The 273,936-nt window shown below is 43.3% G+C and overlaps 9 protein-coding genes and 3 long non-coding RNA genes across 26 annotated transcripts; 7 read left to right on the top strand and 5 right to left on the bottom strand.

The window, feature by feature from the left end:
• Positions 1 to 140: 140 nt before the first annotated feature.
• ZC4H2 (zinc finger C4H2-type containing) lies at positions 141 to 23,306 on the bottom strand. Of its 8 annotated transcripts, none has more exons than XR_006170004.1 (7): positions 19,204 to 19,450; positions 14,333 to 14,504; positions 13,156 to 13,328; positions 12,437 to 12,599; positions 11,211 to 11,452; positions 904 to 1,188; positions 164 to 542 (listed from the first exon to the last, which is right to left on the bottom strand). XR_006170004.1 is itself a non-coding variant. In XM_042824926.1 (7 exons), exons 3-7 carry the CDS (start codon positions 19,254 to 19,256, stop codon positions 11,339 to 11,341), a joined length of 675 nt encoding a protein of 224 aa, XP_042680860.1. In that variant the 5' UTR covers positions 19,257 to 19,278; positions 19,927 to 19,986; positions 21,451 to 23,306; the 3' UTR covers positions 10,948 to 11,338. The 8 variants fall into 8 exon arrangements, 4 of the variants coding, with proteins under 4 accessions (XP_042680863.1, XP_042680860.1, XP_042680859.1 ...); XM_042824926.1 differs by lacking the exons at positions 164 to 542; positions 904 to 1,188 and adding exons at positions 19,927 to 19,986; positions 21,451 to 23,306 and having other exon boundaries at positions 10,948 to 11,452; positions 19,204 to 19,278; XR_006170006.1 differs by lacking the exon at positions 12,437 to 12,599 and adding an exon at positions 6,698 to 6,869 and having other exon boundaries at positions 156 to 1,188; positions 19,204 to 19,452.
• Positions 23,307 to 25,199: 1,893 nt separating this feature from the next.
• On the top strand, positions 25,200 to 45,232 carry ZC3H12B (zinc finger CCCH-type containing 12B). Its single transcript, XM_042825231.1, has 6 exons — positions 25,200 to 25,282; positions 32,006 to 32,780; positions 37,161 to 37,300; positions 38,361 to 38,595; positions 38,686 to 38,792; positions 39,268 to 45,232. Exons 2-6 carry the CDS (start codon positions 32,176 to 32,178, stop codon positions 40,686 to 40,688), a joined length of 2,508 nt encoding a protein of 835 aa, XP_042681165.1. The 5' UTR covers positions 25,200 to 25,282; positions 32,006 to 32,175; the 3' UTR covers positions 40,689 to 45,232.
• Positions 45,233 to 47,447: 2,215 nt separating this feature from the next.
• Positions 47,448 to 68,147, bottom strand: LAS1L (LAS1 like ribosome biogenesis factor). Its single transcript, XM_042825227.1, has 13 exons — positions 67,950 to 68,147; positions 67,213 to 67,338; positions 66,964 to 67,033; positions 65,232 to 65,313; positions 63,845 to 64,042; positions 62,775 to 62,821; positions 61,288 to 61,397; positions 58,743 to 58,828; positions 57,579 to 57,794; positions 56,419 to 56,554; positions 55,470 to 55,846; positions 54,777 to 54,918; positions 47,448 to 47,837 (listed from the first exon to the last, which is right to left on the bottom strand). Exons 1-13 carry the CDS (start codon positions 68,144 to 68,146, stop codon positions 47,747 to 47,749), a joined length of 1,878 nt encoding a protein of 625 aa, XP_042681161.1. The 5' UTR covers position 68,147; the 3' UTR covers positions 47,448 to 47,746.
• Positions 68,148 to 73,779: 5,632 nt separating this feature from the next.
• Positions 73,780 to 86,260, top strand: LOC122163776. The gene is made up of 3 exons (XR_006170034.1): positions 73,780 to 74,066; positions 76,419 to 76,694; positions 86,174 to 86,260. It is a non-coding gene; the product is annotated as an uncharacterized LOC122163776 (long non-coding RNA).
• Positions 86,261 to 87,337: 1,077 nt separating this feature from the next.
• MSN (moesin) lies at positions 87,338 to 123,784 on the top strand. 2 transcript variants are annotated; one of them, XM_042825298.1, is made up of 13 exons: positions 87,338 to 87,456; positions 106,578 to 106,661; positions 114,023 to 114,118; positions 116,055 to 116,329; positions 116,742 to 116,825; positions 117,183 to 117,329; positions 117,785 to 117,881; positions 119,237 to 119,400; positions 119,869 to 119,999; positions 120,670 to 120,830; positions 121,312 to 121,404; positions 121,843 to 122,076; positions 123,147 to 123,784. In XM_042825298.1, the coding sequence occupies exons 1-13, from the start codon at positions 87,445 to 87,447 to the stop codon at positions 123,309 to 123,311; spliced, it is 1,743 nt and encodes a 580-aa protein (XP_042681232.1). In that variant the 5' UTR covers positions 87,338 to 87,444; the 3' UTR covers positions 123,312 to 123,784. The 2 variants fall into 2 exon arrangements, with proteins under 2 accessions (XP_042681232.1, XP_042681231.1); XM_042825297.1 differs by lacking the exon at positions 87,338 to 87,456 and adding an exon at positions 98,769 to 98,897.
• Positions 123,785 to 131,345: 7,561 nt separating this feature from the next.
• On the top strand, positions 131,346 to 135,528 carry LOC122163706 (adrenodoxin-like protein 2, mitochondrial). The gene is made up of 4 exons (XM_042825142.1): positions 131,346 to 132,291; positions 133,816 to 133,940; positions 134,454 to 134,583; positions 134,829 to 135,528. Exons 1-4 carry the CDS (start codon positions 131,876 to 131,878, stop codon positions 134,947 to 134,949), a joined length of 792 nt encoding a protein of 263 aa, XP_042681076.1. The 5' UTR covers positions 131,346 to 131,875; the 3' UTR covers positions 134,950 to 135,528.
• Positions 135,529 to 139,223: 3,695 nt separating this feature from the next.
• LOC122163730 (rho GTPase-activating protein 20-like) lies at positions 139,224 to 169,872 on the bottom strand. 4 transcript variants are annotated; one of them, XM_042825190.1, is made up of 15 exons: positions 169,792 to 169,872; positions 155,870 to 155,952; positions 153,334 to 153,504; positions 152,533 to 152,682; positions 151,110 to 151,151; positions 150,364 to 150,448; positions 149,426 to 149,503; positions 148,364 to 148,430; positions 147,407 to 147,595; positions 146,793 to 146,968; positions 146,140 to 146,301; positions 144,744 to 144,853; positions 144,176 to 144,365; positions 143,433 to 143,547; positions 139,224 to 142,818 (listed from the first exon to the last, which is right to left on the bottom strand). In XM_042825190.1, the coding sequence occupies exons 2-15, from the start codon at positions 155,947 to 155,949 to the stop codon at positions 141,110 to 141,112; spliced, it is 3,324 nt and encodes a 1,107-aa protein (XP_042681124.1). In that variant the 5' UTR covers positions 155,950 to 155,952; positions 169,792 to 169,872; the 3' UTR covers positions 139,224 to 141,109. The 4 variants fall into 4 exon arrangements, with proteins under 4 accessions (XP_042681124.1, XP_042681122.1, XP_042681121.1 ...); XM_042825188.1 differs by lacking the exon at positions 169,792 to 169,872 and adding an exon at positions 167,203 to 167,303; XM_042825187.1 differs by lacking the exon at positions 169,792 to 169,872 and adding an exon at positions 161,646 to 161,672.
• Positions 169,873 to 200,148: 30,276 nt separating this feature from the next.
• Positions 200,149 to 202,462, top strand: LOC122163606. Its single transcript, XR_006170010.1, has 3 exons — positions 200,149 to 200,228; positions 200,791 to 200,869; positions 202,419 to 202,462. It is a non-coding gene; the product is annotated as an uncharacterized LOC122163606 (long non-coding RNA).
• Positions 202,463 to 205,178: 2,716 nt separating this feature from the next.
• On the top strand, positions 205,179 to 211,568 carry LOC122163605. 2 transcript variants are annotated; one of them, XR_006170009.1, is made up of 2 exons: positions 205,179 to 205,453; positions 207,129 to 211,568. It is a non-coding gene; the product is annotated as an uncharacterized LOC122163605 (long non-coding RNA). The 2 variants fall into 2 exon arrangements; XR_006170008.1 differs by having other exon boundaries at positions 210,420 to 211,568.
• On the bottom strand, positions 209,233 to 216,964 carry VSIG4 (V-set and immunoglobulin domain containing 4). Of its 2 annotated transcripts, XM_042824944.1 has the most exons (8): positions 216,748 to 216,964; positions 214,434 to 214,790; positions 213,611 to 213,892; positions 213,237 to 213,275; positions 212,500 to 212,568; positions 211,721 to 211,828; positions 211,150 to 211,171; positions 209,233 to 210,466 (listed from the first exon to the last, which is right to left on the bottom strand). In XM_042824944.1, the coding sequence occupies exons 1-8, from the start codon at positions 216,800 to 216,802 to the stop codon at positions 210,229 to 210,231; spliced, it is 1,170 nt and encodes a 389-aa protein (XP_042680878.1). In that variant the 5' UTR covers positions 216,803 to 216,964; the 3' UTR covers positions 209,233 to 210,228. The 2 variants fall into 2 exon arrangements, with proteins under 2 accessions (XP_042680878.1, XP_042680879.1); XM_042824945.1 differs by lacking the exon at positions 213,237 to 213,275.
• Positions 216,965 to 222,160: 5,196 nt separating this feature from the next.
• LOC122163753 (heat shock factor protein 3) lies at positions 222,161 to 237,118 on the bottom strand. Its single transcript, XM_042825222.1, has 13 exons — positions 236,978 to 237,118; positions 236,002 to 236,110; positions 234,751 to 234,878; positions 231,334 to 231,458; positions 230,415 to 230,490; positions 229,673 to 229,734; positions 229,115 to 229,196; positions 228,698 to 228,831; positions 227,085 to 227,330; positions 226,708 to 226,813; positions 226,251 to 226,316; positions 225,102 to 225,168; positions 222,161 to 224,524 (listed from the first exon to the last, which is right to left on the bottom strand). Exons 1-13 carry the CDS (start codon positions 237,095 to 237,097, stop codon positions 224,190 to 224,192), a joined length of 1,656 nt encoding a protein of 551 aa, XP_042681156.1. The 5' UTR covers positions 237,098 to 237,118; the 3' UTR covers positions 222,161 to 224,189.
• A 208-nt stretch (positions 237,119 to 237,326) lies between these two features.
• On the top strand, positions 237,327 to 258,693 carry HEPH (hephaestin). 2 transcript variants are annotated; one of them, XM_042824908.1, is made up of 21 exons: positions 237,327 to 237,427; positions 239,472 to 239,668; positions 241,758 to 242,002; positions 242,693 to 242,905; positions 243,448 to 243,627; positions 244,031 to 244,285; positions 244,863 to 245,031; positions 245,845 to 245,984; positions 247,100 to 247,231; positions 247,795 to 248,006; positions 249,079 to 249,229; positions 249,542 to 249,754; positions 250,506 to 250,716; positions 250,982 to 251,121; positions 251,951 to 252,082; positions 252,974 to 253,080; positions 253,784 to 254,009; positions 255,437 to 255,576; positions 255,912 to 256,074; positions 256,448 to 256,480; positions 258,032 to 258,693. In XM_042824908.1, exons 2-21 carry the CDS (start codon positions 239,508 to 239,510, stop codon positions 258,274 to 258,276), a joined length of 3,468 nt encoding a protein of 1,155 aa, XP_042680842.1. In that variant the 5' UTR covers positions 237,327 to 237,427; positions 239,472 to 239,507; the 3' UTR covers positions 258,277 to 258,693. The 2 variants fall into 2 exon arrangements, with proteins under 2 accessions (XP_042680842.1, XP_042680841.1); XM_042824907.1 differs by lacking the exon at positions 237,327 to 237,427 and adding an exon at positions 237,719 to 237,807.
• The last annotated feature ends 15,243 nt before the right edge of the window (positions 258,694 to 273,936 follow it).

Here is a 273,936-nt window from a genome sequence, read left to right on the forward strand (position 1 = left end):
CGCCGCAACGCGCATGCGCCCGCCTCCGCGCCGCAACGCGCATGCGCCCGCCTCCGCGCCGCAACGCGCATGCGCCCGCCTCCGCGCCGCAACGCGCATGCGCATTTTCGGTACACCCGTATGCATGCGGTGATCTCGACTCCTCATTACTCATGCACTTAACATAAAACTGCCCGTGAAAGAAAGTAAGGAGCGTCCAGGTTTGGAAGAGAGAGAAGTATCGCTGCGCCGGTCGTCCAAGAATTAACTGCTTACTCGCATCTCAGTGCTTCTTAGAAATCGATACTATTTGTAAACTTCCTGGCACATGCACACTATTGCCTGGAGGACTGAGCGTAACAAAACTTGGCACATCTGCTGCGCAGAGCGACGAGTAAGTACGTATACCACTTCCACGTCTTGCTGTCTGCGGCCCCAAAGATACACGGCCGCAATTCCACCGATTGGCCACACGGAGGCACCAGAGACCGCGGAAACAACTTCGCCGACCGGTTTGACGCGGAGCTGCGCCCCAGCCCTTGGCATTCCGTTCTCTTTCTCTTCTTCTCAGAAGAAAAACGCTAAGTTAGATAGGGAATGAGAGGGGTGAAAAAAACACCGTAAATTTAAAAAAGACAAGGGAAACCAGGCAAAACTTCTCCACACCCAGAAGAGCTGTGCTAAGTGCTCATGAATATCTGTAAATAAGTAAGTAATCATCAAATTGATGTTGTCATGCTAGGGGTTTTTTTGCTTTTTTATTCTTTTTTTTTTTTTTTTTTTTCCAACATCTGAGATGATGAAAAAGCTGGTATCAGTTGGACAGATGGGTGCAGTGAAGCCAAGGATGGTTTGAGACGATTAACAGAGCAATGTAAAACAGTCACGCAACTTTATGAAAAAAAGTAGTAACAGCTTCCATACCTGGCCACACCACTCTGAGATTCCATTTGTGTCACCCAAGGCTTGTAAATATCCACCAGAATGGTTTTGATATCAAGCAATTTGTTGTCAGTTCTTTCACTCACAATCACTGCACCCACTGCCACAGGGTGTTCTGACCACGGCCACCACAGCTGAACTGTTTTAATAACAGCAGGATTCCCAGGCATGGTTTTAAGGATTTGGTCTAGTTTTGACCCAAAGGAAGAATTAATATGAAATGTGAGGTATGCATAAGTCATCATGAGGCGTGTTTCTCAGCGTCACCTATGGGAAACAGAGAATGGATTTGTCATTAAAAAGTCTCAGAACAGCAGTAACATACAAAGCTACATAAGAATAATATGAGAACACTTCACAAGGAGGCGAAGAACTTTATGACCTCTGTCTGGGAAATCCAGCATGGTTTGCCTGCAGATACCTCTTTGGCAACTGTTCTAGATCCAGCTGTACATTCTGCTTGAGAACACAACTCAAAACTACAAAGAAGACAACAGGAGTTTTACATAGGCAGAAGAAAAAGAATGGTATGTCTCTTTCAGTACTGAAAATAAGCAAGTAAGCAATCAGCAACAGAAGCCATTCCTAAAATACTGCTATGGGAAACATACTGGCAGAAAGAAAATATCCACATATTACCCTGAATTCCTGCTGCAAGGAAAACAAAAAACAAAAAACAAACAAAAAAAAGATTTCTTTTAAACATTACCTGTTTGAAAGCATATAAAGCCCTCACGCTTTAAAAGCATTAAAAAAAAAAAAAAAAAAGCATAGAGTAATCTTCTCCAACAATGCGTCTATTTGGTCTAGGCAGCAAGAGGTGCAGCTCTGCATCACAAAGAATTGAAGTCATAAGCACCAAGCTCCTAAGTTCCAGCCAAACCAATCAAAAGTGCCTACGGACAGGCAGAATCCTTAAGTAGGACAGCTCTTCTACAATCATTCTCAGGATACATGCTATCTAAGTAGAACAGAGTATGAACCTACTGATAGGAAAACCTGTAAGAGAGCGCAGAATAAACTTCTCATACAGGAGTGACATGGACCCACAGCAGAGACTCTGGAGATCTGTTCTCTCTTTCTTTTCATGACGGTGGGGGGGGGTTGGAAGGGAGATCAAGGTTAACAGTCTCATTAGCTCAAGCTCCTCCTGAAAAACTTGGTCACTCTGACAGGGCAAGTAGACAAATTTCCAAACCACACCCATAGATGCATTTTCAGCATTAACTAAAAATAAGCGACAAAACATAAGATGACAGGAAGCATAAAGAAATACACACCTTACCAGTGGGTAGAAAGCATGTCAAGCAGCAGCCAGTCCCAGATAAAGATAACAGCTATGTTGGAACAGCTTCTGACAAAATCTGCAATTTCTTGTACAGAATAAATCATGACAGAAGCTGACACTGAAGAACGAACTAATTGTCAGCCTAGGGTAGTCCACATAACTGAATCTACCTCAGAATCTGTGGTTTTTATTTCTCAGCAGCAAAAGTGCTATCAGGAATCCAGTTTTCCTTCATTCTCAGCTACTATCTGCTCTGTGCACCCCTTTACCAGCATCGTCCCAACTGATCTTCGTATGTCTTGGCTGTCTTGACATTAAACTAGCAGTATAGTTTGCAAGAGATACAGCACTCATAGTATCTCTTGTAAACAGTGATTCAAGGCAAGTGGTAGCAGTAGTAGATTCAAAGCATTTGTTCAGCAGTAGTTACTGAGGATTTTGTAGTCTTCTGGTGCATTGCTTGACTGGATAAAAGCATGAATTTTTATAATGTCATTTATCTAAGATTGAAGAGCTTCAACATCATGAACAGCCATTTAAATTCATTTAGGAAGGAGTAAAAAGTCAGATGCTGAATCTGTTCAACAGCTGTGGGAATACCGGAAAGACTATCCAGAGCAGCAGCTGTGAAGCAAGATAAACAGCATGAGAAGCAAGGATACCTCTAGAAGAGAAGAAAAGGCAAAAGAAACGGCTGATGGCTCTGATTGGATAAGTGCACAGTTATGGAGGATTTGTGGAATACTCTGTTGACATGTAAAAGTGGATGGGAGAGCTGTAAGAGCAGATGGGAAAGCTACAAAAGGAAACTTAAGAATGTATGTAAGTGATGTGAAGACTTGTAATAACTTACTTGGATCACTCACATCTGAGTCTGTGTATCAGACACTGCAAACAGCCTTTTACATGGTCTCTGAAATACCACAGGCAGTCTCTGTAACCCCCTCTGACTTGATTCAGTCAATAACAAGGATGTACCAACAGGAAAGAATCCAAAAACAGGTCAGATAAAGGACTTTTTCAACAAATACTGCTACCCAAAATGTTTTTGTTTTTGTTTTTTAATCATTAGGGATTTAATGATTTGCTGCCTTCACTACTTGGTCCTTGTGTGCTCCTAATCCAAACAGATTTTATATGCCTTCCTCTGTTAATAGCAACACCACTGGGACTGAAAATAGAAAATGAGCATTTAATTTAGTTTTTTAAAGAGAAGTAATTAGAATTCTCAGGTTCTTTCTGCTGCTCAGCTTCCAACTTCCCTTCAGCTAAACAAAACGTAATGGAGACATGCTCACCTTACAAGCTGTATGCAGTAAAAGAGAAACAGTGAAACATTACCTATTTATTCCATTAGTTGTTATTGTGAAACACTTGAAACTATCCCCATGAAGATTGTGGGCCTTCAGAAACACAGCTAGAGAACAAATTAACTAAACAATCAAATACACAGCAACTCTTATACATGAAGGTTACATGGCAGATGCTGCTGCTGGAGAGAAGAGTGATGTAAAATTGTGATCCTTCAGAGTGGATTCTCTACTACTGCTTCACAGAACATAAATTAGCCAAGGAATCGGACTACATTTAATGGGAGAAAGTGCTATTTTCAGGAGTTGGAGGTTGTGATTGTGGCTTTTTTGTTTGTTTTATCTGCTATGGGCAGAGCACGTGCTCCTTAGACAGGAACAAGCAGGAGCCCACAGGCCAAGTAAAGCGGTTACAGTGCAAAGCGTATATTTCACTTGCAAACATTTCAGTTACAAGACTGGAGAAAGATTTTTTCCTTACTCTCCTGTAAACGTGCCCAGCCTTACGCTGAATAACCATACCATCCATTTAATGCTGTCAATTCTCCAAATCCCTGGACAAATGAGAAGAGAGACTTTTACCCAGGCATGATAAAAGCCATGTTGCCTCTCTTCAGTTCTTGAGGAATCACAGCAGTACCACCACATGATGATAAACTGCTAACATAAAGGACAATATGAAGTATGTCAAAAGTCTATCTCCAGAACACCTAATCAGATAATGAAACGATATGAGAAGATTTTTCAAACGTTTTTTCTCTCTGCAATTCTTCTTAAAGAGGGTTTATTGCTCATATAATGACAAAGAGAAGTAAATTATATACAGAGATCCTCTGGGAAAAAGAAATATCTTTCAATAATTTGCAAAATGAAGAGAACATATCTAATTGTGTGCCAACTCCTTGCGTTGAACAAAACTAGTCAGTAAGCACGCATATAGAGAGCAACTGACAAGTATGAGTTTCAAACAGAATTCAGGGATTTCAAACCTGGATGTGAGTGATTGCTGGCACTTGTTTCCTCAAAAAACTCATTCTGGAGTTGAATTCCTGACCATTCCCATTGCTCAGTCGGGAGCCCTGTAGGTCTGAGGAGATGAGAGCCGCAAGCATAGGGAAAACAGGGTGCTGAGACTCCCACTGCCAAATGTCTTCTCTGGCACAAAAGTACACAATTACTTTAATGTATCTATATACAAAATACTGGGGGGTGGGGGAGAGAAAACTTGTTGTATATAGATGTTCTTAGCATTACATGTCTATCTGTACATGGTATGGTGTCTCTCTCACACACATAGACACACTTTTTGTACTCTTGGTAATACTGTGTTGCTGATTTTTCAACAGCTTCTCCATACAGAACTTGATGTTTTTCAACCATCTCAGCTCTACCCTGTCAAAGAGTTTGTCCCATCATAGCCCACATCACAACTGACTGAATACAAAACTTTTCACCTACCCCCTGCCTTTTTCACCACCACCAGTCTGAGTGTAGCACAGCTCAGTGGCTTTTTTTGCTCAACCAGAGCATAGCACTACTTCCCACCCCTTTCCAATCCAGCCAATAAGAGCACAGCACTACATTCAGCCCATTTCAACTCAGCCAATCAGATCACAGTGCCACTCCCACCCCTTTCAGTTCAGCCACTCAGGATTGCAGATTCCACCCCTTCAGCCCAACCAATCATCATGCAGAACAGCCTTCTGCCCTTTTCGGCTTTACCAACCAGACAGCATTGCCATATCCCACCCAGCCCCCCCGTCCTTCAGCTCAGAGTACAGTGCTACATCCCACCTCTTTTCATCCCTGCTAATCAGAGAGCATTATCAGATCTCACCCCCTTTCAGCCCAACCAGAGGACAGCAAGACTTTTTTCCCCTTTCCAGCCCAGTCAATAAGAGAACACAGCATTTCATTCTGGCTTTTTTAGATCGACCAATCATAGCACTTTACCACATCCCACCATTTTCAGCCCACAATGCACAGCAAAATACTGCTGTTTTCCGACCAACCAACCAGAACACAGTACATCTTTCTGCGCATTTCAGCACAACAAATCAGAACACGACTCTAGTTCCCTCCCATTTTCAGCCCCACCAATCAGAGGGCAGAACAGCCCAACCAATACTAGTGCAGTACAGCTTTATGCTCTTTTCAGCTCAATCAAAGCACATTGCTACATCCTGCTGCTTTCAGCCCAAATAATCAGAGCATGACATTGCTTCTGGGCCTCGTCAGACCAACCCACCAGACAACAGCACAACCTTCCACCCACTACACCCCCAAAAAGAGCATTGCAGAACTTTCAACACTTTTCAGGCAAACCAATCAGAGAACAGAACAGCTTCCCATCCTTTTTTAGGTCAACCAATCAGAAATTGCTGCATCCTATCCTTTTCAGTTCAACCAATCAGAGCACAGCAAATCATGACACCCTTTTCAGCCCAGCCAGTCAGAGCCTGGCATAGCTTCCCAGCCTTTACCACCCAACCAATCAGATTGTGGCTCTGCTTCCAAGTCTTTTCAGCCCAACTAAACAGAGGGCACAGGTACTTCCCATCCTTGGAAGACAACCAATCAGAACATGATGCTACTTCCTCCTTTTCAGCTCGGAGTGTGGCTCTGCTTCCCATTCATTACTACCCATCCAGTGAGAGCACCCACTGCTTCCCAGGCAGAGGGAAACCAGGATGTCGGCACTCCTCTGTCCCATCGCCAAAGTCTCCTCTAGCATCCTGGGGGCAGACAGGGACCTGCAGGACAACCTCTGGAGCTTTGTGCGGGAGGGAAGGAAGCAAGGATTACAGCTACAGGCAGTGGGTTCTGGGCCAGAGCAGTGCAGCCAGGCACGGCTGCACAGCCTGCAATCTGGGCACACAGAGAAAGCTTATCCAGCTGAGGCCTAGGGGACTGTCCTTACCAAGCACTCTCTGATCCTAAAGGACTGCATGGACTGCACCAGTTCCTTGAGGTCTTTGCTCTGCAGCAGCTCAGAAATCCTTCTGCCCTCTGTTCCCCTGGCATTCCCCCTGCAATAGCCTGGTGTTCTGCTGCTACTGCCACCTGACAGTTATTAAAAAAAAAATACTTTCCAAACACAGACTGCATACTACCGTAGATTAGAAAAAAAAAAAAAAAAACTGAAGGAGGAATGTAGTATTATGTATTAAACTCCTACCTGCTTGAAAACCAATACCAGTTTCTCATCCTGAAGTAACTCCTGAATACCACCTGGACTTTCGTTCATGGATTCAGCATCAGAAATCGCTCCAGCACATTGGATCCGAGTCTTCAAATCCTACTTTGAGTTGTAGTGTAATTCAGAACACCAAAAAAACATGCGACTGTTCCTTCCAAAACAAAATATATTAAAAGAAAACGTACTCAGAAAACCAAAGACAGTAAACATCAAATGACTTTTCCATGTAAAAGGTGTGTTTTTGGGGTGCTTAGCATCTTTCTATTCACTATGCAAGTTTTATGAACTACAGCAGCTTACAAAATTAAATGTAATTTAATATTATGTTAGCCATCATAAATCATATCATGACAAATTAAGTCTGCGTAACAAAAGTAGTTGCAGGTGATCTGATTCAAACTTGCCTCTGGATCACAACACCATTTGTGATGGCAGGGCACTGCCACTCAGCTCGTTGGACTCAAAGGTAACTGTGGCATTTGCTGCTTTCAGAGAACGTTGCTATGAGGGCACCAATCTCAGAGCAGTTCCTGCAGCTACACTAGACTGCTCCAGAGCTCACCGGGCCACACAAGTGTATTCTAGGGCACACTGAAAACCTTTGAGTTTTCAGCGCTACCTCAATTTTTCCATGCATCAGTGCTTGGAGGCTTAAATACCATCAGAACCAGCAGACTGATGCCACACACTGGTTACTACAGAGATGCTTTTCTCTATTCCCATGGCTGCCACTTGGCTCAGTGCCACAGCAAGCAGGGTAGGGGGAAGTGGGGGGGGGGGGGCGGGGAGGGAAGGAGGGGGAGAAAGCATGACATGAAACAGAATTTTATTAAAAAGCATTGTACAGAGAAGTTAACAGGTCAATCCCGGTCAGAGGAATGAAATATATTAACACAGAAATATCAGAAACCATTGAAACTCTCCAGGTATTCTTAAAATGCCTAAAAGCTAAAATGAAAACCTACTTCAAGGGACATAGCAAACTGCAAAATAAGGGAAAGCACTTCATTTATTTAAACTGCTAGTACAGTCCTGACTTCTTAAATAGTCTGGTACTTAAAATAGCACACCAATGGCTATTCTTTCAAAAGTAGGTCATGTAACTTGAAGCCACATGCACTGTTTAGAAAGCCAAAGCTAAATCCATTCAGTGCAATTATTCAAAGTTGACTTAGATTTTCTTTACACATCATGGAGTACTCAGCAGTAAAGTTTCAGTAATTGACCAACCCCAGCTTTGTTATGTTTTGGGTTTGTTTTTTTTTTTTAAATAGTAAAGCCATTTTACACAGTAAAATGCTTTCATCCTTTTAGCATGAGCTTAAATTGGGTGACGGGAATAGGGAGATGCTTGTGAACTCCGTGCCATTTGGCTGCAGAAGAACAGGACTATACCATACAAGGCAGATGAAAAACTGAGGAAGGACTCCAGGAACCAATCACAGGAAATCCTGTGTACATATACAAGGAAAAGGGAACGACCAGGGTCAAACCATGCGTTAGAAATATAAAAGTCTTCTAAAGGATTCAAGGCTTAAACAGCCCCTCAGCATATGTACCAAGGGTTTCTTTGCAGCTATTAAGTTAATTTAACCTGAATGGGAATGAATCTAAGCGAAGTGAAAGAACTTCAGGTACAAATGAAGAGGCCATTTTTGCTTCAGAAAGCACAAATACCATAGTTCTGTAATAAAAACCATTCTTCAGATAGCTGCCTCCTCTGACAGATCAGGGAATCAGTTTTTCATAACCGTCTCAAAGTCTCTCAAGAAAGACTCCTGCGATGAAGGCTGTCACCAGAAGAGCTCTTCAGTTTTCCTTAATCAGAACTGCCTGTCAGATGACAGATCACTAGCTCCCTAAGAAAGATAACGCGTCTCTCCAACCCCCTGCCCCCAGGACCCTTTAATATATAACATGGATTTTTGTCTCATTGGAAGAGTTTGACTTTCTCAACAAAAACTCACTAGTCATACGACTGAACTTCAGGAAAGATGTGCAAACAGATTTGTAAACAGTAATGTGATTAATAGAAATACAGTATGTCATACACGTTTTTCTTTTTTAAAATAACAAAACCTTGTCAAACACAAGGGCACAAGAGACTAGTTTAAAACAAAAGCAATAATACTAAACTGTCATACAAAATTAGGAGATGGTGCATCCTTAAGCATGCTTCAGTCTAGAACTCTAGAGATCCCCAAGAAATAAAAAACTTGGCATAGCAACAGTGAAATAAGAACAGCTAGGACTAACCCCCATCTATTTCAGGACTGTAAATCTGTTCTAAAAGTCTACACTTCTATACACACATACACTACTTCACTGCAAGCCATTCACTCATTCTCCAATTAGTTCTTAAATTTAACAATATCTATCACAAAAAGTATGCTGTTTTAATGCATGCAGATTGAAGGAATCCATATGCTAGTCTTAAACCCTGGGTATATCTTCCTTTAAACTAAGCAGGAATTGCTCTGAGCAGGGTACACAGCATACAGTCTCTCTGGCATTTAAAACCAGAACACAATTTATGTTAGGAAATATGCATGAAGATAGAGAGTTGGGGCACTACTGCTGTGTGGTAAAGAAAACATGAGGTCATGCCATCCTCCTTTATCACTAACTCCCAGAGAACAACTCTGGGTAACAGAGGTTACAGAACTCATTCCTGACATCTTTTCAGTGGCATACAGTCCACATTCTGTCTGCCCTGCTTACAGATGTTTATTTGGTTATGAAACATTAAAATGTGAGAGAACTGACTGATCTTGGCATAACTTATAGGAGGTTATAGTATATAAGTTACAGTTCAGTAAAATATTTGTGTACTTCATGGTAGAGTTTGGAAATTAATGGCAATATATGAGACTTGGCCAGCAAAATCATTTTCTGTGAATTTATACAGTCCCCACCATATGGTACAGTTCTGACCATTGACTACAGGGCTTCACTGTTCTTCTTCAACAAGCAAATTTCCCAGTATCACCATACTAATATAGTAGTAGAAGAAAACTTGTGCTAAAAAAAAAAAAAAAAAAAAAAATCTCCTGAAGTTAGTGAAAATAATATACAGTACCAACGAACAACCATGTTGGTGACAAAACTAGAATTAGGAAGGTAAGACAGAAGTCCCAGCTCCATAGTTGGGTCATTGTCATGCTCCCAGTGGGAGAAACAGTTACTGGAGATGAAACAGATACAGGGAGGGGTCTGCAGGAACCTGCAGTCAGCATTCTTGTGGTACACATGCAGAGAAAGTAGAAAACACAGACTGAAATAAAACTAATTTCAAAATGGCTTATTGAAAGAGGTAACAATACAAAGTTTTGGTTAGGGAAAAAAAACCAAAAACAACAGTTCTGATGAACTGCATGATTTAAGTTGGCACTGCTCCTGGTACGCGTTATTGAACTTCCCTGTAATCCAGCCAAGGATATGCCTGACAAAGGAGATTTTTGCTGTAGAATCCAGAAACAAGAGCTGTGCAGAATGGCTACTGTTGCAGCCTGTGGACACATTGGATTTACCTCAGATCCTAGAAGGACCACTAGTGTATCCATTTCAGTCAGTTTTCTGACTGCTGAAGTAATACCACCTTATCCCGTGCAATGCTTTAACACCTTGTCATTTTCAGTAATTCATACACAGCCTATAACTGGATCCCTTTTCCAAACCTTAAGCCAAATTTGACTGAAAGTACTGTCAAACTCAGTAAATCGAAATTCACTTGTGTCCTTAATGCACTGATTTCTTGTATAAACATTTTTTCCCCTGAATTAAAGAAGGAAAAGGAAAAAAAACTTACAACATTTGATACCCGAGGCTATGCAATTTTACTAGCTTGGAAAACAATTTGTTCTTTAGTAAAAGAAACCAACCATTTTTTCTGCATTTCAAATGGTCTCCTGTTATCAGGAGAAAAATTAATAATCTTTTGGTGACATCTAATTTAAAAGTCAACTCTTTGAGTGGGTAGATAATAGCAGGACAAGGGGAAATGGTTTTAAGTTGATGGAGGGAAGATTTAGGTTGGATGTCAGGGGGAAGTTCTTTACTGTGAGGGTGGTGAGGTGCTGGAACAGCTGCCCAGAGAGGCTGTGGATGCCCCATCCCTGGAGGTGCTCAAGGCCAGGTTGGATGGGGCCCTGGGCAGCCTGGTCTGGTATTAAATGGGGAGGGTTGGTGGCCCTGCATGCAGCGGGGGGGGGGGGGCCCGCCCACATTAGAGCTTCATGATCCTTTAAGTGCCTTCCAATCCAAGCCATTCTATGACTATGAAAAACAGGACATGAACGTATCTGTAGTAATTGCATTTGGCCAACAATCATAGCCTGATGTCTAGGATATTCACATAAGAATTCTATATTGCTTAGGAATCCAAAAAATGGAATGATTGAAACATTAAACTGTAGCACCATTAATACTTATTTTCCTAAAACATCCTAAGGGCTAGAACAAAATCAAAACAGAACAGAAACATTGTGCTTACATTGCATTGATAGAAAACAATGAGTTGGTCGTACTTGAGTCTGTACTTCAGTAAAGTCTGGCCACATTTACAGTTCTACCGGCATGGTATTGGAAAAGGTCACACTTCGCTCAGCAGTTTTCTGCGTTTCATTCATCCTGTTTCCTTTTGGGCTTTTTGGGATTCCGAGATCGGCTTTTTGCCTTGCAGAGTGGACATATTGGTGCATTCCGATGAATTTGCTGGTGACAGGATAAACAGGCCTGAAATGCAACATTGCAGCCTTTTGTTACAAACATTTAGGGCGGCACTGATACATTAGTTACAGGGTATCATATTCTAAGATACAGTACATAATAACAAAGACTTCTTGCTTTCAAAGGCAAACCAATGCCAATTTTTATTTCCAGGTCTCTGAAAAACAAGGCCAACTGAAAAACAAGACCATGTTGTTTCACTCTGTTTCGCATTGAAGTGAAACTACATCTCAGCAAACATGTGGTTTAGGCCTTTTTGTTTTTGTTTGTTTGTTTTTATAATTTCAGCATGAAAATTATTTTTGTTTAAACTTTCCACATTTTAAAGATCTCTACATGAGTAACAGCTCACTGAGCCGCAAGTTACAGTGAAAACTGATTGCAGTTTCACAGAATTCAAGGCAGAGAGGGTGATTAGATAAATTCTACATATTTAACACAAGACACAGTACACTACTGTTCTGTTTCATACTAAGCCCTTTAACTTCCATTTGAATGAAGCATATTGCTCTCAGAAATTTTTTTGCTGACCTTACCCTAAACATGAAGTACATAACTATGAAATATACTTACCTCAGTTTAACCCCCTAGGCAGTGAACCTTTGGAACCTGAGTGGAATAGATACACCTATAGAATTACAATTTTTTTTTTTTTTTTTACTGACTACAGAAAGAGCTGAGCGTAACTGCTGATGGGATGGTAGTACACCTCTCTTAAGTGCTTACAGTTAGGCTGAATTAATCCACACATTAGTCTTGCACTGCTATGGAGAGTCTCAAGTCACAAATTAGTCAAATAAAGCAGAGCTTTGTCCTTAATCCTTGATGACTGGTGCAACTGGTTTAAGTTTACTGGGGTTGTTACTGATACGAACCCCTACAGAAAAGATCAGAACCAGGACACGTTTTTCCTTTTTGTAAATACTGATCAAGTTTATAAGCACTGTACATTCCAATGACACGAAAGAAAAAACAGCACAATTTCCTAACCTTCATTGGAGGTGGCTGTTGTCTAAACGTTGCTGTCTGTCTGGTATCTTGCTTCCTAGCCACTTGCAGCTGTTGGGCAGCTGCTGCAGCTGCAGCCAGAGACTCTGGGATGGGAGGCTCCTGTGGTTCTGTCTGCCATTCAGCTTTCTGCTTTTCAAAGTAGCTAGACCAATAAATAAATTAATAATTAAAAATAAGCACCTTCTGGACTACGCCATTATTTCATGGAATATTTTGTGTTAAAGTATAATGATTTATATCTCCACGTTATGTTCCTCCATTAGAGTCAAGTTGCCTATGTTTAGACACATTTACATCTGTAAATCTAACTGTTAGTATTTTCCTTTCTATTTGTACACATCAGAAGGAGTTCAGAAGAACAGCAATGACTTTCAGATTCTAATACATCTTGATCTATAACTGAATAGAAATCTAATAGGCTATAAAATATATAATATACATACTTAATCTTTAATAGTGTTACATTCCCTTATGAAAACCTATTTTTATATTTCATTCTGTTAAAGTTAATATTTTAATGCAATAGATTTATATATTCTTTGTAGTTTCAAGCTGCTTTCAATAGAAAACTGTATTTCTGAGAAAATCCAACGCCTCTTAACTCCTTTCTTCCGACTGTTAACAAAAATAAAACAGCAAAATAATCAGTAGCATCAAAAAATGGTGTAAAGCCAGACAGCTTTTACTTGGAGACTTACTCAAGGGACAGTTTCTCCTCTTCCTCACACAAGTCTGGCAGCCTCTGCAAGCCCAGTGTCATTCGCAGAGCATCTACATGCTCCTTTAGGGGTTTGTACTCCTCATGCAGGCGACGAGTAGATTCCAAGAGTTTATTGAGATCATTCTCAGACTGCTTGATAGTATTCTCCATCTGAAACAGAAGGATGAATATGGTTTTAAAAGGACTATTCTTTCAATAGCTCTCTGAGCAAAGGAACTGTATCAAAAAGAAAAGCTTTTCCTCACCAAAGTTAGAAGATATTGGAAACAACACAATAGTAAAGCAAAGAGTTTTGGTTAGAATTATCAAGCTAAGAAAAGGTTCCTGTTTCTCTTACTGCAGTAAATGGAAAAAGAGGTGGAAGAAGACTATGTTAGAGAAAAGAGAGAGAGAACGAAACTTACTGAGAAAAGGTGTACAATTGGGTAGAGGAACAGAAACTTCAAGTGGAAAATATCTGCAGTCTGTTCAACTAGAGCATAGCTTGTACTTGCTTGTAACGTGAAAATGCTTTATCTCTGGTGCAAAGCACAGATACCCTCCGACTAAAAATCACTGTACAGTCACGTCAGTGTCCTATCGTAATGAACTCTCCACTTAGTCCTTCTAATTGACTAATATTCCTTCTTTATAGGCTGTTTTTCTCTTATTTGTATTTCCTTCAGGCTTGTGTTTCTTACTGTACTGAGGTAATGTCTGGTGGTTCCACTCAAAGTGGAAGATCAGTTCTTTCTAACAGCTTCACAAATACCACACATTTTCCTGAAATACCTTTTCTTCCCAAACAAAAACAGTCAAAAACTCCAACTAACTGCCTCTAACTGCTAAATGAGAAAAGACTTAATCATTTTCTATGGGACTGCCAGAATGAAGTTACTATGACTACTGGTGAAATTCTACAATGGACTCAGTCATCTAGCCCCTTGATCCAAATGCTTTCCATGCTAACATCATAAAATAACTTGGCCAAAGCAGACGGGGGAAAAAAAGATTTCCTATATTAAATTTACTTCGTAGGATCCCAGAATGGTGTTGCATTGTGAAGTCCAAATAATTGAACCAGTAATCATACATGGACACGTGCAATTCTACAACTTGCGGCCTTATTCATATACAACTGTCATAGGCTTGTCTGCATCAGGACTGTTGCATACCACATTAATATCCGCGTGGATCAGACGCAGCTCCTCCACATGCGCCATCTTCTCTTGCAGCAGCAGGTCCATTTCTTGTTTGTATTCTTTCAGGTGCCTCTCCTCAGACTCCAGGGCTTCAAACTCTGCTTTTAGACGTGCCTTTATTTTTTCCATCTGCAAAGTCTTATTTCTGGATCCCAATAATAATTACAAATACAAAGGGACAACAGTAAGTAATTGCAAAATACTTTTGTGAGGCATCACATTGTAGGTGAAAAAAATGCATGAAGCAGGCATCAGTAACAGACATGAGTGAAAAATAAGACTTCTCTAGTACCTTTCACATATTTCTGTTTCTGCACACATCCTGCATTCCGGTTCTTTTTATTTTTATTTTTTGCCAATCTGTAATAAAAACATTTAGAAACCCGAAGCTAGAAATCAAAGGGTGTGAGTTTCAGGCATCAGACATTTTTAAGAAGCAGGTGAGCAGAGCAAACACCATGTTCTTGCTCTTGATCACATTTGTGACACGTTATTTTCTCTGTACCGGAAGTCAGAATGTGACACACCATAACCAATAAGCCAGCAACACTGAAGTGTTTATAAGAACAGCCCACATTGTCACTTTCCAAGCACATAATAAAGAGTTCCAGGATCCCTTGCTTCACCTTCTATGAAACAAACAAGAATACACAATTCCTTTTTAGTCATGTAACATCTACTACAACTATCTCCAGACTTGTTTTCAAGTTCATTACGCAGTAGGCTTCCTATAGACACAGTGTAAAAAAGGGCAGGGGAAAAGGGAGCTTGTGTTTGTACTTAAGTTTCCTCACCCTCATGCAAAGTGAAGCAAGTCTGATTCAATTTCAACATAAGCAGTAGGGCTGAGCAGAACGTACTCTGTAGATTACAGGAAGGTGACTATCAGATGAACAGTAAGATCTAAGAACATGAATTTCACACCAATCCTAGAAAAGGGTGCATGACTTCCTTTCCCACCCAGACTTTGAGAAGGCCTTGTTTCAAGAACAGCGTCTTTTCTCGCTCTTATTGCATCAAATTGCACAGTTAGAAGCATATTCTACTTATCTGCAGGGGCACACCAGAAGTACAAGTAGAAATCCTCCCTCTATTCTGTTTGCTTAATAGCAGGATGCCACCATTACACCAATGGCACAGTACCATCTCAGGTCTTTCTTGTTATCTTTGGCTTTAACAGAGTTCCTGCTTTCTCTAATTCCAACAAAATTTTAGAGCTAGCCTGAGGACTATTCTTTAAAGTACACAGTAGATGTCTAACTGATTCTATTCCTTGACCAGAGATCATCCTCAGTCACCCTCCTTCTTGGGGATGCTCACACTGTGACTGTGAATCCTCTCAGTCCCCTTGTTCCTGTTTTCCAAATTAGCCTCAATTAGTGCAACATATGCTTATGCCCCAAGTTTTTGTAACCCTTTTATTGACTGCCTGACACATCACTAGCAGAGGGAATTTGCACAACAGGGTTTCACCAATTGCTGAAGACCACGGCAGAAAGCTGACTCAGTCAGTCCCTAGGACAACCAACTGTGGCCACCTGTTCCAAGAACTACAGTTTCAATTGTTCCCTCTCTCACTTCAGGAGCTTACGAAGCTGCAATAGATAAAAATAGTATCATAAATAATTTTGCAATATTGGTGGGGTAGACAATTAGATCTTAGAGGTCTTTTCCAACCTTAGAAACTTGATTAGGAATCAAAAGTAAGGTGAAGGCGACATGTCACAAAGCTAGAGGAGGAGATTACCTAAATATGTAAAGTTTCTTAAAATATACACTGTATGACTTTAAAAAAAAGCCTCTGAACAAAAATGAATTACACTTACCCAATTTTTATAGATGAATAAATCAATTTTGAAATGGGATTTATGGACACAGATTTATTTGGCAAGTTTTTGTTGTTTTTTTTTTTTTCCCCCATTTGCTATACTAGCCATATAAATATTGGAGTTATATTAGCAAAAGAGATCATTGCTATCCCCCATTTTATACATGGAAATACCTCATGAAAAGTATAATCCAAACACGCTGGTTTTCATCAGACATCATTTATATAAAGCATTCACTTGGTAGTGGCATCTTTGATCAGTGAGACTAGGAGGATTTGTTCCAAGTTTCCACACAACGCATGTTTATGACACGCATTCACCTAACAGGAAATAGATGACCTTCCACACTTTTACTAGGCGCTGACAGCTATCCTCCGCAAAACTGCTACACTGAATGAGTTGCGGGGGATTATTTCAGTTCAAATGATTAGCTTTTGGTATAAGGAAAGAAAAAGCACACACAACTTTATAAAAAGCCCTTCATATTAACATCAGGTAACAGGCAATGATGCTCTGAAACAAAAACCAATATTGTGATTTCTATACTGCCTAATGAAATCGGCCCTCGTTCTTTACCCTTCTAAGTTCTTGGACTGCAATGATAACAGTAGTAACTAATTGTGTCCCAGTATAACATGAAGCAGTGAAGCTGGCATCTGCTGTGGATAAGTTCACACATACCCTCTGATCTTCTCCTGGTCAGAACACTGAGTTCCAGTATTTACACATTTGCTTAATTTTACAGCTACAATTAAGTTAATTTACATAATGCATATCAATAAGTATGTGCAGATATGTCTGGACTGGGGGCTTATACTTTACTGACAGCAGTAATTCCATACTAATTGTGTTTATTTGTACACATCTAGGAAAGCAGGTTTTCAGAATCAGATTCTAGAATCCCAAAAACCCACCTGACCTGCCTTTAATATATGACAGAGAGCACCAACAGAAATAAGCAATTTATTTTATTTCAATAGCAAGGGTTTTTTTTCCTCTGCCTGTAGAATACTACCCTGAATGCAAATTAATGCCTGCCAGATGTATCAAAAGTATATTTTCTTTGTAAGCATAAGAAAGTCTCATAGTTATTTTGAATGAAATTCTGCACAGAATGAAAGGATGTAGTTATCTATTTTAAATAGGTAGTTTTTTGGCCACATTTTGGGAAAGGAAATTCAAAATTGACATCAGTGCCTCAAGCAGGATTTTTGCTTGTTTTAATTTATGTTCAAGCAAATTTATTAATACATCATCACGTAGTAAAGCTATTTATTCACATTCAGCATCTTATACCATAAACTAATCTAAAAAATGTCTTAATTGCAGCGTTAACGTACTAAAATACATTATCAGAAAACAGAATGTGCCATGTAATTAGATACTTAAATTCAGTGTAATAATTGGACCTCAAACAGGTCATATCTACACCTACTTTTTAAAAGAGCATGCCTACTATCTAAGTAGAAAAGCACTATTCTTACTCTGCAAAGCATGTACTATCCCATCTTTTTCTACATGTAGTCTTGGAATGCTTGACATAGGAATATTTTTGCCTGATCTTTGTTCATCCTCATGGTATAGCATGAAAAAGGCACAGGCCCATATACTGTTGCCTTCTTCACCTTTTTACATGGGTAAAGAGTGCTTATTAAAGGTGCTAATACCAGGCAGAAAGACACCTCTGCAGCAACTTCTGTGCAGAGCCAGGCAGCGGCTCCTTTGTCCACTGCCTGTACTGCAAACATACCCATCGACAGCCTCTATTCAGCTGTCATGCCCCAAAACACTTACCATTTCAATGGTAATCCTTCAGCAGCTCACCCTTCAACTCTCAGCTTCATTTCAGATCATTGCCCACACTTCCTTTGTAAGATGTTTTGGCTTTGGATACATTAATTTCTGCTAAGTATTGACAGTTTAGGCCTTACCTGAATATCAGTGTCCTAAGTCCAAGAATGCCAATGTCATAAAGCTTAGAAAGCTTAAAAGCTTAGAAAAACATACCCCTGAACAAATGATGCCATGCATTGGTGTCTATGATCCCTTCCTCTTTCAATGCACCCTGTTAGATATGCTGTATGGAGAGCACTATATACAAATTCCTGTTGTATCACATTGCACAGAACAGCAGAGCAAGACAGCTGCTTGCCTTTGTGGCAGATCCTCCAGATGATGACAGAAATAACATAGTGCCGTTGTTTCCCTATCCATCACCACCACAACACTGTCACCCCAGCACACAGCCCTGATCCTCCCTTCAGAGTGCTACTCAGAAACAGCAGGCTTCTGCTATCTCTCCCTGCCGGTCTTAGGCACTGATTTCTCCACAGGCTCAGACGCTTCCCTTTTCCAGCAGACACATATACTCCACGCTCCCCGCAGGCCGCAATCCCGGAGCAGTTGAGGCTCCTCTTCCCTAGCAGCTGAGCAGCCCCACGACCACCCACGAGTTCCTGCCCAGCTGCACTCGGCCGTCCCAGTCCTGCTCAGACACCCGCTCCATGCCGTTCTTTGGGGCACACCCATCCTCAGCTTTCCGTGACAGCCCCTTCCTTTCCCAGCCTGTTAAGGCTCCTGCCGGCGGGGGGGGGAATAGTGCAACTGCGTGAGGCGTAATACTGAATTTACAACAGACAGATTTAGGGATGAGAAATTATAATCCAAAGAGTTTAAGAGAAAGCACCCACAACCGAACACCTCTCCCCCAGCTGCACGGGGCTGAATCTGCCTTCCCCACCCACATGCTTTTCCTTCTCGTTATGGTATTACTGAGCTAATGCTCTGGAAACCTATGATCGTTGCCGCCGTTTGTTGCACATTCCGCTGGCATTTCCCAGCTCCAGATATGCCTTTCCAACTAGAAAAAACGTATTTTTAGCTCTAATCGTAAAGCTTGGGATGGTTTTTCTTTCCCTCAGTAGCACAATAGATACTTTCAGATCGATGCAACTACTCTACTTTCCCGAGGAGAAAGCTGCTTCACGTAACTGATGCAGCACAAAGCAAACATACCTGATCTCCTTGATGCTCTCGAGTTTGCACATGATCTCTTGCTCATCTGCCATGCTTTTCACTCCCGATTTAAATCTACAGCGAAAAGTACAAAATGCCAGGGGGAAAAAGAAAGAAAACACATACAATAGATACAACGTAGTCACCCCCTCCTAGCATAAGGTCTCTGAGCCTGTGCGGTAGGCTCTAGCGGGATCTATGGGACTTAGAGTCCAGCTTCCTCAAACTGCCTAGGCAGACATGCGGCAGAAAGACTACAACACCCACAATGCAAAGCAGAGCTCCCCCCCCTTCTTCCTGCAAGTAGATTTTAAATCAGCTTGTCACACCTCATTTTGTCAGAGGTTGTTAGGAGTGCAAAGAGGGAACGAGGTGCCCTCCTGAAGTGTATGCAATATTTAGGATGTCATTAAAATCAGGGAATAAGCACTAAGGGATCATTTGATGCGATGGCGATTTTGAGGTTCTTTCTCCTCCCTCCCCCAACCAAAGCATGCTATAGCCATTATTACTACTGTGCTGTTTTCTCCCAGGTGTTCTGACTTAGGAGTGCATCTGGAGCTCAGTAGAGACATATCTTATTCTTTGGGATTTTCTTCTGTATTTCTGACACTATTGGTAGCATTTTTTGTTTTGAAAACAAAAACAGTACGTGAATGCCAGGTTGAGAAGACTGACCATTTGCCTGAGGACATTCTACCCATGCATATCAGAGCACTTTACCAGGCCTGCTGAATAGACTTCCAGCCATTCGTCACACAGGTAATTATCTTCCTTCAGTTTCTGTCGTGAACAAAACATGTTTATTTTTTTTGAAGACAACAGTTTTACATCTCAGCACTCTGAAAGACTTCTTCCTGAAGGATCCACAGAGTAAATTCCTGATTCTTCACCAGTATACCCAAGCAATTACCTAGCAGTTCCCCAGTTTTTATGGTCACGCTGGGTTGAAAAATCAATGCATTATAAGAAATGAAAGCTCAAGGCCAGACAGCAGGGAAACCAGATCATAAAGTCTTCAACTTAAGTATGTTTACATGCACAAGCATCAGTATCATAATCTAATGAATACAGTGTACCACTCATCAGTCAGTAGCATGAGGCCAATGAGCACAGGGCGATTAAGTGGGATGCGTTACCCAATTGTTATATACGGAAGGCAAGTAAAAATGGACATAACAGAGCAAAGCAGCAAGATTGGTAAGAGTTTTGGGGTACATGAAAGGCATCTGAATGTGACAGCATGGCCAAAGTAACATAGCACTTGGCTGATCTGTTTGAGTCAAGACTTGTTCTCACAGAACTAAACGTCTTGAGTCTGTTGCATACACGGTTGCAGACTAAAGGAAAACCGGTCCCCCTCACATGTGACTGTGCCTGGAATACTAGCAGACTAGAATGGGAGGTAATAAGCAGAGCATGAGCCACAGGAGGGTCACGCTCCGACTCCAGCTCTGAGCAACTCTGGATGGAATAGATGGAGCTCATAACAGCAAGAGTCATCCTCTCTGTAAAAGCTGTTAAAAAAAGTTTTCATAGCAAATAATCCACTAGTCAGATGAGAAAAGTCTACAAATCATTTAATAAGCCAAACAGAAAGGTTTGGACAGATTTCAGTCAAATTTCTGACTACACAGTGTTTCAGTAGGAAAGGACATCTGGACAGTAGAGGATTCTCCATATCATTCTTAACTATTCACATAATGTTGTCCACATTAACCCAGGTACTGCAGATCCCTGCTTTGAGGCAGGGGTTTTGCAATGAATAGCGGTGAGTTATGAGGCTTATAGCCTTCTATTACAACAACCTGCTTCTTGTCATCTTCTTCAGTGTCCTCTCAGACATTCCCTCCTGGGGACTGAGTGAGCTATTGTACATTAATATGAATTATGAATATTGTATATGAACATGAATTCAAATGTCCACAATAGGTTTTCATGCCAGAGAAAGCACTCAAAGGCCAGAAAATGAAAGAATGTGTCAGAGAGGAGGAAAAATCATCACCAAAAATTACTGAGAATGAGAAAGGGTGGGCAGCCAGAAAGTTTAGAGAAGGGATGAGGTGCTAGATTCATATGGCTGCCTGGAGGGCTGGAAAACAGACCTGAAAAAACACCTAATCTGGAATTTTTGTTTGTTTGGGGCTTCTGAGGAGTAACTCCCATTTATCTGTAAATATTTATACACCCATTCATTTAATTTGAAGAAACTGAGCTGTATTAACATTCAATTTCTTATGTACTTACCTCAAATGTTGTCAAGTACTTTGTCATGTACTGAGTGTAGTTGAGGAGTTATACAGTTTTCTCTTACACACTCAGCTGAGCTAAGATGAAAACTATGAAAGTATCACTTGTCTCCTTTGGAAATGACACACACAGTTCAAAACAAACACAAAGAACCTACTGAGAAACCAGGCACAAAAATTAAAGCATATGAGAAAACTGTAAAATATTCTGTGTAACAAAAGGGATTCAGGTTTGTAGAAGGGAAGGTGGCAGGTTGGCACTGTGTCCTTCATGAAAACTCTTAACACCTGTGTATGACATTAGAACCAGTACAATGCAGCTCCCTGCTTACTTTTTCCACTGAAAAAAAAATATATTTAGTCATCTTTAAGTGTTAGCATTTGTGCAAAACTACAAAACGTTAGCTTTAGAATAACAAAAGGAAGAAGCAATCATTAGAAGGATTCAAAATTAAGACAGACTATTTCATAACAACAGAGTAGATAGCCATTGCTTTCATCAGGCTTTAAATCAGTCTCCAGATAAACAGCAATCTTTAGGAGCATGCAATTAGCTTGAGCTCTGCATCCACATGAAACCAGGGCCTGCTGTGGTAACAAACACATCCTACTGTTCTCTCAGTTGTGAAATCATCACATCTGTCTTCCTGAGCCCTCTATCCTATGCTTCCTGTGAAGTACAGCGAATTTGCATATTCTTTCCACTCATACTGGTTCGGGAAGTGGGGCTTTTTTTCCCCCCTCTCCTCATCAATGAATAATATGGATATTTGTATGTGATTTCTACTGCTATTGCTATTCTATTACAGTCAAACTTATGAATACTTTTTCAGTGTAACTTTCAGCAAAGTGACAGAGAAGAAAGAGAGAAGCATGTACTTGCACCATTCCTATCAGTTGAGGTGAGCAGGTGTGGAAAAGCCTGGAGAGATTTACCAGTATTTTGGTGTTTGTACACTCTGAGATCTCTGGTGTTCCTAGAGATGAAAAATCACTTTCCACATTGCAAAGTAAAATCTGGATGTCATGAGGCATGTTGCTCTACGGGCAGAGCAGAGGGCCAAGGATTAGGACAAGCAGATTACTCTTTCAGCTCTGATGTCAGTACTCGCAGTTCAAGCGCATTCAAGCTGGTGGCATGCAGCATTTGTTTCATGGGCTGGGACAAGTGCCTTTACATGTGCATGTTCCACATTTCATTGTACATAAAAGATAGCTCTTTGTGTGCCCTGAAATCACAACACTGTTGTATCATGCCTATTCTGGCGCTCTACAAATTTAGGTATGGGGAAATAAATAACTGTTCTCTTTCAACATACAGTTATTATTGTGCGGTTTGTTTTTTTTTTTCTATCCCCAACAGAAACTGAAGGGCTTACACATACAACTGCTATTGAAAAATAAACCTTTTGATTTCCTGGTCCTGAACCTTACTCCCATTTGAGCTTTTAAAACCAGGCACTAGTAGACATACAATACAGACAAAAATCAGTACCACCATGCTATCGAGCACAAGCTTCAACTTCACTGCATTTAAAAAATTAAGTACTTCTTCAGTCTGCATACTGTTATCACTAGTGACAAGTAACACAGAACAGTTCCAAATTGCAAGAATGACTACTCCCCCCCACATTTAACACTAACACAATAGAAAGGGCAGCAGTAACAGCAAAGCAGCAAAATCCCACACTGCAGCAAGCAACAACTCGTGCAAATACAACAGCACAAAAATAAAGGAAAGAACTTGCCTTCAAAAGGCTTGTTACACAGGGACCTCCAGCAAAACACCCCCCCTGCCCCTGCCAACCCTTAAATGAGGGCTGGGGAGGGGTGGATCCTGGCTCCACCCTTTCCATCACCCAGATACATTGCATGCACCTGAGCTCCCCTAGTCTGGCCCTGCCTTCCCATCAGGTGCTCTATCACTGCTTCAGGCTGCAACTCAGCATTTCTGTCTACACCACTTTTGTAATCATCCTCACTACAGTAATTAACTCTATAACGCTGGGATGCAATGGTGACTTTTTTTTCCCCCAGTATGTTCTGGGTTTAACATGTTACTGCATATCTTTTTATTTATTCACTACTTTCTTTAAAAAATGCTATTACGTTCTGTGTTCTTTCCTCATTACAGAAAGCTTATACTCATCATCACATCTGCTGGACTTTTTCCACACATATAGAGGGAAAATATTATAAGTGAAATGTTGTTTTCAGGATGATTTGGTAAGCCAGAGGCAGTCACAAGCAACGCTGACAGGTGCAAATAGCATGCCAGCTCTGAGATCTTAAGATTATTTTATCAGCTCTGGAAGCATTGGTTATTTCTTTAGTTAATCCTTCAAAGTATGCTGTGAGAATATCCATCAATAGCCTAGATCTGGCAGTGGTGCCAGATCTAAGGCCCAAAGATGGGCCTCAATATATTTAAATTTCACAGAACCACAGAGTTGCAGGGATTGGAAGGGACCTCAAGAGATCATGGAGTCCAACCCCCTGCTAAAGCAGGTACTCTACAACACGTGGCACAAGTAGGCATCCAGCTGGGTCTTGAACAACTCCATTGAAGGAGACTCCACAACCTCCCTGGGCAATCTGTTCCAAACTCTGTCACCCCTCTCCTAAAGAAGTGCTTCCATGTGTTAGTACAGAACTTCCTGTGTTCAAGTTTTAGGCCATTAGTCCTTGTCCTATCGCTACACTCCATCAAGAAGAGACTGGCCTCATCCATTTGCCTCCAACCTCCCTTCAGGTATTTCTAAACATTTATCAGATCTCCCCTCTGTCTTCTTTTCCCCAGGCTGAACAGATCCAGTTCACTCAGCCCTTCCTCACAAGGGAGATGCTCCAGGCCCTTCACCATCTTTGTGGCCCTCTGCTGGACTTCTAGGAGATCCTTGTCTTTTTTCAACCAGGGAGCCCAGAACTGGACACAACAGTCTAAATGCAGCCTCACCACAGCAGAGTAGAGGGGGAGGATCACTTCCCTCGATCTGCTGGCCACGCTCTTAGTAATGCACCCCAGAATTCAGTCACGTCTTTTATTTCATCTTCCATCCCATTAATCTGCAAAACTGGGAAAACGTCTCTAGTACTGCACATCATCCTTCCCCCAACCACACTGATTTCAATAAAGGCACTAGGTAGCCTTTTTCCCATTCTTTTGTGTAACTCGAGCACATCAGCCACTCGAGGACTTATTTCCAAAGGACTCTTGAGTTGTAAGACGTTGGTTATGAGCAAAAGAATATCTCAATGGCGGACTTCCTTGCCGAAACGCGCCCGAGAAGCACCGCAGCACGCCTACTAGCGCCGCGCGTGACTACGGCCGCGCGCCCGCCGCTCGCCCCGCCGGTTGGGGCGGGATAGGCGCCCGCACTGCCCTTGCGCCGGGCAGGAGCGGAAGGCTGTGCGCGTTCCTGCTGGCGGGCGGCGCGTGCGCTGCCTCCGGGAGCGCGCGGGCGCCGCGAGGAGTCGGGCGTCTGCAGCAGCGGGGGCTGGGCGTGGTTGCTAAGCGACGGCGCCCGGGCAGCGGCGCTGGCCCGGCAGAGATGAGGCGGAGGCAACGGCCTCCGCGCTCCCGCCGGCGCTGAACCCTACTCCCGCACCTTCCCCCGTCTTTCTCCATCCCGTCCCGCCCGGGCTTTGCCGCCCCCTCCCTCCAACCCTCTTCCCTCTCCCCTCGCTCCAGTCTGTCCTTCCCCCTCCATGCGGCGGGAGCGGTCGGCGTGGGGCCCGTGCCGCGGCCGCGCCGAGCCCCGCCATCCCTCGCCTTTCCGCCGCCAGATTCAGCGAGGAGCCACGGGCGGCGTCTGCAGCGACAACAGCGGGTGAGGCCCCGGCTGAGGAAAGGGGTGGCGAGGGAAGCCGTGGGGCGGCCGGAGGAGCGGCGGCGCCCTGGCGGTGGCGGACGCCCTTTCCCGGCGCGGCACGGGGGCTCTGCGTGTCGCGAGAGGACGGCAGGGCGCCCCCTGCTGCCCGCCGGCGGTCTCCGGGCTGGGCCCTCGTTCGAGCCGCGGCCTTCCGCCGCTCGCACGCCCGGCCCGAGCAGGGTGAGCCGCTGACCCGGCGTGCGCCGCTGCGTTGTTGGCTGTGGGCGGCCGCTTGGCCTACTGCCGCCTCTTCCCGACGGCGCCGCCGATTCTGCGTGGTCCGAACAGCTCCGCGGGTGCTCTGCGAAGCAGACCGGCGCGGGGCCGTGTGGGGAGCTGATGTGGTTATCCCAGCGGGGGTTTGGATCCGGGGGTCTCTCGTCTAGGCCGTTTCTGCCACCGTTCGCCAGCCGGGTGCAGAATCGGGGAATTTGCCTGGTTTCATTTAATAAGGGCAAAGCAGGGATTGTGAAGGCTGCGGTAGCATGCTGTTTAAGGTGGTGTTGGGTCTCTGAACATATGAAGGGTAGCAAGAAATTTGTGTTAATAGAAGCATATGCTTAAATAAGGAAATTACTTTTGCAGAGGTTACCTGATGATCACTACTCACATCCTTCCGTTTTGCTTTATACTGTAAATGTGAATTAGAAACTGATCATTTACTACAGTATAGAGGATGTTTACAGTCGTATTTCTAATTCATTCATTTCAAAACGTTATTTTGCACAGCTCTTTTCTAATTATCACTTAAACCTTTGGAGACTGTATTTCACAAGACTCGTGTAATTCTTTCCCAAGTCGCTAAACAATAAAAAGGAATGCAAAAGCTATATTGTGTCTTCTTAAGTTGATCAGTGTAGATCTAAATTAATTGTTTGTTTAATACGTGCGTTATCTTTTTTGTTTTTTCAGTCTTCTAGTGTGTTTTAGTGATATGTACTGTCATGAATGGAAAGGAAGAATAGAAAGAAAACGAAAATTCTGCTTGTTCATGAATGTATATTCAGCATATTGGTAGTTCTGTGTGCCTGGGAATATGCAGCATTAGCATGCCAGATCCATCTGATTTCATATGCTTTGTGTGTTCACTAAAGTGGATGTCTGAAGTTGTTGCTTTTGTACAGGAAGTACCTTTAATTATAGAAATGCATCTTTTAATTGCCACATACTGTAAACGGCACTATGGTACGTAGAATTGAAAGGTAAATTTTACAAGTGTTCAAAACAATCTTTGAGTCTAGCTGGAAAACTACTTTAGTAGGGATGTGGAGGTAATTCTCGAACAGAACAATTGAACTGCTGTTGGAATGTGTTCTTTCTTTTTCCACTGTCATGTTTTCTGTATGTTCATCCTGTAACTGCTGATGTTTTCTGGACCTGTGTTGAGACAGTCTTCTATAATGGTGCTTACTGAGTTTTAATTGAAGCCCTCTGTAAAACTTCCTAAGTCAATTTCATTTTAAAAGCCTCTTTAAAATGTATTTTAAATTAAAAAAAAAAAAAAAAACTAACATCAACTGAAGTCACCAATGAAAAAGATCAGAAACAAAAGATGTAAAGAGGATGAATGGATACCAGGGACACTTTATGTGCAGATGAACTAGTAAGAGTCAAACCTTACTGTCAACTGCAGTGAATAACTTTTGGTTTTCTGTTCTTCAGTCTTTCAGAATGCCTTTTTCCAATGCAAATTATTCCACTGTAAACATCTATTACTTATGACTTTCCTAGCCAACTGAGCTGTCATTTTGTTAAACATTTATTGTTGTACTATAGATCTGTGAGTAGTAGGTCACAAAACAAATCGCTTCCATCACTTAAACTCTGTTACTGTTTACTTCAAGAGCAAAAGTACTGGAGCTCTTTGGAATAAGGAAGGCAGCAGGATGGAAGTCCAGTTATAGAAGCTAGGCTTGGAAAAGTGAAGAAAAATAATTTATAAACTCAGGAAAAGTTTCTGGGTGTTGCAAGATTATAAACTGGTTTAATATATTGATTCATCCATTCTCATATTATAAAAAAAATAGGCTGATACCTTGAACTCACAAACAACGCTGAGACTACTCACCACTTTTGATTATGAAAGCTGCTAGACATAAAGGACTTTGAAGAACCATATATGCATGACAGGACAAGAATGCATGTGTCTATATGTTGTATGTATGCTTTTTTTTTTTTTTTTTTTGTAATTTTAGTTGAAAATACTATTTTTCCAGGCGTTACAAATGAGAAGTATATTTGAATAATAATACTTCACACCTGCTACTGTGTTTTGTTTGTTTGTTTTTGATAACCTGTATATGATGTTATGATAATGCAGGAGATTCATCTGGAAATAAGAAAAAACACCCTTACAAATCTGGGATTTCTGACACCATGACACTTAGTATGGTTTGATATATTTCAGATTTAGGGAAGAAACGGAGAAGTGTGGAGCTAAGCAATAGATTTAGCTTTATTGTTCTGAGATGAGCAGTTGGTTCATGAGATTGGTCTTAACAAAAACTTCATTTACTATCAATCTCCACTCAAATACATATATTCTTTCTATATTTAAAGTCTTCAGCTAAGTGTATTTTTGTTTTAAGGGTAGCTGCTTGTAACATTATAATGTGATGGAAGGTACAGCAATAATAGTGGGCTGGCAAAGTCTTTCTTGGGCTGCAGCAAATGAGGACAAGCCCAAACGCAGCAGCTGTGAATGCAGAATTGAAGGGGAAAAAAACCTGCTTCCCTTTGGAAGGTATCAAATACACAGGGATCTCTGGAGAGAGTCCCTCAGCTCCACTGCCAACCCTTACATGAGGTCTGTGCAGGGGTGGATCCTGGCTCCATCCCTTCCATCACTCTGTACATTGCTTGCACCTAAGCTCCCCTGCGCTGGACCTGCCTTCCCACCAGCTGCTCCATGACTGAGCATCATGACTGAGCATTCCTGCTACACTACACCTGTATTTAACTTTCTTAAATGACTTAGTTTTGACTTTGTTTGCTGGCATATTAGGTTGAATCATCATGTCAAAAGAAAAACTAGTCTTTACATTGTTTGCTGTGTGACTCCTTTAGAATTTCATGAGGATATAGAGGTCAATGGCTTAATGTCCAGATAGAGATCAGTGATGAGTGGCATCCCTTAGGGGGTTATGCTGGGGCTGATACTCTTTTATGTCTTTATCAACGACATTGACAGTGGTATTGAGTTGCACACTCGAAGTTTCTGGATGACGCCATGCCTGATGTGTTGATGTGCCTGAGGGATGGGATGCTGTTCAGAGAGACCTAGACAGGCCGAGCAGTGAGCACAGGAGAATCTCATGAGGTTCAACAAAGCCAGGTACAAAGTCTTGCACCTTGGTCACGGCAACCCCCACTAACAGAACAAGCTGGGGGTCAAAAAAATTTAGCACAGCCTTGCAAAAAAGGACTTGGGGGTCGTGGTGGATGGTAAGCTGGACATGAATCAGCAATGTACCCTCACAGCCCAGAAAGCCAACCGTATCCTGAGCTGCATAAAAAGAGGTATGGTTGGCAGGTCAAGACAAATTATCTTGATCCTCTACTCTGCTCTGGTGAGGCTTCGCCTGGAGCACTGCATTCAGATGTGGAGTCCTCAGTACAGGAAAGACGCAGACATGGAGTGCTTAATAACAGGGTGAGAATATCAACCTTACGTAAAGTTTAAACTTGAATTATTTTTTTAGTAAGAGCATCCGTAAGAAATTTAATGTGTTTATTCCTTTAACAAGCCCACACAGCCAAGTCATATAAAAATCAATTTCTTAGAGTTTTTAACCATGAACCACATGAAACCCTAAACCTAATTCTCCCCTCCTCCCTCCTTTTTTAAGGTTCTTTGCGAAGTCTTTTCTAATGGATGCTTTGTCCTAGCCTATATTTAGGTCATCTGTCTTTTAAGAGTGAAATATATGCTATAGCATAGGGATTTACTATTTCATTTTTGAAAGCAAAAATTTATTTTTCTTGGAGATGAACACTGCCATCACCACAGCAATGAAAGAATCTGAGATCAAAGAATAACTTAGATTGGAATGGACTTCAGGAGGTCATCTAATCCAACGTGCTACTTAAAGCAGATGAATTAGTGACTTGACATTGTTTTTACAATGGCAACAGACCAGAAAACTTCCAGTTACAAGATGCCATTAAAGCCTTCTTACTTATTTCTGTAAAGATAATGCTTGATGGTAACTCAGTGGGATGACTTTTTCTGCTTCTAACTCTTTGTTTAGCAGCTTCTGAAGTGACTGGTAGTATATCTGAAAGCATAAGTCCTACATGCTGAGTTTATCCTCCCACTTGGTGGATAGTATAGCATGCACATAAGGGTGCAGTCAGTATATTGAGAACTTTAGAAACTGGATAACCTTTCAGATTTCTGAAAGATTGTTTTATTACTGGGTGAAATTTTTAGTTAAAGGACAACAACCACAGCATTAGAGGTGCCCTCCAGCTATACTGGATGCACCTTTCCCTTCCCCCTCAAGAAAGTCCAATAATTATTTGAAGATCCTGGATTTAGCAATGCCGCACAGCAGAGTAACCCCCTCAGTGCACTTTAACTGAGTATTTCTCCTATTGTTTTCTAGCTTGGCAGTAGCTCAGTAAGAGCCATTGTGGTTTCTTGGGAAGCTGGAAATAAGATTTTAAAAACGCTTTGTACAGTTAACAAACGTACAGTTAGAAGAGTGGTGTGGTTAGGATGGTATTTTGCAGGTTTATAGTTAGATAATTTTGGTGGAAAGAGACAATCAAAAAATAAATGAAATGCTCACCCGTGTCCTAGGCTGGAGTAGAAACTCCAAAGGAAGGAATCTCCAGAAAGAGATTCTTCCCTAATGGCAGTCAGCCCTTAAGTGGATCCAGGAGAGGTGCAGCCAGACTCCAACCCTTGCTGTCACACTGCTGAATTGCCTGCACCTGTGTTCCTGCAGCTGACTCAGCCCTTGCCTCAGGTGATCAGTCAGTGGTTCAGGCCATGACTCAACAGTTCCCATACACACTTGAATACAGCCTATTTGATAAAGCTCCATATGTAATCAGTCCAAATACTTAGTTGATTTTTTGAGAAAAACTTTGTCAACTTTTGATTCTTGCCTGTAGCCTGAAGTCATAGAAGAGACTTGAGAGGAAATGAGAAAGGCGCTTGAAAGAGATGCGAATTTATTACTTGTTATACTAAGTGATTACACAAGTGAGATGTGTGAGGGAGCCTATTAGGAAAGGATGTGTTTGGCCATCTTCATTCTGGTGCCAAAGTCGTGCCTATTTTGTGCCACAAAAATTCTCATAGCAGTCTTGCAAGAGAGCTTTTCATACATCCAGAGCTTACATCAATCACAGCATTCTTCAGAACACAAAGGTAACAAGCAAAAGTATATTTGAGAACTGGTGCCAGTACTGGGGCTTCTGTTGTGATTGCTGTTTAAATCCAAGATCGTGTTCCTCATACAGATGTAACTTTAAAACAATTGGTTCTCTTTGAGAATTAGATATGTTTGCCTTTTTATCTCTTTCACTCTCTTGTTTTTGTCTGGAACTTCATCTAAAGGAGGTGACTTTAACAAAAGCAAAATTTGTTAAAAAGAGAGAGTGGATTTGAAATAAATAGATTCATCATGACAATTACATTGTTTTTCATTATTCTCATTGAATGCTACGTTCGCAGTCTGCTGTTTTATAAAGAAAAGCAGGACTTGAAACTTTCTGAAAGTAGGCCGCTTGTTAATTACTTTCGTTAGCTTGTCAACTCTTCTGTCAAATAGTTGAACTCCTATTCTGCCTTAAATGCTGACTTACAAATTCCTTCTATCCTCCATATTTCTCAATGAATTTTATTTAGTTATCTATATTTATCTAAACATCCAAATTGACAGTTTTCTCTAAAACATGCACTGCTGTTGCTTTTAAAATCTGTTTTTCCAAGGCTCCATTATGTTAGTTCATCCTTTCATAGGTCACCTTGATGCTTACTTTGACAGACCTCTCAATAGGATTCCTTGAACACTTCTGATATAAGACAGAAACTGTGTGTATCCTGACTTTCTGACAAAATGCAGTAGAATCCATCCTTGATTTTAGAATTTTCAATGCAGTAGATATAGGAAATGAAAAGCACAAAATAATCATTGCATAGAACCCTTCTGCATGTTTGTATTGACTTTTTTTTTTTTTTGCATGCCTAGCTGCCAGTTTGCACTAAACTTAAGGAGGTGTCACTTATCAACTCTGGCAGTAAAACGTCTCTGAAACAGACTAAAATGGTTTGTATTAGAGTTTGTACATACAGGAACTCCACACCGTGTTGCTGAAGCAGACAGGCTGTTCATACTGTAGAAGGCTACGAAAAACAGCTTTCTAATGAAAGTTTTGGGTCACTTTTATTTCTTAAATCCCATCTAAAATATTAGTAAGATATTCAATTAATTACAGCTGCAAGTGTATAACATGGGAAGTAAATTTTTCATGTGTGGAGATATTGTGGAAGGGAAAAATAATTTAATTTGTGACTAAAGATTCAACAAAGTTACATGCTTTATCATTATCAATCTTAACATGGAAATTGAAATGACGAGAGAACTCTATTTACTTGTAAACAAAATTACTGTAGTCAAGTATTTTGCAGAATTTTACAAAACTTTTTTTTGTTTGTTTGCTTTAAAGGATCTTCATGTTGGTGTTGTTTATGCCAGAACATAACAAGCAAGGCAAATTTGCTCCAGTCTTGTGTCAACTTCGCGTAACTAGCAAACACAATGCAATTGAGTATGAAATTCAGGTGACTTTAGAAATGAAGAAAAAGTTCTGAGCTCTCTGACTGGAAGCTGAACGTGATGACGGCCTGGTCTATGGTAGGGAAACTGAAAATGGAGAAGAGGCACTCCAGAGAAGAGAGAAATGTGGAACAAGATGCTGGGGAATGCAGCGCTGAATCTGAGGAATGGACGAGCTCAGAAAGCGAACCTGAGCAACCGTACCTCCGAAGCAGCTGTAGCAATATTCCATGGAGAGAAAAAGAGGCTTCCACTAAACCACATCGGCCACTCTGTCGCTCCCCATGCTTGGATCGCCCAAGTTTTTCACAGAGCAGTATCACACAAGACTTGAAACTAGAGGAATGCAAAACAAATTTGGACAAGGAATACCAAACTAAAATGGATTTTGCTTTAAAGCTTGGGTATGCAGGAGATCAGATCCAGGCTGTACTGAATAAACTGGGAGCAGATGCGCTCATTAATGATGTTCTGGCAGAACTTGTGAGACTTGGTAACAAAAGTGAATCAGAGGGACAGAACAGCAGTACCACTAATACTCTGGTGCCGAGAGGTCCTTGCCCAAAGGAAATAGCAAGCCCTGAATTGTCACTTGAAGATGAAGTTGTGGATAACAGTGATAACTTGAGGCCAATTGTCATTGATGGAAGCAATGTGGCTATGAGGTGGGTCTCCCTCTTGCAACATATGAAAAGAAGAAAAATGACAAAAAGTATTGATGTGAAAAAATCTATATCGGTGCTGGGGAATTTAACTGTACTATGCTGTGTTTTGTTTTATTCAAGTCCTTAAGCAATACTGAAAAAATATTAATGTCCAGAGGCAATCGAACAGGGGAGTTAAAAATAGTTTAAAATGACATTAATATATGCTGATGGTATGCACTGGACTTGAGGAAAGTTGAACTACTGCTGATCAAGCCTATTCAGAAGTCAAAGCAATTTAGCAATGTCAGTACAGGGCTATGCATGAGCTTAGCCTGCCGACTCACACAGCTGTGGTACTTGTGAATTCAGATGCGCCTAAGCACAAGGCTACTTGAGTCTACACAACTCAAGCTGTGGTCAACATGGCTCTGTACTGGGTCTTATAAGGGGTGGAGTTAGTTTTCCCCACAGCAGCCCGTGCCATGTTGTGATTTGCACTTGTAACTAGAGCAGCATTGATATTACACCAGTGTTTTAACTGTTGCAGAGCAGTGCTGGCACAGCATCAAGGCCATCTCTCCAACCCCACCTCCCTTGGCCGGTAGTCGGAGGGTGGGCAAAAGGTGGGGAAGGGACATCACCGTTGCAGCTGACATAAATAGACCAAGCAGATATTCCAGACTATGACATCATGCTCAGCAATAAAAGCTCTGGGGAAGAAGGAGAAAGCCAACTGTATCCTGGGCTGCATAAAAAGCAGCATGTCCAGCAGGTCAAGGGAGGTGATTCTCCCTTGTGAAAGCCCACCTAGAGTACTGCATTCAGCTCTGAGTTCCCCAGCACAAGAAAGATGTGGACTTTAAAGTAGCTCTTTAGAGGAGGGCCACAAAGTGGCAGGCCTAGAACATCTAATGGTTTTATTTAAGGGTTAATGGTTTTATATTGAACTAGAGTAGATTCAGATTAGGCATTAAGAAATTCTGCACTGTGAGGTTGGTGAAAAACTGGCACAGGCTGCCCAGATGGCCCATTCCTGAAAGCATTCAATGTTGAATGGGCCTTTATGCAACCTGATATAATGAGAGACATCCCTGCTCATGGCAACACAGTTAGACTAGATGATCTATAAAGGTCCCTTCCAACATAGACCATTCTATGATTCTGATTCTCATTATGTACACATTTGTCTTCCCAAGCAACCACTATATGTATTTAGGTCCTGCTTCCCAATAAGTGGAAGAACATTGGATGCTGATGAGAAGCGTTTGCTTCTGTGCAGTCTTTGCTTTTAATTCATTGAACTCCTGTCTCAGACCCACTAGGATTTATTTTTTCCTCCACCTCATTTTCACCCACCTCTTACTAGGGTGAGTGGGAGAACAACTGCAGTACTTGTCTGCCTATTAGCATTAAGCTACACCACAAGCCAAAAAGATATTTTTGTAAAGCAACATCACCAATATTGATTTTACTTTTTTTTTTTTTTTTTTAAACTGTTTGTTATATTTTCAGTCTCTGTACTGCCTGAATAACTCCTGAGCACTGTGTGACAGCAGCTGGCAAAAATTGTATGCTCTTATTACTGCATACCTGTGAATACTCTGTTTATGAAATAAATTATGTATGCATTTGAAAATATAAAAAAATATTATATTCTGTGAAATCCAAAAAGGGTGCACAAAATCACTTTAGCTATGCTTTTGCATTAATAATTTAAGTTGCAAGGATTTGGAATATGCTGGTTTTCTGTAGGCCTTAGTTATACTTCTGGTATTAGATACCTGACTGGCTTCATCTGTTTCAGTGTTACTTTCTCCAGTGTTTCGAGCCCAAGTAAAACACGTATTCCACTGCACTCCAGTAATCTGTGATGTTTTTCTCCAATAAGTAAAATTTTGATTTATAATCCATAGAATAATACTAGAGACCTCTTCAGTAAGATGCTACTCTCTTAATAATGCAGCATTCTTGTATAGGCTGAGAATACCAGAAAAGTGAAAGAATAATAAAGCTTTTGCCTTCAAAAAAGCTGCATTGATCATGCAAATTGTAGCCTTTAAGGTAAAAAAAACGTAATTAATGGTGCTTATGTAAAAACACTTCCACTTTCAGTGTAGATTTTTTCTTGAACATTTTTGGGGGATGCTACACAGAACCAACAGCTTGTCTCTGGATGGTTATGACAGCTGGATACTGCTACAAACAAATGCCAGTTGCTTTAATCTGTGGGAGGCATTCCTAGCGTTTCGTGTAGCTACAAGAATCTCCTTAATTACACCAATTGCTTGGACTACTCCCACATGTTGGGGCATCTATAGGAAAGTTCTCTCCTGTATTTGTCACTGCTAGCTCATTCTCTCGGTTATTTCTGGTAAGAAGTGTCACGTGGCTTTCATAGCATTCTGGAACGCTCCCTAGGAGCCCTACTCAACCATTCTTTGAAAGCAAGGACACTGCTCCTCAATGCAGCATCACTGAGCTGATTGAATTAATGCCTTCTGTGGCAAATGGAATAATCTGAATAAATTAATATAGAAATCCCAGGGAGAATATTGAACTGGACAGCTCCAATGCTGTGTCATAGTTGGCGAAAAACTGCAGTTGTCTTGAGGAAGCAGACAGTTCTGAATGAAAACGCTTTGAGAAAAGCACATCAAAGAGCATAACATTGTCTTACCAGTCTGCTCTTTTCAGATGCAATTTTAAAGGTAGTTCACGTTGCTAACTAAAGTGTGACAAAGGGGGATTATTATTTTTTCTTCAGTAAGAGAGTCAACCTTACTTTTTTCCCCTAAGTATTTTTTCTTCCTCAATATCACCATATGGAAACAATACATGCACTCTTTTTCAGGGAAAGAAAGCGTTAGCTTGAATCTAAATATGAAATCATTCATAATGCAATCTATATGTCTTACATATGTAGAATAAATACTAAGAACATAATATTTACTGTATGTCCTCTCTACAGTTAACAAATGGACAGTTGAAAAAGTAGCACGGTTAGGAGAGCACTTTACCGGTGTTATAGTTAGAAAGATAACTGTGGTGGAAAAGAGACAATCAAAGAAGAAATGCTCACCCATATCCAAGGATCTAGGCTTGCCGTAGAAAGCTCCAAACAGGAGAGATCTCCAGAAAAAGATCCTTCCCCGGGGTCAGCCAGCCCTTAAGTGGGGTCCAGGAGAGGTGCAGCCAGGCTCCGCCCTTCCTGGTCACACCTGAATTGCCTGCACCTGTGCTCCCACAGCTGACTCAGCCCTTGCCTCAGGTGCCCAGTCAGTGGTTCAGGCTGTGGCTCAGCAGTTCCCAGTACAGTTCTCATATGTTATTCAGGCACTTCTTAACTGTTTTCTGAGAAGATTTACAATAAACTTGAAGAATTGTGTTTCATATTTAACAAATCAACCAGTAAGGTAGACTAAATAAGATTTATAATTGATTCTAATTAGTGTCTATCAAATATCTATTTTTTCTTTACAAAAACTTTTAATGCTATTTTATGAATGGAAATGGTGTTATACAGCTGCTTCAAACACTCAATTCTGTACAATTGTAAAGACTTAAGTATGTTGCATAAAAGAAGTTTTTGATTAGTTGGAGAAGGGAAGAAAGAGCTTGAAGAACTTTTACAGTAATTTCTCTCTAAAAGAAATAAAGTATTTTTTAATCTAGATGTTTTGAAAGCATATGTTCCTCATAACAGTCAGCTTCACTAGTTCATTTATTTTTATTATTGCTAACTTTTTTATAGCACTATTTTAGATGAGCTCAATTTTTTGAAGGTGAGTTTTTTCAATAGATCAGCTAATAAAATGAAAAAGTAGAAAAAAATTTTTGTAGCGTGATGGGAAGTGCAAGAATGACAGCAGAGCAGCAGAATTCCAGGCTACAGTAAGGGAGGATTCACTTAAACACAACAGCAGTTAGCGCAGGAACGAAGGGGGGAAGAGAGAAGGAGAGAAGGGGGAAAAAAAAAAAAAAAAAAAAAAAAAAAAAAAAAGGCTGCTTTCAGATATACCCCACCTCCACTGCCAGCTCTTAAATAAAGTCTGGAAGGGGTGAATCCTGGCCCCAGCCCTTCTGGTCACCCAGGTATGTTGCATACACCTGAGCTCCTCTGGGCTGACTCTTCCTTCCCACCAGGTGCTCCGTCACTGCATCAGGCCATTACTTAGCATTTCTACTGCACTTTTGCATTAGGGTTATTCTATAACTGTTTTGTATTTGTCTGGTCTCTACAAATTCTATTTCCCTTATTTACCTACATCATGACAGCTTTAAAAGGAAAAACAACAACAATAAAACCCAGAGCCAAAACTTTTATGTTTGCTGTTTCTGAGTCTTCTGGTGTTTTTTTTTTTGTTTTGTTTTGGTTTTGTTTTTTGTTTTTTTCTTCAGCCATGGAAATAAAGAAGGATTTTCCTGTCGAGGAATTCAACTAGCTGTTGATTGGTTTCTGGAAAAAGGACATAAAGATATCACCGTGTTTGTACCTGCATGGAGAAAAGAACAGTCTAGACCAGATGCGCCAATTACAGGTAATAGGTCAAGATTTTCTTTGACTTTTTGGTTCAAGTAAATAAGCGTGTTACATTAAGACAGAACTGTGTCATTTTTCTAATGAGAACTACATGCTAAGCTGTGGCCATAGCGTTGCTTGCACTCAACTGAGAACAAAACAACTTCACTGGTGAGGAGCAGTGAAGTATTTGCATCTGCAAAAAAAAAAAAATTCTTTTTTTGAAATATAACTGGATTATGTCAGCACTCTTAAGAGGAGATACAATTTTAGCAAATGTAGTTAAGCGGACAGAAAATAATTCTTAGTTCCTGGGCTAGTAGAAAATAAGTAGTATCTGGCCAGGGACTCTTTTGTTAGTGCTATCTTGAACACTGTAGAAGCAGAATATATTTTGACCCCATTTGTAGTACTTACGTTTTACTCCGAGCTAACAAGAAGGCAGTAATAACTGAGTTATCATAGAATGGTCTGGGTTGCAAAGGCCCACAGTGCTCATCAGTTCCAACCCCTGCTGTGTGCAGGTCGCCAACCAGCAACCCAGGCTGCCCAGAGCCACATCCAGCCTGGCCTTGAATGCTTGCAGGGCTGGAGCATCCACAGCCTCCTTGGGCAACCTGTTCCAGTGCCTCACCACCCTGTGTGAAAAACTTCCTCCTCATATCCAACCTAAACCTCTCCTGTCTCATTTTAGAACCCTTCCCCCTTGTCTTATCACTATCCACCTTCATAAACAGCTGTTCCCCCTCCTTTTTATATGCTCCCTTCAAGTATTGGAAGGCCACAATGAGATTTCGCAAGCTAAACAAGCTCAGTTCCTTTTCTAACTGTTCGTGAAAATGGATATTTACAGGGGAGTACAGTGGTTATGAAGCTTAAATACAGGATATTTACTTAGTGCTTTGAAAGATCAGAAATGTCATTCTCCTTCTAGGTTTTTGTTCGTTTTCTTAAATGAGGATTATATATGCACATAATAATAAAATTATTTCTCAGAAAAGAGGAAAAGTGTAATATTTCATGGGCTGTATTTCTTCACAAACGTTTAAAGAAGTTGCTTAAGTAAACTTATTTTACAGATCAAGAAATCTTACGGAAATTGGAGAAAGAAAAAATTCTTGTTTTCACCCCATCTCGAAGAGTTCAGGGGAGAAGAGTAGTTTGCTATGATGATCGATTCATAGTAAAGCTTGCTTTTGACTCAGATGGCATAATTGTATCAAATGACAACTATCGAGATCTTCAAAATGAAAAACCAGAATGGAAGAAGTTCATAGAGGAGCGTCTGTTAATGTATTCTTTTGTGAATGATAAGTATGTTTTTTCCTTCAAAAATTAAGAGAATTTGCCAATTCTGAACCCTCAGTAAAAGCTGAAATTCAAATTTCATTTCTTTCCCATTAGATTTATGCCTCCTGATGATCCTCTAGGACGCCATGGTCCAAGCCTTGAAAATTTCTTAAGGAAAAGGCCAGTTATTCCTGAACATAAAAAACAACCGTGTCCTTATGGTAAGTGCTTAAGCCATATAGATGTGCTCTGTTCAAAGGTAGGTGAAGCGAGCAATTAATTAACATTTTGGCATTACTAGCCATCCAAGCACCATATCCTTTTTTATATCCATCACGCACATATTAATAAAAATAATATAGCAAAAAATTAAGGCTATCACAGCTTTTTGCTATTTTTTTCTGGTTTGTATTCAATAAAAGAGATTTATAACTACACAAATTGTGTTAGGAATGTTTTATATAGCATTGAGTATGTTGTCAGTATTGAACTCATGAATGGTAGGAACAAAAGTGATGCAGTGATATACCTGGTTACAGGTAGTAGCAGTCTGTGAATGCCTGCACATGTAATTATTCTTAACAATGATAATACAGAAACATTACAATTAAGAAAAAGTGAAAGGTATGAAGAAAAAGGTAGCGGGCAGTAGTATCAATGTTTGATTTATTTAACTTGAAATCACTTTTCTTACAGGTAAAAAGTGCACCTATGGGCACAAATGTAAATATTACCACCCAGAACGGGCAAACCAGCCTCAAAGGTCAGTAGCGGATGAGCTTCGAATAAGTGCCAAATTATCTGCTGTGAAAACAATGAGTGAGGGAGCCTTGGCTAAGTGTGGCACAGGGCCCTCCAGCTCCAAAGGAGAGATCAGTTCTGAAGTGAAACGCATTGCCCCAAAGCGTCAGTCAGATCCAAGCATTAGATCAGTAGCTGTGGAGCCTGAGGAAAAGTTAACAGTAGCCCGGAAGTCCGAGGCCAACTCTGTCCCATCTCTGGTTTCTGCATTAAGTGTACCAACGCTCCCTCCACCAAAAAGCCATGCAGCTGGTGCATTAAATACTCGATCTGCAAGCAGTCCAGTGCCAGGTTCCTCACAGTTCACGCATCAGAAATCCTCACTGGAACACATGTCCAGTGTGCAATATCCTCCAATATTAGTCACCAATAGCCATGGCACCTCAGTTAGTTACACTGACCAGTATCCCAAATATGAATCGTTAGGGGACCATGGCTATTATTCCTTACTCAGTGATTTCTCCAACTTGAGCATAAGTAGTATGCATAACACAGATTATTACGGGGCTGATATGGACCAGGGGATGTATTCTAGAAACTCAAGCCCCTGTCCTGACAATTGCTTAAGCCATACAAGTAATGATTCTTATTCCTCTTACAATGACTTGTATCTGGGTGTAGCAGATGCCAGTCCAGAAGATAATGTGAAGATCCACAGACTGACATCGCAAAATCGTCTTCAGCCTTTTCCCCATGGTTACCATGAAGCCTTAAATAGAGTTCAGAGTTTTGGAACTGAAGAGCCTAAACAATCCCTTCGCAAACAGTCTGTTTCCCACTTAGGCCTGCATGCCCAGCATCCAGTTGTTGGAGCACGGTCCAGTTGTCCAGGAGAATACCCTGTGCCTCAAAATATTCATCCATCGGCTGCACAATCAAGCCGTGCCTTGGTCATGACAAGAATGGACAGTATTTCTGACTCACGGCTTTATGAAAGTAATCCTACAAGGCAGAGGAGACCACCTCTGTGTCGAGAGCAGCATGCTAGTTGGGATCCGTTACCGTGTGCAACAGACTCTTATACTTATCATTCATATCCATTGAGTAACAACCTCATGCAGCCATGTTATGAGCCTGTAATGGTAAGAAGCATGCCGGAGAAGATGGAGCAGCTGTGGAGGAATCCATGGATTGGGATATGTGGTGAGCCACGGGAGCCACATGTTATCCCAGAGCATCAGTATCAAACATACAAGAATCTCTGCAATATTTTCCCACCAAGCATTGTCCTTTCTGTGATGGAAAAGAATCCCCACATGACAGATGCACAACAGCTGGCAGCTATGATCGTTGCCAAATTAAGAACAGGGCGTTGAAATATTATAACCTCTTTTGTATAAATGAGACTATACAGCACATAGGAACTGGTAGAAAAATTATATAAAGAAGGAAGTAGGCAAATCTATTGTAAATATTTTCTAATAAGGTAGGATAAACTTCTGTACACAGTAGTTGTTGTATATGTATTGAGGCACTATTTAAGAGTTGACTGTATTGTAAATTTTAAGATTTTAAAAATAGAGATTTTTAATAGTATTTTACAGGAAGTGCATACCTTGCTGCATGGATAGTTCATGAAGAACTACAATGTCACATTCAGTGTCTCAAAGCTTTTAATACAAAATTATTATTAGCAGTTATATTGCATGTATTAACGTACACTTTCAATTTGATTATAAATACCTAATTGGCCTTTCAAAGCATGCTGTATACAATCCCAGATGACTTCTAGGGTTTCAGCTTTGCTATTTGACGCCTCCTATTGGTACCTCAAATATTGAAGAAAAATAACTTGACAAAAATTATTCAATTTGTAAGATGCTGAATCTCTTTCGGCTTTTGGATGTTAATATTGTTGGTATTTCTTAAATTTCAAAACTGTTCCCCATGAGTTTATTACTGTTACTCCAGTCTAACAGAAGCCAAATGCTTCATTAAATTAGGACCGAAACATTAAGGAATGTGAAGGCGTGATAAAACTAAACTATGTTTTAACTGTAGCTTCCCTCTTCAGAATTCAGAATCATCTGCTGCTCCAGATGATTAGAAAAGATGAAAGAAAATTGTCAGTTGTGTATGAATTGGATTACTCAGACTCCAATAGCAGGAACTGAAAGTTAATGCAGAAACTCATCTGTATCTACAGCCCTTCTGTGGGCAAGGATGGCATTTAACATGCAAAACGGCCATAGAAGATCAACCTGTGAAAGGAGTGGGAGTGGCTGTTCCTTGAAAAGAGATGCTACAGTTCAGGTTTGTGGCAAAGCTTGCTTGGTTTTGCTCTTCAGATCCACGCAGAGGTGTGCATTTGCCTCATGGCCGTTTCTAAAATTTCTGTTTAAACAAGTGAGAAGATTTTGTGTGGCATTGTTTGCTCAACTGGTATTTTGCTCAGGGTGGGAACCTTTGTAGCTAAATGTCTCCAAAAGAGGCGTTTCTTGTTTTTTAAGCTGCACTGACTGAACGCCCTTTTTTGACTCCATTGTATATTTCAACATTTTGAACCATTACTAACTCGATATGTCTCGAGCTAGAACTTAATGACTTCTACTGTAGTTTTTTTCATGAAAGCTGAGAAGGCCTAGTTAATGGCCTTTTGTTTCTTCATGAGAAGGTGTGACACTGCCTAAATGTTTCTTACTGTGAAACACACGGAATGCGAGGCTGCAGTCAGGGTTGTTTCTGGTGTTTTGATAACGGCTTGCATGCTGCTTTCTCACTCTCTGTTTGTCTAAGGAACAAAACATCATCATTTCCACATCTGCATTACTGTATAAATGATTGGTTTGATTCACAATATTGTTCAGGCTATTTATCATGGGCAAAACATATTCCTGCAGGTCAAAAGCAACAAAGAAAACCATTATAGGTGCAATGACAGTTAATGTACTGATAATAACCACATCGTTTCACACATGACAAATATTCTTCTGTTGGTACAAGGAACATATATAATGACCACATCATTACATATCTGAGTTAACTTGAAGGTGATTTGAGTTTACACTCAGTGTTTAAAAATAACTATGTTTTAACTAGTTGTCACAGTTATTGTCACTGTTAATAGTAAATCTCTGGATACCTACAGTAACTGGAGGAAACAGATTGAACTCTTGACCAGTATCCAAAAACATTTCTTACTAACCACCATTTTAGATTTTTAATTTGCAATTAATTCTTATTCTCTTCTCTTGCATGGTATTAAGCAGCTGAGAGCAATGCCTCAAATAACCAGAAATGACCTTTTGTTTGTTGATACAAATTGTATCTCTTTTTCTTGATTGTATAAAAACTGTTTAAAAAAAAAACAAAAAAACAAAAAACAAAAAAAAAAAAAAACAAACCAAAAAACCTAACAACCCATAAACCTCTAGATTAACTTCAGTATTACATGTTCACCACCATGTTTGTGACACCATGTGTCACACAGAAGTAGCCCATGAGTAATTATGATTTTCTGTTATTTAAAATGGGCACTTATAGTTTATAGATGAGCAAGACAGCTTCTCAGAACTGGTTTATTATGTGCACAGATACTGTGTGTACACCTCAAAGCATTACATGGTTATCTTTAGTCTATTAAGCAGATTCATCCTTGCACTAAACCTTATGTAAAAATGTTGCTGTTAACTCATCTGCATGTGTTTAAAATAGTAACAATATAATTACTATAGACCTTGCTTTATTCTAAACGCATTAATTTATAATTTACGTAGGCTTAAAATGAAGTTTATTTTGCACTCACATTTTCCATCTTGCATGGAATTAAATATTTGTATGTAAAAACACGTTTGTCCCCTTTTTCTCCCACTATAAAGGTAAGCTATCTTAAGAGGGCTTGGTGGGTGTTTTTGATATTTTAATGTGTAGAAGCCTGAGCAGAAGTTACTGTGTGAAGCTGTGCGTGATTTATGGACAGTCATTCTTGTAGGACTCGTCGACTTGTTTTCATGTTCACGATTTTTGTCTTACTGACAAGAAAAAGGAATTATTCCAAACAGAAAGGCTATGGTACTGCAAACACAGCATGCCATTTCTGTAAGGCACTCTGAAAGCTAATTGTCTTTTTATAAAAAGCTATTTGCATCCATCCTACGCAGTTACTGAATGGGCAGTGTAGCCTTGTGGAAATAATTTGCAAACGTTGTGCTTGTTTAGTCCACCTTAGAGGAAATGAAGCTTTTATTCGTGATGTAGTCTTTCCTAACTCACCAGTTAAGTGACAATTCCAATATCTGCATCTGTTCTCAGATATGTTTACAAGCCAATTCAAAACACTGACTTAATCTTCAGCGCAAAAGCTTAGATTTCTTCTTACATGGAAGAGTTGATCTTATTAACACATGATCATAACTGTCTATATTGTAAATATAAGACTCTGTATAAATGCTCTGAGAGCATGGTATTTAGATGTTTTTAAAACTGTAAGTAAGCAGTTCTAGAAACTATATTTTAATAAAATCCAAAAGATTCTAGCTGAGGAACTGCAGAAAGAAAAAAGGCGCTAAGATGAAATCTTGCAAGGAAACAGCATACAGCAGCAGAGCCAGTGCTTACTCTAGGCATTCTGAATAACTGATCTTTAGTCTTCAGCTGTATTACTTTCACATAATTTATCACTTAAGAGTGCATAATGTTAAATTCTTGATTCAAAACTCAAATGCTTTATTGGAAGTCAGCCTAATTTTGTGTGTTTTTGTAATAATTACATGTTAGTAATATATTAAGTTGTACATATAGAACATTTGACTACTGTTAGTCCTGTTGTTGTCTTATTGAGCTACAGTAGTGGGCTTTATCCGTTTGTAGAATTAAACGTTACTGTTTAATTGTTGTAAAATTTTATAAATCTCTTTGGGTTATTTTGGTTGACCCAAATATAATGTAAGTCTCAATGACAAAATGAGTGAAAAATGGATGTTAAGCCAATATGTGGTATTTAAAAAACACTGTAGTAAGTGTGCAAACGCTCTAGATGCTGCTGCATGGATATCATTCACTAGCATGAGTCTGTTTAGCTTTTTGTAAAAATCTTTTAAATTTAAACTCTTAAAAAAATATTAAGTGGGCATATGGTTGCTTAGGCCAAGCAGAAGAATCCTCATTAAATACAACAAAAAACAAAGTATCTATTTAGGAACAGATACTCTGAATTTTGGCATTTTGGAATTCTTACTGGTAAAGCCAGAACCTGCAAAGAATAAATGTGAGCTGATAAACCTGTTTAAAACTTGGTTGGTTAGTGGTGTGCATGCATACCTGTGACGTCCCCCAAGCTACTATCAGGAACATTCAAGGGAACACGTTTTGAGCGCAGTCATTCTAAAAATTCCATGCTAACAAGAAGGTATGAGCTTCATTTCTGTACCCATTTGCCCCACAGAAATACTGCTTTTTCTTGACTTGCCAAAAGTTAACGTGAAACATTGGTAGCACCAGACTCCTATTAGCCAGATCATGAGATCTGTCATTATTAGCGCTACAGTTCAGCATTCAGCATCAATGCAGCTTTTATGCACCCCCCCCATAGGAGGCTGTGTGACAGAGCCATAGGATTGCAGTGGTGTTCCTTGCAGTACTTAAACAGGAAAAAATACAGGTTTGCTGTTACTTCAATTACTCTCATGCCAGTGTTTGCTTAGCCTTTGAAGATCCATTATATAGTCTCTATGATTTTGGTCTTTGGTATTTTGAAGTTTGTAAACATACTAAAATTATTGAGAGGAATCCAAAACTAATACAGTCTATTACCTGTAGCCTCCCTGCTCTGTGTAGAAGGTTTGCACAGCTATTTAATACACATGAAATGTTATACTTTATATTTACCTATATAAAACCTGCTTATTTAATAAAACTGAGAGCCACTGGATAATTTGTTTCTAGCCTTTTTTTTTTTCCCCAGCCCTCTTAAGAGAGAGCCTCAGAAGAGCTTTTTGTCCCAAACAACTGTCACAACACATCCAGGTTATATCTCAACACTTCTTGTTGATTTACAGGAAGAATACCCAAATTGTGAAGTCATATAATGCTCAGCTTCTGTGTTTAAATCTGCATAGAAAAAGAATGAGAGTAAGGATGCTCCATTTTACTTGAAAAAAAGCAGAGGAGAAACTTCTTTGTGTTAATTAGGTCCCACTTCTCATCAATCTTTCTATTAAATCAATTTTCTTCATCTATTTCAACACCTCATCATTTCACTTTTCAGGGGAAGGATACAGCATCACAGTGATTTGATTCGAAATTACTTCAACTGTTTTGGGGAAACAAAACAGGGGAAGGAAAATGATATAAAAGGATCACCTTTATCTGTATCTCTATTTGCTCAAACTTCTACCACTACCATGTTTGCTTTCACAATAACCAGGAGGATCCAGGTACTTCGAAAGACAAAACTATTACAAAACATTAAAACACACATATTACGAAGTTTCTTCCACATCTCCCTTTATGGTTAGTCAGAACAGCCCTCACAGACACTTCTACTGAGAAGCATTAGATTCCACAGGATGCTCTTGCTGCTCCAGTTTTCTCCCCAGAACTGTAATCCTTTCTTAGCACAGGAGGTCCATTGGAGAGTGACTGCTCTTTTCATTCAGGAAGCAAAATATTTAAGACTTGAACAGGCAGGAATAAGTTACAGTAATGATTCCATTGTTGCATTATGTGAAAGTGATGGTCCCAAGGCCACAGCTTCCTCAGTGACTCTCATTTGCCTCATTTATCCTTGCAATCTTACGTAAAGCTCCAAAATAAAGACCTAGAGGGGACCTGATCCAGGTCTATCAGTATCTAAGGTGTGGGGGGCAGAATGGCGAGGCTGGACTCTTTTCAGTGGTGAGTGGAGACAGGACAAAGGGAAACGGCCGGAAACTGCAGCACAGGAAGTTCTGCACCAATGTGCGAAGGAACGGCTGTACAGTGAGGTGACGGAGCACTGGAACAGGCTGCCAGGGAGGGGGGGGAGTCTCCTGCTCTGCAGATGTTCAAGACCTGCCTGGATGCCGACCTGTGCAACCTGCTGTAGGAACTGCTTGGGCAGGGGGTTGGACTCCATGAGCTCTGCAGCTCCCTTCCAATCCCTACAATTCTGTGATTCTGTGAAAATTATTATTATTATTTTTAATCTCCAGTCCCTTCTAGAGCTTCACTTGGAGGTGGTATTGCAGACAGTAGAAACCTGTCTGGAAAGAAATTTACAGAGGGGAAAAGGCAGACTCAAGCAATTTAAAGCAAAGGAAAAAATTAAGCACTGAAGGAATACATCAACACGGCCCTTCTTTGTCCCCCCTCAGAACACACTTCTAGTAAGCAAACAGCATTCTGAAAAAGAAATTTTACTGAGCGCCTTTATCAAGGGAGGAGAAGTTGCATATAGCATTTGTTAGCATGCTTTCCTTTTTGAACTGTTGTTTGCATCTCTTTAAAAGTATAAATAGCACATATAATAACAGTGTTAGCACCTAATGAGAACGGTAACTATAAGGAATTAAAAAGATGCCACTGCACAATGCCGCACTGACATTTTCCTGTTATTGTTTAGTTTCTTAACTACTGCAAGTTATTAGACTGATTCAGACAAAAGCTCTGTCTTAAACCCCTGGAAGATACACTCCAACAAATTATTACAGAGAAATCTTGAAATAAGTGCTTCAACTCCTAATTTTTTTTTACAAGTAATTGTAGAAGCTGCTAAGCAACAAGAACATTTAATACAAGTTAACACAAAGAAAACTGAACTCAGGGAAAAAAAAGCTGCAAATGCTTGCTCTCATCAATTATCTAAAACAGCAACCAAGTCCATTTCCACATGCTAGCTTATCATGCTAGCTCTACAGCAAAGAGACTTTTCAACCTCAGCAAAGTCATGAATATAAATAACACCAGACAAAACTCACCTTCGTTTGAAATCATAGCTAGATGAAAATTATAGCATGACCTTATGCTGGCTAAATAATCCAAACTAACAAATGACAATACTGGTGTCACTGAAAGGGAAGGGCTCTCAGTATTATGACCAACAGGAACCAGCAGACCTCTTCCAGAATATCCAAAAGAAAAACAGAATCCATAAAGAATTTTGCCTTCAGTTAGTGATATTTATTAACCACCAAAAAAAATTAAACAAGGGGTTTCCAAAACATAATAACTGTATTTCACAAGCATCAGCTAGAGCTAAAAGTTCTTGACAGTGGTTAAGCAGACAATAGCTACAAGCAGAACAACATGCTTGCAAAACTGTGATTTTATATGGTAAAAAGTAATAAATCCTCATAGAAAAAAAAATCCTGGAGTGGCTACTTCCCTGCCACCATCACAAGTTCCTCTCTGTCACTTATCTTGTGCTGCATTGAAAGCTGCAGAGCAATTTTCTGTCTCAGAAAAGTTGAAGGCCACTTTTTATTTTATGGAAGTCATTCTGGGTCCATAATAATCCTCCTGTCACAGGAACATTCAATTCTGCAGAGCTGTGAGAAAAAAAGAAAACAAATAAGCAGTGAGCTCATATCAGCCAAGTAATTTTGATGCATGTTTAACTTACAAAAACGTAATTTTCCCTTTTTAGCTCTGAACATTTACCTACTGGAACATCTTAGTTTTTAAGCAGCTCATTCAGGAGAAGTCACAGTCTAAGGTAACACAGATACCAAAGCACAAACCAAAGGAAAGACCACCACTTGCTAACTAAAGTGAGGGAGCCATGATTCCAGAAACCACCACAAATCAATTTTCATCTGAACTGTCATTTGCTAGGTAGGAATATCAGCTAATCAGGAGAAAACATGCTAACACAGCAAGTAGGCAACATAAAAATAGCCTGTCATGAACTACCAATGTTATAATGCTCTTACGTTTCCTCACAGAAATTAGCCATTCCTGCAGCTTAATACAGAAGTCACAGAAACCAGAGCCTTCACAGAGCCTAAGGGAAGTTACAGTTTGGTATCACTCCCAGCATGCAAAGTCATTTCCAGTTTTAGAAAGTGGCTCATCCTTAAACAGGTGTGAAATCTCTTCCTTGCAGAAGTTACCAAATAGGACTGGTCTCACAGATGCCAATGACTCACTAACACCAGCACACCAAGGAACAATTATTTTTCCCACAGCATTCCCAGACAAGGCATTCTTAAACAAAATTCAAACAGCAGGTGAAGAACAAAGGTAAGCCATTCCCTACCCAAAGCTTTTCTACGCACAGCAATTTAAACCATGACTTTGTTGTTATATGGATCAGATAAGGGTTCATTTTATTATTTTTGTTTTACGAGAATGGAGAAAATGAAAGCTCAAATTTAACAATAATGTGTTTTTAAAGGATCTACTTCAAACCTGATATCTGACAAGGAAGAAGGAAAAAGGGAAAGTCTGCTCCTCCTCTCCATGCTTTTCATATATGCTCAAGGAGAGCTCATGCTGCCCCTGCCACAACCAATCATCCTCCAGGATAGGATTATATCCCCTTTCCACCCATCTTTACCCTCCAGCACATTCGACCCCTTTCATCCACCCGCTTACACATTTCATCTTTAGGACAAAAAAAAAAAAAAAAAAAAAATCCAGCCATTACCCATGAGCACTGAATGATTAATGCAATTTCTGAAACATCAGTAAAAACCTCTTGATTCAATCCCTGAAGCCACTGCATGTCACCAATTTCCACTCTCAGAAACAAAGTCATTTCTAACAGCCACTCTGTCCCTACCATTAAGTAGAACTGACACTGGGAGTAAAAGGGCACAAGAGCTTACCACAAAAAAAAAAAAAAAAAAAAATCCACATGAGAATGACAGCAGCTATTCAAAGCTTCAGAGGTTGCTGCAGTAACCAACCCTACAGTAACCCTAAGCACAAAATCTGAACACCAGAAAAACCATGAAAGAACAGTCTTTTGCATCCAGGAAAGAAGGACCTGCAAGTTTTTCTGAAGTATCAAAACATCACAGGAATTTGTGTCTCATGTTAAACCAAAAATCAAATCACAAAATTACATCACATTTCTGCAAACAAGACTGAGCTCTTGTTTGAGAGTTTTATAAAATAATTTGAAGCTATACAGTAAAAAAAACTCAACGCCTTTTCCAAATGATCAGTACTGGAATAACTGCAATACAGCAGAAGCTGCCGCTCAGAGATGCACAGACAGACAGTTTCTCCTTTGGGGTCAAAACACCTCCTGGACACCACTTGCTCAAATGAAACACTGCCAAGGGCCTTGTAAAAAAAAGCGAGCACAGCAACATCGTAGATGTCACACCCAGAAAGAATGACCTGATGTTGTCTGGCTGTTGGAAACTACCCAGCATTCAGCCTGCTAACGGAATAGTTTTTGTTCCCTTGTGACTCCTACTCCTCATTACTCTTGACTTCACCTATGTCATTCCTAGGACAGAGACTCGAGACAGACACCGATATCATCTCTGCCTCTAAAACGTACTGCATGAAAGGCACCAAGAACAAGCTTATCACAGCAGAGCAACTGCTTTTCAGGAATGACGAAACTAGGCTATTGCCAAAGAGGGTAACAAATTTATTTCTTGGGATTCAAGGGAGAAGTGCTTTTTCCATAATCAATGCTACCTTGTCTTCCAACCACTATTTTTTTTCTTTCCAAAGGATATATCTGCAAAGACAGATAATAGTGGAATACAGCATCAAAATTCATTGGGTTTGGCTGAACTGACATAGATTGAAAGTTATTTTGCTTTTTTTCAAGATTCAAGCTATTCTGTTTTGGAAACAGCAAGCTTGTCTTATTTCTGTAAAGCAGTCGACCTAGAAACTACCTAAGACTCTAGCTGGAGTGTTAGAAGTTAAGCATCCTTTAATAGCAGCACTGAATGCGTGAGGGATACTGTCCTCCTATCACACATACCTTGCACAAAAAGGTCTTCTCAGAGGTACATACATATTTCATCCAAAGACTCCTGAAACCTTATCTATTCAGATGCAAATCCTGGCAGAATCTCCCATATCTGCTCAGTACAAACACTCACCCTTCCATTATCTACACAAACTACACGGACACCTCGTATCAGTCTTTTGCAAGATCTGATGGCAAACCAGAAAAACTGCACAAGTCTACCAGAGGCCAAACTGCAACAAAGAACAAGCAAAGAGGAGCAGGGTAAGAACAAATCACAACATAGCTGACAACCTTGTGGAAAAAAAACTTTGTGGATGCTGAGGCTGTTTCTTTAATCTCAAGAAAGGCACATTTTCCTATTTCCTGAACCTCCAGAACAGCAGTAAAAACAGAAGTGAAATGCATGAAAAGGGCTTTTGAGTGTCTCTCAATATTGGGTTCATCTTTAAAAGGTAAGAGAGGTTGCCAGTGATGTAGGTTGATTTGTTTAGCAACAGGGATTAGTGCATTAGTTTAAGAACCAATATATTAGTTTAGCAAAAGAAATCCACAACTGACAGTTCTAAAACTTTCCATGTCAGTTTCAGTGGGTGAACAGTCTTGTTTTTCCTCAATAATTGAGGACATAATAGAATACTTTTGTATTTTGCCTCATGAGAAGTACCGGAATCACAATACTTTTATCTTTTGCCTCAAAACATGCAAGGCCAATTTCTTCCAGTTCCATAGACATTGTTTTTAAAAAGTGGTTCACTATGGCCTAATAAGCAATGGAAATCTTCCAAAGTGGGGAAAGAGGATGGAAGAGGGTTAAAGGTTTCAGTGATGAAGTGGATGGTGAAAAAAAGGGAAGAAGTAGGTGGGCACATGGCCACCCTAGACACCACTGAGCACCCAAAGGGACACTGGCACATCTACCAGCCCTTGAAAAAGAATGAAGATGTACACCAATGAATTGCATAGCTGTGCCTGAGCTGCTCAAACATAGAACCTGAACTCGGAGGGGGTGCACTTGCCTGTCAAGTTGCCCAGTAGGCATGGTGAGGAATAAAGGAACGCCGCTTTCTAACACCACATTGCAGTTCAGACAGTTTCTTCCCTGGATTTCTGATAACACCATCTGAAGTCTATTTTCACAGATTCATAGGAATTAAACAGTAAGAAGTACAAACCTCAAACAAGGGCAAGCAGAATTCAGCAGATGTTAAGTAACATAGGTGTTGCATTGGTTAAACACATCATAAGATTACTAAAATGCTCCATTCTCATCTGTGGACTTGGTGAGTTAGGACTGCAGAAAAAAAGCTGCGCTTCTGCTACATGATTTGTGCCTCTTTCAAACCCTTTTTTCAAATTTTCTAGGAAACTCCGAATGCACTTCATTACCTTGATTTGCTGCAAGTCTGTGGAGCCGAAGATATAGATGGCCCTGACTTTTAGAAAGTGCACATCCTATTGATGACTTTTGCCTCAATTGCAGGCATTTTTTCGCAGCACCTTACAGATAATTTCAAAGCACTAGATCTACACAGTTGCAGAGTCTGATCAGCCAACATCAGAGACAGAATGGTACTTTGACAGAGCATTTCTGCTTTTGATCCACTTGTCTGCTGTCAGGTACAGAAAAATCTCAGCCACAGGAGGGAAAGGAGAGCATGATAGTTGACAAATATGTGAACTCTCCCACTTACTGAAAATAGCGATCCCCACAACTTACATGCTTCCATGTTTGCTCTCCAAGTAGACAGAACTAAATGACTGAGGAAACAGCACAAAACCAGTAAGAAACAATGAAACATTGGCACTAAAAAGTTTTTTTCTTCCCTAATCCCATGCCCTTTGTGGTTAACTTGAATGTCCTCAAATATACTACTGATAAGTGGAACTAATAACATTCCAAAAGACAGTGTTAACTGTTCATACAGATGCCTCAAACTTTTTTGGACAAAAATAGTTAAATGCAGGGCCATCTCGGGTCATACGTTATTACTGAAACTGCATTGGCAGTTTATTCCTATTGTCACTTTCCACTGAGAAAGCAAGAAGAAAAGCAGGCACAGATCTTCTCATCGGATCACTGAGGTTGAAAGGAACCTCAAGACTTTCTAAAGGCAATCACTCTGGTTGGGTCATCAAGAACACGTTCCCTCAAGACAACATCCAAGTGGGTTCTGAATATCTCCAAAGATGGAGACCCCAGAAGTTATCTAGATAAATTTTTCCAGCATTAAATAGCCTTAAAATTCAGAATGACCCAGCTAAAACAATTTGCTGGCAACTAAACTAGCATGCACTTCTTCTTAAAGACAGGAAATGTCATCTTCATGCACTCTCTCCTCCTCTTAGAGAACTCTTTTTTATGATTCAAATTTGTTCCAGGCTTTTCAAAGCACTTAACCCTATTACTGTGCTGAGATTCAATTTCTAGGAAAAAAAAAAAACAAAAAAAACCAACAGTACTCTAAACCAGGTCATTGCATATTTCCAATGCCATTATATTTCTACTGTTTTTAAAGGAAATCTTTAAATGAACAAATTAAGGCTCTTCTTTCCTCCATTGGGGAGTTCTACTGTGAAGTTCTGTGAATAACTACCATTAATGATCTTCAGTGGTTTCCGCTGAGAGTCAGCTCATGCCTATGAGCAGCTTAAATCATGCTCAACACTGCAGCAAAGTACATTTATTCACACTGATTACTGTCAGCCAATTGTTTGGTCTTAAGGGAAGAAAAAAAAAAAAAAAAAAAAATCACATGCAGTAACATCTAAGACATTGCTTAGAACAGAACTTGCAAAATGCCCCTTCTTATATTTCAGCAATGAAGTTCTTTTCCTCTGTAGCCATTTCATCATCCATTTTGTCTCATATTTAAGTACAAAGAAACAGCATCTAGTGTGGGGAAGTCTCTGGACTCTCAGGACACACTGGAGACACAGCAGCACACCAATGTGGTTAAAAGCTGTTAGCCTGCTTTATTGTTAAGCACTACTCTATTTATACGCGTTAACAGAGCATTCTACAAAACACTCTTCAACCCTTCACGCAGGCACTTATCCAATAGCAGCCATCAGATGTTCTTTCTTCTTCTAAAGGTGTCCTTGGTTATCATGCTGCTTATCTTGCTCCACAGCTGCTGCTCTGAACAGTTTTTCTTGTATTCCCACAATCCAGTAATCTATGCATACGACTATTTTCAAGATAATATAAAAGGAGCCCACAGCAAGAAGAAATTGGTATGACTTCTATTACTTTAAGTGTCCAGGTTTACACCTTCACAGCATACTTTTGATTTGCTTGTCTTGCTGCTACCAGTAGAACTCTCAGATTAGCAAGACAATTATAAATTGCTTTATGTTTCTCTGCTGTAAGAATTAAAAAAAAAAAAAAGTTATGTTACATGGGCCAGGCAACACACTTTGTGCAAGTCTGCAATGCAGCAATTAGTAGAGGCTCATTCTGCTTCTGTAACAATCAAAGCACTGCACTGCAGCACAAATCAGCTCTTACGTCATTTCTTCTTGAAGTCTGCCACGTTCTGCATGTAGCTTTCCCTCTTCCTGCTTTACTTATTATGGAATGCATGGAGAACAGAATACCATACGTAAAAAAAAAAAATGACACCCTCACTTTTTATCGCAAGATGCTTAGTGCTGGCTCAGGCTTTTTTTTTTTTTTTTTTCCCCTAGAGCAAGGTTTATAAAACAGCTTGTGTAATCAGTTTCACCAGTGGCTAGTTCCATGGCAACATCAGCAAAAGCCTCTTAGCAAAGCATCACCATACTAATTGCACCCTCCTTAGCTGGACAGAAAGGGCTCATGTCCTCCAGGGCAATCTACTACTTTGCACTATAAAATAAAAAGGCATGATCTCCTAATCATGAAAATATAAACAAACTACACCAACCACTCTGTCACAAATTTTGTAATGTTACCAACCTGTTTCTCCATATATGCAGCAAATTATTAAGCAATGCCTATAAGACAAGGACTAAGAAACTGGAAAAAAAACCCCAAAAAACGATAGAACAGGACATGTACTTCCAACTATCCATTTGTAGATCCCAAAAGAAGTGTTTCAGCACATGTGAACAAAAATTTGCCTCTCCCATGAACAGAAGAGCTGTGTGCCTTAGAAGCTTTTCTGATCTGATTACTGGAAGAGTATTCTCCAAGCATCTCCAAGGTAAAGGCCAAGGTCAGGCTGAAATTCATATTTCACCTAAGCACAAGAACCTTTCAGAAATCATCAAAAGCTGACAGTCCTCCTTATAGCAACATTCTTTGCTCTTATGTATACATACCTACAGTAAGTAGACTACTAGGCCATTACATCAGCGCTACAAAGGTCCTTCCTTACACATTACTTGAAAGATGCACACAAGAGCAGTCAGTAGATACTAGAAATACTGGTGAGTATTTCTGTCAAACTACTACAGAAGTAACAGTCTGAAAACCAGTCCTGATTTTACACATGGTAGTAAAAGGCATAGATAAATACATTTCATAGTTAAGGGACAGAGTTCTGCCCACACCACTACTCACTTTGTAGTGGAAGACTTCCACTCATCTTTCGCTGGCTGATCAAGCAGAGACATCATGGAGTAATTATCCAACATGAGACCATCAGGGTCATCGGTCTGACCTGGGAGTTTCCCAAGAGGAAAGTCCTTCCACTGCACTTCATCTGAGTAAAGATACAGTACATAAAATAGAAGTCAAAGCTAATCAAAGACTTTAAAAAGCAAGACTCACTTCAAATCCAAAAATATTGCTTCATACAACTCAGCAAAAATGAATACTCTTAGGTACTAAAAAATAATAAAACTGAACTACAGTTCTAATTAGTTTCCTTTATAAGCTTATCTCTTTCAAAGAAAGTCACTGTAGCATATGACACAGTACGAACACATCTGGAGCCAGGTAATATCACACATTCTTTGCAGCACTTCTTATCCAAAGAACTGTGAGGCAACGTCCATCAAAAGAATCCTCAGACTATTCCAGAGCAAACCATACTATCTACCTCTCTCCTTTAAAGATACTTTTGTTTGAAACTGACATACTGATTTCCACATACCAACTTAGAAGCAGTAACAACGTGCCTTTGGAAAAAAAAAAAAAAAAACAGTAGTTTAAGAGCTTTTAGGGAGAGATGGTACTTGCACATAAAAGATAGACTGGATAAAGCAGTTACAAGGGATTTGGAATATTAAGTCTTATGAAATCACTTTTTACCTGCAACAATCTGCCAGGCAGACCCTTGCAGCTCTGCTTTTTTCTCAGCAATAGCCACCATGATATTAGAATGAGCAAGTCCTTCCAAACAATTTGTTTCAGGTATCTCTTCTTCCTCCTCCTCTACCTCCTCTACACCATCATTTCTCTCTTGTACATCATCTTGTTTCTCAATAGTCTGCCCTTCATTTTTGACCTGATTTTCTAGCCTAGCCCTCCACTGTAGGCTCTCTATAGTATAAACTGGCTGTTTGCTGCAGTCCGAAGAGAGGCCTGGAGTGGACAAAGGGCCACCTTCTTCCGTGTAAATGGATGTGAGATAGAGAAGATTCTTTCGTGAAGAACGTGGCAAACGAGGTCTCATGCTTGTGAGGATCCTAGAAAGGAAAGGAGCAATATAAAAGTCTCAAAATCAAAACAAGATTCCAGATAGAAGTCTACAAACAGAGCAGCCTTTTAAGTTTAAGTTTCCTCTAAGACAGCTCAATCTTATCTCCACTAAGAGGCAAATCTGATTACTCCTACAGAGCGGATGCTGGAATACACTCTCTGTGATTAAAATTAAGGACTTAGGATACCTTTAACTGAATTTTTGCTTTGCTGTTCTCACGTGAAAAAGCTGCCACACACTAAAACCCATACCATGCACATAAGCAATCACCTCTCTGCTGCTACCACTTTTCATCTAGCTATTTATCATCTTTCAAGGCAATTTTCACTTTCATTTTGAAGGCAAAATTCTTTTAACTTGTCCCCCATCTCTTTGTAGAATCTCCAGGGGAGATGAGCAGCAACAGGAGGGGTTTCACATACATCTGCCATGATTCTGCCAGATGCAAAGGAAGGGAAAGGAACACAGCCAAAACTCATCATAACACAGGAGATCTGTCCAAAGCTCTTACAAAGGACTGGTTGCTGTCCCTTTTCTAGATCACAGAATCAAACTTACAGCTGAAGGAGGTGTGGGGTTGCCCAGCAGGGAGCTTCCAAGCAGTTATCTGTCAGTCTCACCCACTGCAAAGGAACTTTTTGAAGGAACAATTCCTTCATGTGTGCTCGTTTGTTACAGCGACGTCTTTTCTTCCCTTCAAAGAGAAATACAACGCTGTCAAACTTCATAAAAACACACACATCATCCCTGTGGCTTTTTACTGGAGCTCTTATCCTCAAACAAGCTGGCATTCTAATTAAAGACCAAGACCAGATATGCTGACAAAGGATGTCAAGACCATTATAAGGGACTTGCCAATACACTAACAGCTAAATCAGCTTCACAATGTGGCAACAATGGAGGGGAAGAGTTGTTCTGCATATTCCATCCCACATAATCACAGAAACACTAAAGTTGGAAAAGACCTACAAGATCATCCAGTCCAACCATCCACCCATCACCAATAGTTCTCACTAAACCATGTCCCTCAACACAAAATCCAATCATTCCTTGAACACCTCCAGGGTTGGTGATTCCACCACCTCCCTGGGCAGCCTACTCCAGTGCCTGACCACTCTTTCAGATAAGCAGTATTTATTTCCTAACATCCAGCTTAAGTCTCCCCTGGCGCAGTTTGAAGCCATTCCCTCCGGTCCTATCACCAATTACACAAGAGAAGAAGCCAACCCCCAGCTCACTACAATCTCCCTTCAGGTAGTTACAGAGAACAATAAATCTCCTCTGAGCCTCCTCTTCTCCAGACTGAACAATCCCAGCTCCTTCAGCAGCTTCTCATAAGGCCTGCGCTCCAGACCCCGCACCAGCTTTGTTGCCCTATATCCCACACAGGCAAGCTACAGAGCTGTGTTAGTACAGTACTGCTATCTCTTACTGTGCAATGGACTGATCTTTCATAGCAGAGACTGGATTTTCACATCTTGAGGAAGCCACAGCTATATTGCAAGAAAAATAATAACTTCAAACTATTGCTAAACATGACAGAACTACGCTGCAAGTTAAAAAAAGTATAAGAAATGCAGTGATGACAGCGGTCAATATGAAAAGAGTAATAATTATGTTATTACACTTCCAGGCTAAAGGACTCATATCACTCTCTTTATTCCTACAACGGCACAGAAGAGCTGCCTACTTTGTTTTGAAATTCCAGACATACTCACCACTGTTAACTCTAGCAATGCTAGTCAGCATCTCAGAAATCCAGTTGATCAGGAATTGAGACTGGAGTTCTGAAGAGCCAGAACATTCCTTCAACTTCATGAACATTTTGTCTATTAGGGTCTGTGTAAAACTTCGGGAAAGGATGCTTGTCAGCAATGGCTGCCAGAAGCAGTAAAGTGTCTGAGGAATTTTGAACTGCCATACCTCTTTATTTGCTGCAATAATATGTGAAAAAAGAGAAGCCAAAAATCACTGTTTTGGTTTTTTTTTGTGAGCTGTTGGTGTGACTTTGTCTCAAAATAAAGTAGGTTACACTGATAATACTATTTTGTTTCTTTTTTTCTGGGATCATCATTGAATGCACAGCTATTATTTTCTTTCATTAGTAAATTAAGGTAAGTTAAGGTAAGCAAACCAACAACAAACAAGGATAGTCCAACAACAGCAAAAAATACCATGGTAAAGCACAGGAACATCTACTTCTGCTTTACTGATTTCTTGCCAGCTTAAGTCCATTTCACACAATGAAGAACTATTGTGTCTCAGAACAACTTGCTAAGGGAAAGCAGATAGAGAAAACCAACACAGAATCAAGGAACTCCTAGAAGTTCACTAGTGTAATATAGCCACAGAAGTTTGGGATCATTCTTGGGAAGTATTCTGGCTGGTGTCGAGGTATGTTTTCAGGAAGATAAACAATTGGTTAATTTTCATTGCTCCTTAATTCTTTTGCAGGAAACCCATGCAACTCCATCCAAGTGGACAGCAGCATGGAACTATGATGCACTTAATAAGCAAGACTCAAAAAAAACATACATATATATATATACATATATATATATATGTATCAGGTTCATAGCTTCAGTACAGAAAAGCAACTAGAGAGAGCTGATTAAATAAGTAACTATTTTGGATATGGGCAGAGAAGCAAGCAGCATTCAGTGCTGAAGAGTTGTGCTTCCATAACAAAGATTTATGTAAAAGAAATGGCTAGATACGTCCATAAAGGGGTCTATAGAAAAGCTCAAAGATGTTTAAGGTCACAGACAAAAAAATTATGCAGAGAATTACAGATCTCAATATAATGATGAAAAAGAACAGAACTGATTGTAATATTGGCTATGTGCTTTTTACACAAGTCACATGGTTCCCAAAACACTCACCTTCATACTTTATGTTTAACATCTTCAGACAATCTGTTGTTGGAATGAGAAAGCCATCACTGAGAAGAACTTCAGCCACTGTCTCCCTAGAACAATCACAAAGTCTAATTGATACCATTTAGTCCTTCACATATCAAAACACCACTTGCACCAGTTCTGTAACATCTTCATAAGCCAAGTATAACTGCGGTGAAGTAGCTTGTTTTAAAGCACTAAAACCTGCTGGTTTTGTGTTGGATATGTCTCAGTGAAACTTGGAAAGATGTCCTGGTTTCAGCTGGGATATTTTGGCTCCAGAGGAAAAACAATGTTGAAAACACACCAGTGTTTCTAATTACTGTTGAGCAGTGCTGTACAGAGCCAATGACATTTCAGTTACTCAGCTTCTTGTACTGTTGCACCTATGAGCAGAGCTGAAGAGGCACAAAATTTGGGAGGGTACAGAACCAGGACAGATGACCTAAAATGATCAAAGGGATACTCCATTCCATACCACAGCATGCAAATAAAACACTATACATACGAAAACGGGGGGAAGTTGGTCAAGCAGCCTGTGCTACTCGAGGACTAGCTGAACAACAGTTGGTGGGTGGTAAACGATTCCTTGTGCATCAATTATTTTTATACATATTTTACTATAACTACTATCCTTTTTCCCCCCTCTTTTTTACTATCTAGGTAAATAGTAAATAGTTTATCTCAACACTCAAGTTCTTTGTCTTTTTTTCTGATTCTCTCCCTCATACCATCAGTGTATTTATGTTGCCGTATAAGTATCAGTGGAATCTCATATGAGAGAGTCTCAATTTCAGTACAGCTGATATGCTGTTACTAACAAACAGAAGTGGTACACATAAGAATCTTTCTGGTAGCTGCTTTTAATCACTCTGAGGTCTGAAAGAAAACGTGTACGTGGTTACAAAAAACTTGAACATAGGCACAGCTTTCCACTGACTATAAACAGAACAGCTTGTGTTCTTTACAACTTGCACCTGGATGCTGGAATAAAAATAGCTTAAGCAGGCACTCAAGGATGAAGTATGGGAGCAAGAGAAATCTTATGGTTTGCTCTAGCAGCTTGAGGCTTTCAAACAGCTTTTATATCCCCCTCCATATGAGTGTACTTATTTTCCTGAATGTACATCATGCTCAGGCAGCTCAAATTGCTCATACTGGAATTTAGCGTTTGTCAGTAATGACATGCACTATACTAGCTTATACAAAGCACTTCAATGCTTCGTTCAGATGCAATACGTCATTTCAACTGCTACCACTCTGAGAAGTACAGTGCAAGTCTTCCAGCAGCAGAGGACTTCAATAGGAAATTTGTAATTTACAGCTATCCCAAAATATTTTGGTAAGTAGGTCTTTCTGAAATACAGGAAAAATCAAATCCTTTGATCTGAATTACCAGCTTGGAAGGACACAGGCATACACACTGCAAAACCAACATTGAAGTACTTTAACTACTCAGCCACAGTAGCAGTTTTCCCAAATAAAAGATCTACATGCAGGTGTTTTTTGTTGATATAAACAGAAGCCATTCATCAACACATCACCACACACAGATTTTTTCCAAGCTAGAGGTGGAGTTGAGTTTGGGATGTTACTTTTCAACTGCTCTGTGCATCTGCCAGACTAAAGCTTTTGTACAAACAGTCATGCATAAAAGCCTGCCAAATTCCAGTTACACCACCCTGAACAGAACAACATTCCACTGGAGTAGATTCAAGCAGCTTAAAGACATGTCTAAATTCAAGCCTGTTAAATCATTACAGAGGTGCAAAACTAATTGCAGGAAAGCAAACTTGCTTGCAGACTGGCCAGATAACACCACAAGCAGGCCAACACAGATTCCTCCCAGCACACCGCTCTCAGAAGTATTTGTTATTTGCTGGAGAGCATCCTTCAGAAGTGAGGAACCAGCCTTATCAGCAGAGAAGGTATTTATCACAAGCTGTAACAACTTCTAGCACAACACCTGACAGCTTCTTAATTTAACCAGCAGCTTGTATGACATACATGTTCACATTAAAAGCATTACGAGTTACAGCTCAAATTTAAACTTGACTGTCTCTCCCCTCTAAAGATACACTGATCGTGTTTCTCAGAGTGGGACAGAAACTCCACACAATTTTATACAGCAATAATAACGTGTCAACATCCTGGGTCCCAGAGGCCCTATAGTGAGGGAAGACTATAAAGTATAGAAGAAGCAAATACTGCTGTGCAATTTTGAAAAATCCTGAAGGTTACTGTGATATCGAAGTCTACATAGAGCTCTTAGGAGAGGTTTTGAACGATGAAGACGCTGACACACCTCAGGGTCAGAACAGCTAAAGACACAGAACACATCGCATGCCTTTAAGACCCGCATGCACAGGAAACATTCATTATGAGAGATTAATAACTTCGTGCTCAAAGGCTTTGAGGCAATCAACAAATTGCTTAAGGAACAGCTGAACAACACAGTGAACAGATAGTGAGAAAGGTCTGCAGGTGCAGCTTCACAGTCTTCCATCTCAGTTAATTTTCAGAGACATACCTGTTCTCCTGCATTAAGTCTTTGATCTGAGCCAGAATCCAGTCCACTTCTGAAGAAGAATTAGACCACAGTTCTCGAGACTTTGAAACAGACTGGACTGCCTGCATAACCTGAGCAAAGGAAAAATCCAGGCATTAACGGGAGCCTGCACTGACCCTAATTGCAAAAGCTCTCCCATTCCTATGCCTTAACAGCTCAGTGAGGTGGATTCACCTTAGTTGTGGCCTCCAAAACAGTCCTATTTTTGGATCTTACTGTTGCCTCCATTTCACTTCCAGAAAACAATTAATATGGAACTCCTAACTATAACCTTCGCTCACTACACATTCTTCTCTTCCTTCCAGTCGGAAGGACCCCACGAAAAATAAGGCAAGAAACAAGGTTGTTGAACAGCACACACACACACACACACACACACACACACAGTCAGTCAGAACAGTTAACTGGTAGGGCTTTAACATATTTTACTAGAATATAGATCCACTCTAAAAAACAAGCAATATATCACATCCATGAATACAAGGACATAGCAGTACAGAAAGCAGCTTATCTGGATTGAATTAATAAATTAACATGTATTAGAGACTAAAGCAAGGGCTTGGAACTTAATACTGCTTGTTGTAACTTGTGTTGCCTTCAGGTCTTGTGTTTTCTTAACAGTTGTAAATGGGATAGAGAGAAACTGACATTATCTAAGCCCATAGATCACACTTAAAATTTGCTTCAGAAAGCTTTAGCCATTAAACACTCCTGAGAGCACTGACTTGTTAGAAGCTGAAATCAAATACCTCTAAGTACAATTTTGATTGCAACTGTTTTTTCTTGTAAAAGCCCTAACCTACCTAGAGCTAGGGAAGTGTGAAGAAAAAAGCTAGAAAGAAGAATGCAGAAAGTTTTATAATTCGGAGTTTCAAGAATAAAGCAAAATACAGGTTTCCTCCTTCTACACCATCTCTCTTCTACTCTGCTACCTCACATTAACCATAAAACAAAGCATCCTGAGAAAATTATCTAAAAACCTAAAAAAAAAAAAATACCTTTGAATTTGTGTAAGCAGTCAATTGTTTCCCTGCCCAGTAACAGAAAGGAAGTTCCCCCTTCTTCGTCAAGAATAAGGGAGAGGCCCAATACACACTTATAATTTCGCTGCTAGCTAAGCTATATTACAAATATACTTTATTAAATGTCTTTGAAGTGAGATGTATGAAGGAAAACATGAGCCTACCACAACAAAAAAAGTTACATAAAGGAAAAGGAATAAGAATCCAGCAGCAGTTTGACTACAATAATACTCTCCATTCTGATCTCATAGTTGAGCACGGAATATTTGAAGATCAAACAACTGAAACAGAGGAGATGAATAATCAACAACCATTAGGATCCCATTAGAATCCAATACTGAGGTATTCAAAAAGCAGGCGAGAAAGAGCACCTCTAAAACACGTTCCCATCCAAATAAAGGGAGAAGCAGACCAGGCTATGCTTACCTGAAACTGCTCATTTTTGTAGGATATCAACACATCTCTGACTTTTTCTAGAAATAAACATATATATACACACACTTAAAACAGGGAATGGGTCAACAATACAGAGCTTTGTCAAGCATAGGTAAGCTGCTTAGCTCTGCAAATGCATGCTCAAGGAAGACATCAGTGGAATGAAATCATAAATCCTGGGACAGAAAATATTGAAGACTTCTACCCAACTCCCAACAATTTCCAGACTTTCCTAGTACTGCAAATTTTGGTCTAGGAGTTCAGTATTTTATCATTAGCAGTGGCCAAGGAGAAGTAGATAAACACAGTCAGCTTCAAAAATTCCTTGAACAAATCAGTCTAGGAAAAAAACTTGTGTCTGAACATGAACTGCCTGCAGGAACATAAGTCACTTCAAATCCACCATGACATGATTGCGGCTACTCACAAACCTACCATAGCCTGATGTATTAAAATCCTGCACCACCTCAATGAAGTCCCTCCTCCATCTCTGGGACCACTGACTATCCCTGAATTAGCACTGTCTTCCAAAACACATCAACAGTCGGGTATCACAGACACCTGCTATCAGGATGCCAACCACACGATTAAACTTCAGATGCATTTTAACTGTTAGACCGATAGATCATTGCCATTCCATTTATTTTAAACTTATAGACCAGCAGGTCTACAATAACACTGTGTTTCTCTTACTCAGCAGTTTGGGGTACAGTGTTCTTTTTCTTGCCTAGAGTAGACAGGGAGAAGAAAAAACACCACAAGCTTGCATCTCATCCAAACAAAACTGTGGCTGTTACAACACTAGAACTAACTTTCACAGCATTGTCTTAAACCACCATATTTTAACTGCTGCCACTGATTACAACATTGCTTATTCAGTGTCACAGAACTTAAATCACCCTAAAATCTACTAAGGCATAAACAGTAATCCCAAAATATGAGCTGAAGGTACAACTTTAGCCCCTGTACAGCCTAGAAGATGACACTTTAAAATGCTCTGCCAGCACAGGTTAAAGATTTAATTTTTTTCCAAGTTTTTTCATTGTTTCATGGACACCTACCATGGAATTCCTTATGTTTCTGACAGACCTCATGCTGTGGGGTTTGAATCTCCCATGTGTCACTACCCAACTCTGTGTTTGCCTCCATCTCTTCCTGTTCCTCTTCCTCATCCTCCTCTTCACTTTCCTCACACAAATTATTGCCCAACTGACGGCTCCAATATGTCTTTCGTAGCCAGTCCAGCACAACATCACAGCCTACAGGAGAATATAAAACATTCTCTTCTCAGTGACATTTACTTTTTTTTTTTTTTTCAAAAAAAAAAATACAGGTGGCACATTGCTAACTTGCATTGTGATTAGAAATACTGCTAACAAGTTATGAATCTGAAATCACACACAACTCTGTTAATAAAAACATGAATGAATTAAAAAAAAAAAAACGCTTCAAGCCCCATAAATCCTGGTAACACCTACAACACCTTGCTTCAGTCAAGCAAGGCCAAATTTAAGTGGAAACTAAGTTCACACAGCAACATTCTGGTGAGAAGATAAGTCAATTCTTCAATATCTCAATGATCAACACGGTATCTACAGCAACGTCACTTTTTTGTATAGATATTACAGTAACCATACATTAGATAGAACAAAAAACTAACAACTCTTTATCCCACCACTATTTCACTGGTCAACTCAACTTAAAGACAATGCTGAATATGATTAATCTGGCTCCTCAGTGCTGAACTCCAAATTCCCAGGAATTGTTTCAAGCACTATGAGCTGGTAATTTACTCAGGCTTGCAATACTGCTTGCAATTCTGCATTTCCCCTAAATTCATTTAACAGTCTCATGTACATCCAAACCCTTAGGAAAAGCATATACCTCCTTCACTGACATGGACTTCATGTGCTGTTAGAAACAATAGCAGCAAACTACTATTTCCAGTATTTTTTTCCAAGTGTCTCAGAATACCTGCCCTGTGATGCACCTCTGCGTGGAGCCAGCAAAGTAGAATAACATCTGCAGTGGCACAGCCCATTTCCCATTTTCATCAAATGGCATATCATTCCTTTCCATGTGAGGAAGAGAACTTTCAGTCCTTTCTGAAAGCCTAACACTGACTATCTCCCAAGAACTGGGACTCTGCCTCAGCACTGCCAGCAGCAGAAGACAATGGAGAGTGAAGAGCAACATTTCCTTCCTAGTTTTCCTGCCTGTTCTCCACCAAGCATACTTCAGCTACCCTCACAAAGTACACTCCCCTAAGTGTTTCGCATTACAATTCTCCCTTCCAGGTTGAGCCCACAGCCTGCTAGGCAGAGTCTCAGTAGAGATGGTTGTTCTCCTCAGAGCTCCCCATTTGCCTGCTGGTGAGGGTACCATGTGACAGACATCACTAGATATCACTGGAAAGGCCTATCCATAATGCCCATAGGCAGTACTCACCCTTGCGGCACAGAGCCAAGCGGGGCAGCTTCCCATGAGTCAGCTCATGACGGAGGTCCACAACCCAGATAGGGATATCCACCTGCAAGAGCAGTCACAGACATCACCACAAAGCTGCAAGGAATCACGCTAAATCCAAATACAGCCCCACAAAGCCTCTTACTGGGTGGGAATAGCACTTCTAAGCCACCTCAGCATGGCACTTCCCAGCTTCCCCCATCAACAGTGGGAAAAGACCCCTCCTCTGATTCTCCGCCCTCCTTTAACCTAGAAACCATACAGATGTGATTTTACAATTTAAGTTCTCCCACTTTTCCTGTAAAAACAGCTGCCTCTCCAGACAGAAGTACTGTGTAGAGCTGTATAATATACTATAATGCCATAACAGGATAATAACACGTGGGTGGTAAAGTCTTCAGCTACAGCAAATAAGAATAAACCCGCACAGGGCAGCCACAGAAATAAAGGAAAAGAGCTACTTAACTTCAAAAGGACTCAGGTGGGCAGGAATCTCCAGCAAAAAGTACCCTCACCTCCAGGGCCAATTCTTAAATAACATCAGAGAAGGGGTGGAGCCTGGCTCCATCCCTTCCAGTCACTCAGCTACACCACATACATGTGAGCTCCCCTGGGTTGGCCCTACCATCCCACCAGGTGCTCCATCATTGTTTAAGACTGTAACTTAGCATTTCCACTACATAACATAAGTCAGTTTTTATTTAAATTAATTAAACAAGCTAGACAGTATTTGTATATGAAACACAACCATGCTATTTATTTTTTTTCTTATAGCTATCTGACTATTAAAGACACCTATCAGTAAGTCTAATCACTGGTAGAAGGTGAGTAGAAGTATCTCCCTTAAAAGAGAAAAAAAAAAAAAAAAATCCACAGTTACTTACTCCCATGCAGGAGTACCTAACAAGGTTACATCTACAGCAAGTTTCAAATACCATTTGTTTTTCATATTCAAAGCTTTCTGTTTCAACTCAGAAATGATGGTCAGTACAGCAAGCATTAAAAGGACTCAAATTGCTACTACAATTACATATTGAATCTTTTCTTCTTTGTATTGAACTAGACAAACTCACCAAAAACAACTGAGACTAGCAAGACAAAAAAAAAACCACCTCAAAATACAACTAAGCACTTTTAATATAACCTTGGTTCTTAATAACTGAATTTAGACAGAGCTCTTTTTCATTACTGTAATAATAAAACCAAATAACATACCTGTAGAGTAGCATCATTTACATCTAAATCAAGACTTTCAATAAAACTTCAAAGTTCATCAACTCTCTTTAAGGCTTTTATAGCAGAAATGCTAAGCCATATCTGAAAGCAGTAATGGACCACGTGCTGGGAAGGCAGGGCCAGCCCAGGTGTATGCAATGTACCTGAATAACAAGAAGGGGTGGAGCCAGGATCCACTCTTTCCCAGCCCTCATTTAAGGGTTGGCAGAGGAGGTAAGGGTATCTCAGTAGATATCCTTGTCTACTTGAGGGTTGGGTTTGGTTGGGTTAAAAAGGTGAGTAGTTGTGGGTTTTTCCTTCCTTTGTATCTACATTTATAGCTATTATTTTTGCTGTACTTTCTCATTGTATTATTTCTTTACTGCTAGAATGAACTAGACTTTATATCTTTAAGAAAAAAATGATCTATTATTCTTAATACAAAATGTGTACATTCTTTCTCTATGCATGGGTTACTGATTAACTTTTAGATATTTACCTCTATAGCTAGTTTTCTCAGAGGAACACTGACCATTTTCTGTTTTCTTTCTGTGATCAAGTTGACAAATCTGCATGCAGGTGATAGAAAAGATAATGTTTACAAAGAGCAGTAGAGAAACTTAGAATCCATCACACAAATTCCCCACAAACTGTACAAAGCTAGAAACCCAGAGATCTGAAGTCAAACTACTGAAGTGAAAAATGTACTAATCTTTTTCTTACAGAATAAAGGCCTTCAGAGTCCTACCTTACAAGAGCGAGTCCATATGAGAGAATAAGCTCATGTGATCTCAATTTGCCAGATGAATCTAGGACCTTGCAACGAATCAGTTCAGCAGTGCAATCTACTGCAAGAGGCATTTTAGGGCCATACCTAGAGAAGAAAAAAAGAAAAAAGAGCAGTCTTATAAGACTATACCACTGTCCCCATCCTCCCAAAAAGGGTTTGTTTTTGTAATACATTTCATGTTTTTTAGCACCAGGAAGCCTGAAGGTGTGCATATAGAAAGACAGCAAGATCCGTTCCTGAATGCTTTACTGTCGGTGGTGTTTATGTTGCTACTCCTACACGCATTAAATAACCTCTTATATACCAGGTACATATTCTCACAGCATGAAATTGCAGTGACTGGACTGGACTCCTTTATGGAGGTATAGCGTGAACACAAATGGAATGAGAGGATGTGGGGTCCTGGGATGCACTCAGAGCAGTACAGTCTCAACGGAAACAAGTCTACGAAGCGGAGGGCATGCAGGGCTTCTGCCTTCCCTGGCACCTACAGACCGAATATCACAGCACGATCCATGCGTGCCTGGAAGCTCCAGCAAGAAGGCGCCCTGCAGGACGCAGCCCCTGCGACGTGCACGCGACCGCAGCCTCCCTTACGGACACGGCACACGAGGCCGGGACCAGCCAGGCGCAGAGCCGGCACAGTGGGCTTCAGGCTCACAGAAAGCAGCTCTCCGCCGGAACGCAGCCCGTACCGGCTCTTCCAGGCCGACACCCGATCCAGCGCCTCCTGCTGCAGCCGGCTGTCTCCGCAGTATAACCCCACCATCACCTGGTCCCATTCCGCCCTTCCCCTCCACGCCACCACAGTTCGCAGCGGCTTCAGCCGCTTACGGCTGGGGGAAAAGGACCGCCGGCCGCAGCGCCACGCCGCCCCGCCGCTGCCCGCCATGGCGCGGCTCTTCCGCGCTGAGCTTCCGCTCCTGCGGGCGGCGCTTCCGGGCGAGGAGAGGCGGGGCTGTGGGTGCGTCCTGCTGGGGCTGACGGACCTGAGAGGGCTGGGCAGCGCTCGAGACTGTGTGCGGCAAGCTTTCGGTTGGCCATTCTTTCTCTTCTTTCTTTCCTTTTGGAGGAAAGTGGTGAGCGCGAGAGTCGTCATTTCTGCAGCCGACTTCCATCCGGGATCGGAGGAGAAACAAGCCTTGGCACGAGGATGACTTCTAAAATTGAGGAACTATATCAGCACCTCATTCGGCGCCATCAGAAAAGGCTGGAAGCTGCGACTTGGTTGCACACTCAATACAGTGAAGAATTACTGCCTGTCCGCTACAGGGACAATCCCATGGCCTGAGTGAGGCTTGCCTCAGTTCCCCTGCAGTCAGTGTAAAACTCCTGGTAACTTCCCTGAGTGCAGGATTAAGCACAACGAGTACAGGCTGCAGATGTTGCTCTGTTCTTGCAGATATGCAGTGATTCTGAGCAGTCAGAAAATCTGTGCAAGCACAAAGCAGTGCAACATACTGTAGCATCCTTTATGCGTTTTTAGGAACTAAGCTGTGTGGCCTTGCAGAATCGCGTGCCTCAAACATCTACAGCTGTCATCCGACTGCCAAAGTTCTTCTTTGATAGGAGTGCTGAGATGGTTAGTTATGTAATGAACTACTGTAGGACCAAACATTTCCACTGCCCTGTAAATGTCTGTGGGACAGCCTTAGAAGAAGAAAATCTGGGATTTTGAGAAATACAAGAGGCACAGCTGGCATCTTGCTGTTGGCTGAAGCAGAATAACAAAGTGTAGCCAGAGAAATTGAACTTTTGGGGTAGAAATGAATCAACTGATAACCAGTGCCTCATAGCCCAGGCATAAGAAGACATTTCAACTGTGGAGTTAAGTGGTAGTTAAATATCTGGCTTATCTTTGAAAAACCTTTTCACTCTTTCAGGGTTAAGGTAATAATATATGGAGAGGTGGGCTGCTTTCCCCAGTTTAGGAGGTGATCTGTAGTATTCATCATAGGCTATAATCCCACTTTGAGAATTTATGTCAAATCCTGTTGGGGGGTTGATGGAGAGGTTTACAAGTTACTGGCTGCAAATTTAGGAAGTGTTTCATTGTTTGTTGTCTGCAGTGCTTATCTCTGTGTTCAGCCACCCCCTCTGGTGTGCATCCATCTTTCAGTAAATGTTCCGTAGGAGATGTTTTCTGCATTTGAGGAGATCAGCTTTCAGTGCTGCCCCCAGGAGGGGGTGCTCTCTGAGCGTGTACTGCAGAGTCATTTCTGCACAGGAAGCTCACAGTGAATGTCAGAATGGGGCATTTCTGTGCAATGTAACTCCGTGTGGGTCCTAATGTACCTCCTGTCGTATCAGTTAGTGTCTGGTCTTATTTGTCATGAAACTAGTATTTACAGCTGCAACGTTAAGGCAAAGCTAGTGTGAAATTGTAGTTCTGCTGGATCTGCTCTTGCTGAGAACTTGGCACTGGGCTTAACGGTTGGGTTGAATGTATATCTGAAGACCAGCTCAAAGAAAACTGCATGGAGTTAAGTTTTTCAGCGTCTTGTACGTGGTCTGGGTAATGTAGGTGTTACATTGTTCTTGAAGAAATAGTCTGGTTTCATTTAAGTTAAAATGCTGTATATAGCAGGAGAATAATGACTTAAAAAAACACAATTAGCTTAGAGAATAGACCAGTGAATAACAATTCCATTCAGAGAATGGACATCCAGCCAATTTACAAAGTGCCGAAGTCAGAATCTTCATGCTGCATACTGGAATTGTCTTTTTTTGAAGTTTGTTCAGTCAGAAGATACTTCGGGTAAACAGCATTCTGCATGTTAGTAATATATAAATCATAAAATTATCTCAGCTCTAGGCCTAGGAATTTGAAGGTTTGGAGAATTGACTTCTTAGGGATGAGAGTGATTATTAAAAATCCATTTAAGTAATAATTGTCATTTGTGGGGGGAAAAAGAAGGCAACTTGTGACTGTCTTGTAGGAGACTCAGAAGCCTTTAGGGCTGCCCTAATCCATAGAGTGTGCTTCAGCTGTGCCACAAAGCAAAGAGAAATTTCTAAAGGATGGATCTGTTGCCAAGGTAGATGGTTCTGTTTTGTGCCTGGCCCATTGCCACAAGGTTAGCTGGATCACTTTGAATACAAACAGGAAGCAATTTCTCACTGTGTTGTTTTCAAAGTGTAATACCTTCTGTTATGTTTCTTCACCTTGAACCAGATACGCTTACAAGCCATAGACCTCCTGAGCGTATTGAATAAATGGAGGGCTAATTCAACTCCAGCAGTGTGGAGAGGCTGGTTTCACTGACCTCTGTGAAACTCACCTAGTTATCAAAACTGGGACACTGCTGTTAGGTTCGGGTCCCGGACATCCTGAATTTAGGCTGCTTTACTGTTGGTTGTGTCATCCTACCTCTACCCAGAGATAGGTATTTGAGAAAATTAAAATGGTCATTTTTTTGTAGTGCCTGTTCCTTCCACTGACTTCTTCCAATTGCAAACATGGTGGCAACATAGATGCAAAGTGTCAGTGCCTCCGACTGTATTGGTTTCTTTTTCTAAATCTGTTCCTATCTATCTGCTTTTGAGGTTTTTGAGCAAAGATCTACAATTTCAAAAAAGACCAAGCACAGCCATGGTGCTCTGAGACAGATGCTATAATCCAGGTGATTTTGCTGAGTGACTGTCTCAGCCTTTTTGCTTTTCCATTTGGAAGATTTCTTGGCTTTATTCAAAGCTGCTGGTGTTGCTGATGTTGTATGAATGGAGAGAAAGATGATGGAAATGAAATTATTTGCTCCACCTTTTCCCTTCCTGATTTGTTCATCTAGTTCTTGTGGAATGAGACAGAAGGAGAGGGCGGGTACAGATGAAGGAGAAAGAACACTGTTGCATCAGCTAAGATTCCATGACTTTTATCAGCTGGGACAACTGTGGCCTCAGGTAAGCTGTTCATTTTCTGTCTTCATTTCTATTAGCTATGCTTGAGGCCTGGCTAATCGCTTAGAGACTCAGCAGGGATAAACAGACATGCCACTTATGATCCAGAGAGCTCCAAAGAAATACTGTTTGGGCTTAGGACAATTCACGTTAGAGTTAAGACAGCAAGTCCTACCACAGGACAGTGACTGGGAGATGGGTATCTCTCATTTTGGAGTTATGCACTCTTCGTTCTGAACACAACGTTCTATTTTCGAAGGAAGATAGAGAGGACACTTATGTGGGGTCAGGGGATGTCCTTTCTGCTGCTTTGTGGCTGTAGATGTAGGAATTCACAGCCAACACAATACAAAGGAATACACAGAAAATAGAAGAAATTAGAGCGAAAAGCAACTTTGTGTAAGTCTGTGACAGCTGACATGATGTCAGAGAAGATATTTATCTGCAAGAGTGGCTAAATGTAAGACTCTTATCAGGATCTTCGCATAGTTTGAGCCATTAAATTCTTGTGCCATGGAAAACAAGGAGACAAGACCTGAAGAAATAAGAGACAGGGTTCCTGTTGGGTCTGTGCCACTTCCTTGGAGCAGGGTGAGTGCATACAGTCGGCTGAAAAACTGGTTAGAAATTTGTTTGTGCACTCTGCTGCTCTAGTCTTTGTTTCTGTTTGTTAAAAACACCATGGACCTGTTACCAGTAAAAAATCCAGTCCTCTTCTGAACCAGCGCAAATTCTGCATGCTCAGTAATATCCTATTGCAGGCTAAGTGCATTTTGTGCTAAAAATAAAAAAACTCTATTGTGGGATTGCCTCTCCAGTTTCATAAGGTACTTCAGATATGTATATAGACTGGGAGAGGAACTTGAAAGTAGTCCTGCTGAGAAGGTCTTAGGGGTATTGGTAGAGGAAAGATTTAACATGAGCCACTGGTGTGCTTCTGCAGCCTGGAAGGCCAACAGTAACCTGGGCTGTGTCAACAGAGAGGTGACAGTAGGGTGAGGGAGGGGATTGTCCCCCTCTTCTCTGCTCTTGTGAGGTACCACGCAAGAGGTCTGAGGCCCCGAGTACAGGAAAGATGTGGAGCTTTTGGAGAGGGTCCAGAGGGGGGGCCACAAAGATGCTCAGAGGGCTGGGAGCCCCTCTCCTATGAGGACAGCTGAGGGAGTTAGGCTTGTTCACTTGAAGGGAAGAAGGTTCTGAGGAGACTTCATTGCAGGCTTCCAATATTTAAGATGAGATTGCAAACAGGAGGGGGAAACTTTTTGCGTGGTAATGTAAAATACTGTGATAAGGCAAGGGACAGTGGCTTTAAAATGAAGGAGGAGAAGACTTGTATTAGATATCAGGGAAAAATTTTTCACTGTGAAGGTGGTGAGGTGCTGGAACAGGCTGCCTGGGAAGGCTGTGGGTGCCACATCTCTAGAGGTGTTCAAGGCCAGGTTGGATAGGGCCCTGGGCCTTTCAACCAAAGGCATTTTATGATTAATCTTGTCAGAGAGTGTAGAAAGGATGCTCCAGCTTATATTGAAGTATACTTCTTATGCTTCTTCCTCTTCAGTGAACTTCTCTAATATTTGCTGCTTTTTTCACATTGCGGTAAATGACCAATCTCCTCTATCTCTTTGTATATCCTCCTTCAGCTCCAAGTCATCCTGGTACATACTCTAGAGGTGGCCACCCTGAGTGTCTCCTTGGTGTCCCACAGCTCAGAACTGCTTTTTGAGCTCTGCTAGTTCACTGCAGTGGCAATGAGCCAGAAGAATATATTTATGTCATACCCTTTAGAGAAATACAAATTGCTCAAAAGCTGGTAAGCCTAGCAGTGATACTGGTTTTCCTTATAGAGAATCCTAGTGTTCAGAGAACTTCCTTGTAAATTCCTAGTTTTTCTACCAGCTTTGGGAAACTGGCAAGGACAGAATATCTAAGACTTGTGCAATACATCCCTGGTCCAAGCAATGATGTAAATTCTTCCTAAACCAAGCACTCTCAAGGACCTCTTACTGAGAATCAGTGTGGGTGTCACACTGTGGTATGGACTCCGAGTATAGGTAATCTGCATCCTTCCTCTGACCCAAAACTGGAAATGTGGCCTCCTCTTCCTTGGAGTCCATCAGCCTTATATATATACTTTCAATCCCATCTGTGTGGCACAGTTTCTGCAGCCAGAGAAATTCAGAAACAAGGCTTTTCTGAGGTCTGTTCTGTGATTCACCTCTGCTGGGGAGGGAAGAGGTTCTTCTTCATATCTGCAGCCTGGAGGATTGTATCCTAGTGCCTCATCAGGCTAAGTTTCTGACTTCTGCCTGGGCAGCTGTACTAACACACCATGTGTACGGCAGGGGGCGGGGGGTGAGGATACACTATTTGTGAGTGATACTGGGAGAGACCTCCCTTCAAAACATGCCTTTATATCTCCCCCCTGCTTGCCTTTTTCCTCTTTTGGTATTGTCACCTTGTAGTATTTTAATCAGAGGAAGCAGATATACCAAGGAAGTCAGTGGTAAGGGTGAAGCAGGGAGGGGGAAACGAGGAAAATCACATCACAGCCCAGTTTGCCAGTATAAACACTTGATGATTTCCTGTTATTGTAGCCTAAAATGTACCATGACATCACTTGCGGACCTCCCAGAATCACCCAGAAGGAGGAAAAGTCAGCATTCCCAGCCCGCCCCCAGAGTGATTCCAGGAGATTCAGACCCTATAAGGCAGTGAAGCTCTGTGAACAGCAAAGATAGAGTTTTGAAAGATTTCTTGTTCTTGGCGACGTGGGGATTTCACAAACAGGAAAAACTGCTTTTACTTTTCCTAAAGAGGAACCATTTATGCCTCATGATGCATTGATGCCTGGAACTGGGCTCGCTTTAAAGTAGAGCGGAAATGTAAGAAATGCTCTTAGCAGAGGACAAGCAGAGGTAAGCTCTCCCCTAATCACGCCAGCTATTTGTTCCAGCCATCCACTTTTTATAGTACTCGCTTCTACTTCCACTCTATGAACAGGGTAATTAAGTCAAAAAGCTGTAGATAATATAGACCGGTCCAATATGGAATTAAATTGATAATTCTGAAAGGTGCAGCTAGTCCCAAACGTAGCAGAGACTGCCAGTGAAATGTTCTTCCTCCTTTCCTGTGTACTACATCAGAAGACATTTGTCTGAGAAATGAAGAGCAGAGCTATTCTGAGCCCGGATACATGAACTGTCCTGGATTTTGACTCAATTGGTCAGATTTGTGTCTCAGTTACAGTTAATCCTGATTCACTGTTTTGTCTGTACCACTCTAACCAAGAATAGATTCAGGTTCACAGAAATGGGTTCTCATAGCTTTTCTGTGAGGGACAGAAGTTGGCCAAATACACACCACACCCTCCAGCTATAGTTTGTGACCAGCCATTTGGGCAGACCACAGTTGGATACCTGCGGTTTTTTCTTCATAATCAGAGTAATAAACTTCAGAAGTCTGGTACTGTAACTGTAATCATTTGTATTCATACCAGCCTGTCTTCCAAATGCTTTGCAAACATGAATACAAGGAAACATTTATTCCCAAAACAGGGGGAGTTACCATTTTCACTTGATATGTAAACAAACTGAGGCACTGATATTGAATGAAATACTACCTTTTAAAATAGAACTTGTTCTCTTCATGCAGTTTTATACTAATCCCGTACCTCTAAACACTGCCAGCAAATTAGAGTTGTTTTACCACAAGGTAGATTTTAAAAGGCTGAAGAAACTTAGTAATGAGAAAAATGATAAAAGTAAGTCTAGTGAATAAAACATGCCTGGGATCTGACATTAAAATAAACACAATGGTCTTGCAGTTTACTGGACAAATGTAGCAGCCATGTGTAAATTTGCTATTATTGCTCTACCTTGGATTTACTGAAATACAAAAGGGAGTTGTCCCATTTCTGCTATTTTTGGGTAGGAGAACCAAACCATTCAGTTCTTTGCCATGCTGAGTTCCCTTCAAAGCCATTTACATAAGATGATTATTACTCATTACGTAGTTTACTCTTCGTTGCCAGTGCTGCCCATTTGCAGTGCTGGGAATTTAAGTTTATGCACAGCTGTGACAGAACTCTGCATCCACTGGAATCAAGATCTAGGAACCTTGAAGTAAGGTACCAGGAAAGCAAACTACTCAGATTCTGTCAGGATAGCTATGGAGTTCTAAGGCTCTGAATTTATTTCTAGTATTCTGTATCTCATTTGAGGGTGGATTTTATTGTGTGTTCTCGGCAGTGGAGGTAAGGAGGGGAGCTTCTTCTGAGCATTGAGTTTACCAGATCTAGTATGCGATTATTCCAGCTTTGGGATTTTTGCTGAGATGTGTAAAAAGATGTGGCCTGTCAAATAGCAGAGCAGCCAGCAGTAGGGACGAGTACCTGATGACAAATTTTTACAGTTCAGCATTTGTGGGTTGCTGATAAGTTTGTGGTGTGAATGTTCATCTAAGATGCCATGTTGTGTATTTCTAGGATATTGATCCTTCTCATGCAAGAAAAAGATCACGCCATGTCAGTATATCCTCTCTCCCACAGCACAGGAATGACTTGCTTATACAGTGCTGCTCCCCATGTTGTGTATTCACTGCAATCTACTTCTGTTCTCTGTGGAGAAATGGATTTGATTAGTTTTTTCTCAATTCTTTTCATCCAAGGATTGAAGAAACCTTTATCCTTCCCTGCTGTGCTGCCACACCTTTCTTCCTGTCAAAAGCGAAGTACTATTTTGGCTCAGCTGTGAATCTTCATTTATTACTTGTATTTTGTCTGGTCTTTTGTAAAGCAATGTCTACATATCTAATGTTCTGCAGCCCGCTGGGTGTTCACAAAACAGAGATGAGTTAATGCTGGCTGACATCTTGAAGCCCATTGTAATCCTGTTTTCCCTTCCCATGATTCTATAAGAGGAAACAAGAAAGCTTCCTGCAGGTATGGAGGTGAAAGGAGGTTATTTATTTCTGTTCTTCCATGCATTAACAATCAAAGCAGGCAACTTTGTAAATCTCATCTGGGTGCATGGATAATCCTCTGTTGTTTTCTCCCATTGTGCTTATGCTTGTATTGTCAGCAGCTATCCTTGAGGAATAACCTACAGCATATATGAACTGCTTTAGCAGAGGATGTTGGAATAGATCTCTTGAGGTCCCTTCCAACCCCTGTGATTCTGTGGATGCCAGTAGACAAAGAAAAGGCTAATAGGTTGTGGTTGCTGCTCTCTTTATTGTTGATTTTTTTTTTTTTTCATAATCAAAAATAGAAAAAATGGCTCTGCTGTGCAGTTTTAACCTTACTGGTGTGAATCCTGAGGAAACACGCAGCGTGGGTGTGAGATGAGGGGAAACCCTATCGTTACAGCTGCCGAAAGCAAAACAAGACCTATGATGTTTCCTAGCTCTTTGTGTATCAACTCAAGCAGAAGGCAGAAAGATGTCACAGTGGAGGAGGATCAACACAACACATTACTGCTGTGTCATTACTCAACTCCTAGAGAACACAATGGAAAACTTCTGATTAATGACTTGGAGAGTTGGAGGTAAATTACTTTTTTTTTTTTTTTTTTTTTTGCTGCTTTTATCAAATGCAAAAATCTTAACCAGAAGTGTCTTTTTATCTCTGTAATGCTGATTTACAGCATGAGATGAAAAAGCCAATGACAAAATGATTAAGAAGTCAAACTTCATGGATTATGAAACATACAATAGTCAGAGTATGACTTGAAGTAATAAAATATGGTCAGTATTGCGGGCCAGTCCTTCAGAGAGAATATCCAGTACAGTGTAAAGTTTAGAACTAAGGCTTCTTTCACATGAGCGTTAGTTTAAACACTTTCAGAGATACGGAGCCACGTCTTCTATTATTTTAACACTGACGTTCATTGTAGTGAAGTAAAGCAATAGTGCCAGTGTTGATGATTTAGCTTTGAGTTTTTAAAATCCTGAGGTCCTGGAACTGGGTAAGTGTGAGCATATATACATATTGAAGTCTACAATGATAAGAATAATGAAAATAATTACTTCAAACATGAAAATAGTTATTTTGGTGTAGCTAGGAAGCAAAAAAATCTCAAACTCATTCTCTAGTTCTCAATGTGTTTCAAAACATGTAGGTCTGTTCCTTATTTTGGATGTCCTGCTATGAGGGATGTGAACAGTAACTAGGGAGTACAAGCATGCATCAGATCAAACTCCTTCCAGCAAACCGGGTGCCTGCTGACTGGTTTTGATTCGGTGCTCTTCTGGTAGCTGTCAGCAGAGGACAACAAGTGTTCTGTGGTAGTCTTAGAGCTCTGTGTGAGGCAATTTGCTCTTCCCTGCAGAGACAGACTTTAGCACTCTAAACTATGAGGCTCCACTCATATGGTTGGTATTTGGTGCCATAGGAAATTGCTGCACGCTGTTTATCTCCACGATCCCTCTGAAAAGATGGAGCACTGTGAGTCCAGGGATGCTTGCTGACAAGTTAGTGAAGCCTTGTGCGGTGGTTCAGGGAAGACACAGCTTGATCCATGCCCTGCTGCTTCTCTCAGCACAGAAATCCCAAAGGCCCATTCACAAACAAAAGTTTGGTATGTTGTGACTCAGCCCTGAGAGTGTCAGAAGGCCATCTAACTCTCTGGCTTCAGTGGGGACTTCTGATATTTCCTGTGCTCTTGAGGATCCATCTTTTCTGCTTAATGATTAGCTGTATGCTGAGAAGGAATCGTTCACTGAGAGGGACTTAGGTATGCTGATAGCTGTATGGTTTCTAAAACAGAATGATATGGAGGACTTCTGTATTTTCAAACCACTGTACAAACTTCATATAATCAGTTGGGTTGGAAGGAACACTTAAAGGTCATCTAGTCCAACTCCCCTGCAATGAACAGAGACATCTGCAGCAGTGAACAAATCCGCTCTGCCCCCAGGATTGCTGGGTATGGATGTTTCTGTTCGTGAAGGGAGAAATCATCTAGGCTTGGAGATTGTCTCAAAATATGTTTAGGCTTGGAAGACTGGTTTTGACGTTGAGGGCTTTTTTGCAGTTTTAACTCAGGGAATTTTCTGAAAAACAAACAAAACAGGACAAGCAATTTGAAAACCAGAAATTAGTTGAGTGAGAGAAAAAACTGTGAGGCAGAGGAAAAACTTTATGGCTGTTCTGAAAATGTAAGCTTGTAGTCCCCACGAAGATAGAAGAATCCTCCTGAAACAAAACAGGCATTACTGGGATGGAGTACTTGCTTCTTTGTGTCTATTGCTGAATAGCAGTCACTTTTAGGACAAAATTTCTAAGAACACTGTATGTATGTGTGCATGTATACATCTACTTATCCATCTGTTATCTACATATCTATCAATCTATTTACCCACCTATCCATCCCTGTTTTGAGTGACCTACTGTAACACTGTGCATTTTAAGAACAGAGATAGAATGGCAAGGGAGTACTTTGTAACTTTTTAACTTTTTAACTTTGTAAAAATCTAGGGAATACAAGTTATACTATCTGCCATGTCCGTGTCTAACTGAGGCAGTGTGTGCTGTACCATTGTGTTCAGATGCGGATCAAAAAGGACTGCAAGTAGAGTGTTGGGGGGAATTGGTATTGCCTGGGGGTGTCTGCCTCTCACAGTCACATAACGCTGACTTCAGATTGCACTTTGTAGTGTTAACAAGGTGGGAGGGAGTTCCCTTCACTTGTGAGTAAGCTGGATAGGAGAAGTATCATGAACACTTCAGATTATACTCCAGCCCCAGGCATCTCCTGCACAATGACGCTCTAGATTTTTTTTACAATTAATTATTTGTTTTGGGGCTGCTCCACGTCCTAGCACAGAAGCAGCTGTTATAGTTATCTAGACAACATTATCTTCTGTCAGGGTTTGGTTCTCACCTGGAGAAAAAAAATACAAAAATTCAAGCAGGAGCCAAAAATAATATCTTCTGTATATAATGTTCCTGCACTGGAATAAAAATGACTGGCAACTCCCTGTGTATTTTTATGACCTCCAAAAATAGATCTAAATCTCAGGAAAAAATGAATGATGCCACGGAAAGAAATGGTAAAGGGTGATTTGTCTGTAACAGTGCTGAGATCATCTTCCATATTATATGTCACTAGCTGGAATCATGGGCCAGTTTCCTCTTTCCTCTTTTTTGCTAAGACTGAAGTGCATCAATTTTGATGAAGTTTTAGTACAGTGGGGAGCACTGACTTAATGTTCATGTGGAGACAGTTCCCTCCTGCTCTGCTCTGTGTGAACTGGATCACAGAGCCAGTGAAGAGCCCTGGAATAGTAGGGAGAAGCTAGGTTTATAAGCAGCAATGCCAGCAGCTCTGTGTGTGAGTGCTAACTTGTGGGTAAAGTAAATCTAGCAGTAAATCTGCATTTCTCCTCGCTCCCCTGTTTAGTTCTACCAGCTCTGAGGTAGTTTAAAATCTGTCCTAATAAAAATGCTTAAACAGGTTCAATAGACACAAAGGCAATCCTGGATTACTTTGACAGGTAAGTGTGTCTACGTTAAGTAGTGTGGTATAATAGAGGCAGATCTGGAAAACAAAACAGCTGCTGTTAAATATCTAACATCAACATGAAATGATTTGCAGAGGGAGCTTATACTGGAGATGCTCTATTCTTGTCTTGTTAACCAAATTATTGCTGGAGCTCATTAGGTGTATTCTTGGAGCACATCTTCTGGCCTATTTTCATTCAAACAGAATTTAGTCTACTAATTACGAGGCTATATCACGACAGGAAATGAAGTGCAGTGAACAGGAAATTCACTTCAAAAAGCAACTCCTGATCTGAACTAAAAAGTTAGTGTAGATGCAGCTTACTAATATAGTCTAGTGGCTGAATAACTGGTGATTCCCATGAGAATTATCTGTAGAGATAACAGGAGGGGTGAAAACTTCTTAATCCAGTTTGGTTACAGCCTGCGTGCCGTACTGGCCTGCAGCTGAATGCACTACAACCCAAACTACTGCCAACATCAGAAGTAGGGCTGCCTGAGGGTGAGCACATAGCTTATTTACTGGCTACTAGTTCAGGACAGACAACTGCTACTTATGATAGATAACTTAGAGGAATAACTGTGTTCCGTCTCCCACAGTGGCCCTATTAAATGGCCTATGAGTTGTAGAGGAAATGCTAAGTTGCGGCTTGACACAGTGATTGAGCACCTGGTGGGAGCTCAGGTGCATGCAAATGCAGACCTCATTTAAGGGTTGGCAGTGAAGGTGAGGGTATCCTTCTGGAGATCCCTGCATGCCTGAGGCCTTCCAAAGGTAAGTAAACTTTTTCTTCCTTTCAGTCTGCATCCAGCTGTTGCATTTGGGCTTATTTTCATTTTCTGTAATCTAGGATTTTGCTACCCTGCTATTATTGTTGTACTTTCCATCACATCATAGCATTATGCGAGTGCAGAGGGGAGATGGTCTTAGGCTGGGAACATTAAAGGTCACTTGCTTGGGCCTTCCTGTGTATGTAAGAAGGCAGTGAGCGGCTTTCTGGAGTCACAAATTTGTGAAACAGGATCCTGAAGCAGACTGTGTGTAAGAGGGCTTATGTTCTGCTGTCTCAGTTGGACCTAAAGGAGATAAGTGGACAAGGAGATCTGCACAAGAGACCAAGGGCTGCTTTTAAGAGTTCTTGAGAGCCCCACACTTTGGTAAAATGCAGCTTTTGCTGAGTTGGTGACAAAAGCTCTCCTCCTCTGGTACCTGCTCGTTCCTGCACACTCACATAGCATTGGGGTTGTACCCTGAGATTACTGATACCCTTAGTCAAGACCAATGTCAGGGTCTATTATTCTCTCACTCTGTTTGAATCTGTCATGTAGGCAAGGAAATTCTCAAGTTAGCAGGGTGTACCACCACTTCCTATAAAGAACAGAGTGTACAAATAGATATGCTATAGTATTGAGAAGTTCAAATCCAAACAGTATTTGTGCATCTGCAGTGTAAGTGGATCAGGTAGGTACCTGACTGACTTTCCAGCTGTTCTTGGCAACTGTGCAACATGAGTAAAGAAACATTTTTCAAGTGAAGAAAATTAAATCTTTTGCTGTGCATGATGGTAGTAAGATGTGGAGAGTTAGACTCCTTGATTATCTACATCTATTATGCAAACTTCATCTGGTGGTATTTCAACATGATCTGATAGTGATAGAACAAGAGGAAATGGTTTTAAACTAAAAGTGGGGAGTCTTACGTTAAATGTGCTCAGAGGGCGGTGAGGCCCTGGCATAGGTTGTCCAGATATCCCATTCCTGGAGATGCTCAGGGCCAGGCTGGATGCACTCTTTGTGCTGACCGTCTCAAAAAAAAAAAAAAAACCACAAACATTTAAAAAAAGTCAGGAAACAATTATTTTCAATTAAGAGTTCAGACACCGTGTGTAAATGTTTACTAACAAATAATTAACACAAAATATAGCATGGCATTTGCACTGTTGCCTGAAACCTGAACATGGGAATTTTGTCTGTACCTCTAAGAGAGCCAATATTATTACATTAATTTTATAGTTGGGCTAATAAAGAATGAAAAACCATCCAGTCTGCCACTGGTGGTGCAGCTTACAGGACTAAGGAAAGCTATCTTCTAGACTCTGTGTCGTGTCCCCCCCAATATATATATAAAATAAATATATAAATATAATATATATATAAATATATTTAAAAAACATATTTATTTAATTAATTAATTTATATATAAAAAGGACAGTATTTCAACAGTCTGATTTTCCCTTAGTATGGGGCTTGTGAATTTGCAGCGTCTCAGGTACTTTTACTTTGCTCAGAGAGAAGCAAATTAGTCATTTTTATATGAAAAAGAAACCTGTGATCTTTGAGCAGTGTTGGCAGATCCTGTGTAGATGGCAGCCACAGGACTTGTGAAGAGATGAGATTTGTTATTGCTGTCCCTGCAGAGCTCTCTTTCCTGTTCACTGCTTTCTATTCCCATAAAACCCAGCTCTTTGTTTCCTCCTCCACGCATTCTTTCCTTCTTTATTTTCTGCAACAACAAACAATTACTGGATGGTCAGAGATTCTTCATTTGGTTTTTGAAGATTTTTTTCATGGGTGCTGGCATAATGCCCAGGGAAATCTTTAATGAATCACCTTATGTGATTTTTTTTTTTTTTGTGTGTGTGTGGGGGGGAGAGGGGGGTGGAGGAAGGGGTATAAATGAGAATATGGAAAACCATATATGAATGGTTTAAATTACCTTTTCTTTCATAATGTCACTGACATCTTGTTGCAGAAATTGTTGTGATCTTATGAAAGATCAACGAAGACTGTCAGTCTCTGTCACACTCAGTATGAACTAGGGCAGGCAAACTACTGACACTTGTGCACAGAACTCTGATATTTCTAATAAACTTGGCAAGAATTGCCACAATAATTTGGTCTCGCTTCATTTATCTCAAATTCAGCCCTGGTATAATTCTGCTGATTCCGCAAGAGATTAATATACCTTGCAAACCCTCCTTCCTTCCTGACCATAGAGCTCCTCCTTTGTCATCCCATGAACCAAATAGAAAAAAGCCCTGGCTGTTCTCCATAGTTGTGCATGGACTAAAAGCCTTTGTGGTTGAATATTAGCAATCACCATGCCCTACCCGATGTATCACAGCACCACGAGCCTGCCTCCACTGTTTCTTGTTATGATCAGGCTCTCTTTGCAGCTAGAGTCTAGCTGTGGTATTTCATTGTGGGTGCTGGTGATCCGTATGCTCTCAGCATGATTTTGTTTTAAACAGCCAGAACGTACTGACTTGAATAACCCACTCACAACTAGCTTCTCCCTGGTTCCTGTTCAGTACTGGGAGTCCTTCTTGGCCCTTTTTCATTCTCTTGAGCAGCCTCTGTATACATTTACTCCTGATTATTACATTCTGAAGTGTTCAGAAACCCTCATTGCATAAGTGCATTCCTGATAGACTCCTATCCAGTGGTCACCTGTATAAGAGCCAACTGCAGCCCAGTACTCAGCCTCTGAGGGGCTCTGTGGGAAACACAGAATCATAGAATCACAGTTTAGCCTGGGTTGAAAAGGACCTCAATGATCATCTAGTTTAAACCCCCCTTGGCACAGGCAGAGTTGCCAACAACCAGACCAGGCTGTCCAGAGCACAGAAGGACTTGCCTGGTGTCCTTAACTATAGTTTTGGAATTCCTGATCTCTGAGTTAGAAAGGCAGGGGTCCTACACGGTCATCACACTAGTACCATTAACTCAACCCCATACCAAATGCCTGAGAAGGAAGCTCAGTAGGAGAGAGAGGGGAAAAAAAACAATACCACGAGAAGAGCCTGCTGCTCTGGGGCACAACTGAAGATCTTAGCTTAAGAATCCAGCTCATCTCCCTTTCTGCAACAAAGTTTGTCACTGTTGTATATAAGCACTTGCTGGGCTGAGCTCTTTTAGATAAAAGATTTTCTAGGTTTTGTACATACAAAGTTTTGAATTGTCCAGTTAAAAAAGTATGAGTTAATCCCTCCATCATCCATACAAACAATCTCTCTTGATAACTTTCGGGGGTACTTTTGCCCATCCTCTTGCACTGAGGAGAAGGTGGCAGTGTCAGTCTCTAAAGCTCTTGTTGTTCCAATCCTACCTAGCCTTCTCAGCATTTTTACATCACTGCCTTTCACCCAAACTGGCAAAGGTTATGCCCATTCACTATTTCGTCCTTGCTAGCTGTGTTACCTATTACTTGAGCTGCAAATATTTGGAGTTAGGTCCCAGAATACCTGCTAGATTCCCCCTTGTTCTTCCCATTGCTGAAAATTTTTTAAAGTGTAGAAAGCAAACAACGTGACAAAGATCATGGTGGTCTGGTGAAGTTCCCACTGATAGGATGAGGGGAAATGTAACTTTATTTTCAAGAAGGAAAATAAAAGAAGATCCAGGGAACTACAGGCCTCACCTCTGTGCCTGGCAAGATCACGGAGCAGATCCTCCTGAAGGCCCTACCATGGCACATGGAAAATAAAGAGGTGATTGGTGGTAGCCAAAGTGGCTTCACTAAGACAAGTCATGCCTGATAAACTTGGTGGCCTTTTATGATGGAATTACAGTGGATAAAGGAAGAGAAACTGACATCATCTATTGGTGATAAGTGGATGGTTGGACTGGATTATATTGAAGGTCTTTTCCAACCTTGGTGATTCTGTGATCTATGTGGACTTGACGTTTGACTCTGTCCTTCATGACATCCTGGTTGCAAAATTGGAGAAAAATGGATTTGATGGTTGGACCATTCACCGAATAAGGAATTGACTGGACAGTTGTCCTCAATGGGTTTGTGCCCCCTCCCTGGAAGCATTCAAGGCCAGACTGGATGGGGCTTTGAGCAATCTAATCTAGCAGGAGGTGTCCCTGCCTATAGCAGCAGGTTGGAACTAGATGATCTTAAAGGTCCCTTCCAACCCAAATTCTATGATTCTTTCATAGCTATGGGAAAGTTTAAAGTTACCCAGCATTAACCCAAGAAAACTATATACTGAAGAAAGAGCTCATGCTAAATATTTCTTTTTTTTTTTTTTTTTTTTTTTCCAGACCACATCACTGATGTGCTTTTTCTATCTAAAAGAATATGTGATCTGAAGAAAACCAAGATAATAAATCCCCAGAGAAATACCAGGTCTTCTCCCAGAAGAATGCTTAAAATTCTGAAATACTTGAATATTATCTCGGCCCTGAGTGGGCTGGAAATAATGGCATTTTTGAGGCCCTAGGCTGTTACTTATCTGTACAGACTCCTCCAAGGAGGAGATTTTGACAGCTGACTCTTTTACCCCTTAAAATCTCATCCTTCAGTTGGGTAGGAAAGATAAGTCTTGTCTGTAGCTCTCAAGGGATCCATGAATGGGTTTGTTTTCACACATGGCCAGGCCTTTAAAGATAGCTTAGCAAATGGACTATTTGATACGACAATCCTTTCTCAGAAGCTGGCAAAGGAGAGGTCTGTGGTAGAGGTCAGATCTTGGTGCAGCACATCCATAGCAGGGATTTCTGAAGATATTGTAGCTGGAGAATCCTGCAGCATAGACATTTCAGATGTCTCATTCTAAGGGAAGAGGACAGGAAGAAGTAGGTCAGAAAGTAAAGCTTGGAGGCTGGTGCCTGTCACAAGGATCCATTGTCTTTCAACATCGCATCAATAGTGTTTTGTTTTAGCTATTGCTACTAGCAATAGAGAAGGACAAGAGAAGTGGTGTGAGGTGAGAAAGAAGTGTCTGTCATGCTGAAGATTTTCTTTTGCTTTGTCTCACCCATTCAGACTTCTTACAGACTGCTTGACATATAGTTAGTGACTTTCTATGTACACAGGCAATGTCCAGCACACCCTGAGTGCAAATATGATTACTTTGGATCCAATTGTTTCACTAGCAAGGGACTTCCTTTGCATCATGGCTACTGTCCTAAGCACTATGATGAAAACATCAGTTCCTTGAATGCTAAACTGTAATTCCTTCAATGTAGCAAGAAAATAGCTAGACTTTCATCATCTGCATTCTTTTATCTCTATGAAAAAGAATGACTAAATCCCCCAAAGTGTAACCTCAGTCTTATGAAGGAATAGAAGCTTCAACAGAAAAAGAACACAACTTTCCCTATCATAAGAAGAGGAGACAAAGAAGTTTCCATAGGGCAACTTTGAATCAGTGGGAAACCTCTTAACAATCCTGAATTCAAACCTGGCACCATGCACACCCCCTATGATTTGTTAAAATCACAAGTAAATCCTTTTGTTATTCTGGAGCTCTTCTGTCAGTATCATTTTCTGTCGGGGGAGGAAAAAAAAAAAGAAAGTGGAACACTGTCATGAAAAACTCTGAGTAAAAATGAGTCAGAAAAGGAAAAAGGCAACTATGTAAAATAGACCCTTAGGAAGCCAGTGACTTTTTTCCTTAAAAATTTCCTTAAAAATTAATCATTACAATTCTTGAGAATGTTTAAATTTCTTCCTGTAGATGCAAGTTGTTAACTTTAAAAATTACATATATATATATTTTTTTTTTACAGTTATGTTCAAAATCCCAAATGAGATGAAGTGCTGTGTGGGAACTGCTGAGTCACGGCCTGAACCTCTGATTGATCACCTGAGGCGAGCCATGAGCCAGCCAGAGGAGCACAGGTGAAGGCAATTCAATTCACCTGTGCTGCCGGAAGGGGTGGAGCCAGGCTCCCCCCCCTCCTAGACCTATTTAAGAGCTGGCTACCAGGGGGGAAGGGTCTGGTCTGGAGATCCCTCCTTCTGGTGTTTTGTGGTGAGCCCAGCATAAGGGTAAGCCTTCCATTTTTTCTCTTTTGTTATCATAGTCCACTTCGCCTAACTCTCTTGTTTATTTTGTGATCGTAACATCTTGATATCCATTGATTATACAAATGCCTTCTTTGAAACCCTGTAAAAATGTTGGAACTTGATTCTGTCCATCAGTGGCTCCCTCCCAGAGATATCACAGGAAACTCTGGAGTGGTCCTCATTTTTCATCAATGGATTTGACAGCTCATTTATATCATGTCATTATGGTGACGGCCTTTGAAGAGGCTTGAGGACCAGGAGTGGTGTGTCTGCCAAACTACGGGAAGCCACAGCCCCTTTGGTTATGCTTTTCAAATACCCAAAGCTGGTGGAGTGCTTTATAGTGAAACAGGCAGCTATGAGAACGTTGTACATGACAGCATGCTCAATGAATGTGCTCATGAGTCAAAGAGACCATTGACTTACCACAGTACCTCTGAGCTGCACATGACTCAGACTAAATAAGACAAAAAGATCTATCACCACCACTGCCGTCCTCTTATTCTGATAAGTGCAATTGCCCGTAACTCGCAGCTAATGTTCAAAATAATGCTTTCAGTAAGGACCAGAAATCCCAGTGACATCAGATACGCAAATGAACTTCAGAACCCGGGGCTTTCCCGGTTTCTCGGGCACCTGATTTCGGGGACGATGGACCACTCCTCAGCTTTTGCCCCGGTGGGCCTCAGCCGCCGTCACCAACGCCGCTCCCCTTCCGAGGCCGCCTCGCAAAGGGTCCCTCCAGCGGGGCAAGGCCTGCAGTAGTCCCGGCGGCGTCTCCCGGCCCCGCCTTCCGACGCCGCGAGGCAGGAAAGCGCCGCGCCCTGCTAACGGGGCCGGGCCGCGCCCCGGTACAGCCCCAAAAGAAGGCGGCCGCCGGCGGGGTGGGGTTTGCGCCGGGACAGGCGGGCGAGAGAATCCCGTTAGAAGCAGTGCGGAGAACCCCAGCAGCGCAGGACGAGCGGCCCGCCGTGCCCAAAACGCCGGGAAGATGCCGAAAACGGTGAGCCGCTCCGGGAGGGTGAGGCGGCTGTCCGGCCCCGAGTTTCCTCTGGGGCACGGCGGGGTTGGGACGGCGGAGCCTCGGCTGCCCGCCCCGTCGGGCATCGGGAGCTCTTCGCGGCCGGGCTCGCCGCGTTCCTGGTGGCTGGGCCTCGGAGGTATCGGCGGAGGCGGCGGCCGCCGATCGGCTGTGACCCGGGGAGGGAGGAAGGGTCTCTGGGGAGTGCAGCGCGGGCCCGGCGGTGAGGATGCGGCGGGTGGGGAGGGATCCGCCCGCCCCTCCATCTTGCGCCGCGCTCCTCGCCGGTCGCTTCCTGTCCCGCCGCAGCATCCCGCGCCTGGAGGGGCCGGGCCGGGCGGGAGGCGGCCGCCTGACCAGCGGCGAGCGAGGAGCTCCGCCCGGATGCCGCCTGTCCTCCTCTGTAAAATGCCTGAATAAAGAGGCGCCTTTTTGCTCTGCTCTGCTTTGCCGGCGTCTTCTGTGTTGTGAGCGCGTTGAGTGAATCTTTGGAGAACCCGATGGGGAATTAATTAAATCTATGGTTATCTCTCGTGTGCTTTGCGCAGAGGAGAAGTTTGGGGTTTTCACAACTGTAATTAGTCAGTTTAGGTTGCTAGGGGAGGTTTGTCCCAGCTTGACTCCAAGTATTTCTTGGCTGGAGAGATCTTGATACTTCAGAAAGTCTGTTCAAGTCCGTACTTGACTCTTTGTTACAACAGGAGTTCAGTGACTAATAGGGAGCGCTTTTTTTTTTTTTTTTTTTTTTTTCCTTCTCAATTTAATTTCTCCTGTCTGCAGAAGGAATTGGTCCCTGCCCTTCGTTGATAAAACAGGAAGGAGCAGACTGGAAGGCTCTGGATGTTTCCTCACTCAGAATGTTCTGAAACGGCCTAGGGACTTGTGATCTTAAACTGAAAGACCGTATCTCTTACATCGAGAGAAGTGGGGGGGAGAACCAAACAAAATAACCACACCCCTCCATAAGGGGAAGTTGAAACAGGATCCACCCTGATTTTTTTTTTTTTAAGTAGTTTAATGTTATCGTTTTAAAATAGATATTAATTACATACTTAATTGACTTCTGTTTTTCTTGGTGTATTAAATACCAGCATGCCAGATCTCCGAGATGAGGTGGATTAATGTGTTTTAGAGTTTTCCTTTTTGTTTGTTTGCTTATTTTTGCTTTTAATTTTAAACATTGGAGTATTAAAAGAAATCAAATTCAACCCTTAAAGATTGAGAACACAGTACTTACTAAAGGTTTTGGAAGGCCTTTCTTCAAACAATAGTAATGATTAGTGAAGAGTTACTTCCTAAAAAAGGCAAAAAATTCAGTAAGATCAACAGAATTAGCTCAGGTTAAGAGACTTCTGTGTAAAGTGCAGTTGAGGCTTTTTAGCCTGATGAGGACTTGCAGTTGTGGAATGACTTTTTTTATCATGAATCAGACCAAAAATCCCGAATATGTCATGGAGAGGCTTATGAGGCAGTGTTCCCTGCTGTTAGGATGAATCCAAGTGTTTTGACACTGCATTACAAGGTGCTTACAGCCTCCTTTTAATCTGGAGACACACCCTAAGCTGGATTCACGTTTGCTATCTGCTGCTTTCTAGTTCTGACAGAACAGTCAGAGCTGGAATAGATAAAGAAGTTTAGGTATTTTGTTATACTTTGCAGAGAGTGGGTCACATGTTTGTGCTTGTTGAGAGAGAAAGCTGCAGGCCTCCTGCTAGAGGAGTCGCTTCAGTTTCCTGCCCCATCTGCCGCAATTGCAGGCTCAACTGAAATTATACTTTAAGCATCATTTCTTGAGCTGTGGTTTACAGGAACAGGAAACACTGGCATAACTGTGTAATCAGTTCTTCATGTGAAAGAAACATGACCACTAACATGCTAGCTTAAGATTTGCTAATAAATACTTAATTAACAAAACAATAAAACACAAGTAACTTTCCTTAATTGAGGTCAAATGTAGGTGAAACTTGAGCAGATAGATGTAGCTGTATGTAGGCTTCATTACAAAAATAAATCCATTGTGAAGAAGACAGATGGAGGAAATGTTCCAGGGAACAGTTCTAGCTGGGCAGGAAAAACATTTGTGTCTAAAGTGTTTGGTAGCTCTTATCATTCATCTCACCAAGCATACAGAACATGCTGTGGCTGCTTTGTGGCTTGGGCAGCAAAACCTGCTGAGTTCTGAGGCCCTGCTTTCTGGTAAGCCAGGCTAAATGTTAACATATCTAGCTAGAAATTGCTTGTTACATGAGATTTGTTCACAGGGGCACTATGCTTTAGTACACTATTAATAGGAGTCCAAGATTAAATCAGGTAACCTTCGAACTAGTGGCACATGATTTGCTGTTGTGAAGTGTAGTGTCTGCAGTCAAGATGGGGTTTTGTTGAAGGCCTTGTAAACTATGTAGAAAATGCATCATAGATCTGCTTACTAATCCTGCCACACTCTTCCCAGGAAGGCTTCATTGTTTTATCTTGAGTGCTCTTATAGTTGAGCAGCCAACTCTGTATATACTTTTCTAAAAGACGTGCAGGATGTAAACAGCTGAAGTACTTGTAAAAGAGGACTACAATTCCCCCTACACTTTGTACTGCAAAGGGGTGGAAGTGGTTGGTTGGTAGAATGCCTCTTGCAAACTGCTGTCAATTTCAAACTCTGCTGGCTGTGAGAAGTCAGTTGGCTGTGATTGGCTCTGATCTCATGTTCGCTGTCTTGTACTCTGGTCTAGAGCCATTTCAGGGATGATAGAACTGAATGTCACAGTAGGTTCCAAATCTTGATAAAAATGAATGTGTTGTCCCATTGACAGCTGGTCCAAGCCCCATGGTTAATTGCTTTAACTTTAATACTGCAAGAAATATTTATCTGTGAAGAGATAATGGAAGGAAAGACAACTCTTCTGTGCCAGTTGCATCTATTTCAATGCTGATATTTCAATGTATTTTTAGCTATTTTGTCCGTGAATGTACTGGCTTAGTGGCTATGTGACTGGTTTTGTCACTGAGAATTTGGGAGTGTGAGCATCTACCTTGTTTGAAGTGTGTGACTGTCCCATCACTGGGAACTGAGCAGTTCTGTTTTAAGTAACGTGGATAAATTGATATAATCAGAGCTAACAGATTCAAAGTGGGGATTGTGAAGTTTGGACTCCTCTTTCTGTATTAGCAGAACTGTTTCTTTGTATTTAAGGAACATAAGTCTTCTATGTTTCAAAGTGTTATTGCAGAGAAAATCAGCTTTGACAAGCATGAAGTCCTCAGAACAAAAAAGCGGTGAGATTGGCAGGTCTCAAGCTCACTATGATAGTTCGGATTTAAAAATAAATCTAATTTGCTGCTGCCTTTTCCCTTAATATTTTCTAAAACTCAGCGTAACAGATGCCAAAAGATGCATGAAGGACCCTGCCTGTAGCTGATATTGATGTACTCCAGTTGGACTCCAGATGTCTTTAGGATTGGAGTAGGTCTGGTTAGAAGAAAGGTTGTTGTGGGACTGCATAGCAAGTATCAGGAGATCCTGCTGGATCATTTTGTGAGGTGTGGCAGCTTCCTACTAAACACTGCAACCAAGTGGCAGCTATAAGCAGATTGCTACATTTGTATTATTGGATTATTATTATTTTTTTCTTGTGGACTCTTCTAGTCGTCTTAAAAGCTGGAGGCAGAGGGTAGGCAGCAGTGGGAACTGTAACTAGAAATGGATGGGCACTTACTTTTGGTGCCCTGGATTGGAATCCTACTGTACTGTAACAGAACACTGAAAGCATTCCAGATGCCTTCTGCCTACCAGGGGTTGATCCTGGGATGTTTTATCTCCCTTTTTCCCTCCCTCGGTATAACTCAAAAAGTTTGGCACTGCTGATCGAAGTTGGGCTGATGTTGTTGCTAACTAGTTGGGCAAACCAATCCATTGTATCTGTCTTCTAGCACTCTCATGCATTGAATTGAACTGAAAAGGTGTGACTGAGAGCTCTCAGGCCTCGCTTTGTGTAGAAGCTGATTTTGCCATTGGTGAATTTCAGATCAGTTTGTACTTAGGAAGCAACAATGGCTAAAACATGCTGAGTGTGCTGTAGGACCAGGTTAACTAGCAGGGCTATAGATTTATATCTGTCGTGGGATGTTTATACCCTACCTTGCATTGTGTTCCTTGATCTGGCAGAAGTAGCAAGGTTTTACTTCTTGGGCAGATGAACCAGTTGGTGCTGATGATACTGAGCATAGGCTTTAGTTCGTACTTCTGAGCCTCTTCTATGCTGCAGTTAAAAAGGTATTTTCGATAACCTTTGTGCTCACTTTGTTTATACATAATGCTAACATCTTACTTCCCTTTCTTATGGAAAGCCCTACCTCCAACTGTCAATGCACTGTGGAAAACATCCATTACAGCGGTTTTAAACTGTGGCGAGGAAGGCCTATCCTGAGTGCCTGATCTAAACTGGTAGTCGTGACCTAGTTCGTAAAACTAAATGGCGTATTATTAGGGTTGAGTGCTTATCATATCAGACGTTCAATAGGATTAAATATTAGTTGATTTGATCTTTAATTCTTGGCTTTCTGGTTTGTTTCTTGAGCAAGAAGTAGTCTGGTAAGGTGCTTATAATAAAAGCCCCAGAAAAGCTTTAGATTTGCTACTTCTGTAAGAATCCTATGGGGGAAATAGTGCTTATTATCAGAGGACTGGTCATTACTTGCTTCTTGCAAATGTTGTATCACTTTATCTCATTTACAGGCAGTAATTTTTTTGGACCTGCAAGGGGTTGGCAGCACTTTCCTTGGGGGCAACTGCCTCATCTGATTAATCAACCCCTGATTGTTAATTGCAATTCTTGCTTTTCTCATGCAGCTGCTTTATAAGATGTCTTAATATGGACTCCTTTTTTTGACAGGAAATGTCATTGTTGCCTCTAGAGGAAACTCATTTCTGTTGTTTTATGCATAGTGGCTGTGATATCTGGTCTGAAGTGAATTCCTCTTTGTGCAGAGCTTGTTGACGTCTCTAGACAGCTTCATAAAAGACAGTTGGCAAACTGTTTCAAATACCTTCTGGGCACCTTCAAATACCAACTGGGTTGGGGGGGAGGGGAGAGGGGAAGAGAATCCTTGAGTTGCTGGGATCTCTGCATCCTTTCTGATCAACTAACACCTCTCAGGGAAACTTGTCTGGCAGAGGGAGCTCTGGCCCTGCTCCCAGTTTTAAAGGAAACTGACTAAAAGCTTCCTCTAACTACGTCATCTCCTGCACTCTTTCCTGGCTTGGTGCAGCTTAAACAGCCTTATTTGGCTGACTTTCTTTTTTTCCTCTTTTTTTTTTTTTTTTTTTTCTTCTGTGCCCAAGAAGTCTTCCCTGAATTTGCCCAATAAAGCTGCTGTCTGTGCTCAGGCATTGTTCTAAGGATTACAGTGGAGTGCTTCTAAAAGAGTTCCGAGATCTCAGTACTAACTCCTGGACCCCCCCCCCCCGCAAAGGTGTCTTGTTTGTCTGCCTTCTGGATGTGATGATAGTGGAAATCTACTTCCTCTGTGAGGAGTGTCCCTGCTGTTGCAGACACAATGATGGAAAAGAGGAAATCCTTCTCTGCCTAGGAATAATGGGGGACATCTAACTAACTGTTTTAAAAGAAGAGCAACTAGTTAATTGCTTTCTTTTCCATGGCTGTGTTTGAGAACAGCAAGGATTTGCATAGTGCAGCCAGTATTGCTGTATCAAAGGAATTTGTTTTTATCCTACCAGAAATTTCTAGAGCAGGCTGAAGTCTCTAGATTCATGGAAAACTAATTTTGGGTTAACCTCTTTGTAACAACTTGAGTGCTCCAGCTGGAGAAACACATAGAAGTTTTCTAGATGTTGTTGGCATTATACCCTCCCTTCTGACTACAGTAGCTAACTGTTGGCTCTTACTGTAAATAGATGGTGGAGTAAATACTTGGCAGTCAGGTAGTAACAAAATCACTGGTGACTTAGTGATTATAAAGACACAGTCAACTGCAGCTGTTCGGAGGTTGAAAATCTGAAAATGCAGAGATTTGGGCCTTATGTTTGCAAGAGGCAATTATATCTGTAGCAAATGTGGACACGTGGCTTCCCTCCTGTGTATCTCTGAAAGGGTATCTTTGCTTCTGCCAATGTCTGGTCCTCCAATGGAGCAGTGAGGCAGTCAGAAATTTCTGGCCTATGTATATTCATTTTCTGAACCTCTATTAATTTTTGATGCCTCTGAAGCTGCAGCTGTCCTGAGCAACCTATTCTCACATAGTCAGATGAAGCATGGGGGAATAATTTTCTGTTCTCATCCCAAATATGTTCACACCCAGGCATAGAAAAGGAGGTTTTTTGGGGGGCTGTACGTGGTTTTTTCTTCCCATTGGCCATGATTGGTTGACTAACAGCTACAGGCAAAAAAGAGAGGTGCCCCAAAAAGGAAGAATGAATGAAAAAATTCTGAATCAGATCAGTTCTTTGGAGTGAGGCGATTAGGCATGCTGAGAAGGAAGAGATGGTTTTTGTTTTGTTTGTTTTTTAACCGGTTCTGCATAGAGATAAAGAAATATCTGAAAAGATCAGAAAGAAGATAACTGAAGTAGTGAAGCAGAATAGTGCAGACTGATCTATGCTCTCCTGCAAGTTTGTAGCACTGCTGATCACTCTTAGCCTTAGCGAAAGGCTTCTGAAGAGGATGCTAACTTCAGCAGCGTACTGGAGTGTAAATAATGCAAAGCTTTTATTTTATTTATTTTTTGAGATTAAATCAGTGTCAGACAAGCTTACATGCAGCATAGTGGAGAACTGTGCTTCTGCTGCAGCGTGCTTTCCTATGTTCTCCAGATATTCTTTTTTTTTAGGCAAAAAGAACGTCTTCCTGCAGACTTGAGCCATTCTTGTCTGTTTATCACTGGCTTCTCCTTTTCCCGTTACTAAGCCCTTATGACTTTCAACTTTCTTTTTCTCTGGATTAGGTGCAGTTAAGGTGGGGAAGTGACTAAGTAGTGGAAAAGTGCAATCAATCATTTAGTCACACCATTTAATAAATGCACTTCTTTTTCTGTAACACAGTCCTATGAAACATGCAGTTGTAGCCTAAATCTCTCCTTTTCAGTATAGCTCAAAAGCTATACCAAATTCACTCTTGAGTGTTTGTTCTCTACTTTGTTGCACTATAAAAACTGACCTGACAGACAAATTTTAGAGTGAAGTGTTAGAACTCTCAACAACTCCGCTAGCCCCCTTGGTCTCTTTTTATTCATAATGCCTTTAAGAATAAGAATTTTTTTTATCCTTTAAATATTCTACTCTGGAATAGTGATTAAAATAGTGATCTGTGTATATTTCCTCAATACACTGTATGTCCTTTCAGGCTGGCTGCTTGATGGGCAAGATGGTTGTGGTTATATGTTTTTCTCTATTGAAATTCAGAACTTGTTGTTCTAACTGGTTAGTACAGGGTAGCTACCTCTCCAGCAGCTTTTGTGGTCTTGCAGAGTTATCAGAATTTAAGCTGAGGAAGATCTCTGGAGGTCATCTGGTCCTATTTCATGCTCAGAGGAAGGCTGATATCAAGGCTGAATCACTTTCTAAGTTGGATTGAATTGTTCAGAGTCTTGTGTTTGTTGCAGTGAGACAGTAGTTCTTGACTTCTTCACACACAGTGTGGAAATACTTGAATTTGGAAAGTATTATGTAGATGCCTGGAAGTTCTTAAGATTACCTTCAGGAGTGTGGAGGGATGGAGACAGTGGAAGAGCTATTCATTTATATCGACAAAAACAAACAAACAAACAAACAAACAAACAAAAAAAACAACAAAAAAACCACCAAAACCCTATCAAAAGCAACCCCTTTTTTCTTTTTTTTTTTTTCTATTAAAAAGTTTTTGAGTATACCCAGCTTGTCTGTTCAGTGTGTTGGTGCAGTTGATCTGCACAAGGTGTCTGTGTCCAGCAGTAGCCTAGAAATGGTTTCCCATAGAAAGCTAATCCTTGGCCACAAGATCACGTTAAGCTGTCAGAGCCCTGAGGCGCAGATAGCGATGATGCATTTCATCGGCGCTTCTTAGCGATGCTTACAGTACTGTTTGAGGATATGCAGCCCTGTAGAAGGCTGGGAATAGTTTGTTTCAGTAGCAGTTCACTGAGAGTCTGAAGCTTTGTTCTTTTCTTTCAGTTGTAGCGGTTACAGTTCTCTGTAGTGACAACCAGGCTTTACCAAAAAGTTACCAGATACTCATACTGCTCCAAAGGAGGCTCTGGGAGGCTGCATTATGGTGACAGGCCTCTTGGGATGGTGGTGTGACCGCACCCTGTGTGTGCTGGCACTGCTCTCTCCAGGCTGCAGCCAGCAGCTCTACACCCACCCTTTTGGGACACAGGGTTCTGTGTATTCTGCTGTTGTAGCTACTCTCTATATTAGGAAAGCTCAAGTGCTTGAATTATACAGAGCTTAAAATAACAGAAGGTACTTCAGCGATCACAAGCTGGTCTTTTATAAGCTATGTACAGTCCCAACAGAGCTATTGGAAACCTAAAATAGGTTGGAGAGGGAAGCAAATGTGGGTGGGGAAATTTACGCTTAAAGTACTATAGCTTCTTCAGGGAAATCCTTCATTTTAGAGAACTGTGACCTAAATAAGTGTAGAAGCAGCCAGCATGCATGAGACCCTGTACTGAAAGGAAATTGCAGGATTTTCCTAGCTCACTGAAAATGATATAACTGAAAATCACAGGATGATGAAACAGCTTTACCTCACATTTGACTCTGCCTGCAGTTAAATTTGGAGGGATGGCTCATAGTCTGGGCAGTTGAATCCCACAATAAGGCTATGTTCTAACTCCTGGAAGTCTGGCTATTGTTCAAGATACTCAGTGAGCTCTGTGAGCTGGCCAAGAGCTCAAAGTGCCACACCCAAGCACTGCTTTGAAAGTCTGGAAAAGGCAGCTGCTGCATGTAGCTGCCCTTCTTGCTGATTATCAGCAAGCCTAAGAGCTGCACGTCTCTTGGTGGAAGAGCAGGGAAGCATCTGAAACAGTTGAGTACGTTTCTAACTTGTTCTTCCGAACATGAGAATCCTTCTGCAGAAGTAAGAGCTCAGTTACAGAAGTGATCTTTGTGCATCTACCAGGAAATTCTCTTGAATGATAAGTGCACCTTCTGCGTGTGGCTTTCTTATTGCCCTGCGTTTCAAGTTACTGCTAAGACTGCTCCTGACTGTAGGTGAATTTGGAGACCTTTACGTAGGGAATTAGTTGTTCAGTCCGTTAACCTATGAACCTTTAGGTACTTAACGTTCATGTGGTGTGCCTGTGTGGGTCACATTTGTTAGCATCCTGTCTTGATCTTGTTTTGAGCTCCTGCCAACAAGATTGCTGGCTGTAATTTTGGCAGGTGTTTACTGGATGCTAGGTTTGTAAAGCCTGTTGATAGTTTGAAAATGCATCTTGGCTACCAGACGTCTTCTTAACACCTTGAACTATTTATTTTAGTTGCTAAATGGTACTTGGAAATCTCCTGTCTTTGAAATGAAGCTTGGAAGGAAAGGACTAGACTAATGCAAGTTTAAGGGGCAAAAAGCTGCTGTCTAGCAGCCTTCTCAGAAAATCTGATCTGCTTCCAGTGATGGTGTTGGAATTGTTTCATGTGTTCAATTACTACAGTAGCAGCCAGGGTCGTAACACTGATTTTAATGGGGAGGGTGAACCAAAACACTTGTTTGTAACCTGTAACTGTGATTGCCTGAGAAGTGTGCTCAATAGCTGTGAGAAATGTCACGCCCACTGCTACCGGCATTTCAAACGCGCCCACTGCTCTGTTGAGCGCCGTTAAGTTGAAGAGCATTAATGAGGGATGTGGTTAAGCTCAGACATGTGAAGCACAGCTGCCAACCCCACTATTAGGGTAAAGAGGCCATAATAGGCATACATTGTTTCTCAGGAGAGTGGCACCTTCTAGCATGCACAGAACAAATTAAAAAATGGTAATAAAAACTAAGAAAAAAAGAAAAAAAAAACAGCAAACAAAAACCAAAGTTTGCTGGTAGCATGGCGGTCAAGTGATTTGTATGGCTAGATTTTGCTTTGCTTTCTCTCTGTAGAGTGAACTGTAGAAGGGGAGAATTTTTTGTGCTTAGTGTTGCTAGGCTTTTAGCAGCCATTGTGTTGAAGTACCACTGGTAGGATGTACCTGGTTACTCTCTGCTTGGCTGTAAAGGAAGGAATTATATTCAAGTAACTTTAACTGGGAAAAGTGTTACTGAGGACTTTGGAGGAGGAGCTGTGTAGAGGAATTCCCTGCCTTTTTTTTTTTTTTTTTTTTTTTCCTTTTTAATTGTGAATGACTTACTTGGTAGTAGTCTTGGGAAGAACTTCTACAGGAATAAAAGTTGCCTAAACCTGATCATTAATTAAACCAGGTAAGCAATGCCCCCAGAATTTTAAAATTCTGTGTTCTCCATCCCATTAACAGGCACTGATAAAGCTCTGGTTTACTATGAGCTTGTGTTATAGTGTGTGCTTGCTAGCACTGTTGAAAAAAGCCCAGATCTTTGAAATACTGGTTATGAGACAACAGAAGTTGAAGCAGAGTGAGTAGCTGAAGACAGCCTCTAAAGTGCGGGCAAGGTAAAAGTCAGGCCTTTTGAGCAAGGAACAGGCTTTTCTGAAGCTCTCTTGCGAGATCTGTCGGTATGGTTTGAGGGAGACCTGGATTTTTAAAAAGGATGTCCTTTGAGGTTGTAAGTTTGGTTCACTACTTGGGGAAAAAGGGCTTCGGCATGTATGAAGATACCTGAAGTAGCCACCCTGACTTAATATGAGTACCAAATCTCTTGTCTGAGGGGCTTGTTCTGAGGATCCCCTCAGGTTCAGCTGTTTCATCCTGTGATCTGGCCCCTTGGTCTATTGATCAGTTGTAAAGAGAGACTTCAGCAAAAAGCTAGCTTGTCACATTTTATCTCAAGAACCAGAAAAGCAACAAAGTACTGCTGTGTTGCTCTGCTCTGTAGGCATTACCTTTTCAATTGCAAAAGGTGTCTTTAAAGAGAGAGTTCTTTTCGTGGCTGCATTCCAGTTTATTTTTGACTGTATGAAAGAATTTTATTGTCTCTGGGATGTGAAGTATCCAACTTCATGTCACTGTGGAGAAAATGGAAGAGCTGTGAGGAGATCCCTTGTGAGAAAGAGGAATTGAAAGGCAGAATATCTTGGCTGTGACCCTAGCACAGATATGTGTTGGTAGGTGAAAGATTCAAAAGCTTGTGCCTGTCTGCAGTTTCTTGTAGCTCTGCTGATGAGGGTAGTTACAGGAACTAGTTGCTCTTGCCTGCTGCACTGCGCTACTGTCCTGTGCCAAAGACAGACTTTCTCCAACAAGAGGCTGTTCTACTGAGAACCAGGAGTGCGAGTCATTCACTGATATGCCTCTTCACAGAACTCAGGTGCTTTTTATTTTACTTTTGTAGCCTGTTGCTCTCAGTTCTGCTGTACAGCTCATTGAATCTTATGGTAACAGGAACATAAGAGTTTTTGAACTATGGCTAACAAGTGTTTTCAGGAATGTGTAATTTAGAGGGACGCTTGCTATATCAGTTAGCATAGAGGCTTTGCTCTTCAGCTAGAAAATTCCCACAGTAGGGCAAGAGAAGTCTTGAGGAGATGTCTGCCAACATGCTGTATTGCTTCTGATTGTGATAGATATCTAAATCTGCTGAAAGGGCACATGAAATAAGAGGGGCAGCACTCTTGTCAGGAGTAATGCAGTTTTCACTATTCTTATTAATAATTGGGCTAAAGAAGTGTTTTTGCGAAGTAGACAAGTAAGATATTAAATGTACAGTAAATACTGGTCATCGAAATGTAAATTATGTAGAGCTGCAAAGCCTGACTGCAAGCTTTTTTGGGGGGGGGGAAAAACAAACTTTGCTGGAATCCTACTTTTGTGTTCATGTGGTTGAATGACTTGCCTTTTAAATCATGGATTGAAATAATAGTCTTTTGTGGTAACAATCAAGCAAACATGTTTAGGGCTCTGACGCTATGGTGTGACAGGGCTTATGTTAGGGTAAACAATTTAGTTTCCTTTTTGAATCTGACTGCTTATATTGTGTACCAGATTTTTAGTGCAACCTCAGTCAGCTTCCTCTGTCCATTTCAAGAACAGAGATTGGTTCTTTCACCTACTGGATATGCTGCTTTCTATAAACCATGTGAGAATATTTGTATAGAAAATGCTAGTACAGTGGCCCCCAAATCTGTTTATTTTGAAACCGTTTGTCAGATAAAGCAAAAGTTTTCTACTCTTCCAATCTCTGCATGGGACAGAGGACTTCTAAAAAACTTGCATGTTAGTCTCCAAGCACTAGAGGAGTGGGTAACCAGTAGCATGGGTATTGCTTTAGTGGTCGGTGTGCTCTAACCAGCTGTCCCTCTCTGTCCTGCTAGTGGTGCTAAATCAACTCCACAAAGTTGCATTTTGCTGGCGGTTAAAGGCAGAGTGTTTTCTGCACTGGTATCACTTCTCTTGGTGTCTCTACAGAAGTGAGGTAAAATGTCAGATGCATGCTTGTGTCAGGGCATGTCTGGTTTCTTCCAGTTTGGGCTCTGCCTCCTCCACCCTTTCTCAGTTCAGTTTCTGCGAGTATAATCTTGAAAGCTGTGAACTTTCTCAATCTTGACTGCTGTCACTGCAGCTCTGCTTCCTGTGGCATCTTTTTAGTCTTGCTGTTCTCAGTAACTTGGTTTAGGACCTGTGTGAAAGCTGCAGTTTGCTGCCTGCAGAGTCCGTCCTGCCTGGGGTGTGTCTGCTCCCTGCTGGAGTTCTGCTGATGAGCTTAAGGTTATGAAAAGGCCCTTTAAGACGGCTGGAAGGGGGCTGGTTTAATTAAATGTAATCCCTTTAGAAATTGCAAGCACTTTCATATGACCTGAGTCCAGCTTCCACCCTAACACAAAGGACCTAGGTTTGCTTTGAGAAGTGTGCTGGTACTCGGAAAAGAGCCAGATGTCTGTGAGTATTGCTGGTGCTTCAGGTGGGGGGCGTTACCTCTGATGCTCTTTCAAGGCAAAGCAAGGTGCTTCAGTGTGCTCTGTGGATTGCTGTATGACTCCTGTCCTTCCGGCAGGGCACGGGGCCAATAGGCAAGAAAGGTGGCAGGGCCCATGTTAGCTCATCTGTGCAGCAGGGAGTGGAGTATACAAGCCCTGAGAAGCATTTGTAGTCTCAGAAACACTTGCATGTTTTGTGGGAGTGAGGCACAATTCTAACAATACTTACTTACACAATTGTTTTCCAGTCATAACTGGTGCCACCAGTGCATGTTGCTAATTGAGTATCTTTACCTACAGTAACTGCTGGGTGAGAAGATGCTCTGAAGTGCAGAAAGCCTGCACTGTAGATTAATGGTTAAGAGTTGGCCTGGGATTTCTTTTTTTAAAATAAACTTACATCTTTTCCATAACAGTCAAATAATAAAGCATGACTTTTCCCTAATTAAAGTTATGCAGTTTTATCCAAAATTATCCTCTTGGTGTCTTAAACCTGGAAGACATTAAAATGTGAAGATTGTGGCCTGCAGACCAGCAGTATGTAACAGCCTTACATTCAGGAAATCCCAGGGAGAAAAGAAGATTTAACTCAGGATCTGGGCTTTGTAGAGGCTGATACTGTGTTATGTTGGGGGCCGGAGAACTGGAGGCAGTAGTCCAGATGTGGTCTCTTAAGAGTGGAGTAGAAGGGAGGAATCTGTTCTCCTGACCTGCCAGTCACACTTCTCTCAATACAACCCAGGATATGGTTGGCCTTCTAGGCTGCAAGCGCATATTGCCAGCTCATACTGAGTCTTTCATCGACTGACACACCCAAATCCTTCTCCTCAGGGCTGCTCATGAGCTATTCTCCACCCAACTTGTATCTGTCCTTGGGATTTCCCTGACCCAGATGCAGCACTTGGCACTTGGCCTTGTTGAATTTCATGTGGTTGGCATGTGCCCACCTCTCAAGCCTGTCCAGGTCCCTCTGTATGGTGTCCCTTCTGTCTAGCATCTAAGCTGCATCACTCAGCTTGGCGTAGTCTGCAATCTTGCTGAGGATGCACTTGATCCCACTGTCTGTGTTGCCTACATGGATGTTAAATAGCTCTGGTCCCAGCACCCATTCCTGAGGAATACCACCCTTCACCAGTGTCCACTTGGATTTTGAGCTGTTGACCATAACTCTCTGTGTGTGACCACACAGCCAATTCCTTCTTCAGTGAGTGGTCCAGTCATCAAATCCATTTTTCTCCAGTTTGGTAACCAGGCGTCTTTTATGTACAGATACAGACTGTCATCTTAGCATGTAGTTGCAGCAGGTTATTATAGTTGGGCTCACTTACAGACTTGCAAAAGAACACTGATCATTCCTGCTAGTAGAACTTACTGGGATTCTGAGTGGAGTAAAAAGTGAGACTTGAAAGTGTATGGGCAATCTTTCCGAAAAGATGTTGGAAATAGATGCAAATAGATTGTAGTGGCAATCTTTAGTTGTGCTTTGACTGGTAAAGCAATGCGAGTCCCCAGATAGAGAAGAGGAAGAGTTGCTAGGTTTCTAGCACTTTCCTGTAGCCATTATGAAATGAATCAGTTACATTTTGGCTTTTTTTCTTGAGCACTTTTTAGGTTAGTTGGCTTTTGAAATGTGTGTGCTCTGTGCTTCTTTTGAAATGTGATGAATTTTCTTGTAATGTGCAAGATAGCCTTATCTAGAAGCTTTTTATACAGTATTGTTAGCTGTTAGTATGCAAAATAATCTATTAAATGATAATGGAAAGTCAAAAGCAGCCTACTTAAAGGTCATCTACCTGGGTAAAAATTCTACTAGTTTAAGATCTAAGCAGAATTTTGAGGGTTGGAGGCACTTGGGTACAGCAATTATAAATGTAACACATTATAAATGATGGAAATTCAATTAGTTGCTTTAAATAGAATTTCAGTGTAACTTACTGTTTTAGAATAGCATTTTTAGTAAATCTGCTAATGATGAAAGTAAGCCCTATAAACACATAGAGGCCAATGACAGTGAAGGAATTTTGCTGATTGTACCACGGGATCTTTTTTTACTATGTTAACAGAGGCATGAGTCTTAAAATTAGTAACAGTTCATGAAATTTACAAAATCCTTTTTGGATAAAGGAATGTGGGTAATTGCTGTCACTGGACTTTGTAATCAGTGGCAGGTAATGTCTTTTTCTCACTGTATTTTCTCCTGTTGCTAGTGTTGGAGAAGGATGTGCCTCGCCTGCCTGGTATGGCAGAGCTAGAACCGTGTGTGCTCAGCAGTCCAAGTCAGTTACACTCAGAAGGAGTGTTTTATTTTATTGGCAGACTGCCCTCAAATGAAGGTATTGATGAGCAGTTGGACGCTTATTACAGTCTCCATCTGACTGGCTGTCTTCTAGTGTATTCTAGTTTAGTAGTTTTGTTATGTTCTGCCTGGGAAAAGCAATCAAGTTTTTCAGGCAGATCTTGTCTTGTTATGGGGCAAAGATTGGGTGCCTGTAGAGGAAAAGGGCTGTGCAATAGAAGTAGAAATAAGACTGTGTCTTAATTCAGGCATAGCACTACACCGTTCCTGCAGTTACTTGGAGGACAGGCTTTTATTCTTATTTGGGAACAAATCTGTTGTATATATGCTACAATTATTTGTTGACAGGAAGACAGACCAATGTGTACTGCTTCGTAGGTGCTAGAATATTTAATCTAGGAAAACCTCATTGGATGGTTTAGAAATACAAATCTTAATACTAATGAATCCTGAGTCTTTTCTTGCTTAGAATAAGCATGGATGCTAAATTACATTAATGGTTTAAAAGTACTTTGGCGGAGTAATTCAAGGGACAAAGCAAGCATAAACGTCTGAATTATGCTGGGACAGATTATTCTTTCCTCTGATAAAGCATTTTGTGTATGTCTTGTCTTAGTTCTGTGTTAGACAGTACTCAGTTGTGCATGCCTTAGCAGAGTGGTTTAACTAAAGATAGTATTTTGAATGAGGAGAATGCAGTTGATCATGCAGTGTCTGGCATTTACTTGCCAGGTAGGCAGTGTGTAGGTCGGGTAGGCAGTTTCTGGTGGTTTCTCTCGGAGCTGCAGTCAGAACCCATTAAGGTGAAGTGACCAGGAGTTGAATTGTCGTGGGGCATCTTTTAGAACAAAGCTCCCTCCTTGGTGCTTTTTTTCCTTTTTTCTTTTTTTTCCCCCCAAATGCTTTAAGAACTGTGTTTCTATAGCAGTACTGAGCAGAAGCTCAGTGATCTGTGTTTCTATAGCAGTACTGAGCAGAAGCAAAACACTCCTATGAAGCTGCATCTGCTCTGAAGCACTGTCAGGCTTCTTATCTGCTAACTGGGAATGGAGAACAGTACCTCCCACTGCTTGTAACGGTGGAAACTTCACTTTGTTTTTCCAGTTCACAACAGCTGGCTTAAAAATACAGCTTGGAAGCACGTGGGGGGTGGATGGGGGGTATGAAACTAGAAAAACAACTTTGGATTTTTTTTGAGGCGGTGTTACATCCCGGGACATGCTTTCCTCCTTTGGTCCTTGAGAGCAGTATGCTATTTGTTACAACTTTGTGCAGATCAGGGAAGCTAGAATTACTGGGGTGCGGTTCTGTAAAACACATGCCTGTTTCCTGTGGTATCTTTACTCATGCTGTATTCTAAAAAAGTGTATACTGAAATTGCAAATGAATATACCCTGTTTAAGACTTCTAAACCTTGAATTGCTACTCATCTTGAGCACGGAGAGCTACTATTAGGAAAGAAGTCCATCTCTTATTACTTAATGTATTAATTGAAGGGTGATAACCCATCGGGAACTCAAGTATGTTTAAACTGAATGACAGTTAAGGAATTTTACTGATCGTACCATGGGACCTTATTTTACTGTGCTAACAGAGGTGTGAGTCTTACAAATAGTAACTGTTCATGAAATTCACAGAATCATAGAATGGTTTGGGTTGGAAGGGTCCTTTAATAGCATCTAGTTCCATCCCCCTGCTATAGGCAGGGACACCTGCTAGACCATATTGCTCACAGTTCCATCCAGTCTGGCCTTGAGTGCTTCCAGGGAGGGTGCATTTGCAACCTCGCTGGGCCATTCTGTGAGGAGGATACTAACTGAACCAGCTTTATTTTAAAACTTATAGAGCAGAGCTGAAAAGTAATTCAGGCACAGGTTGCCAAGAGCTGCCATAAATGTTTCTGATTTCTGGTACTTCCCCTGTGCTCAGATACTTCTGCATTTAATCACTTATGCAGGTGTTGTCAGCCAAGGGTAGCTACTGCATTTTTGTCCATTAACAGGAGAACCGAAAGCCTATATATTCTTTTCATGATAGCTGGTATGTAAGCGGATTAGGTGAACAGAAGGGGCTTTAAAGCAAGCAAACAACAATCTGTTGCTTAATGACTTGTTTAACCCAATGCCTTTTAGACATAATTTATGGATATCTTTGTTCTTGCTGGTATATGTCCTAAGGAAGGCAGATGTAGAAGCTGACACTCCTCTGGTGCAAGAAACTGCTTCTAAGTACAAGTAGCAAAACTGGTTTGGGGCTCTCAGTCCTAGCAAGCATATCAAACGATTCTGTGCTTACTCTATCTTTTTAGTCTCTGGTGTTACATTGTCTCTGGTCACATTGTTAACTTACAGTATAAATTGCAGTTTGAGCTCTCTTACTAAAACTGTTCACAGCGTACCTTTCTAACCCCTGGAAAGTGGGTAGGCTAAGAAGGTGGATTACACTGGAGAGCAAATAAATGAGGGTTTAGTGATATACAGCAAATTGCTGTTGGCAGGGAAGAGAGCTGCAAGAGTAATGCCTGTACACTGGGGTTTTGTGCACTTTGAATCTTGTCTATGTACCTTCACATTTTCAACCTTTGCTCTACTGGAGAAGTGTTTAAATGGTTTTTGTTCTTAAAATCTTTGCAGCTTCTTTATGTTTTTCTTTTTTGGAGTACAAACAAGCAAGTAGAAATGAGCTCTCAGAAATCTCAGTGTACTTGAAGACTTGGCCTGGTTAGAAGTTAAGTCATCTGTGTGTCCAGGAGGGAGTATTCCTACATCTAGGAATCTACAAAATATTCTGATAATGTGAAGTTGTAAATGGAATCAGCCATGTTTTAATCAAATGTTTGAGATAAGAAGCTTCTGCTCTTTATCTCTTAACTTGTTCCCTGATAACTGTCGGTGAAAGATAAACAGGTATATTCTTGCTTCTGTAAAATGAAATTATAATGCTGCTTGTTGCAGTTTTCTTGCCAGTTTCATTGCATGGTGAGAAGCTTGTTACTAGAGTGGATCATATAATATTTCTTCTGAAAGGCAATTCATTATCTCATTACCTTTTGCTTAAGGTCTTTTTAATAAATTTGGCTGCATAGTAAGGTCACTTAAAACATTTATTCACTGTTTCTAGATGTTTCACCTCCCTGAGAGAACCAGGTGGTAGTATGCAACTACATAGGGATCATTCTACTGGTTTGTGAAGTGCCTGCTCATACTAGTGTCTTAGTTCAGCACGTGTTCTTTTTGCCTTCGCGTGTTATTCTATCTTGTTTGCTTTCTACTCGTAGCCCTTGAACAATATCAGGAATTGTGCCTTATAATCTCCCCAGATATCTATGGAGACTGGAACAATATTGTTCTGTACCTACTACTCTTCTGCAACAGGTTGAGGTTGTTTTTGCTTCCAAGAACTTTCTTGATATTTATCCTTCATGTGTTCCGAGGTCTGAGACATCTTTGCTTTGTTGAATGATTCCAGGATTTCCTACACTGAGAAATACAACCTCATCAGCTGTAAATGGCCCTCTCATATGTTTTCAGTATGTAGATTTGTATGCAAGTTGCATCAGGCAGGATGAACACTAGGACATCTGAAAGCTATGCTCTGTGAGCAAGCTGAAGTGGTGGGTGCTGGGAACACTGGGCTGTCTGGGCAGGTGACTTTATAACTGCTGGCAGTGGAGTTTTTAGAAGCCTGGGAATGGGTCTCTGGATGGAGGCAGATGATGTTTTTCATTATTGTGTAATGTCAGTGCATGTATTATAATGATGTCTGTTCTGTTTTCCAGATCAGTGTGCGTGTTACCACCATGGATGCTGAGCTGGAATTTGCCATCCAGCCCAACACTACAGGGAAACAACTCTTTGATCAGGTAAGCAATGGAGCTGCAGAAGATCTGAAGTTGATGCTAGTGTTGTGATTCTGACAACAGTTTCTAAGGGCTTCCAGTATTAAATGACAGTGTGTATAGCAACTTTAAGAGAACTCAAAAATATGAAATGACATGCTTTTTTCAAAACTACTGTATTTTTTATTTTTTAAGAATATGTTAGGAGCTTTTCTTACTTTCACTAAACTGTATTGGTACTGTAGTTCATAATTTGAGTTGTGGCTGCAGATATCTACTGCTATCCAACTCATGAGATCAGTCTTACAGGGCAGCTACTGTTAAGCTTGGCTTACTTGCAAACATTGTGTAATTGATTTCAAAGAGAAACTGATCTAGAACAGGATGGTCTTAGCTGAGGTTTCAAACATTGTTGCAGCATTGTGCACGCAAAGTGATATTCTATGCTCCCAACACAGCTTGAGGGCGATACTAAGAAAAGTTATGTACTGTATTATATTGAGCCTTCATCTAGGTGCTTTAGCCTTCCCCTGCATTCACTGACTGGGCAAGGTTCTTTCTACTTTGGTCCAAACAGAAAGAGGGAGACACGCAACCCAAGTTTGGAGCAGCTGAAGACAGACTTAACTGCAGCTGCTGAAACTTTGACAGGCTCCACTGTGTGTTCCTGCTGTAATCCTGAAGGGCATATCTAGGCAACTGTCTAGCCACTCAAAGCATCTGTGCTGCTCGCAAGTGACGTAGTCTCTTCCTGTAGACAGTCAAGGCTTTGTGAGGACACTGAGGAAAAAAATCAAGGGTTTCCTAATCAGAGAAGAATCTGAGTAATAAGTTCATGGCTTGAAGGAAAGTAAAATGAATCTCAGATTCATGACCAGATGAAGGAACTGCCAGACCAGGTATGCCAGGGATGGCCGTGGCTCGGTAGTACTAGGCATTCTGGGACCAGCTCTACCCTGAGCCTGTCTTAATAAACAGAGAAACTGAAGAGCAGACCCCACCTGTAGAGGTCAGCTATTTCATGTGGGGATGGAGAGCATGATTTTTTTTTTTAATATATTTTTTTTTATGTATAACCACAAACTGCTACTTTCCCTCATTACTCACCTGAATGACTCAAAGCTAGATACTATATTGTCCTCTATGGCACAGCCCTGGAATGCAGTAGAGTGAGATTCTATGGCTTAGCAAAGAGTGCCCTTTTATGATGGGATGGGAAAAAAAGGCTTTCAAAAAAGTTCTGTGCTGTAGTGTAGTTTCTCAGCTGTTTCCATGTAGCTCTAGTATATTGAGCCCTGTGTGTTCTCAAGACTCTCGCAGTTCTTTTGATAGATGGAATTTAGTTCTGGATTCCATTGAGAACGCATGTGTGCAATGTGGAACTCCACCAGTTAGTTAATGAAACCTTATTCTATTAAAGCTTACATGATATACTCCTAAATTCATCAAGAGATGAACTGGATTTTGTAATTTTATTTTACTTTATTTATTTGTTTTTTTGGAGAAGTGCTTCTTCAGTTGGATGCTTCCTGTTTTTTCTACTATTTTTCAACATCTGATTTTTGGCATTGTGTAAACAAAGCACCAGGTACTAGGAAGTGTTGCTGCTGAAGTCAGTAGTGCTTTAAATCTGCATAAAATTTTCAGTCTGCTCTAGACCACCTGTAGCTTTTGCCTCACTGGACATTTAGTACAAAATGAAATTGTGGTGTGAAAGTTGGACTTGAACAGCTTGTCTGTGTTTGTGAAGCTTGTAATTGTTTTTCCTGTATGGGAACTTTTCATCTCTTAGTAATTGATTTCACTCCTTTGTGAACAGCTGCATGTGTGGAAGAGAGAATTTGTCCACAGTCAGAATTGCACATCAAGGCTGAAAATTGCTGGGATAGGGGCGCAAGTGCTTGCATGCTGTAGCTATAGGCTTCTTACTGTTGCGTATGTTAAACATAGTTCTCATCTTCACTTAATCTTTAATCCAGTGCTCTGCTTTACCCCCATTGTCTCTCTTCGTTGCTCTTTAAAACAAATACTTGTTCACTCTTAAGAGAATTTAGGAGAAGTGCAATCTTGTAGCTTATCCAATTCTGGCTTGTCATCTTCATAATTTTTTTTTTAATACTTTCATCTGGCATGTATCTGATAGGTTCAAAATGGCTGAGCTATTTGTGTAGATTAGTTCCTCTAAAGGGCTAGCCCAGGGCTGTTTTCCCTGCTGATGCTACTAAAGGGATCTAAGCAATGATTGCTGTCTGACTAATGTCTGTTCACTCTATCTCAATTTCTATCCTGAGGTGGCCTTTGGTCTCATGCTAGGATTTACAAGAGCGAAGTGAGTGTTAATTTCCTAGCTCCCTTAAGCTATGAGGTGCTCCTGAAATTGCTAATCTAGGTTTTGTGCATGATGCTGAATGTGGAAAAAGTGTCTGCCATCATCAGAGTTTTTTTGAGGGTAGAGAGAGTTTCTTTACAAAGCAACCTTGTGTTTTTGCTGCTGCAGTACATTGACCTCCTGGTGTGAAATCTGGCTTCAACTCTTTCACAGAAAAATTTTTAGATACCCTGAATGTTTTTGCCCCAGAGTGCCCTTTCGTTTTGAGTGAGTTGTGAGTTCTGAATTAGGCAAGAAGCAAACAAGTTTTACCAAGGTTTTTAGTTACACATCTGTCTTGGTGCACGCTGCTGGCTTTGTTCAGCAGCGTTTAGGTAGCATTTGGTTCCACCCGCTGTGTCTAAAGGGAGAATAAATATATCTATCCCAGTGTAGTGATTACCTAATCTGAATAAGGATTAAAAGGACTTCTTGAAAGCTAGATGATCTCTTCACGAGGAAGAGCAGTTTGAATCTGGAGAGAACGTTCTGCACTAATAGTAATGAAATGGACTTGAAGTAGGGATGCTCCTGCCTCACTCTCATGCTTGGCTAAATTCTGAAGTAAACTTATGTACTGTTATCTTCTCTAATCAGATACCTTGGAGCAGAAAAATCCTTATGAATTGATATATAGTGTAGTAACATCATGATATGTACTAGAGATCTACCTATATCATCCTGTTTCCAGTGCTTGTATAGCTGTAGCATTAAATAGCTTATGCTGACAAAACTGTTAGTTGAGGCAGGAGGCCTATACCAGCTTGTCTTCAGCTGCTCTGCTTATGTGCCTCTTAGTGTCACTTGCTGAACTGCAGTGCTTACCAACTCACCAGGAAAGCCAGTAGCTCTGTGAAAGATGAATGTGGTCTCTGGCTGTAGTTATTAAATCTTCTATTTTGAGCACATCTGTAGTATGAAAGCATACTCCCTTCTTCTATATACCCAATCAGCTGCACATGGCAGCTTCTCAAATGCTTTTTTTTCTGATGCTTTTGACCTTGGATTCTTTTGGTTTCTTGTTCTTTCCCCCTTGAAAGCCTCTTATTTCTCCTAGCTTCTTGTAGAGGCATCTTAGCTGTATGCAATACTAGACCTATTGAGTGGATAGGACAATGGATGGGTGGCATCTCTACCAACTTGATGGGCCTTATGTCAGTGTTTTTTTTTTTTTTTTTTTAAAAAAAAAAAACAATTGAGTAGTGGTTTCTAAACTGTTTAGTCAGTACTTCTTTTTCCATCCTACAATGCACTCTACTTCTCTGACTGCAGATTTTCTTCTCAATGACTTGCTTTGTGCTGTCTGAGCCTATAGTTGACCACAGACTTCAGACTGTTCATTACTAGCTTTTAGACATCATAGAATCCAAGAGATAGTGACCTCAGCATGTCATGCCAGAATAAACCTTTAGAGTAAGCAAAAAAACCATCTCTCTGAGCGCAACAGCTGTCCAGTTAAGAGCTGTGAATTCAAGTACAGTTTAAAGTGGAATGTGACACTAGAAAAGCTTTCTATTACTTCAGATTGTGACAGCAAGTTGTTGGCCTTCCCAAGACACTTTCCTGGGTATGAGGTCAGCACCTGAAGCAAACAGTAATGTCAATGGTTCCATTTACTTCTTTAGAGGATAAGTGACTTTTCAAGCATTGTAGCTAATCTTGGTCAAAGTGCCATTGTTCTCTTCATTTGCTGGTTGTTGTTGTTTTTGCATGTTAATAAGAGAGAGATTCAGCTAGTGCACACAGCATCTTTCTCTTGGCCAAGTCTAGATTTCACAGAGTTGCCTGGATTACGTTATTTGAAGTTTTGGTAAGGTCAGCTTATACTTTAAAAGTACTACTCTCTTTAAGATGTGGAAGGAGTGCTTCTGAGATGAATATGTAATAGTGCTGAACTCTCTGAGGAACCTGGTTCTGCAATTGAACTAAGAAGCGGAATTTGTATTTTTTTTTTTCTTTTACTTTTGTGAATTCTTATTTCTACTCCTCTCTACTCATGCTTCATTTTGGACATAATGTGCCTGAATACTAGCTGAGTCAATGCTGTATTCAATTTTGAAAAGTAATTGAGAGAAGGCTTCCCCAGTCATGATCATTGCAGGATATAAAGCCAAATAATACCTGGGCCTGATTGAGATCTTTTGCTTGTCTAATCCATGGCCTAATCAAGGAAGGACACTTGTGCAGTGGCACAGAGGTTTTCAGTGGCAGTGAAAGCAGGATAATTAAGTGACATTTATCTGCAAAGTGCCTCTTTTACTAAATTGAATAGAAAAACTATGGCATATTAAACTGCAGATGAGGTAGATTAGCCAGGTCAGAGCAGTCCAGCAGTATTGTTTGCAAACAAATTTCTGTCAAAAATACTTGACATGCCTCTCATGGCCTCTTCATCTTTGGAAAGGACAACAGGCAATGTTTAAGACATATGTAGTATTGTGGATGCTTTGTGATGCTCTATCCTTTGAAGCAGGAACTTGAAATGTCTTTTTTGCTTGAATACTTTGCTTTTGTCTTTGCGTAAATATTGCTTTCATGCTGGATCTGCACTTGTTTGCATGTGTGGTGTATTTCCTCCAAAATCATCTAGTCCAAATGTCTACCTACCACTAATATTTCACTACTAAACCATGTCTCTTAGAACAACATTTAAATGTTTCTTGAACACCTCCAGAGATGGTAAATCAACCACCTCCCTGGACAGAGCCTGATCCTGTGCCTGACCACTCTTTCAGAGAAGAAATTTTTCCTAATATCCAGCCTGAACCTCTCCTGGTGCAACTTGAGGACATTCTCTCTAGTCCTGTTGCAATTTATGTGAGAGAAGAGGCCGACACAATCTCCTTTCAGGTACTTTTCTGCTTTCAAGTGGACAGCTGTAAGGTCTCCCTAGCCTTCTCTTCTCCAGACAATTTTCCTAGGCTGAGAACTATAGCAATCTTGAACAGTCATCCTCATGCTAAAATCTACATTTAAGAGGTCTACTTGTGGCCCTCCTTCTGCTGTGAGACAGCTCTTAATGGCAAGAACAATAGCTGGGAAGGAGACTGGTGTTTGTGGAGGGGGAGGTGAGAAAGCCATGCAGACCTGAAAAAGTGGAGTTTTCCTGTAGAAAACTTTTTAGTTCATGATAGTTTTGCTTTCAAAATTGAACCAAATATCCTGTTGAAGCTGAGGTGGAAAGGACTGTCACTTGGTAGAGGCTACCATCATCTGCCTTTACTTTCAGGATGAAGGCTGAATTGTACAGATCCATGCTCAGATTAACAAGCCACCATGTGCCTTGCTTTACATTTCACATAATTCCTAGAGGAGGAATTGCAGTGCATCTTAGTTTGATTTAGTAGCCGACTGGGGCTGTGAAGTTCTTGTGCGTGTGCTGTGCCGTCTCCCCCTCTCCTCTGTCCAGACCATTGTTGTCAATGCAATTGCTGTGCAGACTTCTGCTGTGGAATAAAAGTCCTTTTGTGCGAGGCCTCAGTGTGATGCCATTCAGCTCCTTGCTGGCAGTTCAGCTTATTGAATTCCCAGGCTTAAGCTGCAGACAAATGAAAGTGAGGCAAGCAGACACATACAGCAGTGGGGGTGAGCCTCCATTCCATTCAAATGTTAATATTGCAGAGAACAAAGCTTTTCTTAGGCTCTAGGACAGCCTTTCTTCCTCTCTTTCTACCAAGAGTTTTCTATATATATATACAGCGAAATCTAATGCTTTTTTGAAACCCTCCTTAGCTGGATGCGTCCTACTATGTGACGTGTGTATGTGAAGGGTTATCAGACCTACATTCTTTGTTTAAAGTGTTATTTAGGCCAGCTCTCCATATTCAGGCAAAGATAGGCTGAATAATTTCATGGACTTGAAGAATAGTGTATAGTCTATGTGGCCTTATGTAGGTTGTGTGTGTTTCTAATAGCATGCAGCTGCTGAAAGCTTTTTTTTTTTTTTTTTTCTGCCATGATACTACTTCTGTAAAGCCAGCAGAAATGTCTGATCCAAGCCCTAAATAATTGAACTAGTAATATGTTTGCAGGGACCCCGTGTCCTTAATTTTGTGGCTTTACAAATCTGGACTCCACATAAAAGAGAATAGAGCACATCTTTAGGAATCAGCAAGGAAGTAACTTAAAAGAAATTAGAGAATTAGAGAGGCATCATGTAAATCATGGGACAAGGCAGGACTAAATCTACCTCAACTATTTGTCAAATCCTTTAGCCTCTGCAGGAGGAAAGCTGGAAGCAAGCACAGGGGGGGAGTAGTGTTGAAAAGCAGTACTCCAGGTACAGTGTTAGACCTCAAGATAAGTGTTTTATCCTTTCTCCTCCTTTGTCTGGTAGTGGAAGTTAAAGGTCGTTGCCCTGTTTGCAGGCATAAGATCAACTCCAGGGTGTCCGGGAAGGATGTGAAGGAATTTCAGTTTTTAGATTGAATGAACCCTATAGCAGGTGTGTCTCAGACTTGCCAGAGCACAAAGTGGTGGCCTTGTGCTGGTGAACTTGCGTTATAAAAAAAATTCTCTCTCCTTTCTACCAGCATTATATTGCAGTAGTCTTGCCCTCCCCCATGATGCGCTTTTTTTTTTTTTTTTTTGTTACAGTATATTTGTAAAGCTGCCTTAACTCTTATTTTTGTAACAGTTGTGGCCTGCTAGAGACATGATTAAGGAGAGAGCTTCTATGCCAGCATAAATATTTCCTGTGGAGGTTCTTTCCTGCTACACCTGACAGATCCATTGCATTGTATTTTGGCTATAAAAGTTGGCTTGTAAGTGGCTAATCAATGTAGTATTTGATTTTAAGTAACAACAAATCTTAAGGATATGGGGAAAGAGATGCATGTGTTTCCCACATGGGATTTCTCAGATGCTCTGTCATCTATGTATGAGCACAGTGTCAGGGGTGGCAGAATGCTAGGGCACTGCTTGTCTCTGCTCATCTGAACTTACCTCAGACAGGTTTTCTGCTAACAGTGAGATCAGCCTGTTTGGCCATGGCTCTTGCTAATTATCTTTATTGCAGGTTGTCAAGACAATTGGTCTGAGAGAAGTCTGGTTCTTTGGACTCCAGTATCAAGATACAAAGGGATTCTCAACGTGGCTCAAATTAAATAAAAAGGTATGTTTGCTTCAACCTCTCATTTGTCTGAGGTTCCCTTCTCTCGGAGGACAGGAGCAGACTCTGTACTTCTATCAGGGATCTTGCTTCTTTATGGACATGAAGTTACAGCAAGATTAGGGAGTTGATACCACCTTCCTTCGACTGTTAGAGTCATAGAAAGGCATAGAAGGGATCGTAAAAATCATCTAGTTCCAACTTAAGATTGCCGCTCACCAGATCAGGCTGGCCGGGGCCCCACGCAGCCTCGTCTCAGTCACCTCCAGGGATGGGGCAGCCAACAACTCTAATAGGCAGCCTATGCCAGTGCCTCACCATACCCTGAGTAAAAAATTAAAAACAACAAAAAAAAACCAAACAAAACAAAAACAACAACAACAAAAAGAAACTTTAAAAAAAAAAAAGGAAAAACAAGCAAACAAAAAAATAAAACAAAACCTCCTAGTATAATCTAAATCTCTCATCTTTTGTTTCAAAACCATTTTCCCTTGTCCTATTGAACCACATAAACAGGAGAGAGAACGGTTTTTTATAAGCTCCCTTTAAGTACTGGAAGGCTGCAGTGAGGTCTCTCCAAAGCTTTCTCTTCTTCAGACTGAACAAGCTTATCTTCAACCTTTCCTCTTAGGAGAGATGCCTCAGTCCTCTGACAATCTCTGTCGCCCTCTTCTGAACCTTCTCGAGCAGCTCCATGTCTCTGTAGTGCTGGGGGCCCTAGGTCTGGATACAGTATTCCAGATAAGGGCCTTAAGAGGACAGAGCTGAGAGGGTTCTCTCTCTAACTCTGATGCCCCTTTTGGTGCAGCCCGGGATACCACCAGCCTTCTGAGCTGCAAGTAAACACTGTTGGCTTGTGTCAAGCTTTTTGTCCACCAGAAGCCCCAAGTCCTTCTCCATGGGGCTGCTCTCAATAAGTTCTTCTCCCAGTCTGTACATATAATTGGGATTGCAGCAATGCAAGTTTAACTTTGTGCACCTGACCTTGTTGAACCTCATTAGGTTCACATGGTTCTACTTTTCAAGCTTGACCGGGTTATTTTGGGAGGCATTCTTTCCTTATGATCAGCCTTCAGCCTTCATGTACAGTTCCATCAAGATCCCGGGATGTGTGTCATTGGGTCCCATAGACCTGTATACATTAGTCTTATCAGGCAGTCTCAAACTTGCTGTTACGCTACAGCAGGAGGAATTTTACTCCTCCAACTCTCACCTAGAGCTTCAATGGCATGAGAGATGTGGGAAGCCTGTGAAGACATAGGGAGCTGCGTGCAAACATGCTGAAAAACTTTACAATAGGGATGATGGAGCACTGTAGCAGGTTTCCCAGACAAGCTGTGGAGCCTCTTTCTATGGAAATATTCAAGACCTGGTCTGGGTGCCTACCTGCGAGACCTGTTGTAGGGAACTTGCTTCAGTGCTAGGAGGAGGGTTGGAATCTGATCTCTTGAGGTCCCTTCCAACCCCTCCAATTCTGTGATTCTGTGAAGATTGAGGCCAGGAACTTGTTGAGTACCTCAGCCTTCTCATGACTGTTGCAATTTCTTCCTTCTCATTTATCACGTTCCTTGACCATTGTCTTCTGAGCAGTGTACCTGTAGAATCTCTTGTTATTTTACCACATCCTTTGCTAAGGTCAATTCCGTCTGTGGCCTGACTTTCCTGATCTCATCTGTTCATGTCTCGACAGCATCCTCTTATTCTTCATGGGTCACACGTCCCTATTCCCATCACACAGTCAATCTTCCCTAGCCTGCAAGATCTGTTAACTGCCCTTGTAACTGTTAATGTGATGCTCATGTGAGCATCTTGCCCATTCATATTTGTGTTACAAAGGGTTTTTTTTCTAATGCATGCTTGTCTTCTCTTTCTGACCATTAATCCTGCTCACTTTCATTTGACATGTTAGCTATAAAATCTGATAACTCTGTTGCTCCAGGTAACAGCACAGGATGTACGCAAGGAAAGCCCTCTTCTTTTCAAATTCCGAGCCAAGTTCTACCCGGAAGATGTGGCTGAAGAGCTGATCCAGGACATCACACAGCGCCTGTTCTTCCTCCAAGTGAAGGAGGCAATTCTGAATGATGACATTTACTGTCCTCCAGAAACAGCTGTCCTACTGGCTTCCTATGCTGTCCAGTCCAAGTATGGCGACTTCAATAAAGAAGTGCACAAGTCTGGTTACCTTGCTAGTGACAAACTGCTCCCACAGAGGTATGAGAATTTGTTCAGTTTTAAAACATCTTTGTGCTAAGATGTTTGGAATTTTTTTGGAGTCTTAAACAGAGAATTCATAATAAGATATAGCCTCGGGCCTCTCTTAAAGATCCTATTGCTGCTGAGGAAATTGTAATTGGAGGTAGTTGGAGAAGCTCTAATAAAAGCCTGATAACGTAATGGTACAAGGAGAAACATAGCTGAATACAGCTTGTTATTTGTCAGAAGCCTTGAATACTCTACTGATGTGTCTCTGCCTAGCCTTATAAACCCATATTTCTGGAAATGTTTTTTGTGTTGGGAGCTGTGATGTCCATGGAGTATTTAATGTAGCGTTGTTCTGGACCGATGTGGTGGTGTGTGCATAAATGCAGTGGCTGGTCTCAAAAATCCAGTGTATTCTTTCTAGAGTTCTGGAGCAGCACAAGCTTAACAAGGACCAGTGGGAGGAGAGGATCCAGGTGTGGCATGAAGAACATCGAGGAATGATTAGGTAACTGATGCATGTGAAACTGCTGTATATAAGGTAGTGTGATATATGCTAGTGTATACTGTATGAAGTCGCACAGTAATCTGCAGCTTGCTCCAGCATGAGTTAGCATTCATCAGTTTATTCTACTGAGAGTAACTAGGCCAATGTGCCTCTGACCTTGATAGTCCATGTAACTGGCTGATGTTAGTAAAAACAAAACTAGACTTGCTGAGCTTGTTCACTCTTGTCTTCAAGGATGATTCTTGGGATCTTTGGCTAGTCTATTGCTGTTCTATCTGTGTAGATAGTCAGCACCTTCTTGATGAAATGGCTTATTGACTTGAGAAAGAATATCTGCTTTCTTTTTGCATAATACAGAGAAGATGCTGTCTTGGAGTACCTAAAAATAGCACAGGACTTGGAAATGTATGGTGTGAACTACTTCAGCATTAAAAACAAAAAGGGCTCTGAACTCTGGCTAGGTGTAGATGCTCTTGGACTCAACATTTATGAGCAGAATGACAGGTAATAAATCTACTCTCCTCTTCATTGACTTCTTGTCCTTTTCAGTGTAAAGGTAGTTAAAAGTAATTGTTAATCTGCTCTGGTATTTTGCTCTTATACTGAACTCTGCTGCTTATGTGTCATTCTTAGTTGTGTTTTTGCTAGAATGCCCCATAAAATGTGCTGCTTAGGAGCAAAACCCATGAGACACTGAAATCTTACCAAGCTAGTTTTACCTCTATCCTTTGTCTTCCTGATGTGGATGCATTCTTCAGCTGTTCTCCATTTAATCAAACAGGATTGGAAAACTGCTCCCTAGTTCATTAATCTGACCAATTTTATTTGCTTATTCCAGTCAACCTGAGAGTACTGAAATATCACGAGGGCAGGTTTTTCAGAATTTTGAGCTTTATGTTGTAGTTCAGGAATTTGAAATGTTGTGGGACTTATATCTCCTCTGTTTTCTGCTTCTGCAGGCTAACACCAAAAATTGGATTCCCTTGGAGTGAGATCAGAAATATTTCTTTCAATGACAAGAAGTTTGTGATCAAGCCTATTGACAAGAAAGCACCAGTAAGAAGCAACAGCCATATTAAAGCTTTTGAACTTTCCGTTTCTTCTTAGATGAATTGTAGAATGGTTTGGTTTGGAATGGACCTGAAAGGTCATCCAGTTCCACCCCTACTGCTGTGGTCAAGGTTGCCCTCTCACCAGATCAGGCTGCCCAGGTCACATTCAGCCTGGCCTCCGGGGAAGAGGCACCTACACTTCTGGACAGTCTGTATCAGGGCTTAACCATCCTTTGAGTAAAAGGATTTCCTTCTAGCATCTAAACCAAATCTTCCCTCTTTTAGTTTAAAGCCATTCCCCATTGCTATTGGATCATATAAAATGAATGATCAGTTGTCTGTGGTTTTACTTATTTTAGTTGTAAATATTATTTTTATCAGTAATATCAGTAGTTGCTTAAGTAGTTCTCTACTACCAGTTTGGGGCAGTATGTCAAGAATGTATTGAACTGCAATAAGGGGATAGATGGAAATTGGTTCAGGCTGGGAAGGGAGGCATTTGTTCACTGCAACTTTATGCTGTCCAAAGTCAGAGAGAGAGAGGCTTTTTGCTTAGGGTTTCTGGTTCTCCTACAACCACTTTAATTCTCTGATTCGATTAGGGGATCTTAAGCACCTGTGCTAACTGTTGTATGCTTCCATTGACTTTAGTAGCATGGGATCATCTTTCACTGTGTTTTACTTGAAGCTGAAGCTTCGCATCATTTTGTAGGGTGCACTGGGAACATTTTTTCCTTATTTATTTGAATGAACATTATTTAAGTTAATTTACTCTTTGAGGCCTGTTAATATCCTGTGTCAGCTGATACCTTCTGTTCTTCTGGTCATTCTTGGTGTTTTTTTTTTTTTCAGCTGCTTGGAAGCATTTTCTTGCTGCTGTTTTTGTTTTAACAGAATTAAGTTATTTTTCCTTAGGACATAATTTTTAACACTCTGTGGCATAAGAGAAAAACTTGCACATGATCTGGATGACCAGATTTAAAGAATTAAGTGGTAATAAAAGTGGAGGAAGGCACAGCCTCAGTGTTCCTAGTAAACTCACCCATGGTTGGACATGATTGTATTTCTAATGAAACAAAAGAGCCAAGCTGCTACACACTCTGTGTACTACGAGTGCTTTACGATGATACCAAGTAGACTGTAACAGGAAGTTAGGCAATTCTGCCCTGTGTCAATTTATCATCTTGAATTTCACTCCTGAAAGATGGAGGTCTGACTACTACCAGCGGTGAATTAGACACTGATCAGAAATGCTGGCTAGCAGTATTAGCAAGTTGAGAGTTTTGGTGTGTGTTGCATACATAGAGGGTTTACTACACTGAAGGAACAATTTTAATGCTGCCTTTTTCTTGTCCCAAGGACTTCGTATTCTATGCCCCTCGGTTACGGATTAACAAACGAATCCTGGCACTCTGTATGGGAAACCATGAGCTCTACATGCGCAGACGTAAACCAGATACCATTGAGGTGCAGCAGATGAAAGCACAGGCTCGGGAAGAGAAGCATCAGAAACAGATGGAGAGGTCTGTGCAAGGTTCTGAGTAACCCGGGTTTGGTTGGTCACTCCACAGTAGTATCATGTGCTAGATAGAAGTGCTGGCAGCATGCATGCTAACCTGCTTGAGCCAAGAACGGGAAGACTTCTTTCTGCTTCAGTATATCTAATGAGATGATGGAAGTGGCTCTCATCACAGGTGTGGTTTACCACCACTTCCTTGGAATTAAATGCGTGCCCATCTATTTGAAAGGGTTAATCTGAATCTTGATATAAGGATCTTCAGTTAGTGGAAGTTCATAATAGTAATGCTACTAAGGTGAATGCCAGCAGAGCAAGCTTTTTGTTTCTTCACTTTAAAAGGAGCACATATGGAGTAAAGATCATCAGCTGAGTGAACTAGCGCATTTCTCTTGTGTGCTTATAGTTTCACTAAAAAGAACTACAGACTACAGCTGTAAATTATAAACTGCATTATGACTTTCCCCATTATCAGAGCCCTGCTGGAGAATGAGAAGAAGAAAAGGGAATTGGCAGAAAAAGAGAAAGAGAAGATTGAACGTGAGAAGGAGGAGCTGATGGAAAAACTCAAGCAAATTGAGGAGCAAACCAAGAAGGCTCAGCAAGGTAATAGAAAATACTCCAGTATTCCATTAGATGCACAGTCTGGGTAGTCTGAATGAGAAAGATTCAAATAATAAAGCTAGGAGCATCTCCAATTCATTCAGATTCCAGTATTTTGTGCTGGCTAATGTTAAGGCCCTAGTTTAGCCTTCTGAAGCTGAATGCAACTCAGCAGATGCAAATACTCTGAAGTATGGCTTGTATTAAAGAGGTGGGGGGCAGCCAAGCTGCCTCTTTGGCAGCTAGATTCTCTTTCAGTTGTCCACATGCCAGCTGGAAGCTTTATCTTAGCACATCTGTAGAGGAAAGAGTCAGAAAGTGTAGCGAGGGTCATATCAGCCAGTGCCCTGGCTTTTACAATCTAGTTGCTTGGCCAGCATTACTATGCAGTGCCCAATTGGAATGCAGCATGTTTTTCTGTCTTTAAGGATGTCATTTTGAGATGGATACTTCCCACAAATCAATCAGCAAGTAATCTGCTGGCTTGCAGGTCTAGCTCTTCATCTTTAATCTCCACTTGCAATGTAAAGTGGAGGAAAGGGCATACATAGTTGCTTGAGTCTGTCCATTCTCTCTATGGGAAAGATTCCATCCAGGAGGTAGGAATAAGGGCACCCTCCTATTACCTTTTTTGCTTTATTTCTCTTCAAATGTACCTCTGCTATTCCTTCAGAACTGGAAGAACAGACCCGTAGAGCCATGGAGCTGGAACAGGAAAGAAAGCGAGCTCAGGAGGAAGCAGAAAAACTGGCTAAAGAACGTAGAGAAGCAGAAGAGGCAAAGGAAGCCCTGCTAAAAGCATCCCATGATCAACAAAAGACCCAGGAACAACTGGTGAGTGGGTTAGCTGAAAATGTGGTAGGGCAGTGACATTGTAGGGGTCTTTTTAAGGTCATAGAACAAATTAAGCTATGAATATAGTGAAGAAGTATATTTTAGTTCTTCAGGATAGACATTAAAGATGATGAATTAAGATTTAAATATGCATGTTTGTATCTATTTGTGCAGTACACTGAGACTGATTTTTTTTTTTTAATTTTTTAACTTACAATAGTATCTGATGCTGAGAACAGCATGTAGAACTCATTAATTGCTTTCCTTGGCTTGAGTTCAAAGATGTGAGTACTGTAGCTGTATTTGGAGGAGGAAAAAACCCTCAACAGAACCCTTTTTTTCCACTTGCATCATTTAGATATCAGTGAGACTGAAGTATCCTCCTTACAAGAAACATGTTAGAGATACTGTTTTTATTCAGAACTTGGGCTAATGCTTCATTTAGCAAGTACTTCTCTTTTGTCCCCACTTTCCTTTGCAGGCTGCTGAAATGGCAGAACTCACAGCTAGGATCACACAGCTGGAATTGGCCAGGCAGAAGAAAGAGAGTGAGGCCCAGGAGTGGCAGCAGAAGGTAAAGCAGAATCTGAAGCAGCAGCAGTAATTTCTGTGGAGTTAATCTTCATTTTGTTTTGTGACCTAAACTACTACATTAGAATACTGCCACTAGACGAGGTGTCTGCAAGTAGAGGCTGTTGCAAATATGCAGCTTTATGGTTTTTTGTTTTGCTTTTTTTTTTTTTTGTCTTGTAAAATGAGTGCTGCGTTCTAACTCCAGCTTGGAATAGTTTGATTAGACCTATAGGTCATTTTCCATGGGTTCTAACCATTCCTTAAATCTCTGATGTGTAAGCCAGCAGAAAATGTTGCTAGTGACTGTGACTGAGTAGTTTTGGAACACAGCGCTTCAGTGTGCAAGAGATGTAGGGCTCTTAAGTAGCGTTTTTGTGTGCTTCTGCAAGAAGTTAGTCACATCTGAATTGCACAGACTAAGTGTGGTCTCTTATTGCAGGCACAAATGGTGCAGGAGGACCTAGAAAAGACCAAAGAGGAGCTGAAGACTGCCATGAGCACTCCTCATGTCACTGAGCCAATGCACTCTGAGAACGAGCATGATGATGAGCAGGATGAAAATGCAGCAGAAGCCAGTGCTGAGCTTCGATCAGAGGCCACCATCAAGGACCGCAGCGAGGAGCAGCGTACCACTGAAGCAGAGAAAAACGAACGAGTGCAGAAACACTTGAAGGTAAAAAGTTTGCAGCCGAGTGTATGTGCATGGGCATTGCTACTATTCATTTTGTCACTGTGATTGTGAGCTTTTACAGGAATTCCTTAAAACGGAAGGAATAAAAGAAGGGAGTAGTGAATAGTGAGTGAAGGAAAAGGTGATCATGACTTGATTGGATTGCTGCTTACCATTAGGGAAAAGGGGCAGAACTTTGTCTCTAGTTCATTTCTATTTCATTGGAAACGGCGAAGTCTTTTCAAGCAATGCCAAGAGGCAGCATCTGTGAGATAGAGTATGCTTGTGTGAGTCTTGCCAGCTACCTGACAGCTGTTCAGAGTCCAGCTGAAATGAATTGGAAGGCTTGGTTGAATTCTATTCTGCAATAGGCTGTAACTGTCCTGTCTGAACGGATTGCACTGCGAAATGCTGATAGTAGCTGCTACAGCTCAGCGTGTGCGGGGGAAGAGGGGGTAGAAATGTTTTACCTCCTTCTCATAAGGAATTCCACTCTTCAGGTATTGATGCTTCGAAAGTGGTAGTAGCTTGTTTTCTGTAGGTTTTTTTTTTTTAAAATGTCTTCTGGCTGCATGGCTTGGAACAGTCTTGGCTTGTTTTGTGTCATGCTGTGTTGGTCATGCATAGGTAGAGTGACAGAGGTGTCCTCTGTCATGCACAACGCATTTCTTCTGTGGTAGAAGGCTAGTAGTTGCTTGATTTCTGCAAGGCAATCTTGAAGTCTTTAGGTATTTCTCCACTGGACTTTCTCCTTCCTCTGAAATAAATTAGTGACAGTCTTTCTTACTGTGCTGGACAAAGATAAGTAAGGTGGAAGCACCTGCAGTTAACTATTTTCAAATATAGAGAAAAAATATTTGCAACTTCCACACAATTGCTTAGGTTGGAAAGGATCTCTTGATCATCTAGTCTCACTATTCTGCTCAAGAAGGCTCAGCTGGAGAAGGTTGCCCAAGACAGTATGCAGTTGAGCTTATCTGTTTCCTGTGTAGGAGGATTAACAAGGAACTTCCTTGCCTGGCACGGAGGTTCTGGCTTGGCTAACCCACTGCTGTCTTTGTCCCCTTCACTAGGCTCTTTCCTCAGAGTTGGCAAACGCTCGGGATGAAACCAAGAAGACGGCCAATGATATGATCCACGCTGAGAACATGCGGCTGGGCCGAGACAAGTACAAGACCCTCCGTCAGATTCGGCAGGGCAACACCAAGCAGCGCATTGATGAGTTTGAGTCCATGTAAACTCTCCCCTGCGCTTGCCGCTCTGCAGTCCCTTCTCCCTTCTTTCTCATCCTCTCCCATCACTCACTCATAATCGTGCTGTGCTGGAACCACTACAGAAGAGCGACCATGGTCTTATTTATAGAGTTTTTGGTAAATGCTGGAGTTCAGCAACAGAAGAAAGAACGACACTTGCATATTCCTGGGATAGCTTGGGAAAGCTAACTTGTATTAGGGCAAATCTGAAATTCTATGACTTTGGGTAAAGTCGTACTGCATTTAGTTAGTTTTGCTTACTGAAATGGCTGTGTAACTGTTCTCTCTCATTGAGTAGGGAGGCCAGTAGATACTTTCTCTGAACTATATAAAGTGCTAACAGTTTGACATTGTGCCTTCCTACTAACTTGCACAAGCTTCAGTATTAAGCTCTGAGGCCAGGATCTAAATTTCTGATGTCATTAAGGGTCTGAATCACGTAGTTGAGATGGAGTCTGGGAAGAAGGATTGGAGGTAGAATGTGGACTTAGTTTCTAAAAGACCAAAGCTTTTGTCCTTTAAATGTAAGCAGACCAAACAGAATCTGTGGCATTCCTGCTGGTGTTACCTTTATTGTTTAAAGATGAAACATGAAATTTCCTAATCACAAGGAGGCCTTTGAAATATTTTCACTGATGTGGGATGTCTTGGATGCCTTGACTTCCAGGCTTTCTGGAATAAGTTTTCCTCTGGGTAAATGGCTTAAATGGTTTTGTTTGCTGTTATTTTGTCTGACTTGAATGTAACTAGTGAGGCAGAGATAGCTAAAGAACACTGCCTTTCATCTTGAGGTCACCACTGAAAATGGAAAGGCATAAACAGAAATTCAAACAACTGAAAACTCCTGTGACTATATTTCTTTTGCTGAAGCAGTACATTTCTAGTCAGATGGCGTGACTTCAGTTTTTTTCCATGAGGCCTTTTTAGCATGTAGTCATTGGTGCCTTATGACTGTATGGATCTACTGTAGCTCAGATGTCTTTGTTTAAAATAGATACACTCATAAAAAGTGAAGAACAGCCGAGGACCAAAACTGTTTTGTATCTGGGTCATGTAGAAACAAAGCCGTAGCTGTGTCTTCCTGGCTTCCAGCAGCATTTCAAGGGAGAGGGTCATGAGATTTGTCCAATTGTTGCCTTAATCTTCACTAGCATTTTGCCAGATTCCTGGCTCGAGTGTGTGTGTGTGTTTTTTTTTCTCCAGAAGGATGCTTTGCCTTTTTGTAGTTTCTAGTTCAGAGGGTTCTGTCTCTTAAGAGGAGGACAGTGGTGGCTGTGGGGAGGCTCGTCCTGTGTTAATTGTTGTAATCACTTTCTATCCATTCCTACCAGGCTACCCAGGGTCCTCCTTGTCATTTCTAAGGAGGGAACAGCCATGTATGCTCAGGGTTGAATTGGATTTAGCCTTGATCCTTTATAGAAGGAAATGTGGACCCCTAGAAGAAGCCTCTTAACGATGGATTTCCTCTACAATGGTGTCTTCATTTGCTTTGCCCTTCTTAGTACAGCTTGTTCCTATAGAAAGTAATGGGGCTAGCCTATGATTTATTTTCTTGCCTAATGTGATTCTAAATTAATGTGATTCTAAATCTTTCTCAATTTTGTGGATGCCCTCTTTATCTGTATGGTATCACTGCTCATGATGATTCACATCTGAATGCTGAAGTGTTTTCAGCTCCTATTATTATAAGCAAAGGAGGAGTGTGCCAAAAAAGAAATGTCCACATCAGTGTTAACGAACTGCAGTATTTCCTCATCAACTCCTTGGGCTGCTAGAAACAACCTCACCAGTGTTGTATTTTTTTGGAAGCAATACATGTCTGTGAGTAATCCATGGAAACACCAATCAACCAAACTATGGTTAGAAGTTTAGTGTGCTACTTCTGAACATCCTGATTAGTGGTATGGGAGCCCCCTTTACCCTCCTGGACAGAACATGGGAATGCAGGAAGCTTTTGGCTGACCAAAAACATCTGCTCCAGTACTTTGAAAGTCACAAATGGAAGATCGCAGTTAAATTTGTCAGAACGGATTTGCATATTTCTGTACTGAAGGGTTATTGGCACTGACTCTATGCGAGTCTCATTACTGGTGGAGCAGACAACCATTACACTTCTCTTCTGGTGCTTTAAAGCTGGTTCTCAGCACTTCTGCTCTGTCCACAGCAACTATTGGTGCATTTGCAGGGAAATAAAGCCCTTATTACATTAAAACAGTTTCCTAACAATCTGATATATAGTGCCTGAAATATGTGTTCAAATAATAAAACAGTGAACCTTTCTGCTCACACAACATTGCTGAACTCGTGTTACGATGCTGGCATATCTTGTTTATAAGGTTTGGGTTTTTTTTTTTTTTCTTAAATCATTCTAGCTCCAGTTGGTCCAATATAGAATAGAACAGCCTGTGCCAGTGACCTGACCTCACTCTTTGTAGTTGTTTCAGCTATGCCTTCTTCTTAAGCAGTATTATATTCCAGTGGTATCTAATGATATTTGATTTCAATACTTCTAGCTATGCACAATTAGAAAACTAGAAAATATTAGTTGTGGGATGGAGGATGTGTTTATGGTCCTCTTCCCTTGGAAATATATACTGTATTATAAAGGAATGATATTTTGCAAGAAAACTAATGTAAGAAGCTTTCAGTATTACAGTGAGATTTGTAGGCATGTTTTTTAATTTTTATTTTTCAGATTTGTTTTTCTTCCTTTCCATGTCCCAGTTCAAATGGATAACTACTCCTCATGGGGGTGGAGGGAGGGAAGAAGAAATACCTTATCAAATGTTTGCCTGGCTTGATTTATCTCTCTTTTTTTTTTTCCTTCTATTTTTTGTTGTTGTTGTCGCTGTAAATTATTATTTTTTTGACCAGCCTTTTTACTGGATTATAATAAAACACATTTTCTTAGGGTTATGGAGTAATTCATGGATCCATGTGGTTATTTGCAAATAGACCCTTGATATTAAGGCTTTTTTTTTCCTGTTTGGGAGGAGCTGTTAAAATCCATACCCTGTTCTTCCTACAGTGCCAATAAAGTTTAGAGAAATTCAGCAGATGGTGTCTGGATGATTGCTTAAAGTTTGCTTTCAGTCTAGCAGTGTGCTTCCCAGTTAGATGTCTGACACATGACCCATAGAAGGTCAGCCTGAGTGTAAGTTTTAATTTAATGGAGGGTAAATTTGTATCGCGTTTAACTTCTGCAGCCAGAGGAGGAGGAAAAACTGTTTCAAGAATTTGCCAGCTGAACACCTGGTGTGTAGGGCTGTGCCCAGGCCCTGGAGGAATCTAGCAACAGGTGAGTTTGTAAGAAGGTCGCCAGCCTTGGCCTTGCTGCACGTCTCACCTGTGTTTGTCTGAGCCTGGCCCTTCACTGTTGATTTCAACCTCATTTGTTTCACAGCTGCTTTGCTCTGGCTTTCTTTCTGTTTGTGTTTCCTAAGGATGCAAGACAGGGCCCAGTGATGGAGGAATATGGCCGCTGCCAACTTTCTGCTGATGAACTGTTTGATCTTCATTTGTGTCTGCTTTTCATGTGGTTGTTAAGAGGGTCTTTGCATAGCCTCTATCTCCTGCTTGCTGCTCTGTGAAATAAGGCAAGAGATCTAAAAAAAACCTGCTGGTACTCAGATTTGCTGCTGTAGGAGAAACTTGGAGCAATGGAAACTTCTGAAATCTGTATTGGCTTTGGCATGGATACAGTTTTTGTAGGATGGTCTTCCTCATTCCTTCCAGGATTCAAATAAACCCAAACAAGACCAGATGAACTGTAATGTCCGCTTGAACACTGCTGTAGTGCATTCTTCAAGAGAAAGCATGCTGATCTGTAAATGCAGCTCTCACAAATGGGTTTCTATCATTTACTGCACTTGCTTCTAGGTAGGCAATACTTTCTCACTTACGCTTATGTTTCTGGAGGATCTGGAGACTCCAAAATAGTGTGAAGCTGCATCAGGGTTAGATACTAGGAAAAGGGTTCTTCACCTGAGGGTATTCAGGCATGGAACAGGCTCTCCAGGGCAGAGTTCATGGGCCCCAAGCTGCCAGAGCTCAAGGTGCATTTAGACACTGCTCTCAGATGCAGGATTGGAATTTTGGGTGGAGCGAGGGCTTGGACTCAGCGATCCCTGTGGGTCACTTCAAAGATGTTCTGTGATTCTGTGATCATCCTAGTCTATCTTTAGACAGGTTGAGATACTAAACTGAATTTATTCCATGTTTCATGTCAGCTGACCTGGGAAGTTTCAGACTTCATGAATCTTGCTGTAGTGGCTCTTCATTGAGAAGGCGCATCTATGAGCTGTGTTCCAACTTCTTGCAAAGCACAATAATGAAGTGTGTTAAGCATAGACAGTTGTGTGGCAACTGCTTGAAAATCATGAAGACAGGATATCTCCTACTGAGGAAGCACAATAACAGGTACAACTAGTTTTCTCCGTGCCATTCAGTGTGACTGTTCTGTTGAGTTATACATAGCTGAGGAGCACTCAGTCCTGAGCATGCAGTGTAATTAACTTCCACCTATAATCTGACCGTGGCAACTGGCAGAGAACAGTGTAATTCATCTATGACTGATGTCAACACAGAACTGCTGCATAGTCATATGCAAGTTGAATCCATGTGTGATGTCAGACATTTCCTTGCAGGAAAATCAGCTCATCTCTAAGAAAAGGCTCTGGGCTGCAGTGCATATTCAGAGTTAGGCTAAGGCTAGCTTTTGTCTTGCAGGTCTGCAGCTTGGGGACGATGATGCAGGTCGCTGCTACAAAGTAATGCTTGGATGCACACCTGGTTCAGTGTGATAGCTCCCTCAAAGCTACTAGTAATTTTAGGATTGATATTCTCAAATAGCACAATGAAGCTGTTACAGAGAACAGAACAACAAGGAGAGAGGAAAGAATAAGGTGAGTCTGAATAAAGGAGTTTTGGGAGTTCTTTCCAGGATCATCTTTTAAGAAGGCATTTCCTCTGTGTAGGTGTTAATATCGCTCTTAGAGCTTTCTAGTGAGCAGAGTTAGTTGGAAAATTACAAATCCCTGTCACTGTTACTGCCTCTGATTGTGCTCTTTTCAAGAAATACAAGCCAAGGTTGCTCTCCAGTCAAGAGGGAGGGTCAAGGGAATGTGGAATATCTTGCTCTTGACTTGGAAGGTTATAGAGAAGCTCGTCTGTACTCCACATGCAGACATAGTCCCTTCCCATTCATCTCTGAAGCATCCTTGACTGACTAAAGGAGAAGCTGCAAATAAAGGCCTTGCCTGGGTACTGTAACTTGTAGTGGCCTTCACCCAGCCAAGCAGCAGCTGCATTGCCAGAGGTGGCTGTTGTCAAGGAGCTCTGTTAAATTCAATTTGCTTCCCTGATGCAGCATTAGCTCATCTTTGGTGATAGCACTGCACTCTTGCTTCCAGTGGTGAGAATTTGTCCCTTGATTCATTTGTTTTCGGCAATTCTAAAGTTGCTAAAACTTAGAGAAAGGCCAGAGCAAGAAAATGGTAGTCTTGTTTGACAGATATATAGAGAGGCATATTTAAAGCCTTCCCCTGAACCCTTTGGCCCCTACTGGTCAGTGCTTTCAGAGACTTGAGCTCACTTAGTGTAAACGCTTTGTAGGTTCGAGTTCAGAACATCAGTTTTGGGGCAGCCCTCTTTACCCGGTCCTGTGGGCTTGGAGAAAGCAGAACAGGCACAATTTGTCCTGTTTGCTTATAGAGCACAACACAGAGGGTGATGTATTTCTTCCAAGGTAGAACAGAGCTGTGGCTGAGTCTGGTGATTTCATGGAAATCAGTGCAGACTTTTTGCACTACCTTCGTGTGGCCAGACCACCTGCCCTACTCGCAAACCTCTGAACAATAATGGAGCCAATTCTGTACTGGGACAGAATGCTGGTCTTCAACTTTGTTATGACTCATTGAGCTGTTTGCTCTGTTCCTTTCTTCTGTCTGGACTACTTTACTTTGCGAGCTCCACTGTTAAGAACCTGAATTTTATCAAGTATCAGTTTTTCACTGGAGAAAGCAGGTGACAATATGCTGACCTGGTTGGCATCTGTATACCTTGCAGCTCACACATGGGTAGGGACTGGGACAGTTTCTTCTGTGTATATAATTTCTATCCCTTCCCCTTTCTGTCCTTGCGGAAGCTCAGCTGCAGGAAAGGTTGCCTCTGCTGATTCTTCCTCCCACTCCCTCTGAGGATGGACGTATTCCTCCCTTAATTTATCAGATATTCATTCAATGGTAGTGAAGTTGCTCTCACAAACCCAGAACTGCATACCTATGTACATTAATAACTACAAGATTAGATCATGACTGTCCAACTGCAGTCTCTTGGAAGCTACAAAGTTAACAGAAGAATTCTTCAGGTTTGCACAGTGTGTCTACCCAAAGGAACAAGTGTAAGTCTGCCTGGTGCTGACCATGCCTGTGTATTTGGAAGCCCTGAAACCAACTATGGTTGGAGGAGATGGAGATAGAATCCAGGAAGCCTGAGCATGCTTCTGGCTCTGGAGGGCTGCAACACTATTGCATGAAGTCTTGTTGGACCAATGCTGTGCTGATATCAATCTGTTTTCTACTTATGCAACAGTCAGGGGTGGGGGGGATAATTGCATCTCACAGATATTTTGGAAATTTTCTGTGAGGGTCCCTGGACTGGGAGGAAAGAAAATTCTCCTTTGGTGCAGAGGAAACTGGGTAATGTATTTCAGGCTAGAAAAATCTCTTCATTCCCAGTATGTGCTAAGGTGTTACTAGACGTGTCAGCACAGCCACTGCACTGATGGCAGCCTGACCTGCTAGTGAGCAAGAAGAGGCATGTGCATGTGTGTTTGCTGGTGGAAACTTGACTTTTACCAAATTTCTATGAAACAGAGTTAAGGATTCACTTCAGCTATGCCTGTCATTCCTGTTGTGTGCTGTCTTTCAAAGCAACATTTTCAAGGGCTTTTTTTTTTTTTTTTTTTTTTTTTTTTTTTTTTTTAAGTGGGGATTTTTAAATCTCCTCTATCTTTCTTTTCTCTTTCTGTGGGATGGGTAGTTATTTAACAGCTTTCTATTTGTATCCTGGACTAAATGAAAGAAGTTTTGCTCTGGAAATTCTGGATTTACTCTTAGGCATGCTGCTAGATAGAATTGGAAGGAAGAAGTAAGGGAATAAAAGAACAAAAAAAAAAAAAAAACCCAAAATAACAATAACAACAACAAAAAGCACCAAAAAAAAAAACCCTGACGCCAACAGACTTTTTTCCTCGCTGTTACAAAGACCTTAGCACAGGATATCCGAGCCCAGCTTAGGACGTGGTTCCATCCCACCCTATCATGGCTACTTCTGTTTTCACAAGAAAACTGCTGCTTGCCTCCCTGCAGGATTGGGTGTGATGATCTCAGGCCTGACTTCCCTCTTAGTGCTCTCCTCTCTTCCATCTGGTGGCATTGACCTGTCACTTGCTGTGCTCTGAGTTCCTGGCAAGGAGAGAGGTCAGTGTCAGGCAAACACACGAATGTCCTTGCTGTGAAAACTGCTGCACATACATCTAGTTTATCTCTTGTTTCAAGGTTTGCTGGAGATAAGATGCTTTGTGGCTTGTTTGTTTGGATCACTGGTTTGCCTGCTGCACCTCTTGATGGTGCCTGAGAAGTGAAGGCAGGATTGGGCACAGGATGTGAGTGCATGGAGAGAGGAACATTTTCCAGCCAATTCTCATTCTTATACTTCAGATTTTTTTCTCCTGTATGGAGTGATTAAAAAGTCAAATTTCAAAAGTTGTTGCCTATGCCGGCTAGTATTATATTATTTCATTAAAAAACTTGATTAAATCAAGCATCTTAATGAATGGTGAACTGTTAATTGGAGGGACAATTCAGGATCCTGAGATGAGAGCTGTTCTCACACTCCGCAAAAAAAAAAAACAAAAAACCAAAAACAAACAAACAAAAAAAACCCAACCAAAACTGAAACTGTCCACTGCAGAGTTTTGTTTCTTAGGCAAAGTGATTTACCCTGGAGCAGAGCAACTCTATACTGATGTCACTGTTTCAGGAAACAAACTGGAAGTTTCCTCTCTGGAAGCTTCACAAGCATGAAATATCAGTTACTGTGAAACGTGATACCTATCTGTGCTTCTGTGGCACTTTTCAACGGAGAATTTAACAACTGAAAGAACCGTGGCTGCTTTTTGTGACTGTCCTGGGAAGTGTGTGAATGAATATTAGCCTTCTGCAGCTGGGAGCCTGCAGTACTGGGGAACGATGTAGCCAGATGTTGTCCATGTCAGGAGGATGTCTGAGTAAGTCTGCCTTTCACCCTGTTTGTGTAAGAACTGATTGGGCCCCCACGTGTCTTCACAAGGCACCATCATTCAGGCCTTCAGTGTTTCCATTACTCTACTTTTCCAACAGTCAGTTTGTTACCATCTCCCTGTCCCCTAATATAGTTAGACACTGCACTGAACACTGCTCCTAAAATTTGGATTTAGGGCTAGTTCCTGTAAGGGAAGTCTGGAAGGCAAAACAAGAGGAATCTTCCTCGGGGACTGATGTGAGGAAATGATGCTTGTTACAGTACTTTGCTCAGTACCTCTGAGTGCCCTGTTACAACCACCAGTGGGCTGGAGAGCAGCAAGATTCATGCACAACTCCTCCCACTCCTCCTCCCTCCCCAGAGAGGCTGTCCTTACTTTTTTTTATTCCCCCCTCCTCCCCCCCACCATATTTATAACTCTTACTCTAGCTTGCCTTGCAACAGAAGACATCCCAGGAAGCACAAAGAAAGACCTCAGTAGCATGATAGCTCAAGGCATCTCGGGGCTCATGCGACCCTTGTTAAGTGGACTGAAAGTGAGTAAAACTCACTTTGTTTATTTCTGTGAGGTGACTGGGCAGAATTGCTTACGATCAAAGCAGACGTCAAGAAGAGGCTTCAGCTCCACATGCAAGCTCCGGTGTTCTCCTGGGGAATCGAGGTGAGTAAAATCCTTACCTTACCCGTATATTGCTGAACTACGAAGTACCTTTTCAGAAGGGAAATGCATTGAACTCTACCTTGGCCCCCACAGAAGGAAACTGGTGCAAAGCATGATCTGTAAGGGAGAGGTGGATAAGGCTACGTAGACGTTGATCTGGGATGAAAATTGTTTAGGGAACTGATCTGTGAGAGGTACTGCTCCTCTGTTTCTGGAAGCTTCTGAAGCCATGGAGGCCACAGCTAGTGCCTGGATTCTGAACATGAGTATATCATATGGCACATGAATTCATGCACTATCGAGGTCCCGTTAGGGACCATGAGGCCTTTGAGGAATGGGGATGGTAGGCAGGTCAGGTCAGGTCAGGTACCTGGGCATCCTGCTGTGCAGAGGTGAGATGATCACTGAGGTGCTCTGTGAATTGCAGATTCTCTCGCTTTTCTTATCTCTGCTGCTGTAAATGCAGAGTGGGGAACTGATGTTGTCTGCCACTCTAGGAAGCAAAATACTCTCTCTAGACAATTGGAATCCTCACTGCCATGCCTTCCTGGAATGTTCTTCCTGACAAGATATGGGGAATGTAGATCAAATGCTCATCTGATGAGATGGTGGCTGTAGGTGGCAGGGGCTATACAAGACCACATCATCTATGTCCTGCGAGGCTTCCAAGTGCAGCGTCACATGCTGGGTTTTGCTGAGGCTGCTTACTTAGGTTAGGGTATGCAGTTCATCATAGTGGTTGAGTTTGTGAGTTGAACTGTGCTGTGAATGTTGGTCAGAAGTTGCCCTGATCTGGAGGAGATGGAATGAATGCTGTTTCTCTCTTGTTTGTAGATGCAGTTTCCCCAACTCAGCATTAAGTGATGCTGATGGCCTTGTCCTTAATACTACTAGATTAAATCCTGTAGGCCATCAACACAACCAGTTATTTCTCCTAAGTAAGGATTGCATCAGCGCAGAGGACGTTATTCAGCATGATTGTTCTGTAAGCTGGGCTGAGCATGTCTTATCACAAGAAAGCCCACTGTGATGGAGCTCACACAAGAAGTGAGCACTTTGTGAAGGAATAACAAGCAGAAAAGGAATGGTCAGCAAGCAATTCCCTTGGGAAGGGAGGGAGAAATGATGAGTGAATGACAACATCCTTTATCACTTACTATTATTAGATCCTGTGGGCTTCTCTTGTTATTACTGCATTTGGGATTAACATCCCAGGCTCCACAACATACTAATGCCTACAAACACACCAGCCCAAGCAGAAGCAGTGCAGAGCCTCTGCGTTTATTCACTCACAGCTGAACATTTATTTTGAGAGAAGTGCGGTAAAATAGGAACTACTGTGGGTCAGCTCAGATTTGAACTGCTCTAATTTGTGCATTTCCACTGAGAACTGGCAACCTGAATGTCTTCTAATGTGTGTAGTGTAATCTCTCAGGTATTCAGCCAAAAGGCTTTGGTAGCGGATGTGCAGGAGAAGATGGGATCCTCTGATTTTTTTTTTTTTTTTGCAAACTTTTCCTACAGCTCGGCAGATTCAGTGACAGTGCATTTTATAAATCGGGATGGAGAGCGACTCACAACCACGGCCAAAGAAGGGGAGAGTCTGCTGGAAGTGGTAGTCAACCAAAACTTGGCCATTGATGGATTTGGTAGGTGTTGGAGATGCATATGTACTCTAAGGAGTTCTGTGTCCAGTGGGTACTTGGGAATAGTACAACTGCACACACAGTACTGTGTTCTGATGAGACCAGGAAGCACAGGGAGGATGCATACATTTCTCTCACTAATTTCATCATTGTCACTTAGCTATGCAGTCTGCTTTCCTTGAATTGCTTAAACCTGGGGTCTCAATTTGCATCTGCTTTCTGGTGAGGTTCTTGTCCCAACAGCTGCTCACTGGGCTGTCTTTCCACACTTACCGCCCTGCTGCCTCTGGAATTCCAGTGGCACATTGGTTGGAGTTGAAGTATGAGTATGAAAACCTTGATCCTCCCAGAGCAGAGGCAGGCTGAAGTCTATCTTCATCTGCTGTGTCTTCTGGTGTCTCTTTTGACATGCTATAGGTCTGCTGAAGGACCTTTCCTCCCACTATTTCCAAAGATCATCTCTCTTTACCCCAATGTTTTTGCTGATTTGCTGCCACTTCCTCCCTTTTCCACCAGGTGCATGTGAAGGGACATTAGCTTGCTCCACCTGCCACCTCATCTTTGAGAAAGATGCCTTTCAAAAGCTGGATGCCATCTCAGATGAAGAGATGGACATGTTGGACTTGGCATATGGACTCACAGAGACGTAAGTATACCTGCTGGCAGTAATAGATGCTCAAAACCCTGCTGAGACAGATTCTCAGCACCTGTTTGGCACCCATTTCCAAAGGAACAGGTTGTTCTATATTGCAACTGTGCCTCTAGAGCTGTTTTCTTTTGGGTCTTTTGCTTCTGTGGAAAGTAATCTTGGACCAAATATTCCAATGTGAGTTGGGAATTTCTTCCTTTACTGTGGAAACAAATGAACTTCACTTAATATTTTCTTCTCAGATCTCGCCTTGGATGCCAGGTGCGCATTAAGAAGTTGATGGATGGTCTGACAGTGCAGGTCCCTGTGGAAGTATCAGATATTAGGAGTCAGCTGGAGGTTGGAAAGCAAAGCAAGCAGTAACCAGAAACAGTTCCTTCACAACCTGCCTCCTTAGGTGTGGAGGGACACTTTGCTTTATGTTAACACCAGTACTCTGCAGCTGGTTTACGGTAGACAATAGAAGTCTGGTTTAGTATATATGACTGTTCAGCAAATCTCTTATTTAAACAAAGCTTAATGCTAGGATTTTCAACATAAGTTTTAAATAAGTGCTTAAGTGCTCTCATGAGCACAACTGGATGAAAACATGTGGCTTTACAATTCCCTGGTAGCAGTAAACATTTGTACTATGTGTAACTCATCTCCTTTTAAATTTAAGTATTCCACTATTCTATGTAGCTACTGGGAATTCTGTGATATTCTGTTACTTAACTGCAGAGCAGCTTTTTCCCAATTTGGGAAGCTTGAGAAGAGATAGCTGTTCCAAAAGCAAGACTGTGCTACTTGGCTTAATGACATCGACAATCTTAGTCTGCTTAGCAGGAGCATTTGAATGCATGTCACTGAATTGTTATGTGCCATGATATGCTAATTTCTCTAAATAACACATTTTCTCATTAATGTATTGCAGCGTACATAAAATAAAATCCTAATAATCAGGCTTTTAGGTCTGTAAATATGCTTTTCTTGTAATATCAGTCTGGTTGCAGTAGAACTAGTATAGGGGGAATTTAGATGTAGTAACCTACTGTCCCAGTTACCACTGTTTCCCCCCCCCACCCCCCCCTTGTTTTAGGTGGCAAAGTTGACATGTTCGCTCAGAATGATGTAGAGAATCCATGACATGTAATCAAATGTAGCAGAAATGCTAAGTCAGAACCTGATGGAGCACCTCGTGGGAAAGCAGGGCCAGTTCAGGAGAGCTCAAATGCAAGCAATGCAGCTGATGATGGAAGGGATGGAGCCAGAATCCACCCCTTCCCATTTAAGGGCTGGCAGTGGAGGTGAGAGGGTATCTTGCTAGAGATCCCTGCCTACCTGAGGCCTTCCAAATGTAAATGAGTTTTCTTCCTTTGTTTCTGCATCCACAGCTGCTGGTTTTGGGTTTGTCCTCATTTGCTGCAGCTGAAGATATTGCCACTCTGCTCTTATTGCTGTACTTCCCATCACTTCATAGTGTTACAATTAGATAGGTGAAAAATGAATTTTGTAGAGAGGGGTAATATCTCTCATTAGACCTAATACTGTACTGGGGAGGACAGGCACTTTTGGTTATACAAATCCTCCTCTAGATCTGAAAGAACTGCAAAAGCCAAGCTTAAGCATCCTGGTGCAGTGGAAAACATCCTTTAAAGGTGTTAAAATACATAAAATGATTTAAATACATAAAATGATTTTGTCTCATGACTCTGCTTCCTTCCGGAGATTTCCTGCATTATCCTCCAGGTTTGTGCTGGATTTGCAAACCAGGATCGACCTGGAGCAGTTCAGAAAAACGAGAGCATAGTCTTTACCCATCCCACAGCTCTTTAGCCTATTGTTAAATACAAACGCTATGCGGTGCGTCTGACCGTCAGACTTCGTCTGAACGCCAGGGGCTGAGACGGTAACGGCTGATGCTTCGCTCAGACACCAGGTGGAGCTCGTTGTACACCGGCGATTCACAAAACTCAGGGCAGGTAGGAAGGAAGAGGATGAGACTTGGACCTGAGTTTTACTGACATCGTCCTATTTCTGTTCTTTACTTGGTCTCTTACGCTCTGACTGGTATCGGGCTCTATCTGAGACATCTCACAGCAGTTATCCGTGGCTGATAATTCCTCCATGCTTCTCTTTCAGGCAGGAGTAATTCTGCTATGAGCTCTGCTCGTATCGCTGTGGTTGAGGGTCAGTGTGTTGCAGTCACTGCAGTTAGGCAGTGACACCCTGTAACTCCCTTGCCTCGGACTTTGATTTCTGCTCTGGTCTGTCATGCAGAAATCAATACAAAATTGAATGCCAGAAAAATAAGAATGTGTACTAGGAAAAAAATCCAGGTGCTGCACACTTGTTTGTGATTTACCATGGGCTACAAAAGAGATTCAATAAAAACAGTGAAGCCACCAGGTGCAGTACCACATCCTGAATTCCCATTCCTGATGCTGCCCCTTTGACAAGCTGAGTGTTTGGGGCTTTGCAGTTGTACTCATTGGCCGATTCCTGTTTGTGAGCCTGCAGTGGGACCACAGCTTGCTGCTGGAAGATGCCATTTCTTTTTAGCCAGCATGAAGCCATGCACTGTTGGGACGGTGAGTGAGGCTATAGCTGTTAGTTTGAAAGGGCTGAGCAGTGGCTGTCACGTTCCACTCCAGCATGGTTGCTTTTTGAAGAAAATGTTTCCAGGGTGAGAGTGAGCTGTTTGCTTTGAAATTTAGGTAGCAAAATCCTTGACAAGTCTGACACTTAAAGGTGCCACAGAGTGTCAGATGGAGACCTGACTTTCCTGATTGTAGGTATGTCAGTAATGAAATTAAGATAGTTGAAATAACTGCAGCTGTTCCCTGGGCGCTTCCATCATACTTTCTGTCTACAGGATGAGAAAACAAAATTATATGTGCCAAGCAGAAATGAGAGGAGGCTGAAGTGTGAGTCATTGTCTCCTCAAGGCAAATGAGCTGCTCTTTCTTGGCCTTGATCTTTAGTGGGCAAGGGAAAAGGAAAGCTCCTTGCTTTCAAGTTGGCAGCAGTACTACATGGCTGCCTGAGTGCTGGTGTCTAACAGAGCCCTTTTTTATTTGTTAATCTGAAAGTGAACAGCAAGGGAAGGGAAATTTGTGTCTACACCTGAGAGCTGTGCATTAAAGGAAAACGTCACTTTTCTGGGTCAAAACAATGTGTCTTTGATATCATTTGTTCTGAGCAAACAGGGTCATGTGAAATTTTTCTCAGGGGCTTTCTCAGTCTTCTGTCCCTAGGAGTTCTATGACTAATGTGCTATATGTATTTTGTTGACCTGGAAGTTAGGGGAAAGAATCTGCTAACTTAGCAGGTGTAGGATTAGTTGCAAAACTGAGGGGAGCATCTTCATCTTCATATCCACAAAGCTAAAATGCCAGTCCTGCATGAGTGCCTGGGCTTGTGGTGAATGAGTGCTCCAGCTTTCACAGGATGTCTAACTGTCAGCTACTGCACGTGATACGAATAAACATTTTAAAAAAAAGTTAGAAATGTTGAATATGAAAACAGTGATGGCTACCAAAAGGTCTTGTTGAAATGAATTGTACTTAACCCACAGGTAAATATTTCCCTGACATTGAACTGAATACCATCTAGCATAAGGCTAAAAAAAGAGTATGATGATCCATAGGAGCAGACGCTTGGGCAAAAATGTTTCTGACCAAAACACACATTTTCTTGGTGCCAAAGTAACTGTTTTACTTAATGTGTAGCTTTCCTAAAGCCATAATGAAAACTCTCTTGGATACTGTGTGCACAGCATCAGACTGCTACTGCAGTGCTGCCTCTGCTGGGCAGCCATGTACTCCCATGGGGATTTGTCTTGTCTTTTCTGAAAAACTTTGTCCAAGTTTTATTAGTTTATTAATAAAATTTCCCTCTGCTAAAAAAAAATCAGTAAGCACAGGGTTAGAGAAATCGTTAGAGAAATATGCCCATATTAGGCAGCCTCAGATGAGAAGAGGAAAATTTGTTTTGCCCCTCCCCTCCCTCTGTTTCTATAAACAAATCTCTCTTTAACTTGCTCATAATTCTTCTAGGTGATGCAAATTCAGAGTTCTTTCTTCTCATTAGGGTCAGGTCCTCCTTGTCTGAGCCAAAATCAGCTGGGCCCCAGAGCCAGTCTACAAGCTGTCAGCTTGTTTGGAACATAGATTAATCTCCCTTCCAAGTACAGATAAATCCATCATAATACTTAGTGCTGTTTCACCTTCCTGAAAAGACACAGATGAGAGGGACAACTGAGCCTACTCATTCTACAGCAGTTCCTGAAAACCTGTGCAGATTTAGTTTGCCTGGTAGGTGCAGACCTGGACAGCAGTGACACAAGTTTCCATGCCTGCAGGTAGGGGGCATCGGCAGGGATAGTTTTACACCTTGTTAAAACAGTAGTAAAATTATCCGCTGCCTTCTCTTTGGTGCTGTTTGTGCCTGTTTCTCTGAAGGAGACCCTCAAATAAGGATGGCTACAGAGAAATACAGACGGCAGAGAGTTCCTTGTCAGCACAGGACACCCTTGCAGGTCGTGGTAGGGGGAAGCACGTGCTTTACAGTCTGCTTTGGTCTTTTGCAAGCAGTACTAAACAAGCACAGAAAGGAGGGGAAAGTAGGAGCAAGGGGAACAAAAGGCAATCACTATCTTGCAAACAAACCTGTGCCTCTTTTATTCAAATAATTACAACCATAGGTCTGGGGAAAAAAAAAACCAAAAACAATACTGCACATCTTTAGTGTCTGTGTGAGGAAAATGATAGCAGGGGGGTTGCACTACAACTATATACACCGCTCATCATACAAGGCCCACCACAGTGAGATGGGACAGAGACAGCACCTGAGAGTTGAACACTTTGCACATGACAAAATATTTTCTGTACACCTTGTGATGTGCACTCTAGGCTTCCCTCCATCTCCATGGGAATCACAGAGTGTGAATCCGGAGTGCTGGACAAGTTCCCAGGCACAAATAGTGAGCAGCAACTGCAGAGTTCTTGGTCATTTACAGATGTGGTTTTCCCTCTATGCAAGGGCTGAATAAGAGTGGGTATCAAGCAACCCTCAAGTATGGTGGTGGCATGCACTCAGCAACTTGCAAAGAGGTACTTCAGAAGGACTACCACTTGATCACTAAGATTCATGTATTTCTTCTGTCTTTTACCCACTCACTGTTAGCTTAGAAAAAGGGCTGTCTCCCTAAGAGAATGATGTATCCTGAGCTTTTCCATCTTTGAGACTTCTTCCATCATTTTCTTAAATTCTATCTAACAACTGTGGTGCTCTCTGCTTACTTTAGAGCTCAGCTTGCAGCACCACAGTCCTCTTAAGTCCCATCATGGCAAAAGTTACTCTAAGCATTGTCCTGAGTAGCATCACAACAATGGTATAAGAGCCCTCTGGCTGCATGTTTTAAGTAGTGACATAAAGCAGCCTTCTGTCACATGCTTGCCTGGCACTTCTCCATAATTAACTCTGCTAGACTACACTGGGCAGAGCATTTTGATGAGTAGGAATGCATTTCTCTGACGCAGCTTTAGCAGTGCTATTAAGGCCTGAACAATCTCAGTTTATTAGACTGTCTGAGAGATTCCTAGCCCGATGGGACTTTTGCTGCAGCACCCTCTTCATGGCTTTCCTGACTACTTCCACAACACCATGACTTCATGCTAAAACCAACTCCTGCTTGGGCCCCTTCCAGCATAACTAGGAATTTGATTATGATCTCCATCCACATTGCCTCTGGAAAGGTCATTCTGAACTTCCATCCTCAGTTACAGAAAAGATATCACCTCTTAGTAGGATGGGAAGGCTCAGGTGTTCCCAGAGGATGCCAAAGAAGTGAAACAGCCATAGCTCTGTTGAAGTGACAGAGCTACAGTCCTTCAGAGTAATGGTGGATCTGCCAAATCATGAGAATCAACAATTAACTGGAAAAAATAAAATAAAATTAAAGGATCTTGGATGTTGTCTGTTGGTGAAAGCTGGGCTTTGGGCTCTATTTGGTCTATCTGGAGTCCAGCATCGAGTAGTAATGCACACAGTTCTACCCCTAAGGGACAAAGGGAAGATAAACAGAGAGAAGTCGTGATTTCTGGAATGGAGGTGAAGAATCTCCTTTGGGATGAATGGTGATGATGATCAGGGAACAGCGGAACTATTTATGCAAGTTTAAAATTTAACTAATTCTGCTGGAAAAGTTGCTGCCCATGTTCTGCAGTCATCTGTACACATCAGTGACTGAAGAAAATAAAGCAGAGTTTCTCCTTTTCTGCTTCAAATAGAGATAACCTCAGCAAATTCAGAGACAGGCTGGTGGCAATCAGTCCCCTTGGTGAAGTATCTCAAGTAGAAAAAGAACACCACTCACAACCCAACCAAAATGAACTGCAAACCCCAACATTACATACACATTAGTGCCACTTTACGCTCACTGCTCAACACAGCCCACTAGATTCTTCACACCTTGATCAGAATATTTTCTGCTGCTCATACACCCACGCACACAAAACTCAGTCCTCCCACAGCCCTCTCCCTAGACAAACGTCTCTTCCGCGAACGCCACTGCATCACATTCCTCAGCAGCCATTTCTGACAGTGGCTGCCTCCTGAGCCACTCCATCCTGCTCCGAACAAGTTCATTCTCCACTGCTTCTGCCTCAGCCATGGGACAGGTCTTGGTTTCATCGTGTTTGAAATATTCCCTGACGGTGCGTTGAATGGAAGCAGGGAGGATGATATGGATGGTGTGGCTGAACGTGTTGATCCCCTCGCTCGGGTTTGGCACCGGTACCTCCCCCACTGGCTTGCTCTCCAGCTCCTTCGGAGTGGAGGCATTGTGGAAGTTCTCTTTGTGCCTTGCTCGTGAGGACAGGATTGTTGATTCACAGTGGAGCTGCCTGGAGGCAGACTGCAGAACAAGGGGTGTATTCTGCCCATAAAACACTGTCTGGGGGATATGGACTCTCACAGACTGCAAGCCTTTAGATGTGCTTTGCTCATTAGGGCTGCTGGTATTTGCTGAGGACCTCTCCTCTTCCACTGGCAATCCCCAGTAATATTCTTTTTTTGGGGCCATGTAAAAAGTTATCTTGGTGCGCTTCAGGCCTTCCTGGCTTGGAGAGCAGGCATCAACACTTCTGATTTCAATGTGCTTCACTACCTTCTCCCTGTGCTGCTGCTGGTTGATCTGCAGGAATTTCTTGCTGGCTAGGTCATCAGATGAAGGCTCAGAATTTTGTTCTAGCTCATTGGGATAATCCAGGCTTTGGAGCTTCAGGTCAGGCACCCCCACAAATCTCAGCTGTCTCTCCTCCTTTTCCCAGTCAGTGTCAGCTGCTGGGCTCCCCACTGCAGCTCTGCTGCCAGAAAGAAAGCTTTTCCTCTCCCCAGAACAATGTCTGCTCTCTACAGCCTTGGGTTCATAGTCACAGAAACTGTCTAGGTCACATGGCTGTAAAGGCACAGGAGAGGTGAAGGACTTGTGCCACTCTTTTGGGGACTTCCTGGCAATCTTGGGAGACACAGCATGAAGCCTGGCAGATGTGCCAAACATAAATGACAGGGAGGAGACATCTGTAGGACTAACAGCTGATGACTCCGAACAGTATGAGAAAGCACTGTCTAGGGAGCTAAGTGAGGATGCAGATGGAGATGTAGTGGTAGAGGACAGGCTAGAGAAGCTGGACCTGTTGGACAGGTTAGATTTCTGAAAGCTGGGCTTCTTTACCTTAGAGCTGGTCTGAGGTGACTGCCACAAATTCTGCCTGGCTTTATTAGCCCCAGTGCTAAGGCCTTCATCAATCAACTTCTGGCTCTCCACTTGCAGTTGCTTAAGTCTGTGGATGTAGCCCGTGTGACTGTGCATGATGGTGGCATCACAGCTAGACTGGCGAGCCACTGGCTCATGGCTCTGAGCAGGAAGCTGGGAGCTAAGACAGACACTGGGCTCTGATGAGCACCGGTCCCTGGCTGGGCTAAGTGAGCGTATTGAGCCTATGGAGCAGAAGGAACCCTCCTCTTCTAAGAGCTCGTAGCTGTCTGCACTGGCATCCTTCTGGGTTTTGCTTTGGTAGCAGGCTGTGATCTCACTGAACAAGTCCCAGTCTTCTTGCTCTTCAAGTAACAAGCCACTGGGTGGTTCAAAAACGTCATCTGTTTTAGATATCAGGCAATGCTTTGGTCTTTCCAGGTCATAAGCAGAGAATTCCAGCTCATCAGAGGAGTCATCATTCTGAGCCATGCCTAGAGTAGAAAACACAATCAATTGTCTGCATCTCTTAACTCCACACAGTACCTTACAGCCAAGGCATAAGAAATATTACCAACTCTACTTTGTAAAGAGGAAATCAAAGATGATCCATTATTTTTCCCAAGGACTAAACCAAGTCTGGGCACAAAATAAATGTTTTTGGCTTGACAACTTAAGCTTTCACCACTAGCCTGCATCCACAGCATAGTCAATAGAAAAGTGATTCTCTTCCATTCAACCATTTTGTTTGGACCTACATAATTAGTCTGGAAGAAAACATTGCTGGGACATGCCATCACTAAGGCTACAATAAATTCTTGTGCTGGTACTTTAGTCTGGAATGACCAGAATAGGTTGAACAGCCACAGATAAAGTCCCATGTTCAGGGATATATTTAAGTTGTGAGAATTCAGCCCTCTGCTTTCCCCTTTCTTGGCCATGCCTGACGGGGAAAGGGAAAACAAACAAACAAACCAACCCACAAAACCAGCTGTTTTTTCAACACTTCTTTGGCAGAGATGAAGGAGAAACAAACTACTTTGCATTAAGAGTTCACCTATTAAAAAGGTTTTAACAATGTCTTGAAGATAGAATGCCACCAGCTTACCCAGAGATCTCTCTGAGTTTGTGGAATTTTTGTCCGGTCTTTGAAACAAGGAAGCAATGTCACCTCCAAAAATCTCTGCCGAGTTTTCAATCAGAAACTGTACTAACATGGCTACCTGGCAAAGACAAAGATTTACAAAGTCAGTGCAATGAATACATAACTAGGTAAATAATGCAATTCAAGCAATTCCCCCAAAGTTCCTTTTTATTTCAAAAATATATAATTTCCTACAGAATCTTTTGTTCAAAAAGCTGCTCGGAACACAGTAATACTTCTGTATTAACTACACCTGAGGCAAGGATATGAACTTTGTGAACTGGAGCAGCGAGCCAGGCATGGCACATTCTATGTTTTTCCTTGTTATCAGTAACAAACTACAAGCAAGGACTCCTGTCCTCCACCATGTTTAGTGCATACATTATCACTGCAGGATAGCTTTACATTCAGATGAAACAGCAATATCTAACTCCAGCTGCCCCATCTTCCCTTAGCATGATTGTCCTGAAGGGAATTTCAGCTGGTAAAACAATCACAGCTTCCTTTTCTACCCTACATAATCTGTGTGGCTGAATTGCTCCACTAACTTGAGCATAACTGCACAGGGGAAAGGGTGAAGCCCAGGTGCCACTCAGCTGGCAATATCACTGATACTGTGCCTCCCTTCAGCCTACAAAATACAGAGCCCATAAATAAAAATCGTAAAAGAGGAAGACAATTATGAGACCAAACCTATGAAATATTACCTTCTTTGTAGACCTGCTTTCCTCCTCGGGCCCTGTGGGACTAGGTAGCCACAGCATATTGGGTGCTATGCAAAGAGCCAGGTTAAACGCATTCATCTGATTCACAACGGAATTCTGCTCAATGTGATGAAGGACTCCAAAGAGGTGTCTGAGTAAGACCAGGTTGGCCTCTGGGAGCTGACTGACCAAGCTGTTCCGGGAGTGGTAACAGAAAAACAGCACTGTTCACAAAAATCCATTCTTCAAATACTGGAGTCACAATAGTAAGAGATTTAATTTCACTAATATCTGAGGTATTTCTGTTGGCTGAATTATTGCTATTTATCAGTTTGATTGTTCTCACTTGAAATGGTCATCAAAAAACAGATTTCTAAAGATTTTTTTGTGGGTTAGAAACGTTACCAAAAGACAACTGAAAGGAAAATGCTTTGATCTGTGATACTGGCAATCAGCAATGGCTCCACTGCGACCTGGAGCAGCAACAGGAGTCTCCACGAGGACAAGTCTACAGTTAGAGCCCTACACTCCCACTTCTCCACCAAAATAATCCTTAAAGGATTTTACAAACCTTTTGATAGTTTCAATCTTATGTGCCCGATTTTCTGTATCCACAGCTTCCATCCACAGTCCGTGCATGTCTGAGGATAGAACACTGTCAGGTATATTTCGGAGAAAATCCTGAATTAAATATATACATGCAGAGCAGTCTGGTCAGTTTTAATTTCCTTGATTTGGTTTCACTATGTATATAGTCAATATTTATTCATATTAAGCAGAAGATAAAATGAAATGAGACACAGATACATTTCTCCTTCCCTCCCCGTTTTCACCAAGCTGTCCTCAAGGCTCTTCACTTGCAGCATTACCAAACTGTGTCTATAGTTTACGGCAGAAAAGAGTAAACAGCCAGCCCTCGTGCGTTTCCCCTCACCAGAACAGGGTTGATCTCTACTATATTAGAGCAAGGACTGCTATTCAAGGCTATGCGTAGTTCTGTTTGAAATATTTCTAATCAATAAGGACTGCCGTTTTTCTGAGAGGACTTTGCAAGAACTTAACATATGCCTTGCCTTGTAATATGTCTGACAGCCTTTTATATTAGGGCAGCAAAAACTACTGGCAAGGGGTTTTTTTAGCACTTCAGTTCCCAAAGATCTGACTGGTTCTGACCAGTTTTAACAGATCAGGTTAAACCTGACAAGATTTAAAGCATGTTTGACCATACAAACGCTAGGCTTTTTCCTATTAAAACTTGAGTCTTACCACAATTCCCCATTCAACACAACGTCTCTGCTCAGACTTGGTAGGGGTTTTCCTTCTCACTTGCCATCTGATCAGAGAGTGAAGGCTCTGACTCTAACTGCCTCCTTTGAGAATGGCCTCTCTGTGGGCAGTGCAGAGCAGCTGCAGTCAAATGGCACTTATCCTCCAACGTAAGATCACAAAATATCTTATATTGGAAGGGGCCTTTGAGAACATCTACATCTCCCTCCACTCTCTTGTGTGCGTCTAGAAAAGGACACAGAGCAATTGTTCTTCTGACATCAGAGGACTCTGTGGCAGTGCATATGTGTAGCATCTGAATTGCTGAGTTCAGGTTGTCAGAGTATTTGATGTGAGATAACTTCTAGATAGAAGCCATGGTTATCTAGGAAGTAAATACTACTATATCTGCTGCTGGAGGCTGCTTTGTACAATAAAGGTGCAAAATGAAACATTGGCAAGAGGGCTACTGAACATACCTGAATGTTAAAGCAACCTCCATCAAGTCAGACAGATAACTTCGTGCACATAGATGAGTGAAGCCACCAGCTGAGAATGTGCCTCAATAGAAAATATTTTGTGCAACAGCCCCTACAGCGCCCTGCCTGCAATCTTTCCTCTCTGTAAAGATACATCTTGCTTCCTTACTGAAAGAAGGAAGGCGTGATTAGCTGAGATAGCAGTTACTTGGCCAAACACACCGTGATGACAGCTGCAGCCACAAAGACCGACTCTCCGTCCACCCGGACATCATCTCCAGAGTTTAGCTTCTCCTTCAATTCCTTGCAAGTCTTGGCATTGGCAGAACGTCTGAAAATGCCCCTAGTAGAGGGACCTTCATGGTACAGCAGAAACAGCATATCCTAAGAGAAAGCTCAATTATTCATAAGAGCCAAACACTTCACCCTGTTGTTTACCTTATATCTCATATATTATAACTGCATAAGAGCTGGTCAGCACTGGAAAGAGGACAGATATACGAGAGGTTCGTCATGACCTGACCAGGGACAAGAGTCTAACAGCTAAGTTGCAAGTATACACAAGTGCTCCTATCCTTTGGCAGGTGAGAGATCAATGGACAAATTGGTCAAATGAGATTCAGGCTATATATCATGGTACACTGACACTGTTCCTTCTTCACTTGTGATGGTCTCGCTGGAAAATCCCATTGGAACAGGATGGATATCCACACAAGTGACACAGCTTATGCAGTTTTTACTCATGCTACTGAGTTAGATCTGAATCATGGGCAAACGTTGATCTTCTCAAGCCAGTCCTTGTAAACATCACAAATGACTTTAAATTCTTGGCTAAACACATTGCATTCATGTCAACAGCCTAAACTACTCCTTACCATGATTGGCTTGGGAAGGATCCCGTCAGGGCAGACAGAGGACAGAGACATGCCAAAGAGTTTCTGTGGGGTGGTAGGTGACTGCGAAGGAGGGCTGTCTGTGGATGCACTGGTGCTGCGCCGCAGGGCCCAGTCAATCAAAGACTTCTTCCTCTTGGTGTGCTTCTGCAGTGACTCTAAAAGAAAACATACCTTCATTACACACATGGCTATCATTTCTGCTGGACAGTGACTGACTTGCAGCAGAGGCAGAGATCTGAGCAAACCAAGGACTTTCTACCATCTCGTGGATAATAACTACACTGTTAATGAGGGTGGTCAGGGGATACATGGCAGTTAAGCCACCTGTTCATCTCTCAGTCATCAGCGAAACTCTTATTAACTCACTGTTCTTCAGGGAATCTATGAAATCCATGTATAGCCTGCAACTGAAAGTTAATCAAGGACTGAATGTCTTCACTGACAAATTTAGCACTTCTGCAATCGTGTCCTTTACACATGCAATCAAGCATGAGTGCAACTCAAGGCTATGCATACAGTGCTAGGAAGAGTTTGGCACTGACAGTGAAAACAGCAAAATCTCATCCTGGTTAAGGCACTCCTGCAGCTCTTACCCCTCCTCAGCTGCACTGGAGCTTGGAGCCTGGGTTTCAGGACAAACTGACATTGTTTCTCTTTTGGGAGCTGCTCTGTGAAGGATGCCTCTGTCCCATCAAGCAGGAGGGTGTGATTGTGAGTTCCTTGTTGCTGGTCAGCAGAGTCCCGGAGACAGTTTAACGCGATGCTGAACGGATGTTCGTGCCCTGTTGAGCAGAGAGGTGTGTAAAAAGCAAGTCAATTGCAGATGTGCAAACAACTCCAAATCTGGGCAGGAGGAAGCAGTCACAGCCAATGGCTGCCACTCCAATTGGGCCTCTAAACAATGCTGCTAGAAACCTCCACCTGAGGGCTGAAGAGGCCAGGATGCACTTGTGCATTTATGATCATTGCTTTACAAGTTAAATTCAGCAAGTTAAACCTGGACAATCACTCCCCATTAGCAGTTTTAAAGAACATCATGCAACAAACCACTACAGTAGACTTATGAGCCCCATTACACCAAAAACATCTTGTAAGCATTACTTTGTGCTAGAGTTACCCCACTACGACAGTCTAGAAAATACCAATAAACACCCACAAATAAACAAATGTGCAGTGTAAGAAACCCCAAAATGATGGTTTTAAAATGATTGTGTGGTCTTTGGAGCTAGATCTCTTTAATAAGAAAGCACTCATTTCTCGGGCAGCCTCACCACGTGTTTATTGGGTTATAACTGAAAATACAATGTAGTCTTGGGATGACTTGTTTGGCATGAATATGTAGCATGCAGCAGGACAGCAGTCTGAGCAACAGCTGAACAACTGATACATGTATCAGAGAAGCAAGATGCAGTTAAAATACATCTAACAGCTTGGGACAAATTGCCCTATTTCTTCACACTGTTCGTGAGATTTCTCTGCCACATATACCTGAGTCATTTTTCACTTATTTCTATGGTGCTAGAATTTAAAGAAAACAGGAGAGCTCATACCAATGAGAGGGTAAGCAGGGTCATCTTTTCCTGAGATCACCCAGAGATGGTAGTCACTTGTCCTATCCTGATGGTTGAAGAACAGATAAGAGAAAAATATCAGCTGAAGGGGAAGGAACTCCTGGACAGGCACATGGCTGGGAGGGAAGGCTGCTCTCAGTCACTTTGTATGAGAGTGGAAGAATAAAGGTTCAGAGGAACATACTGAGAGCCACGGGGATGCAAAACCACACAATGGTTTCCTGACTGTTCACTCAGTAGGCTCTGACTGAAGAAATCTCTTGATGCAACAAGCAAAGCACTACCAGTCAAGTCACTGTGCTTTCTCAATAGTGTTGGTGCTCTGGTGCTCCTCACTGCACATGGAGGGCACAGAATGTGGGGCCACTTTGAGCCTCAAAAGGCCAATGCTTTTAGTGTGTGGTACCAGCTATTCTCCATCTTCCCTCGCATGCAGCAGCACAGCCATCCTTGTATGATGTATTGGGATCGTGTGTTCTGCAAGCTGAAGAGAGGTGAGAAATAGTAGTCTATCTCAAGACTGGAATATTACAGAGCACAGCGAGGCACTTGTTTTCAGAAGTATGTGTAAGCATGACAGAACAGAAGTGATTTTCATATTACAGAATGAGAATAAGATTTTCCAGGACTATTTTAGCAAAATATTCCACAAATTTCCTAGGTGTGCTACTGGACACTGTAAAAGCTAACAGTGTAATTGCTAGATCGCTGCAATGGGAAAGTCTCCTCTGATAACATCACTTATTCATTCAGTATTTCACAGCTCTATTAATAATTCTTTGACAAGCTAGGCCCAAGCCTAAGCAAGCATGGAAGTCCTTTGAAATCTGAAGGACTTTTTTTCTTCCCATAGGAACATATGCATGTCTGTGCTTTTAGAATTTTGCTGCCACATAAACAGATTGCTCCTAGCACAGTGAGTATCAGTAACCTCATGGTTAACTGCAGCAAATAAAGACTTCTCTACCTCTGTACTGTTCCAAAATCTCAATGCTGACAGCTTCCCTAGCTAGCATCAGGCAGTCCCTGCAAGTCACCTACAGGAAGTCCAAGCTGGACAAGTGTCTTCTTCATCACGCTCTCTGCAGTTTCCACATTGGACACATTGACTGTGGTGGTCTAGAAAGGAAAACAGAGGAAATGTAGGAAGCCATTAAGAAGGTATGTAGATCGGTTATATTTCTTATAGCCTGAAAATTTAGCAAAAAAAAAAAATCACTTATCTGTCTTATGATTGTCTTCACTAAATATTCATAGAAGTGTCTTGCTAATTTGAACTAGAATTGAATCATTGTTGAAGGTGATACATTATGAAAACTGTTCTTAGCTACTTATTTATCATTGATTCCTTACAACACCCAAAGGCTTTATCCAGTAAAAAAACAAAAAACAAACAAACAGAGGAAGTGGGTAGTGTTCAGATACTGTATTCAATCATTTTGGCACTTAACTGAAAGTAGTACCATTGTCACTGGAAGGGGTAAACATGGCACAATGCTAATAAATCAAGGGTGCCCACAGCTCCCCTCTGAGGGGAGAGTTGCCAGAAGGTATAAGTGAACTACCAAGCTTAATGTAAACTCTAGAAATGCACTGTTAAGAGACCAGAATACACTCCAGCAGATTATTTCAGAACAAACCAGCAACTCTTTCAGGATCAACATCCTCCACTTACTACACTGAAAATAAGAATTACTGGTCACACTGGCACAAAATATCACCAATTATGAAGTGAAGCAAAATGAAAACAGAACAAATGGCAGAAGCCAAAAATAACATTAAGATAAGTGTCTCTATATCTTACGATTCCCAAACCAAAATTCTCTGAGGGGGCTTCCAGCAGAAAGTATGCAGCTGCACAGATGGGCACCCTCTAAACAAGGATAGCAGTAGCAGCAACACAGCCCTGCATTCCCTCCACTATTCCATGGATTTCCATGCAGCATTGGTCCAATAACCCGTTTCTTAGCTTTACTTACAGAAGAACAGTTTTCAGCATCCAGCACAAAGATCTGAAGGGTTAGGTTCTTCAGATATTCTTTCTGTTTCATTTCACTGATATGCCTGAAAGTCAAGGGAAAAGGAAGAGCCCTAAGGTTTGGATACAAGAGGCTCAAAGAATCAGCTCCTTGGCACCATAATAAATACAGATTAATTACAACAGTAATAACAACAGAGTGATCATGTGCTCTTACTGGCTTCTTTATCTTTCTCTGAGGCCCTAGACAAGCAAAATCCCATATGGCAGTACTGCAATGCAAGGTACACGTTGTACAGTGATGGAAGACTCCTTCCATCATTTCTGGATCATTACTGCATTCCACAAAAATCAGGAGGTAATGTCTCCCCCTCTCTATACCTGGATACTAATGGAAACAACATATAAAAACATTAAAAAAGAACTGATTGGAATGTCCGGATGCCTTGAAATACAACCAGAAAATCAGTACCACTTCTGACATTTCCACCACGATTAGGAAAGTCAATCTCCATCTCCAAGGGAATAAAGATGCTCCAACAACATCTTACTGTTCAGCTTTCCTATAAACACTAGTTTTGCTTCAACACTGGAATTCCACATTCAGGTTTCAAAGGCAGGCATTTCAAATAGCAGCTACACACTTACTGTGATGAAAATGGAGAGGGCAATTTGATATCATAACAGATTTCCTCTGAGGACTGTAGAGGAATCACTCAGATAAAGAATGTAAGAAGGGTCACTTACCACAGTAATGCAGACAGCCATTGCTTCTTTACGTCAGCTGAGCTGAAGATAAAAAGGAGGCAGATCATCAAACGAGTGCCGAGTAGGTAACAACCTTTGGAAACTTTACTCAGTTTCACCTATATATAGCTGTAAGTCAAAGTTCCTTCCTGCAAAGTCTTGGAACAAAAGCACAGTCCTTTCCTGCTTCTGTCCTATTTCAACAACAATGACAAAAAAACCCCCAAAACAAACTGGACTGTATTTCCTGCCCAGGGCCGCATACATTCAGATAAGGAACAAATGTCTTTCTATGATGCTGGAGTGAACGTAACTTGTGGGCCTTTATTATTTTTTCCAGAGACCTTTAATTACTATTTTCTTTCTATTATTACTTTCCTTCCGATGTCTGTTCTTCCTGTAAGGTTCTACTGCCAACATGGACTGCCCAGGCCTCAGTAGCATGAAGGAAATAACTGAATTGGTTTTGAGTTTGGATTAAAAGACAAGTGACTGCTGGCATGTCAGAGCATGAGTCCTAAGGCCAGAAACCCATCACTTGGGAGACACCACCCTGACTCTTGGACACGATGAGGCAGTAAGTGCAAAACTAGAGTACGCTTCTAACTTCTTTTTCCACTAGAACAGCTGAACCAAGATAAAAAAAGCATTAGGCTAGATCAGCTCTTCCTAGCTGAAAGTCATGAGAACTCCTGTAGTCAGAATGACCCTTGAAAAGTGCTGGCCTCTCTGCTTCACAAAGGAGTGTGATGCAGAGAAGCCTGAACTAGCAGCAACCTGAGCTCAGTGTGGATATACCAGTTCTAGACATAATTTTGCCAGCCTAGACCGAGCTCAGGCTAATAAAAAGTCACCTGCCTTTCAGCAAGCCTTATGAGTTCAGGTGTCTTTGACATGGCACTTGGACAAGATCTGGCTGTGATCCAGCCTGCTCTACACTAGTAGTAAAGGAATTTAATCCTGGCAAGAGGCCACCTATAATTTTTCAGTAATGTAACTAAACTATCCTTTGTAATGAAAAAAAAATCTTAAACTAGGATCTCCTTCAGAAATGGCTGCTGGTTGGTACAGAAACAACATGCTTGTAGGATACACGATGGCACAGCCTTGTTTGCTATGGCTGATCTGGATGTAGCACTCCAGTGTATTCTACAATGGGGCCAATCCTTGTTATAACAACAATTTCAAGGCTTGGTTCTCTAGTTTAAAAGGCTCTCAGAGACCAGCCTGCAGATACTTTCTTAAGACAGCTGTCTTCCAATATTTAAACTACTACCACACTGTCTAATATGAATCCTTCACTCACTGCGGATGGAGGTTTTTGTGGTAGAGTTCAGGGCTCTGCACTCTCAATCATTGTTTCACTTAATACACAGAAAACTTGGGCAGCTGCCTGGTTGAAAAGAGGGGTCTGATGGAATACCTGAAGGTGACGACATAGTTGATGGTAGGCCAGCCGATAACAAATGAATTCTCAGGACTCATCTTCTTCTCTGTTACTTCACTGAGACATGTGCCAGTCCAAACTTCACTCAGGTGCACTTGCTTTTTGAACTTCAGGCTGGAGGAAGACCTGCAATTCAAATTATGACTTTCTCATATTCTAATATCTAGACCCTCAGTGTTTGGCCACGCCGCCTTACAACCAGCAACAACATTAACAAACCTCCAAAACATTGAAGGACTGAAATTGTCTGATACCCAGACAAACCCAAATGTCTGGGTGTGTGGAGGCACCGCAAGAAAGTTTTGCAAGTGAGCTTTGTGGTTGGTGGCTCCAGTCTGACAGCTATGGTTTGGGGCAATATGATTCATTAGAGCTACAGGCAGGTGATGATTTGAGCTAATTATAACCTATCCTGTCTTTCTAATGTTTGAAGTCACCCAAGTTCTTCACATATACATTACGTGAAACTGACAGAAACAGTGAGATCAAGAATCAAATTTCTGTGCTTACTACTCTCTTACTACCCTGTTCTTACGCAATTTCTCCAAGAAATCCCACAGAGGAAAAGGGCAGAAACAATTAGACAGCCTTCTCCTCCAGGAAATGGAGTGAAAGATTAATAGTAGGAGGAATTTCTCAACGTGAAAGGAGGGGATGTAAAGTTTTAGATCCATATTTGTAAAGAAGAGATATTTTGATGCCTACTCCAAAAATAGAGCAGGGCTCAGCTTCAACAGCACGCACCAGCAGGAATGAGCAAGTGCAGATTTCTCTTACTTGGACTTGGCAATGATCAGCATATCACTGAACAAGATCAAATGTCTCTCCTGAGTCTGCAAGCCCACGGTTAGCTGTACTCGCTCATCCAGGATGAATGTGGAACCTGGGTTGCTAAAGATCCCACTTGGCAGCCCATTGTCTGAATGGGAAGAAGAGAGTGTAGTTTCCCTGGAAGGAAAAAAAAAAAAATATATATATATATATATCATATTACTTTATCAGCAGCTTTTCTCACAAGGTTTTGCAATTGAACTGGTGACCATTTTGAAACAAAGCATTAGCCCACTGCTTCTCCCATCACTGCCCCCAATTCTTTCAGTTATGAACTGCATTTGTCTGCCTCTGCCCAATTAATTTTACCAGCCTCTAACAGATTGAAAACTGCCTAAGTGTCTACACAGAATCTGGATCGGTCAAGCTGTTTGCATATTCTTTTTGAGTCATTTCTCACGCAAAAAACTTACTTCCTGCACATGCATGTGAGCTGTGACTGGAAGTCAACAAGGAAAACCCAAGGCAGTCCCCGGCTCTCAGCGCTGCTCAGCCAGGCATGGGGAGGGAATGTGAATGGAGACTTCCTTTTTCATTTCAGTCCATGTTTCCCATCTGTACCTAACTGTTTGTCAGTGCAAGGGCTGTAGCACAAAGAAAATGAACCGCATGCATTCAGCTATTTCCAGCCATCTGATTCTGGTTTACATGGCTGTAACCCAACACTTCATTTCTTCTGCAATTGATTTAGATACTGACCATTTCCCTCCCCCCCCAGGAAAAACCCCAAACATCCCAACAACACAACAGTAGTTGACAGATGTTGATTGCAGTCAGCAAGCAGTCATTGAGATTGAACCAGATCCTTTTTCTATGCTCTCCACAGGCGGAAAAAACTCCACAATGTGTTTATCTTCTTGCTCACATCTCAGCACTTTCCAGAGCACGCCCAGGGGGTACAGTCCTGCCAAGCTGTGCTCTGCTCCCTGGTTGTCGTTGGCAGCGTTGGCAATAAAACAAGTCCCACACAATCCTGGGTCTACCCTCACTCTACAAGTGGGATTGTGCTCAACAAACAATCAATAGTCATTTGCTGAGTCTTATTAACAGACTCAGATACAGGATCAGATATATGAGCACATCTGAACTTGTTAACCTTTCAGAAATTGTCCTAGATTTTTATGGAGATAGAAGGAAATAAAGATCCTCCTGTCTACAAAGACAAAAATGTGCACCTCGTCTGCAGGCAAGCGTGTATGTGAAAGAGATACTCAGCTTCCTCCCAAATGCAGCTCCCATTTCCCTCCCACTCCCAGGTGAATCAACACAGCCTAATTTTAAATCCAGCCCTTCCAATGGCAGTCCAGAATGCAGAGCAGGGGACAGCAAGTTCTCCTGTGGAGTCCTCAGATGATGGCTGAGCAGGAATGCACATGGCAGAATGACAGAATCACAGAATCACAGGGGTTGGAAGGGACCTCCAGACATCATTGAGTCCAACCCCCTGCCAAAGCAGTTCCCTACAGCAGGTCGCACAAGTAGGTGTCCAGGCAGGTCTTGAATATCTCCAGAGAAGGAAGCTCCACAACCTCCCTGGGCAGCCTGTTCCAGTGCTCCGTCACCTCACCGTACAGAAGTTCTTGTGCACATTTGTAGTTCCTATACTCCAGTTTCTGGCCGTTTCCCCTTGTCCTGTTTCCACACACTGCTGAAAACAGTCTGACAGGATGCTCACAAGATGGATGTGCCAGTACTGATACGCAAGACAGCAAGCACCATGGCAGCATGTGTCCTGTTGTGCCTCCCTGAGACATTGTCTTCCCATACCACCTGCCCAGAAGACTCCCCACGACTGCTTGCTTTCCTGACAAGGCTGGTGCAGCCTTCCTCTCTCTGGAGCAACTCCTTCCAGACCTGCTCAGTAATGGACCATTTACAGTTCTTTCCCCCATTAATTTAAACCAAACCACAGACTCTCACTGCAGTCTGAGCTGAGGGGATTAGTACAACTGTGCTCTTTGCCAAATCAGCATAAGTTCACAGAACATAGTCAGGCCCACGCGGGACATCTCTACACTGAAGTTCTCCTTCCAACACTTCTCAGTTGTGCTTCTCACCCACAGCCATGCACCACTAGACAAGGAAGGCCCTCACGTACTGCTCTGCACTGGGCATCTTCTGCTTGTCTGTGACATCAGTTGTTTAATTTCTTAGGGCACCTCTGTTCAACTTCTCATACACTGCCTGCTGCGGGTTAGATGCAGACTACACAGCGATGCATTTGGCAGCTAAATACCTTGCTGAGCTCAGCCAGAATGGCACAGGAATCTTGGCTCTCTTGCAGTCCAGCAAGAGAGTGGGGAATAATGTTTTTTTCCGCTGTTTGCTAGTGTAGAAGACATGTGCACATACACAAAGATTTTTCAGATCTATCCATAAACAAGTTGTCCTTGACACAGCTGAATGAATTTGATAAACAGCTTGATTTCAGCCTGCCTAGGCAGAAGAGTAGAAAAAGGAGTCAAAGAGGTATTTTCCCTACCTGGAATGGTGTTTTGACTTGCCAAGAGCTTTCGTAATGGCAGAAGGTGTAGATCGCCTTCTTTGGACGATGGGCTTCATCTTCTGGGAGAGAAAAATAAGTTGCAGTTAGTTTGGCCACCTTGGAAGCAGATCTGCTCACTGCACTCTATGACTGCACTCTTTTTTTTCTAGCTAACTCTTATCAAACCCTAATATTGCAAGCCATGATCTGAAAATACTTCGCTTCCTTACTAAAGAACTCGTCAGCTCTCATATACATGTGGGACATTTCAAACTTTCCTAACTTGAAACACTTCTAGTTTGCACAGCCAACATTCAAAGTATTTCAATGACATGAAATTAGGCAAAGAAAAAAAGCGTGGGCTGAGGATCAGGAAAACCTAACGCTCATACCTAGCAGACTGTGGGAAGAAACAGAAATCTCATTTAAAACTGGACTGAACAAAGCTATGGAGAGCATTTAATGCTATGGGGAGCCATATTTTATGGGCTGAAGGAATGGATGACATTACTTAGTAGATTTCCTCATTTCTTCACTTTCCATGATATATAGATTCAGCAATTGGACTGTTAATGTGACCCTCTCCTTGTAACCTCAAGATACTTGTATTTTTCTCAAAAGCACTATCCACAGTCCTCTATCACAGCAATGAGATAGTAAAGATGAGACTTGTTGACATGGATGGTTACCATGAAAAGTCACACATACATATGAAGGCCAGAGGTCTCATTTTACTCGTCAAACAGCTTTTTTTTGCTTTTTGTCTTTTTTTTTTTTTTTTTTTTTTTTTTTGCTGGAGAAAGATGCCAGATTTTAGCCTGGGAGACAAATACTGGATTGCTGATTGAAGAGATATCCTATGGAGAAAACCTGTTCATTAATTACATATTTTTCAAACTGTGCTGAATGCAGAAATAGTTACTGCAGTAGTACCATCTCCGAGTACTTGACACTATTGGAGTGTACTACCCTACATTAACTACATTAGCATATCATTCTTGCAATGTTAGAGAAAGGTATTACTCCCATCCCACTGATGGAAAGGCTGAGACCAAAATGCCTGCAGTGCAGTTGGGTGCCCAGCATTCAGCACATTAGAAGCACACTCCCTGCTCATTATTTGCTACAGCCACAAGGGCTCAGCACATCTATAAATCTGTCTCCTAGTGTTAATGTGAGGAATCTCAAAAATTAAGAACCAGTCACAAGTGATCACTTCAAAAATCGGTAGAATTTATTCACTACAGTTCAGAACGGAAATCTGTGGCACAGGTGGAGTACAGCTGCCAGAGAAGGTGCACGCTTATTCATGCCCCACTCCATTTATAAGATACTGCTTGACTTCTGTGACAAAGAATTCCACAGGCAAGAGCTTTCTACAACACAGACTTCTGATTAATGCCTGACTTGGTCTGCCTGAGCTTTCCAAAACACAGATGGACTCGTGAAAAACAGTGTATGGTCGTGTACCCCACTCCAACTTTGGGTTACAAGACCAACTTAATTAGGTCACTTTCTACCATATGAATGCTCAGCTTTGCAACATCAGCAATGCTCTCCAAGTAATTTATTTGTGCATGAGTATATAAGTAGACAGAGGGACATTAGTTCCTCCCTCATTTCCCAGTGTGACCCTGCCAAACAAAGTTCTTTCTTTGGAAGTTTCACAGAGAGAACTAAATAAAAATAACATGGACTCAAAAACATTTGTTTTCTAAAAAAAAAAAAAAAAAAAAAAAAAGCCCGTACTGAAAAGGAAGTTGTCTTTCCTAGGCGCCTTAATAGGATAAAATGTTCCTACAAAACACAACACAGCAAAGAGTCAGCCAGGCAATATCTTAGGGTGTGGTTTCTCGTGGAAACACCCGAGTAGCTGTCAGCTGCAAAGGTCACTTGAATAAATAAAGTGGGCCTGCAGGGAGATGTAATGCCTCCTTGGGCCAGGGGCATTGTTGTAACATCTTCAACAGTGTTGTAATGTAACCATGCAAGTGACACAATCTTCTGTTACAAAGGATCATACGCACCTACGCATACTGACCTCACTGTACATAAAGCAGACATTTTGGCCACCTACTAATCTTCTCCGCAGTGTAAAGAGGTAAGGGGTACCAAGTAAATACATGATATGAGTGAAATGTAGGAAGGCATTTTCCCCAGAATAAGTTTCACAGGATATATCAGAGTCAGGAGTTACTACACAGGTGATAAAGTCCATGCGGATTTCTTCTTTTGACAATCTGAAACCTTTCCTGATGATATCTGAATGTTGCCAGCATTGCCCTCCAAAAAACCTTTTCATTGCCTTTCTCCAGAGGAAGAGCAGAGAAGTAATAACCTGCTCTGCCTTTCATTTCAGTAGCCACATATGGTAAAATTGTTGCTCGCTTTTCTTCTTCTGCTGGGGAGAGCATAGCTACGTATTCCATTTCAAGCAATTTTTGTTCAACAAGGCCTATCCAATGTAAACAACATTTCTTCAAGAAACTATTAGACAAGAAAAGCCTCCTAGCAATCCAGGTTCTTTCAGTGCCATGTAAGAAAACAACAAAAACAGCAGAGAGATGACCAGTTCACACACCAAAAATGTGACCACAGCAACAGAAAAGCAAACATGCTGACACCAGCTGGTAAGCCCAAGTCACAAACAGGGAATCAGATCGATGTATTTTTAATATAAAAAAATTTCAAACCAACATATGAAGAAAGGGAACTGAGGTGACATCCTCTGCCTTCACGTGAGGAGAAATAATTTGAAACGCAATGTAAAAACTTTCACAAGTCCCACAGTAGGAGAAAATGAGCTTACCTTTTCCTTTAACTATACAGTGTGCCAATTATTTACTAATAGGCACATAAATACTTCAGGCCACTCCTGAAACAAATCTGAAGCACAGCATTGCACCAGCCAGATCCACCTTTTGCTCCCTTACTCTGTATGGGACAGGAAACTCCAGTGCCTGCCTCCCCTCTTGCTGCATGGACAAAACAACACGAGGACTTTGTCCCACACAGGAGCTCTCTGGAGCAGCCACAGCGTCTTTGCCCCCCAGAACATTGCTGCTTGCAGGCAGCTGCTGGTGATCCTCAGTGTGGAGATATCCAGGGTGCCAGACAGCATTGCACACCATTTCCACAGAGTATTGTTTTCAGATGAGGAGAACACTTTGCTGTGCCCCACAGCATCAGAGCCAGGGAGCGTTTTTGCTGGAAGTCAGCTCTGCTCACATTAACCAGGGACTTGAATTAGAGAATCCTTGGAGGGACACAGCAGAATCTCTGCTTTTTTTTTCTTTTAACCATGGAAACAGATAGTCGTTTACCCAACATACTTGAAAGCGCTTGAACACTTGCAACACTCCAGACCCTGTTTGTGTATTACACATCTCTGAGCTGCCAATTTTAGCTGCGTATTTCTTGGCACTGGAATAGCTGTGAGTCTAATGCCCCTCATTCCAAACCCATGTAAGGTCTACAGTATCGATTCCACTGGCAAGCACAAGCAGATTTCCCCCCTCCCACTGACCTCTGTACTTGAATGTTATTTTTCAGATAATTAAGGTGGGAGAGGGCTGAAAAATGACGACACCTACTTAATACAGACTGGATCATCCCTTTCTCAATAGTTGGTCAAAGTCTGTAATGTCTGTGGTGGTGTGTAAAGCTATAATATCATGGAGAGTATAGCAATAACAGTGGAGAGGCAAAGTCTTCGGCTGCAGTAAACAAGAATGAGCTGAAACACAGCAGTCGTAAACACAGAAAAGAAGGAAAAAAAGCTGCTCACCTGTAGAAGGCCTCAAGTAGGCAGGGATCGCCAGCAAGATACCCTCACCTCCACTGCCAACCCTTACATGAAGGCTGGGAAGGGGTGAATCCTCGCTCCACCCTTTCCATCACTCAGTACATTGCATGCACCTGAGCTCCCCTGGGCTAGCCCTGCCTTCCCACCAGGTGCTCTATCATTGCTTCAGGTGCTGACTTAGCATTTCTGCTATACAGTGGAATGCTGCTATCTGGTGTAGTTTATATTTGAAAATGAAAATGTTTTTTAAAATTCAATTTTTCTGCAAAACTTAAATTGAAATATTTGTTTCATAAGCATTTACATGTTTTCAAAAATGTCATATATTTTCTGTGACCACAGAAGATGGTGCAAGTTGTTAAGACCACTTCACTCTGCCAGCAGCAGTGAGAAGTCACCTGGTCAGATTCATCTCCATCAGCCAGTGAAAAGTAATAGGAAAATACATCTCTCTTGCTTACAAGCTGCTGGTGCTATGGAAGACTGTACGTTATGATGACACAGATGTGAGATTCCACTTCTAGATCAGGAGTGGGAAATAGACAAGGTGATGGTTGGCTTGGCCATGTGCAAACCCACAACCGCCCAGTTGCAGGATCATCTGTGTGATAAGACGTGACAGATACAGATTTGGTGTTCAAGAAATATTTAGATGTTGTATTAAGGAACACAGGTTAATGGGGAAATGTTAGTGTAACTAGATAGTTGGACTAGATGATCTTGGAGGTCTCTCGGTGCTGCTATGATCCTCTGTCCAAAATTTCTGCAGTGCTAGAGACCATGGGGTGGGGTGGATGAGCTGACACAAAGCAAGGATGTTTTCCAAAAGAGACTTGCCTGGTAAAAAGCTTTAAGATCCTTTGTGATAGGAAGAATTCTTTCAGAACCCTCCGTTTTACTGCAAGGCTCTTCCAAAGCAGTGCCTCCATGAAATTTTAGTTTTCACTGGATCAGCGTTCCCAGGGAAAGATTTGTCAGTTAGCAAATGTCCACCCCGTACACTCTTTGCTGAAGCAAGGATGACAGCCATTCCCTCCCTTTCTTGGACAAGGGAAGCACTGAGCACTGATTTTACTTGTACTGAATCTTGTTAGAGATGGACATAGTCTAAAAATTAATATGTGACTCTAGATCCAAGACACTCACTCATCAACATCGCCATTGCAAGTCCATCTGCCCAGTGAGATGAATTTAATTTAACCATCGTCCCTTCTGTTCCTTCATACCTGGTTGATTAATGAGCTCCTACACTGACTCTGTTGCTATCACAAGCAGGATTTAAAAAAAAATTCTGAAACTGAATTTCATTACAAACCATTGTATGGAATTTTGCCCAGCTTTGTTGTTCCGGCTTCCCTGTGTTCAAGGGCATTAAAGGCAATATGATCAAATATAGGGAGAGAGTTAATTTAGATATGTATGGGAACATTAAGTCACAGCCTGAAGCCGTGATTGAGCCGCTGGTAAAGGGGAGCAGCCAGGCCTGGGAGCACAGGTGGAAGTTCCCAAGACCTCATTCAAGGGTTGGCCACCACAAGGGAAGATCTCTACTTACAGATCCTCTCCTCTGGAGTATTTGGTGAGCCCTGATCAATCAGAAAGGGAAAGTAATTCTTTCTTTGTTTACAAGATTATGACCTTCGCTTTTCTTAGGCAATTTAAAACTGGTTTAAAGCAGTTATTTCTGCTAATGCCTTTCTCAACAAGGTCTATCCCTACTTCCAGCATACTGATGTTTCACCCTGAGTCCTCTGCATGCTGCTGAATGGAGATAAAGGATTATAACCCTTCCAAGAAGTCACTAGTATGACTGCAGGCACCTAGCTTACTCTTCCAAGGAAATTTGCTTCTCTCTGAGCTTTTACTTTCTGTTACTTTTTAATATGGAAAACTTGGCTCTTAGCTCACTTTCTCAAAGTCATAAACTGAAGATGATTAAAGGGAATCATATACTTTTAAAATACATACATATTTGTTCATAAATGTGGACTCTGACTAAACTCCATGCTGACAGTTAGGTAGGCTTATGCTGTTGAAGACACTGCCAGGGACAGATGACATCGGTCACAAAGTCTTTGATCACTCGGAGCATCACAGTCTGTTCAGAGCTAATAACACCAATATTATTCTCATTCTTGCATGGATCTCATGAAATAATCTTTTCCTGTAAATACACAGTATTATTATGTTGTGTCAGGGCAGATAGCTGATCTCTGCTATTAATCAACTGATCCCAGTAAACACACATAAAAGCAAAACTTACTGCATAAATACAGCAAGCAGTTATTTAGCTCTTAGGTAACATTAAAATAACTTAGAAGCCATTTAAGAGTACAGAAGCAATTAACTGATGGCGTGGATTAGATTCACATGAAAAAAATTGCTGCTGCTCTTCCACCCACTTCTGCCTTCTGTTCTGTCTCTTGTTTATGTGACTGTAGGACGCTTTTATGAAGTGTCTGTATAACACTGCAGTTGCGTTCCAATTTTGAAAACCAACTTAGAGACAGATGGAGAAGAAAAGATTGTTCCGTGAAAGGGAAATCTGGCATTAGGTTACAAGAATTGAAAATAACCAGGCTTGTCATTTCGTTATGCTGATTTGCATTTAAAATTAGCATGGGGAAAAGTACTTGATTAATAACGCTATAAACGTAATCTCCCTGTGATCCTCAGGTCTTTGTAAGACCAGGAGGAACATCGTGCAGCACAGTAGCCCCCCGGCATGATTCACCAAGCAGAGAGGAAAGGAAAATGAAGCCTTGGGCTAACAGCCATCCTGCACTGCCAACGCTCCCTGCCGCTGCAGTTTTTCCACCTTCTCATGCACTGCACTCACGAGAATGTTGCGTCCTTCTGTTTTCAGCAGCTCCTCCAAGTGATGAGACATCCCATCCCATTTCCCATACGGATGCCACGTGGGCATCCCTGCAGTGCATGAGGCCTCTGCAGTTGTTCTAGAGACGTTCCAGGCATGTGAACAGGGGAAGAGAAGCAAACCCTGCATGTCTGAAGGAAGACCCACTGCTATGCCTGGCCAAGCGAGAGCTTTCAGAACAGTTGGCTGCCACTGCTTTTCCCTCTATATAACTGTGTTTCACCATAACTCTTCTTAGCTGGTGGGTTCTAAAACACTACAGTTTTTACTCAGCCAGGCCCTTCCTTACTCTCCCTCCATATGTGGCTACTTTGGCTTCAAAGAGGCAGCTCGAGAAATGGAGGCAATGAGACTCAGAGTGAAGGTGTAAGTAACATGCAAAGGGTGGCATAGAAACACAGTGGCAGAGATAGACTTGGAAGCTCGGTCCTCCTTTTGGGAGAGATCTGAGATTTCCTTTCTCCTCAGATCACAAACTGTTATTATGACATTTTCACTGCAAAGAAAAGGCAGACACAGCTCCTGCCAAGAGTTTATCCAAAAGAACAGACCAGCGTCTGTGAGCAGACAGAATTTAAGCAGATGAAATCTCATGGAATAGTATTAGAAATTCCCAGTATGTTAAAATTTGTTTTCCTCTACCTGACTGATGAGGCAGGCTCACGCGCTGCCACTGGAGCTACAAGAAGTTTTTCCATAACATAAACAATTCACTTCTAAAAAGGAGCAGCTCTTGGAGCACACACAGCCCAATTAACACTATGCTAACTGCCCTGTGTCTCCCCTGGCCTGAGTTTCTGGCAGTCCCTTATGTTTTCTGGCTAATGCAGCTCTGTTCTGGTCCTTCCCGCCTATTTTTTCCATATTGCTGCATGTCAGGTAAGGACACGTCTGCCTGTCCGTCTGTACTTCAATTGTTACATTACTTCACCCTAAACAGTTTGAAAATTCAGGGCCCAGAAGACAGGAAAAAAAGCACAGCTGTTTCTTTGGGGTGAATCTTGCCAGCAAAGACATTTGGTGTTAACATTTCCTTGCAAATGCTAGGGAGAATCTTTAACTCTCCCATCACCACTTTAACCCTTTGATCTACTTTAGATCCATAGTTAGCCTAATTAATCGGAGAACAAAATGTAAAATAACGTGTGGCTGCAGCGCAGAGATGGAGCAGAGTTTAATGTGAACACAGAGCTAAGAAAATTGTGTGTAAACATTTATCTGAACTGTTTTGCACAAGTAACCTTCACATGCTATTTTACTAATTGCCTCTCTCTCCCTTGATGCAAAAAGCAGCTCCAACCAAACCCAAACATTTCTTAAAATATGCAGAACCTGATGGATGGTGCTAAATCAGTTTGCAAGGACACGCTTTGAAACATTTCCTTTTCCTTCCAAGAAATGAAGCCCTAATGGTTTATTTTAAAATGTCCCATATAAGGGTGATGAGGAGAAACAATTCTCAACTGCCAAAGGCTGAGTAGGTTTTCCACCCAGGGGTGACTGGGGACTAGTTTGACTCACACTCATCTGTTCCGTCTCATTTTTCCTCTGCTGCCATGGACTATTTGTGCCTGCAGGGCCTCCCTTCCTCAGGATTGCACAACTGGCAGCAATGGCAAAGAAAGAGGATGTCCTCAAAAGCACAGGGAGAATGATGCCTCATGGAGAGTATCAGAGGTCTTCCAGAATGAAACGACTCCTGGAACTTCTCACAAAATGCCTTCTTGTCTCTACAGGACTCAAGAAAACCTCTGCATAACTCTACACACACATATATATGATCTCCAGCATTGGGCCATGGTATACTCTGATTATGAATACAGCAACAAACAATTACAGGGTGAGTGCTGGTAAGACCTAAGTTGTAAATCAGTGGGTGCATACTTTTAAAAAGTGCTTTAAAACATTTGACACAAGCTGGTTCCCTGAAGCAGAAGCTTCTATTTTAAAGTAGGATGTATATATAACACTGGGAGGAAGCTTACTGAATTTCACAGTATAAGAATTCATCACTGAGGCCAAAGTAAATTAAGAATCAGGATTCCTTTTTTTAATGCAAATAAATAGTTTGCTGAGTTGTGATTTGGCAAAAAGAAAAACTCACGGAGCAGTCAAATGTGAGAAACAGAAGAATGTACTACATTTCCCCATGCCTTCAAAATACCCCCCTTTCTTCCCCTCATCTAGTTCAAAATTCCTCCTGCTACCATAAAAAGAAACAGGACTGCCTGGGTATTCCCAGTTACAGAACTACTTCAGTCTCTCCAAAGCAGGGCTGCTGAGCTCAAGTACACAGGATTGGCCCTTCTTAGGGCCCAGATGATCTACCAGCACCTGAAGTGCACAGTACCCACACTCAGCTTGTGATATAGGAAGCTAAAAATTGCACAAGGAAGAGAAAATTTTAACTACAAATAGTACAGTAATGCTTCGAGTCCACTGAACACGTCTTGAACGCTGTGGCATGAATTCTCACTTCTCCCTCTTCCTGCCACTGCACAAGATGCACAATCAGTGCCAGCTTCCAGGCTTTTAGTGGACCTCCAACACATCCCTGATAGTGACCACATGCTCCCTGCCAGTATACCTGCCTTGGCCTTTCTTTAGGAATAGAAGCAGGCTTACGTCCAAGGCAGCTTCCCTCAGTCTGAATGCAAAAACATGCATGAATTGTGCCTCCCAAGAAAGGTCTCACTTTCCTACCTTATGATCAAACAGAACGATCAATTCTGTTACAAGCAGAGCGTCAGTGGGAAACCCACTCCTCTTTGACAGGGACTGCCAGTAGTCTTTGGTGCCTGTGAGTTTAAGTACCTACTGCACAATGCAGGGCTGGTGCTTCTCATGTATTTACCTTGATTAAATAAATTTATTTGCAGCTTGGCCACAGAAAAGAGCTTGAAAAGAGGCAGATCTGTGCATCTGGATTTCATTAGGGCTGAACATTAATCCCTTTATGACTTCCAAGCATCCCGTTAGTGCTCCACAGACACGGGGTTGTTAAATGGCATTTTCAGAGCTGGCTGGCTGAAAGATGGATTAACCAACAGCACCTCTTCTAGCACACATACCATGAAAGGCAGTTTCCCCTTTCTCTTGCTTGCCCATCTGCTTGACGAGAACAAGACAGCTAACACAATTATTAGTAACATCCAACGTTGAATCCCTCCTCAAAACTCAGCTTTTTCCTGAATTGTAGGATTTAATCCTACAGAATTTTGCAGTTGATGACAGTGGGGCTCCAAACACCATGAATTTCAGTGGATCTGCAAGTCTAAAGTTACACGAGGTGGGCAAAAAAAAGTGGACTTCGGCTCCAAAAACTGCATGTCTTTGCCAGTTGTTGGAGTTGCAGGAAAATGTTAGGAGTGGAACACTGAAAAAGGCCAAGAGAGACATTGCTGAGCAGTTAGGCAAGGCAGGCTGGAGAGCATCATGCTGGCTGAGCCCATGTAAAAATGAAGGTGAGAAGAGGGAGCCTGAAAACGGCTTGAAAAGATGCCAGCAGACTGAGAAAGGGAAGAGAAACTAATCACAAAGAGCTCAGAGATCAAATCACCTGGAATTCAGAGGGTGGTTTGCCAAGTGAGGTTAACAAGAAAACGTGCACATTCTTACAGCAAAATGCCTTGCTATGAACCAATGCAAGTTAAGCTATGAAGCCTTAAAAAACATATTCCAGTTATGAGCAGCAGAAGAGATGGAAACAGAAAAGCAGCAGAATGGAACTTCTCCCATTTAAGCCCCTTAAATTAAGCTGTCCTAATTATCTCATGGGAGCAACTCCTGCAAGCTACTGCAGAAAGTCATAAGTGAGCCAATGAGAGGACGTGATTAGACAGGAAACACCTGCCTTCCACTGAAGTCAACCATCAATGCCAGTGTTTTGCAGAGGTTTGGATTTGTAAAAGGGCAAAGGACCCACGGGGATGCAGAGGTTGCATCCACTGGCAATGAGGAGTGAGAGCAGCCGTGGGCTTCTCTGAGATGCTGCTCTCCACGCCTCTGTTTCTGGCACAGTCCAAAGGAGCTGGCAGTGGAAAACTCTGAGAACTGTTCTATTTAAAGACAATTTTCCTGATTCATACATTATTCCTTGCCTTCGTTTTTCCCAGTGTTTTTTTTTCTTTTTTTACTTCTGCCTTAACCTCTACAGGAACAAGCATGACATCAGTATCAGCTGAAAGAAGACCACACAACAGTGCACAGAAGACCCCAAAGACTTTATAATCTGCCCCTTATACCTCACTCCCATCACTTGGGTTGAATGTAAATTTACGTGTAAACACACATCTCCACTCCTGTGCATTTCCATGGGTCTTCATAGATTCCATCAGATTACATATGTATTTATTTTGAGGAAACCAGAACAGATAAGTTTCTACTGGCATCATTGTCAGTTCCTATTGTCATCTTTACTTCTTCATTTGGAAAATTGTCCTGAGCCTCCTTCTTTGCTTTCCTTATGCAAGCACATACACATACACAAAACTCTTTTGCTCATAAATTTCCCAATTAATGCTGCAGGCAACATCAAATCCAAACCAAACCAGGTTTTTCAACAGGAATTAAGAAAAATACATTTTAAATTACAAAAACATCCTGTTTTGCTTCAGTTTCTCCCTCGCATGCTGGACTCCGCCCTACCTGTTTTCAGAGGGGCTCACTGTGAGCATCAGGTTTTGCAGACTTCCACATCATTATCCTCCCTACCATTTGCTCTCAAGGGAATGCGAGAAGGGGCAGCACTGCAGAGAACAGGAAAAAGAGGGGTTGACTTCTTGTGCCCATGCACACCCTTCCCTGTGCCAGTCCTTCCTCCCACAGCTCTAACACCCCTCAGGAGAAAACGCCAGAAAGAAGAATCAAAGTGTGGGGGTTTTGTTTGTTTTAAAATCACAGAGTGCTGCAGTGCCATTCTCTGTCTGAAATGGAGACCGTGCTATTAAGCAGACTTTCTATATGCCATACAAGGCATAAGTGATCGTTACAAAGACACTTTTTCCTTGACAAGTCGAAGAATATCCTAAGCAGAAGCCAGGTCAATGATTATAAGCATATGGCGGGTAGGGAGCTGGCGAGGCTGGATTTCCATGTTTTATTGAGAAAATGACCACGCAGATTGGATGTGGACCATAGGTTTGTAACTCCTTGACATGACTTCTGCAATCACTTCTGGCCAAGGATACAGGATGTCACCTGCAGGTGCTGCCAGACAGGCAGTGAAGCACTGTCCATCCCAAAGGAGGCTGTGAGCTCACTCATGGTGTGCTACTGCGTTTGAAGCGGTAGACTCTAAAGAAATCTAAGCTTGTTTGTTTTTTGGTTGTTTTTTTTTTGTCCTATAGACTTTAATAGTTGCTTTCCTCTTGAAAGAAACCTATATTAAATTTTAAAACATCACTAGAGGGTGATGTTTTTGATTAAATAAAATGATTATTATTATTAATAATAATTATGATTAAATAAATAGGCTTCCAATCAAACTGTATGAGCAATGAGATTTTGGAGAAAATTGTTTCATTACAAACCTCTCTGAGATGAGAGGGGTTAAAACATCTGTGCAGCCTCCTGACTGCTTTCTTCCTTATTCCACGAAGGGAATGTCCCTCTTTAACTGTATCCTGGAGAACACCAGCTCAGAGGCCCACAGAGCGCACCCAGAAGCTTCCCTGCAGCAGGTCATGAATTGTGCCAGGTCTCAGCAAGTAGGAGGGACAACTAACTCATGGCAGAGAACGCTGCCATTAATATAAAGTCCATCAAACATCAGTGGCTAACTTCAGCTTAAAGCCATACTGGACAAACTGATGATCAAGTCTTTGGAGAAAGCCCTGGGAGAGCTGCAGTGCAGTGCCTGCAGCGCTGTGTGCATCCCAGGGAGCACAGCTCACATAAGAGCTCTGCACTATGCCGAAGCAGGAGCCTGCAGCCCTGCTGCTCCAGCTGAGTGAGCTCACAGCCTGATGAGATGCGAAGCGAAGAGTGGCCCCCGCTTTCCAAATCCGCAGGTAATGCTGGCACATCACAGCAACACTTCAGGTTACACAGAACACACCAGCCAAGGGTCCTATTAGGAAAAGGAATGCTAAGGGATGTTCTGAAGGTAGAAGACAGGAAAAACATGAGAAAAACAGACATTTGTGTCCTAACAGCTCTGGGTAGGGCTTGTAGGCAAAAGCTGCGACCATCTCTAGAATGGGCAGCAAGAGATGCAATAACATATTGCTCCAGATTGTAAAGATCTTTCTAAGACTCCGATTGTAAGCACCCACCAGCCCTTGCAGGCACTATTAATATAACAGCTAGCTGCAGGTTTTTTTTTTTTAAATTGAACTTCATGTTTACTCCAGTGGAAACAGCCTCCAAAGAAAATTGTTCCATTTAACTACTGTGTTTTGGATGGTTTTGTTTTGTTTTAGAGAATTTCAAACTGGCATTTTGAGTAACGTTTATAGTTTTCCTTTATTTTCCATTATTTCATGCTAAAACTACATTCTACTGCTCACCCCACCGCCTTAAAAAAAGTCACCAAACTGCTGCTCAGCATCTCCCCCAGCAGTGTGTTCTACTTTTTTCCCAGTGCCACATGCTTTTCACCCCAGAGAACACTGCAGTTTCTGTTGGTGAGTCTAAAAATACGAGGCAGCGACAAAAGGGCTGTTTTGCCCATCACGATGTCCTGACATGTAGGCAGTGAGAGCACTTTACAGATCTCCTAGAAGAACACGCAGACGCAAAAGCACTGTGATTCTGCCACCATTCTGAAAAAGCTCTCTGTGCAAACGTGTCTCGAGAAAAACACTCTCAAAACTCCGTACTGCAGAAACCCCAAGTATTTCATTCCTGACCCACTTCAAAGCCGGGCGGATCCCCTACTCCAGGCATACAGGCATACCTATCCCGTGAGGTCTCCCATCTCCCCCGTCCCTCCAGCAGCCGGGCCGGCGGCAGTTCCCCCACAGCACTCATCCAGCCCGGCACCTCCTCGTCCGGCTCTGAACTCCCCCCGCCGCTCGAGGGACACCGCCCCTGAAACGCAGCCACGTCTGAGGAAGGGCTTGGAGATCTCCCGACACACGGGCAGCATTACGAGGAGATCTGCCCCTGAAACGCGGCCACGTCTGCGCGGGAGCCGGAACGAGACCCCTGCTCCGCGCGGAGCGGCCGCCCCAGGAGAGCCGGCAGGGGACACCGCCGGGACCGTGGCGGCGAGGGCAGCGCTGTGGTACTTGCCTGGCTCCGCGCGGAGCCCGCGGCGCAGCTCGGAGCGCTGCGGTCCAGTCATACCCGCGGCCGGGGCTCGGCGCCCCGCATGGTGCACGGCGGCGGCGAGCGGACGCGGAGCACCGGAGCCGCGCGGCGCTGCGAACGGGGCAGCTCCGCCCGGTACGGGCTCCGCTGGGCATTGGCGGGGCGGGCCGGGAGGGAGACGGGGAGGGGAGAGGAGGGGCCAGGCGGCGGCACCCCCCAACCCGGCGTGGGACGGCTGCTGCGCTCCGGTCTCGTCCGATGGGGGGGAACGCGGGCAGAACAAACGCCCGTCCCGTTCCGGCGGGATGCAAAACTGGAAGGAATGCCCGATCTCCTCCTACTCATCCTTCCCGGGTGTGGGCGCCCAGGGGAACAGCCCGGTCTGTACTGGAGTAATATTAGCCCCACCCGGCAGTGTCTGCCGGCGCTTCCAGCCCGGCGCCCTCCCGGGAAACTCCGTGTAGTAGAGCGAGGTGGAAACATACGGGGAAAGGGGAGGGTTGGAGGAGGGGCACGCTTCAGGTTCATCATCCTGGTTAGCGTGAACCCACCCCTCTTCATGCTCACGTGAGCTTCCTCTTTCTGTGCCCAAAGCATTACCGAAAATAATAATAATTTAAAAAACAAACAAAGAAACAACAAAACAAAAAAAAAAAAAACAAAAAAAAAAAGGGAAAAAAAAAAGTGTTGGGGAAGACAGGCATGATCTGCTTTCAGAAATACACGTTTCTGTACAGGGTTTGAGCACAAATCACTGCAGGCTGGAAAACTACAAAGTGAAGTTAACTTGATATAGAAGGGGACCCAACAGATTGCCTCACTACCAATAGTGGTGCAGAACCTCACTTTCAACAACAGGCATTGCTCAAGAGTGGAGTCAGGGACTAAATATGGAGAAGGAGCTACCCAAAAAAAATCGCTCTGACAGACAGTTTTTGTGGGCGAACTGAGCAGATGAGCCAAGAACTGATGGGGCCACAGACAGTTCCATTCTTGTTCTACAAAGCAGCTTACCTTGGAAGTCAGGGCACCTGAGCTCTGAGGCGTGAAAATAACTTTGCGAGGTATCACCACTTTCTTCCTTCACTCCCACCTCCAGCTCTCGTAGCCCAGCTGACAGAAATGGCCTTGCCCACCTGATTTTCCATCTCCTACTGTCAATCAGCTTCTTGCTTTGCTCATGTCTGTGTGTATCATTCCTTATATCTGTTCCCACAGGTGGAGAGTTGCTATCTCATTATAAGACATGCTTGCTTATCTTCCTTCCTGTATTTGCTTGACCTCTCCCTTGATCTTTCTTCAAGGAAATTGGCTAATGACAATTATGCTAATAGATTTTATTACTATAATGTTTGTTGGTATTGCCACAATGTATCAGGCTGTCATTTTTTGAAAGAGACTGTTAAGCAAAGACTTCAGTCTCACTGACAGTTAAGCCTAAGTAGGCACTAATTAAGTTGCTTTCCCAAGATTTTTAAATATTCTGCCACGGGAATGTTTTGCAGTTGTGAACAGAGAGGGAAGGTATGTAAATGCCCGCAGAGAGAAGCCCAGACTCCTTCCCATCCTCCATTACTGGTGCTGCTTCAAGTGGGATCTGCCTGGGTGGCTGCCTCACAGGCTGGGGCTATTTATCATCGAGAAGACATGAGAAGCGATGGGGGACAAATTTCTGCTCCCCACATCCTTTTTTTTCTTCTTTTTTAAATAGGAAGTTCTGTTTAAAATGCTTTCTAATTTGCACTGCAGGAAAATTATGTCTTCGTGGGGAAGTCTATTTGTGTAGAGAAAGAAGCCTCAAGAGGCTATTCCAAGGTAAACACATACTGAGGGTGGATGCTTTCATAGTTCTGCTGCTTTGGGAAATATCCGTGCTATAAACCCTCTCTGAAGATGTGCCGAAAGGAACACATTGCAGGAGGAATATGTACTCCATGCTAAGGGTTTTCTCTCTTCCACATTAAAGTTTCGACTGCTCACAGAAGCATGGGAGGCGTTAAATCAACTGAACTGTTAAAGAAGTGCACAACATCTCAGTCACACAAACTGTCCTGGAAAATGGAGTGGTTTTTTTAAAAGGTAAAAACAAATACGAGGAATGCTCTATTTGCCATTTGGCACACAGTGGTCAGACTTTATGTTTTCACAACGCGTATAAGCTCAGTCTCTAAGCAGCCCTTACAAAAATTATTCAGCATAAAACACTTTTTGGGAAAAAAAGAAGTAAAGCTACGCAGCCTTCATATGCTCATGGAGTATCACAGAAAATAAAACAACAACAACAAAAAAAAACCAGAAAAAAAATCCAAAAATACAAAACCAACCAAACATGTAATCCCTCTCCATCAGATTGCAGATTGCAATATGGGAAATACTTTTGGAGGCAACTCCTGTATCTGGAAGGTACAAATGGGCCAGGCAAATTTAACGTTGCAGATAGCACTAGTGCTTATTAGTGCCTTTCATTCATTTTTTTTTTTCCTATGTCTGATTAAGTGGATCCACAGTCCTGTTACAGTTCTGCCCATTATCTTGTTATAACTAAAACATCACATTTCTGTAGGATTTATTTCTAAAGTCCTAGTATCGTTTTAAGTAGAAAAGGTTTCCCTTGCAGTTGGAAGTTCCCATGATTTCTGAGTTGAATAACACTCTTCATATTAAATAAAAATGCTCGAGAGCCCCTAAGCTCACTACACTCACCATGGTAGCTTAATGGAGTTCAGCTGAGCTTTTTCACTCCCAGTGCACAAGCACAGTTTCAGGATATATGTATCTTACAGGTCAGCAATGTGTGAAAGAGAACATTCACCCGAAGTTTTCAAGCAAACAGAGAGGATCTTCTTCCCTCCCCTTTGCCTCCTGCCAAAAGCCATCCATGAATGATCATTTTCTGAGGAGCAGTTAATCTTCCAGAGAATGGGCTCAGAAACAGCCTACTGATCTCCCCAGCTGGTTTGCTTTATGGTATCCCAGCAGCTACATATAGGATCAGATACGGAGAAAGAAAATGTCATGCCAGGATACAAATGCTAGCTCTCTCTGAGGAGCAGTTAGTGATATGGAATTTGGGAAGGTCATCTCTGCTTGATTTGTCTTCACTGGTGACTTTGTTGCTCCACTTCATCATACGCCTGCCTTTCTGAATCACTCTGCAATGTTTTCCTTCTTTTCTTTTTGAAACATGAATACACATCAAGCATTTTTTAAAGATACAACTGCTCCAAGGCGGCCAAATTGGCTACAAGCCTGGGTATTATAGGAAGGAATTCAGGTCTGGAAATCTGACAGCATTGATGTTCTTTAGGTCCCTGGTGTCTTTCAAAGGGTTGTTCAATGTCAGTGCTCTGCTGAAACAGCCTTTTCCAGCAGGGAAGCCCATCTGCAAAAATATCAAAACCAACTTGTTCCAACTGTAGCTTTTAGTAAGCTGTTATTCAGCAATCCCTCGCCTCTGCAAACCCCCCTCCCACCCCCCCCCAAAAAAAGACAAAAAACAAAAAACAAACAAACAAAAAAAAAACAACAAACAGGAAAAAAACACAACCAATCAACAACAAGGAAATGAAAAAAGCCCCACAAAAAACCAACAAAAAGCATCACTATACCATATAGCATCTCCTATTCTTTTTCAAAAGCACATTCAAGATACATTGCTGGAAGCCATTATCCCAAATCACTGTGTTTTAGACGAATGCGAGAGGATTATCACATGGGAAACATCTCAGACTGAACCAATTCTATACTTCTCTCCCCCTCTACATCAGAAAATAAAAGACTAGCCAAGGGATTCCAATTCAATGCAGTAGTTCCCTTTGCTAATTAAGGAGTTGTTTGAAAACAAAATGTAGCCCAATCCTCATCCTTTTTTCAGGTAGGGAGGGGCCTGGAATACCACGCTTTGTTGGATGCAGCTGAAAATTTCTCCCTACTGACATTAGATCCCCTGGCCCTACTGTGTGAAGTGATCAGGTTGCTGTACGACACGAACACCTCCAGCAGAGGCAGGCCAGCACTGACAAAATTACATTTCTCACCTGATACAAACAATGGAAAAAAAAATCTTTTGTGTTGTTTTTTGACCAGTGCAGAGAAGTCTTTTAAAATAGTTTGTCAATACGTGTGATCAATAAATAAACTACTTTGTACTTGCAGAACTACTACTTGGTTCATGATTGCATTACTTATTTCAGCAGCCCTGATTTCACGTTTACAGAACAAATGCAGGGATCAGGTAAGAAACTTCTTCCCGTCCAGAACTGCCCTGTCTGTGAGATGAAACGGAGGGAAGCTCTTCTTTCCCTCAAAGCATTAAGTCATGGGCTGAAAATGGGAACACAAAATTGTGTTAGCATGAAGGCCAGCCCATCACATCTTTCCTATACAATATCATTTAACATGGCTACTCAGGCTGGATCTTGTTCTCAAGTCAAAGGTTGAGCTGGCCCCTCATATAGAAGGAACGCATCCTATACGCACTGTGTACTTCTCACCCTGATTTACACTGTGTTTCCTTCAGCAGGGCTTGCTGGTATCCCATTTGCCCAGTTGCTTTTTCTGCTGTAGTTTCAGTTGTAGCTGAAAATACCAAAGGATTTTGTCTGTGCAATGATGGACTGCTACAGCCTACTGCTCCTGGAACCCCTGCAGGCCTGTAGACCCTGAGGCCACGCTGCTCTGCTACCTCCTTGCTCCCTATGTGGAGACAGGAGCACGATGATGCCTGTGCTCGCTGCCTTCCTGCTCCCGAGGGAAGCAGTGATACACGGATTTGTCTCCGCCTCAGCACACGTTGATCCCTGAGCAGGAGTGTCCCACAGGGAGCATAGTGCTGGTGTCAGTGGTGGCTGTGATGTGGCTCCTCCACGCCCTTCGGGGGACACACAGCAGGTAGACATTCTCCAGCCCCGGTTACTGGCTGCAGTGCCCTAAGCCCTATCTGTGTGCATTTCAGTTGCAATGAAGCCATCTGCAATTTTATCCTATAATCCAAACATACCATAGAACTGTTCCTTCATCAAATGGACATAAGGGTTCCTACCCATGCCCTTATCAGTTCACAGTGTGTGTCTTAGTGATTGGCCATTTATGGGAAAATATGTGCTTTTGAGAGTATGAGCTTTTGCTGTGGTAGCACTCTGCCCACGCAGAAAGGGCTGTCCCTCTTGCCAACTTCCAGCCTTGGCCCTGCAAACGTGATTTAGCTTTTGGAAAGGAAGAGGCGACCAGCTCATCCTGTGAGTTTTTGGAGAGGAATGCATAGCAGCTTGTGAAAATGATTTGCTGTGTGTTGAACAGAAAGAATGTCAGGCAGGAGCAGCTCTGAGGACTCCCCACGGGATCAACCTGTTCCTTCTTTGCAGTCATTGCTGCAATTTTGAGCAACCGCAATAAAATATTAATGACTATGGGGAAAACACTGTTCAAGAAAAAAAAAAACAAAAAACAACTCCCCAGAAACCAACCTTGAATTACCACTCTTTTCCTTCTACTCTTTGCCACCTTCTAGGATGAGATCCTTCTGAGGTTCTGATTGACTTCCTTCCTTCCTGTTAAGTCAGAGGGATGATAACTGAGGTGAGTAGCTGAGAAAGGGATTGGGGAAAATATGTGCCTACAGGGGATATCTCAGCACTGCTTTAAGCCTTCACATTTAGTGTGACTTCTTTTGATTCACAAACCTGGATTATTCGGTATGCTGGGATTAGTAAGTGACAAAATCCATAATTCTGCTGCAATTCATTAATATTCCTGTCACATGCCTTAGTGAATGCCACAGGGCCTGAGCTGATATTCTGTAAGCTCTTCAGAGGCAGATTCAATTCTAGGCAACAGAAATGGATTTGGGGTACCTTTGGGAATTAAACTGGAGTTAAACCTGTACAAATCCAGGATAAGACTGTTCAGCTGCATACTGTGTGATAAATAGCAATAACAGTCTGACTGTGACAGCAGAACATCTTCTACCAGGAGCGTATGTGAGCTAGTGTGAGACACACGATGTGTGTTTGCAGCATTTTGAATGGGTGTGTTTACAGATGGTTTTGGCCCACTTAAAATATCTTTGGCACGAGGAGGTCCTGTGAATGTGAACCAAGCCAAGCACACCTCTGAAGTCATTCTTGCCATGAGATCACCAGCTGGCCATAATGTTCAGGATCTTTGAAGACTCCCCTTGTGTTTTTTTAACATTTTTCCTCCCATTAAGTCTGATCCAGAGGAATTGGAATCCACCAAGGGAACAAATAGAAACCTCTACAAATCAGAGAAACCAGTCATAACAGCGAGGCATGGAGATCACACACAGGTCTGGGGCAACTTGTGTGTTGCCCTGGTCTAATTTTTCTGAAGGAAAGTATAGTGTAAATCAGTGTTAATATCAGATTACCACGATCCTCTGGAATTTTGAGTATAGTCTTCCACTAGGGCACTATTCAAATATTTTGTTTTCTGCAGATTATTTATCAGCAATCTTGACTTTGTTCGGCTTGTTTCTTTTTTTCTTTTTTTTTTTTTTGTTTTTTTTTTTTTTTCTTTTTCATCAAAGAAGTTGTTTGTGTTTGTCAGTCTACTTGGCACAGGCCAATTGTGGCTCGGAACCCTGGACTAGAGGTAGGTCCAATCATAAACATCAGATGTTGGCACTGCTGGGTGCTGGGGTCAGCTGCATCTCGGTCCAAGTCAAGTATGAAGCCAGTCTCCAATACAATCCATTTTCTTCAACATCAGATGAAACAGAGCCTTGAAATGCAAAGTGCCAAATAGTAGAACTGATATATGTGAAGAACCTGGTAAGAAGAATGTGGTTCAAAAAAGATTGAATCACAAATTATCAGAAGCCTTTCTGGAGGGGCTTTTCCCTAATGATCTTGAAACTTACAGTGATTCGAAAGTCTCCCTGTTCTCCCAAAGCAGTCTTGAGAAGATAAAGTGTTTATGTGTTTGTGGGGATAAACAAATCTTGCTGAACTTTGGCACCTGCAGCCCATAACAAAATCATTTTTCCACTTCAGAGGAGGATTTTGGATAACAGTGAGTGTTAAGATGGTGTAGTCCATGCAATTGCAAAAGGCTGTCAGAGCATCTGGAATGGAATGTCCCGCTTGGCTGCACCATGCAGGCACTGTGTCCATCTCTGTGCCACACACACAGACGTTGTGCTTCTCATCTCTTCTCTGGGAGCCTCTCACACGCACTCTTTGCTCCAAGTTCCTTTCATGCAGACTCTTTCACAGCCATATACAGCTTCTTTTGTCTTGTTCCCACTCTCTGGCCACCATCCACCCACCCACTCTCTCCAATACTTCCTTCGCCTCTGGTTTTCATGCAGACACCTCCCCTCTGTACCCTGTCTCACACAAAAACCCGTTTTCACCAACACACAGACACCCTCCCTTCTCCTGAGCATATGCAGAGCAGAGGCATTTCCTTTTATTGTGTGAACAGCCTCTGCAACCACACCCATCTCTCGTTTGTTCATTGCAGTAACACATTTGGAGTGGAAGTGGCCCTGCTGAGAGCCGCCACACAGTCAGTGCAGGAGAGCCAACTCCTCATCCACACTGCCACTATTCGTAGACCACTGCTTCCTGTGCAGGGGAAGAAGCACGCTCAGGCTCAGGCGGTGTCATGAGATGTGCCATGGTGCTCTAGGTCTGTGAAAACATCTCTTTTCTTTACCAGGACAAATCCGGCAGCTTCAGCAATGACTTTTCCAGCACTTTTTCCCATGACTTCTACCTTGCCTGCAAAAAATGCGTAGAGGGGAACTGAAAAACATGGGAGTGCCTCTGTGAGGGATAAAGTTCATGATTTCCATGTAAAGAGCTGGAGAGGTCCAGTGGTGGAGAAACAATCTGAGGCTAGCAGCTCATGTTATATGGATCAATACCTGTTCACATTACACAGTTCAAAGAAACTGTGAAAACACAGGCAAAGGGCATGAAGACAGCCCCCTCCCCCCCCTCGAGATCAGTGTCTTGCTGCTTTATCCTCATCCAGGGCCATACTCATTCGAGCTTGCTATAGAAATACCAGAGAAATGCATCAGAGAAAAGCTGCAGAAACTGAAAGACTCACAAGCTTCTTTCCCTCATTTGACTTGGTACACTTTGCAAGGCATTTACTGTCAGACGAGATAAATAAAGGTGCAGACCTTCATCTTCTTTCATTCCTTCATCTTCCCCTCATTGTTTACAGACCTTCCTGAATTTGGGGACAGTAGCAGCAGAAGCAAAAGGCATGGAGCGAAACCAGCCTGAGTTTCTGACATACTGCAACTGCCTGAGAATGATGAGGACAACAGACATATGGCAAACAATTGCTGCCTGCGGTTGGTTTTAGATGGAAACTCTGCATCCATATCACTTCCAGAACATTAATATCTCTTTGAGCTGCCTGCAGCCAATATGGAAAGAGGCTGGTGGTGCTGGGGGGGAGGACAAGCAGGAGGTTGTTAGCTTTGAGAGATGCCTGATGCTATTCTCTGGAGGTGCCTGACAAGCCCAGTCCAGTTAGGCCTGCTGACTATTTTACCAGGCAGTCATTGCTAGGACTTGGCTGTTTAATTGGGAGGTTAATTACTTTTGGGTTACATGTTAAAAAAAAACAAAAAGCAAACATGTTAGCAGTAATTTTTCCCACACAGAGAGATGAGAGGATAACATTTGTCCAGCCAAATATGGTGAATCTGATGAAAATTTGTTGAAAAATTTCAAGTATTCAGATGTAAAACCTACTGATGCCCAGACCTTTTTTCCAATTACAGCTTGCCAGATTAGGACCACAGCACTTCCCTTTGTGCTCCATTGTTTAAGGGGTGAATATATATAACCCTGAACAAGAAAAGTTGCTTTTGCAGCATTTCCAGTCACAGTAAGAGTAAAAAGCCACCAAGAATTCACAGCAAATCCTTTGGGTCACATTCACTTTTCTGTCCAATTCTTCACAGTTACATCTTTCTGAAAATCTGGAGTTGGCCACTGGAGAAACTCCATCCTCAGAAAAAGTCCTGCCTGGCCCTGGGTTCAGCTTCAGTCCTCAAAAGCTGAGTCTCAAGGCTCTTTTCCTAGCAATATCCCCTACGTGATCCTACCTGTATGGCTGCACTTGTGTCTTCAGACACCTGAGCAGAAGTCAGCCGCTAAGAAGAGTAGATGAGTTTCCATATCTGCAGCTTTTTATAGGAGAGACTATCCTGCTTCACTTGTCATCACAGTGTGGTCATACCTCCCAGATTTTTTTTCCTGGCAGTCAGCTCTTCTGCACCTTGGGACTCCCATAAAATTATGGATCTGTCCAAGTCTGGGAAGTCTTAAACACATTGGTGGCCTTTTAGAACTGCTGTCTGGGAAGCAAAGGCCATGCATGGAGCAGCAAAGGTGCTCATGAAGCAGAAGAAAGCCAGTGCTGCTCTTCTGATGCATCGTCTCCATATCAGAAGTGTGTAGAAGTAACTTAAGAAATTATGTTGTCTTATTTTGTTTCCTGAACATCAATTGCCTCTTTACAAAAACTGAAATGCTTTGTAGAAATGCATGTTTTTTGACACAAAGGTGATCTCAGGCCTAGCAAGAAACACTCCAAGTGGGAATAGCAATGAAGTCCAGCTTGGTAAAGAAAAAGATAGTTTGTATATTTATTGGTAAAACGAACACAGACATTAAAAAAAAAAAAAAAAAAAAAAGTGCAATTACATACTAGAAAAATAATTCAAAGTGATTGATAGAGTTGGGAAGGTAGAAGCAAAACTTGCCAAAGAACACAGAGAAGACAATGATTTTGTGCCCTTCTCTGAAGAGCTACAGTTGTATCTAGATGGAATGTGTGACCATGTAATCTGGACCCAGGGAACATTTTTGGCCAGAGATCCCAAGTTTGTAGCTGCTCTATGGCTCAGGAGTTGGCATGAACTGAAGGAAAATTTCACTTCCAAATTTCAAGGTTTAATGTCAGGCACTCCTAGACTTTTAGAATTAAAATCCTAGAACTAAAAAGTGGAAGAAATATCTCCATATCTATACATAGGGCTAATCTGTCAATGGATTTGATTAATGAGGAATATGGAAATATGGGTCAGAGTCATTCCTATAGAACGGTTCAGTGCATGGTCAGTAAAATATGCAACAAATCCATTCACTAGCAGGGAAAAGCTGCTCCAGTCTGGTTTGGAAAAATAATCATGGCTGCGAATAAACATTTCCTCCTCTTGACTGATAGAGTCAGGTTTCCCTGAGATGAGTGCGAATCCTACAAATTCTGTAGGATTTCAGGGGGCTGCAGAAAGTGCATGAATGTGAGAGGTGTGTGGAGACGGGCAGTGGCTGTTTCTGTTGTGTTTTTTTTTAGCTCAGAACTGGGCTGAGTTTCCTGGCCCCCCTGTTCTAAGCAGTCAGAAATTTATTTCCAAATTTTGTCACTGATTCCACTCGGAAACTTGCTGGCACGGTGGTTCACAAACAGCCAATTCACAATTGTGCAGCAGTGTCTCCCAGTAGAGGTAAGTGATGTCTGAGATAAAAATCACACCTTAGATCTCTTAACCCTGTGAATTCAGCAATTCAGCCACCTCGCGTTCTGGAGGGCTAGTGAGCTGAGAGGCTTAAAATGATGTTTTGTATGTCTGATATGTGACAATATTCTAGTGGAAAATAGCACTACTGATGTCAAAAGCATGAGTACAGCAAGCCAGAATGAAGTCAATCACCTGAGTGATGTATGCGGCACAGCCCTTCAGTTCATCCAGGTCACAAAATGCCTTTGCAAATCTTAGGGCAGTAATGTCAGCAGCCTGGGCAACAGCTTCCTGGTGTAGACCTTGACTCCACAGCCCGTGCCTTGAATTCCCCCCAGCCCAGGGCAGATCTTCCTCTCGGAGTTGAGCTGGGCATGCAGTCCCTGCACACTCAGCAGATCTGTTTCCTCAGCTCACCACAACTCACAGGTGGACAACGGAGGTCCTGAACAGTTTTTTTCACACCTGCTGGAGGAATTACTGAATCAGCACTCCAAAGACTGGCTGGGATCAAACTGGGAGGCCTGAGTTCTCCTGTAATGTGCATTTTTTGGGCAGTTTAAATCTTCATATAAATTAGCATTTCTAAGAATTTCTAAATATATATGTCATTTTTTGAGATCACAAGGAAATAACATGAAAAAGGGATCAGAAATACTTAAAGGCAAAGAGGGAAAATACCTTGATCCTGTGCCAGCTTGGACTGATGACTTGACTGATGGATTCTCCTAGCATGGCATTCCAGGACCCACTTTGATACAGGAGTGGTGGTGATAGATTCTTGCAGGAACAAAACCAAAGCAGTTGGTTATCAAAACATTGCTTGCCATCAGTCACAGGCACCATGCCTAGCACCTAGTCCACAAACACCACTTTCCACCAGGCAGTGGGAGGCAAGAGCTGCTCTCATTCAGTTGAGGCCCAGAGCTCCTGCAGGTACAGGAGTTGTGAGGTGGCCGGGCAGCACTCTGGCCCTGTGGCTCTCCTTGGGAGCAGGCACACAGGCTGCACACTCCCCAGAACACAAGCAGCTGTCACTAATCCAGGAGTCCTGTGCTGCCTGAAAGAGATTATTGAATGTCTGGCTGGAGGAGTGAGGAGAACACATGAAAGTGTGGACAGCAAAGACAAGCTTTCAGCTTTCCAACCTTTAAAGGGTCAAAACGTAAGGGAAGTTGTCAGAAGACAATTTGTTTTGGCAAAGAGAGGGGAAAAAAGCCCTGAGACATGGCTAGGAGCCAGAAAAATTCTGCCAGCTCCAACCAGGACCAGGCTGTGGGTGAGGAACAGAGAAGCATTGGTGTGCATGTCCTCATCCCAGCAGCCCGGCTGTGGGGCAGGAAAGCTGCACATGGTGCTGCTGGGGCACAGCAGGAGGAGTGCAGCACACCAGTGGTGCCTGTGGAGGCACTGGCTCATATCCTTCCATTGGATGGCGTAGGGAATTCCTTCCTCTTGCTTCACGATGTGCGTGTGGTGGGGGATGAGGGAAAAAAGACACCATTCAGCTAAATCACTTTGTTGGGATTAATGCTTATCTTCCTGGTTTTTACTGCTCAGCTGTACAAAGAAGCACTCTGAGGGATGGGTGAGGGAAAAGGACATTCCTCCATGTGGGAAAGCATACAGACCTCTTTGGTGGAAGTTCTTACTAAGTCCTCATTCACAGTTTTTTAGTCCCTCCCTCCAACTCCTGCATCTGGCTCAGAATTTTCACATTCTGGAGAGGCCTGAAAAGGCACCAATGCCATACAGAAGGCTTCTCTCAGAGGCTTCCTAGTGTCGGTGAGCAATGGTTGCCACATGGAGGAGATGGTCAAGATTTCCATCTGCACTGGAAGTGGAATGTTCATCTGTCCCAACTCCTTAATCAGTAAAAAGGAATTATAGTGTTCAAAATTCGTTCCATGCCAACACTCATTCCAGCTTCTGGCAAAAATTCCATCTCTGTTGACTGACAGATCTGTCTTTAGCTGATTTTATTGTGGTGGGGTAATGAGAGGATAATAGGAAATAGGATATATTTTAATTTAGAGGAGATAAAAATTCTGCTGTCATGTTAGAAGCTGGAGAACACATCTCCCATCGTGCAGTTCTTGTTTTTTGGGTTCAACATATGAACACTGTTACTCACAATTATTGCAAATAATTACTTAGTGACACCGGAATTCCTTGGCACGGTATCACATCCATTTTAACACTCCTTCCCTGCTCTGCACTGAACTGGTTATACTGAGGAGGCCACTCAGGTGTGAGCTGTTTTCCATCGTCAGAATGTTTTGCCTGCTGTCTTCAGCAACTGACTGCTGTTTTGAGGAAATGGACTGTGTGCAGGAGAATTAGTCACCATGCTTTCAATTGGGTGGAGGAATTCTATAAAGCTATCTAATTGCTAGAGCACTACTGGTGATTGTATTAGCCAAGGCATGATCAAAGCATTTCCCTCAACTCATCTTGCCCTGCAAAGCTGCTTGTTGGTGTGCTAAAAATCCCTTATGGGAAAACAGTAGATGTTTAGAAACAATCCTGTTCTCCTCCCAACAACCTGCTGATCTGCCTGTGACCTCACTTGCTCTCTGAAAGAGCACAGGAGAGCTCCCAAAATGTAATGCTCCCTCTAACACCATTGTCCTGCACACTTCCGAAGGTGGAGTTGCTTGAGAGCTGTCCAGGAAGCCAAAAATCTCCGGAAGATTTCTGCAAAGACTTCTGCTCAATTCTCTTGACCACATATAAGAGATTGGCAGCATCATTTTATGAATAATGAGAATCACTGTACTTTTGAGGAAATTAAAATGCATCCCTGAGCAAGTCTTGGCACATCATGAGGAAGAGAATATGCTTACCAGTTGGGTCAGAGCCTGAGAGCTGATGAACAACATAACAGAGTTCGTGAAAAATGCCCCTGCGTGACTCCTTCCCTCATCATATCACCATCTGCATTGAATGCAGCTCTTCTGCTCTCCAGATTCCCAGGAATTATATGGGACCGATGAAATGTTGGAAGACTGGAAGAAGTAAACTGACAGGTAGCTCATGCACACATGATCTCATTTTCCCTTGTGGAGCTGTATCTTCCTTTATTAGTCGTGAAGGACTGCAGCTATTCATGAAAAGGCTTGCGAATAAGCCAGAACCTGAAAATTACAAAGGGCTAAGGCATTCCGTGAAAATCAAAGTCTCATCACAGGCAATTAAAGCAGGCTTTATTGAAAGAGGATGATGATTAGAGTGGTGCACTCCCTGAGCAAATCAGGGTTGATGAGATGCTTCAACAATTTGCATAAAAACCCGAGAGAAGATGGAATGGAGTTGTGGCCATTGCAGAACAATTAAAACCCTTTGGAATTATTTGTGCCCATTTATGTGTCTTCCCTTCATGCTAGGCATGTGCATGTGTGCCAACACAAGCATTTCCCTTCTCTAAGGCCACTCTATTCGATCCTGAAAAACACAGCAGGCTGCACTAATATCTTTTACCTTTTGTCTCGGTGTTTTAAGAAGTTGTAATTGGTTTGTACAGTAAACTGCAGCATCTTCTAAGAATATACTCCAATGATTTATCTAGGATAGGGTTGAAGGGCCCCAGAGATAGACTTAAAATCACTTAGAGCCGTAAGAAATGCACAGGTAAAATAAAATGATTTTGCTATTTACCTTGGGAGCTTATATCTCACTGACTCACTGACAGTTTAGTGATCAGCTCAGTGTCCCCTTTGCACATCTTTCACAGTCCTCCCAGCTGAAGACTTCCAAGATACTGATTATGCTGTCTTGAATCGCGCAAATGAAGGACTGCATCAGAGTTGAAGCTGCAGTCAAAAGTCTTCTAGAGAAAGTAAAATTTTACTTGAAATGCTTATGTCAGCAAAGAATTGCAGGGGGCTGTGCTTTCCAAACCAACACACCACCTTTGTTTCTTAGCTTCTTTACAAACACAGTTTAAGGATTTGTTCCACATCCCCCACAAGCATCTCTCTTGGTCACAGCAGTGCAGCCGCTCTCCTCCAGGAGCTTTGGTTAGAGGCAAGAAGAAGAGAGGCAATGGAGAACAGATGGCAGAGAAAGCAACAGGATGGGTGCGAACATCCACTGCTGCCAAAGAACTACCAGGGCTTCAGGTGGTTTTGTGAGGGATTGTTTGAAAGTGGTTTCAAAAGTTGAAATGTAGTGACATTTGTACTCCTTTCTCGTGGACTCATAGAAGGGGAAAAAGTAAGATGAGATCTGATCTTCTCCAAGAATTAAGAAATCAAAGGTCCTCCTGAGCTTTATCCAATGTTTTACTGATATCTTTCTCTTCCACATCCCTCATCAGAAATGCTGTTCTCAAGGCCTTGACTATAAACTTCGCAGGCAGATGTGTCCCTACTCAGTGCAAGACACAACTTTGGCAGCTTTGTAGGATGATATTTCTGCAAACTGTTTGACTGCTGACTCCCTATTCTGTGAAATGGTAGTTCAGAGGCATTGTGTAGCATCTGCTCTCTGAATGCAGTGCTCATGGCAGGCAAATTCCCACCCAGACCCAGACGCATCCCTCCAGTCATGACTGGACCTACAATGTTTGATCAAGCATTCATGTCCCAAGTCCTTTAAAATGTTTATTTTTGTGTGTGTTCTTTTTCCTTCTCTCCAGTAGTGCCATGCACTTCCTAGGGTAGAAATTAGTAGGAGCAAAAAGAAATTATGATGGAGACGGGCGAGCAGAAACATCTGTCAGCCAAATGGTGTCTTAAGACTGAAGCTCTGATTTTCAGTCTGTGAAAGGCACTTCTTGTCTTCTGCCAGCGGGGGAATCTGGATGGGTGCCCAGGAGTTAAACAAGAGCTGAGCAGAGAAAGCATCAACAGAGCTGTAATACAGGAAAAGGTGGAATTTTTGTGGAATCTTCACTCTTTCCTGCTGGTTTCCTGCTTACTACATATGAATCACAGAGAAAACTTTTGTATTGGAAACTGAAGCAGAGCAGCCATTCTGGGATGGCCAGATTGAGAAAAATAGCCTGTGGATAACCCACTACCACTAACCTGTCTTTAACCCTTTGTGGCATACAACTCAGCTAACAGCTGCTCTGATTTCCAGGAGTGTAGTCAAAGTGCTCTCTCTTTTATTTCTCTCATTCTTATAGAGAAAGTCTGTCAGCCATCCAGCATCAGGGAGGATGGAAGCGCTGTGGGTCAGCACAGTTAGCAGTGGCCCATCTCCCACATGCCCGAACAAGCGGCTCCCATTGCATGGTTTTTCACTCTCATAAGATATTATTGGTTCGTGTTGATGTATCTGACATATTTACTCCAGAAGGCTTTCCTCTGGAGGCCTTGCAAGACCTTTTTTTTTGGGTTCAAGGACTAATAAATGCGTTTCATTTGAATCTCTTACTATTAAAGAACATAAAAGTAATACAGACATTCACCAAGATATTTCCTTCATTGTGTTTTGGACCTACTGTGGGAGAGAAGCAGCTTGATTTATGGCAGACATTACTTCCAGCACCAGGCTGGTGTGAGCCATGCACGTGTCTGTTTTTACGAAGAGATTACATTTAATTAAAACGTATAAGCCTGATGGGAGAACTTTAATGGATCCTGACAGTATTTTGCATAGAAAGAAGGACAAAAGCCACTCACAAAAATACATTTTGCAAGGCAGATTTAGAATGACTTACACTGTAAACCTGTCCCACCTGAAAATAAACCTCAGTTAAATTAAATGAGTTTGCTTTTGCTGTTTGAAAGAAAACAGTCCACATCCCATCTAAAGAAATGGGACTCTAAGCATCAGAGAGATGGGAAACACGAGAGATAATTCACTAACTAACGTTCTGTTATCATTATAGTTCAAATGTGATTAATTCCTCTGGAATTTGTTGTAATAATATTAGTCCTGGTGACCTCATTTGTTATACATATTGCTGCCATCAGGAACCTGATGCGTTGCCTAAAAGATTCGGAGCCTGCAGCCATCTGCGCTGTACCTGCTGTGAGGACATCTGGATCTCCTCATCTACAACTGCTGCCTGATTCTTCCACCTTGGCAGTGGTTTTGTAGCTGAAGCTGCCAAAGGAAAACCACTGGCAGTGATTCAGTGGTTTGGGGCTCAGCAGCAGTTCGGTGTCCCAGCATGCACAGACTCTGCCTAGCTTCCTCTCCACTCATTGAGAGATCCCCATTTTATTTAATTCCTCTTTGTTTAGTTTTGGCATTTGTTGCTGTTGTTGTTGCTCTTTTTTTTTTCTTTTGTCATCTTCCATCATCTTGGTCACATCTCTCCTCTTCAGCCATCTGCTTACTTCTCTCTCCTGATGCACTCACACTGGTGCTGCTGACCTGGACTGTTCCTTCCACATGCGGCATGGCTCTCATCTGAACTTGATTATTACAAAGAGCAGGAAAGGCCGAGTTAGTTTCAGACTCTCCTTTTGTTGCCGCACGTATGCAGGGATGATGGCAGTTACTGTTACAATTTTTGGATGCAGATCTTCTACCCAGAATTTGGAATAGCAATCGACTTTTGATGAAGGGACTATCATGTTTCCATCTATAACATTCAAATTTCATAAAGTTAAATAGACCGTTCGACACCTAGAATCAGATTGGTGCACTTTTCTTGAGTTTGAACCCTGCTCCTAAATGTTTCCTCTTGCTGTACATGGGGAAAGCCAGTAGATCCAGAAGGTTTGTGCGTAGATGACAAGTGCTGGCTGCATAGGGGCAGGACTGTGGGGAAAAAGAAGTGCTTTGTGAGGTCCAGGCACAGCCCTGAGCAGCCTTGAGCTGCCTTCATCTCAACCAGCATTACTCACCTTGCAGGACTGCGATGCAAGTGTGGTTAATGCATACTGACTTCACAGCAGTTCCAAAACCTAGGGGCCTGCATCATAAAATGTATTACTAGCGATCAATTTCTGTGTCTTCCCAAGGAGTTTTTGTCCTGTTCTCTGTATGTGCTCTGCACACATGACAGTGCATTTCCCTTGGCTTCATTATTTTTAATTTTATCCTATATCTGAAAACAACAAAGTGAAAATGTGCAAATACTGGAAGTCTTTATTTTTAGATTATTTTTCTTTTAACTTTGCATCCCTGATTTTTTAAGAACTATTTGTCCACAAAGTGTGGACCTCCCTGGGTTCTAGAAATAATCAGCAGTGATTCCTTCCCAGTCTTGATACTTCTCGCAGTGTATTTGTATTCTCTGTTAATAGTGGAAGCAAAGTAGCTTGCTGGGCATTTGAAGAACAGCTAAGGCATCCTGTCAAAACTACTTCATTGTTGCATGCAGCCCTGATCCCAGTTGCTTTAGTATTTGCAATACCTGAGCACAGCACCACCAATGCTACGTGTGATGCACAAATGTTACTGCCCTCCTTGGAGAAAAGCTTGCTCTTGCTGTACAGGCAGCAATGCTTTGCATGCTGCACAGACACTACGATCCCATCAGGTCCAATTTCTGCCTGAACTCCTCACACAGCATGCATCACTCACACTCTTGCTTTTTGTGTCAATACTACTTCATAACAGAACTGTTTTTGTGATGCTTCAGGCAAGGATACACAAATTACAGGGCTTGAATTGTTACATAGCAGCTGATGGTCATTGCAAATGAAGAAAAAAAAAAAAAAAAAAAAAAGCAGTATAAGAAGTCCCAAGGTTTCCTGATGGTCAGGATTTCCCAGTTGCAAACGCAGAATACAACGCCCTGATGATGTCACTGCAGCATCAGTTGATGACCAGGCTATGTTTATAATACTAAACAAAACATTGTCAGCTTGAAAGCTTAAGTACAAGACAAGCAATCATCTGCCCCACTTAATTGTTAGCTCACAACTTGGCAATTTCAGCTGTTGCTAATTAATACTCTCTAAAATGATGTCTGAGCATTGTTTGGACAATATCATAAATCAGGAAGCATTGCCAATAGGCAGCATAGGCAGTGCAATTTTGTGCTGTGAAAACACTGTGCTAATGCATTACAGGACAGGCTGTGTGTCCTTTCATGAGCTCTGAACTGGAAAAGAGTTAAGGACTACGACTTAGGACCACAAGGCCTCCATGTGGTCCAGCTGGGAATGAAATACAATGAGAAATCCCATTTGGGAAGCAGTCCCATTGTGCGACTTCAACCTTTACTGGATCCCTTTGGACTTCACTGCTATGTTTAAATCAGACCCGTAACACAATGAAAAATGTTAGGAGTGTTCTCAGTTCTCCCTGATAGAAGGAGCTTCACCTCAGTGGTGCCGTGCAGGCAGAGAGCAGTGCAGCACATCAGGCTCAGGGCAATGTGGTTCCCCCTTATCACAGCAGCATCCGCTGCAGGTCCTGCATCCCCAGGCTCCCAACTCACCAGGCATTTAAAATAAAAATGATAGCGGAAGACAAACTTGTTTTCAAATTATGGTCATGACATGTGATAGTGAAAGCATGTGTGTATAAACTGAGAAAATGTTTAAAAGACAAAAAGCAAACAAATTCCAAGAAGGGAAGAAAGATTTTTTTTTTTCCCTCATGAGAACATGACGCAAAAGGCAAAGAACCAATCATGGGAAGAAAAAAGTTTCTGAAGCACGTATTTATTTTATTTTTACTGATTAAAATAATTTAAAAATGTGGCCCTGAATAAAGAAACAAAATGTTTCGGTCTCTGAGAAAATGACTCTGCAGAACATTTTCATAGACAAATTGCATCAGAGACAGCACAACTTAGGAACTGCTCCAGGGGGATGAAGTGTCTCTGGGTAGCTCTGAGCAGGAGAGATGCAGGAGTCCAGGAACAGGAGCTAAACAGGAGATGAACAGAAGCTGAAGTCCTGCATAGAGCTGCAGCGAAGCCTCGGGGTCTGCTGCAGGAGTGTGTCACAAGGGCTGAGCTGCTCACAGAGCAGGCTGAAACCTCAACTGTACTATCATCCACTCTTCCTCCTCTCGCAGTCATGTGAACTTCCACCCCCAGTCTGAATTGCAGATACTTCTGATTATTCAGCTCAGGTGTCCTTGCAGAGTAATGAGGTCTTTCTGCCCTGTGATTTCCAGCTGCCATCACTCTCGGCAACCCAAACAAACCCAACTGATTGCACTTATTTATAGACCTGAATGCTGATGCTGCTCTCCCCTGGGGTTGGCTCTCATCTCTCCGGATGGAGCAGATTTCAGGTCAGCTCATTTCCTAGCCTTCTTTCACTTCCTCTTGGCCCTGGTGCTGCTGCCAGTCCTTTTCCTGCAGGATATTCCACTGGTGAGTACTCACGAGTTGCTGTGGTTGACACTTCATCTGCATTCCAAGTGCTGGCTGCATGCTGTGGTCTTTCACTCATCTAACCCTTCTACTCCTTCAGCTTTTCCTGTCTTGGGGCACTGGTAGTATGGAAGTTGTTGCAGTGCTCATCCTGGCTGGAGAGACTTACAGAACTTGCAGGACTGTAACTGCCAGATAAAGAGGTTTATTTCTGCCTACATCAGGCTGTAGGAAACTGGAATAAATCCACAGGGAGAAAATGGTAGCACTCATTTCTGTGTATTGCTGTTCAGAGCTGCTCCATCTCTCAGTGTTGAAGTTTGCTTTGCTGCTGCAGAATGTTTCCTGTGCTTGAATCAGTCCCTGGTCTATTTGCTCACACTTGTTTCTGACCAGAAAATTAAGCTGGGAAGGTTGAATGTGCCTCGCCTGTTCTCGAGATGTGAAAGTCACATGGGAATGCCTGCCCACAATCTCTGTTAGTGCTGCAAAGTTGGCCATTTCTTCGCCACACTAAGTACAGCTCTGAGATATTTTGTATCCCAAGCCTATCAGAGGGCTCCAGAAAGTAGCCCTACAAATGTAACACAGTAGCTTGGACTGCCAAAGAAAGGAATCCAAACAGCAGCGACTGTTTGCACTACCTCAGGCAGCGATCTCTGGTGGGGCTGAAGCTGGAAGCTTTGTCCACGTTGATGGTCCATGAGAAGAAGGTGACTTTCCCGAGGCCAGGTCTGGATAGGCAGCAGTTCTGGTGCATCCCCTGGTGCTCCTCTGCATTAATGACATACAAAGTGAGGGTGCTGGGCTCTTAGCTTGGGGAATTGAACTATGTACCTGGCATCCCACTGCAGCAGCAGTGGAAGTAGAAGTTCTTGGCTTGTTAACTAGAAACTGAGCAAATTAAAATTGAGTCCACTTTTCTGCAGGGGTTGAACATGAGCACTGCTGTGATCCCGGGTCTTGTACTGCAGTCGGTCGTTGCCACCTCCTCAGTTTTTTTGTCAGTGCTTCATAGTTTGCAAACCCTTTCGGGCAGAAATTCTCCCCTTTCTGTTTACAGGCCCTTCTGAAGTCAGGCCCTGACCTCCCCTACAAATATTTGTACAAATGTGATCATATTGTGCTGTAGTTCAGTGGAACGGCTGATAAATATTGCCCCTGCCTTGAGGAGCTTGAAAAACAAGATGAACTGTTATGAGCAAGGGCATGGCATTGCTTTCAAGGCATGAAGTCTGATACGTTAGTAAATCATCATTTCTCTTCTGTCCAGTGATAATATTGAGGTTGTTCAGAAATGCCTGCCTCCAATCATAACAGACAGTGGTTTGAAGCAGGGATAGGTAGGGGTGAGTCCTGCAGTTGAGTTCAGGACAGATGTTCTAAACAAGTGGAGCAGTAGGCTCCAGAGATCTTCAATCTTAATCACCATTATGAACAGACATATCTTGAGAGAATGAGGTCAGTGAAAGCCCTGGCCTCCTAACATCAATATTTTCTTTTGTGTGCTTCTTGTTGAGCCTCCGTAAGACTGACCTGGAATGAGACAAGCAGCTGGCTGTGAGGGTTCCGATCATTGCTTGGTTTGGGTATCAAGAACTGTGTTCCAAAAATTACTGTAGTTATTGAAGTCTGCTTAGTTTTCCTGATTTGGTTCTGGCAGCACTGTCAGCTGTGGGTGATGATAACAGAAGTCACATTTTAACCAGTAGAAAGACGATCTCCAGGGTGAAGGTTTCAGTACTGCTGCCTTTACTTTGATTACAGCTATTCAGTAGGACCGCTCTAAGCAGCCTGGGAAAGTGTCTCTGCCACTGCTCCACCGCTCCGTCTTCTGGGCACCACAAGCAGGCACAAGCCTTTATCTGACTTATTTTTACAGTCTTTAAAAATAAAATCCAACTCCCAGACTGAAATGTTGCCCTTGCATTTTTCGTGACAGCAGCTATTTCTCTGGGGAGACTTTAAGCTGAGGATTGCAAAGAATGTTCCCATGCACTTTGCACAGCACCACCCGCCATGGACACAGAGCATCTGCCGACCAGTGAGCCACCAGGAGTGAAGGCAAGCGGCTATTCTGGCTGCTTTCCTAGCAGCCCACTCTAACTAGGTAAAATGAGGAACTGACCTTGTGCCTTAGATTTGGTGGCTGTGTTTTGGCGGGACTTGTTTTATATCTTGAAGTGCAATGCAACTGCCCAGGACCGGGTGCAATGGACGCTTAGCCCTTACCGGCCTCTGGGCTGCCTTCCTTTCCGTGTTAAAGAGAAGGGCAAGATCGCCCTTGGCTGCTGCAGTGTAATGGTGCTGGCAGTACAAAATGGTGAAAGTCAAAGCTCGTCTTCCATCTCTGAGCGCGGGATGAGAGCACCGCGGCGTTGGGCGCCGTCTCGGCGGGGCGGTGGCGCCACCTGGTGGCGGCAGACGGAAGCGCGGGGTCTGGGCGGGACGGCGCCCATGGGTCGGCGGGTGCTCCGCTGCCGTAACGGCGTTCCGGCTCCCCGCTGTCCGAGCAGGATGCAGCCCTCGTTTTCCCCGCGAAAACGCATAATCTCTCCGCGGTCGTGGCGTGACGCCGTGCTGCAGGTGAAGCCATCTGTGTGGGACGCGGTGGAGTGGAGCTGTAAGGTGCTCGAGCGAAACAGCTGTGCGGGAGCGGGGCGCGCGGATCGCGGAGGACCGGGGCAGGGCGATGAGAACAGCTCCAGAGGAGGGCAGAGCAGCGGCTGCGGGAGAAAAGGGCGCTGCGCAGCGCGTCTTCCTGGCTCGGACACCCGGATCGGGCTTCGTGCCTGAGGGGACTGCTCCGAAAGTAATGCCTCCTATTTTATGACGTTGGCCACGATGTCGGTCGGTGTGTGACAGCCGAGGACGAACCTTCCCGCCAATATTCCGTGACAAATCGTTGTTGTGCGACAGATGGCAGCAGAGGGGCGGTCTGAGAGAACGGTGCCGGACATGGAAGTGTGTATGGAGCAGAGGGGTGGAACTGAATTCATCCGAGTGGAGAAAATGGTGCCCGTTGACATTGATCGACACTCATTGCGTTTTTATGGAGCCCTGGGTGCGGCTGCTGGCACAGCGAGGCGCTGGGTGCTGCATTTCCGCGGTGGCGACAGCGATGTGGAAGACAAGACGCTGTGGATGGGCACGCAGATATTTATGAGCACAGCATGCAGGGTCTTGTTCGTTGCTGGTGGAAATGCACAGATAACAGTGGTGACTATGTTAATAAAATGTATATATATATTTATAGCTGATAACTTGCTCTATCAAGTAGTGTTATTGTGCTCTTTGTAGATGTTGGGGTTTCCATGGAAATAAATAACTTTCATAGCAACCCATGTGTTAAAAAGCTACAAATCCTTAGGTAACTCCTCAATGTAACATCCAGAAATGATAGTCAGCCAAACAGTTTTAAGATTCAGCATTCATATTTACTCATCCTTTGACAGGAGGCCATCTGCCCCATAGACAGCCTGTCTAGTTGCCTGGTAGCACCGCAAACCACTCATTTTTGAGTGCTCTGACACTCGTGCCTTGTTCAGGCAATGTGCTCAGATGGTCAATAAGGTTTTGTCTTGGTGCTGGATGTGTAAGTTCACTGCCTCGATTAGGCTGAAATGCTGCTTAAAGTACACTTTTAATCTACCTTGTTGGTTTGTGCAGTGTTCTAGAAGCTGCTGGTAAAGAAATTGGTTTGATCTTTACATATTTGAAATCTTCAGACAGAGATTGGGAAACACTGTAGACTGTTAAGGCAATGCGTACATTAAAAAAAAAAAAAACCAACTGGCTCCTTCTCTTATGAAACTTGTTGGCAGTTGTAGCAGCAGCAGCTCATTGTGGGTCTGTCTTGTTTCACTGTGATGAGGTTTGATGAAGCAGCTGGTTATGCTGTGGGAGGGGCTTTGGGGGGGTCAGCTTTACGGAGAGCAACTGAAGAGATCTTTTGTGTCCCAAGAGGACAGGTTAGATCCAGTGGTTACAGCGATGATGCCCATTGGATTGAGTCATGCATGTATATTGTACAGCAAAGCCACTTTCCTTCTGTTAGGAAGGCTTCTGCAGCTGAAGAGCAGCTCTTTGTTGGGGAAGCCCTTCGTTGCCACAGAGGGTGATGGCTGATGCAAACCCAACTGTCACTGTTGAGCAACGCGGAACACGAAATGGGAGCTGGAGCCCAGAGGTCACATACTTCCCTAAGACAATGACTCTGCAAGCAAAGACTGCAGTGTTGAAATGCCCTCTGCATGCTAAAAGTGGGGTGTATGATAAGCTGCACATCTGTGTCCCCGCAGAAGCCCAAAGCAAAAGGGTCTGAAAACAGCAAAAGCTGGCGCCTTGGTGACCCTGTGGTGGCTGCTGGCAGGCCTGTGAGAGCACAGGGCTGATAAACATGACATCTGGGTATGGTAGGCATTCCTGGTACTGTTGATCCCATGTTGTTTCTCCAGTTGTGTCTGGGGCTTAACTGAACAGCAGAACATCTGCTGGAGATCAGACGAGGGGGCAGCCAACCTGCTGCCCTATCACTTTGGGTTTGCCAGCAGCAGATGCTAAAGGGCAGAGCAGCTGGTATCGGAATGGGGCAGCCCCGCTCTCTGGTTATCTGTGACTCAGCCTGTCAGAACTTGTATCGCTGAACTTAAGAGTTCTGATGCCCTTTTTCTTCCCTGACTTCTGTAATTGCTTTTGCCAGTGGCGGCCAATGGCCCCTTGATCAGAGTCTGAAACATCATTTCAAAACGTCACTGAGCAAAGCTATGCTTCTTGATGTGTTCCCATGAGGGAAAGGACCTGGCGTAGTGCAGAGACAATAGCCACAGTAGGAGCACACCAGTTTAATACAGACCTTTGCCTGTTACATCATGTAATAATCAGAAATGCTTTGTTCCCAGGGTATTCATTTGATAAGATCACTAGAAACTGGTAGCAGAGAAACTTGGTGAATATGTCATTTCTGAAAGCAGTATGCAGAGAAAAGTAATTTAATGTGGTCAGTAAAAGCCATTGATTAGCATCAGAAGCACAATCTCTTGGAGGGAGCAGGGTGGAGCTCAGGAGGAGCCAGCACAATCCTGGCTTTCTGATGACTTACGTGCTTGTTTGAACTTTCACGTATAGAACTGCATTAGAATCCATAGCTATTTTCCTAGTATTCTAGGGCTGGACTCTTTTATTAGGGATAATACATATGCAGTAACTGCAATGACATCAGCAGTAAATAAAATACATCTTTACAGCTCCAAATTTTCTTAAGAGATTGACTGTTGAAGTCCTACCGGGTGTAAGACTCATTCCTTGCCTGGTCACATAACAAGGTTACTGCAAGAGAAAACATACTCCTCTGAGGGAATAAAGGTGGGAAAATACGGCTTTATTTTTCAGTGATGTGCTGGAATTAAGGAGATGGATAGCTGCAATATGAGCTTATTTTGAGGCAAAGCATCTAGGCAAGACCATGATTCTGGGTACGTGTGAACAGAGAACAGGTCCCTGCTGAATGGAGATGACAAACTCGGGGAAAATTAAGTAAGGTCTGGTTTTCTTTTCATAAAAATGAGAAGAAAAATACGGGTGTACTAAATGATATAAAGTAGTGCTCTTTTTCTGCCTCTTTAGAATTACAGCATTTGCTCAACAGTTCTTCATTGTATACTATTACTAATAGTGTGTGCAGTACAGAATGCCTTGTGGGTCATTCAGTGGCTGTGACAGTTAGTGTGGTTTTGTTATCTGCTGCTGTCCATCAGGAAAACAACTTTGAACTCCTGGTTTTTATTTGTCTTCTTTCTCTCTCTTTTTTTGCTTTGTAACCATAAGTCTAAAATAAAAGACTAACATGTAATCAGCCACAAACAGAAACATCCTCCATTGGTTGGAGTCGAGCCTCTGACTTACTGCTGTGTGCCTGCCTGAGAAGGGGGCACGAAGGGAGGGAGACAGCTCTTACAGCAAAAATGGGGATATGTGTGCGGTGCTGACTTGGTTTTTCTTTTCTGAATGAAACAAGGATTCAAAATGGGGGGGAAAAAAAAAAAAGTGCTCTCACAACTCAGGGCCCAGGCAGGCGAGTGAGGCACGTGCAGCCATGTGTGTGTTTTGCAGAAGGAACTAGCAAGCAGGGAAACAAGCAGTGGGGTGCAATGTCTCCAGCCTAGTTTGCTGGCTGAAGAGATTCCTAGTCTATGCCCAGCTGCAGGAGTTAAAGGCCTGGGTTACAGGAGGATTTCCCCGGTGAGTTCCTCTGTTGTGGATGTCTCAGCCTTTGAGGAACAGTTGTCATTTTTTCTTGCATTGCTGCAGGTTTTTTTAGTGTCTGTAGAGTTAAGCTGTGGCTTCATCAACCATCTTCTGAATGTTCACAGCACTCACCCCATCTTACTCCCTGGAGAATTGTGCAGCACAATTGCTCCCAGATGTAAGCCTTGTGATTACTCCTGACCTCCTCTTTCCTCCTCTCCTCGCTCCACTACGGTCACTCATGTGAAAGATCCTTTGTACTGTTTTCTTTTTCCGTGCATGTTCATGTAAGGCTCACACCGGTCTCCTCAGCTTTGCCCTGACATCGCCTGGAGAAGTGTCAGGGTTCAGTGCCATCTGGACAGATTGCCACAGGCTGTGCTTAGAGCTGACTGCTGCATCAGGCACTCCTGGCTTCCTTGGAGCCCTGGAGTTGGGCTCCTGGACATAGGCTGCCCCTGGGTACATCAGTATCTACTGCTTGCAGAGACAGCTCAAGAGAAGTTCCAGCAGCAGATGGCTCTTTGGGATTTAATCTGAAAGCTCTCCAAGACCCAAGGGTGGAGAAAATAACACTTCAAATAGTTAGCCAGTGTGGAAAAAAATAGCACTCCACCTGGGAAGAGAATCTAAGCTTGATGTATGAACAATTCATGTTTGCATCACTTTATACAGTGACATAAAAACTGGTGACCTCAGTTCCAGGTTCTGCTGGATGGTAAAACTGTGTTTTCACATTTTCAGTTTCCAAGGAAACTGAAAGACCATCCTGATGGTTGTAATCAGCCGTATATATATATATCAGATGATATACAGCTTTAATTCCTTTGTCAAGAGGAGCTTGGCTTTGAAGATATTTATGGAATGAACTGTTACAAGGAAAATTCTCTTGCTATTCTGGGAAGATACGCTGAGCAGTGGAGCAAACTCAGCATTCATTTGGTCTTCACCAACTGGTGTAGATCAATGAATACAGAGCAGCACAGAAGCAGAATGAGAAGGAATTGTTCTTTGTGCAGTACAAACCTGCTAATTCTTCATGGCTGATTTCGTGACAAGTAAAATGTACAATGACTCAAAACTGAAATGCAAGAGAACTTGCTGCAGGCTGGTCAGATGGGCTACATGAGCCATTTTAGCCACTTCTTTCAAGCTGTTTTCCAAGACAATTTTGTGGTTTGGGGAACAGTGTAGAAACCTCTGAGACCGTATCAGTTGGCCATCTGTAATCCTTCCTATCTTCTCTCTCTCCTTTCTCCAACTTCCCAGAACAGGCCGTAGAGCTGCATGCTGCAAATGTACTGAAAAAGCTAGCTTGATTGGGAAATAGAGTGCAATTTCAAGGCTCTTGCACTGAATGGGGTGCTGTGGTGACATTTGTAAGCTATGGAGGAAGTCAGCTTTGCTGTGAACATCCACCTTAGGCATCAGTATTGGCCTCCAGGACCATGCAGCATTTGGGAGCTGCGCAAAGCAGTGTCTTGACTAGAGAAAGGCATTGGATCATCCTCTATCAGACTTAATGGTCTGTGCTGGCATGTCTGCTAGGAACTCTGGCTGAAGCTGCCCCACCTGAATAAGCTTCAACCTAGCTGCTTTGGACGGAACCATAGAGCACATGTTGACCATGAAGGACCTCAGCTCTCAGTGTGAGTTTTGCAGCTGTGCCTTAGGCCTTTTTGTTGGGTGCAGAAGAGTCGTGTTTCTCTTCACACTGATTCAGTTTCCTAACGTCTTTTAAAATCAGTCTGTTTCTCGTATTGCATGCGTAAAGTCAGTACTAATTTGTGCAGCCACCCAAGGCGAGCCTGAAATGCCCACAGACCAATTTTCAGCATGATGCTGCTCCCAGATCTGCAAGGTTTGCTACCAGGTGCAGCCAGGTGACAAAAATGAGCAGGACAAAAGCACCAGACTTGGAATGAGCCTTCTAATTTCCTGAAATGCGAAGGACCTGATCTGCAGGTGCAGTGAGGAGGCTGGGAGCCTGCAGTCTTTGCCATAAGGCTGTTTGCACCGAAAAGCTTTATCCACAGATTTAATGGCCTACGTTTAGGCATCTGAGTTTGATGCTTCTCACCATTAATTGTGAGAAGGAGTGGCCAAAAGAGACCACTCTGATTAACCACCCTGACCTCCTGTACAACAGATGCAGCACACTTGACCCCTATCTTCAGAGCAGTATGGAGATAGCTGCCAGCAGGATGGAGCCAAACTTGCAGAGGGTTGCAAAAAGGACAAGTAAATCTGTGGAGGAATTTTCTCCTGTTCTCCTAATGTGTGTATTGAATAGCATCTACATTTTGAGTGCATTTTTCAGGTTCTGACTTTTTTTGCCTGTGGGCCAGAATCGATTCTGATCCACGCTGTTGTGCATCAGCACTATTTCCAGTAAAATACAGGAAGTCCCTCAGATGTTCAGAAACAGGCTGACAGGGTTTTATCAGTAATGCTAAGAACTTGTTGTTGAAACTAGCAAAGATGAGTGATTAGAATTCAGATCTTTTGTTCACATACCAGAAAATGACGGGAGAGGCACTGTTAGCTGCTTCATGTTGAGAATACAGAGAAGTCCAACGTGAGATTAGAGTGTGGACTGAAGAATTTGGATTTGTCTGGGCTTTCAGAAATGACAAAATGCTGTGGTATTTGCCTGGGTGTTCTCTCACTCTTAAATTCAGCCCTGAGTTGTCTTCCAATGTGAGTGACCAAGAATTTTGTTTTTCAGCACTTTATTTGCACTGCGTGCCCACAAATAGTAAAAATAAAATATTTGCCCTTTCTTTCTTTCTATAGATCCTAACCTCAGTGTTAAGCCATTTTAAAGCCTTTTGGGCATAAGCAAAAGAAGGAGAGTGAAAAAGAAAGGCCAGAAAAAGGCTACAAAGACTACATGAAGCCCGTTTCTTTGCCCTAACTAAAACCAAAGTAAAAACAGAAATAAACCACCCAGACCTTTCCATTCCTCTTTTATTATGTATTTTAAAACACAGGCAGATGAAAGAGGAACTTGAAAGTAACTGTATTCCTCATTATCTAACTATCCCTCAGCACAAGCGTCAGGTTTGGATTTCAGCAGGAGAGCTGGCCTCCCTGGCACCTACACACAAGCACAGGAGCAGCCCACAAGCAGTCCCAAGGATCTTGGAGCGCACAGTCCCTGGCATACATGTCTTACAGATCAGGGATTTGGACAGAACTGCAGGAACATAATAAATAAATGTCTGCACCCCAAGCTTGCTGATAACGTAACTGAAAGCTGCTGGAGATTATGCAGCACTTGCTGCTGGAGCCTGCATTAGCCAAAGGACTGAGGCAGCACATGTGAGAAGAGCTCTGAGTGGTTTGGCATCAGAGCTGGGACTGGAGTAGGAAGGCTGGGAAGGAAAACCTGAGAGTTAGAAGTTGGAAAATGAGGACAACAGCTGAGTGCTGGGAGAGAGAAGATGGATCCTGAGAAGGATTCCACATCTTAATGGTGGCACTGCTGCTGGCATACATGCTTGGGATAATGCAGGCACAAAGTAACACTTGTAATGAGTCCTGTCCTTACAAAATATGGTACAGCGTACTGACCACACTAAAGAATCTCCCTCTAAAGTTTCTGCTTTTGCTTGGACCAGTTTAGCTTCTGCGCTGGCCTCTGTCTACACAGCTGTATTGACATGCCTTGCTGCCAGTCAAGTTAGATGAAAGCAGCACTGAGGGATGATGCACCATCTACCTTAGGGCACCCTGTACTGCAGGCAGGCCATGATGTAAGAATCAGGATCTGCTCTGTTTATAACTCTGGATGATGCTGAATAAAGTCTGGGTGCAGCTCCAGAGGCAGCACTTTGGCAGCCCTTATCCTGCTGCTTATGCAGCTGAAGATACAAGAAACCCCTCTGGGTCAAGCATGTTGATGAGCCTGTTCCTTGAGTCGAAGACTTCCTGGTGATCCTTGACTTTGTGTCCTTTCCAGCTCTCCCTGCAGCTCCTCTGGGTCCCCCAGCCCAGCTTTGCTGTGATGCTGTGAGCTGGCCAGCTTTGGGCAGCCAGCACAGCCGTGCAGCTGCTTCATTGTGGAGACAGCAGGGCAAGCAGGATGATGCCCTCAGCTGGGATGTGAGGGATTGGCTGTTCTGCTCCAAAGACCTGGGCTTGCTGAGGTGATTTGGCTGCACATAGTGAGGGCTTGAGGGTCATCCTAGCTGTCTCTTGCCCTCTCCAAGCCTTGCACACTAGTATGGGATGGGGAGCTGCTTTCACAACCTGAACGTGTTGTCACTCGCTTCCAGACGTTTCCTGTTATCTAACCTCAGCCTTATCTTCCCCATTTGCAGCTTCCTCTTGAAGGAGGAGCGGCCCCTTCAAAACTGAGCTGTGTTCCCTGAGCTGTGCCCTGCTGCCAAGCCAGCCCCACACCGCTGCCTCTGCCTGGTAGGTGCCAGAGGTCTGTTCTGCAGCTGAGGGGAGAGGGAGGATCACCCTGTGGGTCACTGGCTTTGGGGCGCCCTGCCGCCATTGCCCCTCCAGCTTCTGGGGGATGGGAGCTCAGGTCTGGTTGCTCCTTCCATGTCGAGAGCATTTCTTGCTAAGCCAGGGAAGCTTTGTTGATATTCCCCTTTGGGGAGCAGCTGTGGTTGGGCAGTGTGTCTTCTGTGTGTTCAGAGCTGCAGGATGCAGACACAGCCCATCCTACCTAGGGAATGCAGTCCTTGGGACAGTGATTCAGTAATGAAGATAATTAGGAATTAATAATATTAAGTGGTGTCCATACCCTACTTAATGTTGGGATGCATGTGTTTTCCCTGCCTCCTGCAGGCACATGCAGACATGCTACAGATGTTACTGGCTGTAGCAAGATTATGATCTCAACTAGTCATAGATGAGACATCAACGAAGAGTGGGGAAGTTGTGGGATGGAGGAGGGTGTACTGGGGAATCGTGTCCCAGCTGGGCACAGTTATGTCCTTCAGCTCCTCTCCTGGCTGTTTCCCAGATCCAGGCTGTCAGATGAAGGTTCTCCCGACCTCCAGAAAGCATCGCAGAGCAGCGGGGGAAGGGGCTGGAGCTGACAGGTGAGTGCGGGTGATGTGGGAGGGCATGTGGCCATGCTACCAGCTAATGTGGTGACTGGGCCCTTCCCAGCACTTTCGCCTAAATGCGAGGTGCCAGCATTTTGGGACTTCAAAAGCTTTTTCTGCAGCCATAGCCAAAGCCCACGGCCTCCTTCCCAGAGCATTTGCAGCTGCTAGAAGGTGCCTTATACTTATGGCTCTGCACCCAGAGCTGGGGCTGGCTGTATGCTTTGTTGCCTCTTACTCCTGGGAAGGAGGTGTGGAGGCACGAGGTAGGCAACCATGCAGTTTCCTGTTGGAAGTGGGGCTACATTGTATGCGGGGAAAGAGTGCTGAATTATGTTCTTTGCTTTTGGAATAGGTCCAAAGAGGGAAAGTTAGACTTATGGGACAAGATGGAGGAGCAGGGCCAGGAAGGGGATGTCCAGCCTGGGCTGCTCTCAGCCTTTTTACAAAAGCGGGAACAAACCGAGCATGTGTGGAGCTGTATGGCCAAGGTAATGGCAGTGTGAGTGAGTGGCAGTGGGAACGTGTGGCTGCTAGATGCGTATGGCCCTCATCAAGCACTGTAGGCTCTTAGCTAGGTGCTCCCCAATGCTGTGGTGCGACTGCTGAGTCTCAGCTTTAGGAGCTTTCTTCAGGACAGAGCAGTGGCTCAGTGGTGACCTTCAGCCCACAGGCTCCTGGCAGTCTGGTGTGAGAGGCAAGGGCCCTTCTAATCGCTGCAGAGCCGGGGGGGAGAGGCTGCTGGGGCAGGAATGGGGCTGTCCCTTGAACACTGCTCCTCCACAGTGTTGCTGGGCTGTGATGGGCTCAGTCTGGAGCTGCTCTGTATGACAAAGGAGGCAGCTCAGAGCTGCTTTGGCACCTTCCAGCTGAGCAGCAAAAGTTATTATTTAAATAGATGTTGCATTTGGCCTCTTGTTCCATTTTTAAATTGCTAACTGTCTCGTTCAAGCCAGCAGATGTGCTACAGGGAGCTATAATAGATGTACAGCCCAGCTTGCCTGTGATGAAGTAAACCCTTAGAGCTGCAGCTCCAGGCTTCACTGGAGCCTGCCTGATAGATGAGACTGGACTGTGCCAAACATTCCAACATTTTTCAAGCAAAGCTCTCAGCAGTGTCAGCTGCAGGGCTGGGAGCACAGGAAGATCCTAAATGGATCAGCACCCATGGGAAGTCTGCCACCAGCAAATGCTTATTTAAGTTTGACTTGGTTCTGACGAAGGCTTCCAGATCCTGGAGAAGCATGTCCCAAGGTTCACTGACAGCCATGGTACAGAGGACCCGGTTCCTACACATCTGTGGGAATTCTTGCTTTCAGTCCAGGCTGCTATTTGGGTTTCACTGAGCAGAAAACAGAGATGGCCTGGATTCCAGTGCTAATCCTGCACAGTAAGTGCATATCCTGGAATGGAAGTAGCCTTCGACTTAAGGCGCTGCCACTCAGTGTGCAAGAAACACACTGTTGCATATTTGTGCATGCTGTTATCAGGCTTAGAGAAAAATGTATGCAATAATTTTACTTTTCATTTGTTTTCATCACAGGCTGCAGACCTGCCTGGTAGCCATGTAAAATCCCCCGAGAGACGGTGAGTGACTTAGAAAAGTTTTGGTTTTTCCCCCTAACTTCAATAAGGGACTTAACTGGAGAATGCAGGAAGCTCTTTCTGTTTCTCCCCCACAGTATGGAGTTGATTGCTTGGTCTCTTTTACAGCACTAAGCTTTGAGTTGGAAATACCCCAAAAGCTTGAAACCAGAAGTTCTGACAGTGACAGATCTATTCAGAAGAGATACCATCATTACAGGGTGGGGTAGTGAGCTCCATTCCCATCTGCTGATAGAATTATCTCCACTGTGTGACCCTCCTCTTATCCGTTACTGTCAGCAACGTTTCTTGTGGCTGTTGCGGGGGGCCACCCACCCCCCTGCAGTGAGGGGTTATTGTCAGCTGCTGGAGCAGATGCAATGCTGGCTGATTTTTTTCCTCTCAAGGCCAGATCTTCCAGTTGGCAACCAGCACTGAAGCAGGGCAGGTCTGTGGCAGATTCCTACTCAGTCTCTGTACAACCCCTCCATTGCACACTGATGTTCTGAGTCAATGAGGGCAGTTTATTTTTTAACCCCCTGCTCTCCTCAGTGTGCAGTGTTGAATTCTTACTGACAAAGCATTTTCAGGCAGAGGGATCTTATCCTGCTTTTTTTAAGACTGACAGCAGCTGTGTAAACCCTTTGGGGTTTATTAATTTATTTTTTTTATTTCCTGCAGTACAGCAGAGTGTGATTTGGAAGGAGACCCGTTTGGCCCACGTACCCATTTTAATTGCACTTAAACCAGTATTTTGCTGGAGTGATCTTAAATCAGCTTATTAGCACTGACACAAGTTTTCTAGTGTGAAATGTGCATAATTCTTTTATCCACTGCAACATACCACTTTTATCTGTGGTTGAAACTCACCCTGAATTAGGAGGCGGAACAAAGAGCTGTTCACTATCTACATCTCCCTGAAGGCCTGATGCAGAGGGCAGGGGAATGTAAGACTTGTGAAGCCGTTGTAGTAACCTTGTAAGTAGTAACCTTGCCTGGAAATTGATTTTATCTTTAAGGCTGTCGCTGTTTTTTTTGCTGTAAAATCCTTTTTCACTGTACTGGTTTTGCAGCTCACATGAAGAGGGCATCTTTGGCACAGAGGTGCCACTAACATTTTTTAATTTGTACTTTAATTTTTGAGAAACAAACAAACAAAAAAACCCAAAGATGCCCTTTTCAGTTTATTTCTGTGTGTAATATTGATGAATTCCTACAATGATCCTTGTAAAATAGAGTCCTAGAAGTCAGAGACAGAAAAGGCTTCATATTGCTCACTGCAGAATGCTGTTAACACACCTCAGCTAAATTCTACCTTCATGTCTTTAGTGGTTGTCGTTCCAAAGTATAATGAGAAGCTGAGCTGAAGTTTATTCTTTCTCAAAAACTGATGCTGCAAGTCATGTGAAATGAAGATGAGGGGAGAAGCAAGGCAGCTAAAAGCACCGTGACTCAAACCAGGTCACAGCTGGGCATGGCCTGCCGAGCTGTAATGGGTGCTGGATCTCAGTGCTACGAAGGATGAGTACAGCTCAGGAATCACAATGAATTTCTGAGAGAGTTGAACATGCTGGAATTCAAAGCTGTTTGAATTCTGAACTGCCAACATCCCATCACAGTACGAGTTAAGAGAGATACTGCTATTACTATTGTCTAGTTTTTTTAAAGTTCTTCAGGTGCTTTTCTGAGTTTAATTCCCACTCTTCTTAAAGGAACAGGGGAGCTGGCAGCATCTTCTGGCCTTTGTGCAAAGGAATAATGGGAGAGGGAAGGTTATGTTCACGCCTAAAGGGACATGGAGAATGTCCATGTATGAGGGTGGAGAGTTCTGTTTATTGCAGGAGAGATTCTTGTGTGCTGGAAATGAAGCAGAAGGGGATTAATTCGGCAGAGGAAGAGAAAGTTTCACTTCATTCCCCGAGAAGTTCAGTGTTTCTCTGTGGAGCAGCTCAGTTTTTAACATCACAGGCTTTACAATGAGCAGTGCAGCTTCCTGCTGGCAGGCAGACTCTGGGAGCAGAGTTGTGAGGCAGAGTTGTGCCTTTTTCCAGATAGGCTTGAAGGGTTCCCTTTTCAAATCTTTAGGTTTAGGTAGAAAGATCCCTTTTAACCGTTAGTGTACAGTATGAGGTAAAACACGAATCCTGTTCCTGTTAGTAGGAACTCTGAAGTGCGTAAAGCCAGGATTTCACCCCAGCCTGTGTTCCTTGGGATCTGTCAGACTGGCTATAGCAGAAATACATATCTAGAATTGGGCACTGGAAAGCATATGACCACTTGATTGCAAAATTAACAGAGAGGCAAATAAAAGAAACCAAGTGCTAGAAGCCCCCAAAAACTCATTTAAGCTTAGGAGAACAGAAATGGAAGTGGTGAGAAGCCTGGTGAAAAATCATGCTCTTATCTCTGCCCTGTGCAGAATTGTTCCCCTGCAATATGTTCTCCAGGTCTTTGTCTAGACGTTGTGTGTCTAGAGAGACATTTGTCTTCATGATGTTGTACCCAAATGGCATGTCTGAGTGCTCAGATGGATATTTTGTCAATATTTCAAGCTACCAAAGTTGATCTTTAGCTAAAGGGAGAGCTTAGAACTCAGCATTATTTCCAGCTCCACAGATCTTCCGCACTTCAACAAATATAGCATTTTCCTCAGCAGGAAGGCAATGTCTGCCTCCCCAGATGTGTTGGAATGGGGAAGTATAGGAGGGATGATGATGTTTGCTAAATGGAATATGCCTCTGGAGTTAACAGCAGCTTCAGCGCTCTTTTCCTTCTGTTAGCCCAGGACAGCACCGCAGCGAGGATGGTGACAGCCTGCTGAGAGCTGCAGTGCAGCACTGCGTGTATTTGACAAGCTGAGTTTGACACTCAGTCTGGCAGAGTGTCAGTTTGTCAAATACCCCAAGTGAGGCACTTGCTGAGCAACACGGCCGTGCACCGAGGCGATGGACTCCTTCACGCCCATATTCTGCTCCTCTCTAAAAACCCAACAAGGTACGGAACAAACCGCCCCACTGTTAGTGGGTGCCCCGCTGATTTCATGCTGTCAGGTTTCCTTTCCACCCTGGTCTCAGGGATGCCTGTTGGAGTGGTATTCTAGTGGCAAACTGCTACAGGAGTGCTAGTACAGTTCTTCTGCACTGGGAGAACAGAACTGGGCTGTTTTTGAGAAAGACCATGGAGTCCATTACTTTTCCTTGCAGTAGTGTTATTTGGTTTTGGCTGGGTCTTCCTAGTCAGCACTTGCAGCAAGGCTGCTTCTTGCTTTTGCCACGTTTCTATTTTGTTCAAATAATTCTCTCTAAGTGACCTTGCTTGAAGATCTAATGCTCTCTTAGCATTTTTTTTTAAGGACAGCCTTGTAGCATATCAGACACACAGCTTGAGATAGCCCTTGGTGAGCGAGGGGCGCAGCTGACAGAGCACAAGTGCCCAGCCCAGTTTGACTAACTGCTTTGCTCAGACGCTGAGAGAAAAATGCCAAAGCCCTACTGACCTTTCTTTTAGGTCAAATTTTGTGGTATTTGAGAATATTGATATTTTTTAATACTAAGTTTTGGGGTTTTTTTTCCTAAATATTTTGAAGAAGTTGGAGTTTGTACAAAGCTGGGACCAATTAACATGTAGTTTGGCCTAAGCAAACTGTGTTCTGCTTTCTGAGTAAGTCCTATCAGCAGGGCTCACTGTGTGCTTCTGGACAAACACGGTCCTACCCGCTGTGACTCACACTCCCGTGGTCTCTTTCCAACACCTACGCATGACTCACAGACATCACTCTGATCAGTATCACTGAGGTCAGCTTCAAAAGAGAGCAAAGTCTATTATTTGAGGGTTTGTTTTGTCCTCTGTGGATCCTTAATGTAGCTGGTAGATACATCAGCCCCAGCTCTCGTCACCCTCACAGACCTCCGGGTTGCAGCAGGCCTGAAGTGTTGTGCAGTGCAGTGCAGTACAGCTAGCCCAGTGTTCATTTTAAGCTCTTTACAGTTGTTTTGTTATGCATTTACAGCTTTTGCTTTTAGAAAAGTTAATCCATTCTTATTCTGTGAGAAATACCAAAGCAGAGGGGGACAAACTTCTCTACCAGAGCCTTTCTCTCCTCTCTCTGTTGAGAGCAGCAGGTTCAGGAGGGCTCTGATGGCTGGCCTAAACCTGGCAGTTTAGAAGCCAGCAGGTCTGCACAGCTGTACAGAAGTGTGGGGAGCTTCAAGTCTCATGATATTGTGCTGGCTGCTAGAAATAGTGTACTTTTCTGGAGACCCTGTAGTTTCAGAGCGGAAGCTGAGGTTTCCCTTTCTGTGCTAGTGTAGAACTGGGCTCTGTCAGATGAGCCATGTCACTGGGTGAATGACCAGCACAAGGAAAGGAGAAGTTCTGTTTGATGAGATGTGACACAGCAGAGCCCTCTACGGCTTTCAGGAGGAAAACATTCTGTTCCCACTGGCTTTTACTACCAAGCACGCAAAAAATATAAATAAAAAATAAGCATGTGGTGCATAGAGGGAACAACAACTTGGGCACAGCAGAATGTGTGCGTCTTTCCCTGGTGACCAAGGCCATTTTGCTGCCTGGACTGGAGGCAGTGCCAACAGCTGAGGTACTCAGGATGCGCTCCAGCTGAGGTGTTTGCTACCTCTTTCTTTGTTCCTGTTGCTTTCTTCTTTTGCAGCCTCTCCTTGAATTCAGGGCTCCTGAGGAAACTGCCTGGAGTTGCTCAGGGAAGATTGATGCTGGGAGGAAGCGCAGTTTGGAGAAATCACATTGTTACATAGTCAGTGAGGGAATGTGAAGTCTGGAGCTTATATTGAAAGTAAATCTTACCTAACACATTAGGCTAGCTGTAAATGAATGAGCTTGAGACTTGGAGTGGAAGAAAAGAGAGCCATGTTCTACATTTTGTCTGCTGTGATGACAATTGGGAAGCTCAGAAGCTTTCAGTTCCTTCCAACATAGCACTGGCCTCATACCATATGCTTCTGCTCTCTGTGCAAAGGGCTGCAGCTCCCCATTTTCCTCATTTCTTTTGTCCTGCTTCACCCAAGACTGGCAGCACCAACACTACTGTTTCAACCCTGCGCCTTCAAGGCCAGCTTCTGTGAGGTGCACTCTGCAGTGAGTGCATGAGTTACAAAGAGCACATAGCCCTTTCAGGATGAGCTACCCAGAGACAAAGCAAAAGAGCCCCTCGCACATATTTCCAGCAATCCCAGCACTTCTCCTCCTCAGCCAGGACACAGCTACCCTCCTCTCCAGCAGGCAGGAGCAGGGAGCAGGCCAGGTGGAAGCACCAGCAACACACGTGTGCAGATCAATGCTTAGCATGAGGCTGAGCCCCGCGTAGCCCCTGGGGACACAGTCCTGCTGGGTGCTACCTGCAACTCAGGAAGCTCAGCATCCTGGCGCTGCAGCACAGCCATCGTGCAGTGCCTGCAACTGTGGTTGAAATAATGAGAGGAGCGTGGTGTGGGCTTGATGTCTCTCACCTGTCCTCTCTAAAAAGGAAACCCAGGTCAAACTTCCAAGTCACAGAGTCAGAGATTCCCTTACAGTTGGAAGGGACCTTCAGAGGTCATCTAGTCCAACTCCCCTGCAATGAACAGGGACAACCACAGCTCCCAGGTTGCCCAGGGCCTGATCCAGCCTTACCGTGAAAGTTTCCAGGGTTGGAGTATCCTCCACATCTCTCTGCAACCTGTTCCGGTGCCTCACCACCACATATCCAACCTAAATCTCCCCTTTTATGCTTGAAGCCATTTACCCTTGTTCCATCACCACAGACCCTGCTACAGAGGCTGTCCCCTTCATTCCCACAGCTCCCCTTTAGATACCGAAAGGCCACTCTCAGGTCACCTCGCAGCCTTCTCTTCAGGCTGAACAGCCCCGGGTCGCAGCCTGTCATCGTTGGAGAGGTGTTCCATCCCTGGGATCATTTCTGTGGCCCTCCTCTGGATGCTCTCCAACAGGTCTATGTCTCTCCTGTCTGGATGCAGTGCTCCAGGTGAAGCTTCACAGCGTAGAGTAGAAGTGCAGGATCACCTCTCTTGCCCTGCTGGCCACACATCTTTTGATTCAGCCCAGCATACGGTTGGCTTTCTGGGCTGTGAGGCATACTGTTGGTTCCTGTCCAGCCTTCCACCCACCAGTACCCCCAGGGCTTTTTCATCCAGGATCTCCCTTACTCAGTCACTATTCCAAATGCCTCAGATTTCTCTCTGCAATGCTTTTTTATCATTCCTTTCATCCCCCAGTTTGTATTGGTAGTGAGGGTTGCCTCGACCCAAGTGCAAGACCCCACATTTGGATCTGCTGAACTTCATGAGGTTCACCTGGGCCCACTGCTTGAGCCTGTCTCAGTCCCTCTGGATGGCATCACATCCCTCTGGTGTGTCTGCCACACCTCACAGCTTGGGGTATCAGCAAACTGCTGAGGGTGCACTCGATCCCACTGTTGCTGTCACTGATGAAGATATTAAAGAGTATCAGTCCCAGTTCTGACCCCCGGGGGACACCACACATCACTGATCTCCATCCAGACATGGAGCCATTGACAAACACTCTCTGGCCTCGATTCTGCATCCAGTTCTTTGTCTGTTGACCAGTCCACCCATCAAATCCATCTTTCCAATTTGGAGAAAAGGATGTTGCTACTGTGCCAAAGGCCAAAAGTCAAATGCTGGCCATGTCTGGTCTGTACGCCTATCCGTTCTACATAATCGAACCAGAAGACAGAGAAAGAGCACAAATTTGCAAACAACAGACATGTGAAGGCACTGTGTGGTAAAACACCAAGAAAGCCAGAAAGCATCTACTACAGATGCTTTTGAAGTACTTTATATTTGCCATGGGAAACAAATGGCAGTGCACTAATCAAGGCATTTTACAAATGAAAGCTCACGGCACCCTCATTAGGTAGACAAGCATGAACATCCCAAGTGTAACCAGATTTAGTCATGTCCCATACAGTGAGTCGGTGTCAGTCTGCTGGATCCAGGATCTCCCTTACTCAGTCGCTGTTCCAAATGCCTCAGATTTCTCTCTGCAACGCTTTTTTATCATGCTTCTGGCTTCCACACTGCAAAATGAAGTGCTAGCAATCCCTTCAAAACCAGCTCTGCTTTGCCAGAAGAAAAACAGAGGGTGCTAGTTAAGAGGCTCATCACCTACAGGGTTATTCCCACTTGTGAGGAGCTCCAGTTTGATTGCTAAATGATATTCCTGAGATATCAACCCCTTCTGTAGTCTTTTTAGTATCCTCTAACAACAAGACAACTCCAGAACAAACAAGCAGTACGACCAGTATCTGCTGGACTGTAAAAGCCAGAAGCCATCCATTTCCAGTACAGTTCTTGGCTCCTCGCAGTCTGGCATGCCCAAACAGGGGAACATGCACTTGAGAGTGCGTCTTGCTGGTGTTATTGGCTAGCAGTGTTGCACCCAGCTGCACTTTGACCTGGAGGCAAAGGATGTTTCTGTTTCCACCCCTTCAGAGCATTTCTTTCTCACTTTGCTCCTTCAGGCTGCTCAGAAATTATTTGCTATTTAAAAATGTGTGGACAGACAGCCGCTTGGCTGAAGGTTTCTGCACCACTGGGCAGGGACTCATTTGCCAAATCCTAAGAAGTTCCCCTGAGTTAAAGAAAGCAGTAAAACTGGTATATTTATCAGAGGAGAAGGCAGACAGGAAGAATAGTTTCCCTTGGTAAAGTTTACCGCTCAGTATCTGTAGCCTCATCTTCTGCACAGCTGCTCACGTGGGAAATGCTGGTACTCTACTGAAAGTTCTGTACTTCGTATTCTGATTCCATTGCATTCACAAGGGTCTCACTCTCAGCATCTTTACTCAGGCATGTGCTCTCATAGCTGTTGCCTGTTATGCTCTCATAGTTGTTGCATGTCACGGTAACATTTTCATAGGATTCTTCAGTCTCAGAATTTATCTTCTCTTTTCTGCACTTAACAGGGACTTCCACATCAGTGTCCAATCTAATCACATCTGCAGTGCTGTGGCTGAAACAAAGAGACATTCTTAAGAATGAGGACTAAATCCCCCTTAACAGCTGCTATCTCACTCCACCTCCTCTGCATAATGGAGAGAATGTAAGATGGACAAGTTCTCGAATTAAGTTAGAGGCACTTTAATGACAAAAGCAAAGGCCACGTGTGGAAGCGATCAGAAAGAAGCAGGGTGATTTATTCTTTGCTTCCCATCGGCTGTCAATACCCAGCCACTGCCTGGGAATCCGAGCCTCAGTACACGTGATGGTTGCTTCCAAAGGCAATTGATGTAACCAGAAACGCCTCCCCCAGCTCCTCCCACATCCCTCAGCATTACTGTTGAGCTGGGTGTCATACGGTGTGGAAAATCTTTGTGGTCAGGATAGGTCAGCTGTCCTGGCTGCGTCCTACCCAAGCTGTTGCCAACCCTGACCTGCTGGCCTCTGTGGGTTGGAAAGAGAGCCTTGGTGCTGCACAAGTGCTCAGCAATAGCCAAATCCCTGTGGGGTTACTGACACTGTTTTAGGCACAAATGTAAAGCAGTGTTAGGGGTGTTATGAGGAATATTAACTCTGTCCCAGACAGATAAAAGAAATCTCTGGCTTTTTGCTGAGTAAAAAGGCTTTTCTGAAACAAATAACAGTATGATGCCCTCAAAAGTCTTCTCTACATAATAGGTGAAAAATTGTACTTACAAAGCAACTTCATAGATGGATTCTGAAAAAAAGGAAGAATTGAAGATATGCATCAGTACATTTTATGACGAATGTACCCCAGAAATAAAAATAAAAAGGGAAGAAAGCAAGCAAAACCAACAAAGAAACCACAGATGCTTCCAGGTATTTGCACCTTCAGGAATCCACCTTGTTGCTCCCTGGGGGGACAGTGGGGCAAGGAGGGGGCCAAGGCAGAGTGATGGGACTGTGGGGATAGGAATGGGGCTGGAGGGAGCACAGTGCCCTGCCCTACCTGCCCACCCCTATTAAAAAGATGCTGTTCTGAATGCCTTTAACAAAAATAATTTTTAGAAAGTGCATGCTCTTGTGTGTTCAAGCATTCAATAAATATATTCTGTATTTGTTAATAAAAAGGAAATGCCTTTTTCAGTCTTTCACCACCTATTTTAATTTGTATCTGCTTTGGTCAAGTGTCTTCAGCTACCAGAGCCGTCACACACAGCTGTGAGGACAGTACCAACCCCAGCCCACAAAGCCCTCAAAGCCAAACCACGGCAGGTATTCAAGCTCCCCACAACAATCTACTCACCATTTTTGGGCTTTCTAGCACAAGCAATAGCAAAAATGACAAGGAAAACCACAGCACCACCCAACACAGCAATCGGGATGACCAGGTACAGGTGAGTCCTCCAGGAACCTGTAGCAATATGGCACAAGACTTTCAAACAGAGAAGCCCTCCCAGGCTGCAACAGCACTTACATGGTGCTGACCACATCCTGGAGGCCCAGCCAGCCCCTGAGCTCTGCGTGCAGTTGTGCACTACTTGACTATGTCCCTGCTACTCCCCATGTAGCAGCATCTTGCCCATTTGGCCCCACATGGGTATTTTTATGTGAGCCAGAGCCTCCTGCTGAGTGCTGGGGCTGTAGCTGTGAGCAGGGCGGAATTGTGCAGTGCATGCCATTGAAGAAAGACTTTCAGATGGTGCCCTTAACACTTTTCATTCAAGGATGCTGTCCAATTGTATTTGGAGCATGTTCAAACCTACCATGGCACTGCAAACTTAGCTGAGGTACAGAGAGTCAGTTTGCACACAGTCCTTTTTGTTGCTCCAGCCTTGAGAGCAGAATGAACTGCTGGTCAGGAATGCTGCAAGAAGTCTGGATGTTCTGGCTATGGAACGTATTTCTTTTTTCCCTAGAAGTATCTGGTTTATTCTAAGAGTCCCTAAAAAACATCTAGGTCCCTTGAGAACAGCTAGCAATGCCATTTGTAGCCAAAATACAGAACACAAACTTTGGAATGGAAGATACTGAGCAGTCAGTTCGGGTCCCTCAATCTTGAGTTACACCGATGTCTCAACTTACTCTGAGTTGTTTCATCTGTTTCTGGGTATCCCACAACATTCTCAGAAGTCACTGCAGCTTCAGGCAGATCTGCAAAACCAACAAGAATGAGAAGTGTGCAGTGCAATTCCAATCTGCCGTGGAAATAGATAAGTTCTGGAAATAAGCAGCCCCTTCCCTTAACTTCTAGCTGCTGAAGCTGATTTACATGACCTGCTATGGTGGCACACAATTGATTCAGATGAAATGACCTCAGTGTTAAAGTTTCCACAAGAGGTTCTACCGTAGCCCAGGTCTGAGTTCCCACAACCCACAGAGATGATCTGGCAACTTTGCATCCTTCCTCAGAGGAGATATCCTTGGCAAGGAAAGCAGCTGCTTTACAGAGGCTTTTGTCTCATTTGTATCTGTTGTTTCTGTTCGGTCCTTTCTAAGGTCTAAGGAGAGTCTGAGGTGGCATGCCTAATTGTAGATATCAATATAAGCTTCCCCCCTCCTCTGGGCCAGTTTTATGTGGGCATCATTGAGTTTGTGTTCCCATGGATGGTTGCCAAGAGACTGCGGTAGGGAACCGAAGTGGCAGTACATGGTCTGCATGTGCTCTTGGGAAGGATTTCAGGCATTGCATCAGCTTGTCGTCTTGGTGACTTTTGGACTGACTTAAGCATCATCCCAAGATTGCTGTTATTACTGCTAAGCACTGGGTCAGCTCCCAGCCCCCAGCCCCTCACCCTGGTCACACATTGCTCCCTGCTGACCTGTGGCTGGGCGGTATGCCTCCGTCGTGACAGACAGATCTGCAAATGAAAAGGGCAGGGAGGCTCAATGTGTGCCCGCAGGATGCAGCGCTCCCCCAGCCACTCCTGGATGCCTGGAGTCCTTCTCCATAGGCACTATAGCATCGGCCTCACACTGCCAGCATGGCTTGCCAGGCACCATGAGGTGCGCTGAGGGCTGAGGCAGGCTCCCTCCTGCTCAGCCATGCTGCCAGGGGCTGGGTGCTATCTCCTGGGCTTTGCCTGACCTGCTACACTCTGAAGCAGGCAGGACACGATCCACATTTGGCATTATGCACCCAAACCCTGCACCCCTCTGTGTCTGCCTCAATGAGGAGTTGAGGGCTGGGACTCACCTCTCACTGTCAGCTCAACAGCATCACTGCGCTGCACCATCTGGGTATTGACCCTGTTCTTCACCTCGCAGTAGTACACCCCTGCATCAGAGGGCTGCAGGCTGCTCCACACCAGCTCAGCTTCATTGCCCAGGAGCTGCCCACTCCTGCCTGGTGCCATCCGGAACCAGTGGTAGCTGATGGGGGGGGACCCTTGTGCCACACAAGTCAGGCTAGCCTTGGCTCCCACTGGCACAGCCAGCCCCAGCTCTCCAGCCACAATGGTGGGCTTGGTCACAGCCACTACAAGACAAAGCAGATGGGTCATGGTGGCTGTGGTAGGGGAAGGTTTCCCTCACACTAAAGCAACTCCCATCCTCACGGTCCTTTCCCAGGACATCACCACTGGGTTGCGCTCTGTGCAGCTGTGCCTATGGATATAGATGTGCACCAGCTGTGTCACCTATTGCCACTGCTGCACCACATCAGCCTGCTCTGCTGATGCTCTGCCAAGCACTGAGAGTGCTTGGAAAGGGGGGAAGGCACGTCCGGCCAGCATGATTCCCATGTGCTACAAGAGCCAGGGACATTGTGTATCTGCACAGAACCAGATCCAGTCCTGGGTGCACCTGGATCTGTGTCCCACTGGCAGATCCACACCACAGTGAGTGCAGACTCACTGCTATCCCTTCCTGAACGCACAGAACTGAGCAGAAGGCTCTTCCCATCCAGGTACCTCAACACCCAACTCGATATGGATATGGGCAGGCAGAATGGAGTGAACTGCCTCTTCTCCGAATTGTTCTGCAGATTATACAACAGCAAAGCTTTATTGCTGGATTACCTTTGGCGACTTTAACTGTAGTGGTCACCTCCTTCGTTATCAGGCTGTAGTTTTCAGACCTCCAGCTGACTTGACAGGTGTAGTGTCCGCTGTCAGGAATTTCGAGGTCTGTGATGTGGAGTGAGGCATCCCCTGGGCTGCTCTTTGGGACACTGACTCGGTTTCGGAACCGAGATAACAGGATGTGATCACCAGAAGCATCCCTCCGAAAGATGGTGGAGGTGCTGAGGTCTCTCTCTATGCGCCAGGTGAGCACCTGCTGTGTGAAACCTCGTGAAGGCGTGTAGGTACATGGTATAGTGGTGGATCCCATCCATACCCCTTTGACCTGAGCTGCACCAGACAGATCCAGGAGGGCTGCAAAGAAACAACAATTGAAGGGAAGAAACAAAAATGCAGCAGAAGAGGGGAACATCCCTTAGGACCAACAGATGCCACGAGGCAGTGGAAGCCGGCATGTGGTAGCGTCTTAGTTATGCACTAGACCACAGGCAGCTAAATCTGGGCCTGCCCCCATCTCACTGAGCATGGGGAAGTGAACAGCTACATCAAACTCATGGCTATTCTTATTGCTTCTCTCTGGACACAGGCCAGTTCTCAATTCCTTCTCAGTACCGAGAGGCACAAATCCCACCTCCAGTAGCGGCATCACAGCTGCAGCCTTCACAAGAACTTCAGGAGCATCTCTTATTCCTGCTCCCTAGCCGCAGCCTTCACACAGTACTTCTGCTGCTTGGCTTTCTGCTTATACTTGCAGGATGACGCAAACAGCAGTGGCCTCTCCCTCTACTGCTGACACTGCTTGTTCTGACAGCACCACTTGCTGCATTGTCCTGTACCCCCTGTACAGGAAGAATGGTGAACAAATCACGTTTACTGTGTCACTGCAATAAGCGTGCATGTAAGACTCAGTGTTTGCACTCCTTAGCATCATTAGCTTCTTACAAAACTACCCTGTTGCTCACGGAGGCAGCAGTGCAGCCGTGCAGGGAGAAGCCCTTCTCTGTGCAGCAGTGCTGTCTCTGAGCCGCAGGAGGGGCCCTTTGGGTGCGGAGCGGGTCTGTGGATCTCTGTCCACACGGGCACCTGAGGGAGCTGCTGGGGCTGAGCTCTGTGGAAGCTTATTTCTGACAGCACCAACAAAATACTCATCCCCAAGATGGTATTTTTAAAAGAAACGTTTCCTCCCTGTGATGCTTATTAAACTGAGATGCTTCCTGAGACTTCCAGAAAAAGGGTGTCAGTTCTCACACTGGGGGAGGTAGAGCTGAATAGACAGAAACCCGCAGAGCAGGTTTGGAAGAAGCAAAGTAGTGAGAGAGATTTGTATCATCAGCAGTGCATGAAAAAGAGAAGAAAAGAGTTCTTACACTTTGGTCCATTTGTAAAAGAGCTGAGCACCTCCTTCCTAGCCTGATAGCACCAGCATTCGTGGTGGCATGGAAGAACTATGCAGGCAGGTATCTGCCTTTACTGGTCTGGACTACCAGATTTGGAACACTAGATCAAGCCCAATCTTTTTGCATTAGCCTTGGAGAACTTCAGCTCTGACCTGGATTCCTTGGTTGGTATCTGTCTCAGCCAGATAAACACTGCCAGGACTCAAATGGGCACAGGAGGAGGGGGTGTGGACTTTGTGATATTTCATTTATTCTCCCACTCTTTCCAACTCTCTGTCCAGTGAGGCTGTCCCAGGAGCAGCACATATGTTTCATGGGCATATGAATTGAAGCCAAGGTTCTACTGTCACCTCTCCTAATGCACTGGAGAGCCAGGACATCAGGAGTAATCAAGAGGAATTATGTGCCTTCATAAGCCGTCACAGTTACAGCCATCTCTCTTCTTCCCAGGACCACGCTAGCAGAGCAACGGAGATGCATTATTAAATTGGAATCATAGAATTGCTCAGGTTGGAAAAGACCTCCAAGATCATGCAATCCAACCATCCACCTACCAAATTCTAGAGGAACGTGCACATTCCAGCTTCACAAGGACAGTTTTGGAAGGTAACAGCACATCAGAGCATGTCCTCTGCAAGGATCCTGAAAGGTCCTGTTTTGATCCTGCTGTGGCACATGGAGCCAACCTGCCTCACTCTGCCCTGTCTGCTGCACTCTCGAAGCAGCTGGGTGTCCCTGATAGGAGTCTTCCCAAAGGAGACTTGTGAACTCTCAGGCTCTATTTTTCAAGAAGAAACTAATGGCTTTACACACTTCACAACTTTTAAAAAAAGCAGGACATCATAATTGAAAAGAATTCTCCTACCCTCTTAGTTCTTTAGTTTTTCTTCTCATACAAGGAAGCAGTTACTCACCCCTGCAGCCAACAAAAGCCTTCACCACCACCAGCACCAGCACCACTGCTCCCATTCTCCCAGGACTGCAGCTCCGCTCTCCTCCTCCTATGCTTGAAGAGAGACCTCCACACTTCTTGGAGCAGAAGACAAGTCAAGAACACTTCCCTTTCTTCTGCCCTGTGTCATCTGGGATCCAGGCTGCGCTGCTGTCCTTCTTCCTTCCTTCTTTTAGAAATATCATGAGTCCACTCACCGAGGTGAAGGATGACCAAAGATTGCAAGGCTCTGTCTCTTTCCATTTCAAATCCCATCCCCACCCTCTTCTCTTGCCTTTTTCTAATACTCTTTTTTTCCTCATGGTTTTGTATACATTTCTTTTTTCCTTTTCATCTTCTTCCAATTATTCCACGTTTGCGTTCACTTTGTAATGAAAGAGCTTTATGATGGCCACATAATCAAGTACTCAGTAATAAGGGAAAGCAAATTGGAGAATGCTTGAAAAGCAAGAATTCAGCTACCTCTGACTTGTATGTGATGATACGGCTCAGCATCTCCTTCCATCACATTCAAAATTGGCTCCAGAGATGTCAAAGCACAGCAGCCTTCCCATGGGAGGTGTGAGCACATCGACTCACTGCACGTCAGGCAGGAGCACGAGGCACAGATCAACCTGCTGGGGTTCTGTTATTTCCTTGGAATCTTCCTTGCTGATGACACCGTGCTCTTCCACCACACACATGCAGTATTTCAGCAGCACATGATGTGCAGGTCAGTCTGTAGCCTGAATGAGGAAAAGGAACAGCTGTAGTTCCTTTGCCTAATGGAGCCTTTTAGACCAGAAAAACTTTTACTTTTTTTTCCCCCCCGATTCAACAGAAATATTAAAAAAAAAAAAAATACAAAAAACAAAAAACCAACATCCTGCTCTTTACTATGAATTTCCCCACAAAAAGCTGCATTTTTCCCCACCTGCCCAGAAATTGCCCTGTTGTGATGCAGCTGCAGATGTACTTCCCAGGGCAGCAAGGGAAGGTGCACAGCGAAGGTCAGCAACCCAGAGACACCCACACTTAATGCTAGAGCAGATCTTAACACCCAGAGGTGAACAGATGTTCAGTGCCTGCTGCTCCCATTTTCAGAGAGTCACAGATTGTCTTACACGCAGAATTATTCTGTGTTCATTAATATTAACAAAAGAAGGAGTTACAGAAGACAAGAAATGTATGTGAAAGCAAGCCTGCCAGGTGAATTATGCTACAGGCAGTCAACTATTCATTAAAGCTACTGCTTAATGTTTTTTCAATAGTCATATTTTTAACATCCAGTTTGCATTTAATTTTAACAGCTGCATCATTCAACACAACCCACTGAAGTATTTCCAAGAAATAATTTCATTTCCCCTCCACCCCTCACTATTGTGTCAGTGGTGAAGATTTGTCTGCATAGACTTCTTGGTGGAAAGAAAAGACTGATGGAGAGAGAGAAACAGCAGAGCATCCTGGAAAACTGCTGAGAAGTCAATCGCATCAATATGGGAGGTCTAAAGGCTGCAAGAAATACTGAATGGCATCTCTGAGCCAAGGGCCAACGTGTCTGAAATATGGGGGCCATTTTCTCCAGGAGCTGGAAGGGCAGCTTATCTCATTTTGCCGTGGCTGTGTTCCATCACAGCAGGTATCTGTCCTGGTTGCACTGCAGCAGTCGGACCGTTCTCTGGAGGTGCTGCAGCTGGGCAGCATTGGGCGGCTCTTCCTTTCTGTGCAGGGCAATGAAATCCAGTGACCAGCTTCATTTTTCTGAAGTCAGTAACCTGATGGAAACAGTGCAGGTTTCGTTTTGCTCTTTGGGCAGAGGCACATCTGCAGTTGGATGATTTGGGGAATGGGATTTCAGCTGAGTTCTGATTATTGCTGCCACAGAACTTGCAACAGTAAAATTTGCAGTACAACCATGTCAAGCATGGCCAGCCTGGAGGAAAGAGCTAAAATTGCTGATATGACAATTTTTTGAACCGGACATGCAAGACTTCCTGAAGCTGTAATTGTACAGGATAAACGTTGACTACTTAGCTAAACCAAACATGAAGAACTATAGTTCCTCAAATATGATCAACGCTGCATCTTTCTCTCCTTGTGACAGAGACATAGCAGCCAGAGTCCTTTGAGTCATGCCAACAGCCCATTTCTTTCTTACTGTAAGACTTCTTGTGGTTTCGCATCTGAACGCATGAAAAAAAAAAAAAAAAAAAAAAGCCTTTAATGTCCTCATATTTCAGTGCCTCTGCTTTGGATTGAATCCACTGCTTTCTCCCTTTGCAGTGCCAGGCAATAAGGCACCCAGCAACTGTCCCCCTCACAGGAGCCCATCCTCCTGCTGCACACTGGGCACGACACTCCTCAACATCATTTCCTCAGCTCAGATAGCACGACCAACGTTGCTCTTTGTTCTGGAATTCCTGCTCCTACAACTCTGGCTGGTAAAAAGTAGCGCAGCACAAGTCCGTGTTTCACAAAAAGTGACCACAGATGGGACCTCAAAGCCCACCCATAGGGCCCACACCTACAGAGCTCGTGCCTTACCCTCGGGGTTTGAAACAGCCTGCCGAGGGTTAGAGAACTTTGCTGCAAATTTCCTGATGCTGCAAATAGGGTTTTTAGCCTGCAAGGTGATGGCAAGCAGTGCTTTGTGCAAACCACCAAGATAGAAAGCTCCCAGTGTGCTTTCATAAAGCATCTGCACCCAGGGGGAAAAAAAAAAAAAAAAAAAAAAAAAAAAAAGAAAAAAAAAGCCAATTTTACCAGAAGATGTTCTTATTTGGCCAGGCCAAAGCCAACTGCCTAAACAGAGCGGAAATAATTCCTGGATGGTGCACAGAAGCTAACTGCATGGGACTTTACTGCGGTGTGCATCACATCAGCTTTCCCCACACTTACCAGAGAACTGTACAGTCAAGAAAACATGGCCTTTGTTCTGCTTGACAAAACAGAATTTTAGTGTTAAAGAGCATTTCCTTCAAGGCTCAAGTCATGCAACAGAAGAGTGATACACAAATGATCTTCCTGAAAATTAACTTCCCTTCCTAGAAATTCCAAGGTCATTGACATCAGCTTTGGGCCACCTATGAGCTCAGCCAAACTCTAACAAATGGTTCCTAGCACTAACAATGGATCCTGGATGTGTGAAGCCATCTGAGTGTGCATTTCCTGCTTTGTGCCACCTAAGGGTGCAAAACGCAGGGATCAAATCCTCCCTATACCTACAGGTTTCACACTCACCGGTTACCATTGCTTTTGGTAGCCCTACTGCTATCACAGTATTTGCTTCTTCCATGTTCCTGTTTTAGTGACTCCTTAGAGGCTGTCTGAACTGTTCAGAAAACACAAATGTTTCTGTGGGACAATCTGCCTTAACCTCAGCTCGTCTCCCTGCAGGCTCACTGCCTGCTGTCAGCTGTGCCGCATGAGATGCGCAGCAGCTGCTCTTATCTCCAGAGGTTTCCCACACTGGGTTAGGATCCAGTCTCTATTTTGCGTTGCCAACTGCCTGAAACCCTCAAGGAAGGTTTCACCACACAGGGCAAAATCCAGAGTTTTCTTTGAAAGCAAGGATGAAAGAGGAATGGAAAGCAAGTTAATGCCTGAGAGCTAGGGTTATGCTGCTCAAAAGAACTGCCTCAAACAAAGAGAGCACAGATGGTCTTTCCTAGCTAGGTTAAGGCCAGCAATAGTGGAAGCACAGGCAGGGAGAGAAGAGCTGGCAGTGCTTATTGCATTATTGTTCCTGTGTTCATACAGAAGTGCCACATCTCATGGTTTGTTGGCTCTGCCCACTACCCCACGTGCAGGAAGGATAAGCCCTTTTTCCTCCATTCTCCAAGCAGCATGAGTAGTATCTGCCTCTTTGCTCAGATGTTCACCTGGCCACCTGAATTTGGAGCACCTCCGTTTCCCACTAGCTCCATGTAAAGCTATAGTGTGATGGAAGGCCCAGCAGTAACAGCAGGGCAGCAGCAAACAAGGATAAGCCCAAATGCAGCCATAGATACAGAAACAAAGGGAAGGGAAAAAAAAAAAACCAAAAAAAACCAGCTTACCCTTGGAAGACCTCAGGTAGGCAGGGATCCCCAATGAGACACCCTCACCTCCACTGCCAACCTTTAAATGAGCGCTGGGAAGGGATGGATCCTGGCTCCATCCCATCTATCACTCAGCTGAACTGCATGCACCTGAGCTCCCCTGGGCTGGCCCTGCCTTCCCATCAGGTGCTCCATCACTGCTTCAGGCCATGGCTGAGCATTTCTGCTACACTCCATATAGCACCACAGCCCCAGAGACCCACATTCTCACTGCAACAATTTCTGAGATGGACATGAGACAGGTGGGCTGCTTTTCAGTAACAGGGATGTTCCCTTCCCAACTCCTGTCCACCAAACACATGCACACACTGTTTAAAATTACTTAAAAAAAACAAAAAAAAACAAAAAAAAAACAGACCCTTACTGCAAGGCTCCAAAAACTGCAAGCTCATCTAGAGTTGAAACATGAAGAAAACATAACCGCTTCCCAGAACGTTTCAGTGCTGCTGATATGTTGCTGTTTTAACACACTGTTCAGTCATGATTTTTCTGTTGCTCTCTGTAAAACCCTTCTGGTGATAGTTGCATGCCCTGCAGTATTACTGCAGCAATCTTTCTCTCCTACTCAGCTTCCACACTGGGTAGAGAAAGCTGGTAAGACTTCATTGACTTTTTATGCTCTCCATAACAAAGCTCAATTTCTTTCACATGGTGAGCGTCTCATTTGACCAATTCTTATTCTCAGATTGGATTAGCAACAATTCTTGCATCTTTGATTCCCTAAAGCATAGCTGACGAGCATCATTTAACATAACATCCAAAACATATCCCCACTCAAAGAGATTCACCATCATTCCTGCACTTACAGGAGCACTGTAAGGTCCCCTGGGCACACACAGACATTCACACAATCATCTATATGGGCAAAATAAAGATAACAGTATAACAAAATAAACGTAACAAAACAATGCCGTCCTCAAGTTTAATGATTTCCATTTGCTTCCCCACATTTGCAATAAGCTGCATGCATTTGTTGGTCATATGCAGCCACGTTAGCATTAGAGCTCAAGGGACTCTCGAGCTGCCCACTGTTTATAGGGTGAGATCGCAGAGTCATTGGATCATCTAGGCTGGGAAAATCCCCTACAGTCATCAGCTCCAATCGTCGATTGGCAAAGCTGTAATTAGCAGGACAGCATTATCAGTCCTGAGCAAGGCCTTACACATCAGCTATGCAATGGCATAACAAGACCTAGTGAAACTTAAAAGCTCTTCCTTCTGGGAAGTTCAGCAAACTGTTTGGGAAATGTATCAGCGTGCACAGAGGAACATAAAAAGGATGCACAAGAACCACAGTTTGGGTTTTGCAATTCCATAGTTTAATTAGTTCAACTAATTTGTACTTTTTTTCCTTGCTAATTTATCTTCTATTGCAATCCCTGTTAGGTAAGTAGCAAGTATACCCATTTCCTAGGCCAGAACACAAACCAGACGCAGATTCACAAATTGTTCCTAAGCCTCGGTTTCTTCTTAAGAGACAAAGTGTGTTTAAAAACTATTCTGCAATTGAGTCAAACACCCGATGGTGAGACGCAGTGAGAGCAGACTCCATCGTGGAAGAATATGACAGTGCTCCATTACAGCGCTGCTCTTCAAGTCTCACCTGCTCAGGAAATGGAGGTTACAGATCAGCCCCTCACAGAACTGCGACCCGCACTGCGCTGTCACAGCAGCACTGAGGAAAAGCTTGCTCTGTATTGTCTTACTCTCGGAAAAAAATCAAGGCTTTTGGGAGAAAGTAATAAAAAAAAAGGGGATCACAGACATAAGGAACAGTTATAAGCAGGGGAATGAAAGGACACTCTGAAGGTGTTCGAGGTGTGCACACAGGCAGTAGCGAGGTCCTCCTTTCCGGTGGGGAAGATCTGACAACGAAGCACAAATCTAACTTAGCGGGGTCAGCGCAGATAATGGGCATCATCCAGGCTTCAGCATATCAGAACAACTTGGATTCTTCCACATAAAAAGAACCCAAATCTTATTAGTTCAGAAACTCCAGAGAGAATAAAGCCTGTAATAATTGGACTGACTTCCTAACACTGAGAAATGTCTCCTACCACTGCAGCTACTTGAAAGAATCAGCTAGAGTCACACAGCCAGTTTTCTGCCTGCCCCCAGGGCTCTCCCAGCTCCCGCAGCTGTGGATGGCTGTGGCACATTTCGGATTTCTGTGAGCTGTGGATAGGCTCCTCCCAGCCTGTGCTGGTGAAGGAGCACTTCTCCTACCGGTAAGGAGGGATAAGAGGCAATGTCTGTCACAGCTGTTCAAAGGAGAGAAGAAAACGGTGCAGGAGGGAATTTTGGGGAAAATTTTCAGATTAAGCTGATAGTAGCTTTTGGAATTCGCTGTCAATCCATTCGGTTGATTGAGCTTTAAGATCCAACAGGCAGAAAATCCAGGAAAAAGTCCAATGTCTACAGAGGGTCAGATAAACAAGCAGAAGAGAAATCTTACTGTGACGTCCCACCACTGCAAATTACCCGTCACTTTTTTGTGTTCTTCTTTCAAGGACAGTGGCTGGACTTTGCTGGACATCTCCTGACTCAGTGCTACTCACAGTTCCCGAGGAAGGCGATGGATGTGGTGGGTGCAGGTCACTCTGGAAAAGCCTCCATGCAATGTGCATGAGATCAGCACTACGCACGGTGGCAAAGCACTTCTACTGCAACGCCCACAACCCGTGGCAATGGATGTGTTAGCATGTTAAAAAGTCACACGCCAGAGTTAAAATGTCATTTTCCATAGGAAAAAATTCTCCCTGTACCTAGGAGCAAATCTAGGAATAGGAAAGTAATTTAAGCCGATGCAAACATTTGTAGCCACAAACTATTAAAAAAGAAAAAACAACAAAAAAACAACCCCAAACCAACAGCAACAACAAAATAATTCTGAATTCCAATCAGAAGATACTTCTTGAAGCATCTCAGAAAGAATAAAACCCATGTGGAAAACATTACACACCACATTACTGTATAGCTGATAAAAACAAAAAAAAACAAACAGCCAAACTTTACAAACAGGATACAAACAGCTTTCCTTTTGCAATAAGGATATCAGATAAAAACAGTTATGAAATACACTGTGGTATGTGCACAGGGAGGCTGTCCTTCCCTCCTCCCAGTGCCTTCAATCCTATAGCTCTTCTTTGAGAGCTTTTTTCAGCCTTCCCACATGCGCTCTTCGCTCACAGAAAGAGAACTTTCTTTAGTTGATACAGAATACGACACTCAGGAGGAAGGAGAGGAGAGAGAAGATCAAACTTCTCATTGATCCATTTATCTTTGCTGTCTATTTCACACCACTAGGCCAGTTACAGATGTGAGTTCAGGAAGTTTCTATCTCAGAGGCTTCTTCTATGAAGCTAGCAACAGGACTGAGGAGCAGGAGAGGGAACAGCTTATACTCTCCATTTCCATCTTCCGAGAGGAGAGGCGGATCACCCATTCCCAAAGTGTCCACTGGGGGCTCAGCCTGGTTTGCTGGAACTGCCAGTGGCAAGACTGTTTCACCACCTGAAGGAGGATGGAGAGCAGGTTTTTCCTCCAGGGGGGCCAGGAGGAGGTCTTTTGGATCCTCTGTCTTCCCAACAGCTTCACCAGAAGGCAGCTCTTCAAACAACGAAAGCAGAGGATTGGCCCTGTACTGTATCAGCTGCATATCTGAGGGAAAACAAACATTTTAAACTCCAGGCTCCTACAGTACGTAAGTGAAGTCTTTTACTCAAGGCAAGGAAAATTGGAAGGGCTGCTTCAAAACTTGGTTTGCTAAAGAAAAGCACACAGCTGAGCTCTGACAGATTACACCAGCAGGTGCAAGAGAGTAAGGCCTGCAGCTAAGGCTCCTGTGTCTTTTAAGATCAATGTCTGAAACACACTTCAAGCCCCTACAAACACTGCATGCACTGGCATCACTGAAGTAGTAAAGTGAGTTGCACTGCACTTATGTGGGTTGTAGCCCTGTAGGAGATACCTCCACAATGGCATTTGCAGTTCTTCTCCTTACTGTGGCACTCTGTCACACATAAGAAAAGAGGAACAGTTAACATGGGAAACAGAACAGGGCTTGTAAAACTGAGGTACAGCTTCATTAAGATCAAGGAAATCCCAGTCGTCGTTAACATTCTCAGCCCACGCCAAAGAAGGAAATGAGCCACATTACAGGCTAGAAAAAATTCCATTTCCATACGCAGTTTTGGAAGAGTATGGAACTGTCACAGCTCTGTTCCCTCCTGCCCACCTTTGCTTCCTGCTGTTTCTCTATCACTTCCTCCCAGATGTTCAGTGCTGTCTCCCATGTCTGCAATCTGAAGCACAAAGGACAGAGAATAAAGCAGAATGCTTAACAAAAATATCTGGCTATTTACTGACTGCTTAGCAACATCAATGGTGAAAGGAGGAGGGAAGAGGAATTAAACAGCTGACCAATGTAAACTGACCTCACAAACCCATTACTGGAGATAAAGGCTAGTGCAGACACTGAAGTACAGACAAAGTTATCTTACCAAAATCAACCAATCTTCTCATTAGCCAATATTTACTTCTCCATACCAGAAGTTTGCCTTGTTGGAATAACACAGCTAAACATTATTTCATTTGTACAATGAAATTTTGCAAACACTGCTTGAACACAGCAGCATTTTACCTCAATGGTGGTTATGACAAGAAATTTTAGTTTAAAAACTATTTCTAGGCTACAAAATAAACAACAATGCAAGAGTCCTTTAATAATGTGAAACAATCTTAGGAACAGGGCCCAGAAAAGGAAAATTACACTGAGCTTCTACACGTCCTCTCAGGAAGTTCTATTGAGCCATGCTCAGAATAAATACAGCATCCTGTATTCTTGTTTTTTTCTTTTAAAAAAACACAAAAAAAACCCCTTTCCTTCAGCCTTCTGATAGACTGCAGGCACACAACCTGAACTACAATCCCAGGTCTTGTTATTACTTGGCTAAAAGACAGCAAGCCAAGAAACTCATCTCACACATACTGGAAAATGACAAGATTTTCTAACCTCCTCTTTCTAAACAGAGCATACAGAAGTAACAGATAGGAATAAAAAAAGTTCCTCAACACAGACAGCTGATTCAGCAACCACTAGTTTTCTTCTTCCTTATGTTCTCAGATTATTATAAAGTAATGAATACCTTATTTTAAGCCAAGTGGCAGCACCATAAGACATGAAACTCTTTTGAGAATCCTCTTAAATTCCTGTATGCCAACGGCAATAACAGAAAGCATTAAATCACCCAGATTAGAGAAAATGGTAGTTTCATCCTGAGCTATCAATCTCAATCCAGTCCCTACCCTCAATTTACATCAGTCAAAGTTTAACTTCCAATAACATTTTAACCCTCCCCATCATAGGAGCAAATCTTACTCTTACATTTTCCATACCAGGGGAAGTTTCCATCAAGTTCATATCCAGGGCTGGCAGTTCAGGGTTAAACACCTGAAAGCAGAACCAGATCATACATAGGAGAGTATATCACATAATAAGGTTCTTAAAGCAAAACTTCAGAGCAATTCCACTGCATCCCCCCATGTAAGCACAGGGATGGTGGCTCACTTGCGGCTCTACTGCAATGTATTTTGCCCTGTGGCAGTTAACTGAGCTCACAGGAGCTCTACATGATGACAGCACTGCATGAACTGAGAATGGCTCTCCAGATTGGTTCATACTTCGTTACACTCCTTGGATGACTATGCACCACTCTATCCATAACTATTCGCCTTTCAGGATTTTCTTCTCACTTGATCACTACAGCAAGGAATAAATCTGTAAAATCTCATAAAGCAACCTAACCAGTATCAGACACCAGAATAAATGAGAAGACACTTACATCGCTGAAAGCTTCGGAACCAAAGCTATACTGCTTCCCAGATAACATTGCTTGAAGCTCTTCAAGGCTGGCATCAATGCAATTAAGAAAATCCTGAATTTCTTCTCTAAGAAAGACAAAATTATACAGTACAGTGTAAGAAACAGTCAGCACTTAGGGCCCTTTATTGCACCACAGGGCAGGAAAAACCTCTTAGAAGTGAGAAGTGTTAATTTCTGGGTTATTACAGCTGTTGGATAAGCAGAGTGCTAGACTGTATTACTCATAATCCAGAACAGTTTATTGCCAGATGAACAAAACCACGGTCCTGTATCAATTTCAATGGTCCAACTCTTTTCCCAACACGTACAAGGACACCTGAAGAGGGGAGTTAATACCTGTCCAGTAAAGGATCATTTTGGTTTCCAGAGTTACTCTCGTTCAAGATGGAGTCAATCACTGACACAGGGTCTTCTGCAGCATTAGCTTGTGCAGTGTGCAGTTCTACAGCAGCATTTCCCACTTCACTGGATTTGCTGACATCATTTATCTGAACTGGGGGGATGGGTTCTGCACAACTTAACTCACTGGGCTGCGATACTTGACAAATCGGTAAGCCGGGATCCAGAGCTGTCTGCGCCTCTCTAGAACGTGACCCAAAGAGAAACAAGACAGGAAAATTCATCAGCCGTGTCACTGCTCATTACACATTTAGTATTTGATATTTTAATGCCTAGTGAGGTCAAATTCAGCAAGGGCTCAAATAACCAACCGCTTTTTTAAAAAATAAGCTAAGTGCCTTCCTAAAGGGAAGTGAAGGATCACTTGTTAAGGCTAATACAGTCAGCACAGAACATCCCCTTTACCCCGATTCGTAGAACTGTTTGGGCTGGAAGACATCTTCAAAGATCCCCAGCCCAAACGCCGTGCTGCAGGCAGGCACACCTCCCACTGCAGCACACTGCTCAGCAGCCCTGCCCAGCCTGACCTTGAATGCCTTCCATCACTGGTCATCCACAACTTCTCTGGGCAACCTGCTCCAGCATTCCACACCCTAATCACTGCATGAACTCTCTTTCAAACCCAATTTAAATCTACCCTTCTTTAGTTCAAAACTATTGCCTCTCATCCTATCGCTAGAGGCTCTAATAAAAATCTCTACATATCTTTCTTCTTACCCCCCTTTATAAATTAAAAGTCAAGCTTTCTCAGTTTTTAGAAACAAGAGCTCCACCTTTATGCCTTTCATACTTTCTACACAGGATAAATCCAAAGAAAATTTGTGAATTTTTAAAAGGTTCCATTTGCATTGTAATTTCTTTTAGAAAAATCTAAAAGCTTTCTTCTTCCAGCATGGTGACCAAATGCTGGCTCTGGAACTCTTTAGATTGGTAATGAGTTCTTAAAAAGAATGTACAGAATGTTCTTGACTTCAAATAATGAGATTCTGACAGACCAAAGAGGGCAGAAGGCCACATGGACACGTGGTGGTAGGGAAACTCACAACTGTGTCTAGAAATATAAGATTCCAAACCGGTCTATATTTTACTCTGAAGGTTAGCAACTGAATGGGTTTTCCACAATAATCTGAGATCACAAAAAGAAGACTGCTTCCCCTCCAGCTGCATTTAACATAATATTAGCGACAACAGTACTGAAATCAGAGATAAAATCACAAGTTTTGCATTATCTGTAAACAATGAATGCATTCAGTTCCTTGTTTGGTCAAATAGCGACATGTTTATTTGTTGAACAGACAAAAGCAGGTTGCCAGAAATCATACCAAAGAATCACAGCACGGTTGGGTTGGAAGGGACTCTAAAGCCCAACCACCCCCAGCCCTTTGTGGGCTGGCTGCCCTCAGCTCAGGCTGCCTCAGGCACCTCCAGGAATGGGGCATTGCAGCTCAAGGGCAGCAGTGCCAGGTCCTTCTATCCTGTACAATGTTTAACTTACACTAACATAACCACTTAACAAGTTAAGCATAAGTCTTTCACATCCTTACACGTACCTATCTCTGCCACTTGTGTGTGCTACAGCAAGGAGACCATTGGTGGCATTTTCCAGGGTATCAGTGATATCTCGGATGATGAGACCTGTACGATTTCCATCCTCATCATCTGAACTACGTTCAGAAAAAGCCATCTGCAGGATATGATATATCAAACAGAATGAATAAAACAAAAAGATTTTGTTGTTTCTAAAATGTTTACTCTCTTCTCTTGCAGTTTCCATTTCCCATTCAGATTTCATCTACACCAAGCTGTACTGATTTGCATGAGTGTATAGACAGGGCAGTGTTTTAAATTGGTCTATTTCAAAATAGCCCCAGCTATAAGGAAGCAAGGAAGTAAGCGGTGAGGAAGACTTCAAGGGCACTGTACAGCACCTTGTCTAACTCAGGCTCTCTTTCCCTGCACAGACTTACTGCTTGGCCACTCTCCACAGGTATGCGGACATACTGACGGCTGTACTTGGAAGGTGAAGCACCTGCAGCATCTGTCAGAGACCTGAGACAAAGTACAATGTTAGTGGATCCTGCTGCAGTAAACAGCTGCAGTAATGCTAGACATGTGCAGGAGCAGTAAGAACTATTACTCATCCACTTCTAAAACCAGCTTTTTGACATAACTTTTAATAAAGAGATTGCAGATGGACCAAAGTCTAAGTACACTTTTTGTTTTGTAGTGAATCAGTAACATTGGCACTTTTTTTTTTTAAAAAAGAGTTACCATTTCTGCAACTTTTTCCTTCAAAACATAGAACATAGAACATATACTGTACTGTCTTCTCATCCTATTCATTTTTGATTTAAGAAATCCATTCTTTTTTCAACTTCTTCCACTTTTCTCAAGTATGAATAAAAGAACACAACAGTGATAACAATATTCTCTATACACCCCAAGAAAAGCATCTTGCTTCTAGAAGTTGATTCATCTCCATAATGCACACTGGATGCTGCTTTGTGACCCTATCCAGTAATTACCTTTTCCTTTTGACCCCAACAATATAATTTCCTCGCATCAAACTTAGTATAAACTGAAGAATCTAAAAAGGAAAAACAAAAAGCCAAAAACAAATGATCAGCTTGGCAACGTGGATACTAACACATTAACTCAGACTTAGCTTTTATGATTTAAATTAGCAAGTAAATTAAATAGCCATTCATGCCCTTATCTTAAAAAGCAAAATGATAGTTACAGAAGGCACTGAAAAACCATCTCATTTGGTCTCATTTGGACAGTTCTTTTTTTTTTTAAGTGTAAGAAAATACCACAGGTCACTATGGAAGATTCCAGATCAGAAACAGCTGAGGGATAAACCAGAGAAAACCCGATCCAGTGCAGCAACTCCTATAGTTTCCACACCGACTTCTTGGCAGATCTGCCTGAGCCCTCACAGGCTCCACCCCGTGTGCCTGCAGTCTCTCCCTTTAGGTTCCCATTACACTGCCTCCAGCCCCACTTTTACCCCGGTTGTCTTGACTCTCCGCTTTCTCTACAAATACGAGTCACTGAATTGAAATTCTTATCACTAAGATTTTCTTTAGATTTTGCTTTGCTGCGCTGCTTCTTGGACACTCAGGAACTGTGAACATTTTCGTTGTGCTGTATTAATATAGCCTGTTCAGCTCTGTGTCATTTGTCATTCTACATGAGCAAAGAATGCCGTCAGGTATCACAGAGGCAGGAATAAGGATGGTAGCACTGAAGATGCTGCAATGGTACCTTAGACAGCAGCTTCTGTTGTTGACTGTGCTTCTGCCTTAGAACTGCCACTTCTTTCCACAGGGCCTTATTTTCTCTGCAATGCAGAATAAATCAGAAGACAGAGGATGAACAGAGTTTACTTTATATGATTTAGTTTCACAGCTTTCAAACTTTCACAGTACCTTGCAGGACCAATGGCAACATTTTTTCCATGGGTAACTAACAATTGGTTCATCAAATTCACTGCTGTAAGCTCCGAGTTAAACTAACCCCGTTTTTCCTCCAGCAGGACCAAAAGCTCACTAATGGCACCTTCCAATCTTTCACTGTTCCATTAATAATCTTGATTTGAGGGCACTCCTCGTTTCAAAGCCTCCGAGTCTTAGAATAAGGACATGGTGTTTGGAAACAGGCTAAGTGCAACACAGACCCGTCAGAATGGTTTCAAATGATTCATAAAACACAAAACCAAAGAGGAGGTGGAGCGCATGCATCTCCTGAGCTCTGGTTGATACCCACCTGCGTGCCAGTGATCTGGGCATATTACCATTGCCCATACAAAAAGCACACGAAGGAACAGAAAATGAGGAAACAAAGTTAATTTCCAGTCAGGAAGAAAACCCAATGTTACTTCTAGTTGCATCAACCCCTGTTTTGTGTTTAGAAGATGAAAAGCTTTGATACCCTAAAAAGCTACTACAGTTGATGGCAACCAAAAGCAAATCTGAAGATAGCCAAGAAACTCACAGTTTGAATCTCCGGTCTGCTACTGCATTATGGAAACATACAAGATTCAGAATGCTGTGTGCCATGTAATGAGGATTCTTAGGAAAAACAGTTTCACCTGTTTGCAGTTCAACTGAAACACGTATTTAGCCAAGCTCCAATACATGTAAACTCTACTCAGTGCCTACAGTGCTCCCTCAGCAGGTGGTACCTCTTCATGTTAGCCAGTCTGATGTCCATGTTGTTCTGCTGCTCTCTCATCTCCTGGACTTCAGAGAGTACTTTGTGTAAGTCCTCTGCACAGACCTTGAGATCCTCAGTTCTTACTGCAGACACCTACAATAGGTCCAAGTTATACATGCTTTACTAAGAACAGAGCCTTTTATGCACCCTTGTAAATGAGCAGCGCAGTTAGGCTGTGGAAAGGGCATAAATTTCATTAAAAGACTGGGTAAGATTACTAACTCTAACACATCACAAAATACCACAACTGATAAAAATGACAGCCCTTACAACAGTCTCGACTGTCTGAAAATAAACAAGATGTGAATGAAAACACCATCACAGTTCAAGCTAAAATCCAAAGCACTGATTGAAAATGGCCTCTACTGAGGGATTCTCCCTGCCAGGCCTGGTGAACGCTTGCCCCCTAGTGTCAAAAGGTAAGGCAAAACCAAAAGGACTGTGGAGCAGTAAGGAGGGAATGGTCACATTCCTTGCAGGCGTGGGCATACCTGCCAGCACAGGAACAGCAAAGTGCCATGAAGTTACTAAGGAAAAAATGCAGGCGCCTAATTACATGACTGGAAAATTTGTCTTACAGCTGGTGAACTGCAGATTCCTAAAGCACTGCTTCATCTTTTACCTCTCAGTGACATTCCAAGACTTTGTAGACTTGTCCTCCAAAAGTCAGAGCCAAAACTGCTTTTCTACCCACAGCAAAACTTCTAAATGCCATCTCTTCAATGAGGGAGGAAGAGCTATCAGACAGCAAGGAGTTCAGTTTCTCCTCTCCACAGTTCCATATCTAAAATATTCCAGTTCCTTCAGTAAGGCTGCAGTGGTGCCATTAATGGCTTATAAACAGTTCAAGTTTTAAAATAATAGATACAAGTTTTATACACAAGTTACAAAATAACAGGTCTCATCACTTACGAATGGTACGCACAGGTTTTGTAGGCATAATTTAAAAATTATTTAGCCAAACACAGACTGCAATGAAATCAAATGAAGTTGTAGCAGGTAACCACCAGATCTCTCTTCCAACCTAACAGTGTGCTCTTATTTCACTTATTTTGTTAAAATCCAGGAGATGTGGAAGCCTACTGTTTCCGTGCAGGTTGGCTCACAGATTCCCACTGTTTTTAAATTAAAATTGGTATTCATTGGTCAAAATTGACCTACAGTGCTGTAAAATAGTGTCCCATCACTGTGTGATGATACAATAGCATTATGGAATTCTGTGCTAGAATTGCTCCTGCTTCTAACAACACTCTTAAATTAGCTCTTCTATACTAGTTTGAGGAGTAGACTTTTACAGTTTCACACAGATCTCCCAAAAGCTGTCACTGCAGGATCACCGTAGGACTGCCTGTCCACTCCAGCTCAACTAGCTAGCTGTTACCTCTCATGCTTTTTCCCCAGCATTTCGACTCTGTTTCGGAGTACAACATCCTTCACCAAGCTGAAAGGCAGCCCAGCAATTGGTAAAGACAGTCCACAGCGCCTGCTGCTGGTTGGCAGACAAGCAGCAAATGTTTTCCAAAGCACACAAATCCACCGGGTATTACGTGTGGTCACTGCATTTTGATGTTAGAGCACACATAACTACCTTCATAAGGCTCTGGGGAGACCTGATAGCAGCCTTTCTGTATCTAGTGGGGGCTGTAAGAAAGAAGGGGGCAGACTCTTTAGCAAGGTCTGCAAAAGGAAATGGCTTCAAACTAAAAGAAGATTTAATTGGACATAAGGAAGAAGTTTTTCACAGTCAGGGTGGCGAGGCAGTGGCACAGGTTGCTCAGAGAGGAGTGGATGCCCCATGCCAAGGTCAGGCTGTATGGGGCTCTGAGCAGTGATGGAGCTGTGCCCATCCCTGTGCACTGCAGGCGACTCTTAAAGATCCCTTCCAACTCAAACAACTGTAAGATTCTACAGCACTATCCCTCTGCAGAAATGACTGTTTTCTTAACACAGCCCAGTGTTGAAAAGGATGCACTGAATGGCCTGACAGTTCTCTCTGTCTGCAGTTTTGGATGCTTTACTATTTGTTGTAGATAGCACCATGTGCTAATACACTTTATGCACCCCAAATGAAATCCTGATTCCTCTTCAGCACACCACCCCTTCATGGGAAGGATACCTAAAGGATGCAGACAGTAGGTGCAAGTACCAAATGCAGTCAGAATGCCTCTTGGAGGGAAAGCCAAACTAAAACGTTCTGCCAAATACGAGGAACAGCTTTCTTCCAAGTTCGTGACTATATAATAAGGATGTCAAGACTGAGTCACACGAACAGAGATCCTAGCCCTAACAGTGAAATGAGTAAAGAAAGAAAGTCCTGCATTCAGTCACACTCCTGTTTGAGGCTGAAATACATTTCCATTCCAGGCAGTAAAGCGCAAGAAAAGCTAACGGATGTTTTATCCATTGCAAAAATCACATTTCCTGTGCAACAAAGAATATATTTCACCAGAATTTACATGAATGTCTTTGGCACTAAATAGTGCTTTTGTCTTCTCATCTAGAGTACTCCACCCAGTGCAACACCCATGGGATACACAGTGCCATATGTAATGCCAGCACTGACTGTCAGCATACCAGAAAGGAAGGTGTGCAAGCTAGGACAAGTTAGCAGTTACGGCATCTGCAAAGAGCACAGGTCTGTGTCAGAGAAACTGCTACCATATTTGATCAACTGAGATTCTGAGCAGAGAGTTCAGCAAAGAATCAATCAAAACACAATTGTGACTCTAGCTAACCCTCAAGCCTACTCTCTGCTTTTATTAACTTGGGCATTGCAGTCACCACATTATGACACTCTGAAGAAAGAACTCCAAAGTTCAAATGTCAATAAGATGTATCATGGTAGTGTCTTTCTCTGGCAGCCAGGATATTATGGGCTGTAACGTGCAAGCAGAGAAAATATATACATGCAGGTGCAGTTAAGACAAGGCCAAATACACAAAAGAAAACTAGAAAGTGCTTGCAAAAAAAGTAGCTTATTAGCAAAATGGTGTTGGAGGAAAAAAATAATTTATGTGAGCTGAGTATTGCTGCCTATGCTGCATCCACACCACCTTTATCATTAATGGAACTGTTGAACACAGCTGGACTCAGTATTGACCCTAGAGGTGCACCACCAGCTAGAGTCTGTGCCACTGATAAAAGCTGTAGACCTCCTGTGTGTTGCTAGACAACAACAGGGTGCGTTCTGTTTAAGAGCTGACAGGAGGAGGCCAAGCCAAGCATTAGTGTGGCATTCAGGAGGGAGCTGCTAAGGCTTGCCAGTGCACAGCCTTGGTTCTCCAGGAATTTGTTGGCTGTAAAGTGTTTGAAATGCTCAGAATTGCTCTAGATAAACTTCTTTTCATAACAATAACAGTGAAGTAAATAAATGCTTAGACTGTACCTTGCGTTTGATGTTTTCCAATAAATGTGCATTTCCTTGCTTGAAGAAAGGGTGCTGGAACTCAATGACTGAGTTTTTCTCTGCTGTAACCATACCATTCTCCAAAGCAACCACCTTCCTGAAACCATCTGTGGAGAGGGATTGAAATAAAATCATTTCTTCTAAAGTAAAGCTCACTGTTACAAAACAGAGCTAAAGAAAACCACAAAGCTATTGAAATACCTACAGCTACACAGCTATTGGAAGCAGGAGCCTCCTTTCAGTGCTCAACCACTTCACTGCTCTGATCACCACAGACAGGGAACACACCTACCTACCACACCACCAAATGATCTACAAACAGCATGCATGGCACCGGCCTGCTAGTCCTGGAAGCAAGGCAGTCCAAATAATCACAGAAGCAAGTCAGCAGATTTCCTAGGACACCTCGCATAAAATGAGGAATGGACAGTATGTCCCACCTTCCCTTTCATCCCTACAGACTCAGGCAACTGCATACCAAAACAAATGCTGTTGTATCCCACCAGAGTCTATGGAATATTAAAAGGAAGAGAAATTAGTCCTCCGCCTATGGCAACAAATCAGGCACAAAAAGCACTTCTTCCACCCCAGACCGTCTCCATGAAATAAGGCATTGAGCTCTATTTCCATCACTGCTTTAAATACCAAAAGGAAGATGCAAATTAGTTACCAGACCAATGTGTATCTTTTCTCACTCAAGTTCTTAACACAATTGATACGTTCCAGCCTCGCTGCGCCCCAAACACACTATCATGAGAAAACCTCAGTGTAAGCAGCATGAGGAGGCTGCCACCCCACTGCATACCTCCATATGAATATTTGTATTTTATCATTTAACTGCATTATGAGACTACTGACAATTGTTTCTTCACATGTCAGGCAAACAGAGTGTCCTCCAGATCCTCTCCTTTCCCGGGAAGGATTCACTCAATCACTTTTAACCCCCTTACTCAAAGGCAGCCAATTCCTGTGCAGTCTGTACCTTCACATGGCCCCAAACCAACTCTTTGTGCTCCGCACACTGCACTGACTTGAGATTGCCACCTCATTCTGACGCCACTGCCTGCACACACTGTGCACATCTCACAGAACAGGCAGTATGTGATGCTCACGAGTAGAGCACAGAAAACATAAAAAGGAGACTCGGTCCAGCTTGAGCCGTCGGTGGGATTAACGCTGCTTCAACAGAGAAAGCAACACAAACATGCATGCACAGCAGCTGATGCTTACACATGTTGAGCTGTCGGATGAAGCTGGAGATGTTGTTGTGTTTGAAGTACTTGGGGAGCAGCTCCTTGGCAAACCGCTGCTCATCCAGTATGCAGAAGTTCTCACCATTCTGGGAAATAAGGGACAGTAACAGTGAGAACAAACGTTTCTGAGGCGCTGCTCTGATGCCAGGATCATTGCTGGAGCCAGTTCCTATGGCACCATGGGCACAACACACCAAAGGGCACCGCCTGAGGGGACTTAATGAGTTTTCCAGATCGTAACAAAAAAGATCGGGGAAAAAAAAGCCTTTTCAGGGAACACTGCTCTGGAATTGCGGTTTGGTTGGTTTGTTTGTTTTCATTTTTTTTTTTTCAAAGTCTGAACTTTGGCCTCAAGCCAAAGAAAAAAATCGTTCTAAAACAGATCCCGGCACACGAAGGGCAAACGGCGCTCAGGCCGCGCGGCGTCACCGCTAAAAATACCCGGGGGCAGAGCGGGGCGGCGGCGGTACGGGGCGAACGGAGCGCACCGCGCGGGCCGGGTGGAGCTCGTGCGTTCGTATGGCCGCGACGGGGAGCGAACGGATCTCTTCACCTTCGCCTTTTAAAGGCCGACATCCGGAGAAACGGATGGAAAAAATCCGCGTTAGAAAAGGACACGGAGCGAAAGTCAACGCCGCGGGCGTTCGCGTCCGCGTGCGGCTGCTGCGTCCCCGCCTGGAGGCTCTCGGCGGCACGAGAGGAAAAATTAAAGTTAACGGGTTCGGAGCGCCGTTGGCGGCTCAGACGCAGCGCCGCTCCGCTCCGATCGCCGCGCGGTGCGGCCGGGACGCGGCACGGAACCGCTCCGGGCCCCGCTCGCGCCACGTGCCACGCGCCAGCGCTCCTGGCCCGGCCCGGCCCGGCACGCCGCCGCCGCCTCCCCCGGGCCTCGCTCCCCGCGGGGCCTCCCAGACCGCCGCCGCCGCCTCCCGTTGCCCCGGGGCCGCCCTCACCCGACTCCAGCAGATGACGTCGTCGCTCTGCGGATCCTCCACCAGGGCCCACAGCTTGGCCAAAAAGCCGGGCACCGGTGCGGCGCCGGGGGCGCCAGGCAGCGCCGACCCTTCCCTCATCCTCAGGCCGGGCCGAGCTCTCGTGCGGCGGCCGCGCGGGCGGATCCCCACCGGAGACCGTGACGCCACGACGGGCGGGGCCCGCGGGCCAGGGCTCGTTGGTGGGCGGCGCGAGGCCAGGGCGGCCAGCTCATTGGCGCTCGCATCCAGGTCCCGCCCCGCCCGCCTCGCCCCGCCCCTTGCCGGCGCGTGCCTCTTGTTTTGCTCTCAGGGGAGCGCGGCGCGCGGCCCCGTGACTTCACCGCGCGCCTTTAAAGGGACCGCGCGGCAGCAGCGGCGAACTCGGCGCGTCCCGCGGGAGAGAAGTGGTGGGCGGAGCCGCGTTCCCAGGTAGGTTCGGCCGCGCTCCGGCTCTACTTGCGACGGGCAGGTGTGGGCCCGTGCTCGGATACGAGCGGGGCGGCTCTAGAACAGGTGCGGCTCGGTACGGTGGTGCGCGTGTCGAGCTGTGGCCGCCGGGTCGTCGCTGCTCGGGATGCGGCGCGGGCGGCTGCAGCCCTCCTGAGAAACGCGCGAGTGCCCGTCTGCGGAGTCCGTGTCGGGCGGACCCGCTCCCCTCGGTCGGTGCGGGGGCATTCCGGGCCCCGCCCCACCTGCGGGTGGCGCCCCTAGCCGGGTGGACTTCGCCCCGCGGTGCTCGCTGGGCCGCTCCCTTCGTGCCGCCGCCGCGGACGGAGATGTTCCTCTGCTGACGGCCGACCCTCCGCACAGTAAGCAACGAAGCGGCTCTGCCCGCGTGTGCTCTCCCTCCCCTTCCCGTTGGGCGTCGCGTTTTTTCTCTATTGAGAAACCCGGGTTCCGTCGGGTGAATTCGTCTGATTAGTGGCATTTGATTAGCGAGTCGATTAACTTGAATTATTCGGTTACGATTCCTGTTTTATTAATTAAGAATACTAACTCTTGGGAAAACTCTGCTATCTAAACAAAAAGGTTCAGGGATGACCCGCGCGAAACTTGCGTTTATTCTTAATCAAGTCTTATTTCAACACAGAAAGAACTCTGGGCAGCGCAGTTCTATGGCCGCCGGCAGCGCAGCTGGAGGCAGAGGCGCGGGGCTGAGCGGGCCGGGGCTGCGCGTTGTGTTGGAGCTCCCAGCGGAGGGCGGCTGAACGATAACAGCCATCCTTGTATCGTAGACAAAACCCGTCTGTGTTTGCGTAGTGTTTTGCCGCCGTCGCCTTCTTGAAGTTTACGAAAACCGATGGCGTCGCTCCTTTGTTGCATTTTTCTTTACTTGTGTCCTTGGTTTCTCTCTTTGAACTTTTTCGAAGTTGCTTTTATGTATCTCAAGAACTGGGTCTGTATTTTAGCTGCCAGTTTCTTTATAGGCTGCACATAACCCTGTTATATCTCTGCATGAGATCTTTCTTAAACGTTTTTGTGTGCGTTTGTGTTTAATTTCTCATCCACTTTATTTCATATCTATTTTTATATCCTCTGTGTAATTCTGCGCTCTCATGCTCCATCAGTTTCTCTTTCAGACAGGTAAGATAGAATATTGGGAATGCTTTCACATAATTCCTGCTGCTCTCCTTGAGTCCCCCAGAGTGTTCCTGGTGCCTCACACTGAACTTGATGCTGAGTGCAGTGTTTATGAGCAAACTCCTTGCTTCATGATATAGATCATGGGGAAGTATTACTGGGACCAATTGAAGGGAACCAGCCTTGTGCTGCTAATCCAGACATACCCAAGGGTGGCAGGGAACCATTCCTTAAGAGCATCCTTGAGGGTAGTTAGAATTTGAAATGCTTCTTGGTGGTGGAATTGTTTTTCTCGGGGGCTTAGTAGAGCAGAGAAGGATTGTGCTAACAGTACTTTAGTGTTATTTGCTCAGGATTCTTTTCTTCTGCCTTTTATGCGGTCCTTTATGATTATTTGGGACATTGGTGAAAATGTTGGTGAAAAATGTCTCTTGAAGTTCTGGTGCCTGTGGCAGGTTCAGCCCCTGCTTTGTGTCATGCAGCATAACACTGTGGGTGCCTCTGCTGCAAACAGCTCTGTTCACCTCATCTTCCTCTTAGTGAAGGGGTTGCCAATTATAGCAGCATTTTCTCAGCACTATTAAACAAAATATTTGGAATTGCTACTGACAAAGCAGTGAGTTAAACTGTGATTAGGAAAGCATGGTGTGGAGCTGTGTGTGCTGATTATCAAGGCAAATCTGTGCCCTTGTTGTGCAGCATGAGGATTTCCTTTATTCCTCACCCTGGTGGGTATTCAGGTAATGATCCCCGTAGGGCTTCTACCTGACTTCACACTCTCAAAGGATGTTGGCTCGATGTGCGGTGTCATCAAACCAACTAATTTAGGGTACAGTTATGTGGTCAGATTCTGCTTCCTTTTCCTTTCTTTTTTTTTTTTTCCTGCCCGCAGACATATCCTCCAGAAGAGCGTTCTGCTCACACCACAATGCGGTTGTTCTGGCTGTTGCTGCTTTGCATCTGTTGGCCATCGCCCCTGTTTGCTGGAGGCGTCACCCGAGTCTATTACCTGGGGATCCATGAGGTGGACTGGAATTATGCTCCAACAGGAATGAATGTGATGAGCAACCAAAGCATCGCACGTAGCCTGTACGTTTAGTTCTGTAAGAACTGAGTCTTGTGCTACCTGAGTAATTTTGTGCAAGTATTCTGGGTCATCTAAGCAAGCAGGAGATAGGATCAGCTGTGTGGCCTTTATGAGCTTAATGGTTAACTTGTTTCTGTGTTCTTACGATAAAGCTGTTCCTGTGAGGAAGCGAATGGTCAATTTAATGAAGCATCCAGTGACCAGTGCCAGCTACATTGGAGGGAAGTGAAAACACTATAATAGAGCAGATTGTGTAATGCTCTGCCCTGGGGTTTGCATTTCCTACTTCCAGTTGGTGATGTAGGTATCCTGAAGCATGACAACTTTTCACTTCCATGGAAATGAGTCCATGGGGCTGGCTTGTTTTTGTTAATTGAGACTTCAAGCCTTGCAGGTGATGGAACTCGCTTAGTGAAATCTTGGGGTTGTTTGGAAAATGTTCTGTTTTTGTGAGAGAAGTAAATCTGGAAAGTGCAGTAATCCCTTTGAGTCACTACAAAAACAGTTTGTTCCCAGTTTTCAGCATAACAAACTTTTGTTTTTTGTAGCTTTCCACAAATTTCTGAAGGCATTTGTTTTAGTCCTTTTTCTATGACAAATTATTTGTTGGCCTGCCCAGTCGCTCAGTGCTGTGTGCCATAACAAATAGCACCCAGCGGTTTCTACATCTTTCAGAAATCCAGCAGGAATAGGAGGAGGGCAGAGGAAAAGCAAGGGCTGTCAGTTCAGCACGAGTCGCCTCTCTCTGGAGATGCCAAATAGGCTCAGTTTGTTTGCAGAAAAGAAGCCCCCAAGGTCAGGCTGAATCAAGTGACACAGGTATTTTCATTGGTACCCACAGTGATAACAAATGCAGTATTTATTGTTCACTTTCTCTTGGAGTACGTGAAGAGAAGAAATGAAATGAGGAGCTGTTAAACTCTTCTAAAGCTGTCACTGCGAACAGTTAGCTAACAGCGCTCCTGTGTGCAATGATTGCAGAAGTGAAACTGCTAGCAATAAGAACTGGTAGGAGAATGGCAGATGTGGTAAAACAGTAGAATTCTTTAGTTTGAAAGGGATGGGCTATGTGGAGAAAGGTTGCAGAGAAGTCTGAATTACCCATATACTTTGATACTAGCTAGAGGGATGGCTTCTCAAACATGAGCTTTAGACTGTATAGCTGGAGCCCAGCCCTCCACAGCTATGAATGACAAAGGCAGCGTTTACTCTTTTGACCTCTGCTGTCTGTCTTCTGGAGATGAGCGCTGGCTTTGCCCATTTCAGAGCAGTGAGCATTGCTCAGTCCTAAGGGGGTGGGGAAAGTAACCCGAGCGCTCATCTCCGCCTGTGTTGTTCATATCTGGGCCATGACTCATCTCTTTATCTACTAAGAAATAGTCATGAAGAGCAAATATACTCATGTCTTGAACTTTGGCACCTCTGGAAGCTGTAATGTGCTGGGTGTATACCTGCCATACTTGACTGTCATTCTGCAAGTAAATGGCAAAAAATGAGTTGAAAAGCACCCTTCAGGCTGCATATCTCAGCTGGAGAGCTGTGAGATTATTAGTATTTTTAACCTTGTTTGTTGAGCCAGCAACAAACCCTACAAAGGCATTGAGATGTGTTTCCAAAACACAATAAAGGCTGATGGAGGAGAGGGAAGGGCTTTGTTCTTCCCTGTGTCCCTTTTCTGTGACTGCTGGAGAAGTGCCATCCTTCACACCCCACAGTTTGCAAAGTTCGAGATGCGGTCTGTGTCCTTCTATGATGAATTCAGGACGAGGCCATGGCTGTGTGTCAGCAGGAGTTTGCCCCTACATGTACCTGTAGTAGTTTCTGGACTCACAAAGCCATTAGCTGCCCAGTGTCCTCTGCTGAATTTTGTGTAGCAGATGATGCTGTTGGCTATGCTGCCTGTATGGTGCTGTGTTCCCGTCGCAGCTGCTGGGTATGGATGTGTTAAGGTAGAGCATGGGAGGTTTCTGTGATGCTGAAAGCTTTGGGTCTTACCTGGGAGCAGCAGTGACACGCAGCTTTCTCCAGTGTTACATTCTGTTTTGTGTAATGTGTGACTCACAGTGTCTTCCTCTCTTCTGAATTTAACAGAAGGGCCTCAGTGTTCCTCCAGCCTGGCAAGGACAGGATAGGAGGTACTTACAAGAAATCTGTCTATAAGCAATACACAGACTCTACCTACACTGCTGAGATTCCCAAACCGGCGTGGCTGGGGTTCCTTGGGCCCATCATCCGAGCAGAAGTGGGAGATACCATTAAAGTACACTTGAAAAACTTTGCTAGTCGGCCGTATACAATCCATCCTCACGGTGTCTTCTACGAGAAGGACTCTGAAGGTAAATGAACCACTGCCATAAAAGAGATGGATTTTTCTGGTTGGGAAACTGAAGAGTATGCACTGAGAAGTGTCTGTAAAAAAAAAAAAAAAAAAAAAAAAACCCTAGACTTGGTTAGCCCAGAGCTGTGTTGCTGGGAAGCAGCTGCACTTTGGTCTGTACTAATCCAGCATTGTGACTTGACTTACCTTCATGGATCTGGGAGCAGTCTTCTGACCTGGGCATTGCAGTACGCAGTCCAGATTTCCTGATTTTCATAGAATCTCTAAAACTTGCTTCTGGGAGAGTGGCACAGGAGAAGAGTTACAGTAATTATTTGGAGTGTTCCTAAGAATGAAGTATGAGGCCAAGGAGCTGCGATTTCAAGCGAACCCTAGAGACTTGTAGGAAGGCTGACTGGCACATGGTGTTGTTGAAGGCAAAGCAGTGGTAGGGAGAATGAGAATAACCTTTCTGACTCTGTTAACCTGTTTGTTGGGCAAGTTGCCTTACAGTGGTTCTTTGCCTTGGTTTCTTTTTGAGAGAGTGATGTTTAATTGCTGCTTCAACCTTGAGTTGCTGAATCTTGCTTTGAAAGATGCTATCCTCTACTTGTATGCAGCTATCTGAGTGTGAGAGGCTCATTATAAGGCTATGTGTATGAGTATTTCTGCTCTTCTTGAATGGATGTTGATTGCTCAATTGTTCTAGGATCCCTGTATCCCGATATGTCCCCCCAGGATCAGAAGAAGGATGATGCTGTCTTCCCAGGAGGGAGTTACACCTACACTTGGACTGTCCCTGAAGATCACAGCCCAACAGCTGATGATCCGAACTGCTTGACCTGGATCTATCACTCTCACGTTGATGCACCAAAAGACATTGCATCTGGATTAATTGGGCCATTGGTAACGTGCAAGGAAGGTAAGAAGGTTTCTGGTAGTGAAGATTTTTGTGGTGACTTGAATAGAAGCAGGATGAAAGGATGCTCCAGTGGGCAGCTCCCAGTTTTGTAGGGAAAATGTGACGTGACTGGAGATGACAGCACCTGTGTTCTGGTTGGGTTGCAGTCATTGAATTGCCTTTATCCTGTTGTGGCCAGGTAGATGAGTTTGTAGGTTTGTTGATTGACAGGGCTATTTGAATTCATTTTAAGAGAAGGAATTTTGCATGAGACCTAGTTTGTATATTTTAAAAATAGAGATACTGATTGATTTCAGCACTCAGAACATTGAAAGAGTTCTAGTTCAGCCATGCAGAGCTAGAGCAGTGTGGGACTGAGCTTGCAGGGTTATATCAGAAGTGTATGAGATTGCTGAAGCTCTGCAGTGTGCCAGAATGGTGGAGGAAGCATCCATCTGTAATTTGTGTGATAAGCTGTTGTTCTTTCATTGGTTCTTTAAGCCTTTAAAACCAGTGTCTGCTGTTCTGCATGAATGGGTATTCATTCTTTTCTTTCCCCCTAGGAATACTGACAGGCACTTCTCAAAGGCGGCAGGATGTGGATGTTGACTTCTTCCTTATGTTCAGCGTGGTGGATGAGAACCTAAGCTGGTACTTGGATGAGAACATTGCATCATTCTGCACTGATCCAGGATCTGTAGACAAAGAAGATGAGGAATTCCAAGAGAGCAACAAAATGCATGGTGAGTCAATTCTGTAAAGCCACCGCCTTTGCCCAGATGCTCTGGATGGGTCAGTGCTCTGATATCTTGAAATGCGCTTTCCGCTGTTATATTTCAGGCTGTGGGTAGAGAGGAAAAGGGGTATAGAAGGCTCTGAGATCAGGTGATAGGCAAACTATCACAAACTGCAGCAGCTCCAGGAAAAAGAAAGTATTTTGTTTTATTCTTTGGCTTGAGTGAGTCTCTGAGTTGTTTGGAGATTCTGAAAAATGGTTTGTGTTATGAAATGAGTTGTAGAGCCAAGCTCTCCAAAAGAAGAAGAGGAAGGTTGGTTCCCCCTTCAAACATGTCCGCTGTGACCTGTAGGTAGAAGCTCTGCTGGCCCTTTTTCTAACTTCTGATTTTAACTTGCTTGCCTTTTCAGCTATCAATGGTTATGTGTTTGGGAATCTCCCTGCACTGACAATGTGTGCTGGGGATCATGTTGCATGGCACCTCTTTGGCATGGGCAATGAAATTGACATTCATACAGCCTACTTCCATGGAGAAACACTCAGCATTCGAGACCATAGGACAGATGTGGCCAGCCTCTTCCCAGCCACTTTTGTTACAGCAGACATGATCCCTGGTAACCCTGGGAGATGGCTACTGAGCTGTCAGCTCAATGATCACATACAAGGTAAGACAGAGGCTGGAATCTGTTCTGCACTCTGTGGCTTCCCTTTTTTCACCCAGTGTCCATCATTGTCCTCATCACGTGTCTTGTGATGTACAGTGTGATGAGGGGCAGTGTCTTGGGCAGCATTCCCACTAGAAATGTCCATAGTTAAATGGGTGATTCTTTGTCTTGCATGAAGTAGGGTCAATTGGCTGCTAATATGTAGGTCAAACTTAACTGGGAGTGGTGTGATGTTCTACATCAATTGCTGGTGAATGATAAATTTGACACAGCTGAAAGCTGAGATGAGACAGTGCCCTAAAAGTGCTAGTTCCTTTAAGAATTCCTGGTGTGATACATCAGAAGAAGGCTCTGTTTGCTGTCTGTCCATAATCACGAAGCATCCAGAGTTTAAGTGTAAGGAGCTCTGCTCACCAGCAGAAAGAAGCTCCTTTCTGTGGGAACAACCCAATCACCTCAGGCATGTACCTTTTGGGACAGCAGAGGAGGAGAATCCAGTTTCTGGTAGAAAGGTGCTCTGTTCAGTGGCTGAGAGGTGTAACGTTAAGCTGATGTGTCCTCCACCTGTTGTGGGCAGCTGGGATGGCTGCCATCTATGAAGTCCGGCCGTGTTCTCGGCAAGCTCCGGAGCCCGCCCTGCAGGGCAGAACTCGGAAGTACTACATAGCTGCAAAGGAGCTGCAGTGGGACTATGGGCCTTCAGGACGTGACCGCAGCAGTGGGAAACAGCTGAGTGAGGTGGGCAGGTAAGCTGATGGCCTTTCAGCTGTAGTTGGAGGTCTCCAGTCTGCTGGGGGAGGTTGGTTAAGATAATATGGGGTTTATTCCTTAGCAAGCCGTGTGCCTGCAGTTTGCATGGAGTGGCCCATCTAGAAATATCAGCTGCTATAGCTGGGCTGCACTGAATGCAGTACTGGGTATCTCAGGGGACTTCACATGGAAGTGTGCTGTTTTGTTTCGTAGCCTTACCTATAAGCTCCAAGAGTCCCAGTTTGTGTAGGATGTGAGCTGCTGCTTTTGTCTCTACACTTCATTGCTGCTTGTGTCTGACCTAAGAAGAAATGTAGAGATCTGATGAGCTATTAAGCAAACAGGTCTTGCAGCAGACACAGGGTGGCAGAGCTAGCCTGCAGATATGCTTCAATGTAGCCCTGCTGCAGCAAGGAGTTTCTCAGAAATCAAATCTAGTGACCTCTTGACATCCTTCCATTCTAGTTGTCAGATGGCTTTGATAGTGGTTGGTTGAGTGGTTTCCCTTTCAGACTTTGGCAAACTGAAACAAAGACATGCTTCTCTCTCCATTCCCTTCCCTAGGAAGCTGCTGGAGGGAGAAGTAGAAGTGCAGAGAATTTAATGATTTACCCAAAGCCCTGCAGTGACTCTTGCAGACCTTAGAACTGAAAGCTGTGACTGGTCCCTGTAACCAAACTGCCTCTCCTGCATGGCAGGTTACGTCTGTGTATTACTGAAGATGTGACAGGAGAGGAAAATCTTTACAGCTGTTATTTATTTTTGATTTTTCATAAAAATGACACGTTATCTGTGTCTTGCATTTTTAGCCCTGCTGAGCAGTTTTTCAAGCGTAGCCTCTACCGAATTGGAGGAGTCTATTGGAAGGTGAAGTATGTGGAATACACTGATGAGAGCTTCCGTGAGGAAAAACAGCAGTCTGAAGAAGAGAAACACCTTGGGATACTTGGTAGGAATCATCTAGCAATACAAACCTCTTTTGGTGCTAGCATGAATGATGGGCTTATGTAAGGAGTGCCCTTGTTTCTCAGTGTGGTAAGGTGTTTTAATGTAGAATGTAGGGAATTGCCTTCCTGCCAGAGCACTCTTTGGAGGTCAGCAGTAAGGACTGGAGAAGCATGTTATAGTATTTGTGACAGTATAGTGTTTGTAACTGGATGAACCTGTGGGTCCATTGAGTATCACCAGGGTGCTCACAAAAAGCTTCTGCTTCTGTGCTCTCCATGATACCCAGGTGAATGGGAGCTGCTGAATCACAGCCTGAAGCTCTGATTGACCACCTGAGGTGAGCACTGAGTCAGCCCTGGAGCACAGGTGAAGGCAATTCTCCTGTGCTGCCGGAAGGGATGGAGCCTGGCTGTGCCTCTCCCAGAGCCATTTAAGGGCTGACTGCCAGGGGGAAGGATCCCTGCTGGAGATCCTTCCTCTGGAGTTTTGCAGTGAGCCTAGGACACGTGTAAGCATTCTATCTATTCTCTTTCTGTTATTATTTGCTTAGCCAAACTCTCTGGTTTATTTCACAATAATAACATCTTTATATTAATTGATTATACAGCAAGTATGAGAGGTGAAGCAAAATAAGAATATAGGGAGTCTGCAAGGGCAAATGAGTCATGCGAAGGCTGTGAGGTACGCAGTGGGAGCATGGTCCAATTTCCTGCATTAGTGTAGACTAATGAGAGCAGAAGTTAGTGATAGCGGTACTGGGAGAGGCCATGGGAGGAATGAGCACATGGAATAAAACACAGATCTGTGGGGAGAGAACAAGGGATGTTGTTACCAGCAGTAGCCATGGGGAGAGAAGTGACAGAGGGTAATCTTGTGTATGCCTTCATAGGAATTGTGGATATTTTTCCCTAAAATAAATAGGGAAGAAACAAAAGATGAAGGTCAGATAAGCATCATCCACAGGGGGAGCTGCTCAGACTCATTCAAACTCATCCCCCTCCCCTCTGTTCCCAGTCTGTTCCTATCCGCCTTGGATCAAAGGTGGCGCTGCCTTTGTTCACCTGGTTGTCCTGGGATTTGCTCTGTTTTGACATGCTTTCTCTGCTGTTCGTGTAGGTCCTGTAATAAAAGCCGAAGTTGGTGACACCATCCTGGTGACATTTGCTAACAAAGCCTCCTGGCCATTCAGCATCCAGCCTCACGGAGTGTCCTATGGGAAGGCATGGGAAGGGATGCTGTACCATGATGGTTTGTGGCTCATTTATTTTTATTAATTCAATACTCTTCCTGGTGGTAGAGCTCCATAGCCTGTGCCTCGTCTGTGTTGGAAGTTCCTGCAGCCAGGAAGGACTGAATGTGCTTAGGAGCTGGGTGGCACTCTGCCTGGTTCTCTGGGTCTGTCTGAGGGAGAAGTGAAGGAGTCTTTCTGCAGATCTTATGCCCAGGGAGGATGCCTGAGGTAGCATGGTTCCAAAGGTACCATTTTCACCTGAGAAATGGTAAAACTAAACCTCAGGCTGTTTCTGACTGCTTGAGACCTACTGAGCAGAGGAATGTGCCCGCTGCATTCCAGCTTAGGTAGCCCATGTACTTCCACACATGTCCTAGATGTAGTGGTGTCCACTTATTTGCTGTCAGCATGCCCATCTCTGCCTTGATACCTGGAAGGGGATTGTGAGAGCAGCTGAGTGCACTTTCTGAACACTTTATGTTATACCTCAGATGTGATGTGCATGAAAGTGTAACTGGTGAGAGGATGCAACTGGGTTTGTACAGACTTTAAAAATAACCATGCCCATCTGTTTTTGAAGGTGTGTCCCGAAATGGGGTGTCTGTTCCACCTCTGCACAATTTTACATATGCTTGGACTATACCGAAGCATGTTGGGCCAACATCCAGCGACCCTCCCTGCCTGAGCTGGATGTACAGCTCTGCTGTGGACCCAATCAGAGATACCAGCTCAGGCTTGGTAGGCCCTCTGGTCATCTGCAAGCCGGGCACTTTGGATGACAACAACAAACAGGTAAAAAGGATTTTTCCTGCTGGAATTGGAAATTTCAGTCAGGGATAACTCAATGCAGTAAGCCTGGGGAAGGCAGTAAACCAACCTGGGGAAGTGCAAGATGTTAACAGACTTGTGTTGTGAGAAATGGTGGGCAGCAGAAAAACAGCCTGGTGTCACCTTACCTGTCTGGCAGTTTAGATCAGGGAGTGGCTGAAAGATCTGGACACTGCTGCTGCTAAGCCTTCCTGGGGGAGTCTGCTTTCACTGGTGGCAGGGTGTAGCTAAACGGAGAGTTCTGAATAGATTGGAAGATTCACGTTTCTGCACTGGTGAGCAGGTTGAGCAGAGAGGATCACGAGTGTATGAAGTGTGCTGTGTGAAGGAACTGTGGTAATGATAAGAGCTTTTCAGCATTGAGAGGCAATAAACAGAACAGGTGGACTTATCTGGAGATGTATGATTGGAAGAACCATCTGGGGCAGCAATTCCAGCTCCATGATATTAAGTAACCTGTTAATTGGGAAAGATGCACAGCCATTCCTCACACATACCTACGTGCCGCAGACTGCAAAATGCTTAGCCCTGTCTAGGGTGTTTTCCTTTGTACAGCTAAGGAAACAGATACCAAAGTAAGCATCTGGACAGTACTGGCAATGTTCTGTTAATGGGGAAACGCCATCCTGTGCAGTGCATCTCTTAGGAGAGTTAACATTTTTAAGGCTTTAAGGCAATACAAAATTCCCAAACTAAGACCTGTGGTAGGAGAAAGGAGGGGTGGGTTGTGATTATAAGCCATGTTCTCTGGCCTACGTGTAAATGTAAGCGTGGTGGGGAAGGAGGCAGTGTTGTCGTGCTCCTCTCCTGATTTTGATCGCTTTGCTCACGTGGCATACCAGGGCAAACCTGAGAGTGGTGCTGCTTATAGAGCAGAACTGAAACGCTCAAAATGAGCAAAGCACAGCCCTGCCCTCAGTGAGCCAAGTTACAGGAGAAGGGGGAAATAAGAGACAAACAAAACAGTTTGATCTGTAAGGGTAGTGAATGGGGACATTTTAAAAAATTAACAGCTGTCATTGTGATTGTATCTTAGAAAGGTATCGACAAAGAATTTTACCTTCTCTTCAGTGTGTTTGATGAGAACCTCAGCTGGTATTTAAGTGCAAACATAAAGTACTATTTGAGGATGGAAGAGACTTCTCTGAAAAAGGATGATGGCTTTGAGGAATCGAACAGGATGCATGGTATGGCCTGATGCTGTTCTGTGGGCAGCAGGAGTGAATCTGCCAAACACTGCTTGGTGCTCACCCAAAGTCTGAGCTGGGAACCTGGAGTGGCTGTGTGTTGTGCTGGGCTGAAATCAGGCGAGGCCAGAGAGCGGGTGGGATGTGGGCCGAGAAGCACTGCTGTCTTGGGAAGTCTGTCCTGAGTGTGTTCACGGGTGAATTAAGAGGAAGATGCTTTTCCAGTGGGATGCTCACCCTATCCAGATAGATGCACAGAATAAATCTCCTGGCTGATATCTACCAGAGAGTGAATTGTTTTCTCCTTTGCAGCCATCAATGGATATATGTTTGGTAACTTGCCTGGGCTGGATATGTGTGAAGGAGACAATGTGTCCTGGCACCTTCTGGGATTGGGCAGTGAAGCAGATGTACATGGAGCTGTGTTTCAGGGAAACACTCTGCAGATGAATGGGATGCGGAAAGATTCAGCCAACCTGTTCCCCCATACGTTTGCTACTGCCTTTATGCAACCTGACAACAAGGGTAAGAGTCTGCACACTTAACCCAGCATTAGGATATGTCTCTGGTTGTAACAGGTTGTTACTGTGGCTGGTTCATTAGCCGTGTGAACTCTTGCATATTACAGGCTGAGCTGTGCATTGCACCTTGTTCAGACCTATTCGCAAGCCCAAAGCTCTTGTCTTTGCACCTGATTCTGGAGAAGAATGGGAGATACAGAATCTTGTCCCATCATCCCAGATTGATTCTCTAAGCTGCCACTTCCTATTTAGTATTTGCAATAGTAGCTCTGATGCACTTTGCTGCCTGTAATCCATAGAAACACGCAGCCGTACCATTCAGAATGAAGCAGAGTTGTGGTGTGCAGAGGTTCACAATAACAGACCTGTGTCTTCCCAGTTTGGGAGTTAGGCACACAGTGCTACCTCGCCATCATGCCTCAGATGCTTCTTGTCTCCTCCCCTTCAGCTTTTGCAGGCTAGATCTCTTGCTTAACCAGCAGTGGTAGCATAGTTGTCACTTCCTTGGCTTCTTCATGTCTAATAAGCTGCTTGCTTTGTGCAGGATGGCCTGCTGAGGTAATTTTTGTGTGGGACTTTGTCATTCCTGATTGGTTTCTCCGTCAGCTCTTTTTAATCTTGGCCTATGGCAGCCAAGCTCCCTAAACAAGCACCCATATCTGCTCAGCACGCGTGCCGATGTCACACACTGTGGGAAGCACTGCTTCCTGGCATCTTTGAAGCAGCTGATGTCCTGTTTGTGCCGCCTCCCGCAGGGACTTTTGAGATCTACTGCCAGACGAGCAATCATTACCAGGCTGGAATGAGGGAGCAGTACTCGGTTTCCAATTGCAACAGGAGGGCTCTGCCTCCCGCTCTCCCGTACAGAGCGGTGCGCACGTACTACATAGTGGCAGAGGAGGTGGAGTGGGACTACGCGCCAGACCGGAGCTGGGAGAGAGAGCGGCACAACCACTCTGCTGAGAGGTACAGCCTGAGCTGGGGAAGCCCTGGGCAAGGTTGTTCAACAGACCTGAGTCACATCTGTTGGATGTCTTGGCTGCGTGTTGCGTGGTGCTGTGGCTATACCCAGTGCTGCAGGGGCTGGTGATGTAGCCCAGGTGTTGCTGCCAGCCTTTGCAGCTGAAATGGGACTCTGGGAACCTGCCAGCTGCTGAGCCCCGTACCACGGGCTCACTGCCTGTGCCTTGTGAGCATTTGAGTAACACAGCACTTGTTTTGCACTTCTCAGCTACGCCGATATATTTTTGAGCAATAAGGATGGACTGATTGGCTCCAGGTACAAGAAAGCAGTTTACAGGGAGTACACAGATGGGACTTTCCAGACCCCTAAAGCTAGGGTAAATGGTGACGAACATCTGGGGATACTAGGTAAGGAAATGTGCAGAGTATTCCATTCATACAGGTGGTGCTTGGGCTAAGGGTTGTAATCTGAAGGCCCCCTGCATACTCAGGTGTGTGCTGTGTATGCCAGCAAGGAGAAATCCCGAGTGTCCAGATCTGCCAGCTTTGGATAAAGCAGTAAAGAGGGTCCTGAGTACAGCCTCGTAGTAGAGAACTGGGTTCTCAGGCCTATGTTTGCTGCCAGTTTTCTTCCATGCCTGAAGCAAAGCATTTCTCTATGGAACAATCTGTCTTCTGTAGAGCAGTCAGAGATGTGAGTGAAAATCTGTAGGTATGAAAGGTTTTTGGAGGGGGGGAGTAATAGCACACAGGCTTTGCAAAATGCAGAAACACTGCGGTGTTGTAAAGGTCTGTGGAGACATTCCTTTAATGAACCCGGGACTGCAAGTGGTGGCAGGGCAGAAAAGTTGAGACCATTTGAAATAGACTGCAGTTCTGATCTGTGATGCTGGCAGTCCATATTGAGTATCACCAATTTTTTTGAAACCAAAAGCATCAGATAAAAAAAGTTGTAAAATTTGGTGTATATTCAGAAATTAAGGTTTAGTTGATAGGCTACAGCTAAAATGTGTAATAGCCTTCATTTCCCTCGTTGTGAAACTCACATTTTCTTGAACTGGGACTGTTCTCCAGTGCTAGCTTCTGGTGGTAGAGTTATGGTAGTGATGAGTCACGGGAGCATCATATGTATTACAAGGGAGTATTTCTGGGGAGAAAAGAATGAGAAAAGTGGGGGATAATCTTAGAAGATACTACAGTTCTTGCTGGTCTTAGAGTACATTACTACTATTTTCAGGTCCTTTTCTGTGGGCAGAAGTGGGAGAGATTCTCAATGTTGTATTCAAGAACAATGCTTCACGACCCTACTCCATTCATGCCCATGGGGTGCTGGAAAGGCAGGCAGGACAGCCACAAGTAGCACATCCTGGTAAGTCAGTGTCCTCCAGCCTTATTCCTGCACTAAGTTAGGAAACTAATTTTAGCCTACAGCTAGATTGTTCCTTTAAATAGGCTTAGATGTACTAGTTTTCTTCTCATAGAGGACTGGAACAGAACAAAAACTGATCTTTCAGGTTCACTGTGTCTTTTGGCTGTCACTTATATGGGCAGCCCAGGGGAGTTCTTGTGTTTCTGCTCTGACTTTGGGGTAAATGCAGCACATTTTTTCTGTATAGCCTTGTCCCCCACACCGAGCATGGTCTGTGAGAAGAAGGCTGATCACTGTTCTCAGCTCTGGTAGCCCTGGCCTGATGGCCCCTGTTTTTCTTCATGATCTGTCTTTGTTGTAATGTGCACAGCTGCTTTCCAGGATGCTGACTGAAATTTTGTTCATGGTCCAGGTGTCCATTTATGTGATTTTTGGTCTCCTTCAAGAGTATGCTCATCGGAAGGTTGTCTCTGCAACAAGCAGGCTTTAAGTTGGACCCTGTCTTTCTGAGATGTATTGCTAATAAGCAAAAATATTAGCTTTAAAAAGGAATTTGAGCATCATAAATAAACTTCAAAGAGGTGAAAGATTGTTCCAAACATCACAGGTGCTGAAGAGGGGCAGAATTCCCTTGCTCTGGTCTAGTCTTAAATATGGTAGATAAGACTGAGTTGTGCCAATTCCAGTTAGTGTGCATCTCTTGTCACCCCTCTGCTTTGTTTGTGAGAGGGGAGCTTCCATCCTTCTTTCAGCACCTGTGAGTGATGCAACGTCCAACAGTGGGTTGTAATTCTGAGACAAAGTGGTCTTTTGTTTTTGTTCTGCTTTGCTGCCACTCAAAGTTGGGGACTCCCTTTATCGCAGTGGTGCTAATGGTGCTTCTGTCCTCAGGTGACATAGTGACCTACCAATGGGAAATTCCTGAGAGGTCTGGTCCAGGGCCGGATGATTCAGCCTGTGTCCCTTGGGTTTACTACTCCATGGTAGACCCTGTGAAGGTAAAATACAAGAAGTTAGAACTAAAAAACAAGATCAGACCAATTTTTGTCCTATCTAGGAAACAATGCAACTTGAGTATGTTTTAGGAGTTGGCCCAGGTGAAGGGCAGAAAAACCACCTAGTTGGCATATCTATCATTCTCTTGGGAGAGGGGATCCTCTAAATCTGCCCTGGTGTTTGTCACTATTTTCCTAATGCAAACCTACAGGAAAGAATTCCATGTCGTGCTGAAATTAACCTTCCCTCAGTTATTTGCAGGATGTGGGGACATCTCCCAGTGAGTTCTCGCTTCAGCTGGTGAAAAGTTTAATTCAGGAAGGCAGAAATTGTTCAAATTTAGAACAGAGATAAAATAGGGAAATTCTGAGCTTTGCTGAGATCTGCTGTCATAGCACTGATTTCATAGGGAAAATGACCTGAATGATACTGCAGTAACGCATCACATTGAACCTGGAGATAATGGACTTTTCCTTTCAAGTTCTGGATGTTTTTGCAGTCTTAGAGGGGGGGTTATTTTGATACCATTCACACTTGACTTTGATTTGCATTCATAAGAGCTTGTGTAGTCTCTGTCCTTGTGCTCTGCTCCTTGATTGCTACCAATGAGAGTTCATACACAGCAGCACAGTGTAAGTGGGGTGTGATGCAGGGAGCAGTTGTGAAGGGGGAAGAGCTCAGATTTTTTCCCTTCCTTTGGATTAGGATGTGTACAGCGGTCTGATCGGACCCCTGAAGGTCTGCAGGAAAGGGACACTGCAAGCTGATGGGATCAGGAAGGATGTGAAGAGGGAGTTTGCTCTCCTGTTCCTGGTTTTTGATGAAAATATGTCCTGGTACTTAGAGGAGAACGTGCAACGTTACAGCAGTGGAAGTCACAAGGATATTGACCTGTTGGATGAGAAGTTTGTGGAAAGCAACAAAATGCACGGTAATGCTGGCTGGGCTCTTCGGCACCCAGCTGTCGCTATCTGTGCAGGGTTATTAATGACTCTCACCACTATCAGCAGTCAAAAAAGCCCAGAAAACAAGAGCCTGACTTCTGGTGATTTCCCTCACCCTTTCCCTTCAACGGTGGCACAAACGAAGTTAAACTCTCGATTAAACTCTCGGTTGTTCTCAGTAATGTAGGACATATGCCACAGATCTTTGATTTCCAATGAAGACTAATCATTATGACTGTCTTCCTCAGGAGAAATAGCAAGATATGGGCTGGAGAGTTCAATATCTAGTGTGCCTGAGTGACTCTGGACAGGAAATATTAGATGTGAAATGAGATGTCAGATTGTTTTCATTCTAGTCATCTTGGGACCATTAGAATGTTATATTTCAAATGAGTTGACCAGGTTGTGTGACAGCAATATATAGACAGCAATACACAGATACAGTTTAGTTGATTATGAAGAAACCATCCTATAGCAGAACTAACAAACCTCCTCTAAAATCTTGTGTTATTTACAGTTCCTTACATACTGTATCTGTTTTTCCACCTAAAGTATTCTCAGCAATACCAGCCCCTAGGCAGCTGCAGCGATGAGAACAACAGAGTTGTGCTGTGTGCTATTATTACTGCCTATTTTATAGAGGTAATATAAGGAATCTCCAAATACCAATGTCTGTTCAGTTACAGTTGTCAGACCAATGTTATAATTAGTAAAGCAACACACCAAAGCTGAATGCTTGCTTTGGGCTGCCCAAAGTACCCTTGGCAGATATGGGAGTAAAACATGGGAGGTCTTGTTTTTAGATCAGGTCTCTTCCAGTATTTTTCTTCCATTGTCATCTGATCATGGCTGTTGCCCTGTGAACATTAACCTGCTCACCCGTTGTTTTGGTTTCTTTTCTGCATTTGCAGTCAAAGCATTATTCCATCTTGCTATGCCAATTATGAAATGAGGTCCCACCACGTAGTGATTTCCTTTTTTCCCTTGATGATTAGCACACAGTGTGTGCAGGCAGCATAAGACACATAGAATGACAGGGTTCCTGTTGGCAGAAATTGCCTGTTGTCATTCAGCAAGTAAATGTTCGAGTTGTGCATTTCCCTTGTTTTGAGCCAGACTCTGGGTTTTCTGCAAGTAATTTTTATAGATTATTTGGGGTGAATTACAGTGTGGCTTTAGGTGCAAGCTGTGTCTTCTGTATCTAACAGAACGAGTATGTAGCGTGTCTATAGAGAGACTGCCAAACGTTTTGGGACAGTGTTGTATGGAAGATGTGAAATACTGATGCACTGGTTCCTGGATGAGCTTTAAAACATCTAACTTGTCCTGCGCTTTCTTCCTTTGAGGTGATTCAGCGTTTTTACCATTTCAATAATAGCTTTTTTTTTTCCCCTGTATGTTATTCACTGCCTAGCAATCAATGGGAGGCTCTATGCAAACTTGCCTGGGCTGACCATGTTTGAAGGAGAGTGGGTGAACTGGTACCTGCTGGGAATGGGACAGGAGATTGATGTCCACACAGTCCATTTTCATGCTGAGACCTTCATATACAAGGTAAGAAGGTCCTGCTGATAATAAAATGACCACTGATGTCATTGCATTTGCATGACTGACTTGAACTTCTTGAATGGTTTTACAGGAACAGTGCACAATGTGATATTATGCGCCCAGACTTGATAGGTTGAACCTCTGTTTATAGCTGATATGCCTAGCTAATGTTGCTTTAGTTCAGGCATTATTTGCTTTCTCAGTTACAGCTCTGGAGCTGTTATTTGAAATGTTCTGTAGAGCTTTGATAAACTGTAGTCACACTGAAGTGGTCTCCAGTAAAGCTGACAATTTTAGAGATGCACAGAGCACTGCATGCAAGTCTCCCTTCTCCTTCACAGAGTGGCAAAAGCTACAGAGCAGATGTTGTGGATCTCTTTCCTGGGACCTTTGAAATGGTAGAGATGCTGGCTGGGAACCCTGGGACGTGGCTGCTTCACTGCCATGTGTCTGATCATATTCATGCTGGCATGGAGATACTCTTCCAAGTCTTGCCCAGACAAGGTCAGAAATAATCACTACTTACTACCATCAGACGTATAACAGCATTTTCTATTAATGCTGCTGAATTCTGTTTGCATCACACTTAGCAACTCTTTTGTACTATAAACAGCTAGTTAATTGAGCATATAATTGCCATTAAGACATTCCCTTTGAAAATAGTAATACTTGCAGCTGGAGGTAATAAATTGCTTTTGGAGTTTACTTTGCGTAGGGTATTATTATGACATTTATTTTAGTTTGAGTTTGGGAAGCAAAGTTCAGCCATCAGTGAGCAATTGTTGTTGATAAGGATATTACTGGTCAGAAGTCAGGTCTGTTCTGGACTCAATTTGTTCAGCCCACACTTTGTCACCCACTTCTTGTTTCCTTTCAGAGCCAGTGCCTGTGGTTTTGAACTACGATGAAGGTAATGTATGGCTTGCACTGCTAAGGTGTGTGTGTGTGTGTGTGGCAAAGAATTAGAGATCTCCTGTCAGTATGGAGACCTAGATTTGTGCTAGAATGAGGGGAGAAGGGAGGAGCACGAAGACTGTATACAGCCTCCTCAGCCAGACTGGGCAGCATTAGCCTGATGTTTGGCTACTGATGGGTAATAGAGAAGTTCCAGGTAAGTTAGCTGATCTGTTTCTTACACATCTGTGCTCTGATGATAAAAAAAAAAAAAAAAGTTAAGATGCTTTGGCTTGTTTGACCTTTTTAAGTCAAAAAACTCAGTGGCCTCATACCCTACTTCTGCATATGAATTTATCATACAAGCAGAGATTCAAAGGGTTGTAAAAGAGGATGCTGTGATTTTTCTGATTCCTTTCAAATGAAACTCACAGGGATCATAGATTAGTTTTTTTTCCCTTTTTGGACTGTCAGTGCCTGTATGGTTGAGGGAATGTTCAGATTAAGTCCCTCCAGCTAGTCATAGTGGGTGCACCACCAAGCACAACTTCTTTCTGGTCTGTTTTACCCACAGAGAAAAAGACTAAGCATGTGCTGTCATTCTTTAAGGTTTTTTAAGAAGTAGATGGTTGAGCAGAATGAGGGAAAAGGAAAGTAGTAGATGACTTTTTTTCCAGTTCTCTGGAGGTAACACTTGGAAGAGCTGATGGTGGTGCGTTCTTCCCTTCTTCTTTTCCATCTCTTTACAACTACTCCTGTATTTCTCAGCTGCTTTCAGTAAATGCAGCTGAGCTGGTTTCAGAGCTTCAATTGGCAGAAAATACAACCATCTATCTGCAAAGCTTCAGTCTTGGTACTGACAATTCTGCTGTCTTCTCAACAATGTTTTTCTCAATCAGAATGGCTGTGAAGAAAAGTAGGAAATGTAGTTTTGACAGCGACAGTGTGACAATACTTAAATAACTTGTTCTGCATTTACTTGGGCATCAGCCTATGTATGTTCATGAAGTAAGAACCTTGACTGCGGGTTGCTGTCTGTGCCAATAGCTGCCTTTCTCAGGGGATTTCTGCTGTTTCACTATAGAAGTGTAAGAGCTCAAGATGTGAAGTGACTCACTGCTGGTGAGGCTGAGAAGTGCATTACAGCAGCAGAAGCCACACACGGGGGCAGCCTGGAGCAGAGTGGGGACCTCGCAGGAGCCCCAGTCCAGGTGTTCTCATCTCAGTTCTTTTCTCCTAGCTCAGCCACTGCTGCTTCACACAACCCCCAACTGCCTTCCTCATGAGTGGCTTAGCAGTGATTAGCTGATAGGGCTGGGATAGCTTGAGACATGCTGGGTTTGTGGGGTGGAGTGGAGTAGGGAAGGAACCTTTTATTCTCAAATTTCTGACCTGAGTGGTGTGGGTCTGTTGGGTTCATGGGGACTGGGTCTGCTTTAGCTTGCTTTGACTGTGTTGGGTCATTCTTTTGCTCTTTTTCCAGAAGGATTCTGAACCTTTCAGTGCTAATGAGAGTGGGAAATAATACAACTTTTTTTTTTTTTTTTTTTTTTTTTTCCCCTCTCAGGGGCACAGCCTGAGGATGAAGATGACTCCCAGAAGGTCAGGCTTTTTGGAGCTAAGTTGCCTCTAGGGCAAGTAGAAGCTGCAGTCATTATTCTAGCCATTACAGGATTGGTCCTCCTCCTGGTTGCTGCCTTCCTCCTGGGAGTCGTCATCCACCTCCAGAGGCAAAGGAAGCTGAGACGGAACCGGAGGTCTATTCTGGATGATGGATTCAAACTCATGTCTAAAAAGAACTCGGGGCTATAACAGCCACATACGAACTCTGGCTGTGTCCACATTGTGAGCATTGTCTGCAGCAAAGACTTCAGAGTATCACTTCCATTGCACACTGGGCTTCTAGGAGCCAAGGTGGGGAACCCTTTCCACTGAGTGAAGGCCAACAATGGGAGTAAAAGGTCCTTCTAAAATACTTCTCATCCACAAGAAAGGAAAGAATTCCCCAATTTTCTTCTCTCCAGAACAGATTTGGTCTTCACTAGAAGCTCTTGGGCCAAATCCAGTCTTACTCCATTGCCAGAGCTGAGTTGGGCATTGCCTCAGTCTCACAACCAAACTGTGAGCCTTATTCCTCCTCCCCCCGATTAACTTAATCTGTGGATCTGTGGTTTTAGTGTGGATTTTTTTCTGATGAATCAAGTAAGAATGCAGTAGACAAAATGTTAATTTAGAGTTGGATTGCTGTTTTTTGATGAGTAATTGGGCAGATGTAAGTTCAGGGCAAAGCATGTTGCAGTGTCTGAGAGCTACATCGTGGAGCATGGCAACAGCTGTGCCTCACAATCAGCCTTGCTGATGCATCCTTGTGCAGCACTGTGGGCAGTGTGTTCTGAGCACAGGTGTCTTGTGCTGGGAGTTGAAGATTCCCTGTGCTGCAGAGCATCTGGTGACTTCCCCCTGCCCACAGTTCTGCTGGTGAAGTGTTGCACCCCAGTATCTGTACAGCTCCTTTGCAGCAGGATTGAGGCTGCTGTGCTGTTCTATGGTGTGGTTTGCTTTCATACATTTCCCTGCAGTTCTCTCAGTTCAGCTGCTGCCACGTGGCTGCCATAAGCTGAGCCAGAGGCTCAGTGCAGTGTGACCTGGGGTATGTGCTTGGGGCAGAAGTATGAGAGGGCTTCCACTGACAGAGTGTCAGCAGTGTGCTGCTGTGACAGCCCTGGGAGGGGCTGTGGCTGCAATCCCTGCACTTGCCCAAGGGGATGTGGGGAATGATGCCAGGAGTGAGCATTGCTGGTGTGTGGGGTGGCACAGCCCTGGCAGTCCCCAGACCCTGTGTCTGCTGTCAGGTAATGCCTGTCCTCCCACGGTCACGCTGCCCTGTGTGGTGGCACTGAGGTGCTCTTTGTGTGCGCCTGTCTGCATGCTCTGCTGAGTCCCTGTGTGTGTCTGTGCTTATGTACTTCTGTCCTTGGTCTTAAATGGAAAAGGTAGAAAAATCCTTTCTGTGCGTCTTTCAGTGGCAATTAAAGCAGAGCTAGCTGAGTGGTTCTAATGATAAGAAACTGCTGTGGGCTGTTTAGGTGTATCACTCTTTTATTTTGAGTGGTGGTTATGATGTTCTTAATCATACTCGATTCATATTGGGTCCAGCTGCTCTTTCTTTTGGCAAATGGGGGGAAAGTTCATTAATTTCCTTTCATTATAGTTCATTAAGCTTGGTGAGGAGCTGGAGGGCTGTTGAGTGCTCTGAATATGAGCGCTCTGCTCATTGTCAGCCCTTGTTCAGCTGCTGCTGCTGCTACAGGATTCCCACTCCTGGGCAGATTTTAACTCTGTCAATCAGGAGTAAGAATTGTGCAGGAAACTTTCATTTCCAACCCCACTTTGTCAAAAAACAACAACAACAAAACAAAACAAAAAAACACGTTATCCCCTTGTGCTGAGAGAAAAAGGAGTTGTTTTAAAGTATTCATCTAAAAACAGAAAGGAGGAAGTCACCTTTTCTTCAGTTCTTCATCTGGGTTTGTTTCAGTGCTGGCTGTGAAGCAGGGAAGTATGGGGGCTGGAGCAGGATCTCCACATCCTATGTGTTCCTTACCCAGCAGGTTTCCTCTGTGTGATGCTGGGTTTAGGTTGATGGGATGCTGCTGGAGGTCTGCTCTCCAGCTCTGTCCCCAGCCCAGGCCATGGAGGGAGCCTCACTGAGCAGCTCTTCTGCTTGGACAAGAGAGGGCAAAGTTTTCTGTTGGTCGGGGGGACAGCTGTGACAAACAGTGACTTCATGACTGCCTCATATCAGAAGTTGGTTCTGCCAGCTGGTGTGAGTATGTGGAGGAGGAGATGTTTCACAGTTCTGGTGACTGTGAGCTGCCTGTGAGCAAATGTTTGCATTGGCAGCATGCCTTCTGAGCACCTGACAGCATCTCCTTTCTGCTCATCCGTGATGCACAGACAGCTGCCAAGGAGTCACCTCAGCTTGAAGACTTGAGCATGAGCGGCAGGACCAGGCTCAGCACTGCTGCCCCAGGGCACACAGTGGGATGAAGATGGCACTCCTTCATTTTACTTCGTTTAGCAAAGTGTAACACTTAATGGTTTTTGAGCTCTTTAAAAATATCATGAGAAAAGTACCCTGTGTTTTGTCTCTTTCTTTCTGTGATTGTACAGAGAAGGGTGTGGGTGACCCTTGTGGTTCAACCTGAAGCAAGATCTGCTGTGATTTGCATCTGTGACACCTCTGAAAGTGGGGACAGAGGTGTAATGTGCAATTGCTCTGTGCTGACTGAGACCACTCTGAGCTGCTCCCAGCTCTTTTGTCCATGCAAAGTAAGCTATGTAAGGAAAACTCTGCAATGGTTTGAATTGGATCACAGAACAGCTGAGGTCATCTTGTCCAGCCTTTGCTCAGCAAGGACACCTGTAGCAGGTTGCCCAGAACCGTGTTCAGGCTGCTCTTAATAACTCCACGAATGATTTCAGATGGTAAATACAGAAAAGGATTGAAAGTGCACCCATGTGGGCACAGGGAGTGAAATGCAGGCATCCGCGTTTTTAGGTAGCTTAATGCTGTTTCACTTCTTAGTGCTGTTAAAAGTACCAGAACATCTTCATAGGAGAGCTCATTTTTTATGTTTCTTTTGTGGGATATGCATAAGGAGCAGCTACTGCTTCCTATTGTATGTGCTTACAGCAATATGAGATTTACACAAGTCAAAAAGCCTTCAGGACTTGCAAGCAGAAGCATAAGAGGTTATTTTGTTTCTTGTTTTGCTTTCACAAACCATGAGAGTTAAAGTCAGGTTAACCTGAGGCACACTATAGAAATAGACTAAAACTGGTAACTGCCAGAGTGTCTTTCATGTGTAATGTAGTCTTTGGTTCTGAATTAAATGGTGTGCTTTGTAATATGTAACCACCATGCGGGCTGTTTGCTGTGGTTATAATTTTGTTGGCGCAGCAAATCACAGGAGCAGTGTAAGCCCAGAGCTGTGTGCACTTACACTGCCCAGGGAAAGGAACTGGAGCACAAGGGCTACAAAGCAAAGCAGTCAGCAGGAGCACAATCAGATGGATCTGAATGCAGTCAAAGGCTGGCATTCCTCTTATTCCTACTCACTGCCAGCAGGGCCTTCAACAAATCCTCTTAGATCTGTATTTCCACAATGTTGTTGTGTTCTTACTGCTGTCCTGCCTGTCAGTGCTTTCACTGGTAGGTTCCTGTCCATGCAAATCCACAGGAGGAATTTTAGAATAACAGTGCATTAGGATAGAAGGAGCAGCACCAAGATAGCTGAGCTTGAAAAAGAGAAAAATAATCCCGCACTGTTGGAATCACCAGGATTACAGTGGTACCCTCTCTGAGCTGTTGCTCCCAGAGATGTCCCTGGGCTGTCAGCACTGCAGAGCCCCGAGGGCACCTGGTGAGCAGCGCAGCTCGGTGCTGGGCTCAGCCGTGTGGCAGCCTGGGCAGCTCTCCTCCCGCGCAGCCCTCCTGCCCCCATCTGCGTCGCTGGAGAGCAGTTTCACCCATTGCAGAGATGCTCGGAGCTGGAGGTGTGGATGTGGCTGGCAGAGTGCAGGCAGCAGTGCCTGGTGCTGTGTCACTGAGCGCTGCCTTGTGCAGCTTTTGTTCTGAGATGTGTTTGTAACTCTTGTGGAAATGAACCGTGATGCTGAAATGAATGTGAATTTATGCAGCTTTTCAGACAGACAAAAGTAATTTTGTAACCTGTCCATTGAAATAAAGTGAACCTGAGCTTCTCCTTTGTGTTTTTTTTTTTTTTTTCTTTCTGTTTTTTGCTTGTCATTTTCAGATTGCACAGATTGACTTCTTTTTCACCAGGCTCTGTTTTCCTGCTGCTCCCATGTCCCTCTGTCTGCTTTTGCTACCTGGTTCAGTGCAGGTGAGGGCTTATAATCACCAGACTGGTTTGGTGCTCCGTCTGCCCTTCCTACAGGGAGAGCATTTTCTTGGGTATCAGCAGCAGGTTATGCACAGACTCCTCAAGCTGCTGCCAGGCTGCAGATGAAGATGTGTTTCTTACAGCTTTGGTTCAAAGGAATTTCTCACAGTCCATCGCTGTGATCCAAGCTGCTGTTTGCAGGATGGAGCCTCCTGGGACAAGCAGAGGCAGAATGAGCACAGAACTCTGTGGTGAAGCAGGGAGCTGCTTGCCATCAAAACACATGCTGGGCCCCAGGGTCATTCTGCAGCACTAATGGAGAAGCTGTCTCTGAAGGGAAGGAAGGCAGCAGTGTGGGGATGGGCTGTGCGGAGCAGAATGATGTCCTCAGTGAGCAAAGATGCATCTGTACTGCTTTCTTTTTAAATAAAGCCATAGAGGGAAGAAAGGGGAATGAGAGAGAAGCTGTTTGTGTAACCAAGGTACCACATGTGCTGAAACACTGGTCTCAGAAACTGCTGTTGAGTTTTGTTGCAGGCTACTCTGGCAATGGGAGAACAGCAGGACTGGGCATGTGATTAGTTGACAGCTTTTACAGGAAATTAGAATGTATGGTGTTAAAATTCAAATACTGCCTGTCTCCAAAATCAATTTGTTTGTTAATTTGTTCCTATTTGTGGGAAAGTAAATCTATTGCCCAGTAGGCATTGTTTATAAGCTTCAAATCCTCTGGTGTTCTTGAAAGGGTTCATTCTGCATTCTTAAACCTTGAGAAGGAGAGTTCCATTTCTTTTTCAGTTAATCTGCAGTTTGTCCTGAACACTGGCATGGTTTATATAAACGTACGTACAGATGTTTGTGGACGCACATCTAGCAGCAGCCAATCGATGTTTGCACAGCACGTGTCACTGAAGCAGTGATGTAACCATGGAGGGGGTCCTCCTTCCACCAGGTTTCTGCAAGCCCTGTATGTGGGAATGCATCCCACCCCACGTGAAGGATTTCATCTGCAAAGTTCCCAACTTGTGCCTTTGTGCTGCTGTTACACAGCAGCTGTGCACGGAGCAGAGTGGGGGTGTGCTGTGTGGGGGGGTACACCACAATTTTCAAGCTGTAACCCCTTCCCAACCCCCCAAAAAAAGCTCAACCTGCATTTCTGGACTGAAAGTTCTTGCTTTGATGCCTGAATAGAACTGAATCATGCATTCCAGTTCTGACTTCTGAAAAAAACTGAGACAGTTTTATGTTAGAACTATGGCATCTCTTTCAAGAGCTATTCGCAATGGGAAATTGAACTCATACCTTCAGTCTCCAAAGATGTTCTGATGCTACTGAAATGTTTCATTTATTTTTACAAGGTATGACTGAACCCGATGTTTCAAGAAATAGCCATCAGTAAAATCTCGTGCAAGTTCTTCCCACTGTTTCTCACTCATACATTTCAGGAGACTTATCCAATTTCTCATCATCTGTAACTTACAGAGAAAGCACATGTGTTATAAAATGATAGTGACCACAATAAGGCACAAGGCGGGAGAAAAGCAGCAGTCTGTCCTCGTACCCGAAGATTACCTGAGGAAGAGGGCCTGACCTGCTGCAGCTCAAAGAGCAGCTACCTGGGCTGGGACAGCCACCACATGCCTGGCTTTGGGTTGGTCCCTCCTCTTGCAGCCATTGGTTCTCAATCAAGGCACCTTCCAAAAAGTGCCAAGGAGTGCTTGGAAGCAAAGCTTGACCATAGCACAGCAGCTTCCACTTTCTCCCAAGCTCAAACCCCTCTGACTCCTCTGTATTTCTATACTCTGCCCAAAGATTTGTCTGCAAGCTTTGTTTCGTGGAACAGCTCATAGCTCTTGGCTCTCTCTGCAGCTGGTAGAAGCCCTCATCTTGCAGGTCCCAGCCAGGGCCCCTTGTGCTCGTGTCCAACCTGCACAGCCACCTCCCGGTCCTGCAGTCACGACTCTCCTGCTTTCAGGGATGCTGTAGGTGCGTGGTTCTGAAATGGCTTCCTTATGGGTTCTCCTCTTTTCCAAGAACGGAAGCGTTCCACAAGCTGAAGAGTTCTGTGTGAAACTACAAATTGTAGATGCAGTAAATATCAGGTTTAACTGTTGTTTTATGAGCAGCCTTCTGAGAACTCTGCTGCTGCTGTCACGGCTGAGTTATGTGATTTCCCGAGGGCGAGGCTGTACAGAGGTCTGATGAAACTGATGGCCGTGTTTCATTAGGCAGCACGTTCCCAGGAGGCCATCATCCATCACAGCATCCAATCACCACCAGCAAGGATTCTGGCTGTGGTCTGTGGCTGCGTAATGCAGCTGTTTGGGAAACTCAGATAAATCTCTGTGAAGGGAAGTCATCGTGCTGAGCTGTGCTAAGCACCGTGTTAAGGCAGGTTGGAAGGCTCACAGTAAAATCAAATGGACTGTGAGGAAATGAGTCTGGCATTATTCAACTCAGCCAAAGAAATACAATGAGCAGAAACACCCAAAAGCACCAGCTGAGTTAAAATAATGTTAATTACTGCATGCTATAACCTAAGGGACTGTAATGAAGCAGATTTTGAGAGATTACACAAGGCTAGCTTTATGATTTTCTAAGAATGTAAATAAAAATAGGAGATGTTGCTTTTTCTTGGAGTTATGCACAGTGCTTTTGCTCTTAATTCCAACATTTTCAAAATTCCAGTTGGCATGCGGAGAATCAGATCAAGCATTTTCTCATGTTTTGCCCACCAGTAATAATTACATCCCCAAATGCCCCATGCAGTCCCTTCGGATGATCTGTGGCCTCTGTCCTTTCTCCAGCTCCTCGTGCACAGTGCTATACTGCCTGCCCTTCAGTGCTGCTGTGACCACGGTTTCCCTCTAGGAGTGCTTTTGAGTACTCTGCCCCACTCTCAGATTTGTCCAACAGCAGTGTGTGTGTGTTACACACTCACGTGAGCCCCGCATTGCCAGGAATAGCATCAGCCTTCCTGCGTTCCTGCAGAGAGCTGTGGTAGCATTTGCTGATTTTTCAAGTGATAACATTTAATTAAGTCCTTTCTATCTAAAGATCTACCAGTGCCCTTCTGACATTCCTTGGTTCTTGCACACCCAGGCAGGCTGTGCTTTGCTCTGCCTTCCTGCTCTGCAGCAGAACTCCAGCTCTTCTACCAGCTGCCCAACAACTGCTGATACAGATTCCCCTTCCCGTATCTGCAAAGTAGGCAATTTGCCACCCCTTCACGGATAAGTACTGAGTCCATACCTGGCTATTAGCTATTAGCTATTACTTGAGTTGAAAGTCTTAAATCTAGATTGGATTGCCAAAGCTGCAGTTTCATTTGCTCACCCATTTTTATCTCTCTCCCACAGTACAGTGTGGAAAATTAGTCATTTATTCCCATGTTCCTCATTGCTTTGCAGGCCGTGTGAGCCTTTACCATCTCATCTGGAAGCGATACAGACGTATTCTGGCGGTTGCTTTTACAGCACTTTCCCTCCATGCAGAAACCACCATCATTTATAAATGCTCAGCAAAGCCTGAGAACCTGCAGATTGCTCTCAGTCCTTTCAGCCCAAGAGTGACTCTGTAAAGGAGCATGTCAAAAATAAATTCTATTGCTAAGAGCTATGCAACAAGAGATGAGCTTTCTTTGCTGTTAAGAATATTTTAGAGGTTCAGAAAGCAATGGCTTCTGCTGCCTGCTCAGCCCATGGCATCTCCAGTGCTGTGGCTGCATGATTGCGCTGTGATTGCAAGGCTCATGCTCTGACAAGTGCTGAACAGAGTCTGATAGCAGCTGAGATTTCACACTGCCTGTGTGTAAAACCATAAGTGTACAAAATACTTGCCATAAAAAGGTAACCATGGAGTTGGAATTTTCTATTCTACTGCACTAAAAATGATCATAATGCTTAAATTCTATCTGGACGCATCTAACTTGCACAAAAGAGCCTGTGAGGACCCCCTGTGAGACCAGCTGTGGGTATAAGTGCTCGACTCAAAATGAGTTAATTGTAACATCACTCAGGAGGTTATGCTTTAAAATACCATTCAGGGAGAAGGAAACAAGGCTTTTTAAAGTCTGATGAAGTCCCGAGGGTTTGTACATGCTCATTTGCACCTCTCTGAGGTCTATCCTTCAACCACAGGATGAAGGCAATTACCCAGCTTTCTGCAGGCTAAAGATAAGTTATTAAACTGGATGGGGATGGGAGGGACTTCATCACATCAGCAGTGATGGAGATCCTCCCTGTTAATTCCCTACTGAAGAATTACAGCATTGCTCAACTGCTCACCACGAAACGTGGTTAGCTTCGTCTGCAGAGCACAGTTCAGAGAGGCAGCAGAGAATTACCTGAATGAAAGCCTGCAGGGCAGGGAGGATCCACAGTAAGAGACCTGAATTGCAGTTCATCCCAATTTTCAATTAAGTATCTCTTAGGCGGTGATTTTAATTTATCTCATGCATGTACCCAAGACAAACCATGCTTGCAGAGAATCATCCCCTTCAAAACTACCATAAGACTCCTTGAAAGTGGTCAGACAGGGTGAATGGCTTGGGAAAGTCAATCCCTCACCAACCATCATGGCTCAGCATTCAACCTGAGGAGTCCTGTAGGTCTGGCAGGTAGGGAGCATTCATTATGCTTACTAAGTGCAAACTGTTTCTACTAAAGTGAGATTGTGCTTTGGGGAAGTTGATCTTACAGATTCTTGCAGCTGGTCGAAATGTGCCATCATATGCTTAGTTCCCAGTTATCAAGGAAAGGGATAAAATTTAGCATTGTATTAACTGGAATATTGAGGAATGTGCTCTAGAATAAAACTGCTTTATCCTATTTCTGAGCTCCAGGCAAACGTCAGAGCAGAGATAAGGGAATCTGCTGCATTCCCTGACTCGCTCTTCTTGTGGCACTGAGTGAAACCTGAGCGCTGATCCGCCACATCACACTGAATGGAAGAAGAAAAACTCAGATAAGCTGCAAACCTTATGTATTCCACAGTCTCACAGATGGCTGTTTCGTCTTCTTCCTTCATGTCTTCTCTAATAATGAAAATCAAGTCTGGCAGAGATAAGAGGTCTCATATTCTGCCTCTCCACCAGCATGGCCCTCTCAGCATGCCTCTGGTGAGGGGCTGTTCTGAGTGCCTCATGCTTACAGCTGCGGGCTGGCATGATGGGCACTGAGCCGTGTATGTGGTGACCAAGGTCACAGGAAAGCCCACAAGGCTGGTAGTGTCAGAGCTGGGGTAGCACAGAGGAAATACTCTTTTTCATCTGAGCACCATCAACTAAAATTGCTGATCAGATCCATTCTTTCAATATAGCTTTGGTTTCATAAGTAAATAAACATTAAATACATTATTTTACTCAAGCAGCCAGCACACACAAAATAAAGCAAATTGCAGTTCAGTGCACGCAATCAACCAGACTGTATAGCATTCACAGTAGTTACTGACCTTCCAAATAACACTTAGGGAAAATCATCCAGTGGCATCTGTCACAGATGATTCTGGTCCACGCTGTGACTGCCAAGCAGACTCCATCCTGGGCAGGAGGAGCTGCCCCTACTCTGTCCGCTTGTCCACAAAATCCCTTCAATCTCATCTGCACCCAGACTCCAAGCCATCGCCTGCTGCCCTGGAAGCATCGACCTCCACTCCTGTTGCAGAAGTTTGTAGCAGATCACCTCAGCCCAGAGCTTTGGGTCCAACCGCTGCAATAGCCCTGGATGATCCCCCAAAACACTATCAAAGTGTCTGGCTTTGCACCAACGCTCCTCACAAACACTCCAACACATGTTTTTCTTTACTGTCAAAGAGTTCAGAACAGACATCAGCATTCCTTCTGTGTCCTGTGTTTCAGCTCTGAGAAGCTGGTGTGTAGAAAACAAAGGGAAGAAAAGTTCACTATTCTCTAAGCTACTAATTAGTAACAGATTGGCCAAGCTGGAGCCTGAAAATTCAGGGCTGGTTTTGCAGCCACTTGGATTGCTTATCCACTGTAACAGAAATGGCACTAAAAACAATTAAATTTCCTAAGCCAAATGTTTGTGCAGAATTACTGCCCTTGATTATTTTTTTCCATACACACAGGAAACCTGCAATCTTCTTGAAACCATGGCCAGCTGTTTGGGGCAGCATTATTGCTGCTTTACCTCCCAGCAGCTCCAGCAGTCAGCATTTGCTTTAGAGGTGCACTCTCCATCACATATCAAGGCACAACCGCAGGTCAGGGATGAAAAAGACATCCTTTGTTTGCAGGCTCCTGAGCCTTGTTGTTTTCTTTCGGGTTGACTCACAGCAAATGTTCCGAAGTGACTCAGAAAGAGCCAATATTTAATTATGGAGACATTCTGTGCAAGCATCTGAGGTTCAGCAACTTAAGATGGTGCAGCTGATAACAATAACTGCCCTTAAAGCCACCCTCATTCAAGAATCTCAGGGTAGTTTCAGCATTACTCTGCTAAGCTGGCTGAAGGGGCATCAGAAAAAATTATCAGGAACAGAACCCTCTGCCCAGCTTGGGAGAAGTTTGGATGTGATCCAGGGCTACTTTGCTTCAGATTGTTTATAATTCAAAATTCCTAGTACCTCCTGAAGGCAAGATTTGTGTGCAACAGAGCAGCACTGGTAGCGAGCTACATAATACCTTCTTTGGCAGCGTTAGGAGTGCTGTTGTTTTCAATGTATGAAATGAGACATCCTGTTCCCAACACGATTTTTACTTTTGATCTTTCATAGGGCTAAACTCTGGGAAACTCCAGGAAAGCACAGACAATAAGACTGCCATTCACTTCAGAGAGATCAGAATTAGGACTAAAGACAGGAATAGCCTTTTTCAGCTCAAGATTTTTTGGAGAAACTCAGGGTGTTGCCCTAAATTTCAGCTTAGTCTCTGCTCAGCATCGTTCTAGCTCCTGGATGCCACATAAGCTACATCTGTGCTTCCAACAAAGCCTTCACCTCAGCTGAGCTAAAGGAAAGTGACTTAGAACAGTGAGTACATCCACTGTGGTCCTCCAGCAGATTGCTGCTCTTCCATTAACCATCTCCTGGTGCCAGCACAGAGAAGTACCGAAGCAGCACAGCCTGTATTTTATTCTAATTTTGTTTTATTATGTATTTATTTTCCTAGGACTGCCTCTTGTGCTGTTGTCAGTATAATCACAGCTGTTCTCGTTCTGAAACACTCAACAAAAACCAGGGTGCTTGTTACATGGAGATGGTAACTAAGGTACTGTTCTGTGGAAGTAGTCTTGCGTTAAGATCAGCAGCTCCTCTAGCGTTTGGGCTGCAGGAGAGGCTGTGTCACAGTTAATCATAGGGCTGCTCTTTGTAAAGCAAACTCCTCTCTTTCAGCAGCCTGAGGAGCTCTGGAGGTGGGCAGGTGCTGCTCTGCTCCCTGGGAGGTGAGTGGCTGCTGCTGGTTCTGCTCTGCTCCTTGCTTTGGGTTTTCCTGTCCTCTGGGGGAGAAGAATCTCAAACTTTTAGGTTGTCTTTGACTCCTGAGAACTGTTTTTTTTTACCTCGTGGGCTTCAGGACAGTTGCCATGGTTGTGTGATCTATGGAACAAGGAGAAAAAAGAACTTGTTTAAATATTGAATCCTTCCAATCTGAGGGGCAGTTCCATAGTCCAAATGACCCGTGACAATGCAGAGCAGAAGAGAGAAAATGTAGGAAGCTGTCATCTGCACTGGAAACCTTCCATCCAGGAGCTTTCACAGAGATCTTGTGTCTCTACAAATTCTGAGAGCTGGGGACGATGTAATGCAATATCAGACTTAATTTCTTTCTCCTATCCTGCAGTTCCTTACTTTCAAGCAGCTCTTCCAAGCTGAGAGCATTCTAAATTTCTAGACACAATTGTAGCTCTTATACAAAATTACTTATCATGGTGATTGCCGCCCAGTAGCATCATTCCCATGTGAAATTCACTGGTTTTAAAGAAATGAATTAGACTATAATAACTTCATTCTTTTTCTGAAGGCACACGAGTTCTTGTCAAGCTGCATTGTAAAGTGAAACCTTCAGGACAGTTTGACTCAGTTATTTTTTCTTCCTTAATACGTGCCTCCCCACATCAATGGGCCTTGTTGTCACGGATTCAATCCTTAGTTTTTCAAGCAGCCCAGCAAAAAGGAAAAGAGAAGAATGACTTCATCTAATTTTTAGGAGCATTTTTGTCTTTATCATGTTAGGTGCTTCCAGTACAGTGTGCAGTTCAGGGCTCAGAATGGCTCTTGAGCAGTCTCCCTACTGATTCACAGCAAATTTTATGTTTAGAAGTTCTTCTAGTCTCTTACATAGGTTGGAGGACGTATGGGACTTTTTGCACTCCCACTTGCAAGTCATGCTGGAGGGATGTAGGGAAGCACAATGCTTACCTATTATTCCTTCGCTCACTCACAAGCCACTGATATTGAATACTGGCATGCTGGGCAGAAAAACAAAACCAAAATGTTTCTGCTCTGCTGATCATCAGTAATTTACAGTACCTCTAAGAATGTCCAAGTAAATGTTACTAGGAATTTACACTTCCTGAGAGGTTTTGAGGAGCAAAGTGACTTTCTGGGGAAGGCTTGAATTGAGGGAGGTGGAGGACAGCAAATCCAAACTGTAAATGTAGTGGTTGATGGGTCCTTGCTGCTCAACCCAACAAGGTCTGGAGGATGGCTGCCTGTCGGTTGGTCCCAAGGCACGTACAAGAGGTGTAATTTGTTTTTGCGACGGTGTTAGGTAGTATGATGTTGTTGGCAATGCATCAGCTGGGTAGCCAGGAGAAAATCTGTGTAGCTCCTTAGAAAAAGGGCAATTTCCCAAGTGGGCTTCAAGAGACTGCTTTCATGGGTGTGCAGCTGGCACAGCTGAGAGTTGGACCTAATGTAAGCTGTCTGGCTTCCTCCTCCCCACAAAACAAAGGAGAAAAAGGCAGCAGGATCCCTGAAAGCAACAACAGGAAGTTTGGATGTTGGACAGAGAAGGCAGCAGCTGTGTAATTTTGCATAACAAAGCAATTCTAGGAGGTTTTTGCTCATTCTTGTATCGTAGCGCATCTTTTTGTGCTGCTGGTGTAGCTACAATTTGGCTGCACTTCGAAATGGATCAGCAGGAGATGGGGGTCATTAAAAAATCCTTAATGAGGCACAGCAGTGGCATTCATCCAGACCCCTCTGTAAGGAGATGTACAGGTCCAGCTTGAGAGGTTGAGCCTCTTGCAACCACCTCCAAGTGCCAGCAGCCAGGTGTGCACACAGCTCTGCAGGGACAAGCGTGAGGTGCAGGCATGCTGCTGGGCTGCTTCCAGCCAACAGACCCTTGCTGGTGCCTGGTTTCAGAGCACCAAAGTGAACTATGCTGTTTGCCAGTCGAGCCATTTGGAGCACAGACAGCTATTTTGGAGTAGGTCTCAGCCTGCTGATGATGCCATTATCAACATTTTACACTTCCTGCCTTATGCAGTGGGTGGTGCCTCTATCCCTGCTTTTGGAGATACAAGGATTGTAGATCATTCAGGAACATGATTTGAGCATCTGAATTTGCCCTTGCAAGTAATAGTGTGGATTTTGTTCTTGAAAGCTTGGAATGTTAGTGAGCACAATGGAGGTGACAATAAAGTTAAGGAAAGAAAGCAATGCACTGGGCAATTCTGGATTTGTTATGATTATTGCAGGAGAAATGAACGAAATGCAGATGAAAATGAGAAGATACTGCGGACAAGGATATTTTTTCTGCAATATGAATTCAAACTAATATCAGTGAGAACAGCCACTGATGTTTCAAAAATTAACCCCAGAAACACAAATATTTCAAGAAGGAGAGAAATAATCTCAGAGTAAAAGCCATTGAAAGATGCTGGGAGTATTAGAAGGACTAAAGGATGCTGGTGGGAGATGTTTGGGCTGAAGAGATGTAGGAGGATCTGTAAAGCAGAGGGGCCTTAGTTGGGTGAGGCTGAGCTGCGCTGCCTCCAGGGAGCCCTCAGAAGTATTTCAGAGCTTCTCACTTCATGCTTCCTTTCAATTCCTGTCTTCTGCATCACTTAGTAAAGGAATGTGGTGGTGTTTTTTCTTCTGAATATTTGTAGTTCTTAGTAAAATCAAGCAGGTTTTCAGAAACTTGAAAGCAGTTTTTAATCTAGTGCAGCTTCAGATCTACAGTGGGCAGCAAACTGTGATGCACACAGATTTATACTACAGGTGAGAGCATTCACAGACAGACACTGCATGTCAACTCCTCAGGCTGTGCTGGGGTCTCACTGAATCCAGCAGTCACTCTGAGTGTGGGAGCATGAAAAGAGAAGAGGGAGAACAGCACTGCATTTGGTTTCTTTGGAATTTGGAGCTGACAGAAGCTGAAACAAAGCAGAAACAACGCAAGCCATTCTGCGTGAAATGCACGGGCATCTGCTCTCCTTTACAGCAGACTTCAGGTCTGAGCACAAAGCCACTCGTGCTGTGACAGCTGGACGCTGGCAGGTCAGTGGCAGCGCTGGGCATGGCGCTGTGCTGGGTGATAGCATGTTACCACAGGCAACAGCAGCCACAGGAGCTGAACGTTCTTCGTGGCCTCTGTGCCTGATTTCTTTCCCTTCTGCTGAGTTCCCCTCAGCCCGGCTCTGTGACTGTCCCCCGGCTTTGGCCTTCTGAAGGATGGGGCTCAGCTCCAGGCTGACCTCAGTCCTGAAAGTCAAAGGCATCGCTGGCAGCTTCCTCAGCCGATGCTAAATGGGTGAAGAGCTTCAGTTTTGTGCCTGCATTGTTGAAGGTGGTATTAATTGGATGCTGAGCTGAGTCAGCTGGCGTTGGGAAGGAATCATTTCTGGTCTCAGTGGTGGGATCTTGTCTGGGTCGGAGATGAATCACTTTGACAAGGGTACAGAGTGCTGCAGTGGAAGGGGCACACATTTGGGTGCTGCACTGAGTCACGGCAGAGTTCTCAGAGCTGAGATCAGACTGCAGAATTATTAGTTCCTAAATAAGCACTGTCTGCACCAAACGCACCGATGTTATTGCCATCAGCAGAAATAGAAGGAATTAGTTGTCAGAGAGCGTTTCCAATTTAAATGTTAGCAGCTGTTATTATTTCAGTGTGGCAAATTTTATGGTTTTGCCTACAAGTCTGCTCTCGGTAAATTAAAAATTACGTAACAGCCTGATTGTATCTGCAGTGGATCTCAGTTATCAGGAAGGAACACGAGAGGAAAACTGCCCAGTGTCTGTGGGGGTGAAGGGATATGCGGTCCAGAACTGATGTTGCCAAACACTGCAGACTGAGCCCCAGGTGCCCCCTGCAGCACACAGAGCTTTGGGTGCTGAGCACCTCACACGGAGCTGCTGGGCACTGCATGGCTCTGTACTGTGTGGCTTATGGCACTGCTGCCTTTGTGTGGAGCAGTTCTGCATCTCTAAGTAAAAATAGTGGAGGTTTTGAATTGTCAGCATGTCTGAATTTCAGAGCTGTGTTCTTTAATTCACAGTCACTCCATTATCATCAGTCCTTGGGGGTCTGTGAAACCCTTTATCACATCCATGTAGTTTCCTGCACGATATCTGTGCCTGCTAATCCTGC

Source organism: Centrocercus urophasianus, unplaced genomic scaffold (assembly GCF_019232065.1).
Source record: "Centrocercus urophasianus isolate 14NV4802_14NV808 unplaced genomic scaffold, USGS_Curo_1.0 seq_24, whole genome shotgun sequence".
Taxonomy (NCBI): Eukaryota; Metazoa; Chordata; class Aves; order Galliformes; family Phasianidae; genus Centrocercus; species Centrocercus urophasianus.

Bases quoted from the DNA above. Each gene is read 5' to 3' on its own strand.
- ZC4H2 (XM_042824926.1), bottom strand. From the start codon at position 19,256: ATGGCAGATGAGCAAGAGATCATGTGCAAACTCGAGAGCATCAAGGAG. The intron at 14,505-19,203 runs GTATGTTTGCTT...ATTGGGATCCAG, and splicing joins GAGAGCATCAAGGAGATCAG to AAATAAGACTTTGCAGATGG. The intron at 12,600-13,155 runs GTAAGTCTCCAA...TTATTGGTCTAG, and splicing joins GAGGAGAAACTGTCCCTTGA to CTACTTTGAAAAGCAGAAAG.
- ZC3H12B (XM_042825231.1), top strand. From the start codon at position 32,176: ATGACGGCCTGGTCTATGGTAGGGAAACTGAAAATGGAGAAGAGGCAC. The intron at 37,301-38,360 runs GTAATAGGTCAA...CTTATTTTACAG, and splicing joins ACCAGATGCGCCAATTACAG to ATCAAGAAATCTTACGGAAA. The intron at 38,793-39,267 runs GTAAGTGCTTAA...CTTTTCTTACAG, and splicing joins AAAACAACCGTGTCCTTATG to GTAAAAAGTGCACCTATGGG.
- LAS1L (XM_042825227.1), bottom strand. From the start codon at position 68,146: ATGGCGGGCAGCGGCGGGGCGGCGTGGCGCTGCGGCCGGCGGTCCTTT. The intron at 65,314-66,963 runs GTAAATATCTAA...CTGCTCTTGCAG, and splicing joins TGAGAAAACTAGCTATAGAG to GTGGATATCCCTATCTGGGT. The intron at 62,822-63,844 runs GTAGGTGTCCAT...GTTTATTTCTAG, and splicing joins GAAACATAAGGAATTCCATG to AAAAAGTCAGAGATGTGTTG.
- MSN (XM_042825297.1), top strand. From the start codon at position 98,877: ATGCCTCTTCACAGAACTCAG. The intron at 116,330-116,741 runs GTATGAGAATTT...TATTCTTTCTAG, and splicing joins GACAAACTGCTCCCACAGAG to AGTTCTGGAGCAGCACAAGC. The intron at 120,831-121,311 runs GTGAGTGGGTTA...TTTCCTTTGCAG, and splicing joins AAAAGACCCAGGAACAACTG to GCTGCTGAAATGGCAGAACT.
- LOC122163706 (XM_042825142.1), top strand. From the start codon at position 131,876: ATGATGCTTGTTACAGTACTTTGCTCAGTACCTCTGAGTGCCCTGTTA. The intron at 132,292-133,815 runs GTGAGTAAAATC...CTTTTCCTACAG, and splicing joins TGTTCTCCTGGGGAATCGAG to CTCGGCAGATTCAGTGACAG. The intron at 134,584-134,828 runs GTAAGTATACCT...TTTTCTTCTCAG, and splicing joins GCATATGGACTCACAGAGAC to ATCTCGCCTTGGATGCCAGG.
- LOC122163730 (XM_042825187.1), bottom strand. The intron at 151,152-152,532 runs GTATTCCATCAG...TTTTATCTTCAG, and splicing joins AACTATGTCGTCACCTTCAG to CTCAGCTGACGTAAAGAAGC. The intron at 144,854-146,139 runs GTGTGTTTGGCC...TATTTAATTCAG, and splicing joins TGGCTGCAGCTGTCATCACG to GATTTTCTCCGAAATATACC.
- VSIG4 (XM_042824944.1), bottom strand. From the start codon at position 216,802: ATGGGAGCAGTGGTGCTGGTGCTGGTGGTGGTGAAGGCTTTTGTTGGC. The intron at 213,893-214,433 runs GTAATCCAGCAA...TTTGTCTTGTAG, and splicing joins TACAGTTAAAGTCGCCAAAG to TGGCTGTGACCAAGCCCACC. The intron at 211,172-211,720 runs GTGAGTAGATTG...CCTTTTTTTCAG, and splicing joins TGCTAGAAAGCCCAAAAATG to AATCCATCTATGAAGTTGCT.
- LOC122163753 (XM_042825222.1), bottom strand. From the start codon at position 237,097: ATGAGGGAAGGGTCGGCGCTGCCTGGCGCCCCCGGCGCCGCACCGGTG. The intron at 231,459-234,750 runs GTACAGTCTAAG...GACCTATTGTAG, and splicing joins TGGAAAACATCAAACGCAAG to GTGTCTGCAGTAAGAACTGA. The intron at 230,491-231,333 runs GTACCACCTGCT...TCTGCATTGCAG, and splicing joins AGACTGGCTAACATGAAGAG to AGAAAATAAGGCCCTGTGGA.
- HEPH (XM_042824908.1), top strand. From the start codon at position 239,508: ATGCGGTTGTTCTGGCTGTTGCTGCTTTGCATCTGTTGGCCATCGCCC. The intron at 245,985-247,099 runs GTAGGAATCATC...CTGTTCGTGTAG, and splicing joins GAAACACCTTGGGATACTTG to GTCCTGTAATAAAAGCCGAA. The intron at 252,083-252,973 runs GTAAGTCAGTGT...TTCTGTCCTCAG, and splicing joins GCCACAAGTAGCACATCCTG to GTGACATAGTGACCTACCAA.